This window comes from Phocoena sinus, chromosome 4, assembly GCF_008692025.1.
Source record: "Phocoena sinus isolate mPhoSin1 chromosome 4, mPhoSin1.pri, whole genome shotgun sequence".
Classification (NCBI taxonomy): Eukaryota; Metazoa; Chordata; class Mammalia; order Artiodactyla; family Phocoenidae; genus Phocoena; species Phocoena sinus.
The window spans coordinates 85,825,213-86,113,570 of record NC_045766.1 but is presented as its reverse complement, the minus strand read 5'-3'; the positions used below and the strand labels follow the sequence as shown (position 1 = coordinate 86,113,570).

General features: G+C 38.8%; 5 protein-coding genes and 1 long non-coding RNA gene across 14 annotated transcripts in view; 4 read left to right on the top strand and 2 right to left on the bottom strand.

The window, feature by feature from the left end:
• TMPRSS7 (transmembrane serine protease 7) overlaps window positions 1–27,632 on the top strand; it is a 42,292-nt gene extending 14,660 nt beyond the window's left edge. For 6 of the 7 annotated variants that reach the window (XM_032631102.1, XM_032631095.1, XM_032631100.1 and 3 more), the window contains 9 exons: window positions 10,309–10,415; window positions 13,550–13,686; window positions 16,158–16,265; window positions 18,360–18,470; window positions 19,262–19,378; window positions 20,673–20,844; window positions 23,621–23,889; window positions 25,435–25,571; window positions 27,363–27,632. In XM_032631102.1, the coding sequence (XP_032486993.1) occupies window positions 10,309–10,415; window positions 13,550–13,686; window positions 16,158–16,265; window positions 18,360–18,470; window positions 19,262–19,378; window positions 20,673–20,844; window positions 23,621–23,889; window positions 25,435–25,571; window positions 27,363–27,533 (1,329 nt within the window). In that variant the 3' untranslated portion in view covers window positions 27,534–27,632. The remainder of the gene's footprint in view (window positions 1–10,308; window positions 10,416–13,549; window positions 13,687–16,157; window positions 16,266–18,359; window positions 18,471–19,261; window positions 19,379–20,672; window positions 20,845–23,620; window positions 23,890–25,434; window positions 25,572–27,362) is intronic. The other variant, XM_032631098.1, reaches the window with a different exon arrangement.
• Window positions 27,633–33,165: 5,533 nt separating this feature from the next.
• C4H3orf52 (chromosome 4 C3orf52 homolog) lies at window positions 33,166–66,707 on the top strand. Of its 3 annotated transcripts, XM_032631104.1 has the most exons (7): window positions 33,166–33,176; window positions 37,865–37,875; window positions 40,326–40,581; window positions 49,543–49,670; window positions 55,764–55,834; window positions 58,897–59,078; window positions 64,160–66,707. In XM_032631104.1, the coding sequence occupies exons 3-7, from the start codon at window positions 40,419–40,421 to the stop codon at window positions 64,162–64,164; spliced, it is 549 nt and encodes a 182-aa protein (XP_032486995.1). In that variant the 5' UTR covers window positions 33,166–33,176; window positions 37,865–37,875; window positions 40,326–40,418; the 3' UTR covers window positions 64,165–66,707. The 3 variants fall into 3 exon arrangements, with proteins under 3 accessions (XP_032486995.1, XP_032486994.1, XP_032486996.1); XM_032631103.1 differs by lacking the exons at window positions 33,166–33,176; window positions 37,865–37,875 and adding an exon at window positions 34,300–34,545 and having other exon boundaries at window positions 40,452–40,581; XM_032631105.1 differs by lacking the exons at window positions 33,166–33,176; window positions 37,865–37,875 and adding an exon at window positions 34,580–34,834 and having other exon boundaries at window positions 40,452–40,581.
• A 3,444-nt stretch (window positions 66,708–70,151) lies between these two features.
• On the bottom strand, window positions 70,152–84,496 carry GCSAM (germinal center associated signaling and motility). Its single transcript, XM_032631032.1, has 5 exons — window positions 84,466–84,496; window positions 79,302–79,346; window positions 77,927–77,973; window positions 71,823–71,851; window positions 70,152–70,947 (listed from the first exon to the last, which is right to left on the bottom strand). The coding sequence occupies exons 1-5, from the start codon at window positions 84,492–84,494 to the stop codon at window positions 70,678–70,680; spliced, it is 420 nt and encodes a 139-aa protein (XP_032486923.1). The 5' UTR covers window positions 84,495–84,496; the 3' UTR covers window positions 70,152–70,677.
• A 13,326-nt stretch (window positions 84,497–97,822) lies between these two features.
• Window positions 97,823–192,195, bottom strand: SLC9C1 (solute carrier family 9 member C1). The gene is made up of 27 exons (XM_032629415.1): window positions 192,036–192,195; window positions 190,782–190,882; window positions 187,718–187,846; window positions 177,857–178,022; window positions 174,926–175,054; window positions 169,834–169,995; window positions 165,027–165,126; window positions 160,930–161,073; window positions 159,109–159,283; window positions 146,355–146,436; window positions 143,786–143,952; window positions 141,795–141,920; window positions 138,306–138,400; window positions 135,681–135,800; window positions 126,875–127,070; window positions 123,257–123,445; window positions 122,063–122,212; window positions 120,116–120,167; window positions 118,740–118,888; window positions 114,910–115,035; window positions 113,673–113,771; window positions 112,971–113,144; window positions 110,039–110,170; window positions 109,720–109,905; window positions 108,115–108,238; window positions 100,130–100,194; window positions 97,823–97,903 (listed from the first exon to the last, which is right to left on the bottom strand). The coding sequence occupies exons 1-27, from the start codon at window positions 192,193–192,195 to the stop codon at window positions 97,823–97,825; spliced, it is 3,579 nt and encodes a 1,192-aa protein (XP_032485306.1).
• A 10,158-nt stretch (window positions 192,196–202,353) lies between these two features.
• LOC116753369 lies at window positions 202,354–249,035 on the top strand. Its single transcript, XR_004349744.1, has 3 exons — window positions 202,354–202,479; window positions 236,962–237,046; window positions 248,940–249,035. It is a non-coding gene; the product is annotated as an uncharacterized LOC116753369 (long non-coding RNA).
• A 1,478-nt stretch (window positions 249,036–250,513) lies between these two features.
• On the top strand, window positions 250,514–269,974 carry CD200 (CD200 molecule). The gene is made up of 6 exons (XM_032629293.1): window positions 250,514–250,657; window positions 254,394–254,460; window positions 257,704–258,024; window positions 260,359–260,631; window positions 262,683–262,790; window positions 268,394–269,974. The coding sequence occupies exons 1-6, from the start codon at window positions 250,646–250,648 to the stop codon at window positions 268,399–268,401; spliced, it is 789 nt and encodes a 262-aa protein (XP_032485184.1). The 5' UTR covers window positions 250,514–250,645; the 3' UTR covers window positions 268,402–269,974.
• Window positions 269,975–288,358: the final 18,384 nt, after the last annotated feature.

The following is a 288,358-nucleotide window of genomic DNA, read 5'->3' as shown; positions in this document are numbered from 1 at the left end:
ATTTCATTCCTTTTTGTGGCTGAATAATATTCCATTGTATATGTACCACATCTTCTTTATCCATTCGTCTGTCATTGGGCATTTAAGTTGCTTCCATGACCTGGCTATTGTAAGTAGTGCTGCTATGAACATTGGGGTGCATGTGTCTTTCTGAATTATGGTTTTCTCTGTGTATATGCCCTGTAGTGGGATTGCTGGGTCATATGGTAATTCTATTTTTAGTTTTTTAAGAAACCTCCATACTGTTCTCCATAGTGGCTATATCAATTTATATTCCCACCAACAGTGCAAGAGGGTTCCCTTTTCTCCACACCCTCTCCAGCATTTGTTGTTTTTTTCTTTTTTTTTTTATTCAAACAGAAAGTCACAAAAATTATAATCATCCCCATCAGTTCACTCAGTCCCAGGTAATTAATTTTTTTTCATCTTGATCTTTTTTTAGCACTTTTATGAATTCATCAGTTTTCCATTAGAGTTCTCAAAATGCTTATTCATTCAGTTCAGCAGTATAGTCAGTTACCAGAAACCTGTACTTGTCAGAGATTTTTCCATGAATTCCTTGAAGCTGAAACCCTTTTAGAGGAACATTTTTGCAAAAGCATCAGAGTATACCCAGAACTGTCTGTAAATGACGAAATACTTAAAAATGACCACAGATAAAGATTTGATGAAAGTTCATAATAATGCAATTGACAAGGAAATTTAGTTACTTCTGAGATATACATTTTAAAGTAATAACTAGAATTATAACTTATAACATTATACCAGAACATATAAGATTTTTAGAAATTTCATGTAATATCTGAAACATTTATATTAACATATTTCTATACAAATAACCCAAAGAAAGATTAGTATTAGTTGTTTTGTTTTTTTTATACTGCAGGTTCTTATTAGTCATCAATTTTATACACATTAGTGTATACATGTCAATCCCAATTGCCCAATTCAGCACACCACCAACCCCACCCCACTGCGGTTTTCCCCCCTTTGTGTCCGTAGGTTTGTTCTCTACATCTGTGTCTCAACTTCTGCCCTGCAAACTGGTTCATCTGTACCATTTTTCTAGGTTCTACATACATGTGTTAATATACGATATTTGTTTTTCTCTTTCTGACTTACTTCACTCTGTATGACAGTCTCTAGATCCGTCCATGTCTCAACAAATGACTCTATTTCGTTCCTTTTAATGGCTGAGTAACATTCCATTGTATATATGTACCACATCTTCTTTATCCATTTGGCTGTTGATGGGCATTTAGGTTGCTTCCATGACCTGGCTATTGTAAAGAGTGCTGCAATGAACATTGGGGTGCATGTGTCTTTTTGAATTATGGTTTTCTCTGGGTATATGCCCAGTAGTGGGATTGCTGGATCATATGGTAATTCTATTTTTAGTTTTTTAAGGAACCTCCATACTGTTCTCCATAATGGCTGTATCAATTTACATTCCCACCAACAGTGCAAGAGGGTTCCCTTTTCTCCACACCCTCTCCAGGATTTGTTGTTTGTAGATTTTCTGATGATGCCCATTCTAACTGGTGTAAGGTGATACCTCATTGTAGTTTTCATTTGCGTTTCTCAAATAATTAGTGATGTTGAGCAGCTTTTCATGTGCTTTTTGGCCATCTATATGTCTTCTTTGCAGAAATGTCTGTTTAGGTTTTCTGCCTATTTTTGGATAGGGTTGTTTGTTTCTTTAATATTGAGCTGCATGAGCTGTTTATATATTTTGGTGATTAATCCTTTGTCCATTGATTCGTTTGCAAATATTTTCTCCCATTATGAGGGTTGTCTTTTCATCTTGTTTATGGTTTCCTTTGCTATGCAAAAGCTTTTAAGTTTCATTAGGTACCACTTGTTTTTTTTTGCGTTACGTGGACCTCTCACCGCTGTGGCCTCTCCCGTTGCAGAGCACAGGCTCCGGACACGCAGGCCCAGCGGCCATGGCCCACGGGCCCAGCCGCTCCACAGCACGTGGGATCCTCCCGGACCGGGGCACAAACCCGCGTCCCCTGCATTGGCAGGCGGACTCTCAACCATTGCGCCACCAGGGAAGCCCTATTTTTGTTTTTATTTCCATTACTCTAGGAGGTGGATCAAAAAGAGTTATGATCAAAAATCATAAATCAAAAAGATTTATGTCAAAGACTGTTCTTCCTATGTTTTCCTCTAAGAGTTTTATAGTGTCCGGTCTTACAGTTAGGTCTTTAATCCATTTTGAGTTTATTTTTGTGTATGGTGTTAGGGAGTGTTCTCATTTCATTCTTTTACATGTAGCTGTCCAGGTTTCCCAACACCATTTATTGAAGAGACTGTCTTTTCTCCATTGTATATCTTTGCCTCCTTTGTCATAGATTAGTTGACCATAGGTGTGTGGGTTTATCTCTGGGCTTTCTATCTTGTTCCGTTGATCTATGTTTCTGTTTGTGTGCCAGTACCATATTGTCTTGATTACTGTAGCTTTGTAGCATAGTCTGAAGTCAGGGAGTCTGATTCCTCCAGCTCTGTTTATTTCCCTCAAGACAGCTTTGGCTATTCAGGGTCTTTTGTGTCTCGATACAAATTTTAAGATGATTTGTTCTAGTTCCGTAAAAAATGCCATTGGTAATTTGATAGGTATTGCATTGAATCTATAGATTGCTTTGGGTAGTATAGTCATTTTCACAGTATTGATCCTTCCAATCCAAGAACATGGTATATCTCTCCATCTGTTGGTATCATCTTTAATTTCTTTCATCAGTGTCATAGTTTCTGCATACAGGCCTTTTGTCTCCCTAGGTAGGTTTATTCCTAGGTATTTTATTCTTTTTGTTGCAGTGGTAAATGGGAGTGTTTCCTTAATTTCTCTTTCATATTTTTCATCATTAGTGTATAGGAATGCAAGAGATTTCTGTACATTAATTTTGTGCGTTGATCTCTGTGCATTAATTTTGCAACTTTACCAAATTAATTGATTAGCTCTAGTAGTTCTCTGGTGGCATTTTTAGGATTCTCTACGTATAGTATCATGTCATCTGCAAAGAGTGACAGTTTTACTTCTTCTTTTCCAATTTGTATCCCTTTCATTTCTTTTTCTTCTCTGATTGTCATGGCTAGGACTTCCAGAACTATGTTGAATAATAGTGGTGAAAGTGGACATCCTTGTCTTGTTCCTGATCTTAGAGGAAATGCTTTCCGTTTTTCACCATTGAGAATGATGTTTGCTGTGGCTTTGTCATATATGGCCTCTATTATGTTGAGGTAGTTTCCCTCTATGCCCACTTTCTGGAGAGTTTCTATCATAAATGGGTGTTGAATTTTGTCAAAAGCTTTTTCTGCATCTATTGAGATGATCATATCATTTTTATTCCTTAATTTGTTAATGTGGTGTGTCACATCGATTGATTTGCATATATTGAAGAATCCTTGCATCCCTGGGATAAATCCCACTTGATCATGGTGTATGATCCTTTTAATGTGTTGTTGGATTCTGTTTGGTAGTATTTTGTTGAGGATTTTTGCATCCATATTCATCAGTGATATTCGTCTGTAATTTTTTTTTTTTGTAGTATCTTTGTTTTTGGTATCAGGGTGATGGTGGCCTCATAGAATGAGTTTGGGAGTGTTCCTTCCTCTGCAATTTTTGGGAAGAGTTTGAGAAGGATGGGTGTTAGCTCTTCTCTAAATCTCTGATAGAATTCACCTATGAAGGCATCTGGTCCTGGACTTTTGTTTGATGGAAGATTTTTAATCACAGTTTCAATTTCATTACTTGTGATTGGTCTGTTCATATTTTCTATTTCTTCCTGCTTCAGTCTTGGAAGGTTATACCTCTCTAAGAATTTGTCCATTTCTTCCAGGTTGTCCATTTTACTGGCATAGAGTTGCTTGCCATAGTCTCTTAGAGTGCTCTGTATTTCTGCAATGTCTGTTGTAACTTCTCCGTTTTCATTTCTAATTTTATTGATTTGAGTCCTCTCCCTCTTTTTCTTGATGAGTCTGGCTAACGATTTACAAATATTTTTTATCTTCTCAAAGAACCAGCTTTTAGTTTTATTGATCTTTGTTATTGGTTTCTTTGTTTCTATTTCATTTATTTCTGCTCTGATCTTTATGATTTCTCTCCTTCTGCTAACTTTGGGTTTTGTTTGTTCTTCTTTCTGTAGTTCCTTTACGTGTAAGGTGAGATTGTTTATTTGAGATTTTTCTTGTTTCTTGAGGTAGGCTTGTATAGCTATAAACTTCCCTCTTAGAACTGAGTTTTCTGCATCCCATAGGTTTTGGATCATCGTGTTTTCATTGTAATTTGTCTCTATGTATTTTTTTAATATAATCTTTGATTTCTTCTGTGATCTCTTGGTTATTTAGTAATGTATTGTTTAGCATCCGTGTGTTTGTGTTTTTTACTTTTATTTCCCTGTAATTCATTTCTAATCTCATAGCATTGTGGTCAGAAAAGATGCTTGATATGATTTCAATTTTCATAAATTTACTGAGGCTTTATTTGTGGCCCAAGATGTGATCTATCCTGGAGAGTCTTCCATGCGCACTTGAGAAGAAAGTGTAATCTGCTGTTTTTGGATGGAATGTCCTATAAATATCAATTAAATCTATCTGGTCTATTGTGTTATTTAAAGCTTGTGTTTCCTTATTTATTTTCATTTTGAATGATCTGTCCATTGGTCTAAGTGAGGTGTTAAAGTTCCCCCAATATTATTGTGTTCCTGTCAATTTCCTCTTTTATAGCTGTTTACAGTTGCCTGTGTGTTGATGTGCTCCTATGTTGTGTGCATATATATTTATAATTGTTATATCTTCTTCTTGGATTGATCCATTGATCATTATGTAGTGTCTTTCCTTGTCTCTTGTAACATTCTTTATTTTAAAGTCTATTTTATATGATATGTTTATTGCTACTCCAGCTTTCTTTTGATTTCTATTTGCATGGAATATCTTTTTCCATCCCCTCACTTTCAGTCTGTATGTGTCCCTAGATCTGAAGTGGGTCTCTTGTAGACAGCATATATATGGGTGTTGTTTTTGTATCCATTCCGCAAGCCTGTGTCTTTTGGTTGGAGCATTTAATCCATTCACGTTTAAGGTAATTATTGATATGTATGTTCCTATGACCATTTTCTTAATTGTTTTAGGTTTGGTTTTGTAGGTCCTTTTTTTCTCTTGTGCTTCCCACTTAGAGAAGTTCCTTTAGTATTTGTTGTAGAGTTAATTTTGTGGTGCTGAATTCTCTTAGCTTTTGCTTGTCTGTAAAGCTTTTGATTTCTCCATTGAATCTGAATGAGATCCTTCCTGGGTAGAGTAATCTTGGTTGTAAGTCCTTCCCTTTCATCTCTTTAAGTATATCATGCCACTCCCTTCTGGCTTGTATAGTTTCTGCTGAGAAATCAGCTGTTAACCTTATGGCAGTTCCCTTGTATATTATTTGTCATTTTTCCCTTGCTGCTTTAAATAATTTTTCTTTGTCTTTAATTTTTGCCAGTTTGATTACTATGTGCGTCAGTGTGTTTCTCCTTGGGTTTATCCTGTATGGGACTCTCTGCACTTCCTGGACTTGGGTGGCTATTTCCTTTCCCTTGTTAGGGAAGTTTTCTTCTATAATCTCTTCAAATATTTTCTCGGGTCCTTTCTCTCTCTCTTCTCCTTCTGTAACCCCTATAATGCGAATGTTGTTGTGTTCAATGTTGTCCCAGAGGTCGCTTAGGGTGTCTTCATTTCTTTTCATTCTTTTTTCTTTATTCTGTTCTCCAGCAGTGAATTTCACCATTCTGTCTTCCAGGTCACTTATCCATTCTTCTGCCTCCATTATTCTGCTATTGATTCCTTCTAGTGTAGTTTTCATTTAAGTTATTGTATTGTTCATCTCTGTTTGTTCTTTAATTTTTCTAGATCTTTGTTAAACATTTCTTGCATCTTCTCAGTCTTTGCCTCCATTCTTTTTCCGAGGTCCTGGATCATCTTCACTATCATTATTCTGATTTCTTTTTCTGGAAGGTTGCCTATCTCCACTTCATTTAGTTGTTTTTCTGGGGTTTTATCTTGTTCCTTCATCTCTTACATAACCCTCTGCCTTTTCATCTTGTCTGTCTTTCTGTGAATGTGGTTTTTGTTCCACAGGCTGCAGGATTGTAGTTCTTCTTGCTTCTGCTATCTGCCCTCTGGTGGATGAGGCTGTCTAAGAGGCTTGTGCAAGCTTCCTGATCAGAGGGCCTAGTGGTGGGTAGAGCTGGCTGTTGCTCTGGTGGGCAGAGCTCAGTAAAACTTTAATCCACTTGTCTGCTGATGGGTTGGGCTGGGTTCCCTCCCTGTTGGTTCTTTGGCCTGAGGTGACCCAACACTGGAGCCTACCTGGGCTCTTTGGTTGGGCTAATGGTGGACTCTGGGAGGTCTCACCCCAAGGAGTCCTTCCCAGAACTTCTGCTGCCAGTGTCCTATTCCCCGCAGTGTGCCACAGCCACCCCTCTCTTCTGCAGGAGACTCTCCAACACTAGCAGGTAGGTCTGGTTCTGTCTCCTATGGGGTCACTGCTCCTTCCCCTAGCTCCCAGTGTGCAGACTACTTTGTGTGTGCCCTCCACGAGTAGAGTCTCTGTTTCTCCCAGTCTCCTGTCAAAGTCCTGCAATGAAATCCCGCTAACCTTCAAAGTCTGATTCTCTAGGAATTCCTCCTCCCCCAGGTTGGGAAGCCTGACATGACACTCAGAACCTTCACTCCAATGGGTGGACTTCTGTGGTTCTCCATTTTGTGAGTCACCCACCCAGCAATTATGGGATATGATTTTACTGTGATTGCGCCCCTCCTACTGTCTCATTGTGGCTTCTGCTTTGTCTTTAAAGATCATGTTTCTCAATGGAAATCATGTAAAAAATAATTTGTGACCTGTAAAATATCTTTGCATTTAATAAAAATGACGAAGAACTGCATGACCTAAGTAACAAAAATATTGACTCAAGTCATGATAAAACCTTTTCTGCACAAGAGTTAATTTTATCATCCTCAATCCTTCTTAGTGACTGGTTTGATTTCCAAATCTACTGAAGAACAATCAATTCCCTTCTCAAACTCACTTCTAGCTGAGTTTTTAAGGTCTTATTTATCTGAGAAGGATTAACTCTTGCTCCAACTTAAAGCTCATCTGATTCTTCTCCCAAGCTCTCCTGTCTGTTCAGCAAATGTTTGTTGAATGTCTGCTGCATGTCAGTCACTGTACAGGGATGCCTAGTAGCAAGGTTACCAAAGTCCTTCTCTCACAGAGCTAACAGACTACAGGGCAGGAAGGAGATATTAAATCAATAAAACCAAAAAAGGACTTTGTGGTTATAATATGTTGTCTACATTTGTTTAGTACTTCAGTGTTTTCAGCACACATAATTTTATTTGCTCTTCAAAGCATACCTCTGATGTAGGAGCAATATTCTGGTCGTTTTATAGATAAGGAAACAGAAATGGGGACAAAGCATTTGCCAAAGGCCACTCCAATAGTAAGTGACCCATGTAGGATTAAAAGGGATCATGCCCCCTCCATAAATAAATTCAACAGCCTCTCCTTTTCTGGGCTCCTAAAGATGTTCAGCTTCCCTATCTGTCATAACATTCACTTATCTGAACATTCATCTCCCTCTCTCTTCCTTCTTTTTGTTTTCCAAATAATCAGTTTTGTTTTAGAGTCTTAGAAGAAAAAGTAAAGCAGTCCCTTGAGTTGTTTTATCACAGATGTCATCAGCCCAGCACCACCCAGTTAGGTCCACCAGACATAAGCAGGGATCACTGTGGGCCATGCAAGTTCACCTTCTCATATCACACAGGAAATAGATGGGATTCCCTAGAAGGGAGCCTCTCTTCCATGCTTCTGTGGCAAGTATATTTGCCAAAGAATTTTCCAGTGCTCATCTGAGGTGGGTTCTTGTGTTGTGTGTACACGTGTACACAACCACTGGCAAGTTAGGGGTGACCAAAAGTAAGGTATGTCCTGCATTTTGTTACCACCACTGACTAGAGAGATATTTAAATACAGCAGGTCCAGATCAGAAGAATTCCTCTCCTTACTTGGTTAAAGCTCCCAAAACAAAGGTACAGCATTGGGCAGTGGGAACAGAGAGTACAGAACATAGAGGGAAATAGCGTACTTAGTAGTTTCACGTTTCTCGTTCATTTGTTGAAATAGCTTGCAATACTTTGTGAAACTGCACCTCATCCATCCATTTATCAAGGATGGTAATATCAGTAGAGTCTCTTGGCCAATCTGAGCACAAAAGTAGAATAGTGTATGATTCTGTGTCAGCGGAATCAGTGTGCAAGGGGACATATTTCCTTTCACTGTGGAGAGGCTTTTTGCGTGGGGTGCATATAAATCCATTTTGTTTCAGCACTCTGGAACTCAGTGAAAATGCCCAAGCAAGCTTCTTGGTGGAGGATTGCATTGGAATATATTCTCATGCTATAAAATTTAATTGATTCCTTAAATATACTTACTATCTTTCCGTTCACATCTTTTTTTCTTTTTTTTTAATGTGAAGAAATAACCAAATGACAAGAGTGAAAAAAGTGTGATATGTGTTCTCATGAGCCTGTGAGTCTTATGGTGAATGAAAGACAATCCTGTTCCTCTGGGGTTCCAGACATGGGTTTCCAGGCAGTGCTGAGAAAAGGGAGGCCTTCAGAGAAATGCAGGACTGGTTTGAGTTTCTGGTCTGTGTTGGGAAATTTGCTTGTCTTTGGTTAGTCTAGGTTTCTTCTTCTATAAGATGGGAATCATACTACCTGCCTAAACCATGTTGTTATGTTTAAATCGGTCATAAAGTGCCCAATCCATTTCCTCTCAAAGGTAGACTAAGGCGGGAGAGGAGCTATATTTAAACACAAGTTAGAAGGAAGCACACCATACAGCAAAGAAACTATAACATATAATATGATGACATAACTGAAAAACCGAATGTCTGTCAGAGCAATAAAAGTTAATGGACAAAACTCATCTGTTAAAGGGATAAGACAGTAGGATTGAATTGCAGAGTATTACCTAAAACTTAACTGTATGTTGTTTTTAAAAGACAAAATGAATTTAAAAAGTGATTTAGTAAAGTTGAAAATAAAAGGATGGGCAATATCATACTAGGCGGATGTAAACAATCAGAAAGCAAGGATCACAACCTTAATGCCAGACAATGCTGGAATTACGGCATTCAGTGGGAAAAGGAAGGCAATCTGCAGTGATAAAGAGGGCGATCCACATGACGATCTAATTACTACAATTATTTATGCACCAGAGGATACAGCGTTAATACTCACAAAACCTACATGAAGTGCAAAGAGAAATGGAGAGTGCTTCAATAAGAGATTTTCCTTTCTCTTGGTTCATGACAGAGACAGTGGGGGACAATAAATAAGGCTAGGAAGAGTATTAAATCATACAAATAATGAGTTTGGTAATATATATAAACAGAAATTACCCTTTTAAAAAAATGACCTTGGGGCCTTCATAAATTTGATCCCAACAAAATTGTTTGTAAATTAAAAAATTAAAAACTATACTGCAATAAATAATCTGTTATCTAACTCAGATAGAATTTAAAACCTTGAAAATAGAGAAGCCAAAATTCTGCTCCCTGGAAATGTAAGCACTCTCTCTTAAATAATTCCTGGGCTAAAGTGAAAATTAAAACAAAAATTATGGCATATCAGATGTGATGTATGTGCATGTCATACAATGCCACAACAAGGCCAGTTGCATTGTGTGTGTGTACGTGTGAGTGTGTGTGTGTGTATGCGCTCACTTGTGCACTTACCACATAAGTAGCTGCTTCCCTTGTTTGATCTCTTCAGAGAAGATGTAGGGATGACTCAGAAACTTCTGAAATACCAAGGTTTAATATGAAGAGGATGTTGATTCATTCCTCCTTTATCTAAAGAATCAGAATAGTGCCTTAAATAAACTGTCATTGTCATCTAAGGAGGAAAGTGTGTAAACTTGCTAACAAGTGGGTGTTTTCAAAGTTAAGCTCACTTACTTGGAGGAAACTGAAACCTAGAGGTGATCTAATGTATCTATCTCAGCTCATCACACTGGGGCATCACAGCTGCTCCTTGAGCACAGGGTGGGCTGGGGAGGCAGCTCACTTCCCTCTCTGTTGTGCTCTCCTCTTCAGGTCAGTTTGTTCAGGGGAGCTGGTCTACCCCACCAAGGGCCACAGGGCACAGAGAAGAAAATGCCCTTAAAATAGCAAGCCCAAGAAATGAGTTCTGAGTAACAAAATCTTAGTCTGAAGCATATTCTTCAATTGAGTCATTTTTCTGACTTACGTTTGTTTTTCATAGACTCCCCTATCAACTCTTGGCATAGCACTGAAATTCCATAACTATTCAATAACCAAGAAGAGTATGAAAGGCTGTGACCATGGATGGTGGGAAATTAATGAGCACATGTAAGTGGTTTCCATATGTGAAGAATCTAATGAAAAGCCTCACCCAGTAGTTCAAAGCCTTGGATTCCTTTCCCCCAGAGAGTCTGCACTTTACTATTTACAGATAGGGGAACTGAGGACTACAGGAGTTAAATAACTTGCTCAAAGCCACTCAGCTCATAAGAGATTAACCCAGGATTCAAGTCCTTATGGCTCCCAAGTCCCTGTTTCCATCACTGCTCTGTACTGCTGGGCTATGGATGTACACGCTCCATACTTTACAAAAGTAATTGGCAGAAAAACCATTGCAGCCATGGAGGAAAATAGTAAATAGAAGTCCTGATGATTACAAAAGCTAGAAACCATTAGCCAATTCTGTTTAGTAGGAGAAAGAAGCTGAGAGAAATTTAGGCACCTGGGCTTCCTGAACTGATCTAGAAGGTCCTTACTCTCTCCCTTAATTCATCCTTTAGCTGTTATTACTGTTTACTTGCTTCTAAAGTTATAATAGGTCTTGTATTAAAAAAAAAATACAGGATGCCCTGTCTTTGCCAAATAGCTTCTCAGTTTACTTTAAGGAAACTTGTGAAGTTAGCCTGAGGGACTTGTCTGCTAATTCTTTGCTCACAGCTATTCCATGAATGAAACCTTCCCTTTCTAAATGATTTTCCTGAACAACCTTCTTTGATTTCATTTAGACTCTTAGATGACTTGCTAAATAGTCATTGATCCTAGAATCAATGACTTGGAATAGAATCTCCCTGATTTAATGGTTTTCTTGGATCCATTATTAACATGTGGCTTGTACTCCTTTTGGGAGTATTTTTGAATCAAGCGTCTATTAAGTAGGAGGCAGAAGACCTAGGTTCAAATTGCAGCCTTGCTGTTTAGTAGCTACATTAACTAGGACAAATTATTTAATCACTTTGTCAGTCTGTAAAATGAGGTAATGAGGTGGGGTTTTTCGGTAAGAATTCAATGAAATGATGCTTACCACACACCAGAACGTCTTAGCTATGATTAATAGGATTGCTAAGGAAATGACATTGGATGCATAAATACTATGGAATGTGCCCCAAAGCTTTAAAGATACTGCATTTTGGTATTTAATTAGAGGTCCAGAAAACAAATCTTTACAAATCTATTGTAAGCTTGTATGCTTAAAATAAAGCAGTGCTTTGAAAATGAGATGCTTTTCCCCCCTAAGTAGCAGCCCCTGCCACCCATGATGTATTGCTGCCAAAATATGAATAGTTTCCTCCTGCAAATACCAGGAAAGCTCTCTGCCCTAAATACTTTCCCTGAAGGACCAGCTCTTCATTTTGTCTTGTGGGTTGGCTGAAATTCTATCAGATTCTTTTGATACTAGTTGTACCCATGGGATTTAAAATGCCAGCCCTTCCCATTATCCGTCCTTTTCATTAGAAAGGCTCTGACGGAACTAATTCCTGGCACCTTGCTGCTAAGGTTAGCCTAAAGGCTTTGGGTCTGTCATGGAGAAGGGAGAAAAAGTAATGCTGAGACCAGGAAGCCTAGTGATCCTGAATTCAGAGAACATAGGGGTGGGGCATGAGTGCTCAGGGCAACTAGAATGCAGTAGACAAACCTGAAGATATGGACAGCCTTCCTAAGCTTTTGTCCAGCAAATTTCCGGAGGGCAAGGCTATTGGTGCGTTAGAAAGTGCTAGGGTTTAGTATCCGGTGAACTGGGTCCTAATGCTACTTCTGCTTACTAGCTATTTGAACTTTAACAAATTACTTCACCTCTTTATGTCTCAGTTTTCTTACCTGTCACGTGTCTGCCCATGTAAACTAACACTTGCTGGGTTTCTCCAATCTCTCGCTTTATTTTACTTTCATTTCATAAACCACCACTATGCCCCATTACATACTGTCCCCCTGTAAACTCCAGCCCAGGCATGGTTTCATGCTTGACCCCTTTCCTCTTAACTCCTCTTTAATGTCGAAGTGAGGCTAATCTTTGCAAGAAAACTCTAGTAAATATTAACGGAGAATTCCAATAAAAACTATAAGATACAGATAAAAATCATCATGATTTTAGAATGCAGGCTTCTGATCCCAAGATGACCAACTAGAGTAGACTCTGGCCCCAAGAGCTTGACTAGGCTTTCAGGCACCTCTCAGATGCTGGCTTCCGCTTAGCCAGGTGGCCACCTGCAGCTGCTGTCTCTTCTTCGTATCCCAGGAGCTGGTCTATCCGCAGATCAGCTCCTGAACTTCAGCCAATTGCAAAAGATTCATCCTGAAGTATACGTGAATGCTTTGAACTGTAAAATGATAGGTTATCCCCATGCTCTTCACACTGAATGCCAACATCTGATCCATGAAATGTGTGGTTCCCAAATGCTCTGGGGACCTGGAGTGATGGGCGTTCACAGATTCCAGTGGAGGACGTCCCCCTTCAAGCCTAGTGTCTACTGTTTCCCTTTGAGAAACAATAGACACCTGGAAAAGTCTTGCTCACACAAGGCAGAAGCCTAACTCACCGTGGGCCCCAGTGTAATGGTACTTCGTGTTCCGCTAACGGCAGTGCTCATGCAAGGATTACTAATAGGAGGGACATTTTCTCCTAGGTGATGCAAAGCAAAACCAAGGTAGGGGAATATTGCAGATAGACATCACTATTTTGAAATTTTGCCAAGGACAAGCCCTGAAGTGCATATCAGAGTTCAATTTAGATTGAAAGATTGTTGTCTTTTGCTTTAAGTGTCGCTGGAATTCTCTGCGTGTTTTCAACCTGAGTTCATGGGTTCCACTCTGCCCCACAGAGAGGTTTGTGGCCAGAGTAGGCAATTCTTTTTTTTGTTAGGCAGTTATTTATGTTCAAAGAAGAGAGAGGCCTAGGAGAATTAAACCTGTATTTCTTCTAATTATAAGTATTGGTGAGGAAAGCAACAGGTGACAGTTGGTAGTAACGCTATTGTTTTATTTAGCAGAGGAGAAAATCAAGGGGACAGAAGTGACTCAATGACAATCACTTAGCATAGGATGGATAACTACCATCAGCTCTACCATAAGCATCTCCCTTTATGAAGCTCAAATGACCAAAGTATCAGTGAATTCGCTGTTGACAGAAGACAGGAATGCAGTTGACAGGCCCTCATGCTGTGTGTCCCCCTACCCTTACTCCTCAGGTACTGCGGCTCCTACATGGATCACCAGACGATTTTCCGAGTGCCCAACTCCTTGGTTCACGTTCAGCTTCAGTGCAGTTCAAGGCTTTCGGACAAGCCACTTTTGGTGGAATATGGCAGTTACAACATCAGTCAACGTAAGCCGGGGATCAGCCCCTTAGAAAACCGTAATGAAGGGTTAAACAGAGGCTAACACTTTATGACTCTAAGCATTGAGAATTTAAGGAATGAAAACTGCTTCTTTATTTCTGCTATTGACTAGTATACTTTTATAATAATATTTAAATAACTACATAGTAGGAACAAACTATATGATAAGTGCTACATACAATTATGTATTTATTATGCTGGAGTTTAAATTATAGAAGAAATAATATCGTTGCTTGTTACAACTGAAAAATAGTTTCTTACGTGATTCCTGAAATATAGGACAATTTCTTGATTCATTGTTCTTCTTGCTAGCCATAATGTTTTGTAAATATGAGGTTTACGCCAACATTTGATGGATCGGAGGGCAGCAGCTGCAACTCACTGTGGCTTCTGATGCATAGAAGGACTGGTCTTTCAAGGAGAGTCCAAAGAGCAGCCTGCAGAGTGTTGAACTTCACACTGAGAACTGCTGGAACAGTGGCCAGGAAGCGGTCAGCAGAAAAGGCAATGTCTGAGGGAAGTCATTAGTGCTGGAGAGAGTAGATACTGACTCAGGAAATCCTCAACTCGTTTTTTTTTGTTTTTTTTTTTGTCTTAAATGGTAGCCTCTGTGGTTTAATAATCTAATTGTATTTTTTGTAGTAGAAATTAAAATATATGACAATTCAAATAGGAGACTTTCATCTGTATTCCACCTACAGTCACTTCTCCTGCCACTGGGATGCCACTCTGTGCTTGGAGAAAGAGTGATTGTGTCTCAACCCATTTTAAAAGGGGGAAAGTAAGAGTTGACCACTTAGGAATCCATGAGGTTAAGTCCTGAGAGAAAGCTCAGTTAGACCCTTCCTTCTTTGCCAATGCTAACATACCTGCTTCTGGATTCAGAATTATTATACTTCTGAATATCAGAATATTATAATTCCCATCAATGATACAGGTAACTAGTAAGCCATCTTATTTTTAACTCTTATTTCAAACCGTGAGTATTTCCTAGGAGCTCATGCTCTCCATCGTGTGCCATTGAGTTAGTGGTTGACCTGACCATGCACCCTCCCCATTCTTTTGCACGAAGCACAGGCTAGGTAGCTAATAAAGAACAGAAATTTATTTCTCACAGTTCTAGAGTCTGGAAGTCCAAGATCAGGGTGCCGGCATGGTTGAGTGAGGGCCGTCTTCCGGTCTCAGACTTCTCGTTGTGCCCTCGCATGGCAGAAGGGGTGAGAGTGCTCTGTGCGGCCTCTTTTTTTTTTTCTTTTTTTTACATCTTTATTGGAGTATAATTGCTTTACAATGAAGTGTTAGTTTCTGCTTTATAACAAAGTGAATCAGTTATACATATACATATGTTCCCATATCTCTTCCCTCTTGCGTCTCCTTCCCTCCCACCCTCCCTATCCCACCCCTCTAGGTGGTCACAAGGCACCGAGCTGATCTCCCTGTGCTATGCGGCTGCTTCCCACTAGCTATCTATTTTACGTTTGGTAGTGTATATATATCCATGTCACTCTCTTGCTTTGTCACAGCTTACCCTTCCCCCTCCCCATATCCTAAAGTCCATTCTCTAGTAGGTCTGTCTCTTTATTCCTGTCTTACCCCTAGGTTCTTCATGACATTTTTTTTTCTTAAATTCCTTATATATGTGTTAGCATGCAGCCTCTTTTATAAGGCAGGCACTCATTCCATTCACGAGGGCTCTGCCTCCATCACTTATCACCTCCTGAAGGCCCCACTTCCTCCTACCATCACCCTGGGCATTAAGATTTCAACATATGAATCTGGGGGCTAGGGAACACAAATATTCAGGCCACGGCAGAGAGAAAGGATTTATTACTACTATCATGTTTAGCTATAAGCCCAGGATTAAAGATTCCATTCCAGGGAATGGATCTTTGATGAGTAGCCTGGTTGAAGTGCCCTAGGAGTCCTGAGTTTTGAAACCAGTCATTAATCTCTCTAGGTTCAACTTCTAAGATTAGTGGTTATTAATACATTTTGCCATAGAGATCCCTTGAAAATGTAATTAAAGGCACAAACCCTCAGAATAATGCATCTGGTCATAGGGGATTCAGAAACACCAGAAGGCCATTTAAATTCCCCGGGGATTCTAAAGACTGCACACTGAGCATATTGGACTCAAAGGCATCTTCCAGCTTTCTCTTTCTTCAAGTCTGTGATAAAGCCAGGTTGCTGAGTCAAGGATGGAGGTGTAGGAGTTTGTACGTGTGACCTGGCTGCAATGTCGACTCAGAGCTTCTGGTGGATTAGTTTGATTTCTTTGTTCTTGAATACTCCTTTTTGGTCTTTCAATTACCAGCTATAGCTTCGCTTTGATGGAGAAATTGTATAATTACTACCGCTATGTTGCCACTCAGACACTTAACAATTCACATTTCTTTGTTAATGTGGTCTGGTGACTTTTAGGGACCCACACAGATTTCCTATGTCTTATTGTCTCTAGCCTGTCCTGTTGGATCTTTTAGATGCTCCTCCGGTTTATGTGTCCCTCAGGCCCAGCGCTGTGATGGAGTAAATGACTGCTTTGATGAAAGTGATGAACTCTTCTGTGGTGGGTATTTAAGCTTTTACTATGACTTTCTTAGGAATAAATAGCTTGTCAGGACCACTGTTGCTGCTAATGCATACCCTGGGTCCTTGTAGCTGTTATCTACTGCCACATAATAAACTATTCCCCAAACTCAGTGGCTTACGGCAATCATTTGTCCTGCATCATTCATCTGTGTGTTGTCTCAGGTGTGACCAGTCTAGGCTGGGCTCAGCTGGGTGGCACTGCTTTAAGCTGTGGAGCCTCCTGAGCTTGGTTCTTCTCAGGTTGGGGTTGGTTCTACTCTTCATGGTTCTTTTCCTTGTCGAGCCAATGGCCTGGCCCTGGCAGTGGTAGAAGAAAAGGAGGGGTGACCAAAAATATAAGGTTCCTCTTAAGTCCTGGGCTTGGAGCTGGCACACCATCACTTGTGTCATATTCCATCGGTCAAATAGCTGAGGCCATAGTCAAGGGGCAGGGAAGTTTATTCTGCATGCTTTGGGGCCATGGCAAGGGTGGGGGATGCATAATACTATCATAGAGAATGAGGATCTATGGTTAGTAAATCAATCAGCCACAATCTTAAACATAATCCTATTTTAAAGCATGGATCTTCCCTCTAGAAAGAAGTTCAGAATCTGCAGAGAAGTAAACACTTCCAGCATGCTCATTTATGGAGCACAGGTGTTGAGAATAAAAGAATTGATTTTTTTTTTTAACCTGTATAGTTTTCATCAACATCACATTGGTAATAACTAAGTGGTGGGGTATTGGATAATCTTATTTTGGGCAGAGAGTCTCTGTATTGGTTTTTCATTACTATTTGCACCAAATTCCTGAATCGATCTCCAGTTTCAGGGAGCAAAATGGGGAGAATAGTTCACTGGACCATATGACACCACTGGCAACACTTTCTCCTAAAGATCCAGAGTTTAATTCCAATGCAATTGCAATGATGAAGCTATCTAATCTTTTTCATATTTTGGAGAAATATTAAAGTTAATATAACTAGCTGAAAAATTATGTTCATAAAAAATAACCTGTAACTCTACACCTTTTTTTTTTTTGACAAAACGAATTAAAACCCTCTTAACTTAGGCTTCATTAACAATTTAAATCTATAGGGTCTTCTATTTCTTAAGAAAATAAATACCATTGTATAGTGATTGAGGTTGCTTTTGTTTCTTATGTTATTTTTATTCCCTACTATTATGCTCCAAATGAAAGTGATTACTGTTACTTCGTAACAAGGACTGTTTTTTAGTAATTATCATTTCTCATCATGCCATGTTGGGAGCTATTCTCTAGGAGTTGACTAGGTACTAGATACTCTCAGAGTAAATAAATGAACTATTTCAGGGCAGCAACGTCCTCCCCCCTGCTCCTCACAAGACATACCTCTGAAAAAACAGGAGCAGATAACGAAAATGATAACTTTTCAAACAACCAGAAATGTCTAAGGAATTATACCTTCTAAGAGCTCTTGCTACCGTATTGTGTCTGTCACTGGTCTAAAGGCAATTCCCGAAAATATTCCAAAGAAGAAAAATTGTAACAGATTTACACTGGTATTTCCTAGTTCAGGGACTGAATGTCTCAGGGTAAAATAATTTTAAAGAGAGTTTTCCTTACCAATAGACTACAAGTCCGTTGTTCTTTAAGATCTCACATTCGTTAATCTAGTCAACAAACTTTTAGTGAGCACCTAATATTTGATCAGGCGCCTGAAGAACAGAGATGAGTAAAACAAAATCCCCAATCTCAGGACACTCCGTTTTGTTTAGGAAGGTAGACAAGTCCAATTTAGATAACAGTTTATGATTTTTATTTTCCTTAAAATCTTATGATGCATTTAATTGTAATTAAAGAAACAAACCACCAGAGTTTAATGTATTTCTCCACAAGCAAAAGTCATATCTGACAAACTCAAAGTGCTAAGAATTACATCAAAATTTAAACATCTGCTTTCCCTCATGGAGGTGTCCGTTTTGAGAAAACACATGTTTTGTTTTGTTTAAGTCATCTTAACCATTTGCACGTTTTGAGGGGCACTGCTGGTCATCAGGGAGTCCCACTGATATCTCAGGCTCACGAGCTTTCTGCCTGTTCTCCTTCCAGTGACTCTTAGACCTGCCTGCAACTCCAGCTCCTTCAGGCAGCACGGCCCTCTGGTCTGCGACGGCTTCAGGGACTGTGAGGATGGCCGGGATGAGCAGAATTGCACTCAGAGTGAGGAGGAGCCCTCTGCACTTTGCTGTTCTTCTAATCAGACTCTTCTAGGCCCAAATCAAAATATCTCTCTTGGGTTAGGGCAATCGACTTGTCCCAGTTTCCCCATGGGAAATCCCAGGCCCCGGGAATCCTCCTGGGCCCAGACAAAGTGGAAGAGTTGGTCACTCTAACTGGGGTGGAGTGTGTGTGTGTGTGTGTGTGTGTGTGTGTGTGTGTGTGTGTGAATTCTGGAAGATTTCCCTTGCTGACTTGCTTTTAATGCTGTTCACGACTCAAGGAAACTGAGGATCGGATATAGAGGGATTTGCCAAATACTGTGATCGGGTATGGTCTATTCTAGCCCCTGCAAAAACACACACTGCCAGAGTTGTGAACAAATGTGCAGTAATTCACAAAATCTGTCCATTCCCTCCCACCCCCAATGGTATAAAAGGACTGAGTATGGTGTTGATTTTTGCTCAAAAATTTTCTTGGAGAACGAGGTAAAGTAATGGCAAAGAAGCCATGGCTTAAGCCATGGATATGGCCAACTGCTTGGCATCTCCCCTACAGTGGAAGAAAGGAGAGACTATTGGGTTGATTCTCAACTAGTGTGCCTTCCTTTCAGTGGCTCTGCTGGGATGCAGGGACAGGACAGTGTGGGGTTGCTTCATTTCCCTCTGTCATGTTTCCCCGAGCATCAAACACCGATCCTGTGGCTAAGCGAGCCTTTGTGGACGGAATTCAGTGTCATTCATTCAAATCTGTCTCTGAATAGGAAAAATTCTTTCTTTTTTGCTCACTTTTAGGTATTCCGTGCAACGACAGAACTTTTAAGTGTGGCAATGATATTTGCATTAGGAAACAAAATGCAAAATGTGATGGCGCTGCGGACTGTCCAGATGGAAGTGATGAGGAAGGCTGCAGTGAGTAGAAACATGTTCCTTCTGATCCTTTGTATTTGTTCCTCAGTTGATCTGTTTTTCATTTTTATTCCCTTCTTGGTGTAATGCCCCAGGCAGAAGTTGCCACAGGCCAGGGAAGAACAGTAAACATTGGTGAACTGAATCTGAAATGGTTTCTCAGAATTAAAAATTCTAGAGTGGATTCTGTCTTCTTTCTTGATAATAAGCATTCATGCACTAGATGTTTATACTGAGAACTTTCACTTTCTAATAACTCTAATCAAGGGATAAGCTCTTAAATAAAAAAAAAAACCTATGAGAAAGGAAATAGGTACTGGAATGCCATGGATGCCTTTGTTAATTATGCCTTATGTTGTGATCAATGTCAAGTGCTGGTTCGTTCCTTAGCTATGACCTGAGAACAGTAATCCACCCTATGTTATCATTAGTTGCGTGGTTTTTAATTGGTCATGTGCCAACTTGTTAATTATGTATCCTTGTCAGTACTATTTATACTGGAAAATAATTGCTCTGATAACTAGTTTTTCTTACCTAGGTTTTTTTAAAAAAATTAATTATTTTACTTTTGGCTGCATTGGGTCTTCATTGCTGTGCGCGGGCTTCCTCTGGTTGCGGCGAACGGGGGCTACTCTTCGTTGTGGTGCGCAGGCTTCTCATTGCGGTGGCTTCTCTTGTTGCAGAGCATGGGCTCTAGGTGCGTGGGCTTCAGTAGTTGCAGCACTCAGGCTCAGTAGTTGTGGCTCGTGGGCTCTAGAGCACAGGCTCAGTATTTGTGGTGCACGGGCTTAGTTGCTCTGCGGCATGTGGAATCTTCCCGGACCAGGGCTCGAACCCGTGTCCCCTGCATTGGCAGGCAGATTCTTAATCACTGTGCTACCAGGTAAGTCCAACTAGGTTTTCATTTGTTTGGGACTTACAAATTCTCTCCCAAATCAGCACAACTTCAAGGACACTCTCAATTCTGTTGCATTTGGAAGTAATCTTTTTTCTCTACCTAACAACCTGAACTCCAGGGCTCCTGTTCTTATCAGTACAGCTGTTACTAATAGGTCCCCTCCTCCCCTCATGTGTGTTATTGTACAGAGACTCTGTGTCAAGGCCTATTTTCAGGAGGGAGGTAGTGATTTGTTGGTGCTGGTTTCAGACAGACTCCCATCTCGACTCTCTGGATAAGCAGGGGATTTCAAATTGCTTATCTGGTTAGTCAGTTCCCAACCCAGCTCAAAACTTGACTGGATTTCCAGTGTTTCTTCCAAGTCTGCCTTTAATTCGTGTGACCCTTCCTCTCCTAAAGGCTGCAGCAGGAGTCCCTCCACCCTCCACCGCATCATCGGGGGCACCGACACCCAGGAAGGGGGTTGGCCATGGCAAGTCAGCCTCCACTTTGTTGGATCTGCCTACTGTGGAGCCTCAGTCATCTCCAGGGAGTGGCTTCTCTCGGCTGCCCACTGTTTCCATGGAAACAGGTAGGGCATCTCAATTCTTACCCTGAAGTGACCACAGACCACAGACAATACACCTGCCCCATGTTGTGGGAAGAAGCTCCCTGTTGGACACATTCAATCAATTCAATTGGTGGTTTTTTATTTTGTTTTGTTTTTGTGACATCAATTGTATGCCGAACATTCTTTTTAGGAATTATTGATATAAAGAGAAGAACATAAAGGAATATCAAGAGCGAACAGGCTTTTACCAGACTGAGAAAACAGGATAGGGCTTTCAAGTCAGAAGGAATTCTGTGGGAACGTGTGAAGACTATGGAGTATGGGAATGTGTGGAGAACGGGTATTAAGGGATTACTGGGGTACAGGAATCACTATTTAGAGCGTGAGGGTAGTGATTCTGCATCCAATTTCCAGTGTAGAGGTGGGGAGGATTCCTACAGTCCCAAGCAATTCTCTGACATTAGCTGGGTGTCCTATAATTCAACTCAATTCTGACTTTGTCTACCCAGATAGACAGACTAAACAGTTTAGGGGGGTTTCCCTGGTGGCGCAGTGGTTGAGAGTCCGCCTGCCGATGCAGGGTACACGGGTTCGTGACCCGGTCCGGGAAGATCCCACATGCTGTGGAGCGGCTGGGCCCGTGAGCCATGGCCGCTGAGCCTGCGCGTCTGGAGCCTGTGCTCCGCAACAGGAGAGGCCACAACAGTGAGAGGCCCGCGTACCGCAAAAAAGAAAACAAAACAAAAAGTTTAGGGGCTCAGTCCTACAAAACTACCCCTCTCCCCCTAATTCAGATGCCAATCCAAAGCCTAGGTTGTCACCTGAGCTTCTGACTGACTGGTTATAGAGTGGAGGTTCTAATGACCCCTTCCTTGGATTTTATTAATTTGCTAGAGCAGCTCACAGAAGTCAGAGAAACATTTTACTTGCTGGCTTACTAGTTTATTATAATAAGATATAACTCAGGAACAGTCTGATGGAAGGCATGCATAGGGCGAGGTATGAGAAAGGGTACAGAATTTTCCATGTCTTCCTGGTGTGCATCATTCTCTCCGAATCTCCATGCTTTCACCAGCTTGGAACCTCTCCAAACCCCGTCCTTTTGGAATTTTATGGAAGCTTCCTTACACATCCATGATTAACTAAATCATTGGTCATTGGCCATGGATTCAACCTCTAGCCCCTCATTCCTCCCTAGAAGTCAGGAGTGTAACTGAAAGTTCTAACCCTCCAATCACATAGTTAGTTCTCCTGGTGACCAGCCCCCAACCTTAGCTGCAGTCCCAAAGTAACCTCATTAGCATAACAAAAGACACATTTGCCCCTCTCATCACTTAGGAAATTCCAAGGGATTTAGGAGCTCTATGCCAGAAATGGAAGGAAAACCAAGTATATATTTCTTATTATAAATCACAATATCATGGGGGGATCATGAAAGAGTCCATTAGGGTTGTCGTCTGAAGGGCTCTGTCTGCCTTTACTAATGGGGTTATTATGGGGCAGACACTCTACCAGCTAAGGGTGAAAGGGAAGCTCAGAAAACAACTTCACTAAAAAGTAACCTTATTTGGAATCTATTGGAGCTTAGGTACAAAAATATGCCATTCATTTCTCATTCAGAATTTTTTAAAGTGGAGTATTTCAATGAATTTATATAATTAGAGTATTTGTTTCTCCTGGAAGTTACAGGATTCATGTTAATGACTAAAACGGCTACACTTCTGTTCCACCATTAGTCTTTTATGCTAAGAAACTGCTCCAAGTAATACGTGGCCCTCAATACTCCCCTGGGTCCCCAGTGCTGCCCGTGAGATGTCAGCTAAGCAGATAAGGGGCCACACTCTTTGGGATCTGTCCTTATTTTTCTTCCAAAGCTTCCACATTCTTTTCACCCCACCAGAGCAAAGCTGCTGCACCCACGGAGACAGAAACCTCAGGTGGAGGTTACAAGACCCTCGGTGACTTCATGCCAGGCTAGCGGGGTCAGGATTAGAATTCTGGAAGGGCTCATAGGGAGTGAGACCCTGTGAATAGTCAAGTATGAACAGTTAGAGCAGTGATCTTTTTTTGCGGGCCTCTCACTGTTGTGGCCTCTCCCGTTGCAGAGCACAGGCTCCGGACACGCAGGTTCAGCGGCCATGGCTCACGGGCCCAGCCGCTCCACGGCACGTGGGATCTTCCCTGACCGGGGCACGAACCCGTGTGCCCTGCATCGGCAGGCGGATTCCCAACCACTGCGCCACCAGGGAAGCCCTAGAGCAGTGACCTTTAAGGCTTCTGGTAGTTCTCAAGAAGGAGTTTCCTTACATTTCTGCTTGGAATACTTGATTTCTCATCTATTTTGGTATTCATATCATTTGAATTTGGCAAAAGGATCCCCAGACCACTGTCTTACTGGCCCTGTCTGTCTCCATCGAATACCACTGTCAGCATGAATAGGGAGAAGGTAACAAATGAATTCCAGTCACTAACCATCTTGACCTGTGTGTGATTCCTGAAATACTGGTGGCAAGAAAATCGCCAGCATGTCCTTAGAGTTGAGGAAATTTTCTGGACCTTAGCTGTCATTCTCCAGCCCTGCTCTACCTTACTTCATCTTTGGTTTTACTGAGGAGACAAGGGAGGCTCAGAGAAGTTGTGCTTCTTGCCATGCCCATGGACAGAGGCAACGACTAAGATAGGGACTGAAAGTCAGACCTCCCTTCCTGCAGCCCTCCTCCCTCTGTGATGTGCTCTTTTCCAAACCATGTCTGGTTCTTCAGGCCTCTGACTCCGTGCTTCATTCCTTTTGTACCAGACTCTCCGACCCCACACCATGGACTGCTCACCTTGGCATGTACGTGCAGGGGAATGCCAAGTTCGTCTCCCCAGTGAGAAGAATTGTGGTCCACGAGTACTATAACAGCCAGACCTTTGATTATGATATCGCCTTGCTACAGCTCAGTGTCGCCTGGCCTGAGACCCTGAAACAGCTCATTCAGCCAATATGCATTCCTCCTGCTGGCCAGAAAGTGCGCAGTGGAGAGAAGTGCTGGGTGACCGGCTGGGGGCGAAGGCACGAAGCAGGTGTGTGTGTCAGTGAACGCCATGCCCTCCTCTCCAGATCATAGTAACTCGTGTTGATGTGGTGCTTTAGGGTTCATGGAGAGGGTTTTTGTATATGATCTCATTGAGCCTTCTAAAAGCTCTGAGAGGTGGGATGGAGGGGAGTATTATAGTTCTTGTTTTATGATGCTTTCCCCTTGCCCCAAAAAGAAGCAGGACCCACTTCTTAAGGGAAGGTCTCTGAGCAAGGGACTGGGTAGATAGTATGGGCTCTTTGCAAACTCAGAGGGGTTTGCTAGTTCCCTTTCATCCAAAAAAACTGACTCATTTTCATAAAGAAGAGAAGGATACTCTGTCATACACACACACACACACACACACACACACACACACACACACACACCTTACTGTGTCAACTCATAGACAGTTGTCTGGAGGATGATGCGACTATGTCTTTCACAAGGGCAACTAACTGGCCAAGTGAATGAGAGTGAGGGCAGAAATCCAGCCTGCCCTTAGCTTCCCAGACTGCAGATTCAGGCATAGGGGGTTAAATCAGCCTAGAATGGATCCACCCAGAGGGGATGCCTTTTTACAATTCTTCCACCCAGAGGGGGGCATCTTTTTTCATATGCACAAAGGTCAGACTTTATAGTAGGGAAGTCCCTACGTCTGTCCTGCCAAGGATTTTATGGTCTAGGATTCTAAATACACAGTAAGGAGAAGAATCCAAAGTTTTAATCCAAAGGTTAGAGCTAATGCTTTCCCTTGATCTCCCAGTCATCTTGGATTCCCTTGCAGTCATTTCCAAGGGCTTAGGACAGATACATTTTCTGTAAGTCTTGAACCTTATCTTGGCCTTTCTTTGACACTCTCTAAAGATTCACTATGGGCAGCTTCTCCAGTGCTAACTGCCTACATTTAGTTATTGAAATCATGAAATTCACCACCTGTTTGGCCCTGCTGAGGGAAGGCAGATCACGGCTCGAACACCTATAACCTATCAGGACTGTGCGCAGGGCTTTAATTACATCATCATATATCACAAGAGGAAAGAGTCTATTCAAACACCATATCATGGGACATTTTCTTTACAAGCATGAGTGTGTGAGTGTTTATTTTTCTGAATCATCTTAGCCACAGAGGTTAGAAAAGGAAGTGAAAGAGCTATATCCACAGTGTTATGTTTTTATGGTTCCGAGGATACTCCCATATGTCAGTTAACATGCTCCACTTAAGGTACCTTCCTGACCAGTGAGCACTGGTAATAACTGTTGCTGATTCACAGTCCTAAAGGCAGGCGGCACTTGGTGAAGGAGTATGGCACAGTAGCTCAGATGGTCGAGTGAGACCTTGGGTCTGAATCCTGCTCTGTTACTAGCTATTCTTGTGCTACTGGTTAAGTCCTTTATCCTCTTAAGTCTCCATTTCTTCATCAGAAGAATGGTTATCATAATAGAATTTACCTAAAAAAATTGTTATGAGGGTAAAAGGAGAAAATGAGTAAATTGTCTAATAAAGTAAATGTAATCATTACTGTGATTTCTACTTCTATGTGTTTTCCAGACAATAAAGGCTCCCCTGTTTTGCAGCAAGCAGAGGTAGAGCTCATTGACCAAACCCTCTGTGTTTCCACCTATGGGATCATCACTTCGAGGATGCTCTGTGCGGGCGTCATGTCAGGCAAGAGAGATGCTTGCAGGGTAAGTCATCTTACGTTTCCCTTGCCTAACATGTTGTACTTTCCATAAATGCCTTCACGTTTAATCTATACAACACTGGGCAATAACTCGGGCAGGGGCCTACCTTCATTCATATATTAATTATAATCCAATAGTCTGAGATCAGGAAAAAGTGATTAAATAGGAATTGGATCTGTAAAACTCATTTTCTAGTCGCCATGTATTTTCCTCCAACAATTAGGGAATGAAGTCAGCATTTATCATTCTGCCATGATTTTCTTATAACCCAAAACTGAAAAACAAAGCAGAACGCCCACACGCAGTGTTTTAGGATCACTAGCTATTTCTTAGCAGTGGCCATGTACCTTCTAAAGAAACAGTGTTTTATTTACTTACTCCTTTAATGCATAGGCTGGGGGAAAGGAAAGAGGAGTGGGAGAGGTGACAGGGACACTCATTTTTATGCCTCTGGATAGGCCTCCTGACAGTGGTGAAGTTGAAGGTCACCTTTGGGGGGACATTTCTATGAGCCTCAGATTCCAATGTATGCAGATATCTATTTGATTGCCAAAAAGTGAACAGATGATTTAGAGAATGAGGAGGGCAGGGGAGCTGTTCCCGCATCTTTATATAACCTTAAAAATCATCTTATTATAATACTGTAGTGACTTCTATCTTCTAAGCTCCTATTTTGTGGCAAGAGCTGTACTAGGTCCTTTACATAAATTCATTCAAATTATTCTTTCATCCCCATTTTATAGAAGAGGAAACTGGGGCACAGAGAGCCTAAGTAAATTACCCAAGGTCACACAGCTAGTTGAGCTGGGATTTGAACATTTACCTCTGTAATGCTAAAGCTACTACATTTTGGGTGCTTCCTGCAGCTAGTCGGTTATATAGTCCTGTTCCCCATAGCCACCAGGGTTTAGAGGTTAAATTAGACTTTGTAGAGTTGGTGTGGCAACGGTTAAAATAAAAAGATCCCAGTCTCCTACTAGTTAGAATTCACCTAATCGGGTTTAGAATTGTAAGGGTGACATCCAGGGACACATTCAGAATGCTTTTTTTATCTTTGCCTCTGAGTAAGGTGTAGCTTCAGGTATGCTCCAAAATAAGGAAATAAAAATCCAGATATTATACTTTAAATACTGAGCACAGTAGGAATTCTGTTTAAGCATTGAATTATTTCAGCCTTTGCTTTTGGAGTTAAGATGTCAGAAAGGACTCTCAAGTGAGGGTGATTTCTCTGTGATAATTATCAGCCAGTGATCCTTGGGGTTTCATAATTGGACCTGGCCAGCTAAACAGGGTCTCCTTTTCTTTCTTCCTCAGGGCCATGAGCCAACACTAAAGTTGCATGACCTAGAGGTAGAAGTCAACCTACCTTCCAAGATAACCATGTCTCAAAAGGTTCTTGTGAGGATTAAATGACCCAAAACAGTGCTTAGCACATAGCAGCACTAAATAAATGTTAGCTATTATTATTATTGTCATTATTATTACTATTGAGGTTTGTTATTTTTTTGGAGGTATGTGAGAATTGTTTCCTCTACAAGAATCTTCTAATGTCACTCTTGGCCTAAAGAATCTAGTTTCTTATGATGAATGCACCTTTTGATTATAGGAAAAAAAATTCTAAAATGACATTAGAAGTTTCACGTTATTTCTTGTTACTTCCCCAAACTGTATAGTAGTTAGCCAAGCAAGAACCTGTCAGAGTAGGCGTTTGCTCACAATTCATTAGACACCTTAATGCAAAATTGATGATCACGGGACAAATGTGCTTTTTACTTACATTATCTTCTTGTGTAGGGAGATTCGGGTGGACCTTTGTCCTGTCGAAGAAAAAGTGATGGAAAATGGATTTTGACTGGCATTGTTAGCTGGGGACATGGATGTGGAAGACCAAACTTTCCTGGTGTTTATACAAGGGTGTCAAACTTTGTTCCCTGGATTCATAAATATGTCCCTTCTCTTTTGTAATTGTGCAAGTTTGATTTTTGACTGTGTTTTATGTGATAGATTCTTTTAAAAAGAATGCAATAATTATCAGTAAAATGAGATAATTTTTTTCTTCTGGAACTCTCAGATTGCATACATTTGTTATTGAAAGCCAGAAAGATTAATATGTATTTTATTCCCTGAAAAATTGCCTCAAGGATAGAGCTGTATTCATTCTTAAGTGTCAAAGGGCCATTGATTCAGGAATGGAAGAAAACTAATGTCATGAACCAAACCTCTAAAATAAGATAAAAAGTGGGTGAGACGCTCAAGAATCCATACCTTACTTTATGTTCCTATTCAAGGGCAGATATTTATAAGGATCCAGGCAAAACTGATTTATTGAAATAAGTTCCATTAAAATACCATGCCAGATCTTCAGTGTTCTAATGAAATTAAATGCATAAAAATGACTCCTTCACGAAAGCAAACAAAGCTAAACTCAGTTATTGACAGAGGAAGTACCTATATTTTCCTTATTTTCCAATCCAATTTGTCTAACCATATCACAGGACTTTTCTTCAGCTGTAACATGGTAACATTGTGTACAGAGAAACCATCAAACAGCTAACAAAACTTATTTGTCAATTGCTAATTAGTAATCTTCACTAAAATGATAGAATGAAACATTGTGGTAGTTGGATTGAAAGCACTTACAGGGGATTTAAGAAAATTGTGGCAATGCTGGTCAGCAGTTGAAAGACAAAGGAATTTTTGGATGACTGTTTTTTTGTTTTGTTTTGTTTTGCGGTACCCGGGCCTCTCACTGTTGTGGCCTCTCCCGTTGCGGAGCACAGGCTCCAGACACGCAGGCTCAGCGACCATGGCTCACGGGCCCAGCCGCTCCGCGGCATGTGGGATATTCCCGGACCGGGGCATGAACCCGTGTCCCCTGCATCAGCAGGCAGACTCTCAACCACTGTGCCACCAGGGAAGCCCTGGATGACTGTTTTGCAAGTGAAAATTTTCAGAATATTATCATCTGACTTCTGATCCCTTTATAAAACTCCAATGGCCAAAACTTTCTTTTATTATCAGAGCCATGCAATACCTAGCATAGTTGTAAACCTATACTACATGCTCAATACATCATAGTTATTGATTTATTTTGTTTTGATTTGGAGTGTTTCACACATAATCTCAGAATAAACTTTTCATTAATAGAGGCTGTACTTAACAATATCACCAAGTAGGTAAAAACAGCAGAAAGGAGAAGAATGATATTATTTTTTTCCCTGGGACAAAGTTAAAGAAAGTAATAGCAATGTTATTTTTAAGTAGGATCCAAAATAATGAAACTGGATTTTATAGGACCTCGGAAAATCTTAATGTAACAGCAAAAGAAGAGAGAGTAAAAGGTGTCATAACCCAGATCAGATAGTAAGACTGAAACCTGGATATGATTTCCCTGAGATAGTGAATGTTTTCCATTTCACAAAACATATTTTGATTTGCTAAAAGACTGTTTCCTTCAGATAAAGGAAGAATGTTTTAATGATACACCTCTGAATAGGTCCCTGAGGATTCAGTAAACTGGCTGTGGCATAGTACAATTCAGCGGGCCAAGTGTTCTCCTTAATCCACAAAGGGAGCTTTAGCTACTGAACCCATGGCATAGAAGAACAAATTAGGCTGACAGTTCTTAAAACCCAGGTTTATTTTGCCTGGTTTTGCTGTGACTTAGGTACACGGTGAATTGTACTTTTTACTTATGGTGATTTCTAAGGAGATTTGCTATTCAACAAAATACCTCACAACTTTGCATAAGTTTGTGATCTCAGTTAGGAGATGGAGGATGGCTAGCATGATCTGTCAGATTCATCAGAGGGAGTTTTCAAACCACGCATACATGCTACCATTCTAAGCACTTGCTGGTGCTAATGTGAGTGTACCGTGTTCCTCATCAGTGCAGACATGGGGAAAAGGTTGAGAAACACCAGTTTAACTTACTTGGCTACTTCACGCCAAGATGCCTTTAGAACCTGAATGATGTAGGGATATCGACCTTATTTTTGCAAAGGTGTGAGTAGAGGCAAATTCCAAGACTGGTTTAGTTAACAGAGTGAAATGGTCAAAGACAAAGACAGGAGCATTTTCATGTGCTAGACTATTGGGGAAAATTTGTAGGGACTCACCCTTCACAGTGCCTGGAAAACTGCAAAATGAAATACCACAAGCCAACCAACTATTTCTCATTTGTTTTCTGCTTGATTATCCTGAGTGGCTGATCCAATTGCTCTAACTGCTGATGTTCAGCATAGTACTGCTTGCCATCTGTCAACATATGGGTACAAAATGTGGTGTTTTTGTTTGTTTGTTTTTGTGGTACGCCGGCCTCTCACTGTTGTGGCCTCTCCCGTTGCGGAGCACAGGCTCCGGATGCGCAGGCTCAGCGGCCATGGCTCACGTGCCCAGCCACTCCGCGGCACGTGGGATCTTCCCAGACAGGAGCACGAACCCGTGTTCCTTGCATAGGCAGGCGGACTCTCAACCACTGCGCCACCAGGGAAGCCCCCAAAATGTGGTGTTTTGAAGAGGCATAGATCTATTTGAAGCTAATGAGATGCTTTGGTGACCTCACTTTAATGATGTTACTTTATTTTTTGTTTTATATGATAACCATTTAGGAAATTATTTGCTCTTAAAGGAGATGAAGAAAGAAGAGCAAGTACTATGACAAGAAAAGCAAAATTGAAAATCTTATACTGGTCAGCAAGTCTTGGTAAGAAATACGTTCGAATTTTTTAATGTTATTTACATCTGACCCCCTTGAACGAACTAAAGTACTTGACTCAATAATAATTTTTAGATTATATTAAAAAGAACTATTTGTGCAAGAACAGTATACTTTTAAAAGCACATTTAAAGAACTATTTATGAAAGAACAATATCCTTTAAAAAGCTACCCCTATAGCAGACAGTTTTGAAGAAAATGCAAGAAGAAATCTAGATAGAATTTGATTCCTCATTCACAAATCCTAAACTTCAACAAGAATTATTTAATCTAAACCTGGTTCTACCTCCAGGGAGAAACACTTCTTTCTAACTCATCTGAATCTTCAGTTTAGAGTCAGACTGGCAGGATAAAAAAAGCCCTCAAGTAGCAGTTGGTACATTCACCTACATTCTAGGTCAGCTGTCTGGAGATGAAGAAATTTGCGGTTATCAGAAATCAGGAACAGGTTGCAAATAAGAATTTAAGTAGTTCAGGCAATATGGGGAGGTGTGAGCAAGTGTCAGCAATCCAGAAAATGTGACAAGACAGGAACACAAATCAATATCAAAAGAAAGTATATTGGGGCTTCCCTGGTGGCGCAGTGGTTGAGAGTCCGCCTGCCGATGCAGGGAACATGGGTTCGTGCCCCAGTCCGGGAAGGTCCCACATGTCACGGAGTGGCTGGGCCCGTGAGCCATGGCCGCTGAGCCTGTGCGTCCGGAGCCTGTGCTCCGCAACGAGAGAGGCCGCAACAGTGAGGGGCCCGCGTACGGCAAAAAAAAAAAAAAAAAAAAGTATATTGAATCAAACGTTATTGCTGGGTGCAAAGAGTTTGGGGTAGGTGGGTATTAGTTACAGAGATACTCATAGTTATGGAAAGGAAAGGAATATTTACTGCGATTCTGCTTTTGCCAGGCACAGGAATAAATGCTTTTCTTTAATTACCTCATTTAATCCTCCTAACTCTACTGGGTAGGAATCATTTTATAAGGAGGAAAGAAGCTCATAGACTTTAAACAACTTGCCTAAGAACACACAGTTAGTGAGGGTTTAAATTTGATCCTAACTCTTCTTGTCTTCAAAACCTATACTACCATAGGGATGTCAACAGTGTACAAGGGCTAGTCTTATGAAATTCTGGAAATGCATTCGAGTCTAGATAAGAGAATTAATAAACCTCGCCTTGTGGTACTCAGAAGGCATTGAGAGATGTGGTGTAGAATATGTTTGTGACAGGAAACAGTAGCTTTCTGGTTCTCTGGGAGAGTGAAGGAGATTTTAGACATCTGTTCATGGAGAAACCAGGCTTGGAAGATAGCTACAGTCCATCCTACACAACAGAGGGAATCTCCCACTGAGAATGAGCTCCTGCAGTCAAATGAGGAAATTATGGGAAAGGTGGTCTGGGGCTGGGTAAGGATAGGAGTCAGGGTTAGAGAGGTTTTAATGGTTCTAGTCAGGGTCTAAGGCCCTGGGTCTAGCAAGCTGTCATCACCGAGAATATTCAAATTAATCAACATTTACAGAGGGCACTGTGCTGGATACACAGCGGAGTACTGGGAACATAGATACCTCGAGGAGATTAAACAACTGGTGGAGGCAGACAAGGAAAAAAAAATTCCTGCTTATATTCCATTTTAGCCATTCTGGCCTCTTTACTGATTCTCAGACAGTAAAAGTCAGACAGATTCCAGGCTCAGGACCTTTGTCCTAGAGTTCCTTCTTCTTTCAGAAATCTGCAGAGCTAATTCTTGCCATCTTCAACTCTTTGCTCAAATTTCACTTTCCTAATGAGGCCTAAGTTGGTCACCTTATTTATAATCGCAACTCCCAACTGCACCGCTCAGCTCTCCAACCTCCCATACTCTTCTTTACCTTTTTTTTTTCCCCATAGCGTGCACCACCTCCTAATATTCTAAAAACATTATTTAAGTTTACTCCCCCTTAATAAATATTAGTTTCACAATGGCTGTGATTGTGTTTTATTTAGCTATCTCTTCAGATACATCTCAAGCACCAAGAAGAATGCCTGACACATAGCAAGAATTCCGCATTACTTGTTGAATTAAATTAGACTGAATATGTGACATGGTTAGCATAGGAACAACGTGTATGGGTAGCAGAGAAGAGTGTGGATAACTTTTGGTGGAGGAAGGGAATCAGAGAAGGTTTATTGGGAAAAGTGTGTTTCAGCTTGGATTTAAAGATGAAGGGGAGCTGTCCATACAGAAGGTGGGCTGGAGTGGAAGGAAAAGCATTTCAAGCAGAGGGAGCATCATATACAAAGACGTGGGGAGTGGCAACAGAAAGGGAAAGGGAAGGGCCAGCCAGGAAGAGGAATCTGGTCAGACCAGAGGAGTCTACTGACCACTGAATGTCTGAGAAGGAAGACTAGAAGTTAGTTATTGCAAGGAAAGGTATACATGCAGGTTCCTCTCTCTTTTCACCTCTGATTCATTCTCTGCTCTTAGCCTGGGAGGCTGACCCCCAACCTCCATCACCAGTTTCCAGTGGGAGTTAACGGGCAAAACCCTGGCAGGTGGAGACAAAGATCAGAGAATGTTTCCTCTCTGCTGGACTGTAGTCCTGGCAGTGGCTGCAAATTTTTGTGACTACAGATCCTATCAAGAGGGCCCAACTGATGGTTCTAGTTTTTAATCAAGCTCTAGTCCCTTTTAAGCCTCAGGGTACGGAGGGCTTTCTGCTGTTGCTAGTCCTTGGGTGCCTTGGTGCCCCTTCTTGGTTCCCTTAACCCTTGCTGCTTCATCAGAAAGCCTCTTACAAAATCCCAGCTGAGAATGCAGACTGAGTCCTGCCTTTTAGGGCAGAGAAAGCAGAAGTCAGTGCCGGCCAGCAGCTGAGTGGCTGCAGTTAGCACAACCCCAGCCAGTAGGCAGATGGAGTCCAGAGTCCAGATGAGCTGGCAGCAGGCAAGAGACAACTAGAGACCCGATATCTAGGCAGTGTCTGAACAGTAGGCATCGAGGGTGCTGGATTTTTGGACACAAGTCGACATCTTCTGAAATGGAGCTGATTTATATGTGCCAGGTCCAGATCTCAAACTCATCTCAGTATGTATGTTTGTTGGGGGCAGGGAAGAAGTAGGGAAGCAAGCCAGCTCTGAGCAGAAGCTTGAGGGCATCAGCACACCCTGCAGAGCAAACATAATTTCAGGCTCTCAAGACCAGAAGTTCTGAACTATGGACTGTGGATTGTGTGTGGGTGCATATACTTTTTCCTCAGGTTGTGTGTGTGTGTGTGTGTGTGTGTTTGTGTGTGTGTGGTGGTGGTGGTGATGGTGGGGTATCTGTGACTCCTCTTCCCAAAGGTAGATAATAGCCAACGTTTATGAATGTTTGCTATATGTCTGAGTGCTCTGCTGACATCAACTCTATGAATCGGGCAACAACTCCCTTAGGGGGGTACTAACATTATGTCAGCTTTCCAGATGAGGAAACTGGGCACAGAAAGATGAAAGTCCAAGGTCTCACAGTTAGGAACCCTGTGAGAGGGGATTAATCTGGGCAGCCTGGTTCCTGAGCCTGCTGTTCCCTCCACCACTCATTACGGTATCTTTGCCTGACTCTGGACTCGTAAGAGGAAGGAGTGTATTCGTATTATGCACCTTCATTGGCTCAGAACCTCGCACGATGCCTGGCACGCAGGAGATAGTTATATGTTCATAGTTATATGTTGATTAAATGAATGAAATTTTGCTAGACAGCGGAAACTGGGGCAAGCCCGTGCAACAGACAGCTCCTCGAGGAGGGTGGAATGTCCATCCATGCCACAGCCCGACGCCCAATCAGGCCCTCGGCTCAGCTTCTGCTTTGTATATGTACAAATAGCAAAAGGCAGAGCAAGCAGCGCCCTGAACAAACCAGAAAAACAGCCCTCTTCCGCTGTGTTCCGGAGCTCACAGCAGGCCAAGGCTGCGGCACCTGGCGGGACCTAGGGGCGCTTCCCGGGGTCAAAGCCCGCCTCCAGCCCCCCACGCCCCACCAGGCCCCGCCCACCGCCCGAGGGCTCCCCGCCCCGCCCACCGGGGGCGTAGGGCAAGCCAAGCTCGAGGCCACTTTGCACCCTCGGGTGTATGCGTCCTGCTTCCTGGCGGGCTGTTTAATCCTCCTCTCCCCGTCTATGGAGGGGGCCGGGCCCCCATCGCCAGGAGATGAGCTGGAGCTCTCGGTGATCCAGGGGCAGCCAGACGAGCAGACGCCTCTCAGTGGAGCCGTCCAGGGCATCTTTCCTCTGGAGGAGGAGCCCTGCCCAGTTCAGGTAAGGTCGTCTTCGCTCTGGCGGCGTTATCCGACGGGCTCTGAGCCAGGCTGCCGGCCAGGACCCGGGCCTGGCACCGCACAGTTTCCGGTTTCCAAACAGCTCTCTGGGCGCAGCAGACCCCAAGCGCCGGTGGTGCGCGCTGGAATATTCTGAATGGAGCAGACACAACAATGCCCTCCACCTTGAGACTGCCCGAGGCTCCTCGGATCCCTCCGGCTCCAAGGAACTTGAGGAATCTTATCCCGGAGGTGTGCGGCTTCTCTCTTCTGAGAGAGAATCCCCAGAGGTAGAGGTGGTTTTAAAAAGTTCATTAACTTTTAATTTGGTTTTTCTTTTTCCAGTAGGGAGAACCAGCGATAACTGGTGTCTCCTTTTCTTGAGAATTCTTTGTCTTCCTTTCCTATACGACCTTGCTACTCGCCCTCACCCTCCACCCTCCCCCAGCCTTCACCCACCGCCCACCATCCCCCATCCCGGCTCGCCATCCCCTGGGTCTACACTTTTTGTCTTCTCTCAGTCTGGCCATTTGATTTCACAGGAAGAGATGTAGGGGAGAAGGGAGAAAAGAGCAAGCACAGAAGGCCTGGGGGTGAACTTGCCCTGCTCAACTAAGGGAAATAATTTCCAAGTTCTTGTCTCAAAGAGCTAGACTGCCTCATTTGCTTTGGCCTCATCTCAGTTTCTAAGTAAGTCCCTGGTGATGTTTAGGCTGAACTCTTCTGATTCAGCTCTAACAGGGGCAGGAAAATTATTCATTCTGATCAAATGCTTGTAACACAGCAGAGACTTTGAATTCTACCTTCTGATTAACCCTTCTAACTGGCTTGATGTTTACTTGTTATATGGAACTCCACATATATACACATATGGTTCCAACCTGATTTTTCTAGGGCTCTCTCCTCTACTGCCATCCCTTTGGCAGCTCAACTGTTGATTTCGGGGATAAGCAGGAAATTCAGAAGTTGAAAGCATTGCTTTTGCTTCCTCCTTGATTCCTAGTAATACTGTAAAGTCTGCTTTTATAGGTACCCTGGAGAGTAATTTGCTACCTTATATTTGAATGAAAGATGAATACCATAGAAAAATGAAAGTTGGAGGAAGATGATTTGATCTCTGCAAGTGGCTGCAACTGTGGACTTGCTGTATGGATCCTCCAAGGCAATGTCTAGGAATGGGAATTGGGAGTACTTGCCTCATGTCAGATAGACCCAGGACACCCCACAGACTCCATGGTTTGGAACTGAATCCAGAGATCTGAATTCTGGTGACAACTTCCCCATTAAAAGGTGTGTCCCAAGGCAAGGCACTAAGGTCTATGTTTTCCCAGCTGTCAACTGGTGGTAATGTAATGTGACCAACCAGTCTTCTTTGTGAGGCCTGGGAATGCATGTTGAATACAGTGGAGGAGTAGACTGTGCAGGACACATACAGGGTGTCCGTATTTATTGTCATTTAACCTACCTGGTAGAGATTGCTTTTTCATGTTTTAGTTACTTCCTTGTTAGTCAGGTGTATACAGATATCTGGGGCTTCCTTGTGAACTAGCTTTCTTTGTAGGAAATACAAAGCTGTGTAGGAAATAGGAAAGCTGTGTGAGGGACAGAATGGCGTGAAGATGAAGGGTTACATCAGCACTTGGAGAACATTCTAGAAATGCTTGAAGAGGAATAATTTTTAAAAAGAGGAAAAAAAATCCTCATCTATTGTGTTAATCATTCTCTCTGGTTCCATAGAATCAGCTGAAGTGTATTTTAAATTGAAAAGTCAACTAATGTAGCCACAAGCACAAGATCCAGACTCTTAAGACTTTTGTGTGTAGGTCTCTTTAAACTGTATGTTAAGATTTCCAATTTTGAAATGTAGCATTAAGTCCATGTGTTTTTATTAAACATATGTTTTGTACCTATCATGTGCCAAACATTTCTGCTACATAAATGCATTTAATGAGCACAACAAACTTCAGAGGAAGGGGGTGGCATTCTGATTTGACAGAAGAAGAAACTGAGTGAAGAACTTGAGACACAGGCAGAGTTACCTAAATACTCAAGTTCACCCAGTGGTGGCTCTGAGATTGAACTCAGGCTGTTTTTCAAACCTATGCTGCTTTTGTTGATTTATTTTATATGTCTATATATATGTACATAATTTGAATATATAAATATATATAACTTATATTTATTTATGTATAATTGCCTGTTATATATTATTACTAATTTCTGTAAGTTATGGAACGTAGGTGAAAGATGAGGAATTGAGTAGCGTATCTGGCATGATGAGGGAGATGTAAGCAGACGGGTAGATGCGTGACGAGCAGGGAACAGTTTGAGAATCATTGGGAAGAAGACATCCCATATCATGGGTATCTTCCTACTTGGAAGGGCTAATCTGGGAGGGTATTCAAAGGCAGTAGAAAGAACTTTCTGTTTCTTAATTTGGGTTTGGGGCTTGAGGGAAAAGGATTGTAAGCCATTGAACTTCACTTTGCCTGCCATCACTGTAAACATGGCAATGTAGTTGGGTCAAAACTGGAAAAGGCATTAGGGATAATTGAGTAAGACTACTTTTCTTTTATGGCTCATTTCACGGACTCTGACCTCATTTTTCAGGTAGAAGTCCCAGAGGCATTTTAAGGGATGGCAGCATCATTTTAATAATAGCAATAATAATCCATGGGTAGTTTTGAGGCAGGCACTACATATATGAATGGGCTAGCTAAAAATTAGCCCATTGACATGTGTTGTTCAGAATTTTGGACAAGAATCAGCTGGCTCTTTTGTGCTTGAGTCAACAAGTGGATTAAATCCCACAATGAAGATTACATAATATAGATTTTACTGTGTGCTAAGAAAAATTTCCCCTGATCTATATAATAGCTTTTCCTAATTGAGTCAAAGAGAAGAAAAGCTTTTTGTATCCAAGAGATACGTAGCCCTGCCATTGTTTCAGGACCTTATGTCATGTATTTGGACCTTATTTGAAGAGGGATGTGAATATATCTGGGGGAAGAGTCAGAGGAAAGTCACAGAAATTCTTGGGCCATATGCTGCCATCATAGAGTGTGAGATGCAGTTTGTAAAAATCTTCAGAAGCCACTCTGGAGAAGAACCTGCCTGTGGCCTCTCCTCATGACCTAGAATTTGGGCAAGAACTGCTAAAGAAGGCAGGGAAGGAGGCATTGTGTTTCCATGACCCAGTGTGCATGGGTAGCGTGTATCTGCTGGATCAGAGGCTCTCTCAAGGCAGGGTGGACTCTCCTGGGGGCACTTCGAAACACTAGAATTCCTGTGTTGATTCTAGTGTGCAGACCGCTGAGAAGCGCTGTACTCTGTTGATGGGTTGGGTGTGTCTGGCAGACCATTTTACGATGACTTAAAATATGTGAAGATCAGTCATTCAAAGGATAGTGGTCTCTGGCTTCGGGCTGACGGCAGGAGAAGGGGCCAGCCTGTAGGATGGCAGTGATGGGCTGGACAGGAAGAGGCATTTCCTACAGAGGAAGGCTATATAATTCTGAGCTGAGTTCCCCCAGGAAGTCAGAACATTGGTCTCCTCACACCACCAGCGTATCCTAGTTTGTGGTCTCTAAGGGATAGCATAGGCGAAGGCACAAAGGGCCAAAGAGGTGCATTGACCCTCATTCATGGGCTCATTTGAGACTCCAGACCATTTCATTTTGTGCTAATATTTATGGTTCCTGCTGTGTCTTGTACAAGGACTGAAAATGGCATGTGTCTCAGGAGCTCTGTAAATAGGAAGATATGTTTCTGTCCCCTGAGAAGTTCAAGGCTTCTTGTACTGGGACTCCTCTTTCTTATGTGCCTTGTTGAGCCACTAGCTTTGGTGACCTTGGAGCAATGCTCAGTCTGTGGGTAGGGGTGAGCGGTGGTGCCATCCCTGGACTCCACACCCACTTACCTCAGGAGGGTTTCCCTCTGTCCAGATATTGACGGGGCCTTTACTGCACCCCTCATACCCCACCCGAAGGGCCAGTGCATGCAGGGGCTCCAAAGTGTGACCTCTACTCTAGAGCTTCTCAAAGTGCATTCTCAAAATTTTGGGCTCCCACTATAATTAAGCAACACACATTTATTAAGTGCCTGTTACTTGTATGAGGCAGAGGTATGGGATATAAGAGTGGGGAATTTTAAGAGCCACCCTTCCTTCTATGTGGTTTCACTTTCCCTAGGAAGATAGGCCAGTATCTGTTTATATTCGGACCTGAAACCAGACAAGACAGGCAGTGGCAGCGGCAGACGAGCTGTGTGTACTGGGAGATCTCTCCACGGGTGGGCTGGTAGGGAGGCCTCCACGAAAGGAGAGATTTGACCAGGTTCCTGAAGAGCAGGGAGGCTCCAGACCAGGGGTCCACCTCTCGTAAAGCAGCTGATTTACCTTGGGAAGTCTACATTGACAAACTGGGTCTGCTCGCACCTTCCCTGCAGTCTGATCCCCTGGGTCCGGGTAGGGCCTAGGTGTTGTTTAAATTCCCCTTCACGTGATTCTGATATGCAGGCTTGGACCCTCTCATCGAGAAAGATTAAACTGTAGTCCTTACGTGGACAGTTTCCTTTTCTGATAGCTGCCACTAAAATCACGACGGAAGAGAAAGTTAACGAGGCACGGATTCAGGAAGTGCCTGCTGCCGCTTGGTGAGGCAGGTGAATACTCCACGTAACCACTGGCTCCTGTGTGTTGAGAACCAGTGTCAAGTGCGCTCAGGGGCTCCGAAGTGTGACCTCCACTCTACCCTTGTTTAGCAAGTGCTTCATGTGCGTGATCTCTAGTTTTTATAACAGCCCCGTGAGCTAGATTTATTACTTATGTGTTTTACGGGTGAGGACCTTGGGGCTGGTGAGTTTCAGTAAGGGGTTTGCTGATAGACACCCTGCCTGTAAGTGGTATAGCTGGGATTGGGATCCTGATACAGAAACACATTTTTTCCGCATCATATTCCATTGTTTCCCATGGTCTCCATGTAGGAAGTAGGAGGAGAGGAATGGGACCTTTTAGGGGCAGGTGGCAGTACTGAGAGTGGAGGTGGCCGGGCGCACTTATAACCTGGAGCCCCACACAGTGCCTGGGGGACGCTGTAGACCAATGGGAGAGCGAGTGAGTGGGGCAGTGTCACGCAGCAGGGGTTAGTCCTGGCTAATCTCTCCCAACTGCATCTTTGAAATGGGTTAATACCTCCCTTGCAGGGCTGTTCAGATGAAGTGAAACGGTGTTGGTGTTCAGTAGACCAGAGCGGTTGAAATTATTTACTTTAACCCCACCATCTGCCTCACTACACACATTGCAGCTTATTTTCTGGTATCTCTCCCGTCCTTGTCCTCCCTTTCATTCCCTTTCCAGGCCCTTATTACATAGAGTCTGGGCCCCAGCAGAAGGTTCTCTTGGTCTAAACTATACATCATTCTCTTAATCTTCTCCTCAGCTTTTGTGTGCCAAAAACCTTCAACGAGTTCCCAGTACACGCCAATTTAAGTCCAAACTGCTCTGGCAGCATTTAAGACCCTCTCAGATATGCTTCAACCTTTCACTCCCTCTAATCTTAACTCTCATTACTTGCCTCTGAAACCGACATTCCTATCAGATGCATCTCTTGGCCAATTTCACTGTGAGTCGACACGGAGGATATTCTTTCCCGGGTTTGCAATGCCTTTCTCTGTCCATTCTTCAAAATCCTGCCTGTCCTTCCCACCTCAGAGTCCCCAGAGCATTTTCTTGCTAACTTCTTTGTGAGGTTCCATTTCTGTCCTTTTGTAAACTTGACTCAGTAGGGTGGAGCCCCTCGAGGGTCAGGATCCCGCTGCCTTCATTTCAGTGTCACTGGCCCATAGCGAGTATTAAAAAATGTTTGTTGAAACCAAATGCCTGCCTCTAAGTCTCCCTCTGCTTTCCAGGCTGACAAGGAAAGCCCTTGGAACACCTGTAATAAGAACTTGGTTGGAAAGTGCAAACTGTGGATGGTCCTCGCCTCTGTTTTCCTAGGTCTCGTTATAGTCATCATCATAAGCTTATGTCTGATTGGAGGTAAGAGGTTTTAAACATGACTAAATTGATGCATTTTGAGAACTCAGGTGATGCTTATGACACTTAAACGCTGAAATCAAAGACGTACTCACTGCTACTTCATCGTTTATAATATGAATTTAAAGCTGGTTTGCAATATGTTGAATAGATGGGAGGTATACATGATTTTTACTTTTCTTTTTTATTTTCTTTTTTGTGTGTTTTATAAACTCTGGAAAACATATGGGGGTCATTGTTTTACTTTAAACGCTACCCATTGGATGTTGAAGATTTCTTAAATTTTTAATTTCCATAAACACTATGTTTTATTGTATCTTACCCATGCGTGTTTGAAAAGTTTTTAAAATAATTTGTTTAGTCAAGATAATTATTGTAAAAAGGTAATTATTGTATAACAATAACTTTATCTGATATACCTAGTATATTATTGTAATGATAAAATGATGAATAATGTATTTGGAAGCATTTAAAAAACTTTATAGAACCATGTATCTGTAAGCTGTCATTATTTTAACTTATTTTAGAAATCACTGTTATATTTGTGTCGTATGTGGTACAAAACAAAAACTCACATGGTGCTACATATATATTCTACATGCATTATCTCATTTTATTTTTTTATTATGAATATGAACATAGTACATGTTCAGTTACCCATAAAGCCCATCCACATTATTAATATTTTGTTATATTTTTCTCTAGTCTTTTTCTTACTTGCATTTTAAAAATAATTTGCGATCAGATTGTTTTTTATCACCCTGTGGCTCACCTTTAGGATTTTAATGTTACATTGAGATCATTTTGCCAATTCATTAAAAATTATTTGTGAACATTTTTTTTTTATAACTGCATGATGTACTCTTCCACATTTTTTTTTTTTTTTTTGCGGTACGCGGGCCTCTCACTGCTGTGGCCTCTCCCGTTGCGGAGCACAGGCTCCGGACACGCAGGCTCAGTGGCCATGGCTCACGGGCCCAGCCGCTCCACGGCATGTGGGATCCTCCCTGACCGGGGCACGAACCCGTGTCCCCTGCATCGGCAGGCGGACTCTCAACCACTGCGCCACCAGGGAAGCCCTCCCACATCTTTTTAAAACCTTTTAGGTAGTTGCTAATTTTTTTATGATTATCAGTATTAAGGTTTTTATGATGCATAAATATAGCACACACCCCCACCCCCAGTGGGCAATATTTCAATTTCAAAATAGGAAAAAAGAAAAGTGCTTTCATTTCTATGTGTGGGTGATTGTAGGGTACAGGGGTGTGAGTGGGGCTCTTCTGGAACCGGGATACTTGTGAGGGTGATCCGATCACCACAAGATAAGGGTTGAGCTGGACTCTCCATAGCAAACCAAGTTACAGGATGAGAGCAAGCATGGCAGCCCCTGAGTTTCTCCAGAGGGGGCCCTGGGAATTCTCCTAAGGAACTGCATTTGCCATTCACCTCCTGTTCCTCCTTGTCCCAACCCTTTCATCTCCTGTCTCAAAGTTTTACAGTACCTGAAGAAACAGGAAAACTCTGATGAGGTGTGCCAACCTCTAGCATGTGAGCTTCCCAGGCAGGCAGCATGTTTGCTTAGTTACTTAAGGCAGTGTTGAGGTGGAATGGCTGTGTCTTTGAGGCCAGAGGCTGGTCCTGAGGCAGGGAGAAGTTGATAAGAGGTGCTGCCCCTGCTTCATCACACTGAGGACAATCGCTTTGGTATGAGTGTTGATACTCCCTCTTCCCATCATCTCCCACATGTGGATATTGAAACTGAAATTGAGTCACACAGCCTTGTCCTATCACAACCAGCCAGTGCTGTCCTAAAAGTTGGCTGAACCATCGGCTGGCATCTGGGGCCTATAACAGGATGATGCCACAGATTTGGTTGGTTTGATATTGAGGATTCTAAAGCTCAAGACCCAGGGATTTCCCTGGCGTCCATTAATTAAGACTCCATGCTTCCACTGCAGGGGGCACGGGTTTGATCCCTGGTTGGGGAACTAAGATCCTGCAAGCTGAGTGGCCAAAAAAAAAAAAAAAAAAAAACTCAAGATCCAAGAGCTGTCTTCCATTTTCATTCTCAGAAAGTCATTTGACCTCTTCAGATCACGAAGAGCAACCTGCAGAAGAAGGGATTCCATTTTCCTCCAGTTTCTCAGGGGGACGTGAGAGTTCACAGGATTAGATTCAGGGAAGTTTTTTAACACTTGTGGTGCAAACTTTGTTTTCAGTTTGGTTATAAAATTGTGTTTAAAATATGTTAATGCCATAAGAGAGATTTTCAAACTTTTACTTTTTTTACATCAGGGAAATACTTTTATTTTACTTGGCATCTCAACTTTCAAGAGTTTGGGCTTGTGGGGAGGGTCATAGTAGGCAGTGGTGGGTTTAATGGATAAAAACAAGCAGGGACAGGACTCCCTCCATGACAGTCCCAGCCTCACCCAGAGCAGCTCCGCGGGCACTTCTGGGATGACAGTCTGCAAAAATCAGCCATTGTCCAATTGTCAAGCCCGTTGATATGAATCGAGTATTGGTAGAACTTCTGGGCGCTGTGTAGAAAATGCTGCTCTCTGGGAAAAGGGCAGGTGGGAGAGTCGAAGGCTGTGCATTCATTAATGAATGTGGGAGGGGCGATATGTGGGTAGGGGAGAAAGAAATCCAGACTATTAGGTATATTGTACAGCACGGGGAATATGACCAGTATTTTACAATGACTGTAAATGGAGTATAACCTTTAAAAATTGTGAATCACTACATTGTACACCTGTAACTTATATAACATTGTACAGCAACCATACTTCAATTAGAAAAAAAAGAATGAGTGTACATTCTTTAAGAAGTGATGCTGTCTGGCTCATTAAGAAGTGAAGTTTCTCAGCACCTCCATTTGCCATTCCCCTCCTCCTTCCCTTTCTCCCAACTCCTTACTCTCCTGTCTCGGGGCTCTGTAGTCTCCAGACTGAGGCTCAGAGGTCGAGGTGATAATAAATGTGGAGCTGGAGTGGACCCAGAGGGTACACTAAATACATCCCAGTACAGAAAGATATCCCATTTGGGGAGGGGCCAGTAGGGTACCAGAATGAGGTGCCCAGTGGGGAGCTGTAGCTTGTCACTGACATTGATAGGAATGGCCATGATGTGGTGATAATACAAGCAGACCAACCTGTGGTCAGGTTTATTATTATTAATTCTCTACAGACTGTGCACCCCTTCTTGCCTGCACCTGGAGTGGGCTCTCTCCCGACTGTGCCCATGGTACACCACTGAAGTGATGGCAAATTCAGGATCACGGCTCGGCTTAAGGCATTGAGCCTGGGCTGTGTCCACAGTGTGGAGGAGAGGCTAGCACTCCACCAGGCTCACAAGAGACAATGAAACCTTCTTAAATTGGACAATTTAGGGTTGGCGGAGGGACGCGGGCAGAGCTCAGGGAATCCTTCCCGTTAAATCTAGAGGCCTGGTTTTGTCCCAGATCTTTAGGAAAAAAGTATTAATGGATTTTCTCTTCCTCCCTAAGGAATTATAAATTCCTTTGTGTGAAGGGTAAAGGAAAAAAAAAAGTTTTCCTCTCTCTCAAAGTCATTTCCTATCTGGATAATTTGGAGAATCAGATAAACATCCTCAAGGATTCTGCTTTCTTTACTAATTTGTCCGAACAGTGACGGGAGAGACCCTAGGAATGCCTTAACTGGTGAAACCTTTCCTTGGTTTGGGCAAAATATTTTAAATGTTACAGAAACCAAACTGTGACAAGTAGGTGGATGGTTAGAAATATGAGTTAAAGGTGACCAGTTTTAACAGTCTAGGAGCCCTTATGTGATGTCCCCCAGCTCTCTTACCATACGGGCTTTTCTATGAGTAGGGGAGGCTCTGGTACTGAGATGCAGGCAGGGACTTCCTATGTGATGCTGTATTGGATGGGTTTGTTTTGCCTTGAGTTGGGAATAAGAATCCCATCTTATGACATCACATGGTCCTGGCAGACAAGCAAGTTGCACTGGTTGCTCCCTGGTATAGGGTGACTCATGGGAAAATCCTAGGCAGACAGCAAGCCCAGTATCTTGAAATTTCTTTGCATTTTCACCTGCTTCTCTTTCCCTCACATCTCATATGTTCTCCTGTCTTCCCAAGACTGACCTCTTCACCTGTGCTCTCCATAGAATCCTCTCCAGCTTCTTCTGACCCGTGGACCTTCAGATAGCGCCCTTTCTTTCTAAGCATCCTCTAGGGCCTCTTCAAATGTGCTCACATCGTCTCTCCTTCAGAGCAGTCTTCCATCAGCATCTTGCTACTTCATTTATATATTTGTCTCTCCCTCTTTTTTCACTGGCAGACTTCTAGAAAGAGAGGTCTGTGATCTTATCTCCTGCTCACTCCTAAACCACTGTATCCATTGGTCCCAAATTGTTCTTCCAAAGGTCAACAGCAAGTGTCTGATCATAAAACCCAGTGGCCTTTCTCCCTTCCCCTGCCCTGTTTGCAGCCTTCAGCTCTGTCCACTGTGTTGTACTCTTCCAGGCCTTCAGAACTCTGGACTTCAGGACTTTATTTCTGCCTTTGGCTCCATGTTGTGACTGCAGGAGGCATGTCTTCAGCCTTCTCACTTTTCTCATTCTTCATTCTTTCCCTTGAGAAGCTCATTTAGTCCCAAGGCAGCAGCCATTCCCTCTCGGAGGTGCCCCCTGGAACACTTTTCCTGAGTTTTAGTCATGTACTTTGCTGTAGTTCTCTACCTGGAAATAACTGTCATCATCTTTATCATTATCCATGTGAAACTACTAGTCATGTGTATCCCCTTCTCCACTGAGCTCACCTTTTATAGTTTCATGGTGAGTCATGAGGCCAGGTTTATATCATCCAATTGTGTACCTTTAGGCAAATTCTTCAACGCTCTTGGCCTCAGTTTCCACATTTGTAAAATAGAAATGATTTCTGGATCTGTGTCTATAAATATACCTTGACCCTCCTACTTACTAGCTCAATTGACTGACCTAAGCAAATTATGCATTTTTTCTAAGCCTCAATGTCTTCATTTTAAAATAAAAACATTAATATTTAATTAATAGGGTTGATTTGAGGATTACATGAGGTAAATACAAGTGCATACATGTGCATAATGCTTAATACAGTAGCTGTTATTCTTCCTGTTACCTAAGCTTGATACTTTGGAACATTTTTGATTTCTTCTTCTTTCCTATAGCTAGATAATGACCAGGTCTTATCAATCATTCCTTGGTAGTGTCTTGATAGAAACTTTCAACATTGACTACCTGCCTACTGCAAGGCTCTGTGCTGTATACTTTATATATGGCTGTTCTTATCTTTACTGTCACCTACAGTGTAGGCATTTCTGTTGAGGAAACTGCTTCAGAGATTTAAGTGACTTGCTCAAGTAACATGGCTAATGACTAACTGAGCTGGAATTCAAACTAAGTCTGGCTGCCTTTACAGCCAGCTCTGTTTCCACCATCCTAGTCTTTCTTCTCCCTCCCTTCCTTCCTTCCTCTTCCCACTGCTGTCAGTCGAAATCTGTCTCTCCCATTCTTGTCCAGTGGCCTCTCTACCTCCAATCTCCCCCAGTTCCATTTCATCCCATCTGTCACCAGCAGATTTACCCTCATCTCCTTCCTGGGAGGCATTTAACAACCTCCATTATCTCTTGAAGACATCTGGCATTTAAGGCCTGCCTCTCCAGCCTCATTTCTTATATTCCTGCCTAAGAGCTGTTTTTGTGTGCTTCCAGTGTCCTCTGTATATGTACTACAATTTTTTAAAGACGTTTTCTCTACATGAAAATACTGACTAGGTTAAATCCCATTAAAAACATGAAAATTCTGCTGACTGGGTAAGCCTATTTTTTTTTTGCTGTTGTTGTTATTTTAACAAGCATGACTATTTAGCCAGGTCGGGTACAGATTCATTCAGATAATACAAGTTAAGTGTATGTCATTAGAGCTATTATTGGAGACCTCTTTTTGAACTTGGCATTTCTTTCTTCCTTTTTTTTTTTAAATTATCATTTATTTATTTATTTATTTTGGTTGTGCTGGCTCCTTAGCTGTGGCACGCAGGCTCTTTAGTTGCGGCAGGCAAGCTCCTTAGTTGCAGCATGCATGTGGGACCTAGTTCCCTGACGAGGGGTCGAACCCGGGCCCCCTGCATTGGGAGTACAGAGCCTTAACCACTGGACTACCAGGGAAGTCCTGAGCTTGGCATTTCTTAATAAAAGGGATCCAAATTGGAAAAGAAGTAAAACTGTCACTGTTTGCAGATGACATGATACTGTACATAGAAAATCTTAAAGACACTACCAGAAAACTACTGGAGCTCATCAATGCATTTGGTAAAGTTGCAGGATACAAAATTAATACACAGAAATCTCCTGCTTTCCTATACACTAACAATGAAAGAGCAGAAAGAGAAATTAAGAAAACAATCTCATTTACCATCACATCAAAAAGAATAAAATACCTAGGAATAACCTACCTAAGGAGGCAAAAGACCTGTACTATGAAAACTATAAGGCACTGATGAAAGAAACCAAATAAGACACAAACAGATGGAAAGATATACTGCGTTCTTGGATTGGAAGAATAAATATTTTCAAAATGGCCATGCTACCCAAAGCACTCTACAGATTCACTGCAATACCTATCAAATTACCAATGACATTTTTCACAGAACTAGAACAAAAAAATCTTAAAATTTGTATGGAAACACAAAAGACCCTGAATAGCTACAACAATCTTGGGAAAGAGAAACAGAGCTGGAGGAATCAGGCTCCCTGACTTCAGATTATACTTCAAAGCTACAGTCATCAAAACAGTATGGTACTGGCACAAAAACAGAGATGCAGATCAACGGAACAGGATAGAGAGCCCAGAAGTAAACCCATGCGCTTATAGTCAATCAGTCTGTGGCAAAGGAGGCAAGAATATACAATGGCAAACCTGGCATTTCTTAGTGCCCTTGAGTTCAGCAGTTCTGTGACTCCTGTATCCATTCTCTGGCATCCTTATTCCTTTCTGAGGCAATGATATCTACTCTGGAAATGTATGTGGTGGGTGTAGAGCTCAAAGATACCCATTGCAGCTGCATTTATAAATTGGAAAGATAAAAACACTAAATGGTTTTAGAACATTAGTGCAGCCATTAAATAATCTTTGCAAGGAATTTTAAACACGTGGGGAATGGCTTTTGATATGTAAACAGCAACAAAAGAATCAAGACAGAAGAAATGATGACAACAAACAACAAAAAGCAGTATACAAATTACCTTCTCATTAAGACCTCAAATATATAATATAAAATATGGGGGGACCTTTTGATTAAAGAATTATTAGTAATTTTTTTCTTGCTTTGCTACAATTTCCTATACTTTGCAAGTTTTCTGCTTTGAGGGCATAACTTTTATTCTCAGACAAAAATAACATGATGACTTACAACAAATAAGGATGCAGGGATAATTCCCTGTGTTGGGGTCCCCAAGATCACCCCCAGATTCAATGATTTGCTGGTAAGACTCATAGGACTCAGCATATAGTCATAAAGATGACTGATTTACTACAGCTAAAGGATATAAAGGAAAATATGGAGGCAACCAGGTGCAAGCTTCCAAGAGTCTTTGCCCAGTGCAGTCACACAGAGTGCACTTAATTCCTCCAGCAATGAGTTGTGACAACACGTGTGAAATGTTGTCCATCAGGGAAGCTCATTAGAGATTCAGTTTTTATTGGAGTTGGTCTCATAGGCAGGCTCTGCCCGGTACCTACCAAAACTCCAGACTCCCAGAAGGAAAGGAGAGGCTCAGCCCAAGCCACACTGTTTCTGCAAACAGTTGAGGCACAGCCAGCCACTCTTTACCAGGAAACGTGGGAACACTCCAGAAATCTAAGCTCCAGATTCCAGCCAGGGGCCAACATTGCGCTGGACTTGCTAAGGCTGGCAGCCTCCGGCCCGCTCTGTTAATTCTCCTGCACATTCCCTTGTTTCTCCTGCCTCACACTTCAGACTTCCTCAGGGAATAAGTACCAGGACTCTTTCTTCCATCATAAACCCAGAATTGATGCCACTGTGGCCTTTTCAGAGTCCAGTAAAAGAGGCTGATAATGTTATGTTTGAGGTGTGGGATTACAGAAAAAAATTCACGACAAACACCTGGTTCCAGTCACCCACACCTTTCTCAGGGCCGGAGAGGTTGTCCCCGAGTGACCCCGGCAGGAAGCCAGGGGAGCATAATTAGTGCCAGCATGCCAGCTTTGAACTCCTGTCTCCGACTTTGTGTGTTTTTCCTTTGGCTCTAACTGCTTAAGAAATCAATTAGCTCGTAGTCCTTAGAACAAAGCAGCCAACTGTTGTCCCAGGAATGTAAGTCCTGTGAGCCCTGGGGCTCTGAGTGCAAACAGAGTGTGTCAACATCCCCGCTGTGGGACATCTTGGAGAGCGATGACGTCATGCTCACGCTCTCAGATTCTAATCCCCAAGCTGTTCTGCTGGAGGATGGTCACTTCCTCAGCATGTGTACAGAAACGAAGAGGATTCAGCAAAGTTCCTTGCTCTACTCCTTGTCCCCCGTCCCCCATGGTTTTTTGGCCCCTCCAGAACGTCTCCAGCGTCTGCCTTGACACCTGTGCATGTAGCTAAGCTACAGGGTCAGTTTAACAAAGGAGTTCACGTTCTTCCCGCTTCCTCCCACCGCCCTTCTCCCAGTCTGTGTTCAGTGGAATCTGAGCCCCCCGTGGCGTCAAATAAAACAACAAAATTTATATCATGATGGAGGTGAGCCCTTGTCTTTATTCAGCCTTACTGAGAAGAGAAAACATTTCTGTTTATTCTTGCTTACTGTGTCCAGGCTTTATCCCTGATGAATATTCGTTGTTTGTTTTTTAAGTATAGCAGCCAATGAAGTAAATAAGTTTATTATTTTATGCATGTGTTTACTTTTACTTTTTATACCCCCCCCATTCTCTTTAGTAACCTATGTCGATGAGGATGAAAATGAAATACTTGAATTGTCGTCTAATAAAACATTCTTGGTCACGCTAAAGATTCCAGAGGAGTGTGTTACTGAAGAGAAATTGCCTGACCTGCTCACGAAAAGGGTAGGATACCTTATGCATTGTTACTGAGTTCTTAGCATTAGAGTATGAATTCTCCTGGAACAGTTGGCTTAGAGCTAGCTGGTAGCTTCAAGCTTGGATTCTTTGTCTGGGTAGTGGCAGAAACCGGTGCTTAGAAATGGATTTTCTGTAGTGCAAAGCCAGAGGGAGGAGCCCTGGCCTCCAGCTAAACGCATCCTGGAGGACAGTGTTCGGTTTCTCATTCTGGTCTTATACTTGATTCAACCTGAAGTTTCATTGAGGGTCTGCGATGTGCTCAACGACGTGCCCGGTGCTAGGGTCACAAAGTCTGAGCGCTCAATGGGAGCTCACGGTCCAAGTAGAGGAAGCAATTAAATAGTGATAAACAGTGTGATGTGTTCCATCACTGAGATACGTACAGTGTGTTTTATATAAACATGGAGGTGGGGATGGAGGCACGCAGGGCCTCCTGGAGGAGGTGACACTCAGGAAGAATCTTGAAATATGAAGTAGGGGTGTTCCAGATTAGAGAGCAGGGAATACTAGAGGATGTGCCCGGCAGTGTGCTATGGCCCCTGCATACTGTGTAGAGGACTTGCAGAGGTGAGGCTGAACAGGAGGGGACGGGTCAGCTCATGAAGGTTTCTGTGTTCTTTGACGAGGCCCTGAAAGATTTTAATCTGCAGGCTGACATGGTCACCTTCTGATTTCAGTTGTTCTGTGTGATGATGGAGAAACACTGGAAGTAGAGCACTTAGTTAGAGGGTGTTGTAATAAGTTGGGTGACAAATGAGAGAGCCTTGAACTAGGGCAATGTCAGGGGGAGTAATTAAGGTTCAGGTGAGATTTCAGAGGTCTTCTCCCTCAGTAGGACTTCATGGCTGGTTGGATGTGGGTCTGAGGGAGAGCATGGCTCCAGGCTCTTGGTTGGGTGGCCACGTGGGTGGACGGTGACATCATTCACGGAGCAGGAAATGCAGGAGAATGAGCCTCTGTGCAATATGGGGGCTCTGCAGCCAGACCACGAGGGTTGGTGGGCAGCCCTGGTCACCTTGTCAAAGACAGGGTGGTTCACGGCCAGACCCAGAAAAGTTTTTGATAAGAAAACCTAAGCAAGACTTGCCTGCTGTCTGTTACCCTCTTCCCTGCAGTTGATAGTTTGAATGGAGTGAGCCCTCTTTATTTGGCTTCCATCTGATTCCATCTAGGTCACCCCAGAGTCAGTTTCTGGGCAACCAGGTGCATACCGTTTGATTGCCCCTTTGATAACAGGAGTTTGTACCTTGCAAGGATTATTCCAGGTTTCCCTTCCTCCTTCGTTTCCTTGTTTATATCTTATCTGCAGCTCCCTTTTTTCCTCCTTTCCTGCCACCTGCTTCCAGAGCAAGCTGCTGAGTGAATAGCCTATTGCTACTTTCCTCTTGGTTGCCTTTTTTTTTTTTTTTTTTTAATTGTTTGGCCACGTCGCGTGGCATGCAGGATCCCAGTTCCCCTACCGGGGATCAAACCCACACCCCCTGCAGTGGAAGCTCGGAGTCTTAACCACTGGACCACTAGGGAAGTCCCTTGGGTGCTTTTTTGATTGAGGGGTTTTGCACTGGCCGAGCAGAAACCAAGTGAGTCAGCATCCACATGTGTCACCTGTTACAGACTGGACACTATGTCAAAGGGAACTGGATATTAATCACTCACTTTAAAGCCATAGCTCTTTTGCACAGAAGCAGGCATTAGCAGATTCTACAGGTGTTTTTAACTCATCACCGTGTAGTGGCTGAGGAACAGGGACTGGCAGATCTCTGGGGCAAGTTCACAGGCCTCTTTGAGCTTGTTCCTGCTCTGATAAATGGAAATCACTGCACTTTCCCTGTATACCCACAGGTGCATATGAGGTGCCTATACAGAACTTTGTAGAACATATTTTTTTCTTTTCCTTTTCTTTTCTTTTTTTTTGTGGTATGCGGGCCTCTCACTGTTGTGGCCTCTCCCGTTGTGGAGCACAGGCTCTGGACGCACAGGCTCAGCAGCCATGGCTCACGGGCCCAGCCGCTCCGAGGCATGTGGGATCCTCCCTGACCGGCGCACGAACCCGTGTCCCCTGCATCGGCAGGCGGACTCTCAACCACTGCGCCACCAGGGAAGCCCTGTAAAACATTTTTAAAAAGAATTATCTGACTTGCAGATGATAAAGGTAAGGTGCAGTGAGCTGAAATGACTCCTGCCCCTGGCTTCCCAATCAAATATGTTCAGGAACAAAAATGAGGAACTTAGAGATATTACTATCTAATTACTATCTAATTATCAGGTCAAGAACCCCTTTCTTCCACTTAGGCCAGTTTCCAGAAGCTTCTGGACGTGGAAGGTAAATGGGAGTCGATATTGAAACACTGTGCCCTCTCTTTTGCTTTACTGTCTTGCTTTTCTAAACACAGTTTTCCTGGCCCCTCTCATATCTCACTGCCAGTTTCCTTCTCTTAGGGTTGGGGCCGATACTCTGCTTAAGCCAGCCCGTTAGCTCTGTGGTGTCATAGCTCAGTCCACGTGCTTGTTGCCGAATTAGCGTTGACCCCTCTTATGATGCAGGGAAGGCATTCCTCTTCCTCTGGAAGCTGTTTTCTTTTCTTTCTTTCTTTTTTTTTTTTAACACTATCACTTTTTAAAAGGTTGAGGTATAGTTGATATACAGTATTATAAGTTTCAGGTGTCCAACATAGTGATTCACAGTTTTTAAGGTCACACTCCAATTATAGTTATTATAAACTATTGGCTATATTCCCTGTGCTGTACAATATATCCTTTTAAGCTTATTTATTTTATACATAGTAGTTTGTATGTCTTAATCCCCTACCCCCATCTTGCCTCTCCCCACTTCCTTCTCCCCACTGGTAACCACTAGTTTGTTCTCTGTATCTGTGAGTCTGTTTCTGTTTTGTTATATTCACCAGTTTGTTTTATTTTTTACATTCCACATATAATTGTTATCTTACAGCATTTGTCTTTCTCTGTCTGACTTATTTCACTTATTTCATAATACCCTCGAAGTCCATCCGTGTTGCTGCAAATGGCAATATTGTATTCTTTTTTAGGGCTGAGTAGTATTCCACTGTCTCTATACACCACATCTTCTTTATCCATTCATCTGTTGATGGACTCTTAGGTTGCTTCCATGTCTTGGCTATTGTAAATAATTGGAAGCTGGTTTTTGATGAGCCACTGTACCTGACTCTGGTGATCCGCTCACCGGGCTCTGAGCTCAGTTTGTACCCAGCCTCATAGGCGTAGTGTGAGAGACACCAGAGCAAGGGGTGAGGAGCCCCTCTTTTCACTTTTTTGGTCCCAAAGTGGGTAGTGTGGTTAACAGCTCCTAAATATGTAAATATGTCCTAATTATAGCCAGGGACCATGCCACCAAAAAGAATGTTAGAGTGGACACTGAAAGTGATCTAGTGTACCACTCCATCTCTTAACATAAAATTTTAACTTAACATTTTTTCTGAGTACCTACTATGTGCAAAACACAGTGATTAGGGCCCTAAGGGTTAATAAAGGAAGGATGAGAGGGAGGGAAAAAAGAAGGAAGGACAAACATACCTCCTGACATAAGAAGCTCAATCTTAAAGGAAGAGAGTGGCATTGTTGTTATTATTGTTATTATTTTCAGCTCTTGAAAAATAATCCCGTCTGTAGCATCCTCATCTTCTTCCCTCTCCTTCTGAGCAGCCCTGGGAGAGCCACTTTCCAACCTCCCGGGTTTTCTAAATGACTGTCGGCCTGTTGGCAATATTCTTTTCTCTGGGGCTCAAGAACTATAAGATGACCCAGTCGTTTTCCCCCAAAGTTCTTAACACTTAATGCTACTTTCCTCCTTGATATTCAGAAGGATCCACTTTCCTCCTTGCTTCATCGCCACTGCGTGGTTTGATAAAACATGAGGAAGCTGGCCTTAGTGTCTGTAACATCTAGGATTGAATCCCTTACTAGCAGAGTGGCCTGGGCCATGTTCTGTAACCTCCCTGAATGCCTGGAATTTTTTTTCGTTTTTGATCTGTGAGAAAGGGAGAGATGGCAGAGATAGCAATGCCTCTTATGTCAAGATTCTTATGCAGATCATAGCAATAGTGACAGGATTAGAGGAGGTGCTCTAATCCCATCTGCTCTACCTGGGAGAGAATGAATTGTCACCAGTGAGTTAAGTGGGAGCGAAATATGGATGCAGCCTGCATGAGATTCCGCTTGGAATGGGTGAGAGACAGGTGGGCAAGTTTTCCTCGGGGGTAGTTCTGCTGCTTGCTGCCGGATAAAACAGTGAGGCACCGAGCTGTGATGGGTGCTGCAGGGCGTGCCAGGCTCAGCATGGGGGAAACCATAGGTGTGGAATTTCTAGAACAATGTCAGGGCTGAGGCTTTAGGCCGGCAGGAGTGTCTCTGGCCGGGCTCTCAGATGCCTGGCCGTGGGCTTGCTTCCAGCCTCAGAGCTGGGTCCATGCTGGGGGGTGTACCCAGATCCCAGCACTGTCCTCCTGCCTGCTAAGAACAAGGCAATTAACCTTCAAAGTAAATTTTAAAGAGATGCAACGTAAATACATTCAGCCACAAGTTCTCGGGTACTATAGGTGAGAATTCACATCTCTGAAACATGATGAAAAGACTAATCAAAGACTGGGAGAAGATATTTATGACACAAAACCAACAGCTAGTGTCCAGAATGTAACACCAATCAGTTTGGATAAGACAACCCAAGAGAAAGACAGGGCCCTAATAGGTAATTCAAAGGTGAGAAATCCCACAGAGTTAATAAACACACAAAAAGATACTCAACCTCACTAGAAAGCGAGACATTGCCAATGAAAATGATGTAAAACACGATGTTATACTCATCAGACTGGCAAAAATGGAAAAATCTGGTAACATTAAATGCTGGCAAGGCTGTGGGAAATAGAGCATTTATACATTGCTGGGAGGGGAGTGAAATGGAGAGCAATTCAGAAGGATTTAGTTAAGGTAGAGATGTGCTAACTCTTGGACCCAAGTCCATCTCTTGGTATATGGCCCAGGGAAACTCTTACCTGTATAAGAAGAGAGGCTCAGAGAGGTTCAGGCGGGATCACCTCGGCATAGTTTGTAGCAGGAGAAAATCGGAAACAAAGCCCATGGCCACCAGTAGGGAAAGGGATGAAGTGGAGCAATCATTTCATGGAATCTCTGCAGTTAAGAGTCACATTGAATGACCTCCATCTAGATGTACCGTTATGGGTAAACCTCAAATGTGATTTTGAGTGAAAAAAAAAGCAAGTCAGAGAAGATTATGTAGAATATGGTATGTTTTATTTGAATAAAAATGTGCATTAAATTTATGTATAGTTATGATTACACAGGGGAGTGTTAGGCTTATAAAAACATGCATGGAAAGGATACATGCCAGGTTCAGGACAGTGGTTAGTAGTGGGGAGGCAGGGAGGAAAAACAGAATAGTGTGTAGGAATAGCTTTAGCTGTGTTGGGTTTCTTCACATAAAGGGCTCAACTAAATACGGTAAAATGTGAGGGCATGAAACCTGGGTAGTTGGGAACACAGATGTCATTATTTTTTATGGTTGCAACACTTCATGGATAAAATAAGAACTCTGACTCTTTGCCATTGTTCCCCCACTTAATCCCATTATCCAGAAGCCGCGTGGCTGTTTCTCCTTGGAGTGAAGCTCTGGAGAAAAGAGAGAAGAGGCCCTTGTTTGGTTATAAACGGGGCCCTGAGCGGCCTGTTTTGCAGTCTTCCTAGCCCCGCGGGGGTTCCCTCCTTCCCATGGTGCTTCGGGTCTGTGTGGGCTCAGGCTGCCGACCAGTAAGGCCACAGGTCTCAGCGCAACATACGAGATGTTGAAAATCCCAGCCTGGTCACTTGATCCTTACAAATGAGATCCCTTGAAATGAATGCTAACTTGAATTTTGGTTGGTGAGGGGCCCACCCCTTCCTGTTTCTTCATCCAGAGCCTCTGAGTAAGTTGATTCCTCCCTAGAGTTGGGTCTCCTTTGCTTAGGAGTAGTTTTGCTTTGTCAGGTGATATGTAGTATGACCTGGCAGTGATGTGTGTGGTTGTTAATTTGGCCCTGTTTGTTTTAGCTCACAGATGTGTACAATTCATCACCAGCTCTGAGCCGTTACTTTACTTCAGTTGAAATCATAGACTTCAGGTAAGAATGTGGAGCATTATGTGTCTCTCAACACTCATCGCTAGTTACCAAAAAGGACTTCCCTAATCCGAAAGCACGGAGGGGACCAACGGAAGATAGAACCATAGTGTCAGTGCCGGGAGGGTCTTTGGAGGCCAACTAGCTCAATGCCCTTATTTTACGAAGGAAATAAATGAAATCCAGATAAATTATATGACTCAACACAGTAACAGGGAATAGAGCAAAAGCCCAGACAAACCATTTCTGTTTCCCAGCAGATGCTCGAATAAGCTAAGAGTAGAAATAGAAATAGATCTCAGATAGTGCTGGATTATGTACTGGCTTTTGCTTTTGAGGAACACAAGTCATATACAAGTTCATTCTCCTTGTATAATATTAAAAAATAAAGATACATGCTACCAGCAAAGTACACATCCTGCCTTCCCCTGCCCCACTACCCCTGGACACTTCCTGTGCCAATCAATTCCGCAGTGAATTCCAGTCCCTTCTACAAAATGAGCAACAATCACTGGTCTGTGTGATTTCTTCTGTGCATGTATTTACCATATATACTTTGTGTATTGTATATGTGTAACATATACGCACGCATATGTATTGTTTCCTTTCCTCCTAATCTCTTATGTTTTGTATATGTCTGTAGACACTTAGGTAAAAGTGTGTATGTATGTAGAAGAGTCATTTGATTATCCTTTTATATTGTTAGGACATGATTTACAAGGCAAAGCTTTATTACCTGCTGTGCCTAAGATAGCCCTGGAATGTGACCATCAAAGGCAATTTTACATTGAGGTTCCTCCACTCAAACCATAAATTTCCCAAACCTGGGAGGGGAAGCACCAGTGCACAGTGGGGTAAAACCAAAGGGATTTGGAGTCTGAAAACACAGTGGCAGGTTGCCTTGTCAACAGCACTATTCCTCCGTCTTTATGGACCGCCAGTGTGCATGCTACCTTATGGTGACACTTTTGACCTAGCCTATTTTATTCATAAATTACTGGTATTAAAACGCCAATAGAAAAGGGAGAAATGCATAATCAGACCCAACTTTCCTCTTAGTGCGCTTGCCCTAACTTACAATTCAAAGACAGGTGAGAGAGGAAGGATATTCAGAGCGTAAAGGGTCTTACCAAGAATCCAGCCCCTATTACGGGTCTAGAGGAGGTGGGATTGCATAATGGGTTGGGGTAAACACTGAGAAAACCCATCAGAAAATTGAGTAAAACAAAATCTGAAGAGTAATGTGAGAGAATCTATTTTTAAAAGTTATTTGAAAGAAAAACCCAGGGGTTTTAGGATTTTCGGATAAAGAAATTCTGCTGGGAAACATTTTTGTTTCACTTTTTAAAGTCCAGACAGAGTTTCAACAGTGTCGAACTGAGAAACAAACGCATTGCCTCCAAAGCCTGCGCATCAGTCCGAGTATTGGTGTATGTGACCTCTGGCCACAAGAGGGAGCTCTTTGCCAGTCGTTGGCAGGGACAGTGTTCCGATTCACTCCTGGGACTGGCTTGTCTGCAAAACTTGCCCTTATGTAAAATAGATAGCTAGTGGGAAGCAGCCGCATAGCACAAGGAGATCAGCTCTGTGCTTTATGATCACCTAGAGGGGTGGGATAGGGAGGGTGGGAGGGAGGGAGATGCAAGAGGGAAGAGATATGGGAATATATGTATATGTATAACTGATTCGCTTTGTTTTAAAGCAGAAACTAACACACCATTGTAAAGCAATTATACTCCAATAAAGATGTTAAAAAAAAAAAAAAGAAGAAGAAAAAAACCCCAAACTTGCCCTTGGGTGAGGGTCTCAGATGTGGCCACTCTTAAATATTTTATTGCTGGCTCTTAATCTGGACCTTTTTAAAAAATCTAGGCCTTCTTGAACCAAAGGATATCTGTTGAGAAATCTAAATGTTCAGGTAGCATTTAACAAGCTGTATAGACTGTTGATTAGCTGAGGATAGCCTCATGTTTATTTTTATTTTAGAAATGGGAAAGTATGTTCTAAGAAGATGAAAACTCCCTTTCCTTAGGTCTCCTTACTGAGAGTTGCAAAACCTTAGGAAGTGGAAATGGGACAGAAAAAGTTTCTCACTTTGGGGACAAACCAGGGAGGTATGATTTGCTGCTGGTACCCAGGGTCATCTGTGAGAGTTTAGGAGTCTGCATCCAGCCGATGGCAGGGAGCTTTGGGCCCTACCTTGAACATTTTATAGGTTAAGTAATGAACTAGTTAAACTGAGTAGCTCTGACACACGCTTGTTGGGGCAGGGAGAGGCTGTGGTGTGAGAACAGGGAAAAAAGGGGGTTCCCTGGCCTGGTGTTGGGCAGCTCTTGGAGCCTCGTTGACAATAGCCGAGTCAGTATCTCCCCTGCATGGCCTCTCCTGGTGGGCTCCAAGGGGATGGGTTCTAGGTGGAAGGAGGAGGTTAGGACCACCTCAACTTTGTGTGATGGATGCATTGATGAGGGGGCTTCTAGGGCAGTACACTCTTTGCCCTTTTGTCCTGGGAGGGAATGCAGAACTAAAAAGATGTTTTTCCTAAAATCAGTTTCATGAGTTGCAGTGTGATTCCGTTGATTTTTTTTTTTTTTTTTTTTTTAGCGGTATGCAGGCCTCTCACTGTTGTGGCCTCTCCCGTTGTGGAGCACAGGCTCCAGACGCGCAGGCTCAGTGGCCATGACTCACGGGCCCGGCCGCTCCGCGGCATGTGGGATCTTCCCGGACCGGGGCACGAACCCGTGTCCCCTGCATCAGCAGGCGGACTCTCAACCACTGCGCCACCAGGGAAGCCCTCTGTTGATATTTTTTTTTTTTTTTTTTTTTTCTTTTTCAGTACATGGGCCTCTCACTGTTGCGGCCTCTGCCGTTGCGGAGCACAGGCTCCGGACGCGCAGGCTCAGCGGCCATGGCTCACAGGCCCAGCCACTCCGTGGCATGTGGGATCCTCCCGGACCAGGGCACGAACCCACGTCCCCCGCACTGGCAGGCGGGCTCTCAACCACTGCGCCACCAGGGAAGCCCTGTTGATATTTTTAACTGTCTCTGTTTGGTTTGCCTTTCAGTGGTGAAAATGCCACAATAACCTACCACCTGCACTTTGGGTTTCCGTCAGAAGACCACAACTTTATGAAGTATGTGATGAGTGAAGAGTTGGTGCTGGGCGTTTTGCAGCAGGATTTCCATGATCAGAATGTGTCCGGTTGTGAGACTCTGGGGCTTGACCCAGCGTCCCTCTGGTTCTCTGGTAAGTGGAGCACATCAGAAGGCAGAGCTGTGATGATAAACAAGTGAACCAGACAGGGCAGATGGCTCGATTTGCTTTCTGAGCAGGTGATGTTCCACGCTCCGCGGAGGTCACCCAGTCCCTGCCCTCCGTGAGCAGACAGAGCGACTGGAAAAAATGTTACGGAAACAACTAAACTATAAACATGAGGGTTGCTATGTGTTTCCTTGCTGTGGTTCACCCACCTTCTAAGCCCCATATCCCACATCAGAATATCGTTAGAAACTTTCATGGAAACACTGTGATCTCACAAGAGAAGCAAGTGCTGAAGAGTTTGAAGTAAACAATATAGTTAAATTGTTGAAAGATGACCTCGGTATGGGGAATCTATCTCTTTTTCTATTGAAGGCCACTGAGTCCATTAAGACAGGGGTCCCCAACCCCCCAGGCTGTGGACCGGTACCGGTCCGTGGCCTGTTAGGAGGCGGGCCGCATAGTAGGAGGTGAGCGACGGGCGAGCAAGTGAAGCTTCATCTGCCACCCCCCAGCGCTCCCCCTCGCTCCCCATCGCTCGTATTACTGCCTGAAACACCCGCCGACTCCCACCTCCACCCCCAGTCTGTGGAAAAGTCATCTTCCGTGAAACCGGTCCCTGGTGCCAAAAAGTTGGGGACTGCTGCATTAAGATATTAATCGAGGGAAATAAAAAGACAAGTTCGTCTCTTTCCATAGAAGATTGTAATACATTTACTCGTCTACTTTTAAAACTAAGAAAAGGATGGGGAAATGGATATGTTTTTTAACAAGCATAGAAGATACCCGACTTGTCAGAATCTGAGAACGTTGTACAAAACCTGCCAGAAAGGAAGGTGGAAAGGTGAGATGACCACCAGCCTTCGAGACCTCCTTCCCTCACGTGTGTCTGCACTGAGCTTTGGCCTTACTTCCCATTTTTCTTCTGATTCCTCACTTGGAGAGGTTTTAGCTCTTGTTTAATGCCAACAGTCTTGGATGGTTTTTCAGCCACAACCCATGAGAAACACTGCACATCAGCAGTGGTAAATGCTAGTTGAAAGAATGAAAAAGGTGAATGAGAAGGATGTGTGGTGAGTGGCAGGCACGGGGCCAGCAGCCGAGGGTCAGGAGAGTGCAACAGATTATAAAGCGCACACGTTACCACAGGCTGTGAGAAGAGGCGTTTATTGTGATGACGCTTGATTCTTGGGAACGGAAAGTGGAAGTGGACTGATCTCGGCCTGGGAAGGCAGAGAGTTTTATAAAGCAGTTCTTAAAGCTCTCTTTCTCCCAAATGAATAAAAGGAATGACTTTCAGAGGGCCAACTTTTAGCTCACTGGGAAAGTCACATAAATGAATAGTTTCTTCACTGAGCATCTAAATAAATGAAGTGTGTGTCTGGGCCAGGCAGATAACATACTGTGTGGAGCGAAGAGGTTCTGCCCCCTGTACAGGAATTTTAGACAATGAAGGGGGTGAAGGAGAGGGAGAGAAGGAAGGAAGGAAGGAAGGAAGGAAGGACCTTTCAGCCCACTCCTGTGCACGGCAGAGAGAGGGGAGGCCCACCCTGCCTGCTGTGTGGTGACTGACCTTGACTTTCTGAGCCTCCTCTTTGAAGCTGTGGTCCCCAGCACTTTCTAAATGAAGACCATGGGGTGGGAGGAGGGTGAGACAAGGTTGAGGAGGATTATGAGGCCGGCAGGTCCGCGTTATGAGGGCAGGTGGCTTATGAGGTCTGACAGAAGACCTGGAACTGAACCTCAGACTCTGCATCGGGGATGCAGCCTGAGCAACACTGTTTCTGCTCCTCAGGAGATGGTACTCTTTCTCTCAGGCATTTTTCCTGGGGACGGGGATTTCTGTGACCCCCGCACCAACCCACCTTGCAGAGCGTGAGCAGTGTTTGATATTTTCAGGAGTATGAGTATCGGTCCCTTCTCAAATAGAAGGGTAGACAGTGACCATTTGGGAAGCGAGGAAGGAAGAAGAGAGATGCAGAGAAGGCAGGGAGGCAGAGGGAGGGGCAGCTCAGAACCAAGCCCAGAGGGAGGGAAGAGAGGGGTGTGAGGCCTCTGGGAGGGACCAGTGAGACTCGGGGGTACCGACGCCAGCTCCCTGTGTTCGTAGGCACGGTGGGCTTGGCGAGGTATCCCCCCGCTCCTGTCAGGAGTTGGGCAGCCACCGTCCCACAAAGATGATGTTCTGATTCTTCAAAGAGAAAAGTTTTTTGTTTTTTTTTTTTTTAAAGAAGATGTTGGGGGTAGGAGTTTATTAATTAATTTATTTTTGGTGTGTTGGGTCTTCGTTTCTGTGCGAGGGCTTTTTCTAGTTGTGGCAAGCGGGGGACACTCTTCATCGCAGTGCACGGGCCTCTTCACTATCGCGGCCTCTCTTGTTGCGGAGCACAGGCTCCAGACGCGCAGGCTCAGTAGTTGTGGCTCATGGGCCTAGTTGCTCTGAGGCATGTGGGATCCTCCCAGACCAGGGCTCGAACCCGTGTCCCCTGCATTAGCAGGCAGATTCTCAACCACTGCGCCACCAAGGGAAGCCCTGTTTTTTGTTTTTTTTTTAACGTTTTCCTCCTTTTTAAAAAAATTTATTTTATTTAAGTATAGCCGATTTACAATGTTGTGTTAATTTCTGCTGTACAGCAAAGTGATTCAGTTATACATATATGTACCTTCTTTTTCATATTCTTTTCCGTTATGGTTTATCGCAAGATATTGAAGACAGTTCCCTGTGTTATACAGTAGGACTTTGTTTATCCATCTTATATGTAATAGTTTGCATCTGCTAATCCCGTACTTCCTGTCTATGCCTCCACCACCCCCATCCCCCTTGGCCACCACAATTCCGTTCTACAAAGAGCAAAGATTCTTAAAATTCTTTGGCTCATATGCCCCTTAGAGAATTTGGAGACAGCCATGTACCTTCTCCCAGGAAAAAATGCACACACTCTTCCCCCTAGACAGAATTTTACAATTTCAGGAATTCCAAGGATTCCCTGGAGCCGGGCTGCAGTTCCTCTGGGGTTCCTATGTGTGTGCTAAAGAGTCAGAACCTTAAATTAGCTTGTAATTTGGACTCCTAAGGGATTTTGTGTGTATTTCTTATTCTCTAATTTGGACATAGGACAACTCTTTGGCCTAACTGCAGGCATATTGATGCCTTCTACAAATAAAAACTTCCCTTAATATTATAGTCATACGTGAATTTTTTTTTTTTTGGCGGTACATGGGCCTCTCACTGTTGTGACCTCTCCCGTTGTGGAGCACAGGCTCCGGACGTGCAGGCCCAGCAGCCATGGCTCACGGGCCTAGCCGCTCCGCGGCATGTGGGATCTTCCTGGACCGGGGCACGAACCCGTGTCCCCTGCATCGGCAGGCGGACTCTCAGCCACTGCACCACCAGGGAAGCCCATAAGTGAATTTTTAAATTTATATTTTCTTGCAACTTTATTGAGAGATAATTAACCAATAGCACTGTGTTAGTTTAAGGGGTACAGCATAATGACTTGACACTCGTATTAGGAAATGACTGCTGTGATAAGTGTAGTTAACAGCCATCATCATCACCTCGTATAGTTACAAAAGTTTCTTTTCCCTCATTACGAGAACTTTGGGGATCTGCTCTCTTAGCAGCTTTCAAAGGTACTGTGCAGCAGTGTTAGTGATGGTCACCATGCTGTACACTGCATCCCCAGGACTGATTTATGTTGTAATAATAGGAAGTTTGTGCCTTTTGACCACCTTCGTCCAATTCCCCCTCCTCCACACCCCACCCCTGGCAACCACCAATCTGATCTCTTTTTCTGTGAATTTGTTTTTTTAAGATTCCACATATAAGTGAGATCCTGCAGTATCTGTCTTTCTCTGTCTGACTTATTCCACTTGGCACAATGTCCTCAAGGTTAAGGGAATTTTTTTATTGGATCACTGCCCCCACCTCCCTTCTACCTTTGAGCTTCTTCACCGAGTGGAGGGAGGGGTCCAGAGACAAGGAGGGGAAATCTGTTTTACAATGTAAAACAGCTGCATGAGTTATTTTGGACGTGGGGTAAGTTATTTTGTCGTGTTTTCTGACATGTGAAGGAGTTAACCGGTAGACTGAGTAAAGAACAAAAGCAAAAACTGATTAATGTGAGAGAGAAGAGGAAAAAGCTCTAGGCATTGAGAATAGTGAATCTCATTTGCACAGATTTGGGGTAAATGGATGGGCTGGCTGCTGGCAGAGAGGCCAGTGTATGCATTCTGCCCTTGAAAGGACTGCCTGGGTGTCAAGGGAAAACATTTAGGTTGTTGGTAGATTCCCCGGGAAACACAGAGTTTGGCCAAAGAGCGCTGCTTCTCAGCCAGGACAGTTTTGCCCGCTCCGAGGTATTTGGCAAAGTCCAGAGACATTTTAGTTGTCACAATTGGGGGTGTTGGTGGGAAACTAGCATCTAGTGGGAAGAGGCCAGAAGGATTTTTCTAAACCACTTACAATGCACAGGACAGTTCCCGATGGCAAAGAATGATCCAGGCCCAACATCAACGGCCAGAACCGTGCTGTGGCGCACGTGGGTCCCCTGTGCCCTGTCCCGAGTCGTTGCCTGGGTACCTAGGCTTTAGTCAGGCCAGCTGTGCGCCATTTCCCTCATCAGAATGTCTCACTGAATATTGCGCTGTATTAAAAATGAAAATTTAGAGGTATTTTTATGGTTAGATTATGCAAAAAAGACTGTTAACATGTCCTCTGCATCCAAAGGGCCTCGTCAAAATGTTATTTATCATGAATGATACCGAAGCAAATAAGCAAACAATGTCATTTGCCTTTTGAAAGGAATTCAGAGTTGTGTGCCTCTGCGTGCATGGGTGTGTGTGTTTGCCCACGCGTGCCACTGTGTGTATGCACGTGTACGCACGTGTGCACCTGTATGCTTGTGTGTGTGTGTTGCCTGAAGAGTAAACCTCCTCTGTTAGGAATTTACAGATATTCCACTTTTACATTAGAGTTTATAATCAAACCCAAAGAAATAAAATAAAAACATAAATGTTTAGAATAACCATGCTTTTTAAAAAATGGTGACTTTGCATTTTCTTTTCAGAATGAAGCGGTCGAGGTCGCTCTGTGTCTGAAAGCAGCACTCCAGTGATCTCTGGGATGAGGAGAATTCATTCCGTTTTACAGAAGAGATCCTGTGAATTAACGTAGAAGGACGCACAGTGACTACAGGGCTGGAGATGGCCCTTTTTCTCCTGATTCTGCACAGAGTCTGGCACTACGTCCAGCAAAACAGCACCCAGGGCTGCCCCGGCTGGGTCCAGATGGGGCGGGGTGACCAGGCGGCGGGTGGACCTGCAGGGTCAGGTCGCTGCTGTTCTTGAAGCACTCTCTGCCCCCACCCACACGTGGACACGCTCTCTTCAGGGTAATGGTGGCCTTTGAGGCAGGATCCCGCCAGCCTGAGCCCCTGGCGAGAGAACGGGGAGAGGCGAGGTGAGGGAGAGCTGAGCCAATCGCTCCCTGAAATCCTCCGTTCCACCCCGATGTCTGATCTACCTCCAAGCAAGGCTGTGAGGAAAAGGCAGGCGTCTCACCAGATGTAAGCAGTGTTGTCTGTGTCTCCTTCCATAGCCGCATATCTCAGCAAACTAGCCTTGGCACTCCATGCAATGTTATGTAGAGCTACAGAAATGAGGTGTGTGTTTCTTATTTCCCTTCTGTGTATAGTTCCTGCGACGGCTGAACACCTCTTATGGAAACACGGGTCCATGTTAGTTTTGAACACACGACTCTCATTTTGGATAGTTTCTCCATTTATATTTTCATCAACTTTCATCAGAGAATCATTAAGACAGCTTACCATCTGCTCTAGGTAGTACATGTTGGTTTTTGTTGTCCAGAGTCACTAGCCTTCCTGTAGGATTCAGTGTCTTCAGGCACTGATTGTGTATCTTATTGAAGATGGTTGTGAAACAGGAAGAACCACGCTCGGAAATAAACTGCTGGAAGTTCAACGTCAGATCCTTTTGGAGGGGTGAGGGTGGAGTGAACAAGAGGGACTCTATTGGTCGTCTACGGATATAGAATTACCTGTCATGAGGGAACAAAGTGTCTTGTTAGGAAAATGGCTTTGCTGGAAATTTCCAGGAGAGTTTTGTGGTCATGTAATGAGAGTTTCTCAGCCTCAGTATCTCAGTTAAATTGGCCCTGGGTGGACAGTCAGGCTGGGGGCAGCTGCGTTCCGGGATGTGTTGGAGTACGAGTCTCAGGTCGTAAGTCGGTGTTTCATTTTGAGGATAGTTCCTCCAACTAGTGAAACAGGTGGATTTCCCTTCTTCCTCTTATTTTATACGTCAAACCTAAACCTTCACGTTTGTACTTTTAAGAAAATAATGAAGAACTTTATTTTTGCCTCCGCATTGCCACGTTGACCTTTGCTGCGTAGGGGTTGACTCTCCAGGGCCAGGATTTGGGTTGGCATGTTCTCACAGTAAATGGTATTGGAAGTGACCTTTTCATTTCCCCAAGGGCAGCTTCCACTTCTGAGTGAATAAGATTGAACTGGGCTGGCCTGTGTCTTCCTCTCCCTGTTCCTGTTGCCTGGGGAGCAGGGGAGCCGTCTGCCCTCTCCACTCCCCCCCCACCCCCCCCACCCCCCCACCCCCGCCCCGGGGCCCCTCAGGCAGGACCAGGTGTCTGAAGAGCCTGGGGCTGGAAGGAAGGGCTGTTTCCTGTCTGGAGGCAGGACCGGGTTTGGTTCTGATCTTCCCTTCTCTTTTGGAAACCACCAAGATGCAGGCACCTTGTCTTGGGTTCTGACCACTTGAAAGTCATAGAGAGGATTTTCCGTTAGTTTTGACTCTTCTGCCCAAATGGTGTGGAAAGAACTGAACTTTGTGACTAAAGCATTTTGAGGTGTTTGGGGGGAAAATGGCACTTATATACTGTTGTGCTATAGGGGATGAATTGATTGGCCATCACACATCTTCATGATGAGCATAATGAAGGTACATAAGAAGGTTTCAGCAAATATCTGTGGTATCACTGAAAGGCTTTTTTTGTTTGTTTTGTTTTGTTTTTTTGGCCACGCGGCCTGTGGGATCCTAGTTCCCCGACCAGTGATCTAACCCAGGCCCTCGGCAGTGGAAGAGCAGTCTCAACCACTGGACCATCAGGGAAGTCCCTCACTGAAGGATTTGAGGAGAAAAAACTGGTCTTTTCTGGGAGTCACTGAGGTACAGGCAGAAAGGATACAGCCAGATCAGTAGAACCTGCCCCTCCTCCCATTACTGACAAAAATTCTAGCCACATGTCCTATTCTTTTCTCCCTTTCAATTTAACTTAGTTCTGCAGATTTTTTAATGATCTGTGTTGCAAAAGGCTATAGAATATTCCAATGAAGAAAAGGATGATAAGGAAAAAAGCCACTGGTTTTATTAGGGAGTCAGGCTCTGCACAGATGAAACAGGAAACAGCAGGAAAAAAATAGGTGTTAAAAATAAGTAAAGACAAACTGCAGGGCTGCGTGATGGTCAGAGAAAAGGGTGAAAAGTATAGTTTAATTGGAGAAGGCTTTGCCTAGGAAGTAGGACTGGCGCTGAACCTTGAAGCAATGGTGGGATTTGAATAAACAGATTTGCTTTCCTTTACACGTGTTTGTGTCTTAGGATGAGCTGCATGTTTTCTCCTTTCCCCTTTAGATGTGGACTCTAGACATGGATTCTGCCCTATTCAGAGTCTGATTAGTGGTGAGAAAAATGGGAGAAATCTCTATGTCTTCCCTTCTCTGCTCCCATTACTGTTTCATTGTTTTAAAGTAAGCTAATTCACACTATTACTGCATTGCTAGCAGCAATCTTTCCTTTATGATTAAAGTTCATTATCCTCTTAGTAACAGAAGGCAGCCCTCTCATCTTATAGTTAGGAAACCAGCGTCTGGAGAGGTGGAAGGACCAGCCCAGAATTCCACAGTGTTGGGGAGCAAAGTCCAGTCTAGTGGGCAACCACACATGATCAATGGCCTCCAACTGGTGGGCACCCCAGGGTCACGCTCAGTTCAGGCTGGGCTACCATCTGGGAATCCATGAGGAGCACAGGTGGTGAGGGGGAAGGGATGGGTGGAGAGCTGTGATTATCAGACTGTACAAGACTCTCTGGAGTGATAATGACCACTCAACGCTTCACCCAGTGCCTCGCAAAGGAACCCTCTGTTAGGAAAGGGGGAGAGACTTAACGCAGATCCATTTAACTGTTGACAGAACCGAGGCACACTCAGATCAAGTGGCTTTCTGAACTCAGTAGGTTGGCTTGGAAAAGAACAGAGTCAGATAAATGTAAACAGAATCTCCTTTTTCTCTGAAGGCTCCTGTGGAATCTTGGGGACTCAACTTTCCTGTTCTACCTATGCCTTTCCATTCCTGAGCATATTTGAAGCATCTGTCACCCAAGGTTGTCTTAAAAACGCGAGGATTTGGGGGCTTCCCTGGTGGCGCAGTGGTTGGGGGTCCGCCTGCCGATGCAGGGGACACGGGTTCGTGCCTCGGTCTGGGGGGATCCCACATGCCGCGGAGCAGCTGGGCCCTTGAGCCATGGCCGCTGAGCCTGCGCGTCCGGAGCCTGTGCTCCGCAGCGGGAGAGGCCACAGCAGTGAGAGGCCCGCGTACCGCAAAAAAAAAAAAAAAAAAAAAAAAAAAAAAAAAACGCGACGATTTGAATTTATTTGTTGTCAACGGTAGGTTTTCCTGACCTGTCTTTGTCTTTTTCTTGTACCTCTCTTCTGTTCTATGTAAGAATTTATTCACAGACTAAGACTATTTATAGCTACTAGTATGAACTTAAAGCGGAAACCACAAAGCCTGCGGGTACTGCATAAAATATGCCTCTGTGAACTTAGGCTATGTATAGTTTTAAGATCAACATCAGGGAGGGGAATTTTCTGATTATATATGTGACTTAAGGGACCAATTTAAATCCTCAGTCTCAGTTTCTTATCAAGAACAGGAATTCTTTAACTTAGGGGTTGCATCCCCAACCCCTTGAAATTGTATACAGATATTTGTGTGTGTGTGTGAATGTACATTTTCTGTAAAGAGGGTACCCTGCTTTCATCAGAAATCCTGAAATCTATGGAAAATAGATCAGCATTATATACAGCCCTAGTAGGTATTTCAAAGCACTCCCAAAGGGTTCTCCCACTCAAAAATAATTCCCTTTCAGAACCCCTCTAAATTTCATTATAAGAACAATTTTCTTTGTTTAAGCATTTATACTTAACGTGTTCCCTATAAAACATATTTGGGACAAGTAATTCTTTCATGGGGTAAGACTCAAACAACTACAACTTATCATGTTGTACCAAGAATATTTAAACCAATCAACTGCCACAGTGGTCCAACGTCCAAGTGAAAAATCCCAGTGTAAACCCCAGCAATTTTGTGTTTCTGCCTCTCTGGAAGACTGCCAGGTGGCCCTGCATCACCAGGCCCATCAGCACATGTTCTTCTATAGACGTCATGAAGAGTTTTGTATCTCTTTACTCTTTGATATCATTTGTTCAGAATCTGTGACAGATGATGTACATACATTGAATATACTCCTCCTGCTTATGGGTGATGGAACTGAGCCTCCAATCTACATGTTCAAGTTCTCAGAGGGAGGAAGAATGGGAATCAGGATTCGAATCATCGATTATCTGACTCCAGTATCCACATTCTTTGCCCTAAGCCATGTTACGTCTTGTACTGTATTCCCTGCTATCATGCCTGTCTCCTTTTGAACTTGAGTGAATCCTGGCCAAAGGTCAAAGTTAGGATTCCATGTTGAAGGATTTTGCAAAAAATTGGAAGTTAGTGGAGTATAAGATATTAAGATGTGATTGGCTCTTAGATCAAGACCATCAACTGGCTGAAGTCTCAGCAAACCTGTGTTGACACATCCAACCTTAAGCCACTGGATTTATCCCTGCTGGGCCCCTAGCACACTTTAAATAGCAAATTTATTTAACTTCGGTTCGGTTGGGGAACAAAACAGTAATTAAACGCCTAATGCATCTACTACTTATCTCAACAAACTTTTTACTATTGGAACACCCCTAAAAATTCGGACAATAGCTATGGGTTAAATAAAACAGGAAGTTGAGAACGCAGGTGTGCATATAGAAATAGTCTAATTTGCTAATTCTTCTTGCTCTCACCCTAATTTTTGGTTTAATATTTCCATACCATTTTATTGGTACTAGCTCTTATGGGTTACACCAATACCCAAACACACTTTTGTTTAGTTTATCTATAGTTATGATTATTTAAGGAAGGGGTCTGCAAACTTTTTTTCTGAAAAGGGCCCCAAAATAAATCTTTTTGGTTTTGCAGGACCTACAGTGTACATCACAACCTTTCACCTCTCCTGAGGTTGAGAAGCCACAGACAAATGAGCCATAGACAAATGAGCGGGCTGTGGGCCAGTGACGTTTTATTTACCAAAACAGCGAGTCGGCCACATTTGGCCTGTGGGCCATAGTGTGCTGACCCCTGTTTTAGGGGATAGGCATAATTGTAGAAACACTAAAAGAAAGATAAAGGAAAATAAATAATATGGGCATAGGGAGAAATGCTCATTAGAGAAGAGGGGTGTGTGTGTGTGTGTGATTTTTCCAGTGTGGACACTATTCATAGTTTATACGTGGCATATTATTTAACACATACATGCACCCTGTAGTAGAGGCCCTTCTATGTAGTATATTGGCAGAGCACTGAATTGGAAGCCAGGAAATCAGGCTCTAGGTAAAGTTCTGCCACTCACTTGAAATGTTGCATTGAGCTAGTTATCCTCTTTGAGCCAGAAAAAATAATGGGATTAAAGGATCTCCAACGATCTACTCTATCCTTCTCTGATGCTAGGATTTTCCTAAGATTTCTAGGGAGAAATACAAAGTTAAAAATTATGGATTAAAAATATATAAAAAATATATAAAAACTTGGCCTGGAACTTACTAATTCAACCCATGTAACCAGCCACACCACCAGAGCCAATGAGTCAAAGGACGCTCTGTGAAGGCCACTGCTTAGAGGTGTGGAGTAAGAGCAACGCCACAGGTGCCCACCCGGAAGGCTATGAGTGAGAAGCTGGGTCTACACACATGTGTGGAATGAGGACTCCCCTTTGGGTGCACTTACTATGATGGGTGAAGCTTCCCTGTGACTTCAGAGGACAGTCATGTGGACATTTTATAGGAAGAACCTGAACAGAGGAGCAGGGGACCAGGGAGTTCTTCCCACCACTGAGTAGAATGGCCCATTTCTTAAAGCCACTTAGAACCAAAGATGGTCACTTCCTTCTCAGAGAGTGGGTGTTTGGTATAGTTGGTTGATCTTTGGATGTTGGACATCGAGAAGGATCTAGGAGGCCCTGAGGCTTGCAAACTACATTCTCCAGTGACCCCAATAGAAAGGGCCGTTGTGTGTGTGTTGAGGGGGAGATAAGCTGAAAGAGCTTTGTGCCCCATGCCTGCTTCAACCAGAGCTCCCCAACCCTGGCTTTTATTTGCTGGTATTAAGTGCTGATCCAATCACTTCATTAGAAATGAGAAGATTGAGCCTGAGAAGGGGGCATAAGTGGATGTGGCTATATCAGGGAGTCAGAGAAGATTCTACTGGGCATAAGAAGTTTATATTCATCTTCTGGGGAGGACGGACGCCTAGGGGCGGAAGGCACACGAAGAAGCGAATACTCAGTCCCGTTTCCGTCCAGCGACTCTCTGGGTCTCTCAGCCTCGAGGGAAACGTTCTCATAGCACCCCTCAGCAGCGTTCCCTGATGGCCTTTTCCCGAGGACGCTGTGGTTGATGAGGGTGTAGCACAGATCCTCCGAGGAGCCCTGGTCAGCCTCCTCCTGCTGGTCAAAGGACAGCCATCATCAAGACCTGGCCTCTTGCCATTCCCTTTATACTTCGTCTCAACAGAGGTTCAGCCTTGGGCAAAGTCTGTCTTCCACAGCTGCTTCCCTTCCATCTCCTGTGTCTGGTTTTCCTAAATGGCTGCCCCAGCCCAACCACTAGCCCAAGCTGCCAGAGAGCTCAGCCTACTCAGGCATGCATTCTCTGCCCCACGTCCCAGAGTGACCCCAGACTACACTACGTAATTCCCAAAGTCTCAGGACCCTGGGGCTGCTCCTTCTTATATAAGAGAACAATCCGAAGACACCTTAAAGTGCTTGGGTTACGATATTTAACCACCCATTCTAGAGATATCTGCATTATTAAAAAGAGAATCCACTTAAGAAAAGGTCTCATTCAGTGAAATCTCAGGAGATAAAAAGCAAAACAGCAAGGTACAGGAGAAAGAGCGTGGATTCGGGAGCGAGACTTGTTTTTGAATCATGCCCCTGCCATCTTGTCGGCTGTCCGGCTTTGAGGGAACATCACTTGATGTCTCAGTTTTCTCATCTGTAAAATGGGTAGGAAAATAATAGTGCAAATCTTACAGGGTCGTTGTGACAGTTACATGAGATGATGCGTGTGAAGGGCTCAGCCCACTGCATGGCATAAACCAAGTACTCACTAAATATTAGTTCCTTTCAATAAATTGTGCAACAGAGATGGCTGTTGCTTCTGCCGTCAGGCTCTGCATATGTCCCTGGGCTCACAAGCACTGGTGTCTAAAGAACTCAATATTAAGGTCAGAAGGGGTGTTGGAGGTCTTCTCCTGCTAGCTGAGGTGTCTGCATTTCTACTGTCATGTCAGAAAAAGTCTCAGAAATGTTTGCATTACCTGGATGGGAGCGGATGATGTTTCTTCATCTGGAGAAAGAAAACACACATTTCAGGTCATGGGGAGATTTCTGGGAGGGGAGGAGAGGAACACTGAAAGAGAAGCAACCAGAGAATCAAGGAACAGCAGGGGTAGTCTTCCTCAGGCTAGCCTGATCTTCAACTCCCTGGGGAGTGACAGGGCCATCCAGACAAGAAACAGCCAGAGCTGTGCTGAGATGCTGAGTGGACGGAAACACATTCAGTGGGTCTTTGGATAGGAAATCACACTTCCCTCCCTTCCTCACTCCTTTCCTTCTCTGTCCTTCCTTCCCTAAAATTTGTTGCGTCTACCCTGTACCAGGAACTGGAGAGACAAAGAAGAATCAGACAGTCCTTGTCCTCAAGGGGCTCACAGGCAAGCATAGGAGGCAGACAAGGACCTAAGAGAGATCCACAGTGCAGAGGAAAGCTGTCGTTTCTACTGTAGGTGACAGGGGATGATGGCAGTGTGGAAGCTGGTGCTCAGGGAAAGCTTTACAGAGAAAGAAACTCTTAAACTGAGCATTTCCGTTTTTGAGACTGCTGGCAGAAACAAACATAAGCAGACCAATTTTTCAAAAGCCAGTGTACTTAAAACCAGCTGGCTCTGGCCACTCAGCAAAGAGGCAAACACACTAGCTGAATAAGCAAACATGAGAATTCACAGAGAAGCCTCAGGATATCACCCTACGTGGGAGGTGGTTGTGCTGATGCAGGCCACCTTGCTGTGTAAAGATTTATATTCCCTCAGTACTGACGTTCCAGATTCTCACATCTCTGTAAATTCCCCTGGCTATCTAGGACTTCCGTGACTATCGCTGTAAGAAAAGGGTCTGTGGGGATCCAAGATGGTGGCGTAGGAAGACCCTACAATCAGCACCTCCCATGGACACACCAAATCTACACCTACATATAGAGCAATTCTTTCTGAAGAAGAACTGACGGCTGACTGAACAGCTTTGCACAATGACAGAAGGACCAAATAGAGATGGGTAGGAAAGACGGTACGGACAGGAACCCCATCCTTGACACAGCAACCTGCAGGAGGGAGGGGTATCACTGAGGGGCCCATGCGTACATTCCCCTCCCCCCCCGGGGGGGGGCACAGCAATAAGAATAGCGGTTTAAAAGGCACCTAGACTCTATGTGAAGAAATCCATTTACTACCCCTAGAGCATCTGCCAAATGGGCAGGCAACTACTGGCACACTCCTCAGGTTCAAAGGCACTGGAGAGCACCATTTTTTGCATTCCTCCACCTTGATAGCACAGTTGGGAACGTAGTCCAGGTGCTCCAGCCAGGCTCCCAAGATTGCCCCTGCAGACTCCAGGCCCACAGAAGCTCCAGCCATCCCCCAAAAGCAACACCAGGGGGGTGCACTCCGGCTCTCCACCCCCGACTCCTACCCCAGCTCCAGCCATCCCACCAAAGCTGCCCAGCACATACAGTCTACACAGAGGCTACTCCTGCACAAGGCCATGACTGCAAGACTGGAAGAGGTAGCTGTTTTGACTAATTCATAGAAACAAACACAGGAAATCAAACAAAACGAGGAGACAGAGAAATGTTCTAAATGAAAGAACAAAATCACCCCCCCGATACAAACCCTAATGAAATGAAGATAAGTCATTTACCTGATAGAGTTCAAAATAATGATCATAAAGATGCTGACCAAGCTCAGGAGAAGAATGGAGGAACACAGTGAAAACCTCCACAGGGAATTAGAAAATGTAAGAAAGAAAACCAATCGGAGATGAAGAATGCTATGACTGGAATGAAAAGTACACTAGAGGGAATCAACAACAGATTAGATGATACAGAGGAAAGGATCAGTGATGGGAAGACAGAAGAGTGGAAATCACTCAATGAGAACAGCAAAAGGCAAAAAAGAATTTTTTAAAATGAGGGTAGTTTAAGGAATCTCTGGGAAAAACATCAAGCAAACTAACATTCACATTATAGGGGTTCCTGAAGGAGAAGAGTGAGAGAAAGAGGCAGAAAATGTATTTAAAGAAATAATGGCTGAAAACTTCCCTAATCTGGGGAAGGAAGCAGACATCCAGGTCCAGGAAGCAACAAGATGAACCCAAAGAGATCCACACCAAGACATATCATAATTAAAATGGCAAAAGTTAAAGAGAGAAAAGGCAGCAAGAAAAAAAACAAGTCACATCAAGGGAGCTCTTATAAGACCATGAGCTGATTTTTTAGCAGAAACTTTGCAGGCCAGAGGGGAGTGGCGTGATATATTTAAAGTGATGAAAGGAAAAACCTTAACAACCCAAGAAAACTCTACCCAGCAAGGTTATTATTCAGAATTGAAAGAGAGGTAAAATTTCCCAGACAAGCAAAAACTAAAGGAGTTTATCACCACTAGACTGGCCTTACAGGAAATGTTTAAGGCTCTTCTTTAAGCAGAAAAGAAAAGATTATAACTAAAAATAAGACACTGTATGAAAGAAAATATCTCACTGGTAAAGGCAAATATATTTTAAAGCCAGTGGAACAGCCGCTTAAGAAGCTAGTATGAAGGTTAAAAGACCAAAGTAGTAAAATCGACTGTAACTGCAATAAGAAGTTAAGGGATATACAGAATAAAAATGTGAAATATGATGACAATAACATAAACATAGGTGGGGAGCAGTAAAAATGTAGTGCTTTTAGGATGTATTCAAACAAGTAACTATCAATCAGCTTAAAACTAACGAGATATATATATATATATATATATATATAGAGAGAGAGAGAGAGAGAGAGAGAGAGAGAGAGAGAGAACACACACACACACACACACACACACACAATCACAAGAGACAACTACAAGTAAGCCAACAAACTGGACAATCTAGAAGAGATGGATAATTCCTAGAAACATCCAATCTTCCAAGAATGATTCAGAAAGAAAGAGAAAAAATGAACAGACCAATTACTAGTATCAGTAGAATCAGTAATCAAAAAACTCCCAACAAACAAAAGGTTAGGGTGAGACGGCTTCACAGGTGAATTCTACCAAACATTTAAAGAAGAGTTAATACCTAGTCTTCTCAAACTCTTCTAAAATATTGAATGCTTCCACGCTCATTTTACAAGGCCTGCATTACCCTGATACCAAAACCAGACAGACACCACAGAAAAAAAAAAAAGGTACAGGCCAATATCCCTGATAAACTGAGATGCAAAAATCCTCAACAAAATATTAACAAACCAAATTCAACAATATGTCAAAAGGATCATACACTGTGGTCAAGTGGAATTTATTCCAGGGATGCAAGGATAATTCAATATCCACAAATCAATCAATGTGATACACCACGTTAACAAAATGAAGGATAAAAATCATATGATCACCTCAATAGATGCAGACAAAGCATTTGACAAAATTTAACATCTATTTATGATAAAAACTCTCAACAAACTGAATATAGAGGGAATATACCTCAGCATAAAGGTCATATACATCAAGCTCACAGCGACATCACACTTGATGAGAAGCTGAAATCTTTTCCTTTAAGATCAGAAACAAGACAAGTATGCCCAACACTTACCACTTTTATTCAACATAATATTGGAAGTCTAGCCCCAGCAACCAGACAAGAAAAAGAGATAAAGGGCATGCAAATTAGAAGGGAAAAAGTAAAACTATCACTCTTTGCAGATGATATAATACTATATATAGAAAACCCTAGGGCTTCCCTGGTGGCGCAGTGGTTGAGAGTCCGCCTGCCGATGCAGGGGACACGGGTTTGTGCCCCGGTCCGGGAAGGTCCCACATGCCGTGAAGCGGCTGGACCCATGAGCCGTGGCCGCTGAGCCTGTGCTCCGCAACGGGAGAGGCCACAACAGTGAGAGGCCCGTGTACCGCAAAAAAAAAAAAAAAAAAAAAACAAAAACTATTAGAGCTAATAAATTCAGTAAAGTTGCAGGATACAAAATTAACATACAGAAATCTGTTGCACTTCTATATATTAGTAACAAGCTATCAGAAAGAGAAATTAAGAAAACAATCCTATTTACAATTGTATCAAGAAGAATAAAATACCTAGAATAAATCTAACCCAGGAGGTAAAAGACTTGTACTCTGAAAACTATAAGACATAGATGAAAGAAATTGAAGACCACGCACAAAAAATGGAAAGATATACTGTGCTCGTGGATTGGTAAAACTAATACTGTTTTTCACAGAACTTGAATAAATGATCCTAAAGTTTGTATGAAACCTCAAAAGATGCAGAATAGCCAAGCAGTCTTGAGAAAAGAAAAGCAAAGCTGGAGGTACCATGCTTGGTGATTTCAAACTATATTACACTACTATAGTATGCTATTACTATAGTAGTACTATGGTACAAATACTATACTACTATACTGGATATTATTAAAAAGACAACAAATAACAACTGTTGTCAAGGATGTGGAGAAATGGGAATTTTTTGCACTGTTGGTGGGACTGTAAAATGCTTCAACCTCTATGGAAAACAGTATGGAGTTTCCTCAAAAAATTAAATATACAACTACCATACGATCCAGCAATTCCACTTCTGAGTATTGATCTGAAGAAAACAAAAGAACGAATTTGAAAAGATATATGCACCCCAATGCTCATTGCAGCATTGTTTACAACGGCCAAGACAGGGAAGCAACCTAAGTGACCCTCAGTAGATGAATGGATAAAGAAGATGTGGTATATGTATATACAATGAAATATTACTCAGCCATAAAGACAATGAAATCTTGCCATTTGCAGCAACATGGATGAATCTAGAGGGTATTATGCTGAGTGAAATAAGTCAGACAGAGAAGAAAAATATCATATGATTTCACTTATATGTAGAATCTAAAAAACAAAACAAATGAACAAACATAACAAAATAGAAACAGACTCATAGATACTGAGGACAAACTGGTGGTTACCAGAGGGGAGGGGGCAGGGGTGTGAGTTAATAGTTGGCGGAGATTAAGAGGTACAAACATCCAGTTATAAAATAAATAAGTCATGAGAACATAATATGCAGTATGGGGAATATTGTGAATAGTACTATAATAATTTTGTATGGTGATGGTATATTATATATATTTGATATATATGGTATATATATCAAATCACTACGTTGTGCCCCTGAAACTAGTGTAACGTTATACGTCAATAGCTTCAATAAAATTTAAAAAAAACTAAAAGGGTCTGTGAGTTTCAGCATTAGAGGTCTTATTTCTACCATTAGAGGTCTATTTCTATTCCTGTTTTGCTGTGATGGAGATTGGGGTTTCCTGCTCCCACAATTCCCCTGGGTGAAAAGGCTAGGGGTGGGAGGGCTGTATGATATTTTTACACACCAATAGGGCTCGTTTTTCAGAGTCAGAGTGAATGAACCAGGCTCTCCTCTTTAAACCCAGGAAGGCAAAGGCAAAACTCATTTGTTTTTCTTCTTTAGAAACGTTGTGGCCTGTCCTCAGGCCTGTACTTCCTTTGCTTCCCCCCTTACACGTGACACTCTTCACCACCCTCTCCTTCAAATGCTTTTCTTTCCTTAACTTTAGCCCTGTTCAGTCACCAGAGACCGTTGCATCAGCCTCCTAAGTGGTCTTCCAGCATCCGCTCTTGTCACTCCTTCCTACAATCTGTTCTCTGCACAGCAGACTGGGTGATGTCTTTAATGCAAATGTGGTCATACTTGGCCCTTGTTTAAAGCCTTTCAGTGCCTCCTGTAGCTCTCAAGACAAAAACCCTAACCCTAAACTTGACCCCAAGGCCCTGCCCCTCCTCTGTGCTCTCTGTGCCCACACTGGCCTCATTGCAGTTCCTTACATGTGCCTCACACCTCCACCTTTTGCTTTTATTGTTCCCTTTTAACTCCTTCAGCCTGCAGACCTCGGGAAATAACAGAAGGCTATGGAGATGGATAAGCCTGTTCTTGCCTCAATGAGCTCCCAATTTAGTGGAGAAAAAGAGACACGCAATTGAACAAATTGCAGCAAATCTGTGAGTGTTATACTAGAAATATGCCCAAGGAGCTTTGGGAGCAGAGGGAAGGGGCAGCTTGGAAACCTAAGTCTATCAAAAGTAAAAATGATGTGAAAGCAATGACTTACTTTGCTTTGGGGAGTCTTGTCTCAATTTAAAAATGTGCATTTTTTTCCTATAAAAGAAAAGGAAAAGAAATCAGTTGCTTTAATATTCAGAAACTCTCAAAGGGAGTTACACTCAACTATAAAAACTTATGCTTAACTCATTTGTTAAAGTTATAAGCCTCTTATAATACCGCCTTCAGCCAGAGAAATAAAAGGATAGGAAAAAGAAAAAATTAAAGATAAGACGGAATAGAAATCTACTCCTTTGCGTTTCGCTCTCTCCCTTTTTCTCCTTCCTCCTCCTTTTTCTGAGGCTGGTATGGAATTGATTTATAGATGGAGAACTATGGTTATGTTATATATAATTTTTTTTTTATTGGCTGCTTTGGGTCTTCGTTGCTGTGCGCGGGCTTTCTCTAGTTGCGGTGAGCACGGGCTACTCTTCGTTGCGGTGTGCGGGCTTGTCACTGCGATGGCTTCTCTTGTTGTGGCTCATGGGCTCTAGAGCGCAGGCTCAGTAGTTGTGGTACACGGGCTTAGTTGCTCTACGGCATGTGGAGTCTTCCAGGACCAGGGCTTGAACCCGTGTCCCCTGCATTGGCAGGTGGATTCTTAACCACTGCGCCACCAGGGCAGTCCCCTCTACATAACTTTTTGGAGAGGTTTTTTTCTGACAAAATTTCAATTTCTTTTATATCAAGGAGCCATTGTTATATCTAATCCCAACCTCAGTCCCAATCTATGATATCCAAACAAACAAGCAAGCAATCAAGCAATCAATCAAACACCTCCCGTATGAGCACAGAGGTGACTTCACTGTACTGATGACCCTTGGAAAAACACATTATAAATATAATGGCAGCCAGTTATCATCACAGGAGACAAGGACAGCATCTGCTCTAAGGAGAATGACCATATGTCCTGGTTTATACAGACAGTTTAGTTAACGTTGTTATCAATCATTTAGTGACACTTAACTATTTTTAGCCTCCTTTTCACTCGCAAAAGTTTCCCAGTTTGGACAATGAATTATATGGTCACCCTGGCTATACGTTCTCTGTGCAAGGGACAGAAGTGCATGCTTCTGTCCCAGGTAGACGCTGGGATTTGCAGTGTAATTAAGGGGCTTTTCTCTACATTGATAGCCAGTTTCATCCTTGCTTCTGAGGCTTTCCCGTTTGAAGAGTGTGTAGCCACCCATGAGACTATTGTTCCTGTTTCTTACCACACTCGAAGCATCACTTCCCTGACTGACTCTCAGATGATGGTGGCTGGGCTAGTGCCCAGCTTCCACTGTGGCCACAGACAGTGGATAATTCACAGGTAACTTACAGCAAATACCACATTGAAACTACACTTATAGGGAAATAACCCCTGAAAACAGTTCTCCACTCACCATGGAAGGCAGAAACACCCGTCAGCGATGTGGCAGTCCCAGCATCTAAAATACCCAAGAGATGACACAAATCACAAGTTTAGTTTCTGTAGCTTTGTTAGGGTGACTCTCTTCCCTTTGTCATTTCTGTAAAAACCCTTTTTTTTTTTCTCCCCCAAGAGAATATTCATTCTAGGTGACTTGGACACATCTGTCATACTAGAATGGCTTCGTCCTCCCAGGACATTAACTGGACCTTTGGAAATATGACATTATCAACTCCTAATCAGAGAAGGAACTTTCTGCTGTGTTCCCAGCAAAGAAAAAAAGGCTTGCTTATCTCCAATTCCAGCGATTTATGTGGCCTCTTGTGATGAAGGACACACAGAGTTATCTCCAGGAGATCAACGTAAAAGTGTGTGGACATTTGAGAAATTTCTTCTAGGCATCGATTAGGCAATATTTACGTAGGATCCCGCTGCACTCTGAATTTCTCCTATTTACACTCATAATTTTCTGCTCACTTGTCTATATCCTACACTAGAAGGTGAGTTTCACAAGGTTGGGGACCATATTTGTCTGTTCATCGTGGTATAGATTACCAGCATATGCCACAGTGTCTGGCACATAGTAAATATATTTTCAATAAGTATTTGATAAATGAAGGAGTGGCTAAGAACAGAGCAACTCTAACTGGCTCAGATCATCAGATCTGCCTTATTGACCTCAAGGTATAGCTATATAAACAGGACTTGTTATCTCTTTAATGGCAGAAAGGCTCAGGGTCTCTCTGCAGTCAAATATTGAGGCTAAGTCTGGGCATCTTTCTGAACTGAGGCATGGTTAACTACCTACACGGTTGACTGGGAAAGGCCTTTATAAAGTACTGCATGTACCAGTAACACTATGCAAAAATGTTTGGAAAACACAAAAATATCTCCCCCAGTGTCTCTTGGCAAGGGCAGTGGAAGAGAGGCTGCTGCACTTGAGCTTGGCTGTGGGCGCCATCGTTCTGAGTCTTCTGACAGCTTCTGGGGTCTGTGTACCATTAGAGCCTTTGGGGCTGAGAGGTATAGCTGTAGTTCTTCCTCCTCTTCAGGCTTCGTGCAGGGTTCTTTAGCCCATTTGCTTATATCTCCTATTTCTGACATTAAAGAAACACCGGAAGGAAAGCACTAAATCACACTCACGCTAAGAAATCAGGTTCGCTTAGGAGATATGGGAGTAAGATGAAAGGAGATGATTAATTTTGCATGACTGGATCAATATCCCTGGACTCCCGGAGCCACAGTTTCTTTATGTGTAAAATGAGGATACTTATACCGCTTACTTCATGGAGTTGTAAGGGTCACATAAAGTTAAATATGCGCAAAAGCTATTTTCAAACTGACTAATTCCCCCAGTCAACTTTTCTGCAATATATTCTTGCATTTCAGTTTGGAGTTTTGGTCTGGGGTAGGTTCAGTCTACGTGCCAGCAATTCCAGGTTTCTGTCTCTTACACAAAGCTTCCCTGGCTTCAGTCTGCCCAGCACTCTCCCTTCTTCTAATGCCCAAGGCCCTTCCAGTCTGTTTCATCCTTTGGACTGTACACTTTAACCTAGGTCCAATGATACACACCAAATATTTGATCCTTAATTTGCACCGAAGAAAAGCACCCTGTTGGGGGGATGCCTGTGTAGGCTTTGGCTGTGTAGCTGCTTTTTAACTGATACTCTTTCAAAAGCTTCTCCTGAAACCATGGGGAAAGCGTAGATAACTCTTCAAGCCACGGAACAACTGGCTTTACCACACTTTGGGATTCTTGGATTCAGGGACGCTCGTTCCATATTTTAGCGATTCCCTGACACTCAAAAGGCCTGGTCAGAAAGGATTGATGAGGAAGACTTTGTTTAAGAGCATCAGGGTAACCACAAGTGTCTCTCTGCACAGCCCTTTCAACAATTGTAGCCATGTGGAGGATGTGATTACCTCAGGAATAGAAACTCAGAGCTTAAAGTGAAATGGCCAGGATGGAGCTGGAGCAGAAGGGTACATGAAATCGACAGACAAAGAGACAACAGGAAATAACGGTCTTCTTTCCAGCTGCTAGGAGTTACACTAGATTCCTAGCAAAACGGCACATCTTCTGTCCAAGGTTTCAGAGTGTTTTTGTCTTTTGTCTTGTCTTCACGTTTACTATCATTACAACTGCTGCTGCATCTAAGCAGGGTCCTCTGTTGGGGCGTATGTGAAGTCCAGGACCTGACAGACTTCATTCCTCACAGGCAAAGCCTGGGAGAAGTTTTGCTGGATTTGCTCTCACCTGGATGTTCTCTGTTTGGGGCTTTGATTTCTCAGATTCCAGGGTGTCTCTTGAGAGATCTGCTGCCACCCAAAACTCAACATATCAAGAATGAGCTAAGTCTTTCCTTTCCAGGCCTCCCACCTTGCTTGATACTTTTTCCAGCTTTCTTCATTTCTTCTATTTGTGTGTAACCCCAATTGCCTCAGCTTCCTCTTGTTGCCCTCCCATCTGTTAATACGCCCTTCTAAAGCATATACCTCAGTCTGTCCTTGATTTGACCTCCCCTCCATTGCCATAGAACAGCCCTCGCAACGTTCTCCAACAACTGCCGACAACCACCAGGCCCCAATCATTTGTTCCCAAATGTCCAGACAGCATCATGACAACTGCAAGAATATCAGTGTACAGAGAGGCTTATCTGCTCTATGCAGTTTCAGGGACTGTACACAGGAACCGAGAAGGGCACTGGCCTTGTCTCATGTAAATTGAAATTTTCACAGAAAGCACCAAGGCAGAGAACATGGGATAAAAGGGAAGGAAAGAATTAAATAAAGAAAATAAATTGGCTCACTCTTTGGGTTTCTGTATAACTATCTTTTTATTTGTGGGGAGTTTAGGGTATAGAGAAAAAGAAACTAAAAATTAAACACAATTTACTATGTGCTTACTATATATATATATATACACACATATATATGCACACACACTATAAATGCTACTTACTATTATATATATATTACTTACTATACATACTACTTCCTAAATGTAAATAACATATACATTTTCTATGTTATATTTCACTTAATCCCAGAATAAATCCATGAGGTAGGTATTATGGTTCTATGTCTTACCCATGAAGAAATTGAGGTTAAAAAATTTATGCAACTTGTCTGAGGACAAGTGGGAATAAGTGGGAGAAGCTGAGTTTGCTTCCGGCAGATTCATCCTCTGAAACTCTGAGCTCCTCTCATGAAGGGAATCGGTGCCATTCTGCCTGATGGTGGGAATTTCCCTGCCTTTTGTAACAAATTTGATCTGGAGAGACATGGTGGAGTGTGCTGACTGGATGATAACCAGGTGGTAAAGGTAAAGTTGAAAATAAGATCCAAGTAAATATAAGACTTTTGAGTATAGTCAGGAAGACATTTTAAGTCAGCATAGAAATGAAGATGCTGGGCCAACTGAGTAATTATGTAGAAAAATATGTATTTCTATCTGACACCATATAATGAATGTATGATGCTAAATGTAAAGCAATAAAACTATGAAAATTATACTGTGGATTTGTCTTATTTTGGGATGGAGAAATAATTTTAAGCATAAATTGGTAGAAACCAAAAAGCTTTCTAGATTTAATTCAATTATGTTTAAATATATAAGAAAAACATAAAAATTCTGTATGGTACAAGACACTCAGATTGGACAAAAATATTTTTGGTAATATTTATGAGAAAGGGCTAATTTCTTCAAAGTAAAAATAGCTTTTACAATCAATAAAACAAAGTAGACCAAAATCCAAAACAAAAGTGGGCAAAAGGCATATTAGCTCTTCACAGATGAAAAAATACACATCTCTGATACAGACAGTAAAATAAAGATAATGCTTCTAATGTTATAAGTAGTTATAACTGTGACTTCCCGGTTTATTTTCTTGTTTATACTTTATTTATTCTCCAATTTCTTTTACAACTAACATGTATTAATGTCACAATCCTTCACAGCCTCACTAAAGTTCTAAAATACAAAATTACAAATGTAACATCAATCATAACTTTCTCAGTCACATCATACCTGTATTTTGTTTTATTTTTTTTTTCAAGACAGTATTTATTTAGGTTTCCAGTCATTCATTCGGTGTTTATTGAGCGCCTACTATATGCCAGAAACAATGTTAGGAAACAGAAATTCAAAGATGAATAAGCAACAGTCTCTACTTTTGAGGACCTCACATCTAGACATAAAAATAGGGACTTATAATCTGATAGAAGGATGCTAGAGTTTCAGACTGAGGGCTGTAAGGATCTGAGGAAGAAAAGTCCCAGACAACACTCACCCTCAGGGAGGGCCGGGAGACATTCCTCGGGTTCACCAAACCTCCTTTTGGCAGGTGGCTTTTTAGATTCTATGTTCTAGCTCTCAATGGCATGAACTGAGCTCTGAGACACCAAACACAATCCTGTAAAGACCACCCCCCCAACTCCCCAGCTAGCTCATTTTCTCCAAACCACCTCACTTTGTACCATAAGGATTCCCTTGTTTTGGATGGTACTAATTTTTAAAATGGCAGCTTTGACATTAATGAAGGTGATGGTCCAAAAAAAGAATATCTTCTAATTATTGAACCCTACTCTGTATTAGGTACTATGCTAACATCCCACACACCAAAACCCTCCAGCATAGGTATTGTGTTATTATTTCCAGTTATCATGAGGAAACTGAGGCCCAGAAAAGTTAAGCCAAGTTCTCTACCAATTTCAATGACCTCTGCTTACCTGTTGCAGGGAATGTGCACCAGGTAAGGTCTTATGCTATCAGGAAGCTTGCTGTTTATTTCGAACTTTAATAGTGACTAAAAGGGTGGTGGTGTCTTTAACCTCAGAAGAGCATACCCTCCGGGCCCCCAGAAAGTTTTTCCATTTCTTAGGGGGTAGTCTGTTGCACAGAACTTCCTTGATAAATTCTTGCCTTTCAGCTGTCCTCCACCAGCTGCTCATTGTGATTCTGGGGAGAAGGCCAACCTATAAAGAATTGAATGTGTTCTCTGGCACATAGTAGGCACTTCATTCTTGTCAGTCCCTCACCCAATTGCTTTCTCCCCAAGAGTAGACCTCTTTTTCTCTTTCTGGCTACATTGCCCAGACCCATCTCCTCTGCTCCCCATTAGGGAGTCTGGGCTCACCTGTTTTCCCTCAGCAGAGAGTTCCCCATCCTCTCAGTCCTCTTGGTGCCTTCCCCTTGGCTTGCCCTGTGTTCTGACAAGTGCTGCTCCTGACTTAGAGACAGGGCTGCATTGCTCAGCCACCAGGGCAGAGAGAGCTGTGAGGAGAGTATCCCTTTGAAGAGGAGAGGAGGAGCCCGGGGGGAGGAGATTCAGAAGTGCACACATGCACAACTTCCTAAAATGTCAGAGGCTGAACCAACTGGGTTATTGCCCTTAACCAGAAGTTGTTAGTCAATGAGAGGTTTGAACAAATGGGGAAGCCCCAACTGCAATTGTAAACAAGCCATGGGGGTTTTTCACCTCAGATACCTGAGCTCATTAAAGCACTTTGTAGTCCTAGAAACATCAGACGGGGAGAACTTTGTTTTAAAACAAAAAAGCTTAAAAATCAAGCCATAGGGCTTCCCTCGTGGCGCAGTGGTTGAGAGTCCGCCTGCTGATGCAGGGGACACTGGTTCGGACCTTGGTCCGGGAAGATCCCACATGCCGCGGAGCGGCTGGGCCTGTGAGCCATGGCCGCTGAGCCTGTGCGTCCGGAGCCTGTGCTCCACAACGGGAGAGGCCACAAACAGTGAGAGGCCTATGTACGCAAAAAAAAAAAAAAAAAAAAAAAAAAAAATCAAGCCATAGACCAGTAGAAAATATTAGCAAAACATACATCTGGTAAAAAGATTTTTATCCAAAGTGTGTAAAGAACTCTCAAAACTTACTAAGAATAGAACAAACATCAAATAACAAAATAGGCAAAATATTTGAACAGACATTTCATCAAAGAAAATATGCAGATGGCAAACAAAGTCATGAAAAGATGCTCAACACCATAGTCATTAGGGGTGTAATAATATAAATCAAAACTACAACGCAATACTTTTGCACATCTATTAGAATGGATAACATTGAAAACAAAAACAAAAACTGGTGGGCTTCCCTGGTAGAGCAGTGGTTGAGAATCTGCCTGCTAATGCAAGGGGACATGGGTTCGAACCCTGCTCTGGGAGGATCCCACATGCTGTGGAGCGGCTGGGCCCGTGAGCCACAACTACTGAGCCTGCGTGTCTGGAGCCTGTGCTCCGCAACAAGAGAGGCCACAATAGTGAGAGGCCCGTGCACCGCGATGAAGAGTGGCCCCTGCTTGCCACAACTGGAGAAAGCCCTTGCACAGAAACGAAGACCCAACACAGCCATAAATAAATAAATTAATTAATTAATAAACTCCTACCCCCAACATCTTCTTTAAAATAATAAATAATAAAAATTAAAAAAATATAAAAACAAAAACTGATAATACCAAGTGCTGACAAGGGAAGTGGAGCATCTAGAAGTCTCACATACTGCTGATGGGAATGCAATATGGTTTAGCCTCTTTGGAAAAGAGTATGGCAGTTTCTTATAAAGTTAAACATAGCCTTACCACACAACCTAGCAACCCCACTCTTAGGCATTTACCCAAGAGAAATAAAAAATTAAGATCTCTAAGAACCTGCATGTGTATGTTTATAGCTGCTTTACTCATCATTGCCAAAAAAACCCCAAAACAAAACAGAAAAAAAACCCTGGAAATAACCCAGATAATCTCAAGTAGTGAATGGCTAAACAAACTATGTCACATCCACACAATGGGATTCTGCCCAGTAATAAAAAGGAATGGACTACTAATATATATAACAACATAGATGATTCTCAAATGCATTACGCTGAGTGGAAGAATCCAGATTTAATATCTACCTTTTGTGACATTCAGGATGAGGCAAAACTGTAGGGACAGAAAACACATCAGTGGTGGCCAGAGAAGGGGTAGGGGAAGGTTTGATCTTCAAGGATCAGGAGGGAATATTTTTGTAATTGTTCTGTATCTTGTGGTGTTGGTGACATACATGACTGTATGCATTTCTCATAATTCATAGAGCTGTATATCAAAAAGCATGCATTCTACCATATGTAAATTATCTCAATAGAAAGGTTAAAAATGAAAGAAATTAACTTGGGGACAGGAATTACAGATTTTTAAAATTATTCTTATAGTTGATGGTTGGTTCAAGTTTGGCCACTCATTTGTTCCTTCATTCCTTCAACAAGTATATGCTGAGCACTTACTGTATGCTGGGCATTGTGGGTTTAGTGGTGAAGGAAGCAGATACAGGCCTGCCCTCATGGAGCTCCTTGAAATGAAATGAAACAAAGTGCAAAAGATCTTACTGCTTGTCCTAGAGTAATGGAGAGGTCATACCTGCAACAGGCAGGGCAGCATGGGAAAGCAGCTTAGAAGAAACCATGTTAGAGAAGCTGGGGTACTAGTTGTGCAACACCAGACCCATCACACATCACTCATGCCCCCGTTGCTGCTCTCCATACATCAGGCTGTCTATGTGGGGGGTTTCCAGGAGCACTTTATGACAAATGGGCTGAGAGGTGGACAACACTTGCCTAGGAGGACAAAGTATTCTGGAGTGAGTAGGGCTTGTGAGAGGGAAAGGAGGGTTATGCCAGTCTAGGAGGGCTCAATGCATGAAGTAAAATCTATTATGATTGATAACATTCTAGTCCTGCAAGGGAAAATACAAATGAAAGAGCCTAATTCTCTCTGTTGAAAATAAGGCCAGAGACCTTTTCCCCTCCCTTTTTTTAGAGCATTTATTTTAGAAAACTTGTAAGTTCTTTCTCTCCATCTTTCAAATACATGTAAATCTTTTAAAAATTGAATAAACAACCCAGGAACATTTCCCCCCCGGAACCTGGGACCCATCTTTTTGAAATGCAATCACAAGGAAGATAAGGCCCTTATGTCCCAGTTTTCCTGGGAGAATAGGAGCCAAACTTCAGCTGACCCCTGGCTCCAAATTTCAAACCTACCTACAGGCAAAAGGATAAGAGGAAAATTTCTCTTTCAAGGACAATCAGCAAACATATTACCAAATGCATTTAGGGTGAATAATGTGTGACAAATAATGCAGTCAAGTCCTCTTATTTGAGGACTAGACATTGTTTATCTTGAAAAAGTGTATACAATGGATTGTATCTGTTTGGCTACAGAAAAGGGCAAGATTTCTTTGTTTCTGTAATCTCCTTATAGGATTTCCTATGATTCTCATTACATTCTGGTTTAATGCTTATTCAATAATAAAACTTTCTCTTCCTTCTACTTTTGTGGAGAGATTTTCTGGGGCAGCAGGAGATTGTGTGTTTTTAATTATATTTCTCCAACAGAACCTCCATTCAATTTTTCATTAATCCCTTGGGTAATTTATCCTAGGAAAGATATTAGGATAGCAAATTTTCCTATCTTGGGAATAACTGAAATTCAGGAAACCCTCTCCTCAGTAAGTTAGTTGAACAGTGAAGAAAGAAAATTCTTAACAAAGCATATATAAAAATTAGGGATGTCTACTGCATACAGATCTAAGAAATCTGGGGCTGCCCTAATCTGTTTCTCCCATTCTCCTGTGTCAAAACCACTTCCTTTACCAAGTTGAATAATTAAAATAAATTTTAAGGAATTTCTTCCAAGTTATCTAAAGCTTTCTATTCTGTTGTGGGGAGGAAAAATACAAAACTAAACTAAACTTCCTCTACCCTTCTAGGTTCTTCTGGCTCGTCTAAGAATTATATCCACAGGAGACAGATTAACAGGAAAAAAAACAAATTTAATTATATACTTACAGGGGCTCCATAAGAATATGAGGCCCAAGGACAAGTTAGGCAGTTGAGACTAATAAGCCTTCTGAGAGAAGAAGAAGGGGGTAGGGACTTGAGACTTCAAAGGGGAGGAAGGCAATTCACATGGAGATGGAGAAGTAAATGTTGGATAACAAATGTTTGCTGGGCCCTGCAGAGACAACGGGACACAGGGAGGACTTTGGGCTTCAGGCTCTGCTGAACTCTCCATACCACACATAGCCCGAATTCTTTGTAGGTATCTCTGGTGGTGGTGCTCTTCCTGGACCAGGCTCTTTGTCTAAATTCTTTTAGGCAGTTAAGGAGGGGGTGGGTAAAAAGAAAGAGTTCTTGAGCCTTTTGCTTTTTTAAAAAAAATCTCCAATCCAAATAACTCTCAAGCTAATGGGATAGTCTAGGGTGGCAAGTTTTGTTCCCCTACACCATATATAGGGAATCTGAGATAACAGCCAATGGTCTGCCATTTTGTGTGTGAAGAAAGTGGTGTGTGTGTGTGTGTGTGTGTGTGTGTGTGTGTGTGTGTATGTGTGTGAGAGAGAGTATGAAGGTGTCTTGACACACTGTTATAACTAACCTTTCTCTTCCCTATTACTTTCAGGAAATAATTTACTTTAAAGTCCCTCTCCTCAGTGGCCTCTCTATGTGTTGTCCCACCTAGAGGTCAGAAGCAGGGAACCAGAGTTTTTAGCATCATGGAGGAAAGAAAAAATGGACAAGAGAGTTAGCCAGTGAGTAGGGCAATTGTTGACTCCTCACCAGTATAAATTAAATTATCCTAGACGTTGGGTAGGGCAGCTTGAGCAAACAGCCTGGACGCTGCCCCAAGGGTGGCTTAATTAGTTCCAGTGTCGAGCAAAGCCTTCTTTGCGTTCAGAGAGTCAACACCATAGGGGTGAGTGTTGGAAATCAACCTTCCATTATAATTTAAGAAAAGGCTGGGGATGGCTCCCTAACTTTCAACTTTGAGTTTTACTCAGGCCATTAGCTGGAGAAGCTGAGCTGTGGAAGCATTAGCTACTGATCATGAAAATTTTTTATGATTGTGTAAGGTAGCAGGAAGGAGCAGGACACGTATAATATTTACATTTATTGCTGTGAAAACAACTCTAGACTAAATAATCTACCTCTGCTCCACAAATGAAAGTCTAGAAATACACACACCCACACAAAGAAGCCAAAATAACAAATCTTTGAATCATACGTTCTCTGTCCTTCTTGGTGCTTACTCCAATGCCTAATACATATGAGAAATTATATGAATTAAATTCTAAATAAAAGCCTGGATGTTTGTAAGCAGATGATGGTGAAATCAGAGGAAGTTTCAGTTGGAATCTTTAAATTAACTTTCCTATCCTTAGGCATTACTGTAAGAGAATTAATTACCAATGCAAAGCCTGTTTTGCTATATCTCTAAGATCATAGGATAGTATAATCAGAATAATCATTTGTTGAGAGCTTTCTATAATCTACGTACTACATTAAATGTTTTAGGTATAATTTCTTATTAGTTCATGCAAGAATTCTATGGGATAAATACCATTTCCTCTATATTATGGATGAGGACACTAGGCTCACAGAAGTCAAAGGACTTGCTCAAGACACCCCAATAGTAATCTAGTATATAAGTGCAAACAGGGCATGAAGTTTATTCATTTTCCTATGCAATGAGTAGCTGTAGAAAGATGGCCTTGACTTTGAACTTAGGTCTGTATCACTCCAATGTGTCCAGAAAGGCTGAAACATATTTACATGTCTTGAGTGTGTCATGGCTTCCCAGTTCTTGTGTGGCTTTTGTCGACTGAAAAAAAAAAAACAAAAACACAACATGAGAGCTGTGAGTTTAGTTTTATTTGGAGATTTATTGAGGACTATAGCCTGGGGATAGCTCTGAGGAGCTGCTCTGGAGATGTAAGGAGGGAGGTCAGTACATATGTGATTTTTGGAGAAGAGGTACATGCAGTCAAGCACACAACTTAGTAGAAGGTTGCTGCCAGTCACAAAGAACAGATATCTCTGTTAATGATTTTTCTAAGTACAGGAAGATACAAGAAATTCGGTTTATAAAATCTTCTCCTGAAAATATATGCCAATTTTCCCAGAGCACAGAGTGTCTCATTCCTTATCTCCACCCTGAGCTCCTTTCAGGGTGTGTTGAAAGTCAGCGACTGCAGTGGCTAATGACTCAATCCTTGTAGAACCAGATGGTGAGTGACATTTAGTTGGCACTTTTAACTTCAGACTGACTTCAGCTGCCAAGGCTGGTTAGAGGTCTTCTGGATAAGAGTGATTCTTTGAACTTTTTCAGTCTCAAAAAGCAGATGGTATAAATCAAGCCCTAGGTAGTCTTTTTTAGACTTTTGTGATTAGAGATGGGAGCTGAGAGAGCTATGTATGCTAAGGAAAATCATTTTGGAGCATTTTATGACAGGAAAAGAACTGGTTTATTTAAGAATTCTTGTAGAGTCAGGAATATAATGGCTTAGTTAAGACATCACCATTCTGCCTTCCCTGCAAAATGTCTCATAGAGAGGGTGAAGGCTGCATGATGGGATAATATTGAAAAGTCTTCCTGAGTATAATTTTCTAACTACTTACTTTTTGGTACATAATATGAGTTGATTAGGAATCCTGCCTAATGTCAAAGAGTTATGTGTTTGAAAACTATGACTGTTAATAGCTGATATTCCTCATTAAGGAGTATTTGGCTTTATTTGTTTTAATTGTATTGAAATACAGTTGATTTAAAGTGTTATGTTAATTTCTGTACAGCAAAGTGACTCAGTTATACACATATATATTCTTTTTCATATTCTTTTCCATTATGGTTTATCACAGGATATTGAATATATTTCCCTGTGCTATATAGTAAGACTTTGTTGTTTACCCATCCTATATATAATAGTTTGCATCTGCTAATCCCAAATTCCCAATACTTCTCCCCTGCCCTGCAACCACAAGTCTGTCCTCTATGTCTGTGAGTCTGTTTCTGTTTCATAGATATGTTCATTTGTATCATATTTTACATTCCACATATAAGTGATATCACATGGTATTTGTCTTTCTCTTTCTGATTTACTTTGCTTAGTATCTCTAGGTCCATCCATGTTGCTTCAAATGGCATTATTTCATGATTTTTAATGGCTGAGTAATATTCCATTGCATATATACACCACATCTTCTTTATCCATTCATCTGTTGATGGACATTTATGTTGTTTTCATGTCTTGGTTATTATAAATAGTGCTGTTATGAACATAGGGGTGCATACATTTTTTCAAATTGCAGTTTTGTATGGGTATATGCCCAAGAGTGGAGTTGCTGGATCATATGGCAATCCTATTTTTAGTTTTTTGAGGAGCTTCCATACTGTTTTCCATAATGGCTGCACCAGTTTACATTCCCACCAACAGTGTAAGAGGGTTCTCTTTTCTCCACACTCTTTCCAACATTTATTATTTGTAGACTTTTTAATGATGGCCATTCTGATCAGTGTGAGGTGGTACCTCATTGTAGTTTTGATTTGCATTTCTCTAATAATTAACGATGAAGAGCATTTTTCATGTACCTCTTGGCCATCTGTATGTCTTCTCTGGAGAAATTTCTATTTAGGTCTTCTGCCCATTTTTTGATTGGATTGTTTGTGGGTTTTTTGTTATTGAATTGTGTGAGTTGTTTGTATATTTTGGAAATTAAGCCCTTATTGGTTGCACCATTTGCAAATATTTTCTCCCAGTGTGTAGGTTGTCTTTTCATTATTTTATGGTTTCCTTTGCTGTGCAAAAGCTTATAAGCTTGATTAGGTCCATTTGTTTATTTTTGCTTTTATTTCTATTGCCTTGGGAGACTGACCTAAGAAAACATTGGCACGATTTATTTCAGAGAATGTTTTGCCTATGGTCTCTTCTAGGAGTTTTATGGTGCCTTGTCTTATGTTTAAGCCTTTAAGCCATTTTGAGTTTATTTTTGTGCATGGTATGAGGGTGTGTTCTAGCTTCATTGACTTACATGAGGCTATCCAACTTTCCTAACACCACTTGCTAAAGAGACAGTCTTTTCCCCATTGTATATTATTGCTTCCTTTGTCAAAGATTAATTGTCCATAGGTGTGTGGTTTTATTTCTGGGCTTTCTATTTTGTTCCATTGATCCGTCTGTTTTTGTGCCAATACCACACAGTTTTGGTTACCGTAGCTTTGCAGTATGTCTGAAGTCCGGGAGGGTTATGCCTCCTGCTTTGTTCTTTTTCCTCAGGATTTCTTTGGCAATTCTGGGTCTTTTATGGTTCCATATAAATTTTAAGATTATCTGTTCTAGTTCTGTAAAAAATGTCATGGGTAATCTGATAGGGATCACATTAAATCTGTAGATTGCTTTGGGTAGTATGGCCATTTTAACAATATTAATTCTAATCCAGAAGCATGGAATATCTTTCCATTTCTTTGAATCATCTTCAGTCTCCTTTATTAATGTTTTGTAGTTCTCAGCATATAAGTCTTTCACTTCCTTGGTGAGGTTTGTTCCTAAGTATTTAATTAATTTATTTATTTTGATGCAATTTTAAAAAGGATCGTTTGTTTATGTAAGGAGTATTTGGTTTCAAAAAGTAGGTAGGAACACAGCTCCAATACCTGTCTAAGTGAGCTTTGGGGGAGGGATGTTAGCATATGACTTGCTGGGGGCAATAATAAAACAGAAGATTATTTTTAATGGTAAGGGGACTATTTGAAACAAAATGGGAATTTGTTCAGCTCACTGAGAGGGCTCCTACAATGTACCCAGGCAGGTGGATGGTACAGCACTCTTCCCTGTCATTTCTTGGACTACTGTTTCAGAATGAATGACCCTTGGGAAGAATATTCCTTCATCAGCAAAGTTTTCTGTTTTTAACTAGTAAGACTAACATAGAATATAGAAGGTTCAGTTATGTATCTGGAGGGAAAAAAAATAATACAAACTAGGTTTAAACACTGTAACAGTTAAAAGCTAAGTTAAAAATAAAATTCCAAGGGTCAAAAGACCAAGTAAAGTCCTTATCTAAAAATATTAAAAGCAGACAATATTCTGGGCCTTGTAAGCAAATAAGTGGGCTTCCCCTGAGGAGTCAAGCGAAAATGAGCTCTAAGCACCCTTCTCAGGCCAAAATCAGCATTACATTCTTTCTGGTGAAGGAGGAGTCCTGGGCACACAATTACCATACCCTGATGAGGAGGGTGGGTATACACCTTGCAAGGTGCTGCAATTATTTCATATCTCAGTGCCTTGTTCAGGCTTCTTTCCCCACGTGGAAATGTTTACCGTCAAGGACACGGACCTAGTCAGACACTGACAATGACTAATATTTTTTGGAGTGTATCCTTCTCTTCTCCATTGGCTTAGATTTCCACCCCCTCCCCCCCCAACAAAAAAAAATCTAGAGAACTTAAAAAGCATTGTAAATTATTCTGAATGTATTTGGGCGATTTGAGTACCAGTGTCATCACGTCTAGCTGTGACTTTGAGCAATTTTCGGAATTCTTTAAGCTCCATTACTTTCTCTTTAAAATGGGATGATGATAGTACCTACCACCTAAATTTCATGTAGTGATGGCTCAAGCTGAAATGAGGGCAAGACCCTCAGAAGAGTGCCTGGTGCACACTAAGCTCGCTGTCAGTGATGGCTACTGGTGGAGAGCACTTCTTCCCTCTCCTGATTTCTGGTTCCAGATTGAGGGCTTCACTCTCCATTGCCTTAACACTCCTGGCCTGTCACCATACCTCCTCATTCATTCTGCTGAGGTGCAGTAGCTTATCAGGTTAATGAATTTGGAAGCAGAGTCTGGATGTTCTTTGTCCAGTCCCTTCTTCCTGATTCCTTTTGGGGGTGAACTTGCCCTTAGAAATCTTCTTTTCTGCTGTTCTCAGCTATGCAGTAAGCTTAATGGTAAATGTCTACAGTGGTAAATCTGTCCAAATCTGGGAGTCAAAAGGCAACCATGTATTCCATGTCAGCTCAGTCACTAATAAAGGTGTGTGTGTTGGTGTGGAGGGAGTGGGATGTGTGTGTTTTAGGTTCTAAGTAATCCTCTGTCTTAATTTTCACTTGGTTCAGAACTCGGGAGAGGAAGGGTACTCATTAATAAGATCCCTCAGGTATTATGCTAAGTGAAATAAGTCAGACAGAGAAAGACAAATACATATCACTTACATTTGGAATCTAAAAAATGAAACAAACTAGTGAATATAACAAAAAGGAAACAGACTCACAGGTAGAGAGAACAAAGTTGTAGTTATCAGTGGGGAGGTGGAGAGGGGCAATATAGGGATAGGGGATTAAGAGGTACAAACTGTTATGTGTAAAATAAATCCGCTACAAGGATATATTGTACAATACGGGGAATATATCCAATATTTTATAATAACTAAAAATGAATAACTAAAAATGAAGTAACCTTAAAAATTGTGAATCTCTATGTTGTACACCTGTAACTTGTATAGTATTGTACATCAACTATCTCAGTAATAAAAATGTCTCTTCAGACATTAAAAGAGCTGTCATGTAACTATCACTGGGAAAGAACTGGTTGAGTTTAGTTTTGGAGAGAAGTGATAGCAGTTTGATTTGACTTTCCCAACAGCAACAAACCGAACTGTCTTCTCCACAAGCGCATTTTGTGAATGGAGTCTCTACACTTGGCTTCTGAAAACTGTGCCTCCCACCAGTTGTAGCAAGAAAAAAGTTTGGAATAACATTTCCCAACCCCTGGGTGGAAGCATGATCCTACAGACATATATTTAAATTTTTATAAATTCTTCAGATACTTATTTAAGACTTACCATACTGGAGGTATATATGGTAAAATAGCTAATCACAGGCTTGTTTTCAACTCTCTGCTCTGCCTCTTACTAGCTGGGAGGTTTTCGGCAAATTGCTCACACTCAGTCTTTCAATTTACTCATTTGTAAATTGAAAATAATAGTACCTACCTTACGTGGTTGTTGTGAAGATTATGTAAGTTCATAACTGTACAGCATTTGTCATATACCAGCATACAGAAAGCACACAATATCGCTTCACTGTTAAGATTATCCTTTAAAATTATGTGCTGGGCGTTGTGGTCACTATTGTAAATATAATGATGAACAAAATGGACACTGGCAGTTTCGCTTAGGACTGAGTTACATGGTTCGGTCTAAATCCATTTCCATTCTTTGCTATTTTAATTCACTGAGTGCTTCGAGTCTAAGATGAGTGAAGTGCAATGAATGAAAAAAATCAATACTTGGTTCAAGAGCAACATTTAAAATACATTTTAATAGCATTTAATTTTCATAAAGTGAAGCAAACCATTTTTGCTTTAAGAGTAATATGCAAATTATTGAGGCGGCATAAACTTATTTTCTGGCTCTAAAACTAAAACTCACTCTAAAATTTTCTGGAGTGTTTTACATATTTTAAATAATAGATATTTTAAATCAAGGAAATTTTGCAAAAAAGTGTTTTAAACAGAACAGTTGCAAGGTCCAAACTTCTTTCCTTGTGACACCAAGAACATTTGCACAGGATCCAACTCGAAGTTGCTCCCTCTTGAGGTAGGGAAATGCATTTCAAAAACAGGAGGCATCTCATGACAGCAGTACCAATGCATGTGTCAGTCTTCAAAACAGCCTTGTCAACCGTTTCTAAAAAAATGGAAAGGAAAGAAAACAAAGGCAAAAGAACTTTGGAATCTTTCAACATTGACCCACAACCTGGGATAGGATGCATTGGAGGGTCATTTTCATTCTCACAAGAAACATCTGGTCATTATTGATGAGGCCAAGAAAGGAAGTTGAGCAAGGAAGTGTGAATCATTCATCCTCATAAAGGGGTGGCAACGTGATTTAAACTGGGAGTCTGAATCCAAGTAGCCCTTGGCGTCTGCCGAACCGGACAGGGGTATTTTATGCATTACCAGGAGGAGGGTTTTCCATTGTGGGAATAACTTCACTGGAGTCATTTCTGAGTCACTCACTGAGTTTCAACTCTGGCTATTACCACTCCCTTTCCTAACACTATGGATTGCTGAGCGTAAACGGTGGTAAAAAAGAAAAGACAACTTTAAAGTAATTTATATTTGAATAATGCTTGATAGTTTTACCATCATATTTTTCATTATAAGGGTAATAAAACTGCATAAAATAAAAGAGGTAAATAAGACCATCCCTACTCTCACCTTTCCACTTAATTACATCATTTGGATTTATCTTTTCTGGCCTTGTTTTATGCTAAACAAGGTATAAGTACAGTTTTGCCTTCAGCTTTTATATTTTACATTGGACTACTCAACCAGTCTTTTTCATGGTTTTATGATAGTCCGTGTACGGATGTGCTGTAGTGAAATTATACACTTTCTCATTGTTGAACACTTAGGCTCTTTTAAATTTTTTGCCCCTAGAAATAGTAGTGTACTAGACATGTTGTACATATGTCTACTTGAATACTTTGGATTTCTCTCTTTGGATTGATTTTTACTCTCTTAGGATTTCAATTTTCAGACTGATTTTTTCAAAAAACACTGAGCCCAAGTGTGTAAGCATTTTTATGACTTTTGTTAACAAATTACTTTTACTTATCCACCAGCTAAATATGAGAAAACAAGTATCACTCTATTTTCAGTTATTTCAAAGGCAATAATTCTACCATTGAATAAAAACTGTTCATTTAAAAAAACAAATGTTAATACTTCATTGTTGTTTAGTTTTCTCTATATTCTGGGTATTGTCTTTTCCCTGAACTGGCTGTTCATAAGTTTGCCTGTTGGAATCATAGTGTTTTCCTCATCATTTTGTATAAATTTTTCCCATGTGTTGCAAATAATTCTTGCAAACATCTTTTCGATGGTGTATTGTTAGCTTTTAAATCTATTTTTAAATATGATCTTTGTCATAGGAAGTGGTATGCAAGAGCTAACGTTTTTTAAATGGAGATAAGATTTATCTGAAGGTCATTTTTAACCCAGTGATATTCTTAATGTAACATAGAGTCATATAAAGCACTTATAAACACATATTTCCCCAGAGACACCACATTTTGAATGGCCAACAGTCAGGCTGGTCTACTCATTTTTCCCCCAAAGTCTTGCTCTCCTGTGTCTTCTATTCTGAGTGTCCGCTTCATTTCTCTACAAAGACTTTGTTTGTGATCAGTAGCTACTTTTCCTCTTTTGAATTCATTTAGCTTCAGTTGACACTGTCCATGGTGTATCTCGTATTGTTATTTTAATTGCCTTCTGTGTGGTATGTTTTGTCTCCTTAACTAGAACATAAACTTTTGAACATGAAGTCATAGCTTATTGCCTGTTTACATCTTCCACAGTGCATGGCTGCCTGAAAAATGACCTGCCAAATTGGGAGCAACCAGTGTTGCATGTGAGACTAAATAGCAGAATATAGAGAGGGAACCATGAGACTACAAAGTTTTCAGAAATCCAGATAAAGGAATCTTATTTTAAAATTAATTTTCCAAATTAGAATTTAGAGCTAGTGCCATTAGAAGCTCCCTGGCTAGTGGAAGGTAGTATAATCATACTATCACACAAAGGCAAATAAATTGGCTTCCTTCTACATCTCTGGGGACAGGTGTGCTCCTGATCATGTTGGAGAAACTGAGGCAGCTTACCAGACTTTCATTTAGACTTATTATAGGCATCCTCATGGAAGTTCTTATCCTCCGTGGTCTTAACAATTGATTCTGTAGGCTGTTGATTCTAAAAATGGAGATAGGAGTCAAAGTCTGAGACTGTTAATAAGGGTCAGATTTATAAAGCAGAGCTGGTGTCAAATCTGGTCTGTAGATCAGGGCACCTAGAACTGGGACTTCTGCCAGCGACAGCACTGTGTGGGGACCAAAACATTTTGTAAGGAGCCACTTTATGTTGTGTCAGCCTTTTTCATTATGTAAAGGTAAAGCTACAGTTCTGGGGTGGTAGTAGTAGGGCAAAGGTTTGAGAGGAGTAGGAAGGGAGCTGGCTCAGAAACATAACCAAGATCTGACATCAGGGAGAAAAAAGAATTTACTAAATAACGCAATTTGTTGATCTCTGTATGTCTCAGTAGCTGACGTTTCTACCATTTAATGGACTGTCTCTCACTTTAACACTACTTCCTCTATGTTAGCAACCATCATGCAATCCTTTTTTTTAACTAAGGAAAAGCAGCATTTTGGGGCAAAGTGTACCGGGAGAGCACTAGCTTCCCTGGCTCTTCCCTCCATCCCCTCAAATATGCTATTAAGATGAATCCTACAGGCTTGGCAGCCTGCCAGGGCTAAGGAGAAAGATGGCTTAATTGGTAAGCTAGACGAAGCCATCTAATATTTTATCTTAAGTGTCTTACTCCTCTTTTTTTGTTTTTTAATTGTAATTTCCCTTTGTTATTTCCTAGTCTTCAGCAGCAACTGTGTTTGCGAGAATTAGAGGAGGTGACTGTGTCCATATTTTTTTTTTTTAGAAAATTAATATGGGGAGAGCAAAAGAGGTTTGGAGAAGTAGTTTACAATGTTAAGAAGGGGTAACAAAGAATAATAGACATTCTGTGTATGTATTGCTTGTTATATGTCAAATACTATGCAGCGTACTTCCCATTTCTTTAATCCCCATGTAGTCGCACTATATGAAATAGGCATTGCTATTATCCCTGTTTTATAGACAGGGAAAAAGTGATGCTCAGGCAGGTTGAGAAACTTGTCCAAGGTCACATGGCTAATATGTGATGGAACCAGGAGACAAACCAGAGAATTTCATGCTAGAGCCCATACTCTTAGCCCCAAAGCTATTGGGTCAGGAGTTCTAGGTAACAAGCAACAACCAGGGAGGGTTTGAGGAAAAGCTTCCGCAGGAAGACTCCAAAATACTTAGGGAGAAAGTGAACTTCCTGCTTTTATGCAGAATGAGAACATGTGTGTTAAAGAAGAGTATTGGCCTCTTGAAGATCTGAGAACTTGGACACATTTGAGTTTAAGACGGACATGAGAAAAACACCTTCAACGTCCCCCATGGAACCTATAATCACCTTTCATTCAACATACACTCATGAGGAGAGTTTCGGGGGAAAGAGAGCATGTGTTTTGAGTTTAATGCCTACTGCTAATACAGCAAATAGACTTAACTGATATAAAACATTTTTAACAATCAAATATACAATTTTCTGATGTATTTGTAGTAGATATTTCTCAGATTCTGGGCATGATAATCAACATCTCCTGGAAAAATACAACCAGCTTGGAAAAGACAAGAATTAAAAATAAATTCTCCCTGAAGCTAATATGTCAGATATGCCTCAATTGGGCTTTCCTGGTGGCACAGTGGTTAAGAATCTGCCTGCCAATGAAGGAGACATGGGTTCGAGCCCTGGTCTGGGAAGATCCCACATGCCGCAGAACAAATAAGCTCGTGTGCCACAACTACTGAGCCTGCACTGTAGAGCCCATGTGCCACAACTACTGAGCCTGTGTGCCACAACTACTAAAGCCCGCATGCCTAAAGCCTGTGTTCCCAACAAGAGAAGCCACCACAATGAGAAGCCTGCACACCACAACGAAGAGTAGCCCCCGCTTGCTGCAACCAGACAAAAGCCCACGTGCAGCAACGAAGACCCAACACAGCCAAAAATAAAATAAATAAAATTTAAAAATATGCCTCAATTAAAAAAAAAAAATTATTAAATAAATAAATAAACTCTCTACCCCACCTAGAACTCCCTAAAATCCAGTCTACAGGTAGACTGGTGTAGATCTAGTGAGATAGAGTCGTCCCTAGGTATCGGCAGGGGATTGGTCCCAGGACCACATTCCCTCTTCCCACAAGTACCAAAATCCATGGGTGCTTAAGTCTCTTATATAAAGTGGCATAGTACAGTATGTGCCCAGTATCCATGGGTTCCGTGTTCTAAGATATGGAGGGCTGACTGTACTTTCACTCTATTTCTCAGTTTACCTGAGTACTTGTCTCTTCTTGAGGGTGTTCTTCATTTGTTCTGCTTGCAGCTGCTTCAAAAAAGACTGTGTTAGTTAAAGCACTGAAACAAAGGACTGTATCAAATAGTCCGACTCTCAAAGTCAACCATATTCAAGTCACTTACACCCAGGACGTGTGATCTGAAATTGGTGGTAATTTCAACTGGTAGCAAGTGGGGTCACTTTTCAAAAAAGGGATTAAAAGTCCTCTATTATAAAGATTGTGTAACAATTGTGCAGAAGGTTTGGAAAGTAGAGAGACAAAATCATCTATTGTCCCACCATCCCCAAAATACTTTTATATTAATATCTATTGAGCATGCCAGGCCCATTGGTAAGCAATGGGGATACATAAGAAAACAAACGAGTTATGATCCGTGCCCTCTTGGAGCAGATGGGCCAGCAAAAAAAAATACAAAATGGGAAAACAGGACTGTGTGCATAGCGGGCTATGGGAGCACACAGGAGAGTGAAGTGTTGTGAATTTGGAATGTATCAGTGATGCTGAGATTTGAAGAATAAGAAGTTAGCTCCGTGGAATGGGGAGATGTGGGGAGAGGCATGTTTAGAAGTTCCAGGCAGAAGGAAAAGAAAGAATGTGCAAAAGTTCAGGAATGAGAAAACATGAGGTCTCCCAGATTATGTGAACCATTAGCTGTTTGGTATGGCTACATTTTAGAGAGTGGGGAGGGGAGATGGCTGAAAAAAGAGAAGATGGTGAAGGTTTCAATACCATGTCCCATTTCTGCTTAATCTAAAGATGAGAGGAGACTCATGTGATGACAGTATTGTGTGTCCACATGGATTCAAAGGTATATAATTATAACATAATAAAGATAAAATTTGTTTAATGTTAGCAACACAATGTTGTATCATTGGTATTTTTACTTGACATGTATCATTGGTCTTTTCCAAGTTACTACATGGGAAATTAATTGGTTAATTGTTATTTAGCATTTAATCATGTTGACTAATGTGTTAATTTAATTAACCATTCATTTATCATTAGCCATTTTGATAACTTCTACTTTATATTTTTATAAATAATGCTCAATTACCCTTTTCACATTTTTTGATTTATTTCTTTACAATAAATGTCTAGAAATTATATTATTAATTAATTTTTTATTGAGGTATAATTGACATATATAGAAATTATATTATTTAGGCAAAGGATATAAAAACCTTTATGGCCTTTGGAATCTTGTGATAAATTTATTTCATCAATTAGTGCTGGTATCAAGGTAAGAATGTATATCAGATTCACAACATTTTTTTTGAGCATTAAGCATTATAATTCTTTAAAAATCTCACTAATTAAACAGAGCAATATTTAATTTCTGTTTCTATAAATGTTAGTAGTGTTGAACTTTTTTACATTTTGTTTTCAATGTAACTTTTCTTCCATGAATTGTCCTTTGCTGACCTCTTGATTGGTAATATTTTTATTGACACAGAATTTTAAAATTAATTTCTATATTTCTAAATTTAGAACTGTCTCTTTCAGTGAAATGATAAATATTAAATTATATTACTATTTATTCAATAATTTAATTATTTACCAGTTAATTTTTAAATCTACCTCAAACTCATTTTCCAAATTTGAATCAATGACTTAATAGTATTTATTAAATAATCATTTATGTTCTGATTCAACTTTATTCATGCAAAATTTGTATGAATAGGCTTTATACTAAGGTTATTTATTGGGGCCCTGAACCAAGATGACAGAGTAGAAGGGCATGTTCTCACTCCCTCTTGCTAGAACACCAGAATCACAATTAGCTGCTGGAAAATCATCGACAGGAAGACATTGGAACTCACCAAAAAAGATACCCCACATCCAAAGACAAAGGAGAAGCCATAATGAGAGGGTAGGAGGGGCACAATCACAGTAAAATCAAATCCCATAACTGCTGGGTGGGTGACTCACAGACTGGAGAACACTTATACCACAGAAGTCCACCCACTGGAGTGAAGGTTCTGAGCCCCATGTCAAGCTTTCCAACCTTGGGGTCCGGCAACAGGAGGAGGAATTCCTACAGAATCACACTTTGAAGGCTAGTGGAATTTCATTGCAGGACTTCGACATGACTAGGGGAAACAGAAACTCCACACTTGGAGGGCACACACAAAGTAGTGTGCACATCGGGACCCAGGGGAAGGAGCAGTAACCTTAGAGGAGACTGAACCAGACCTACCTGCTAGTGTTGGAGGGTCTCCTGCAGAGGTGAGGGGTGGCTTTGTTTCACGTGGGGACAAGGACACTGGCAGCAGAAGTTCTGGGAAGTACCCCTTGGTGTGAGCCCTCCCAGAGTCCGCCATTAGCGCCACCAAAGACCCCAGGTAGGCTCCAGTGTCGGGTTGCCTCAGGCCAAACAACCAACAGGGAGGGAACCCAGCCCCACCCATCAGCAGACAAGTGGATTAAAGTTTTATTGAGCTCTGCCCACCAGAGCAACAGTCAGCTCTATCCATCACCAGTTCCTCCCGTCAGGAAACTTGCACAAGCCTCTTAGATAGGCTCATCCACCACAGGGCAGACAGCAGAAGCAAAAAGAGCTACAATCCTGCAGCCTGCGAAACAAAAAACACATACACAGAAAGATAGACAAGATGAAAAGGCAGAGAGCTATGTACCAGATGAAGGAACAAGAGAAAACCCCAGAAAAACAACTAAATGAAGTGGAGATAGGCAACCTTCCAGAAAAAGAATTCAGAATAATCATAGTGAAGATGATCCAGGACCTCTGAAAAAGAATGGAGGCAAACATCAAGAAGATGCAAGAAATGTTTAACAAAGAGTTAGAAGAATTAAAGAACAAACAAACAGAGAAGAACAATGAAATAAATGAAATGAAAACTACACTAAAAGGAATCAATAGCAGAATAACTGAGGCAGAAGAACGGATAAGTGACCTGGAAGACAGAATGGTGCAATTCACTGTCATGGAACAGGATAAAGAAAAAAGAATGGAAAGAAATGAAGACAGCTTAAGAGACCTCTGATACAACATTAAATGCAACAACATTCACATTATAGGGGTCCCAGAAGGAGAAGAGACAGAGAAAGGACCCAAAAAATTATTTGAAGAGATTATAGTTGAAAACTTCCCTAACATGGGAAAGGAAATACCCACCCAAGTCTAGGAAGTGCAGTGAGTTCCATACAAGATAAACCCAAGGAGAAACACGCCAAGACACATAGTAATCAAATTGGAAAAAATCAAAGACAAAGAAAAGTTATTGAAAGCAACAAGAGAAAAATGACAAATAACGTACAAGGGAACTCCAATAAGGTTAACAGCTGATTTCTCAGCAGAAACTCTACAAGCCAGAAGGGAGTGGCATGATATACTTAAAGTGATGAAAGGGAAGAACCTACAACTAAGATCACTATACCCAGCAAGGATCTCTTTCAGATTTGATGGAGCAATCAAAAGCTTTACAGAAAAGCAAAAACTAAGAGAATTCAGCACCACAAAATCAGCTCTAAAACAAATGCTAAAGGAACTTCTGTAAGTGGGAAACACAAGAGGAGAAAAGGACCCACAAAACAAACCCCAAACAATTAACAAAATGGTCATAGGAACATACATGTTGATATTACCCTAAACGTGAATGGATTAAATGCTCCAACCAAAAGACACAGGCTTCCTGAATGGATACAAAACCAAGACCCATCTATATGCTCTCTACAAGAGACACACTTCAGACCTAGGGACAGATACAGAATGAAAGTGAGGGGATGGAAAAAGATATTCCATGCATATGGAAATCAAAAGAAAGCTGGAGTAGCAATACACATATTAGATTTTAAAATAAAGAATGTTACAAGAGACAATGAAGGACACTACATAATGATCAAGGGATCAATCCAAGAAGAAGATATAGCAATTATAAATATATATGCACCTAACATAGGAGCACCTCAGTACATAAGGCAACTGTTAACAGCTACAAAAGAGGAAATCGACAGTAACACAATAATAGTGGGGGACTTTAACACCTCACTTACACCAATGGATAGGTCATCCAAACAGAAAATTAATAAGGAAACACAAGCTTTACATCACATAAAAGACCAGATAGATTTAATCGATATTTATAGAACATTCCATCCAAAAACAGCAGATTACACTTTCTTCTCAAGTGCCCATGGAATCTTCTCCAGGATAGATCATATCTTGGGTAACAAATCAAGCCTTGGTAAATTTAAGAAAATTGAAATCATATCGAGTGTCTTTTATGACCACAACTCTATATGACTAGATATCAATTACAGGGAAAGAAATGTGAAAAACAGAAACACATGATTAAATGAGGCTAAACAATATGTTACTAAATAACCAAGAGATCACTGAAGACATCGAAGAGGAAACCAAAAAATACCTAGAGACAAATGACAAAGAAAACACAATGATCCAAAACCTATGGGATGCAGCAAAAGCAGTTCTAAGAGGGAAGTTTATAGCTATACAAGCCTACCTCAAGAAACAAGAAAAATCTCAAATAAACAATCTAACCTTACACCTAAGAACTAGAGAAAGAAGAACAAACAAAACCCAATGTTAGCAGAAGGAGAGAAATCATAAAGATCAGAGCAGAAATCAATGAAATAGAAACAAAGAATACAACAGCAAAGATCAATAAAACTAAAAGCTGTTTCTTTGAGAAGATAAACAAAATTTGTAAACCATTAGCCCGACTCATCAAGAAAAAGAGGGAGAGGACTCAAATCAATAAAATTAGAAAGGAAAAAGGAGAAGTTACAACAGACACTGCAGAAATACAAAGCATCCTAAGAGACTACTGCAAGCAACTCTATGCCAATAAAATGGACAACCTGGAAGAAATGGACAAATTTTTAGAAAGGTATAACCTTCCAAGACTGAACTAGGAAGAAATAGAAAATATGAACACAGCAATCACAAGTAATGAAATTGAAACTGTTATTAAAAATCTTCCAACAAACAAAAGTCCAGGACCAGATGCCTTCACAGGTGAATTCTATCAAACATTTAGACAAGAGCTAACACCCATCCTTCTCAACTCTTCCAAAAAATTGCAGCAGAAGAAACACTCCCAAACTCATTCTATGAGGCCACCATCACCCTGATACCAAAACCAGACAAAGATACTACAAAGAAAGAAAATTACAGACAAATATCACTGATGAATATAGATGCAAAAATACTCAACAAAATACTAGCAAACAGAATCCAACAACACATTAAAGGGATCATACACCATGATCAAGTGGGATTTATCCCACGGATGCAAGGATTCTTCAATATATGCAAATCAATCAATGTGATACACCATGTTAATTAATTGAAGAATAAAAACCACTTGATCATCTCAATAGATGCAGAAAAAGCTTTTGACAAAATTCAACACCGATTTATGATAAAAACTCTCCAGAAAGTGGGCATAGAGGGAAACTACCTCAACATAATAAAGGCCATATACGACAAACCCACAGCAAACATCATTCTCAATGGTGAAAATCTGAAAGCATTTCCTCTAAGATCAGGAATAAGGCAAGGATGTCCACTCTCACCTTATTATTCAACAGCGTTTTGGAAGTCTTAGCCACGGAAATCAGAGAAGAAAAAGAAATAAAATAATGCAAGTAGGAAAAGAAGAAGTAAAACTGTCACTGTTTGCAGATGATATGACACTATACATAGAGAATCCTAAAGATTCCACCAGAAAACTACTAGAGCTAATCAATGAATTTGGTAAAGTTGTAGGATACAAAATTAATGCATAGAAATCTCTTGCATTCCTATACACTAATGATGAAAATTTGAAAGAGAAACTAACGAAACACTCCCATTTACCACTGCAACAAAAAGAATAAAATACCTAGGAGTACACCTGCATAGGGAGACAAAAGACCTGTATGCAGAAAAGTATAAGACTCTGATGAAAGAAATTAAAGATGATACCAACAGATGGAGAGATATACTGTGTTCTTGGATTGGAACAATCAATATTGTGAAGATGACTATACTACCCAAAGCAATTTACAGATTCAATGAAATCCCTATCAAATTACCAATGGCATTTTTTATAGAACTAGAACAAAAAATCTTAAAATTTGTATGGAGACACAAAAGACCCTGAATAGCCAAAGCCGTCTTGAGGAAAAAAAATATAGCTGGAAGAATCAGACTCCCTGACTTCAGACTATACTAGAAAGCTGCATTAATCAAGACAATATGGTACTGGCATGAAAACAGAAATATAGATCTATGGAACAAGATACAAAGCCCAGAGATAAACCCACACACCTATGGTTAACTAATCTATGACAAAGGAGGCAAGGATATACAATGGAGAAAAGACAGTCTCTTCAATAAGTGGTGATGGGAAAACTAGACAGCTACATGTAAAAGAATGAAATGAGAACACTCCCTAACACCATATACAAAATAAACTCAAAATGGATTAGAGACCTAAATGTAGGACCAGACACTATAAAACTCCTAGAGGAAAACATAGGAAGAACACTCTTTGACATAAATCACAGCAAGATCTTTTTTGATCCACCTCCTAGAGTAATGGAAATAAAAACAAAAATAAACAAATGGAACCTAATGAAACTTAAAAGCTTTTGCACAGCAAAGGAAACTACAAACAAGACCAAAAGACAACCCTCACAATGGGAGAAAATATTTGCAAATGAATCAATGGACAAAGGATCAATCTCCAAAATATATAAACAGCTCATGCAGCTCAATATTAAAAAAACAAACAACCCAATCCAAAATTGGGCCGAAGACCTAAATAGACATTTCTCCAAAGAAGACATACAGATGACCAAGAAGCACATGAAAAGCTGCTCAACATCACTAATTTTTAGAGAAATGCAAATCAAAACTACAATGAGGTGTCACCTCACACCAGTTAGAATGGGCATCATCAGAAAATCTGCAAACAACAAATGCTGGAGAGGGTGTGGAGAAAAGGGAACCCTCTTGTAATGTTGGCGGGAATGTAAATTGATACAGCCACTATGCAGAACGGTATGGAGTTTCCTTAAAAAGCTAAAAATAGAATTACCATATGATCCAGCAATCCCACTACTGGGCATATACCCAGAGAAAAGCATGATTCAAAAAGACATCTGCAGCCCAATGTTCGTTGTAGCACTATTTACAATAGCCAGGTCATGGAAGCAACAGCTGAATGGATAAAGAAGATGTGGTACATATATACAACGGAATATTACTCAGGCATAAAAAGGAACGAAATTGGGTCATTTGTGGAGACATGGATGGATCTAGAGACTGTCATACAGACTGAAGTAAGTCAGAAAGAGAAAAACAAATATCGTATATTAACGCATATATGTGGAACCTAGAAAAATGGTACAGATGAACCAGTTTTCAGGGCAGAAATAGACACACAGATGTAGAGAATAAACGTATGGACACCAAGGGGGGAAAGCTGTGTGGGGTGGGGGTGGTGGTGTGATGAATTGGGCGATTGGGATGGACATGTATACACTGATGTGTATAAAACTGATGACTAATAAGAACCTGCTGTATAAAAAAATAAATAAAATTCGAAAAATTTTTAAAAAATAATAAAGTTATTTATTTAGTCACATGATTTATATCTCTGTTGTTCAGACAGTGCAAGAATATTTTCACTATTACTGCTGTATAAAATATTTTAACTTTTGGGATGAATTAGAAATTCCCTCATTAATTACTTTTATACACAAATAATGTGTATAATATATATTATATGTGTTTGTTTTTATAGATTAAATATTAAAATTTCTAATAACTTAGATGTTCTCGGTTTTAATTCACACACTGGTTATCAAATATGGCAGTTAAAAGGATTCCTCAATACTCTAGGTAGAATGCATACAAGTTTCCAAATACATATAGGAGTATTTTACAAAAGGAAAGTAAGTTCCCAATTACTCAAAGAAATCTAACATACCTGATGCTACAGGATGAGCATGCTTACGTGAAGTTATATACTTTCTAGTGCTCCACCTGAATTTTTTTGAATTAATCGCAGTTTGAACAATTGTTACCTTTGTGAAATCTTCAGTGCCTTGTATCTGAAAGTTGACAGATTACAAGCTATATCATACAGTTGAATGTTTCTCTGTTAGGGTACTATCTCAGACCCTCTCTAAATATCTGGGCCTGAAAATTGACAGTAGCAATAGATATTAGATATCTTTAAATACCTGGATATGTTAGTTTTGTGAGAGTCAATATTCTACATACTTTCACTGATTTTTAATTATTTTGCTCATTTTTATTACAAATGAGAAAAATAATCGAGTTAATCATCAATGACCCTTTAAAATATCACCCAGAAAGTTTTTCTATGCGGCAGGAAGAAAGTTTGAAAATCAATGGATTTCAAGAAATCTTCCAACCTTGTGACTGTCTTCAATATGCTTTGCATAACATTGGTGCCCAAATCCACAGTGAGCAGAGTTTTATGCCTAGGAGAGTAGACAGGGTTGGGCAGGTTTGGGCTGCCTTGAGAATCTCTTACTTGGTCATCTAAATTCCCAACCAGCACCCCCCAACTAAGCTCTATTGTTATGTATTCAAGAATAGAGTTGGGGAGCACCATAGTTAAGAATAATGTTTTACTTCCTCTCACTTGGCATCAAATTGATGCTAGTGGCATCCACGTAGAAAATTTTCTTGTGACTGTTTCTCAGCTTAGAATTCCTCTTATTCCCACCTCAGTTTTTTCCTTGTGTCCCAAATCTACCTTTTAAGCACTTCTACCACAGCTGTTAATGTTTATTAATCTATTTATATATGTTTCTTTTCGCTTGGTTGAGAGATCTCTTGAGGGCAAGCTGAAAGTCTCATTCATCTTGACCACTTTAGCATCTAGCACTGTTTCTGTCATAGTTGCTTTTAAAAAATACCTGATTTAATTGACTCTAGGTCCCTCTTTCAAGTTACTTTCTTTAGCTGTATTTTATGTGCCCTCTGATTCCTCCTGACATGTGCCTCTCTTACTCTACACACACACAGACACACACATAATACAGTCTTACTTCTTTCTTTCTTCTCATGGCACAGCTTCTCATTTTAATTGGAAGGGTAACCCAACAGCTTAAATATGAGAAGCCCTTCATTTCTACATTCACTTTGAAAGTATCTGGGGAAATACCACTGGTACTCACTTCAGCATGGGACTGACAGAACATTTTTAGAGCACTGCTGTTACAGTCCAGAGAGAGTAGTCCTTCTGCAATATGTACGTGAACTTAACAGGTCCTCTTTTGCTATTTACAGTTGCACCAAAATCTAACTGTGGTCAAAATGTATAGCTTGGCCTAATTCATTGACAGTGAATAGGAATAGCTTGGTGTTTGGGCTACCCAGTCCCAAAGCAATCAATTAATTATGTGTGTGTGTGTGTGTGTGTGTGTGTGTGTGTGTGTGTGTATGGAGGTGGTGGGGGAAAGGGAGAGAATGAGAAGGTGGAAAAGTGACAATTTTTCTAATATTAACACGTTGGACAAATGGCATATTGACCTGAAGATATGAATCAATATTTCTTTACCTGATGGCATGTTATAGGAATTAAGAAAGGAGCCTTATAAGCTTTTCGTAACTGACAATCTTCCACAGCTCCATGAATGAGGATGACATAAATTACAGTTTCATCATAGATATCAGTTTTGGTGTTCTTTGGTATATTTTTTACATAAACATTACAGAGTTTTAACTGCATCTTGTAATTCCAATCCTATAAGAAAAACACAATTTCACAGTCTATTGTTTATAAAGTTTAATATAAATTCCTAAATAGTTAATTTCTAACAAAACTTTAGGGCTATTTCACTCAGAAAGAAATACAATTTTATATAAACACCTCTTACCTCATAAGATAAATGTTCCCTGATTTTTTTGACAGTAATAGAAAGTCCAAGTTTTAGCCACATTTTATATTCAATGTGAGGACAGAATTGTTCAAAAGCTTCATACAAGTGATGTTTGGGAATAAAGTATGCCTGGAAAGAAGAGGATATCAATTCTTTTAAAGTCTTTTATTGAATTTCTTACAATATTGCTTCTGTTTTATGTTTTGGTTTTTTGGCCACGAGGCATGTGGGATCTTAGTTTCCCAACCTGGGATGGAACCCACACTCCCTGCGTTGGGAGACGAAGTCTTAACCACCTGACTGCCAGGGAAGTCCCAGAGGATATCAGTTTAACATTTCATCCTGTGCACCCATGATTTAATGAAATGAGGTTTTCTCATTTATATATGTAACGTTAAAGCTAATAATTTAAATTATATAGCTTCATGTTATTTCCTGGAAACCTAATAAAATGTATCTATTTAGTAAATATTTGTGCAATCTTGTCATACACTAAGCACTAAAAGACTACATGATCCAATGAGAGGTTCTTTATTATTCTTACAGATTCTGAAAAAAATAGGAAACCAAGTATCAAAGATCATTTAACCTTTTCTAAAGACATAAGTATTTCTAAAAACACATTATTTGAGGGGAGCGAGTGTTTTGGTCAATAATAAAATGCGGATACTAACAATGAACAGACTATTGGCTATTAGGAATAAGCTGCTATAATACAGAAGACACTGTGTGTGTTGGTTTTAATTTCTCTTAGTAAGTATCTATGAGTGGGGTTGCTGGGTAATAGGGTATGTGTGTATTTAACCTTATGAGAAACTGCCACACTGTTTTCAGATGAAGTTGTAACATTTTACCCTTTAACTAGCCATGTATGAGAATTTCAGTTGCTTCACATCCTTGCTAATACCCTGTGTTCAGTTTTTTTATTTTTAGCCAATGTAGTAGGTGTGTAGTGATAACTTATCATGATTTTAATTTGCATTTCTCTGAGAGCTAATGATATTGATTATCTTCTTCATGTGTTTATGGGCAATTTGTATATTCTTTTGTGAAGTATCTGTTCAAATCCTTTGCCCAATTTTTAAAATTGAAGCATAGTTGATTTACAATATTATACTAGCTTCAGGTGTACAACATAGTGATCCAGTATTATTATAGATTATACTCCATTTAAAGTTATTACAAAATATTGACTCTATTCCCTGTACTGTGCAATATATTTTTGTAGCTTATTTATTTTATACATAGTAGTTTGTACCTCTTAATCCTCTACCCTTATTTTGTCCCAACCCCTTCCCTCTCCCTATTGGTAACCACTAATTTTTTTTCTGTATCTGTGAGTCCATTTCTGTTTTGTCATATTAATTTGTTTGTTTTCTTTTTTTAGATTCCACATATAAGTGATAACTTATAGTATTTGTCTTTCTCTGACTTATTTCACTAAACATAATACCCTCCAGGTCCAACCATGTTGTTGCAAATGGCAGAATTTCATTCTTTTTTTATGGCTTAGTAATATTACCATCTATATGTATATAATATATATATAACCACTTAGGTTGCTTCCATGTCTTGGCTGTTATAAATAATACTGCTGTGAACACTGGGGTACATGTATCTTTTCGAATTAATGCTTTCATTTTCTTCATATACCTATCCAAGAGCAGAATTCCTGGATTATATGGTATCTCTATTTTTAGTTTTTAGGAACCTCCATACTGTTTTCCATAGTGGCACAAATTTACATTCCGACAAACAGTGTACTAGGCGTTCCTTTATCCACATCCTCACCAACATTTGTTATTTACAGAGTTTTTTTTTTTTTCACTTTTTGACTGCACCTTGCAGTATGTGGGATCTTAGTTCCCCAACCAGGGATCAAACCTGGGGCCCCTACGGTGGAAGCACAGAGTCTTAAACACTGGACTGGCAGGGAAGTCCCATTGTTATTTGTAGACTTTTTAATGATAGACATTCTGACAGAGGTTTTATTACTTCATTAGGGATGGCAAAATGGAGATATTCTAATTCTGTCATTCTACATTTGTTAGCTGGAATTCTTCTACACAGAAGAATTTTTCATCATTTTTTTTTTCTTTTTAGCTTCCTTGAAAGAGTTCATAGAGGAAAGGCAATATAAATGTTTAATTTTTTCTTTTTTAAAAGAAGCAATCCAGAATTCCCTGGTGGTCCAGTGGTTAGGACTCCGGGCTTCCACTGCCAGGGGTCTGGGTTTGACCCCTGGTTGGGGAACTAATATCCCGCAAGCTGCATAGCCTGGCCTCCCTCCCCCCCCAAAAAAATATATATATAGTAAAAAAATAATAAATAATACACGGTCCTTTCAAAAGAAAAAGAAGCAATCCATTTTCAGAGACATAAATTGATATCCTAGCAACCTTTATGGAATAAAATAATAGGTGTCATTATCAACTTATGGGTTTTTATATATTTTGGAGATTCAATTATTTACAGTCATTATTTTTTCTGAGTTCACATTAGGCCAGTGGAAGCCTCTGCTGCTTTGAGGATTTTGTCCTCAATTGTGTGTCAGGAAACTTCCGTCCACTTTGCTCAACTTTTCTAGTAATAAACCCCAGCTCTTTGACTTATTCCCTTCCTTACCCTCCAAATTATGGTATTGATAGTTAACATATCCCATCTAATTTTCCCATGAGAGATCTCATATAACCAGTTTTTCTGGTTAAATCCTTGTTTCAATATAGTAGGTTAACTTTTACAAACCATTTTGTTAGGACATTATAGTGTGTTCATAAAATTTTATAACAAGTTTTATTTCTTTATCATCCATATTTTTAAAAAAATTGTCGCTAGACTGTAAACATATACAAGTACAAAAATAACCTTAAATTTTGTACTAGATATTTAACAAGGTACAACAGTAAGACATTAGGTGATGTTTTCTGACCTCCACTACAGTTTTGCAGGTGGCAGAATATTTCATAGGTTCATTAGTCAAGCAGTTTAGCTCTCCTATTATTGCCCCACTGATCACAAAGTCTGTGTAAGTTATTTGGTAATCTTTCTCCTCTGACTCCCAGATTATTTGGTCAATTCCCAAACCTGGCTTTGATCTTTGAAGCTGTTCAGGAACAAAGAAAGAAAAAAAATACATAGGCCAGTTAATTTACCAAAACTATTTAATTTATGGCTTTTTCCCCCTTTGATTTTAACAGTTTTAATATTTATATATTGTTTGAGAACATGTATTACTCATAACTTTTAAAGTGAATTTATTAAATTAGCAATGACTTGGAAAAAAAGCATTCTTAAATACTCTGATCTTTCTGATTCCACCTACTCACTCAACCTACACCTGTCTTAGAATGGCTAAAAGCCCAACTCAAACATAAGATAAATAACAATGTATATTATAACTTTCCAACTTAATGCTGATCCTTTGAGGTTTCTTGTTATCAATAGCAATGTATGGCTTAAAGGTGATGGCTGGTATTATCATTGTGTCTGAGGAAGAAAATTGTTGTTTGGGTAACAGCTGCTGTCCAAAAAAAGGAATAATGGAGTTCTTAACATTGAAAGGTATTTATTCTCTATTATGTAACTTTTTAACTAGTGCTCACAAGGGCATTTATAAATGTCTCTGCCTTACCTTTACCATGCCTGAAATAATTACATAAATTCCTTGGGGCTCATCACCTTCTTCAAATATATCATTTCCACAATCAAATGTTACAACTCTGGATCTTTCCTAAAAAATATCACCAAGTATGTAAGCTATAAATAATATTTTAGTGGTGATTGGAGTTTACATTTTTTAAAAAGTTGTACATTTTTAAAGTAAATGTTACTTTGAAATATCTGAAATTTTGTGTTAGTAATAAATTTGTAAGAGAAGATAGGAATTATGGCTAACAAAAAGAAGAAGGTGGATATTCACAGGTATATGTAATTTCAGATGGGGTGTTCATACATAGATTAAAAAACAATCTAATCTAGGAATAAGAATGTAGTAGAAGGATGAAAATATTTCATTTGGATGAAAAATAGGACAGATAGAAGCTAATGGCACATATGTGTCTTATATATACTCGTGCTCTAAAGAACTGATGAAGTAATAAAAAAATTCATTCATTCAAAATATTTTAAGCAGGTGAAAAAAATATAATTTGTCTTTTGTTACTTATTTGATATAGAAAAAGATGTTAATAGAACAGGTTAAATCTGTTTATTTGTTCATCCCACAAACACTTATTGAACACCCGCTATGTGAGATGCTACATGGTAGGAGTTGAGTATTCAAAAGCTGGATGAGGTAAAAATTATAGTAGGGGAGAGAAATGTAAAGATAGTAATTGTAATATAATGTAATGATGCTATAATAAAGATATATAGTAACAGTGGTGATTCCTTTGGTCCTCCAAACTCTGGATGGACCATAGGATGTTCTTCTACTGGTGGGGTATTTGACTCTAAAGGCTGCTTTTCAGAGTACCTTTGGCAGGGGTGTTTCCAGAGAAGCAATAAGCAGAGGAGGTTTGGGGGGAAAAAAATGAAAGCAAAGAGCATTTCAAGATAAGTAAATAGCACACACAGAGGAATGGACTTAAAGAACAGTATAAAGTTCTTGGGCCATGAGTGGTTCAGTATAAATAGAGTATGGGGTATATGACACATGGGTAACAGGAAGTAAAGATGGAGAGGTAGGCAGGAGGCAGATTGTGGGAGAACTTTGCATGTCATTCAAAGAGATTTTGATTTTATCTTACAGGTAATCAATGACATTTAGATAATTTAAAACTGAAGAATATCATGGTTAAATCTTTACCTTTTAAAATATCATTTGCTGATACATTAGAGATAGTATTACTAGCAAATACAAATATTACCTGAATAAAGCTTATATGGTCTTGGTCTTTATCTAGCCATGGAATATGATAGAGCGCTTTGGCAACAGTAAGAGGTTTGTACATAGGTTGAAGATCAAGTATCTCTCTTTTTCTGGCCATTATTAACTAAAACCACAAAAGTTAAGAAAGGAGATGAACAAAATTGGTGTTCACAGAATGTTTAAAACAATTATGGTTTTATACTATTTCCTTTTCTTGCTCTTCTGAGTTTTTTGTTCTTCCATGGAAACCTTCAACCTCTCCCGTTATAGCATTTTTCTATGTTATCATTATTCTGAAGTCACAGATTACTTTTAAAAGTAAAACTTATATGTCCATGACACTCTCTCACTTTGTCCCAGCTACCAAATGTAAAATAGATAGCTAGTGGGAAGCAGCCTCATAGCACAGGGAGATCAGCTCGGTGCTTTGTGACCACCTGGAGGGGTGGGATAGGGAGGGTGGGAGGGAGACGCAAGAGGGAGGGGATATGGGGATATATGTATATGTGTAGCTGATTCACTTTGTTATAAAGCAGAAACTAAGAAAAATAAATAAATCTTTTACCGAAGTATAGCGCATATGCAAAAAGTGCACAAATCATAATTGTCCATCAAAGAACATTTACCACATGAAAATATCTGCGTAACCAGCACCCAGATTAAAAAATAAAACATTTATTGAACCCTAGAATCCTCTCTTATGTTCTCTTCTAGTCATTACTCTACCCCAAATTAATCACTCTTTTTCTATTACCATAGTTTAGCTTTGTCTGGTTTTGAGCTTTATCTGCATGAAATCAACGAGTATGTACTAAGTTGTGTCTGGTTTCATTTGCTCAACATTATGTTTCTGAGATTCATCTATAATGTTGCAAGGAGCAAACATTCATTCATTTCATTTTCACTGTTGTGTAGTATTATGTTTTATGAATATACCACAGCTTTATTTATCTGTTGTTGATTGACATTTGGGCTGTTCCAGTTTTGGACTTTTGACATGCTGCAGTGAATACTTGTTTGCTGTACATATGTACTCATTTCTGTTGTATATATGGTTATATAATCTAATTTCTGGGTCTTAAGATATGTATATGTCCAAATTTAGTAGATTCTGCCAAATAATTTTCCAAAGTGATTGCATCAGTTTATATTCCCACTCTAATGTTCCAGTTGCCAACACTTGGTATTGCCAGTTTTTTAGGTTTTTTTTGTATTTTAAGTATTCTGATGGTTGTGTATTTGTATTTACTTTTGTGTTTAATTTGCATTAAGCTTATGATGATGATATTTGGCATCTTTTCTTATGTTTATTGGCCTCTAGAATATTCTCTGTTAGGAAGTGCCTGTTCAAATCTTTTGCTGATTTTTTTTTAAAAAATGGATTTTCTGTCCTGTTCTTATTGATTTGTAAGATATTTTTATATATTCTGAACATGAGCACTTTTTTGGATATATTTATTTTGAAAATTTCCTCTACCTTTTTGTGGATTATCTTTTCATTATCTTGTAACCTTTTTTGTCTCTCATTTTCTGCATTACTGTCTTCTTTTGTATTTAGTTGATTTTCTGTAGTGAAACATTTAAAACTCCTTTCTCATTTATTTACATGTAATTCTTTAGTTATTTTCTTTTCTATTACCACAGGGGTTGCATTTAGCATCCTAGAATATAACACTCTAATTTGAATTTATAACAGTTTAACTTCCATAACATACAAAACTCTGCTCCTTTAACAGCTTCATCCCCACCCCTTGCAGTTGATGTCATAATATTACATCTTTATGTGTTGTCTGTCCAAAACACAAACTAAATATTTTTAAAAATGCATTCATCTCTTAAATATTACATTACAAGCCAAAGCTGTAATAATTCTAGCTTTCAGACTAATAATTACTTTAAAAATATATTACTCTCTTAAATCATGTAGAAAACAAAAAAAATGGAGTCAGACACAGTTATTACAATAATACTAGCTTTAATAATTGCCCATGTATTTACCTTTACTGAGATTTTTATTTCTTCATATGGGTTTGAGTTATTGTCCAGTGTCCTTTCACTTCAATCTTCATGACATGTTTTAGAATTTCTTTCAGGGCAGGTATAGTGGTAATGAACTCCCTCAGATTTTGTTTGTCTGAAAACGTCTTAATTTCCCTCTCACTTCTAAGGACATTTTTGCTGGATATAGGATTCTTAGTTGACTATTTTTTCTTTTAGTACTTTGTATATATCAGCCCATTTTCTTCTGGTCTCCAAAGTTTCTGATGAGAAATCTGCTGATAATCTTATTGAGGATCCTTTGTATGTGATGAATTTTTTCTCTATTGCTGATTTCAAAATTCTCTCTTTATCTTTCAGCAATTTGATTACAATGTGCCTTGATATGGGTCTATTTGAGTTCACCCTACTTGAAGTTCACTGAGCTTCCTGGATGTTAATATTCATGCCTTACATCAAATTTAGAAAGTTTTCAGCCAATATTTCTTTAAATTTCCTGTCTGTTCCTTTCTCTCTCTCTTGTCTTCTTGGGACATGTACATTGCATGTGTTGGTCCACTTGATGGTATCTCACAGGTCCCTTAGACTCTGCTCACTTTTCTTCTATTTTTTACTTTCTATTCCTCAGATGCTATAATTTCCATGGTCCTGTTTTCAAGGAGACTTATTTTTTTTTTTTTTGCCTTTTAGTTCTTGCCACGTGGTGTTATACATATTTTACCTTAGGTTCATTCTTAAGGATTTAGAGTTTTTAATTGCTATTGTGAATACAATATTTTTCCACATTTTCTTTAGTTGTGGAATAATTTTGAAAGTTGATCTTGTTTCTGGAAACCATATTGAATTATTTTATTGATCCTATATTATCAATTTTAAGTTAATTCTCTAGGGTTTTAGATTAAACAATCAATAGGCAATAACAGTTTTATTCTTTTTCCAAAACTTGCATCTCTCAAGTTCCTTTTATTTTTCTTCTTGATCTGGCTAAGACTTACAAGCACAGCATTCACTACCTGGAATGGTACTGTTCTTCTGACTTTAATGGGAATAATTCTAAATGTTTTGCCATCTAATACAATGTTTGCTTCAGATTTTTAATAGATACTTTTTATCCAGTTAAGGATGTTATTTCTTTTATTAGCCTTTGAACATTCTGAATGAGAGTTGGATTTTATCAAATGACTTTTCTTCTTTGATCTCTTAATAAGTGAGTTATATAGCTATTTTGGGAGACAAAACCTTCTTAGTCATAGTGTATTATGCCAGATTCAACTAGCTACTATTGTGTTAAAAAGTTGTATATATGTATTCACAAGTATAATAACTTTTTTTCCCTTATACTATTCTCGATTTGGGGAATAAATTTTATACTTACAGAGTGAGTTGGGACCCTCTCTAACTTTTTACATGTCATAGTACCATTTAAATAACTTAAAGGAAATGTAATTAATTCTTACCCTATAATTGAGTGTTCTTATAAATCATAGTTTTTATGGAAAAAGTTGTTTGAGTGTCACAGGTAACTCCCAGGAACATATTGATACTCAGTTTAGCCTAGGATGAGGAATAGTTTCATTATACCTTTAGTCTGGGTGCAAAGCATAGAAAGAAGTTGTCCCTCACTATGGCAAGAAAGGAAAGGGAAGTTGACCAATAGAACTGCAGGAAGGAAACTCTCTCTGATAGGTGCTTTTCTTTAGACAACTATTTTAAGTTATATATTTATATTGCAGGAATGGCCTGTATTGGAAAGAGCCAAAAGTAGGTTTGATGATCATAAATAACTATATATCAAGTAAGTATATTTGCTTTGAAAATATTCTACCATACCTTATTAATTTCAAAACCTTCAATTTTATGAAGAATTCCTTTTAACCTGAAAACTTTAACAATTTCTCTAGCCAAACTGAGCATGACATTAATCTCCTCCTTTGTTTTCATAGTGACAGCGATTTCTGGGTGGTCATACTCTAAGTAGCCTGAAAAATAACAAAATATTTTCAGAGGAAATAGGACATTGCTTAAATATTTCATGTGGACAGTAAGCTAATATTTCTTCTTTAAACTCATGGAGTATAACCTTCACCACAGGGAAATGTATCTCTCCCTGAAGAGGCCTCTACAATCAATCAAAATTCACCAGTAGTTACAGAATTCTGCCTGACATTTTCTTGTCGGCAGCCCATACCTGTGTCTAAGCCCGTGAAGGACAGACAGCCCTAGTCCTAGGATCAAAATTATACTGAAGCACCTATGCTGGACACTGAGAGGCTCTCCTGGGCTCTAGGTTTGGAGTTCATGACCCAATTTTTCATTCTGTTTAAATGAAGATTTCTGACTACAGACTGTGTGCTTAAATATGGCTTCTGATCAAGTTCTCTCACTCCTCCTGGGTCATTTCCACCTGTCCTGCCTGGGCATCTAGATCACTCATCTATGTTCTCCTGCCTGTCTGATGTGGATTCCTGGATGTCCATGAGAGTTTCATCCACTTAGGACTTTTTCTTGGTCATGACCTCTTGTCTGGCTTGACAACTATCTGCCATGCAAGATCTCTCATGCTTGGCCTCATTCCCAGGCTTGCTGTGTTCTTTTGTTGTCCACCATCTGGTACCAAACCCGCTTCTTCTCCATACACATAAACACTGTGCTATAGGGATGTGTCTGTCTCACTCCCAGGATTTGTGCTGCACTAGGACCATGAATTGGTGTGATTCAGAGAACAGGCTGTTGTCACGTTTGGGCACTGAGCCTTCTAGCAGTCACATCAGTGATCTGTGAGGCTCTGTTCCGATTTCAACTCGTTTTAAAGCCTAAATTGTCAGATGGCAACTCTGTGGCAAACGGAGGAAAAAATAGCTTCTTTCCTTGTGTTGCTCAGGAAGGTATGTTTGGAAGAAAACAGAATTTATAAGGTGATAAAGACATGCATAAAGACAGGCATAACCATGGCATGTTTTCTTTAAACAGAAATTAAAAGTCCTTCACTGTGGTATGAGGCAGAGAGAACAAATGTGGAGGGGTAATATTACACTATTCTCATCCAGTCAAAGATACGATCATGTTGATTGTTGAAGTTATTCATTTTATTATTGATAGTAAGTAGGTCTCCTCAAAGATCAGTTTCGTTATCAAAACCATTGCCTCTCTGAAGAAACGATGATAAGAGATGGTCATGTTAGATCTTTAGGGTGAGAGGTACCTACCTAGCTCTTTCATAGCATGTCCTGTATTCTTCGTTATCCTCCTTAATAACATCTACGGAACAAAAGAAATGTTTTGGGAGAAAAAACTGTTATAAAATGTCTTTACATTTGCAACTGATGAATTTTTAACCTAAATTAATAACTTTAGGGCTTCCCTGGTGGTGCAATGGTTAAGAATCCGCCTGCCAATGCCGGGGACATGGGTTCAAGCCCTGGTCCGGGAAGATCCCACATGCCGTGGAGCAATTAAGCCCATGCTCCACAACTACTGAGCCTGCGTGCCACAACGACTGAAGCCCGTGTGCCAAGAGCCTGTATTCCGCAACAAGAGAAGCCACTGCGATGAAAAGCCTGCACACTGCGATGAAGAGTAGCCCCCACTCACTGCAACTAGGGAAAGCCTGCAAGCAGCAACGTAGACCCAACGCAGCCAAAAATAAATAAATAAAATGAATAAAAAAAATAACTTTAAAGAAAAATATGATGGGGAACTTTTCAGGAATTAGAATTGAATTTTGTGCAATGAATTTTATTTTACTCTAGCAAGAGTGGTGGAGAGGATAAGAAGCGGCATTACCTAGGCTAATTTTGAGAAGCCTAAAGGTAAGTCATATATTTTTTCTTAAAGTAACTTACTTTAGGATATTATTGATTCTGAAAACTGCAGGCATGCTACTACTCTCCCATTCAATTTTTGATAGCTTCCAAATTTTGGAAACAGGTGTGGCTTTCAACCTTAAATGAGATAGAAGTTTTAACCAAACTGTGTGGGAGCAGAAATGAGGACTGAAACTGGCCAATATCTTAGAGATTCAAGTCCTTCTGTATTTTCTACTGTGTATCCTCAATGTGAATGGTTATAAAAGGTAATAAAATTCAGCAAAATAGTTTTATAGTTACAGGTGGTGAAGAGAGAAAAGATACAGCTCTTTGTATTCAACTACATATTGAGTGTCAATGTTCTCAAGTACAAAGCTTTGGGCATATAGCATATAGAATATAGCATTCAGGGCTTCCCTGGTGGCGCAGTGGTTGAGAGTCCGCTTGCCGATGCAGGGGACACGGGTTCGTGCCCCGGTCCGGGAAGATCCCACGTGCCGCGGAGCGGCTGGGCCCGTGAGCCATGGCCTCTGAGCCTGCACGTCCGGAGCCTGTGCCCCGCAACGGGAGAGGCCACAACAGTGAGAGGCCCGCGTACCGCAAAAAAAAAAAAAAAAGACTATAGCATTCAAATGTTCTAAATTATCTTGAAAGGTGACTGCTTAATTCCACATAGCTGGCAAATTTGTGGGGACATATAATCTGCCTAATTGAGAAAATGAAAAATAAGGTCTAGAACTTAGGCCCTAGCATTCTCTTTGCTGTTTATTAGCTATGTGTGTGACTTTGGGCATAATCATTTAACCTCTCTTGGCTTCATTTTTCTCATCTGTGTCATGAGAGAATTAGATGTGGTTTCCCTCTAAGTAAGTTATTGGTACTCCTTTCCATTTGCCATATCCCCATCCTTTACTTCTTTCATTATTTACTGTGGGAAAATCAGGGATATAGAGAAATAGAAGGAGCCTTTGGGAATTATGAGGAAGGTCCGTTGGCTCAACCCTGCCATCACTTATCGTCCTCCAATATTTCCTATTTAATGCATCTGTAGCCTGACAGATCCTGGAACTTGCATTGAGAGAAGCTGACCGCTGCACACAGGTTTCATGACAGCTCCACAAGGACAAAAGGATGTGATCCAAGAGCCTCATAACTTGTTAATATGGCATAGACACTTCAGTAAGGAGCCTTTTGAGTAATCTAAATGTTGATCAGTTTCAGTTTTTACAGACAATTCTTAGCAAACCAGGAATCAAAGGTCATATACAGACAGAAGACATGATGGGTGAGGGAGACTGAAGGGTGAGGAACATAAACCATTTTCTTAGTATTTAAAGTTTTCCTCACCTGTTTAACCTGTTTAGAACTGGCAATCTTATCAATTATAGTCATTATGTCTGCTTCACCTTGGATATATCCTTTTAGTATAGCATACTTGAAGGACATCTGATGACTCATCTTTTTATCTAATATCTGCAACAACTTTGGTGTTACGAGCTAAAAAACAGGACCACTATTTAATATAAATTGTACAAATTATAGTTGATTTTATGTTGGTTAGTTTAAAATAGGTATTAATAAAAAATGATATGCTCTCAATGGTAACTATAGTAACTTGTCAAGATTCTTGGTTATTTTATTCATAGTATCTCTATAATTTCATGGCTAGAGCTATTTCCCCATAACTAATAATATTAGATGTCTCTGTGAGGTTAAGACTTTATTCTTTACTTATTTCCCTTAGAGAGAATTGCATGCTATTTTCAACTGGTTTAAATTCTTGGAAAACAATGTGATTAATCTTCTGGGCTTAGGCCATAAAATGACCGTCTATAAAGTACTGTCACTTTTACCTGCTAAACCTCCCACTAAACTTTTCACTAGATGGTTCATTTGAGTGAGAGTCCACCACAACTATACTCCCTGTTTGACCCCACAATTAACTTTTCATTGTTTCTTTGCTGAGGGTTATCTGTTACCCTTGTACAGTCTCCTAACTTCAGCAGGGTTGGCTGATCCCTAAGTCCATGCTCCATAATCTCCACACTCATATAGAAATAAATAACTACTCATTATACTTGTTATAGGAAGACATTAATTAGACAGTCAAAGGTCATTTTTGATGCTGTGATTTTATAATATTATGAGTTTATATAACACAAAATGTGTATTTTTCTGTTTCTTAATTTGTATAAATGTATACTATTTGCTTTGTCGCTACATGGTTTGTTTTTTTGATTTCAATCATTTATTTCAGGTATTCATAAGAATAAACATTACTTTGGAGTTTTCATGTGCTCTCTATTCAAAGGAGAAGCTGTGATGAGTATTTCTGTACTTTCATGTGCTAAACAAATTTCTAATATAACTTGGATATTCATAATATAATCTGTTATAAAATTCAATTTGTCAAAGGGATCTAAAATATAAACATCAGCCCAACAGAAAGTGGAAACCATAACACTAGTAAACTGATTTTAGTCCATATTTCATGAAGCAGTCAGGAGCAGTTTGAAACTGCATGATTTAATAGTTCTTTACCTTCAAAATACGTAGAATGCGAAGAAATCGAACAACTTTTATAAAGATCACTGTTTGAATCAAATCAAAAGTCTGATAATTAATGAAATTTGTCTCAGTAAGCATTACATCTATGATGCCAATTAATGTAGTTGTTAACTCAAATAGATTCCAGGCATGTAAAAAATATTCCTTCTTCATTGCTGCTATCTGTCGATTTAAAAAGAAATTATATTATCTTATTTGTTTTTGCTTTTACTACACCATTTTCCATAATAACTGAAACATTACTAGTTAGGTTTTTCTCTGATCTACCTTAAGATTCTACTTGTCTAAAATACTAGGAAGTGATCATATCAACTTGAAATTAAATGGTTAAAATATTGAAATATCTATTCCAAGAGATAAAATATTCAAAATACCTACTAACTTATTAATTCATTCTTTATTTATTTAAAAAAATTTTATTGAAAACCTACTATAACTAAGAGAGTAGGAGAGGTCAAAAATGATTGTGGAATCCAGCCTGGGAAATTAGGTTTCCAGGGGAATTTTGAAGCAAGAGTAGGTTTAGAGATGATACATTTGTTTTGAATATGCTGTTTGAGATGTTTGCACAGTATTTTATTGAAGAGATCCAGTCATCAGTTGTCTATATGATCTGAGGCTCGGAATAAAATCTGAGCTGGAGACATGAGTTTGGGAATCATTAGACTATGAATGGTAGTTGATGCCAGGGAAGTGGTTGAGATAGCCTGACCCATGAGGCCCTTTATTATTTAATTCACGTCTGTGTCTCCTGTCTCATTTTCCATATCCTCCTCACAGATTTAACATCTCTCCAATCTGCATCGTGACCAACCCATCCCTAAGCTCCTGTCATTAGGAATATTGTTCCTTGTATGTGTCACATTGTTGCTTCTAAGTGTTCCCTTGTTCTTGTTGTCCACTCACATACTCCCTACTTTGACTCCTATTCATTATTCAGAATTCAACTCAAGCATCTCCTTTCCTTAATAGCCTTCCTTCTCTAAACCTACTATTCTGTGTAAGGAACTCCGTTTTTTTCCCATAGCACCCTGTGTAGGTCTCTATCATAACACTTAAGATACTGATTTGTAAATTTGATTAATTTGTATTTTTTAGCAGCCTGATCCCCCTACTCACTATGATTCAGAGACTGTAGGAGACAGACCTATTTACGCCAGGGAAAGCGTAAGTTCGATTACAAATTAAGAAACTGTCATGCTTGTTTGTAAACAGACTGTTGTGTGTTTAGTGGTATAGAGTCATTTCCCTTGAGTCTGCTCACATTTGGCGGGGCTGAGGAAATTCAGTGTCTGAATCTAGGGAGCAGAAGACCAGATCCTGGTCTTGTGAGGTCCTGCTCAAGGCACCATTCAGCTACTGTAGATGCCTCATTTCCTTCTTATTGAAACAGAATATAGGTTAGCTCATTCTCTTAGGAACTTGAAAGAACTGGTATCAACAGTAAGACTTTATCCAGATGCCCAGTATTTGGAAACGTGAAGGAGATTTTTGGAGGTCAATAGAATACAGCCACAGGAGAGGAAGAGCTTAGTATAAAAGGATAGTGTAGGCTTCAAAGGAAGAGGGGTTTGTTAAATATAAGGCTGTTAAAGAATGGTTAGAAATTCGGGTAATGGAAGACTCCAGCACTCAGATATAGAAGAGTGATTACCCTTCCTCTGAGAAAGTTTCAAAAGATCCATTACTCTAATAGGTTGAGGAGTGTTTTGGGAAAAGTTTGAAAATACAAGAAGGAAAGTTTAAGGTAGAATTGTGTATTAGAAAGAACACAAACTTTGAGGGGTTGGATCCAAACTCTACTATCATTAGCTATGTGACCTTAAACAGCTTCTCAGAGACTCAGGTCCCTCATCTGTAAAATGCAAGTCATAATATATATCTACATTAAAGTGTTAACTTAAGAATTTGAAATGTTATAATTGCAATGATACCTGGTACCTTAGTGATCATTTATTATTGTTGTTATTAACATAATGAATATTTTAATAGGCATAGTACAAAGGGGGCAGAACTGAACTTGTGTAGAAAAGACAGCAAAGAAAATAAGTGAAGGCAAGCTTGTAAATCGGGCAGTGAAGATGAATCCTGAGTTAAATAGAAGGGAGAGACAAGAACAGAGTTGCACATTTGGGAGTAACCTCTTAGCTATGAAGTGTAGCGATGTCTCTGCAGTCCTGTTCTGCTCTCTTAAGTGGACCTGACTGAAGGAGCTATGGCTATGCACAGTTGTGACAGAAGCTTAAACCTGGCAAAGTACAAAGACCACAGAGCTGGAGGGATCATTTCCTCTCATTTAGGCCAACCCTGATATCTTACAGAAGAGGAAACTAAGGTTGGGAAAAGTTTAGTGACTTGGTGAACAGCTAACTGTCTGTCAGAGAAAACCAAAACCAGAGCCAAGTTTGCTGCATCCCAGCTCGGTGTTCTTTCCACTATAGTACATATTAAGTGATTTTAGGGAATCCTTTACTCACACTCACCCTGGTACTAACCCTAACCCTAATTGCTTTATTTCTTCTTAATTAGGTGACATCTCCTATGGTCGTTCCAACTAATTGGAATTTATTACATACAATGTGATTGAATGTGAAGCCATTCCCCTCTCCCCACCAATCACAGCTCTGCAGTAGCATTTTAATTTTCCAGTAACGATTCGAGATTTCATCCACTTTGTTTGAATATCATATATAATTCTTCTATTTAAATCGTCTGGCTAAAAATATTTTATATTACAACTTGATCCATATGACACAATACTATTATCAGTTTGTGGACCCATCAATACATTTCCATCATTTAACAACCACTTTTATACTGGATTTAACAAATCAAATTATGAAATGTTTTTCAAGTATAAATGAATTTCTATCAATCTACTTATCCATCTGTTTATCTATCTAGTATAAAAACAATAAAATGGGACTTCCCTAGTGGCGCAGTGGTTAAGAATCCACCTGCCAATTCAGGGGACACAGGTTCAAGCCCTGGTCCGGGAAGGTCCCACATGCCGTGGAGCAACTAAGCCCATGTGCCACAACACTGAGCCCACATGCCACAAGTACTGAAGCCTGCACACCTAGAGCCTGTGCTCTGCAACAAGAGAAGCCACTGCAATGAGAAGGCCTCGCACCGCAACGAAGAGTAGCCCCAGCACGCCACAACTAGAGAAAGCCGGCGCGCAGCAACGAAGACCCAAAGCAGCCAAAAATAAAGAAGGAAAGAAAGGAAGAAAGAAAGAAAAAATCTTCCATTAAAAAAAATAAATAAAATGAACATCCAGGTGCTCACCTCTCTGCTAAGTTAAAGAACTTTGCCAATACCTTTTTAACTCACTCTGCATCCCTTTGACACACACTAATTAAAAATCTGCAAATACAAAATCAATCCTTAAAGTATGAATATTTTCTATTGTCACCCTAAAATCACCTTTAAAGAATAAATTTGTTTGAGGAGTGAGGGAGAATCTTATACACTCCTTTGGAAAACTGTCTGTAGCTAGTGTTGAAAAATGAAATTAGGAAATCACCCTGTTAGACATATCACACACACACACACACAACACACACACAAAATCACATTTTAGCTTACCTTAAGTAGTGCCTCCGTGATATAAAATGCAAGAAAAGAGTAGTTAGCATATGCTAATTCAAGCTCATAGATATCGTTTAACACAGATATCCAAGAAATTATAATAGGAAACATATTCATTACTATCACAAGGTATCCGACATACTCAAATTCATCAGTAAATACTATTTTATGACATACACGAAGAAAGCAATGTCTGTAAAAAAAAAAAAAAAGATAATTTTATCTGATAAAATAATTACACTGAATTAATTTCAATGTATGCTCAGTTCTGTCCTAATCATCAATAGCTACAAAGCCCAGCTTAATTCTGAGAAGTAGCTGTCACTACCATACACTTTCTGGCATCCTACTTCATATACTTTCCTTTAATTTCTTCCTCTGCTAAATATCTTCAGGCTGGTTTCCCCTCTTTCTCACTTTCCTCACCTCTCATTCATTTTTACTTATACTTTTAGTAGAAATACTTCAGATCATAAGACAGGGATAATTCAAATTGGAAATATTAAAAAAAAACAAAGCAAATCTCTCCCACCTTCTAATAATTTCACTTCTCAGAGATGGCTACTATTACGTTTGAATATTTTTCCAATATTTTTGTTTATATAATCATGTTTATAAATACAAAAGGAATTATATCATACATATTGTTCTATAACCTGTTTTTTTTTTTTCTCTTAGCAATGGATCATGAGCATTTTTCCTTGTCAAGGCATATAATCTGGAACAAATCCCAGCATGTGTGGTAGTGGAGCAGGTTAGGTCATATTTTATCAAAAACTTTAAATTAACATACATGCTTTGAAAAATTATTTTTATACTGAGTATGCTAGACAGAATTGTGGGTGAGAGGAATTACTTAATGTATTTTTAATTTTATTTTTAAATTATTCAATTAGTATAATAATGCATTATTATTGCTAAAACTCAAATGAAATTATTGATCAATTATTGATTGAAGAGTGGGTAAGTGCTGGATTACTTCTCTATTCTTAGAGGTAGATCCACGTTACGCAGGACCTGAAATTTTTACAATTTGGAGCCCTGTCTAAGGAAAAGAAGATGAAATTACGAATACGTATATGATGCTGTCATCAAATTGCAAAAATCCTCCAAGGCCTCAGGCAGTGCCAGTGTGAGGGAGGAGCCATAGAGTGTAAGCTTTGTTAAGTTTATGGTAACACTGCCTTTGCCCTTCTCAGCCCTCTCTCCAGACTGTTTTTCTTTTCTATTTTTTTAAAAATTCAGCCATATTAAGGTATAACTGGCATAAAAAATTGTAGATATTGAAAGTGTACATCATATATACATGTATATATACAATACAATGTATATACATATACATTGTGAAAGGATTCCCCCCATCTTGTTGATTAACACATCCATCACCTCACATAACTCTTTTTTGGGGGTGTGACAATTTAAGTTCTACTCTCTAGCAAATTTCAGTTATAAAGTACAGTGTTCTCAATTATAGTCACCATGTCTTACATTAGATCTTCAGGCATTATTCACCTTATAGCTGAAAGTTTGTAACCTTCTACCAATCCCTATTTCCCCAAACCCTCAGCTCTGGTTTCTACTCTCTGTTTCTATGAGTTGACTGTCTTTTTTTTAATGAATAAATTAACTAATTTATTTTTGACTCTGTTGGGTCTTTGTTGCTGTGCACAGGCTTTCTCTAGTTGTGGCGAGGAGGGGTTACTCTTTGTTGTGGTGCACGGGCTTCTCATTGTGGTGGCTTCTCTTGTTGCAGAGCATGGGGTCTAGGTACGCAGGCTTCAGTAGTTGCAGCATGCAGGCTCAGTAGTTGTGGCACACGGGCTTAGTTGCTCCACAGCATGTGGGATCTTCCTGGACCACGGCTTGAACCCATGTCCCCTACACTGGCAGACGGATTCTTAACCACTGCCCCACCAGGGAAGTCCCTATGAGTTGACTTTTAAAAATCTATTATTTTATTTCATTTTTTTCATTTTACTTAGTTTTAGAGTTAACATATAAGTGATGCCATGCAGTATTTGTCTTTCTCAGTCTGGCTTATACTTAGCATAATGCTCTCAAGATCCAACCATGTTGTCACAAATGCAGGAATTCCTTCTTTCTCATGGTTGAGTAATGCTCCATTGTATTTTCTTTATCCATTCATCCATTGATGGACACTTATGTTATTTTTATATATTAACTATTGTGAATAATGCTACTGTGAAATGGGAGTGCAAATATCTCTTTGATATCTTGTTTTTAATTCTTTTGGATATATACTCAGAAGTGGGATTGCTAGATCATGTGGTAGTTCTATTTTTAATTTTTTGAGGAGTCTCCATACTGTTTTCCACAGTGGCTGCATCAATTTAAGAGATAAGAGAATGTGAAATGAACAAAGAACTATATAAAGTAGCAAGAAAACAATTATCAAATGGCAATAGTAAATCCATACCTATCTACTGATGATTTTCAGTAGTGGTATGCTTAGATTCCTTTCTCTTTATCTTTTGTGTATCTACTATTGTTTTCTGCTTTGTGGTTACCATGAGGTTTACATAAAACATGTTTATATTTATAACAGTCTATTTTAAGATAAACTTAACTTTGAATACATACTAAAATCTTTACATTTTTACTCCTCCTCTCCACATTTTATGTTTTTGATGTTACAATTTACATCTTTTTACCTTGTGTATCCATTAACAAATTATTGTAGTTATTTTTAGTACTTCTGCCTTTTAACCTTCATACTAGATTTATAAGTGACTTACTCACCATTATTACAACATTAGAGTACTCTGAATTTTAGTATATATTTATTTACTTATGAAATTTATACTTTGATATGTTTTCCTGTTATTAAAAAATTCCTGTTCATTTTACCTTGAAAGGGACTTTAGTCCATTTTAACATTTCTTGTAAGGCTGGTCTTGAGGGTGCTGAATTCCTCAGCTTTTTCTTGCCTGGAAAAACTCATTATCTCTTCTTCAATTCTGAACAGTTTTGTTGGGTAGGGAATTCTTGGTTGGTAGTTTTTTCTTTTTTTTTTCTTTCAGTACTTTGAGTATATTATGCTACTCTCTTCTGACCTACAAAGCTTCTGCTGAAAAACATGCTGATAGCCTTATTGGTGTGTGTGTGTCCCTTGTATGTAACAAATTGTTTTTCTCTTGCTCCTTTTAATATTCTCTCCTTGTCTTTAACTTTTGACAATTTAATTACCTAATGTGTCTAGGTGTGGGTCTCTTTGGATTAATCATATTTGGAAATTTCTGAGTTTCCTGGATCTGGATGTCTGTTTCTTTCCCTATGTAAAGAAAGTTTCCTGCCATTAGTTTTTTGAATAAGTTTGCTGCCCCTTTCTTTCTCTCTTCTTCTGGGACCCCTATAATGTAAATACTGGTCCACCTGATGGTGTCCCATGAGTCATTTAAGCTATCTTCACTCTTTTTCATTCTTTTCTTTCCTCCTCAGATTGGATGAATTCTGCTGCCTTGTCTTTGAGTTTGCTTATCCTTTTTTCTGCTTGATTTAGTCTGCTGTTAAACCCCTCTATTGAATGTTTCAGCTCAGTTATTCTTCAGCTCTGTGATTTCTGTTTGGGACATATTTATACTGTTTATCTCTTTGTTAAATTTTCCCCTTTGTTTATACATTCTTCTTCTGACCCTAGTGAGCATCTTTGATCTCTCTAACAGATAAATCACTCTAACAGATATCTCTAAGAGATAAATCACTTATCTAAATTTCATTAAGGTGTTTCTGGAGTTTTATTCTGTTCTTTTGTTTGGAACATATTCCTCTGTTTCTTCATTTTCCTTCATGCTCTGTGTTGGTTTCTGCACATTAGATAAAACAGCCACCTCTTTCAGTCTTGATGGACTGGTCTTGTGTAGATAAACCTTATCATTCAGCCTAGCCTGAGCTCTTGGTTGTCTCTCAGACCTTCGTGATTGTCCAAGCTGCCTTATTTGCTCTTAGTGGCTCCTAGTAGTTGAGGATGTGCCAAGACCTGTTTGTGTCCCATTGTGGAGAGTATCATTCATCACCTAGATGCAAGCTGTTTGGAAACTGGACTCCTCAGGTAGCAGCTTTTGAGGTAGGCAAATAGACTTCTTTCAGGGAAAGACTGGGAGATGGGTATTTCTATCTGCTCCATCTGCACTGAGCCCTGGAGCTGTAGTCCATTAAGAAGTGTTTCTTTGTTTGCTACAGTCCTGTGGGTCCTAAAATACAAGCCCCCTTGGCCACTAGAGCCAGGCAATCAAGAGGTGTGTCCTTTGTGTGGCAGCCACAAAATCCAGGGTGCCAAATTTTACACAAGCTCCTTCCAAGGAGACAACATCCTCATGAACCCATTAAGAACTGTTTCTTTGTCTGCTCTAGTCTTGTGTATTTTGTGGTTATAAGCCTCATTAGATTTTAGAATTAGGTATTTTGGGGGCCCATCCCCTAGGGTGAAGTCTTAAAAGTTGGAGTGCTAGATATTGGGCTCAAATCCTTTGCTTCTTGGGAGAGACTGGGAGCTGTGTGTTCCCTTCCGATTGTATGTCTGTGCCAGGGGGTGAGTTTTATGGTGAAAGTGTGTCTCAGCCTTTCCTACCTGTTTCAAAGTAGGTATTTTCTCATTAGCCTGATGTGTAGGAGTTGCTCAGATAGTTTCTGGATTTCTTTCAAGGAGAACTCATCCATGTTTAGCTGTAGGTTTGGTGTGTCCATGGAAGGAATTGAGTTCAGGAGCCTCAATGCCACCATCTTGGTTGAGAGAACAGACTGCTTTTTAAAATTTCTTCCAGCAATAAAATCACATCTGGCACAGCATTACACTTGAGGTTACCTTTTGCTTAAATTGATAATTGACTATAATCTGATTTGTTTATGTCAGATAGATAAATTAAAGGGGATATAATGGGAATTACTTACAATTCCTTTAAATCTTTAATGTTGGTGTTAGTTTTTAAACTCCTCCTGGAATGCTATATTGCTTCTCATTACTATTTTGGCCAAGGGTTCCACTTGGCCACTTGGCCACTTCTGCCATGATTCTTACAATATAGGTCAACAAGGCAATGTTTGTGTTCAGCTAGACACTAAGTATATTCATCCCAATCATACACTTAAGGACTTAGGGAAATAACCACACAGTGGACCTGGTGGACTTCTATGAGACAGACTGGGTCAGAAACGCCATAAATTATCTGGCCTAAAAGCTCCCAGTTTAACTTGAGGAACACAATAGTATTTCAAGCCTTTGGTATCAGTATCATTTAAAATGCCATAACCCAAAGTCCTAACAGAGTCTGAGTATTTTCTTTTCCCAATGCACAGGAACTCTGGTAAAATGATTAAATGTCCATTTGAGAGAAGATTGAGGAAATATTTATCCTACATATTTGTGGTGCTTCAGTTCTTTCTCAAGGACTCTGGTTCTGAGAATTGACTTAGCTATCTTGCAGTAATTGACTTCATGCCTTTGCTCAACAGCTCTCCCTTTTTATCTTTAGAAAGGTCAAGTAATACCATAGTTAACTGTTTGTCTATATTGTCTTTTAATATACAATATTTGTTACCCATCCTTAGGTCAAACACTCTGACTGCTACTCCAGATTTGCTGTCCACAAAATAAAGTATGCCCACCTTGCCTCTGACATTTAAGTGTTGCCATCTGTCTTCTGCCATTCCCATTTCCTTTTGATACTAGAGAGGCCAGTTCCACAGCAGACTTAATGATGGTTAACCATGTCCTGCAGAGGACATCTATCATTGAGTTTCTCACTGTTGCCTTGGTGAAGGGAAATATCCTCCGTTCTTTCACAGGGAACAAGATCATGAAGTTGGTTCTTCATTCTAATATAATAAACCTAGTTAAATATTCCAATTTTATCATCTGCACTTCATTTATTGTAGGTTATTGGCCTGGTCAAGCTTCAAAGAACCATCTCAGGAATATAATAGCACCAGCTCCAAGTGTCCTTCCTAGATAGAATGTTGAATCCTGAATTATCATGGATAAGACCTCTGTGCCAATAAATTTCTCCCCAATCTGGCCTTATGTTGCAGCCTTCTGGTCCCATATCCTCAAGACCCATCTCCTTATATGTTCTACTAGTATTTGCTGATGTCAGGTCCTGTAATTCCGTCAGCTGACAAGTTGTAGTCTCCTGAAGCAGCCACTATATTTCCCCCTCCAGCTGTGTTGAGACCTGACCTGGGTAATTACCTTGGAAGCAATGAAAAGGTGGTAGAAACTATTATATATATTTTTTCCATGTTATATAATTTATATATAAATTGTATATTTTTTCATTTTCATTATATAAATCTTCTTTTGGTGATTGGCCTTGTTCATGTTTGTGACTCCATCACTTACTAACTTCAACATTTCATTAATACTTATAGTCTATATTGGATAATTTTAATAACTGAAGTCTTAGGGATATAAATCTGCCGTTATTTCTGCTGATTCACTCTCATGATTATTTATTTCCTTGTGTCTTTGTTCATCTTTGATAGTGACTTCATCCACTGGTTAGAGAACTCAATTTTTATTTAGCACAATAATAAATGCTAACATTTAAGTGCTTACTTAGTGCTAGTCTCTGGACTAAGTGCTTCTACACACACTATTTATGCAATCTTTACAACAATCCCATAATGTAGGCAGAGGTGAACCCAACTAGCATATACTAATACCTACTATATGCCAGTTATTTTGCCAAATGCTTTACATATATCAGTCTCCAGAATATGACATCGATATTACTTTATCCGTTTTTCAAATGAGAAAACTGAGACCTGTAAAACTTATCCAACTAATAAATGATAAAGACTAGGATTCTAAACCAAGCCATCTGACTCCAGAATCTGTACTACCTACTCTGAGATGAGTGATACATAAGAGACAGCCTAAAATGTAGACGACTATAAATCCTAGTTTTTCAAATCTCCATTTCTTTGTTACATCAACAGAAGTAAGTACTCAGAAAGTTGTAGCCTAAGTCACTATTAAAGGTTTTAAAAGAACCATAGTACAAAAATATCCATTTGGTATTTACTGATACTCCTATTGAGAAGAGGGAGACCTCTCTTGAATCTAAGAAAAGAAATGAAAGATATCCCAGTTGGAAAGGAAAAAGTAAAATTATCTCTATCCCTAGGTGATATGCTCTTAAATACAGAAAGTCCTAGAGAATTCACAAAAAACAACTAGAGCTAATAAATGAATTCAGCAAAACTTCAAGATACAAGATCAATATACAGAAATAACCTGTATTTCTATACACTAGAAATAAACACTACAAAAATGAAATCAGAAGCACAATTTTATTTGAAATAGCATAAAAGTATTTAGGATTAAATTTTACCGAAGACATGTACACTGAAAACTTTAAGACATTCCTAACAGGAATTAAAGATCTAAATAAATGAAAAGACATCCCATGTTCATGAATCAGAAAGTTTAATATTTTAAGATGGTAATACTACTCAAAGCAATTTACAAACTAAATGTAATCCCTAAGAAAATCTCAATGACATTTTTTATGTGCATAAATAGACAAGCTAATCCTAAAATTCATATGGAATTGCAAGGAACCCTGAATAGCTATACCAATCTTGAACAAGTGGATGGACTCACATTTCCTGATTTCATAATTATCTAGCAGATGTGGAAAACAATTTGGTGTTTCCTCAAGAAATTAAATAAATTAATTAAATTAAATAAATGTTATTTTCATATGATCCAGTAGTTTTACTCCTAGGTGCATACCCAAAAGATGGAAAGCAGAAATTCAAACAAATACATGTACATAAATGTTCATAGCAACACTGTTTACAATAGCCAAAAGCTGAGAACAACTCAAATACTCATCAACCGTTGAATGGATAAAGAAAATACAGCACGTCTGTACAATGGACTATTATTCAGCCATTAGAAGAAATAAAGTATTCATACATGCTACAAAGTAGATGAACCTTATGCTACAGATACATGCTACAATGTGGAAGAAACATTATGCTGAGTGAAAGAATCCAGAAACCGACTTCACCCTGTATGACAGACTCTAGGTCCATCCACCTCACTACAAATAACTCAATTTCGTTTCCTTTTATGGCTGAGTAATATTTCATTGTATATATGTGCCACATCTTCTTTATCCATTCATCTGTCGATGGACACTTAGGTTGCTTCCAGGGTGGGATAGGGAGGGTGGGAGGGAGGAAGACGCAAGAGGGAAGAGATATGGGGATATATGTATATGTATAGCTGATTCACTTCTTTATAAAGCAGAAACTAACGTACCATTGTAAAGCAATTATACTCCAATAAAGATGTTAAAAAAAAAAGAATCCATAAACCGAAGGCTATATGTTATATGATTCTACCTATATAATACATTTGGAATAGGTAAATTCATAGAGACAGAAAGCAGACTAGTGCTATCCAGGAGCTGGGGGGGGGGGGCGGGGAAGAGAGAATGAAGAGCTTAATGGGTACTGGATTTACATTTGGGGCAATGAAAATGCTGTGGAATTTGACAGAGGAGATGGTTGCCCAACGTGAATATACTAAATAACCCTGAATGGTACACTAAAAATGGTTAATGTTTAATCTTGTATGAAATTTACCTCTATAATAAAAGTTATTACACTATATCTTTTTTTCTTTAAGTAACTTTTTGTATGTATATAAGTAATTTAGTTGTAAACCACCTCAAAATATTTTACAAAGTATTCAGGATATAAATTTTTAAAAATAAATAAAAGGAAATTTCAAATGATTATAATAACATTTCTAGTAAGGTTTAAAAGCACTTACCTTGATGGGATCCCTTTTTCCTTTTTCGTATTATACACCCAGTTGAGCAATACTTTTCTAGTAAAGACAAGAATTTTTTTGCTTTCAGAATAATTCTTTATTGTCTCTGCACTTATATATCTAAAAAAAAGAAAAAAGAAGAAGAACCTTTAAATATGCTTTAAATTTTTTGAGATAAGTTTAATGCAGTATTGTCAGGAGGCAGGAAAACTATTTTGTCCAGTGACGACAGGAAATGAGACACTTTCATGGGCATAGGTCCAAGTCATGAAGATGTAGATGAAGGTGGATATATAATTATGAAGTTAGATTGTGGGACTCATCATTAAACAGAGAGTGAAAAAAAAAAAAAAAAGGAGATAAATGGTTCAAAATAGAGAAGTCAAGTTTCAGGGAGAGAAAGCATACCATGATTCAAATATTTGGGATTCAAATATATGTGGGTTTTTGTGTTTGATCCTCCATTATCTGGGTGGTAGTGAACAAATTACCTCATTAACCTGTTTGCTCTCAGAATGGAAGTAAAAATACTTATGTCAGCCTGGGAAACTTAAATGAGAAAGCATATATGAGGCATCCAGCCCAACTCACACATTTGCCCATCTCTTTTCTTGCACCTTCTGGGCAAGTAATCAGGGAGTTTATGGGGAAAATACAAGTGGAGAAGTGAAAGAGTAAAAATAGTTACTTGGAGAAGTTGGTGCTCATAAACTGCCAAAAGACATTTGCCCCAAGTTGCCTGTAGGTTTCTTCTGGGTTTTTTGTTGAGGCAGTTCAGATCTATGTGCTATGATTTGGTCTTGCTGAGAAAATCTCCTTGGTTTTATGAGGAACTTACCTGCTGCTGACCAGATACTTACATTGTCTTCATCAGAAGGAGGATGGGGCTCCATCCCTGGATCTGAGGCCCTACCTTAAAATGCAGCTTAATGGAAGGGCATTGGTGACTTAAGTACAAAGGTGGACCTTGTTCTTCCTATGGATTATGATGTTCTCACCCTAAAATTGGGGCAATTTCTCTGTTACAGGGATACTGATATAATTAAAAAGAAGGAAGTTATTCCGTTCTCTGTGATTCAATACAATCATGTGGTAATTACATGGAAAATCATGAATGTATATATGACTTGATTCATTTCTGATTTTTAAAATATTTGATTGAGTACCTTTTATGCTTGATAAATGCATGGGGTAAACCATAAATACTGGTCTCTGCCCTCAAGAATCCAGAAGACTAGTGGAGTAAAACATACAAACAACAGTTGCAGTTAATTGTAGTAAGCGTTCTGCAGAGACAACAAGAGGACACTCTGGACCCACAAAGGAGGTTGTTGAATATAGTCTTGGGGAATCAGGAAACCTTCCTGAAGGAATTAATGTCAAAGCTAAGACTTGATCATTTCACAAGTTCCTATGAATCCTAAAATTCTGTGATATCAATGTGTGTGATATTTTACAGGCCAAATTATTGTGTTTTTCAGGCTCCTGAGTTCCTATTTTATATCAACATGTTCACTGTTTAGACCTGATTTAGGAAAAGAGTATGATCTTTCTAACTAGACAGTGAGGTAGGATAGCTTTGAACCTGTGCTCTGTAATTCATTAATTAAATAACCTTGGGTAAATTATTTAATCTCTCTGTGCCCCACTTTCCCCACCTGCAAAATAAAGGTAATAATAGCACTTATAGGATATTTATGACATTGAATGGGTAATACATGTAATATGTTTAAAACTGTGTCTGACACAGGGCAATAAATATAAGCTCTATTCAAAGTATTGCTTCTTAGGCAATTACACAGGCACTTAGCACAGGTCCTGGTACTTCTATTTAACCCCCTACTGTTTTTATCTTTTTATCTCAAGCCAGTGCATGTGAGTGGACACCAGGCTGGCACATGTCTTAAGTTTTGAGGGGTGCACGCCAAGGGCCCAGTTTGCTTGTAAGATCATGACATAAGGGAAAAGGCCCAAGCAATCCTAGAAATAATCTTAGGACCACTTGAGCAGGAAATTTTGGTGTCCTCAGTACCAGAAGTGAGATCTAGAACAAGAAGGTATGTCTGGGTTTTGGGTGGTCACTGTCACAACTGCATTGCAGTTTAACTCGTCCTCTGCCCAATCATACATCCTTCATCCTTCCACTCCACAGGGGATGATCTGAGGGTACTCCCTAACATGCTGACTTTGAGGAACTCATTGTTGACTCTGGAGGCTTGCATCTAAAGAAATCATTATGAGTATATCAGGAGAGGTTGTGCATTGGGAAGATATGCCTGGAAGAACTAAGGAAGTCTTTGACCTCAGTGAGGTATCTGAGTAGCCTAGAAGGAGGAGTGGTTTACCACAGCTTAGCTTTGCAGGGGTGGGCAAAATGAGAAAGGGAAGAGCATCTCAGTCAGAAGCAGCAGCTGGTTCAAATGCACAGAGGTGTGAATGAGTGGAGCAAGTTTGGGAAACTGGAAGCAGGTGATTTGGCCTGGTTGTGGGGTGGAGAGCAGGCAGTGTCTTGCACGCATAATACTGGATGATCTCAAGTTACCGGACAAAAGCGAGAAACTCATTTGCACAATTTCCTAAATGCAGTGGCTTAGGATGGAAGCTTTCTCCTGAAAATATACTTACTCTCCTTTCTCACCAAAGCTTCCTGCTGCACCTACCAGCACCTGGACTGCACTCTGGGACAGAGTCTCATTCCTGTATTGTCTCTGGTAGCTTGCCTAAAAGAAATGTTGAATCAAATCATTCTATAATATGGGTAACAGGGACAATATATTATTTTCTTTATGGAAAAATAATCTGTGAGAAAGAAGTCAAAATCCCCAAATAATCAAGTATCTTTATATAAAAAAACTTTTTTTCTATGGAGTCCAGACCATGAAGTCAGTGCAGAAGGTAGGTCTGAGTTTTGGGTAGAATGAAAATGGTTATGCAGGAAACTAGGTTCCTCTAGATGTTAATTAGGTTTTCAAAAATAAGTGGAGTTCTGTGGCCAAATAAGTGTGGGAACTGTTGCAAAGTAACCCCATCTTAAAAGCTTATAATGCATATTAGAATATTAAAAACTCTGAGAAATTCTACAGTAAGGGATTCTGATTTATATCTTTATTTAATTCCACTTCCCCAAATATTTTGACAACAGAACTCTCTTGTCTCCAATCTATTCCCAGCATGAAATGAACTGCTCCTGTGGTGCAGAACACAGACATTCATTCATTCGGTCCATATACTGAGAGCCCACTCGGCTTCTGTGTGCTGAACATTGTTGAGAATCAACTGCCTAAATTGGGATGTGTGATATGACTAAAGATTCCTGGTTCCATAGAAGACACTCTGTCTGCACAATTATTTACGGACATTGAAGCATGGTTTTGCTCTTGGGGGATCCTAGAAAGGGACAGAACTAAATTTAAGGATGAAAGGTCAAAAGGTTATTTGTCAGTAATGAAAAGAAACTTAAACTTCATTAAAATACTTGCAAAATAATGTAAAATTAAAATATTTTCAGTATCCTCAAAGATAAGTACTGTAGTGTGTGGGGAAAATAAGAAAGCTGAAAGTCACATGGAGCTCACGAAAGCTTAGCGACATAAGTGACAGAGCAGTTAGATACTAGAAAAATGTTAACTCTTAAGTGATCCTTCACACCAAAATGTAAGAAGAATTTAGAGAATGGTTGATTCCTAACAATAACTGCCATCTCTGAGCTCTCTAATATACTATTGAATTAACATAATTATGTTTTACAGAAAATTATTTAATTCTTGCAACAGCTTTATGAGGAAGGTATACGAATCTGCATAGATGAGAAAGATGAAGCTCCTCAGGGAGTTGAGCAGTTTTCTCAAGATCACATTGGAAACTCAGTTCTTTCTGAATTTAAATCCTGCCTCTCTTTTCCCCCATTATGTTGTGCTGCTCTCCTGTGCCACTGTCTTACCATGCTGTGCTTCCTCTTCTTTCTTTTTTTAATTAGTTAATTAATTTATTTGTCTTCTCTGGGTCTTAGTTGCCACACGCAGAATCATCGTTGCCGCGTGTGGGTTCTTCCTTGTGGCATGTGGGATCTTTAGTTGCGGCATGCATGCGGGATCTAGTTCCCTGACCAGGGATCAAACCTGGGACCCCTGCATCGGGAGCGTGGAGTCTTAACCACTGGACCACCAGGGAAGTCCCCCTCTTCTAACATACAGTAGTGGAAGAGATATTGCTCCCGTTAACAAGAGCTGGCTGAGATTTAAATTAAAACTCTCAGAGCTTTGAAAACTGCAATAACAAATTAATACTGTTGGGAACAGTGAACATTAGTATTGAGATTGCAGAAATCAAATCAACAAGCTAAGATACACATGAAAATATGTCTAGAACAAAGAAAGACTAAAAATATATGAGGTAAGATGAAGATCTGGAGAACAGAACAGAGAGATCCAATATACTTTGAAAAATAGGATTTCTGGATTAAGACCTAACACACAGCACAAAATCAATGAAGATATAATAGTAGGAAAAAAAAGTTTAAGGCAATAAATCAAAAAGGTACAGGAAGTATATATTGCAGAAAACACAGGCTATCATGAGTGGAAGGAATCTAAGAGGTCATTCAGGTAGCATAATTTCCCCTTTTACAGATGGGGAGAATAATAACTTAAAAGAATATGTTCTGAGTCACATATCATATTAATAATAAAAGCAAGACTCAAAATGGAGTCTCCTGCATTGATTTTAAGGGTTCCTGAATACTGTATTTTCCTGAAATAAATTAAAAATCTGGAAGTGACTCAAAGACATGATCTCATAAAATCTGCTGGTGGAACAAAGCATGATATGGGCATAAGTTCACCCTTCATGGCACTGCCTCAATTGCTTAAAGAAGTTATTTAGGTCCTTGGAAAGCTGTCTTTGAGACTCAGCTTGTCTGCCAGGACTACTGCTGAGGAGGGAATAATCATACCCTAAAGATCTTCCATTTCCCAAGTTAGACAGAGCAAGCAGAACCCTATATGCATGGAACAGAAGAGAAATGCATGACAGTTCCACAGTCAGTGAGGAAGGCCCAACATGAACATTTTGAGAGGATGAGTCATGGCAACTGGTCAAGATTCTGACCTGGATAGAAAATGGTAACTGGGCTATTAGCATTTTCTCACAGAGTCCTATACGCTGCTGTGCTACAGAATTTCTTTAATTTTTACTCAAGATTTGATATGAAAACATACTAACCTATACCTGCAGTTACTAGTGGACTTGGTGGTATTCTTTCGGGAAAAACTGGTACGGTCCAGAGATAGGCAGTGTCATGGAACTGACTGCATAACGCATCTGGTGGTAGAGCTCAGCTGTAATTCCTGCCATTGGGATCTGTGAAATTCCAAGTTCCTCAAAATAAAACACCTTCTACTTAAGCTAATTTGAGTGGATTTCTTTTTCTTTCTGTCCTTTTCTTTTTTCTCTTTGCACTCAAGCAGATTCCTAAGACAATGCCAAACTTCCCTTTGCCTTTGTAAACAATCTATTAAGCTGTGCAGGTGAGAATAACCAAGATGTCTTAAGCAAGGGAGAAACTTTTCAGTATAATTTTAGCCAATAATTTAATTTTTTTAATTTAATTTTTTTTAGTATAGTACTGGCACAAAAACAGACATGTAGATCAATGGAACAGGATTGAGAGCCCAGAAATAAAACCATGCACCTATGGTCAATTAATCTATGACAAAGGAGGCAAGAATTTACAATGGAAAAAGACAGTCTCTTTAATAAGAGGTGCTGGGAAAGCTAGGCAGCTACATGTAGGAGAATGAGATTACAACATTTTCTCACAACACAAACCAAAATAAATTCAGAATTAAAGACCTAAATGTAAGACTGGAAATCACAAAACTCCTAGAAGAAAACATAGGCAGAACACTCTTTGACATAAATCGTAGCAATATTTTTTGGGATCTGTCTCCCAAGGCAAAGGAAACAAAGCAAAAATGAACAAATGGGACCTAATTAAACTTAGCAAAGGAGACCATTGACAAAATGAAAAGACAACCTACTGAATGGTAAAATAATATTTGCAAATGATATAAATGGTAGGACAAAAATTTAAAAAGTGTATAATAAAATACTAACTATTTGTGCTGACAGGAGACGCCTCTTGGCCAGCTCCATTGCTTCAATGTTAAGGGTCTCATCTATTTCCTTGTTACAGTGTAGACATTTCACTTTTTGATGTTCTGTTTTTTCTTCTTGGTCCAACTAAATAAAACACAAATCAAAACCCAAAAATAATACATGAACATTAACACATTGTTTAGCATAAACCTCAAGCAATTCACATACCATTTTGGTTTAAAAAAGTATAGAAATTTTGCTAGATACAGAAAAATGTTCAGATGAGTTTTCTCATTGTTTGCACAGTCATCTAGAAGGTAACATAATTGCCAGCTTTGAGGGGAAGGAGTTATATCATATTTTTACCTTTGCATGGCATTGGTAAAAGTTTATGAAAGCTACTACATTGCTGATCACACTTTAAACCACTGGTTCTGAAAGTGTGGTTCCCCAGCACCAGCAGCATCACCTGGGTAATGTTAGAAATGCACATTCTCAAACACCACCACAGACCTGCTGAATCACAGACTGTGGGGAGATGGGACAGCAATCTGTGTTTTTACAAACCCATTCCATGATTCTGCTACAGCTAAAGTGTGACAACCACTGCTTTAAACTAATCACTTAAGGTAGAATAAAAAGTGAACGTGGCTGTTAGGAAATGGGTATATGGATAACTCCATTTTATAGATGAAAAAAAGTTGAAGCTTAGATAAAATAAAAGGTTTATATAAAGATCATAAAGCATCTATTAAGTGATAAAGCTAGGATATGAACCCAGATTTTCTGAGTCTAAAGCCAATGTTCTATCTATAACACTAGAATATCCCTCATGTCAGCAGCATAAAGAGGAGAATGTAGTTGTTTAATCATCTGCCTTCTGAAACAGATCAAATACCAGAGTGGTGACCTCAACCCCGACTTTGCGTTAGAATTAGCTGGGTAAATGGATTAAAAATATATATTCCTGGGACCCTCCTCAGACCATCTGCATCAGAATCTCCTGGGTAGAGGCTGGGAAATCAATCCGTATTTTTTAATAAGCTTTCCCAGTGATTCTGATGCAGCCAGATTAACAAAAGGCCACAATCAGATATTGGGAGCTACTATAAAAAATCCTTAGATTTGACTTGGTACTTTTCTTATCCAGAAATCCTGGCAATATTCCTGCAGACACAAGGCTTGATTCTGAGCCCCCACCTGGAGCTTCAAGCACCTGTTAGAGGATTTTAAATGGAGTTTTAGAAATCCTATTTCATAGCAACCAATTATGTCTACAGTCATAGAAGTTGACCCCTCATATTGTTTGATGCAGAGAAACATTGCAATGAAAATTGGACTTAATATAGGAGATGGCAACCCAGAAGAAGCATTGAGCAGATACCAGGACAACTTTTATTATTTCTCCTTGTGGCATTAATGACTGCTAATGAATTATGAACTCATATATGAATTAGAAGTCTGAACATGGAGATTCTAAAGCATATCTCAGAAGCAGGAGGTGACATTTCATCACATCTAATCGTATGACACTGGCTTTGAATTCTATTTTATATTACAAAGTAATATATATACATATATATTTCTTTTTTTTTTTTTTTGGTGGTACGCGGCCCTCTCACTGTTACGGCCTCTCCCTTTGCGGAGCACAGGCTCCGGACGCGCAGGCTCAGTGGCCATGGCTCACGGGCCCAGCCGCTCCGCGGCATGTGGGATCCTCCCAGACCGGGGCACGAACCCGTGTACCCTGTACCAGCAGGCGGACTCTCAACCACTGCGCCACCAGGGAAGCCCTACGCTGTCTTTTAAAGGCAGCTCCAATACACTAGTCCTTCTTTTGAATCTACAATACATACTAGCTGTACTCAAAGGGGTTGTCAGTTCTACTTTGCCCCATAGTTGTCATAAAAATCCCTAAGAATTGTGAATTAATATTTATAACATTTATACTTATTTAAGGGCAATCATATCCACTTTGAAGGAATAAACAAAAGATATTACTTGCTTACTGCATATGGGTTTTGCAGTATAATTGCTTTCTCAACCATGTTCCAATCTGCGTTAGCAAGATCTTTGTCAAATTTGAGTGCAGAGGCTGTAGATACGGTTAGTTCTTGAAAGTGTTGAAATGTATAATACAGTGATTTATACTTTGTTGATGTGACATCATGAAGACCTTTGATACAAAGAACACATTTTATAAATAGTAGACATCATCATTTTAATGATATATATAAAATATACATATAGATGTGTAGGAGATATATGCAGGAGGTATAGATATACATATATGTACACAGTGTATGTGTAGATATATACATATATTTCCCACCTATACATAAGGTCATATATATAAGTATTTATGATATATATTTATTTATCTCCAGATGTATACATTTGACTCTTGAACAATATGGGAGTCAGGGGTGCCAACCCTCCACGCATATAACTTTATAGTTGGCCATTCATATCCATGGTTGTGCATCCTCAGATTCAATAAGCAGGTTTGTGTTATACTGAAGTACATATTAATTTTTTTAATTAAAAAAATTCACATCCACTTATAAGTGGATTGGCGTAGTTTAAATTCATGTTGATCAAGGATTAACTCTGTGTGTGTGTGTGTGTGTGTGTGTGTATGTATATATATCTCCAGACCTCAGTGTTTGAAGAAATCTTACTACCAGACACAAATTCCCTTTTTCTGAGCCATAGAAGTTTCTTTGGAAAGCAGTAATGTTCCATGAGCAAATGTTCACTGCTCTCAGTGCAAGTAAACAGATGCTCCGCACTAAGAATTTTAGGTTTATTTAGCTACTAAGTAGAACATCTGATAAATTGAAAAATTTTACCTCTTTAATCTGTTTTTTCCATTTTACTATGTTAAGGTTCAGAAAATTAAAAAAGTAAATGGAAGAAAAGATTTTGTTGCAAATATGAGGAGGAAGGTGCAATATTATCCATAAAGATGAAATTTAAGATTGGTTACAAAATGCCATATGAATGAAAACTCTGTGTGTAACAAGAAAGGGTGATAAAGCAGTTAAGAATACAATGGATTAAAAACATTAGAGCAATTTGTTTTTAGTTCTTTAACTGTCGTTATCAAGCCATGTGACCTTAGATGAGAACTTTTAACTCTTTAGATTTCAATTTATCAATTGTTAAAAAGTAGGGGATTGAAACAGTCATATTGTATAATGCTGTTGCCTCCTAAAACTGGTATTTCTGCTTCTATTCTCTTCATAGCTCCCAATCAGCTATCCACAGAACGAGAGTTGTCTTTTTAAGTTAAGGACCTTATTCATAAAATTACACTTACTTGCTTAAAACCAACCAAGAAATCCATTTATCCCTTAGAATAAAATCTTAAAATTCAAGGTCCTTCATTATCTAACTCTTTCCCTACCTCTCCCATCTGAACTTCCTTCACTATTGGCATTGTTCTCGAAGGTCCCAGCACCTTACCTTCTTTCCTTGAACACACTCATTTTCTAATTTCCTCAGGAATCTATTACCTGTTGTGTTTTCTATTTTATTTATATGTGGTTTGTTTATTTTTATACAAAAATGACTCTCTGATATTACCTTATTTGACTTGTTTACTGCCTGTTTCTCCTCTCTCCAACATAAGCTCCATCAACTCAGAAACCTTTTTTGTCTTCATAATGTATCACTATCAGTTAGAATAGTGACTGGCATATAAGAGGCTCTTAACAAAAAGTTTGTCAAATAACTGAATAAACTTATTGTATAATTTTACTTAAACTGGACTAATGTAAATAAGTAATCTTTTTTTTTAATTGGAGTAAAATTGCTTTACAATGTTATGCTAGTTTCTGCTGTACAATGAAGTGAATCAGCTATATATATACCTATATCCCCTCCCTCTTGGACCTCCCTCTCACCCTGCCCCCCATCCCACCCATCTAGGTCATCACAGAGCATGGAGCTGAGCTCCCTGTGCTATACAGCAGGTTCCCACTAGCTATCTATTTTACACATGGTAGTGTATTTATGTCAAACCCAATCTCCCAATTCGTTGTACCCCTCCCTTCCCCCTGTGTGTCCACACGTCCGTTCTCTATGTCTACATCTCTATTCCTGCCCTACAACTAGGTTCATCTGTACCATTTTTCTAGATTTCACATATACGTGTTAATAATATACGATATTTGTTTTTCTCTTTCTGGCTCTGTATGACAGACTCTACATCCATCCTCATCTCTACAAATGACCCAATTTCATTCCTTTTTTATGGCTGAGCAATATTCCATTGTATATATGTACCGCATCTTCTTTATTTATTCATCTATCGTTGGACATTTAGGTTGTTTCTATGTCCTGGCTATTGTAAATAGTGCTTCGATGAACACTGGGGTTCAAGATTATTGCTTATTGGCCTAACAAGCTTATTGGCCTAAACAATTCATATGACTTTACATAGAGATCCAATTTCCTCTTCAATTAGACACCACTGATTTGTATTTATATGGCTTCTTTCTTCATTATTAACAATTCTTTAGCATGTTGGGAATATTTTTCTCTTCACTCAGAATATGAATTTGCAGGGCTTACCGAGTTTAGTAACTGCCATTGGCAAAATAAATCTATTGACAATCAGGCTAATTAAGGATACTGACACTCCATGAAATAATATCTGGAATAGAAAAAAAAGAGTGAGTTTTCATCACAATGTCATATAATATACTCTATATTTAACCAATGTAAATTAAGCTAGGATGTACTATGTCAATAGATACTCATGGCAGAGGGGAATTTGGATGTCAGACATGATGCAAGTACTCTGGGGATTCTCTATCTTCTTGCACGTGTTTCATTCACATTTCTGGAACCAAACCAAAAATCAGGACAAATGGTTTGACAAATATTTATGTACATATGAAGACATTAGGAGAAAATACTTGTTCTTAAATTCCATTACTGCACGTCTTGAGCCCTGGAAATATACCTGTGCTTCACCAATTCTCATCCACCATACACACCTCCATGTACACAGCCACACAGTTCTCTGCTCAACATTATCAGCACATCTGTATGAAATAATTCTCTCCACTTAGGAAAAGAGGACAACTCAGAGGCCTTGGTATGTGTGCTCCACCTCATACTTTGCCTCTCTGGCATCTCTTTGCCAGCAGGGAGGAGCAATTGATGCCTTTGGTGCCACCTGTTTTTTTTCTCCACTTATATCCCAAGTTAATCTCCATGGACAGATGAAGTGACACTTTTCAATTTGATACTACATACTTCCATCGTTTTATGGAATTCTAACTTCCAGAACTTATTTTAAACTCTTAGCCAGTCCTCTATTCTTTGGCTACAAATGGAGGTTAGAGACAGAGCAGGAAACCATACCAGAGGCTTTCAAGGTTGCACAGTAGGATCACCAGAGAAACTTTAACATATTGGTGCCCAGGATGGTGCCACTGAATATTCTGATTTAATTCTTCAAGGGTGCAGCCCAAACACTGGTAATTAGAAAAACCAAGGTACAATCTACACACATTGAAATGTACTTATGTATCATTTGATAAGTTTTGACAGTGCATACATGCATATAACCCTCAGTCCTATCAGGATGTAGAATATTCTCATATCCTTCCAAATTTCTCCAGTGCTGCTCCAATCAATCCCCACCCGACACGAGGCAACTACTCTTCCTATTTCTATTTCTATAGGTGAGATTTGCCAGTTCTAAAACCTTCATTTAAATTGAATATTATGTTTCTCATTGTAGTTTTAATTTGCATTCCCCTAGAGTAATAATGTTAAGCATTTTAATGTGCTTAGTGGTATATATCTTTCTTTTTGAAACATTTGTTCAACTCTTTTGCCTATTTTTTATTTTATTTTATTTTTTTGTGGTACACGGGGGTCTCACTGTTGTGGCTTCTCCCGTTGTGGATCACAGGCTACAGACGCTCAGGTTCAGTGGTCATGGCTCACAGGCCCAGCCGCTCCACGGCATGTGGGATCCTCCCGGACTGGGGCATGAACACATGTCCCCTGCATTGGCAGGCGGACTCTCAACCACTGCGCCGCCACCAGGGAAGCCCCTTGCCTATTTTTTAAATTGGGTTGATTTTCTTTTATTATAACATTGTAGAAATTTTGAAAAATATATTCTGGATAAAAGTGCATTGTCATACAGATGGCCAACAGGCACATGACAAAAAGTTCAATGTCGCTAATTATTAGAGAAATGCAAATTAAAACTACAATGAGGTATCACCTCACACCGGTCAGAAGGGCCATCATTAAAAAGTCTACTAATCACAAATACTGGAGAGGGTGTGGAGAAAAAGGAGCCCAGCTACACTGTTGGTGGGAATGTAAATTGATACAGCCACTATGGAGAACAGTATGGAGGTTCCTTAAAAAACTGAAAATAGAGTTACCATATGGTCCTACTCCTGGGCATATATCTGGAGAAAACTCTAATGAGAAAAGATACAGGTGCAGCAGTCTTCACTGCAGCACTATTTACAATACATGGAAGCAATCTAAATGTTCATCCACAGATGAATGGATAAAGAAGATATATATATATATATATATATATATATATATATATACACACAATGGAATATTACTCAGCCATGAGAAAGAGTGAAATAATGCTATTTGCGACAACTTGGATGGGCCTAGAGATTATCATACTAAGTGAAGTAAATCAGACAGAGAAAGACAAATATCATAGGATATACTTATGTATGGAATCTAAAAAATGATACAAATAAACTTATTTACAAAACAGAAATAGACTCACAGACATAGGAAGCAAACCCCTGGTTACCAAAGGGTTTAGCAGTGGTGGGGGGAGATAAATTAGGAGTTTGGGATTAACATACGCACACTACTATATATAAAATAGGTAAGTAACAGGACCTGCTGTATAGCACGTGGAACTATATTCAATATCTTGTAATAACCTATAATGGAAAAGAATCTGGAAAAGAGTATCACTTTTCTGTATACCTGAAACTAACACAACATTGCAAATTAGCTATATTTCACTAGAAAAATACAGAAAAATGTGCATTATCAGATATATGTGTTATTTCCTCTCAGACTTACATTATCCATTTATGTAAAGCTATCCTTTGGTAAGCAAACATTTTTAATGTTGAGAACTCCAATTACTATTGTTTTTTTGATCTAAAAACCCTTTGTCTATTCCAAGGTTGCAAAGGTATTCTCTTATGTTTTCTTCAGAAGTTTTAGGGCTTTTGATTTTATATTTATGTCTATGATGCATCTCTAAGCACTATTACATATGGTGTGAGGTAAAAATGGAGGTTTTACTTTCTTTGGCAACTTATTTACCTTATAACTGGGAGTCTGTACTTTTAGGCTGTCTTCATCCATTTCCTCCGTCTCCTCTCACCACCTCTGGCCATCACCAATATATTCTCTGTTTCTATGAGCTCAGTTTTTTTAGATTCCACAAATAGTTTTTTGAATGTTAAACTAATATTTCTGGACATATTTTTTGGATAGTCTATTTGATCATAATGTCATACTTTTTATATATTTAAAATTAATTGGCTACATATTTTTTAAGAATTTTTGCATCATGTTTAATTAATTGTTTTGTTTGTTTGTAATTATCTTTGTTGGGGTTTAATATCAGAGTGGGCTGGCCACATAAAATAAAAAAGTGCTTCATCATTTTCTATTTTATGAGAGAGTTTATGTAGAATTGTTATCATTTATTCCTTAAATGTTTGGCAGAATTTTCCAGTCAAGCCATCTGGGCTTTTAGTTTGTGAGACAGTTTTAATTTATATACCCAATTTCTTTAACAGATATAGGGCTATTCAGATTTTCTATTTTTTTTTGTGTCGGTTTGGGTAAGTTGTGTTTTTGAGGAGTTTAACCATTTTCATCTAAGATATTAAATTATTCTGACAAAAAGTTATGCATAATTTCTATTTATTACTACTTTAATAACTGTATAATTTGTAGTCATGTTCTCTTTTTCATTATGGATATCAGTAATTTGTTCCCTATCTCTTTCTGTCTGTCTCTGTCTCCCTCTCTTGCTCTTTTTTAAGGTTTAACATTTTATTTTATTTTTTTAATATCTTCATTAGAGTAAAATTGCTTCACTGTGTTGTGTTAGCTTCTGCTGTATAACAAAGTGAATCAGCTATACGTATACGTATATCCACACATCCACTCCCTCTTGCATCTTATCCCAAGTGTCCAGGTGGTCAAAAAGCACCGAGCTGATCTCCCTGTGCTATGCAGCTGCTTTCCACTAGCTATCTATTTTACATTTGGTAGTGTCTATATGTCCATGCCACTCTCTCACTTCGTCCCAGCTTACACTTCCACCTCCCTGTGTCCTCAAGTCCATTCTCTATGTCTGCATCTTTATTCCTGTCCTGCACCTAGGTTCTTCAGAACCATTTTTTTAAATTCCATATATGTACATTAGAATACAGTATTTGTTTTTCTCTCTCTGACTTACTTCACTCTGTATGACAGACTCTAGGTCTATCCACCTCACTACAAATAACTCAATTTAGTTTCTTTTTATGGCTGAGTAATATTCCATTGTATATATGTGCCACATCTTCTTTATCCATTCATCTGCCAGTGGACACTTATGTTGCTTCCATGTCCTGGCTATTGTAAATAGAGCTTCAAAGAACATTGTGGTACATGATTCTTTTTGAATTATGGTTTTCTCAGAGTATATGCCCAGTAGTGGGATTTCTGGGTCATATGGTAGTTCTATTTTTAGTTTTTTCAGGAACCTCCATACTGTTCTCCATAGTGGCTGTACTAATTTACATTCCCACCAACAGTGCAAGAGGGTTACCTTTTCTCCACAGACTCTCCAGCATTTATTGTTTGTAGCTTTTTTGGTGATGGCCATTCTGACTGGTGTGAGATGATATCTCATTGTAGTTTTGATTTGCATTTCTCTAATGATTAATGATGTTGTGCATCCTTTCATCTGTTTGTTGGCAATCTATATATCTTCTTGGGAGAAATGTCTATTTAAGTCTTCTGCCCATTTTTGGATTGGGTTGTTATTTTTTTTTGATATTGAGCTGCATGAGCTCCTTGTATATTTTGCAGATTAATCCTTTGTCAGTTGCTTCATCTGCAAATATTTTCTCCCATTCTGAGGGTTGTCTTTTCGTCTTGTTTATGGTTTCCTTTGCTGTGCAAAAGCTTTTAAGTTTCAATAGGTCCCATTTGTTTATTTTTGTTTTTATTTCCATTTGTTTATGAGGTGGGTGAAAAAGGATCTTGCTGTGATTTATGTCATAGAATGTTCTGCCTATGTTTTCCTCTAAGGGTTTTAAAGTGTCTGGCCTTATAAGAGGTCTTTAATCCATTTTGAGTTTATTTTTGTGTATGGTATTAGGGAGTGTTCTAATTTCATTCTTTTACATGTAGCTGTCCAGTTTTCCCTGCACCACTTATTGAAGAGGCTGTCTTTTCTCCATTGTATATTCTTGCCTCCTTTATCTAAGATAAGGTGACCATATGTGTGTGGGTTTATCTCTGGGCTTTCTACCCTGTTCCATTGATCTATATTTCTGTTTCTGTGCCAGTACCATACTGTCTTGATTACTGTAGCTTTGTAGTATCATCTGAAGTCAGGGAGCCTGATACATCCAGCTTCATTTTTCTTTCTTAAGATTGCTTTAGCTATTCGGGTTCTTTTGTGTTTCCATACAAATTGTGAAATTTTTTGTTCTAGCTTTGTGAAAAATGACATTGAGAGTTTGATAAGGATTGCATTGCATCTGTAGATTGCTTTGGGTAGTATAATCATTTTCACAATGTTGATTCTTCCAATCCAACAACATGGAATATCTCTCCATTTTTTTGTATCATCTTTAATTACTTTCAACAGTGTCTTATAGTTTTCTGCATACAGATCTTTTGTCTCCTTAGGTAGGTTTATTGCTAGGTATTTTGTTCTTTTTGTTGCAATGGTAAATGGGAGTGTTTCCTTAATTTCTCTTTCAGATTTTTCATCAGTAGTGTATAGGAATGCAACAGATTTATGTGCATTAATTTTGTATCCTGCTACTTTACCAAATTCATTGATTAGCTCTAGCAGTTTTCTGGTAGCATCTTTGGGATTCTCTATGTATAGTATCATGTCATCTGTAAACAGTGACAGATTTACTTCCTCTTTTCCTATTTAGATTCCTTTTATTTCTTTTTCATCTCTGATTGCTGTGGCTAAAACTTTCAAAACTGCGTTGAATAATAGTGGTGAGAGTGGGCAACCTTGTCTTTTTCCTGATCTTACTGGAAATGGTTTCAACTTTTCACCATTGAGAACGATGTTGGTTGTGGGTTTGTCATATATGGCCTTTATTATGTTGAGGTAAGTTCCTTCTATACCTACTTTCTGGAGGGTTTTTACCATAAATTGATGTGGAATTTTGTCAAAAGCTTTTTCTGCATCTATTGAGATGATCATATGGTTTTAATTCTTCAATTTGTTATTGTGGTGTATCACATTGATTGATTTGTGTATATTGAAGTATCCTTGCATTCCTGGGATAAACCCCACTTGATCATAGTGTAGTATCCTTTAATGTGCTGTTGGATTCTGTTTGCTAGTATTTTGTTGAGGATTTTTGCGTCTATGTTCATCAGTGATATTGGCCTGTAGTTTTCTTTCTTTGTGACATCTCTGTCTGGTTTGGTATCAAGGTGATGGTGGCCTCGTAGAATGAGTTTGGGAGTGTTCCTCTCTCTGCTATATTTTGGAAGAGTTTGAGAAGGATAGGTCTTAACTCTTCTCTAAATGCTTGATAGAATTCGCCTGTGAAGCCATCTGGTCCTGGGCTTTTGTTTGTTGAAAGATTTTTAATCACAGTCTTAATTTCAGTGCTTATGATTGGTCTGTTTATATTTTCTATTTCTTCCTGCTTCAGTCTCAGAAGGTTGTGTTTTTCTAGGAATTTGTCCATTTCTTCCAGGTTATCCATTTTATTGGCATATAGTTTCTTGTAGTAATCTCTCATGATCTTTTGTATTTTTGCAGGGTCAGTTGTTACTTCTCCTTCCTCATTTCTAATTCTATTGATTTGAGTCTTCTCCTTTTTTTTCTTGATGAGTCTGGCTAATGGTTTATCCATTTTCTTTATCTTCTCAAAGAACCAGCTTTTAGTTTTACTGATCTTTGCTCTTGTTTCCTTCATTTCTTTTTCATTTATTTCTAATCTGATCTTTATGATTTCTCTCCTTCTGCTAACTTTGGGGTTTTTGTTCTTCTTTCTCTAACTGCTTTAGGTGTAAGGTTAGGTTGTTTATTTGAGATGTTTCTTGTTTCTTGAGGTAGGATTGTATTGCTGTAAACTTCCCTCTTAGAACTGCTCTTGCTGCATCCCATAGGTTTTGGGTCATTGTGTTTTCATTGTCAATTGTTTCTAGGTATTTTTTGATATCCTCTTTGATTTCTTCAGTCATCTCCTGGTTATGTAGTAGCGTATTGTTTAGCCTCCATGTGTTTGCAATTTTTACAGATCTTTTCCTGTAATTGATATCTAGTCTCATAGTGCTGTGGGTGGAAAAGATACTTGATATGATTTCAATTTTATTAAATTTACCAAGGCTTGATTTGTTACCCAGGATATGATCTATCCTGGAGAATGTTCCATGAGCACTTGAGAAGAAAGTGTATTCTGTTGTTTTTGGATGGTATGTCCTGTAAATATCAATTAAGTCCATCTTGTTTATTGTATCATTTAAAACTTGCGTTTCCTTATTTATTTTCATTTTGGATGATCTGTCCATTGGTGAAAGTGAGATGTTAAAGTCCCCTACTATGATTGTGTTACTGTCAATTTCCCCTTTTATGGCTGTTAGCATTTGCCTTATGTACTGAGGTGCTCCTATATTGGGTGCATAAATAATTACTGTTGTTATATCTTCTTGTTGGATTGAACCCTTGATCATTATATAGTGTCCTTCTTTGTCTCTTGTAATAGTCTTTATTTTAAAGTCTATTTTGTCTTATACAAGAATTGCTACTCCAGCTTTCTTCTGATTTCCATTTGCATGTGATATCTTTTTCCATCCCCTCACTTTCAGACTGTATGTGTCCCTAGGTCTGAAGTGGGTATTTTATAAACAGCATATATATCGGTCTTGTTTTTGTATCCATTCAGCCAGTCTATGTCTTTTGGTTGTAGCATTTATCCATTTACATTTAAGGTAATTATTGATGTGTATGTTGCTATTACAATTTTCTTAATTGCTTTGGGTTTGTTATTGCAGGTTTTTCCCTTCTCTGTGTTTCCTGCCTAGAGAAGGTTCTTTATTATTTGTTGTAAAGCTGGTTTGGTGGTGCTGAGTTCTCTTAGCTTTTGCTTGTCTGTAAAGGTTTTAATTTCTCTGTCAAATCTGAATGAGATCCTTGCTGGGTAGAGTAATCTTGGTTGTAAGTTTTTCCCTTTCATCACTTTAAATATGTCCTGCCAGTCCCTACAGGCTTGCAGAATTTCTGCTGAAAGAACAGCTGTTAACCTTATGGGGATTCCCTTGTATGTTAATTGTTGCTTTTCTCCTGCTGCTTTTAATATTTTTTCTTTGTATTTAATTTTTGATAGTTTGATTAGTATGTGTCTTGGCATGTTTTTCCTTGATTTTATTCTGTATGGGACTCTGTGTTTCCTGGAGTTGGTTGACTATTTCCTTTCCCATATTAGGGAAGTTTTCAACTATAACCTTTTCAAATATTTTCTCAGTCCCTTTCTTTTTCTCTTCTTCTGGGACCCCTATAATTCAAATGTTGGTGCATTTAATGTCCCACAAGTCTCTGAGACTATCCTCAATTCTTTTCATTGCTTTTTCTTTCTTCTGCTGTGCAGTAATTATTTCCACTATTTTATCTTCCCGGTCACTTATCTGTTCTTCTGCCTCAGTTATTCTGTTACTGATTCCTTCTAGAGAATTTTTAATTTCATTTATTGTGTTGTTCATCGTTGCTTGTTTCATCTTTAGTTCTTCTAAGTCCTTGTTAAATGTTTCTTGCGTTTTCTCTATTCTATTTCCAAGATTCTGGGTCATCTTTACTATCATTATTCTGAATTCTTTTTTAGGTAGACTACCTATTTCCTCTTCATTTGTTAGGTCTGGTGGGTTTTTATCTTGCTCCTTCATCTGCTGTGTGTTTTTCTGTCTTCTCATTTTGCTTATCTTACTGTGTTTGGGGTCTCCTTTCTGCAGGCTGCAGGTTCGTAGTTCCCACTGTTTTTGGTGTCTGTCCCCAGTGGCTAAAGTTGGTTCAGTGGGTTGTGTAGGGTTCCTGGTGGAGGGGACTAGTGCCTGTGTTCTGGTGGATGAGGCTGGATCTTGTCTTTCTGGTGGGCAGGTCCATGTCTGGTGGTGTCTTTTGGGGTTTCTTTGGACTTATTATTATTTTCGGCAGCCTCTCTGCTAATGGGTGGGGTTGTGCTCCTGTCTTGTAAGCTGTTTGGCATGGGGTGTCCAGCACTGGAGCTGGCTGGTCGTTGAGTTGAGCTGAGTCTTAGCATTGAGACGGACATCTCTGGGAGAGATCTTGCCGATTGATATTATGAGGAGTTGAGAGTTCTCTGGTGGACCAATGTCCTGAACTTGGCTCTCCCACCTCAGAGGCTCAGGGCTGACACCCAGCTGGAGAACGAAGACCCTGTCAGCCACACAGCTCTAGTCCTACCCTTGGCACTCTGTGACATAATCAGGAGAAATCTCTGAGTTCCTGGGTTCTCGCTGGACTGGACCCCCAGCCCCTGCTGTGGGTGTCCCTGATGGTGTTCAAAGAAGAAAATGGTTCCTGATGGAGGAGACTGAGTGGAGGAGGCAGCTTCACCAGGCTGCTGTCAGATGGATTGGTTCAGAAACAGAGCGTAGTGCTCTGGAGCTGCCCTTAAGGCAAATGTTTAAGGGACAGGCACAGTTTGTCTTCTGGCACGAATTTTTGATACCTCCAAGTTCTCAGCAATAACTGCTTGACTTGAGGATAGTGGGAAGTCTTGTCGAGTTGCTGTAGCCTTGACCTTGACAGACTTAGCATTGGGAGCTCTATGTGTCTGGGCCAGAAGCGCCCATGCTAACCCAGGCCCTTTAGGTCCCTTCCTTTGTGTACGTAATTTTTTTTTTAAGTAACTGCCAAATTCTTTTCCAGAGTGACTGTACTATTTGATATTCCTACTAGTAATGTATGAGTGGTCCAGGTTCTTTGCATCCTCACCAACATTTAGTTTCATCACCATATTTCATTTTAGCCCTTCTAATAGAGAGATATCTTTTTGTGGTCTCAATTTGCATGTCCCCAGTGGCTAATCATGTTGACCATCTTTCTGTGCTTATTTGGCATGTGTATATCCTCTTCTGTGGAATGTCTCTTCCTGTATTCTGCCCATTGGACTGTTAAAAGTTTTTAATTTTGATGAAATATAATTTCTTCTTTTTTTTCTTTTATGGATTATGCTTTTGGTGTCTTTGCCTTATGCTAGGTCCCAAAGATTTTATTCCAAGTTAAAAAAGAGTTTTCTAGTTTTACATTTTGTATTTAATTCTGTGACCCAGTATAATTAATTTTGTAAAAGATGTGAGACTTAGAGTCAATGTTCTTTTTTTTTTGCCTATGAATGACCATTCTTCAGCACCATTTGTAAGACATCCTCTATTGAATTGCTTTTGCACCTTTATCAAAAAATAGTTGGGGGGCTTCCCTGGTGGCGCAGTGGTTGAGAGTCCGCCTGCCAATGCAGAGGACGCTGGTTCGTGCTCCAGTCCAGGAGGATCCCACGTGCTGTGGAGCGGCTGGGCCCGTGAGCCATGGCCGCTGAGCCTGTGTGTCCAGAGCCTGTACTCCACAACGGGAGAGGCCACAACAGTGAGAGGCCCACGTACCGCAAAAAAAAAAAAAAAAAAAAAAAGTTGGGGATATTTGTGTGGATCTATTTCTGGGTTCTCTGTTCTGTTCCACATGTCTCTGTCTCTCTGACAATACTATCTAATCTCCATGACTATAACTGTAATAATGCCTTAGAATTGGGTATACTGATTTTTTCCTTCTCTTTCAAAATTGTTTTTGTTATTTTAGTTCGTTTGCTTTTTATTTCTTGAATGGTTGTATGTGGAATTGTATCTTTAATTTTAATTTCCTTGTATCAATTGGTAGTATATAGAAATACTTGATTTTTTATACTTATCTTGTATCCTGAGACCATGCTGAACTCACTTATTAGTTCTAGTAGAGCTATTTTTCTCTTCTTTTTGAGGACCCTTGGAATTTTCTATATAGATAATCATATTATCTGCAAATAAGGATAGTTTATTTCTCCCTTTTCATTATTCATGTGTTTTTTTTCCTTTACTTTATTTTATTGTTTTTGTCTTATGGAGCAAGCTAGAACTTCCATCATGATGTTTAATAAAAAGAGTAGAAGTAGACATTCTTGGATTTTTCCCAATTATAGGGTGAAAATGTCTTTCACTATTAATTATAATGCCACCTGTAAATTTTTTTGTAACTGTTCTTTATCAACATTAGGAAATTCCCTTCTATTTCTACTTTTTGAGAGATTTTGTCATAAATGGATATTGATTTTTGTTAAGTGCTTTTTCTGTATCAGTTGATACGATTCTATAAATGTCAATTAGATCCTGTTGGTTGATGGTGTTGCTTAGTTCTTCCATAACCTTGCTGATTTTTTATCTAGTTCTACACTTTGTTGAACAAATATAAAAAGGAGTGTTAAAGTCTCCAAATATAGTTTGTTTATTTTTCCTCTTAGTTCTCAGTTTTGGCTTCACATATTTTTATGTACTTGTTTGGAACATATTCAGTTTAGTCATTGAACTTGTGAGTAGTAGAGAGAGGATTAAGTTAAAATTTTAAGCTTTCATTGTAGTGCCTCTTTGTGAGTATTAATAAATTAGCTGTAAGATTCAGCTAAATTAAATTAAGTAAGGAGTGCTACTTTCTTCTCAACTAGTTAACTACTACTGAGACATCTCTCAAATGATTTTATTTACCAAAGTTTTATATGAAAGCAAGTCTTCATGGCAACAACATCATCATCATCATCATCATCATAGCTCAGATTTATTGTACATTTACTGTATGCTAAACAATGTGTTAAGCATTTTAGCTATATTTTCAATTTATCATAATAACCCTTTGAGACAGTGGAGATAGTGATATAGCCAGATAGACCTGGCTCATACAAGTTTGTGAGAGCTGATCATTACATTTTCAGGAAGTTTATGAGCAGATTGATATTCCTGTTGGTGCCAGTGATTACACAACAGAAACTGGCAAACACTACAACTTAGGTTCTCCCCCTCTCTGAGAAAGTTACTTGTTAAATATTTATTAGCAAACGATTGGTATCATTACTAAATCTGTTTTGGAGTGAGGAAACTGACACTTTGGGTGAGGTGGTGGGAATGAAATAACTTGTGGATGGTTACACAGTAAATAGCAACCAACTAAAAATTTCGGAACCCATATCCACGTGCAACGTTCACCATTATACTGGTCAGGATGTATGATGATGCCGCTGATTTTTATTCAGGCAGGTGGAGATAAGTTAAAAAGAAGGAAGAGGTCATGTAATATTAGATACTTTGGTTTAGAAAGCAGTGTTTGAATATTTAGTTTTTTAATGTTTGGATTATACATAATAATGGCCTTTGTACTGTTCCCTTTACTCTTGGAATTTATGTAAAAAAATAAAAAGCCACGATGGAAGTATTAGATGTGTTGTGATGTCTGCATAGAAAATTTCTTAAAGAGATCCTTGAAATTATCTTATTTTGAGATGAGGTAGAGGGAGAGTCATACCCATTATATTGTGTTAGGCAGAGTTTGGGGGTTCTATCTTAGAGATAACTTCCGTTAATAAACAAAATGTTTCGGTTCCTAGCATTACTAAATGTGGCCTCATAAAGTTACAGAAGACAATAGAGCCAATTATAAGTAGGTTTCTGCTTTTCTTGAGTAGGTGTTAGAAGTAAATAAAAATAGAAACATTTATTAAGTGCATACTCTGTATCAGATAATATTTTAAATGACTTATAAATTTTAATTCTCTTAACTTGTACAATAAACCTATCTTTTAGGAGTGCGATGAAGGGATTTAGGAATCCTTAAGCTAGAATGGAGAAGAGGAAAGTTGCCAGTTGTTTTTCCCCTCCCCAGTTTTACCATCATAGCTAAATCACTCCCACATTCCAAGTGGGGTTGAGCAATCTCACTACAAAAGCATATTTTAGTACACAGAAACAGTTTTCATAAAATATTCTAATAAAAAACCACATCTTTCTTTACTTGAGATTTCTCCCTCTCAGATCCAAGAGAATATTCAGAGTAGGCAAGCAGAAGAGCCATGTTTATATTAGGAATCCCTTTCATTTCACTCCAGACCATAATGAATGCCCAGCGCCAGCTGAAACCATGACCAAGTCGAGACAAAAGAGGGCTCAATAATAGAAAGACCAGAAGTCTAAAAGACAAAACAGATTTTAAAATGTTATTTTTGTCATAGAAATTTCTTTCCATCCCATTCTATGCTGTTCCAGTCTATTCCCTGTGGAACTGCCAACTCTCAGACCAAAGAACCATCTTTCACACTCTGTTGGTATGGCACAAAAGGAAGGCAGAAGGGCATTCCATACCAAGAGAATTGTATTATTCATTTTCTTTCTTTCTCTTAGGAAAGTAATGGAGTAATTCCACATCACCTTTGAGTGGTGCTTCTCCAGGTGGAAAAAAAAGTGTTAGAGACGTTTTGTAGATATACTCTATTCTAGATCTCAAAAACAAATAAAAGCAAATCTAATAAATACGAGATAAAATAATGTCCTCTCTTTCTTTTTCTTTGTAGATTTTAATCTTACTGAATCTGCCCAGTATCAGTTAATTCATTTCTATTTCTTCTTTTAGTAACAGATCATTCTTATATTTTACACTAACTGTATCTGATAATTTGGGGCTAATTTCCATTTACTTGGCACTGGCTGACTTGATGTTGAGTCCCAACTAATCTTCCTAGATGGAAGTAGAATGTTAACAATTTTGGTGATGGAGATTAAAGAATTGTTTTGGTGGTTTTCCTTTTCTATGTTATCTCCTTTTCAGTTACATAAGCAGATTGCTTTCTGCCTTTTAACACTGGAAAGGGGGCTACAAAAATTATTTAGGTAAAAAAAGACATTTACAAGGAGGACTTCCATATGATTTTTATTTATTTATTTATTAGACATATGATCATTTAATTTATTTTTAATTTTTTTTGAATCAAAGCTAGAAAAATGTTACCTAAAAGTAACTAAACATAACATCGCATAACATAACGTAACATGGCAGAATGCCAGAATCGTCAGAACACTGAACAGAGCAGATATCAAATAATAGTGAAAAATAATTTAGGAGGAAAGAAAGGTTATCTTTCTTTTTTAAAAATTTTTATTGGAGTAGAGTTGATTTACAATGCTGTATTAGTTTCAGGTGTATAGCAAAGTGAATCAGTTATACATATGCATACATCCACTCTTTTTTAGATTCTTTTCCCGTATAAGCCATTACAGAGCATTGAGTAGAGTTCCTTATGCTGTACAGTAGGTCCTTATTAGTTACCTATTTTATTCATAGTAGCATGTATATATCAATCCCAGTCTACCAATTTGTCCTTCCCTGATTTTTAAAAAGCAATTTCCAACTATACTTTTTAAAGAGTAAGTTATTTGTTATATAATATATATATTATACTAATATATAATATTAAGTGAACAAAGCAAGATAACATTTTTATTTATGATAGGTGTTTAACTTCATGAAACCTCATAGAATAAAAAACAATAAAAAACACTGGAGGAAATATATGAAATGTTAGTAGTCGTTGCCTCTAGGTAGTAAGATTATGAGAAGTTTTTTTCTTTTTTCTAATTTTCAAAAATTTTACAACATGTTTGCATTGCTTTGAAATGCAGTTAAAATTGAATAAAACACTGAGTGCTAATTTGCTGATGATTCCTTGGAAAGTTTGAGTGAATTTTTCATTCTAAGGTATGAAACATTTCTGTCATTTAAAGAATGTCTTCAGGCTTAGTCAATGTCTTATAAATAGAAATATTCAAATGACTTTCTTACCTGAAAACAACAAGTGTTAAGTAGATATTTAATGAATAATATATATCAGAAAATGATATATATAAATATGTATGTGCAGGAATTAGAGGTCCAATGAAAGTGAACACCATAAGAAAAGCAACAAATGATAGACAACTCCAGAATCTGCATTTTTAGAAAAAAATTTAAATATAGTTAATTAATCTAACATGTTCAATGCAAGACTTATCTGTCTAAGGCATTGTGCTAGGCATTATAAAGAAAATAAAGATGAATAAGGCATTCACCAACACTCAAGGGGCTTATAATTTAACTGGGGAGAAAGGAGCACTAAGGCAAGTAAACAAATACTTCTAAAGCAATTTTAACCAGCTTACACTGAATGTAAATTAGTGTCTTTCTATTTGGGTTGACTTTGAAAGATATGTTAGGTTGTAGCTATACTATTTGACAGAACTCATTCAGGCACTATGGTTCAAGTAGCTGGAAAATACTGATTGTGAAGTCCTTGTACCATTAGGAAGATCTAAAATTGTTTATTTTAAAAGGAAATACTGAACTACTAGTCTGATTTACATAGTGATAGGATTAAGCCTTTGCCCAAAATCTAGCTAGCACTTAGAATATGTGAATGAATCTTTTATTCACATGAATGCCCTTTGTAGATTCTCCTTTTGTGATTTCTGAGTCTGTACTTATTCAAGTACTCCAGAGCCCAGGAAAACTCTGCATCATTCCCAAAGCTCATGTTCTCATCAGCTGCAGGCAAAGCAGTTTGAAAAAGTACACTCAGACACGAGTATTTGTCATTTTTTGGGTGTTGGGACCATAGCTACTTAAAACTTCATGTTATCTTTCTGTATATTTCATGTATTTAAGGTTGACATTATATGTGTAGCAAAATAAATGGAAAAGATTAAAAGGGTACATGAACACCATTTTATGAGAGGAAAAAGAGCTTGGTTTTACCCATATGCTGCCAGACTCTGTCCCTGAAACATAAATACCTAGGTATTACCAGAGAAAATTTCAACATGAAACGCTGTGGGAAAATGTCTCCAAATATCAAAAATCTCAGTCTTGTTGAGATTAGCACAAAATGTAATCAAATCAATTAAGTGACATATATTGAAGAGTTATCAAGACTCTTTCATATATGGTAGAAATTAACGGGAGAAATCTTATGAGGGGGAAACCAGATTCTGTAAGGAAACAATGCCCACCAAATTCAGAGTGGATATGAGCTGAATAACCAAGCTCCCAATCCATCTAATAGACGTGCGCATGTACGTGTGTGTGTTCAATCAGTCAGGCACACAGAAAAAAGCATCTGAATTTTTCTTTTAAGTCTGTTTTCTTTATTTGGTGATCATGAGTTATCCTAACAAATCTAGACCTTTTACAGGAGCAAAAGGTCACAACCCTTTCTGTATATAAGTAACATCTTGGAAGAGTTTTTTAAAATCAGATATGCCATGCTCTCACCCTCATAGATTTTGATACTATAGATCTAGGCATCTGTGTCATTTTTATATCTCAATGTTGCACAGCCCTTAGCCTAAAGGAATGATGAGACCTTATGGCCTGGACATTTTAGGGACATCAATTTGCCAAGAATAAAAGGTTATACAGGTTGGCACTTCCCTGGTGGCACAGTGGTTAAGAATCCACCTGTCAATGCAGAGGACATGGGTTTGATCCCTGGTCTGGGAAGATCCCTTAGTTGCTGCGGAGCAACTAAGCCCGAGCGCCACAACTGAGTCTGCACTCTAGAGTCTGTGAGCCACAACGACTGAAGCCCACGTGCCTAGAACCTGTGCTCAGCAACAAGAGAAGCCACTGCAATGAGAAGCCCTTGCATCGCAGTGAAGAGTATCTCCCACTCGCGGCAACTAGAGAAAGCCCGCACATGGCAACGAAGACCCAATGCAACCAAAAATAAACAAAATTAAAATAAAATTTAAAAATTAAAAATAAACCAAGTAGTACTATATGACTTAAGAAGAATTATATGGGTTGACAAGGAACTATCTCTTATTTGGGGAATTTCTTTCTAACAAGGTGATGTATGAATAGAAGCATGAAACTGGCAGCTACTTATGCCAATATATAAAGGAAGCACATTTCAAGAGCAGAAGCACAAGAACACAAGCCCAAACAGGAAGCCTGTTTGGTATATTTGAGGAATAATAAGTGTGGCTACAGCAGGGTGGGTGAGGGTGAGAGTGGTAGAAATGAATCACAGAAGTAACAGGGGGACAAACATATCATTTGTTTGCCATTGAAACAACTTTGACTTGTAGCCAAATGAGAAGTTATTAGATGGTTTTAAAGAAAAGAAATGATCTGGGTAAGGAGGAAGTGAGGTGGGTGAGGATCAGAAAACATCATAGGTTCAATGTGTTATATTCTCAGTGTGACAACAGAATTGTTAGAATTGGGGTCCTAGGGGGTTAAGCTGAAAAGATGGGCGATGGTGCGCCTCCTCTCTTAGAGAGTAGCATGGACCTGCTGTAGACTCTTGTAGGATTTACCATTATTATCTTAGATTTCTACTGTCTTGGAGAGTAGGAGCTGGCACATATTATATTTTAGATAGTAAGATTCTTGAAATTGAGATTATGAAGTTATTATTTGTATGAGCATAAAGTGGGTGGCTGAAATGGAATGATAGATGTGCTCACAGGAGGAAAGGAAGTCTTGGAATGGAAAGGTGAGGGAATAGTAGGATCAACTGTGTGAATATTGATTGATGCCACTAAGGATGGTGATAGCATGATGTTGGAGAGAGTCGCAGTGAGACAGGGGCCAAGATCTTCACAAAATGGAGAGTGTGACTCAGAGTTCTAGAGATAACTACAACCAAGAGGGTGGCCGATGGTATAATCTGATGGTATGAGCTTCAAAACTGGGCTCCTCTGGGGAAGAATAAGAAAAATAATATAGAAATGACTGAGGTACAGAAAAATCACCCACCTCAACCCTAGGCTTATAGCACCAGGGACGCAGGTGAGAAAGACACTATAACCTTTAAGGAACATGAGGGAAATAATGTCTTCAGGGGAGAGCCAGCTTTCAGTTACAGCAAGAATGAAGGGAGCCTTCAGAATCACTTCCCATATATATAAATACATGCATAACATTTTAAATGCTTCCTACAGTGGTGGCCCAATTAATGCTGCCTAGCAGCTAGTACAACTGGCTTCCATTGTAATTGACAGGAAATTTTAGTGACGTGCTCTCAAATCCTATAAAATCCTATACTTTTCAGCTTCTTCTGAACTCATTTCATCTTCCATAATGTTCTCCCAAAAGCCAAAAAATCATTGATTATGTTCAGGCCCTCTGTTAACACATATTAATATGTTGCCATTGTGTGATTTAGGCCAAGTTCCCATCCCATGTATTGGAACATTACAGAAAGTACCCCTTCTTCAAGACTGACAGTTTCCACTCACCCCCTCAGCTGGGTGCCCTTGAGCAAGGCACAATTTGTACTCTTCTATTTTCTTTTTTAACACTGCCAATTGTATTTAAACGCCCCAGCTTAATCTTTTAATTGGCTTTGCATGGCTTCTCTTCACTGTCCTTAAAATATTGGTCTTCCATTCTAGTGGCAGTGCCAAACTGACCCATACTGGAGCCTGAGGCAAAAGGAACTGTTAGTAATATTGATCTTTCTTTTAAAATTTTGTATTTTCACCATGGATTTTTTGTATTAATTTCAATTTTAAAATATTGCATTAAAATATTTACTTTGATTACTGAGTGTTTTGGCACCCTCTTAAATTTTGTGCCTGAGATGAAGGTCTCAGTTGCCTTACTTTAATCCTGGCCCCTGTCTAGGGGATTAGCCTGAACATTACTGAGTAATATGGTCAGAGACTTAAGGGAATTAGTGGTGAAATAGAGTCAACATGAACTCAAAGTGAGGTTACAAATTTTGCTTAAAGATGGAGGTTTAGAGGACACAGGCAACAGAGTTTTTAGAACGGGTTTTAGGTAGCTAGTTTTCAAGTCAGTATCTTATTTTGACCATGTAGACATAGATGTAGTTACTATTACAATATTATAACTTCTAATGTACGAAACAAAGTGAAAATATGTTAGCCACTCACTCAAGAAGAAGTGCTTCAACTCCTGGTTTAAAACTTGTAGAATTTAAAAAAAGTCCCATTATGACGATGGTAAATATTCCAGACATTCCAACTAGCTTACCTATGTTTTTGAAGAAACAAATATAAAATATTAATTTAACATCAACAGTGGCACAGATTTTGCCAGAGATGAAAACATCAGATATCTGATAGTAGTGACTTCATATAGAGAGGCTATCCCCCTTGGTTTCAACTGGATATCACAAATTATTATCACCACCCATTGTCCTTCTTCCTCCTCGGATTCATACCCAACTGTGCAGAAAAGTCTGTAATGAACATCCTTGCACTGCTTTGGCTTCTGATCATTGGCAACAATGTGGAGCTCACAAATCTCTTCATGTGCCCTAGTGAGGCTAGAGCACCCTTCACAGGTCTAATTTTTTCAGGGGGGCTCTGGATGAATTAAATAGAAGTGAGCTGATGAGCTCTCTATGGACTAGCCCACTTCACATACTTTTTCTTAGAAGACAGTAGGAGATAGAAATGGTTTGATCTTGTGACAAGACTAAGGGAGTGGAGCCAATAGAAACCTAATATGGATCTACTTCCCCAGTTTAATTTTGGTTTGGTGAATTTACTGTCAGGGACTGAAAAGTGTAGAAAACTGTGGAATATTCTTAAACATTCTCTTAGCTTTCATGAGCTAGAGGGAAAAATAATTTTGAAAGTAGCTTATAAAAGTGATATATTATCACTGTGAAAAATTCAAATAATATGATACAGTATAGAGCTTATATTTTTTAGAAAAAGGGAATACCCATAATTCCACTGCCAGGACTTCAGGTATAGTTTTAAAGAACAATTTTTTTGTTTGTTTCCTCTTTTTTTTTTTTGTTTACATCTTTATTGGAGTATAATTGCTTTACAATGGTGTGTTAGTTTCTGCCCCATAACAAAGTGAATCAGTTATACATATGTTCCCATATCTCTTCCCTCTTGCGTCCCCCTCCCTCCCACCCTCCCCATCCCACCCCTCCAGGCAGTCACAAAGCACGGACATATATACACTACCAAACGTAAGGTAGATAGCTAGTGGGAAGCAGCCGCATAGTAAAGAACATTTTGATTGAAATTTATATTGAAGAGAAGACTATATTTGCCTAGAAAAAATCATAAGATAAGCTACTTGAAAGTACAGAATGAGACACCCAGAAGGCAACTCCAAGCATTAAAGGCTGCTTGCTGAATTTCTATAATGCAGACAAGTGGTAAAAATTAAGCAGGAAACATGGAAAAGTGAGGAGATATGGGTAGCTGTTAGATCTCATAGAGTTGTGAACTACACAGCGTAATATTCCTTGTGCGCTCCCCTTGTCTAAGAAGAAATTGTTATATATTTATGAGGAGGCAGCAGAGATTATGAGGAAGAAAACTCCAGAAATTTTCAGAAATTTTGAGGAGATATCTTTGGGTTTTCATAGACTATAGAATTGGAAGCTTAAGATAATTCGATCAAGATCTTAGAGAGGAGTGGAGTACCCTGTGAACACTCACAGAGGCATGCTTCTAACATACATATATACAGTCACATATTAAGAAAAACTACAGAGGGATTATACAGCAATACAGTTCTGTAATGGGCTTATTTTTTTTCTCTTAACTAGACGTTGTTCTAGTTAACAAGTACAGATTAAAATTTTTGTTTTAATATTGAAGAATATTATGGATATGCCACTTTGATCATTATTGCCATGTTTATCAAATTGTCATACATGGATCTGTTTTGTGCCCCTTCTGTTTCTTTGGTTTACTTTGTATTCCCCTGTTTATAGCAGTTGTATTTTAATTACTAAGGCTTATTAAATGTTTAATACTTACCTAATTGTAAAATTCTTCACTTTAAAAAAGTTGTCATGCATAGTCTCACAGTTTGTTTCCAGATGAATTTTTTAAATTATTCTGTAAAATTCCACCTCCCTCCAAAATTCTATCATTATTTGATTCAGATTGTGATAATCTTTTTTTTTTTTTTTTTGTGGTACGCGGGCCTCTCACTGTTGTGGCCTCTCCCATTGCGGAGCACAGGCTCCGGACACGCAGGCTCAGCGGCCATGGCTCACGGGCCCAGCCACTCCGCGGCATGTGGGATCTTCCCGGACCAGGGCACGAACCCGTGTCCCCTGCATCGGCAGGCGGGCTCTCAACCACTGCGCCACCAGGGAAGCCCCAGATTGTGATAATCTTAATTTGATGAAATGAACAACATTATCACACTATTGAGTCTTCCTTTCTAGAGATGGAAAATTACAAGTTTTATATTCTTTATTTTAGTTCTGGCTAGGAATGATACCTAAGCCAGAAACTAACACTTTACTTAGTCATTTTTGAATCGTGAAGGAAGAGGAAACTGTGGATGTATGTGCTTTGAGGAGATCAAATCCTGGACTACTCTTTATAACTTGTTAAGTAATGGTAAAATTTGGAAAATATTTATGATGACTACCTTGAAGATATTAATATAAACAATAAGCTAGGTCAGGGTAAAAGTTCTTTTACATTAGATTTATATTTACTCATTATCTGTTTTCATGAAATTCTGTCCTAGGATTTTTTTTTTTTTTTTGCTAAAATGTTTATTGAGACATCTTGACTCTAAAAATTTAAAACAATTTTCTTGGAGATAGGGTAAGGGATTATGAGATACAAATTATCATGTATAAAATAAATACGCAACAAGGATCTACTGTACAGTGCAAGGAAATATAGCCATTATTTTGTAATAACTTAGAATGGAGTATAATCTATAAAAATACTGAATCACTATGTTGTACACCTGAAACTAATATAATATTGTAAATCAATGATAATTCAATTTTTAAAATTAAAATAAATAGATAAAATTATTTCCTTGAGCGTAACTCTTAATCTTGAGGCTATGCTTACTTAATGATGTTAGAGGAAATTATGTTTGCTGGAATATAAATTTGGTAGCGTTAGGAATACACCATTAAAGTAGTATGTAACGAATGTACTTGTACTGACTCATCATTCTCTCACTGTCTATTAATTCATTAACGATTGTGCAACCTCATTAGATTATAATTGGTTTAAATCCAGATTAGTTAGGAAACCTCACATCCCTATGTTCTGCATTTCCTTCCTCAGACATGAAAGTAATGAATCCTGTTACTCTAGCATTTCTAAAAAGAAGCTTTTCTTTGTGTCTATTTAAATTTTATACTTCTCAGAAAACTTGTGTAGCTTTCTGTTTAAGTCCAAACTTCTTGTTAAGTTTATTCCTTGATATTTTATAACTTTTTGCTAATGTAAAGAGAATCAATTTTCATTATATTTTATAACTAGTTACTGCTGCTTTATAAGAATGTTATTTGATTTATTAATTTTTATATATTTACCTTATATCAAACTATTAAAGAACCTTGTTATCTTAGTTTATTAATTAATTCTCTTGGGTGTTTCTATATAATCTAAAATGTTTTGTCTTAGTTTATTAATTAATTCTCTTGGATGTTTCTATATAATCAAAAATGTTGTGACTGATGTAACCATTTTCTCCTTTAAAATATGTATAAACGTCTTTCTTTTTTTCTTATTATATTAGCTAGAGCTTCCAGAACTTTTTTTTTAACCTCTTTATTGGAGTATAATTGCTTTACAATGTTGTGTTAGTTTCTGCTTTATAACAAAGTGAATCAGCTACACATATACTTATATCCCCATATCTCCTCCCTTTTGTGTCTCCCCCTCCCACTCTCCCTATCGCACCCCTCTAGGTGGTCACAAAGCACCCAACTTATCTCCCTGTGCTATGCAGCTGCTTCCCACTAGCTATCTATTTTACATTTGGTAGTATATATAAGTCCATGCACTCTCTCACTTCGTCCCAGCTTCCCCTTCCCCTTCCCTGTGTCCTCAAGTCCATTCTTTACGTCTGTGTTTAATCACGGATATGAGGCTAGGAAACACTCTTATTCCTAAATGTAATGGAAAGTCATAGTGTAATTTGGGAAGTAAGTATTATCACACATGCCAACTCCAAATCATTTGTGGAGCTGTCTAAAGGGCTGGGTTGAAAGTGATTCTGAGGCTCTGTCAGGGAACAGTGATATGGCTAACTATCATTGCCTGCCATACTTCCGTGAGAAGGGAGTTGTGGTAAATGGATTAGTAATGTTGATAGAGTTTCTAATGTTTAGCATTCCTTGATCTGTAACTTCTATTTTTATTTCCTTTTTGACTGAAGAGTTACCAAGAAAAGTTTTTTTAAATTTCAGGCAGTTAAAATGTTTATTTTTAAAGACCCTCCTTTTGTAGTTAGCATTTAATTGCATTATGGTTGAGCAATGTTTGAAATTTTATTGTAATGTTCTTCTAGTCTAGTTTATTTCTGTTAATGTCTATATGTATATGTAAAGGATAAGTATTCTGTTTTGGAAGATAAAAATCTTTATATATCTTGTGAGCCAAGCATTTGAGTTTTATTTAAATCTTTTTATAGCCATAGTCATTTTTTTGTCCACTTGGTTATGAAATTATCTAGGAAAGGCATGTTAAAGTATCTCATTGTAATTATGATTTTGTCAAATTTCTCTTGTCATTTATAATTGTCTTTATATATCTTGGTGCATTGTTTCCCATTGTATACATATTAATAGTTTTAATCTCCTTTGATACATTATTTTCAAAAATATTCCTTCTAGATCAGTTGAATTTGTTTTTTTGCTTTTTTGGCCTAAATATTTCCCATATCTTTATTTTCAATTTTTCTACATCATTTAATTTTAGGCAATGCCCTCTTACTTACAAATATAAAAGATGAGGTACAGAATTGAAATGCTGAGACTTATATGATTCACATCATCTCCAAAAACAGTAGACAACCACAATTGTACCAGTTTTGAAGTTAGAATTCCAAACAAGAGACTTGCTATACAATATGACCAAATTTTATCCATGATACTATAGGCTGTAAGAAAGGGGAGTAAACAGGAAATAATTAATAGAACTTACTTGCTCTTAATTTTAAGTGATAATCTGGGTCAACTTTCCTTTTTGTCATTATCTTTAAAAATAGCTCATAGTCTTTGGGGTAGATGTAGGGTATTTTCTTATTCTTAAATTGAAAGAGTTTCTTTTCAAATGTTAAAAGTCAGACACAAATTTGTAAAATTTTATCAGTTTAGTTTAAGAGCTTTTTTCAGTCCCCATTAGGGAATATATGTTTATTCAGTGCCAAAATTGTAATACATTTTGGAAAAACAGTAACGAAGAAGAAGTAGAAAGTCTCTAAACCCATGGAACTTATTTTCCAGGTCTAACGTAATACACACAAAGAAATACAAAACAAGGAATGCCTCTGAGTCTCAGCTGAGTGAATTTCCTATATTATCTTGGCCTGCCAAACCAATCCAATTGGTTCCTTATTGTTGGGCATTTCATTGTTTCCAGTTTTTTCCCTGATAAGCAATGTTGCAGTGTGTATTTCTGTACATAATTATTTTGTAATTCTCTGATTACTTCCTTAGTCCCCAGAAGTGGAATTACTACACTAAAGGATAGTTGATCCTTTATCGATATTATTATATCTTGCCAAATTGCTTTCTATAGTCGTTATGATGCCCTTCCCAGGAAAACAGGAAACCTAAGCCCTTGATAGCCTTGATTGCCGGAATCAGGCATTTTCAGTGGGTGAGGAAGTCCTTCCCACCTTTACAGGGTGAGGAACAGAGGAGCAAAGTTTGAATTACAGATGAGAGTGGGTCTTGGGGTCAGGAAAGCCTGAAGGGTCAACTTCAACAGAATATGTGAAGAGCAAGAACAAAATCGAAACAAAGAATGGCCAACAGAAAACAGCAACAGCAACCACATCGAAAAACAAGGCTAAATTTGGGGAAGTAAATCCTAGAGCTATGCTCTTAGATAGTAAAATGAAGAAGAAAGAATCCATTTATGAATCCTTAATCATGTCCACTGGTGGAGAGGGCACTGTTAAGAGTACTGAGGCTATTTAGATTCTTTCTACCTAGTCTCATTCCTATGGCTGAAAGGGAGCCACGGTTTCTAGATATGCCAAGCAGAAAGATTTAACATCCATAGGGATAGTGTGAACTTGGGAGAATTTCATGAATGACCCTCTAAGTCACATCCATTCTAGGTATGGAGTTGACCATGATGATAATTTTGGGAATCCAGCACCTCCTGTAAATGAAATAGGCTGGAGGCCGACTCTGGTTTCAGAAGGATGCAGGGAACTGGAGTTAAAAGACCCAGTTTAAAAGTTGCTTTCCCCTTTAAGAAAGAAATATAGCTCTTAATGAGTACAATATATGCTGAATGGATTTATTAGGTCAGGAAAAGCCTCAAAGCAAATCCATTATTTCTTACAATGTTCTTAAACTTCTAATATACAAATAGGAAAAGGTAAGAACCTCTGAGTGTAGTAAATTCTTGGTTTTCCCTATTATGAAATATGTGTTCACTTCAAAGATAGAGCAATACTGTTTAAATAATTACATGTTATAAAATAATGATTACTATGAAAATTACTGCTTCACAGTTGTGTTAACTGATATAAATGAAATGCCAGTAAAACTTATCAAGAACCTTTCTTAAGGAAAATTCTCCTATTAAAAATTCAGAGAAAGTCCTGATGTCAAAGAAAATAAGTTCACTTTTCTCTTCTTTCTACAGCAGACAGTTGTAATAAAATGTTGTTACTATTATCATTTTAACAGTGATTACTTAAAAGTTTTTACTCCTCTGAAATCTAATTAAAAACAAAATTCTATTCCATTGATTATAGTCAAACTTTTGAGGCAAGCTCCACAAAAGCAAGGACTATTATGTTCATGGCTGAATCACCAGGGCCTAGGATAGGAGCTATCACATAGTACATATCAACAAGTAACTGTTGGATTAATGAATGAATTAACTTCTAAATCAGTACTTTTCTTTTTTCTTTTCTTTTTTTTTTTTTTTTGCTTCTCAGTGGATATCAAGAAAGTTCTTTTGATTAGATTGTAGATGTTGCCTCTGATAAAGTTCCCTGAAATTCTGTGATCAGTATTTACTATCTTAAATGGGACCTGGTAGAATACTAGATCAGGTATAGGGGCTGGGCTTGGATCCTTCTGACCAGCATGTATGACTACATTTTACATTTTTCAGTTTCCCCCAAGGGTGGCTCTTGAGTTTTTAAGATGCTTCTGAATATAAACATTTCTTTTTTGTTCACCTTATTCATCTTCAGGAAGGCCTTATCTGCAGCAAGTTTTATGGTAAAAACTCTCTAAGTGCTGTATGGTGTCACCTCGTTTTGTACTTTGGATTTTGGAAAAGGTTGTATGTAGGTAGTTGGTTTGGTTTTCTTATACACCACAGATGGCATATATGAAGCATTTAAAGAGGATGTACCTTCCTGTGCTAAACTGGGGTTCCAGTTGATGTTCCAAGCTGCCATGTCCTGGGTAAAATAATTGGATACAGAGCAATGTTGAAAGCAAGTGCTTCTTATGCACAAGTAGGGTAATTAATTGTCCACCACCTGAACCAGCTCCCTAGAGGAAGACATGAGAGGGGTGATTCTTTTTGGAAAAGAATAGTCAGTAATCAAAACAGTATGGTATACCAGTACTGTACCATTTTGATTACTGTAGCTTTGTAGTATACTCTGAGGCCAGGGAGCCTGATTCCTCCAGCTCTGTTTTTCTTTCTCAAGTTTGCTTTTGAGGTCTTTTGTGTTTCCATACAAATTAAAAATATTTTTGTTCTAGTTCTGTGAAAAATGCTATTGGTAATTTGATAGGAATTGCCTTGACTCTGTAGATTGCCTTTGGTAGTATAGTCATTTTGACAATATTGATTCTTCCAATCCAAGAACATGTATATCTTTCCATCTGTTTGTGTCATCTTTGACTTCTTTCATCAGCATCTTACAGTTTTCAGAGCACAGGTCTTTTGTCACCTTAGGTAGGTTTATTCCTAGGTATTTTATCTTTTTTGATGTGGTGGTAAATGGGATTGTTTCCTTAATTTCCCTTTTTGATCTTTCATTGTTAGTGTATAGAAATTCAACAGATTTCTGTGTATTAGCTTTGTATCCTGCAACTTTACCAAATTCATTGATGAGCTCTAGTAGTTTTATGGTAGTGTCTTTAGGATTTTCTGTGTATAGTATCATGTCATCTGTGAACAGTGACAGTTTTACTTCTTCTTTTCCAATTTGGATCCCTTTTAATTCTTTTTTTTTTTTTTTCCTCTGATTTCTGTGGCTAGGGCTTCCAAAACCATGATGAATAAAAGTGGGGAGAGCAGACATCCTTGTCTTGTTCCTGATCACAGAGGAAATGCTTTCAGTTTTTCACTATTGAATGTGATGTTAGCTGTGTGTTTGTCATATATGGCCTTTATTATGTTGAGGTAGGTTCCCTCTACACTCACTTTCTGGAAAGATTTTATCATAAATGGATGTTGAATTTTATCAAAAGCCTTTTCTACATCTATTGAGATGATCATATGGATTTTATTTTTCAATTTGTTAATGTGGTGTATCACATAGATTGGTTTGCAGATACTGAAAAATCCTTGCATCCCTGGAATAAATCCCACTTGATCATGGTGTATGATCCTTTTAATGTATTGCTGGATTTGGATTGCTAGTGTTTTGTGGAGGATTTTTGCATCTACGTTCATCAGTGATATTGAGTGATATTGGCCTGTAATTTTCTTTCTTTCTTTTTTTTTTTTTTGGTACCTTTGTCTGGTTTTGGTATGAGAGTGATGGTGACTTCATAGAATGAGTTTGGAAGTGTTCTTTCTTCTGCAAGTTTTTGGAATAGTTTCAGAAGAATAGGTATTAATTCTTCTCTAAATGTTTGGTAGAATTCACCTGTGAAGCCATCTGGTCCTGGTCCTTTGTTTGTTGGGAGTTTTTGAAATCACAGATTCAATTTCAGTGCTTGTAATTAGTCTGTTCATATTTTCTATTTCTTCCTGGTTTGGTCTTGGGAGATTGTACCTTTCTAAAAAATTGTCCATTTCTTCTAGGGTGTCCATTTTAGTGGCATATAGTTGCCTATAGTAGTCTCCTATGGTCCTTTGTATTTCTGTGGTGTTGGTTGTAACTTCTCCTTTTTAATTTCTAATTTTATTGAGACTACACTCTGAGCACCACTGAAAGCATGGGGAAGGGACATATAAGATGCTCATGGGAGTGCTGGTAATTGTATTTCTGGTCCTGAATGATAATTACTCATCTGTATACCTTATAAATACTTTATAATCACTCATTATAGTGTGCATATATCAGTTATTTCATACACACAAATGCACACATACACATATGATAAAGGAAATAAAATACTTATTGTTCAGGGCTATCTGAATGTGGTAAATGAGCTTCCAGGCATATTACAGTCTCTTTGCTTACAAGCACTGTGCTCAGGCCTTGTAGATGGCTGTATAACTCACATTTCCTCCCTGAGCTGACAGCTTTCTGTATTGCCTGCAGGGAGATAGTCCCAGGGTGAAGGGAAGGGAAGCCACCTCCTCTTGCCACTGGTGGATGCACTACCTGGCTTTTCTTTTGAGTTCATCTTCAACGCATAAAAAACAACATCCCTCATTCTTGTTATCAAGCATTCTGATTCAGCCTAGGCCTGTGGAATGTTGCTTCTATATGCATCCTCGTGAAAAGTCCCAACTCAGCCTCACAACAAAACTACAACAGATATTAAATAAGGGATGTGTGGTAGTGCTTTGTAAAGAGTAAATCATTATACTAATACGACTATGTTTGTATAAGCATAACTTATGGTAAGATGTTACAAAATCCATGTAAACTTTCAGAAAATACAGGATTCTAATTTTAAGAAATTAAGAAAAAAATAAGTCCTTACCTAAGGAATAGTTTACTTTTTTTTGCAAGCCTAAGTTAATATCCATAATACTAGTAAACACTATTAAAGACACTATAGAGGTCATCAGACTTTCTCCATTAATTAAATTGATGAGGCCTCTAGAAAGACCTGCAGAAGGAAAAATATTTTTTAAAGGTGGGAAAAACTTCATCAATGTTGAAGAATAAAATTTTATCAGCAATTAGAAGGATATTCAGCTATGTATTTATATCACATACTTTTCCTACATACTTAAGTATACTTTAGTCATGTTTGTAAACTCCCTTCAAGGAAATTTCATTATGTATCAACAACAAGTTAAGTCTAGATCACCGTGATTAGTTACCAAATTAATTGTGGTTGATTATAGTTTATGTAAGTAAGATAATCAACTAGAGCTTTCATTCCTTGTTTCAAAGCACAGATGAAAACATTAAATTTATTACTTTTAATTCTGAGACTTGGCTTATATAAATACATACATCATGCATTTAAGACAAGAAAAAAATGATGGTGGAGGAATAAAGTATATTTATAAACTAAGGCTTTATACCACAGTACCTAATCAAAGTATTAAGGCAATTGTCCTGATAATCACACTATAATTAGACATTGTCTGACTTTCCCATACATCACTTTCAATGCTTTTAGAAATCAAGCTCCATTAATGGAGAGCACCCTGATATAATCTACTTCCATCCTCATCCTCCTCTATTTATGATGATATTCTAAGTTTAGATATCCATCAATTATCATTTTTTCTTTGCTATTCAATGTGCCTGTAGGGGCAAAACTATAACTTTGAGCACCTTTAATGATTTTCAAAATGTCCATAGAAAGGAAATATTATTAAGGAAATGGTAAAAGCCCTCCCTGTGAACCAACCACTCTATAGTTGTGATCACAATCTAATACAGTAAGTATGCTGTTGGAAGAGAAGAAAAGCCAAAGCAGTCTGTTCCTGTGGAAGTTCAATTGCCTTGATGGTCCAATTCTTCACCTCTCCCTTCATCCAGGCCCTCTGTGTAAGATGTTGCAGTTTCTCTCACCAAAGAGTTCTGTTTTTTAAATTTAAAAAAATTATTATTATTATTTTTTAATGAGACTTGATGAAAGCAGAGGCTTGAGGAAGATTTCTGCTTCCTCTCTCTTGGATCCCTGCCACCACCATGGCAGCATTCCCTGGCTACCCTTCTGGAGGAATGTGAGAAATACATGGAAGAAAGGTGGATCTTCCTAGTTGAGGCCATCCTAGATCACTTAGTCCCCAGATGACCCTCCAGCTGACTGGCGATTCATTAGTAAGCCTAGCCACAATCAGTGGAGCCCAGCCCATGCCATCAGGGAGAGTGGGAGGGAGGGAGATGCAAGAGGGAAGAGATATGGGAACATATGTATATGTATAACTGATTCACTTTGTTATAAAGCAGAAACTAACACACCATTGTAAAGCAATTATACTCCAATAAAGATGTTTAAAAAATATATATATATATATAATTGTAGTTTTAAGCCACTATGTTTTGGTGGTGTCTTTTTAGTCAAAAACAAAGACAAAGACAAACCCTAACTGACACTGTTGTATAACTATTCCATTTTAGAAAATGGGGCTATAACAAAATGTGAGTATTTGGAAATAAATAACAGACAAGGAACATAAGAGAAGTCAGTGGACCCTAAAAAGCTTAAGACAATGTGAATGTATTCATGTACTCCAGACATTGGCCTGGGCAGATTTTATTTTTGAGAATAAAGTAAAAAATATATAAAAGTCTTGCTTTGAAAACTCAGAAAAAATGTTGCCAAGAGAAAGATACTTTATTTAAAAAAATTTTTTTTAAGATGCAAATTGAGGAGAAAAATAAAATTCCAAAAGTAACAACAAGATGGCCAAAGTTTATGAGAACAACCTTGTAACTCAACCCAAAGAAATTATTTAAATTCAACAATGGTAAGCCAGGAAGTCAGTGGAATAAGTAACTAGATTCCAATTAAGAGGAGTATGGAATTCTCTTAGGTAGCATAGAACTCTTCCAAATCTTTTGAGTAGGAAAGGGCCTGACATTGACAGTATCATAGAAGCAGGGTTGCGGGACAGACAAATCTCCTTGTCTTAAAGATCTGGCTTTTCTTTATTCACATAGGTACAGTTGAGGTTTCTGCACTACTCTGTTTCTACTTGCCTCAGAGAGCTCTTTCCTTTTCAAGTGGCCATAAAAAGTATGTGTGTGTGTATGTGCATGTATGTGCCATATTAAAATTATACTTTAATTCTACTTTAAAGCAAATGTTTTTGTTCTCATTACTAAAAAATAGCTGAGGGAATACAAATTAGGTAATTTTTTTTTTTTTGAATCAGGCTTTTGGATTTTTTTCTGGGTTACATTGACTTGATATTTTATACTTCTAAATATAGATTTCTTTCTCCTAAAATAGTACACACTGTATCATTAATGATTTTATTGTTTTTGACTTTTTAGGCTTTTGGTCTTAATGGTGACAAACACTTCAAAGACTTTTTCTTTGTTTCTTTTTTTTTTTTTTTTACAAATAGCATTATCTTAACGACAGTGTTTTCAACAGAAAAGGGGTTTTGGGCAATAGAAATGTCACTGCAATGTACATGCAATATTGCGATTCCCCCAGAACTACTCTGTTGGCTCAGGATAGAAGCATGTATAAAGTCAAGGATTACAAATAATCCCCTGCCCAATTCCACAACTGAATGTAAGACTTAAAATACTAAGTAAGCCCATCACTGGCATTTCCTTCTGTTCTAAGCATCACCACCTGAATCTCTATGCTCAATCCCCAATGTCCCAGCACCTCACTTCACATAGTGAAAAGCTATAGTGAACAAAAGATCTTAAAACTAGACAGGTTAAGCATAGAATATATTTTAAATATAGGAAAAGAGAAAAATATACTTACCTAGGTCTTTTATAGAAGATGAAGTCAGCATAGGATCTGAACTCACAAGGATAGCTGAAAATAATAACCATGTGGTGTTTTTCAAAAGTAATTTATTCACAGATGCCAAATACCAAAGAATTAATGTATAATTAATCAAAAAGCCAGGAATTGTAATTAAAAGTATCTGCAAAGAAATTTTACAGATAGAAAAATCAGATGGCATTTGTATTCCATCTTTAAATGCAGATAATCAGGATACTGGAGATGTAGAATCACATTCAATCCATTAAAGGGAAATTTTAAATTATCTTATTTAACAACTATGTGATTGCAACTCTGGAAATAAGGAACAAATATTGCAATGAGATTCTTAGGACCTAAGAAATACCAGTTACAGGAAATACCACATTATAGTTAAAAAGGAACTTTTATACAATCTACTACATATAAAATAGATAAACAACAAGGTCCTACTCTAAAGCACAGGGAACTATATTCAATATCCTGTAATAAACCATAATGGAAAAAAAATGAACTTTTAATTTTCTTGATAAGGCCACTGAATATAGATGTATATGTGTGAAGGTATATACATACATACCATATATATATAATATATATATATATACACATTTAACAATGCATAAAAACTGAGACATAGCCTATTAACATAGAAAAAAGAACACAAATTTAGAAAGAAGTTACAAAAGAGGGGAAAAAGAGAAAACAAAATAATAGAAGGAATGTATAGAAAGGGCAGAGGATGCAAAAAAAGATGGGAAGGGGCATTCTGTTATTCTAGGACTGGATCCTGGCCTTCTGCCTTCCCACCATTGTCTTCTACTTTCTCCTATTCTACCTGTGGTGGTTATCTAGCAAGATTTTATTACCAAATGCACTTGGGAAAATGTGGTGATTGTGCCTTAAAGTACCTATGAGAATTCACAACTACACCCTCATGTTCACTGTAGCATTATTTACAATAGCCAAAACATGGAAGCAAGCTAAATGTCCATCTATGGATGAATGGATAAGGAAAATGTGGTATCTATATAGAATATTATTCAGCCATAAGAAAAAGAAAGAAACCTTGCCATTTGCCACAATATGGGTGGATCTTGAGGGCATATACTAAGTGAAATAAGTCATACAGAGAAAGACAAATAACGTATGATCTCACTTACTTATATGTGGAATCTAAAAAAACAAAAAATTAAATTCATAGATACGGAGAACAGAGGCAGGCAGTGGGTTGGGGTGGGGGGTTGGAGGTGTGAAATGGGTAAAAGGGGTCAAAAGATACCAATTTCCAGTTATAAAACAAATAAAGCATAGGGATTTAATATACAGTATGGTGACTCTAGTTAACAACAATAGTGTATTTCATATTCGAAATTTGCTAAGAAGGTAGGTCTTAAAAGTTCTTATCACAAGAAAAATGATTTGTAACTATGTGTGGTGATGGATGTTAACTAGACTTATTTTGGTGAGCATTCTGAAATATATACAAATATCAAATCATTATGTTGCACACCTGAAACTAAATAATGTTATATGTCAATTATATTTCAATTTAAAAATAAAATAAAAATGGATAACTAAGAATTTCATAATGATGTTGAAAATGCTCTTACTGCCAATATAAAATTAAAAACAGCAATATCATACATCCTTAATTATATCCTTAGAATTTCAATGAGTAAAATTAAAGACATGTATCATTTTGGGACTTTCCATAGAGATTACTAATATATCCTCCAAAAAGTTTTACCAACAAACACAGCCACCAGCAGTGTACTAATCATTCCCATTTAAAACAATTCTCCGGAGAAGTAAAATCAAATAAAATCCCCAGGTTCCTGTCTCAACTTTTGCTACATCAAGAAAAATGAAAAAGCACAAGTTCTTACCTCCTTATTTATTACACATTTATTCACTACCTACTATGCAATGAGGCATTGCAATAGGCACTGTAGAAAGACATACGTAATGCAGTTAATGAAAAAGAGAATTCAGAAGAGCTAAAATATTAGAAGCTATCTTCCTTCTGATTATTTTAGTCTTTTGTTTGTACAGGGACATTCTTGCAGAGAGTTAGGGTCCAGTTGGGAAATAACTGGACTCTGACTCAGGAGGCCTGGGTGCTAGTCCTGAGTGATTTTGGTTGTCACTTAATCAGACATTTCTAACCCAATCTTAAAATTGACAGAACAATGACAGAGTGCTTATATGGCATTACTGAGGCCTGACACTATTGAGAGGGAGTCTTTGGTAGATAAAGCTTGATAACAGCATCAGAATGGTGAAAGAAAATCAAAGTCCCCTAGGTAATTTACCTCTAGGGTGGCTGAATTCTCAATTTAAGGTTATGGTGGTCAAGGGAGTTGTATTACTAACTCCTGTTCAAAGGAACAAATTAAAATGAGGCTTTGAGACAAGAGGATTGAGGGTCAGGATATCCAAATCTTTGTTATTCCACCAAATAGCTGTTGATACCTCAATAAATCACATGGTATATTGTTTGCAAAAATGGCTGCAGTAATTCTGCTCCCTGAATCCACACCATTGGGTAGCTATCTTCCATACTGACTGAACAAGAGCAAACATGATGTAACTAGAGACTTAAAAAGTGGGGAGAGGGAAGTGTGGAGGGGCAATATAGGGGTAGAAGATTAAAAGATACAAACTATTATGCATAAAATAAGCTACAATGATATATCGTACAACACAGGGAATATAGCCAATATTTTATAATAACTATAAATGGAGTATAACTTTAAAAAGTTGTGAATCACTATATCGTACACCAGTAACTTAGAAAATGTTATACACCAACTATACTTCAATAAAAATTTTCGCTTAAAAAGCACTAGTAAATTCAAGTTTGCCCTCTCCCACTGATGTTTGAGACTCTGAAATCACCATGTGAAGAAGCCTGGAATAATTGCCTGGATAATGAGATACATGTACAGTGACACTCATTGCCTATAGCCAATATTAACAGTACCAACCAAAAGACATATGAGCAGAGCCATCTAGCTCATCCTACCTCAGCTGACCCCCCAGCTGAACAGAGACTCAGGAGATGGCTTGACAGGGAACACTAGAACCAGCTCAAACTACTATTATATCTCTATTCTTTTCAATTTCATTTTTTTGTAATTTGTCTGAATTTCATTTGCCTGGACTCTGTTTCAAGTGTAAGTTATTTTAATAGTTTTGATTCTAATGTATTTTAGGTAACAGCTTTATACTTGCAAAACTGTATTGATTACTTTGAAAGAAATGCACATCCTGCTTATAATCCAGAGTATTTTTTCTCAAGGTCTTTCCTGGAGGGGTTCAAATATCACATGATTAGGAAATAATCATAATAGTTTGTGAATTAGGATTATTGCTGTTTCTGTGAGTAGTCTTCTCTGTGCTGTTCTTTTACGTGTGGGTGTGGGAAATTTTAGAAGGTGGGTATTTGAAACACAACTTTTATCAATAATTTCCTTTTACTGGACCTAATATATTTAATGATAGCTTTCTTATAGTATCAGAGTGGCATTAAGTGGCATTAAGTTCTGCCAGTCAGATTTTTTTGAGTTACTCTTTTCCTCCATAATTTCTTTCTTGAATCTTCAACATGCTAGACAATTGAAAAGATATAGTTTATTCACTAAAATATAGAGCTGAATTTACTTTTCCCACACTTTATACTTTTTCCTTGTTTTCTTTGTTTTATAATTTGGAGCAAAGTTTCAAAATGTTTGTATATGGAGGGCAGTGGCAAAGACAGGGGGTGGGGTGCGTAGAAAGACCTCGAGCTCACCTCCTCCCACTGGCACATCAAAATTACAACTATTTACAGAGTAGCTTTTGTTGAGAAAGACCAGAAGACTAGCAGAAAAGATCTTCTACAACTAACTATATAAAGAACAAATCATGACAACCCAAGTGCCCGTCAACAGATAAATGGATAAAGAAGATGTGGTATATGTATTCCATAGACTATTACTCAGCCATAAAAAGAATGGAAGGCACCTATGCTCACCACTATACAACCAATGCAAAAAAGAATGAAATTCTGCCATTTGCAGCAATGTGGACGGACTTAGAAAATATTATGCTTAGTGAAATAAGCCAGACAAAGACCAATACTATATGATATCATTTATATGGGGAATCTAAAAAAATTAATACAAATGAATGTATATGCAAAACAGGAACAGACTCATAGACATAGAAAACAAAGTAGTGGTTACCAAAGGGAGAAGGGACAAATTAAGTGTATGGGATTAAGAGACACAAACTAGCATGTATAAAATAGTATAGTACAGGGAATTATAGTCATTATCTTATAGTAACTTATAATGGAGTATGTTCTCCAAAAATACTGAATCACACTACATTGTAAACCTGAAACTAATATAATATTTTAAATATTTTAAATCAACTATACTTCAACAAAAAAACAAACCATGAGATGTGTAGAAGGGCCAGAGACACAGTATAGTCAAGATCCATACCCACAGTGAGTGAGCCACAACTAGGAGGATAATTACAATTGCAGAGGCTCTCCCTAAGGAGCAAGGGGACCAGGCCCTGCATCAGCCTCCCCAGCCTGGGGGTACTGCACCATGAAGATGATTCCTCTAGAACATTTGGCTTTGAAGGCCAGCAGGGCTTGCTTTTGGGAGAGCCAGATGGCTGTGGAAAATAGATACTCCTCTCTCACAGGGCACACACAAAATCTCAGATGCTCTGGGACCCAGGGAAGAAGCAGTGATTTGAAAGGAGTCTGGGTCAGACCCACCTGTTGATCTCGGAGTGCCTCTCAGAGAGGAAGGATGCAACTGGAGCTCACCTTGGAGACATAGACACTGGTGGCAGCCATTTGCGGGACCTTGTTCTACCACACGAGCACTGGTGCTAGCAAGTGCCATTTTGGAATCCTCCCCCTAGCTTATTAGTGCCAGGACCCGGCCCTGCCCACCAGCCCGTTGGCAAAAGTACTGGCACGCCTCAGGCCAAGCAGCTACCTGGGTGAGAATATAGCCCCACCTACCAGCAGGCCAATTTCCTTAACATTCTCTGAGTGTACAACTATCCTGGGACACAGCCCTGTCCACCAGATGGCCTAGGATCCAACCCCACACACCAATGCACTGGCACTAGTCCTGGGATCCCCTGCCTATCCACAGCCATCTGTAGGGACCTGGCTCTGCCCACCATCAAGCTGGCACTAGCCCCTGGACAAGCCACACCCACCGACGGGCTGGCACTAGCCCCAGGACAATGCAGGCCCCAGCTCTGCCCACCAGCAGGCCAACACACCAATTCCAGGACCCTCAGGGCCCTGCAGCCAGAGAACCTAGGCCATAGCTCCACTCACCAGTGGGCTGGCACTAGCCCCAGGACTCCTCCTCATCTACCAGTGGGTGGACATGAGTCCAGGTACCACCAGAGCACCAAAGCCATCCAGATCAGCAGGACAGCACTTGCTCCAGGATCCCCTAGACCATGGCCCTGCCCATTAGTAGGTCAACACCAGCTCTGGGACCCAACCACCAAGCCCGTCAGCAAGCTGACACCAGCTCTGAGACATCTTTGACCCCTCAGCTCCCCACCCCCAGGTTCAGCCCTACTCACCAACAGGCCAACATGAACTTTGGGGTACTCCAGACCCTGTAATCAGCTGTGTCAGGAACTGGGCCCACCTACCAGCAGCAGACACTAGACCCAGGATACCAGGTCCCACAACCACCCACTCCAGAACCCAGCTCTGCCCACCAGTGGGCCAACCCTAGCCCCAGGACTACCCAGGGCTCTGCAGGCAGCTGCCTTGTGGCCTGGCCCTGCCCACCAGCAGCTGGCAGCATCCACACAAGGCAAAACCTGGCAACCAACTGGACTGGGGGTCAGCCACATCTACCAGAATGCACACAGTGGTCATCCTCCTTCAACAGAAGGACCCACAAAGCCCACATAGGAAGAGCTCTTAGAGGATACAGCTCTGGTGATGAGAGGAGAGTATGTTGCTGAGTCACAGAGGACTTCTAAAAAAGACCACTTCTCCAAGGTTGGAAAATGTAACTAACTTACCAGATACATATAAATAAAACAGCAAATTAGGCAGAATGAAGCAGCAGAGGAATATGTTCCAAATGAAGGAAGAAGATAAAACCCCAGAAAAACTAAGTGAAGTGGAGATAAGCAACCTACCTGATAAAGAGTTCCAGGTAACGATCATAAAGTTAAAGCAAGAATATTAAAAGCAGCAAGGGAGGGGCTTCCCTGTGGCGTAGTGGTTGAGAGTCTGCCTGCCGATTCAGGAGACACGGGTTCGCACCCCGGTCTGGGAAGATCCCACATGATGCAGAGCGGCTGGGTCCGTGAGCCATGGCCACTGACCCTGCGCGTCCAGAGCCTGTGCTCCCCAACGGGAGAGGTCACAGCAGTGAGAGGCCCGCATACCGCCAAAAAAAAAAAAAAAAAAAGCAGCAAGGGGAAAGCAACAAGTTATGTACAAGGGAATTCCTAAAAGATGGTCAGCAGACTTTTCAGCAGAAACTCTGCAGGCCAGAAAGGAGTGGCATGATATATTTAAAGTGATAAGAGGGAAAAACCTAGAAACAAGACTACTCTACCCAGCAAGGCTTTAATTAAGGTTTGATGGAGAGATGAAAAGTTTTATAGAAAAGCAAAAGCTAAAAGAGTCCAGCACCACCAAACCAGCTTTACAAGAAATGTTAAATGTACTTCTCTAAGTGAAAAGGAAAAGGCTACAACTAGAAATATGAAAATTATGAAAGGAAAAATCTCATTGGTAAAGGCAAACATACAGTAAAGGTAGTAGATCAACCACGTAAAAGCTAGTAGGAAGATAAAAAGACCAAAGTAGTAAAATCATCTGTATCAACAATAAGTAGTAAAGGGATACATAAAGCAAAAATATGTAAAATATGATGTCAAAAACAGTAAATGTGAGGGGAGGAATAAAAATGCAGGGCTGTTGAAATGCATGTGAGCTTAAGAGATCAGCAACATGCATCAATGGAACAGAATGGAAAGCCCAGAAACGAACCCTCACTTATATAGGCAATTAATCTACGACAAAGGAGGGAGAAATATACGATTTGGGAAAGGCAGCCTCTTCAAAAAATGGTGTTGAGAAAACTGAATAGCTACATGCCAAATAATTAAACTGTACTACTCTCTCACATCCTGCACAAAAATAAATTCAAAATGGATTAAAGACTTAAATGTAAGACCTGAAAAACTTCTAGAAGAAAACATAGGTAGTAAGATCTTTGTTATCAGTCTTAGTAACGTTTTTTTTTAGCTGTGTCTCTTCAGGCAAGGGAAACAAAAGCAAAAATAAATAAACGGGACTACATGAAACAAGAAAGCTTTTGCATAGTGAAGGAAAGAAGCTCTCAAAAAAACAAAAAGATCACCTACTGAATGGGAGAAGGTATTTGCAAACAATATATCGAATAAGGGGTTAAGGTCCAAAATGTACAAAGAGCTCATAATACTTAACATCAAAAACAAACAAACAAACCTATTAAGTAATGGGCAGAGGATCTGAATAGACATTTTTCCAAAGAAAACAGAAAAATGGCCAATAGGCATATGAAAATGTGCTCAACATCACTAATCATCAGGGAAATGCAAACCCCTGATTTCAACAATGAGATATCGCCTCACGTCTGTCAGAATGGCAATTATCAAAAAGACAACAAATAAGTTTTAGAGAGGATGTAGAGAAAAGGGAAACCTCACACACCATTCATGGGAATGTAAATTGGTGCAGCCACTATGGAAAACGGTATGGAGATTCCTCAAAAAATTAAAAATAGAACTACCATATCATCTGGCAATTCCACTTTTGGGTATTTATACAAAGCAAATGAAAATGCTCATTCAAAAAGATATGTGCACTCTATGTTCATTGCAGCATTATTTACAATAGCCAAGGTATGGAAGCAACCTAAATGTTCATCGATAGATGGATAAAGAAGATGCGGTTTATATATGTGTATATATATATATATATATATATATATATATACAAACAACACACAGACACACAATGGAATATTACTCAACCACAAAAGAATGAAATCTTGCCATCTGTGGCAACATAGATGGACCTAGAAGGTATTATGCTAACTGAACAAATGTAACAAAACAGAAACAGATTTATATAGATATAGAGAACAAACAGGTAGCCACCTGGAGAGGGGTTGGGAGAAGGAAAGAAATAGGTGAGGGAGCTTAAGACGTACAAACTTCCATTTGCAAAATAAATGATTCACAGGTATGAAATGTACAGTGTGGGTAATATAGGCAATAACTATTTAATATCTTTGTATGGTGACATATTGTAACTAGACATCGTGATGATCATTTTGAAAAGTATATAAATATCAAATCACTGTGTTGTATAACAGGAACTAACACAGTGGTATAGGTTAATTATACTTCAAAAATAAACAAACAAGCAACCAAACTCATAGAAAAGGAGATCAGATTTGTGGTTACCAGAGGCAGGGTGGGGGGGGTGTGAGAGGGAGAATTGGATGAAGGCAGTCCAGAGGTACAAAACTTTCAATTATAAAATAAATAAGTAGTAGGGATGTGATGTACAACAATATGATGAATATAATGAACACTGCTGTATGTTACACACAAAAGTTGTTAAGAGAGTAAATCCTAAGGGTTCTCATTACAGAGAAAAATATTTTTTTCTATTTCTTTAATTTTGTATCTGCATGAAATGATGGATGTTCACTAAATTTATTATGATAATCATTTCATGATGTATACAAGTCAAATCATGATGTACCCCTTAAACTTATATGGTGCTCTATATTGATTATATCTCAATAAAACTGGAAGAAGAAAAATGATTTTGTAAAAATTGAATGTCCATATGAAAAAAAAAATGAAACAGAACACCCAACTCACATCATATAAAAAAATTAACTCAAATTGGATCTTAGACCTAAATGTGAAATCTAACTGTTAAACTTCTAGAAGAAAACATAGCAAAAGATCTTAGTGACCTTAGAATAGGCAAATAATTTTTAATAGGACATAAAAACACAAATTCTAAAAGAAAAATTGATGAATTGAACTTGATCAAAAGTAAAAACTTTTGGAAAAAGGAAAACTACAGTGGTATCAAAGTGGAGACTTATTTTTGATTGTGAATCTAAGTCATACATGGAAGACAATGAAACTGTTATGTAAATCTTGAGGAACCTGCTAAAAACAATATGTAATGGATTTTTAAATCAATTTAATTGAATATAATTTATCTTGCTTAGGAATGACTTTTGAAAGTAATGCCTGTAATAGTCACTATGCAAATTTTTTCACCTGGCATCTATTTGAGACTTTAATAATAAGGCTATAGAAATGATTTCCTACTTTTCTCTTTGAATTAATATTCAAAAGAAACATACTATATAGAAATGACAAGTAATGAGAAAGTTAGTCTTTGCACTTGTACCCCATGACCTTGCAAATGACTATCTGTACCAAAAATTGCATAACATTTGGACAGAATTTCTAAGGTAAATCAAATGAAATTGAATCATTAAAGAAGAGAAAGTTGGATCAGTACTTACCTCTCTGAGGCATTGATGAGGGATTGACTTCAAAGAAGTCTGAGGGAATTTTCTAGGATAATGGAAATTTATATATCTTGATAGGTTGATATTTGTCAAAACTCATCAAACTGTACTCTCAAAATGTATGCATACTACTGCATATAAATTATACCTAAATATAGTTGATTTTTAAAAATGTAAAAAAATCTGAACATAGATAACATGTAGTAGTTCATGAGTGAATAATATTATTGAAAATAACACTTCTTACCTGCCAAAATAACTTGTGGAGCAGGTAAACATCCATGTCAAATGCAACATTAAAGAGAATTATTGGTGTAAATATATCAAAAAATAAATGTGGATCCATCCACTCTATGGCATCTGCATATTTTTGGACCTAATAATATAAAAATGTTATTTTCTCATTTATCTGTTGGTCTATTAGCATGGAATACATGCCAGGCACTCCTATGCCTAGCACAAGAAAAAAAGATAAATCACAACATAGTAAGTGCTAAAGTCTTAACTCTTGGATTTTCATAATTTTGCATCAGGTCATTACCAACTACAGCAAAAGGTTAATGAACATCTCTATGCTTCTTTTTCTTTTTCTTTTTTTTAAGAATAGATATAGGAAACAGTTTGACAAAAGTACTAAAGTGTATGTAGGAGATTTTCAGGCATACAAGAGAAAGAAAGAGATTTCAGGTAGATGGATTATCATGCACAAAATCCACAAAGGAGTAAACAATCGTATCAATTTCCAGAAGCTACATAATTAGCCCTGGATTATACAGAAGATGTGTATGGAAGAATAGCAGGGATAGAGACTGGGAAGGTAATGCAGATTATGAAATAACCAATTAATGGTGTTTATCATAAAATATTTAGTTGATAGTTTTTTTTTTTTTTTTTTTTGCGGTACGCGGGCCTCTCACTGTTGTGGCCTCTCCCGTTGCGGAGCACAGGCTCAGCGGCCGTGGCTCACGGGTCCAGCCACTCCGCGGCATGTGGGATCTTCCCGGACCGGGGCATAAACCCGTGTCCCCTGCATCGGCAGGCGGACTCTCGACCACTGCGCCACCAGGGAAGCCCAGTTGATAGTTTTAAATCCTATATGGGCATCTATAACAAAGCAGGACCCTATGGGGCCTTCCCCAGAGAGATGTCTCCCTTATATCCTCTGCTTTAGGTCCTCTCTGAAGTACCTAGATAATAGTATCTCATGCGCATTTCCTGAGTTGTTTTACAGATGCAAACCCCCGCACCAAATGAAAGAAATTAACACATCCCTTCAGGAGTCTGGCTGGAACCAGGAAATATTTGCAACAATTTTTGATCTTTTTACTTTACCTCACCATCAACCAATCAGAGAATTGTGCATGAGCTCATCACATACCCTGGGACTCCCTCCCTTTGCCTTGCTTTTAAAAATGCTTTGCTGAAACCCATGGGGGAGTTCAGGCTTTTTGAGCACTAGCTGTCCCATATTCCTTGTACGGCACCTTACAATAAACGCTGCACTTTCCTTCACCACAACCCACTGTCAGTAGATTGGCTTTACTGCCCGTGGGCAAGCAGACCCAGTTTGGTTCGTTAACACATCCATTCAACATTCACTCATTGAGGAAACACTGAGTACCTACTGTGTTAGGCTCTCTCCTTGCATTTGGGAAATGATTCTTCATGGGTCTCTTGTGTTTCTCTGTATGCTATGGATGGAGGCACTGACTGCTTTTCTTCCAGGAATATTTTCTTTCAAGAATATCTGTATGGCTAACAGCTTTGGAAGATAAAGCAAGTGTCTCCCTCCAGAGAAAAAGGCAGGTTTACTATACTGTCCAGTGTTATAAAGATATTATCTCTCTCTGGAGCAAGAGGGCAGATGAGCTCACTGCCCATCATAAAATATTCAAGTTCTCTAAGCTCAGATTTCTTCTCCTATAATGCAACCCATTGTGTATGCAGGTTTCACCTTGCCCTCTTTACTTCTCCCTGTGGGGCTCATGGAACAGGGGCAAGAAAATGCTGAGACTCTGGCTTCTGTTATTGCTATGAGTAATAAAGTCCTTTGTTTCTAGCCCAGGAGTCTCGTGTCTTTTGCCAGGACCATGAAACTGTGGCAAGCAAAATTATTAGATTGAAAGTTGAGTAAAATCTTAGACCGTTCACAGTTCTCAACATATGGTCTCTTCCTTTAAAGAGTTGTTGACAAATAGTGAAGTTTATAGAAGTACTTAAAATTGCATTTATGTCAAAAATCAGATGATTATAAAACCTGTTCATGACAAATGAAGGAGTAATCTGCTTCTGGTTCTGGCATGGATACATGGTTTCCATTATGGTTTTTAACATCACTGGTTAAATTTGTTTGGGAAAGTCAATCATTTTCACACACGTTCGTATTTATATACTGATTAACTATGGCAGGTGTTGGCAAACTATGGGCCCTGGGAACAAATCTGGCTCAATGCCCGTTTTCGTAAATAAAGTATTATTGGAATACAGCCATACCAATTTACTTATGTATTGTCTATGGCTGCTTTTAAACTACAATGGCAGAGTTGAGTAGTTGTGACAGAGAGCATATGGCCTTCATAGTCTAAAATATGCACTATATGGCCTTTTACAGAAAACGCTTTGCCGCCAACCCCTGGGCTAGAGGACTATTTAATGTGTCAATAATGCATTCTATATTCCTTGTAGTAAGCATATTGTCTCTCCTTTACCTGACTCCAGCTGCTCCCAACTATTTAGTAATACTGTATATGCCTTGACTATATACTTTGTCTTGTTCCTCACTTCCAGCTCCATGTAAGAGGTTCAGTGTATGTTTCTTGAAATATTCTAAGGCAGGTGCACTTAGAGAGTAGCCTCTATTCTAATGGGAACACTATGAAACATTCCCAAGGCAATAGATTTGTTCAATGTCAGAATTCTCTTGCCACTAGAGTCCTGTATCAGTAGCTCAAAGTCTCTCTGGGCTTCTATCTTGTTTACCAATTTCTTGTCTAAGGTTTTGAATTACGATGAAATACTCAGCTACTCACATTCTTAGCAGCTGTACGTGTACTCATTCTGAATTGCCTACCTAGTTTCAGACCTAGGCTCTGTTTTGACTATGTTACCTGGATTTCAGCTCTTTCATGCATGGTTCCTTCTTCTACACAGCTGATATGATGTTATCCACATCATAAGCATCTATCAACTGGCAGAGCAGTGAAGAAATATGTTTACAAATTTTCTTAAGCCATCTTTGTATTTATATGAATCTTAGATATAGTCAGATATATAAAATATTTACTATATTTACTCATATTTACTATACACACCTGGTCAGATGTAAAACTTAACATTTCAAAACTGCATCCAAATAAAAATAATATCACAGGGAGAGGAATTGGAAAGTCTTTCAAGTGTAGGTTCAAAAACGCTGCAAAAAAATATGTCTATTGAAAGGCAGTGAAATACCACATTTATAGAACTTTAATTGGACATGACTTCTTAATACTGAGGACAATGAAATACTGCACCACCCCTTACTTGCTATATTCCTGTAACTGAAACCCTCCCTCACACTTAAGCATATAGAATCAGTATAATTGGTCATCCATGACCAATTCATGCTTTACTTCTTTTACGAAGTCTATCATTTTCTTAGAATCTTTATTAAATATTGCTAGTAATCGTTCGTTCTTGTGTTCCTACTAAAATATTTACAGCAGTTTATGTACATGCTATAAATCAGATATTCATTTCTTTAGCAATCCTGCAATGAGGGATTAATAAATTACTAAACTTAAATGAAATATCCTGGCTGATTCCCAAGATAACAATGAGGAATTAGTATAATAATTTAATAATGAGAAAAACTAGCTACCTATTACTAATTACCTACTACCCATTAGAAAGCCTATAAAATGAATATTTAACTTTGTTTATAATTTTTTTCAAAGTGCAGTAAGTAGTATCACAGCATTTCCTTCAGTTTAATGTTTCTAATTCTTTGTAATACAATTCCTAATCAGGTCAAAAGCACATGCAAAAAATGTGCTTTCTTTTGATTTCTACAGTGTTCTTTTCTTCTCATAAAAGCTGGGCATAATTTACCATTTGGACAAAACCTAAGGGAACACCTACCAAGGGGTTAAAAAGTAACTGAATCATTCAGAAGACCTATCACTTTGAAAATTCTTTTTCCAAGTGAAGAAATCTGTGGGACACCTAATTTTAAAATATGAATGAAATTCTAGTTTATGATGACACAGGTAACAATAAAATCCCTAACCTTTGATTTTCTGCTTATCTGGTTCAATTCTCCACATCACTTAAATCTAACCACGACCTAGCAAGTAAGAAGGTATGAATACTTTGAACTCAATAGAGGTGAAGACTGTGGATCAGATCTACATGGTCTCTCCTCAGGGGCAGATTACCGTTGGATTCATTTGATTGAAAATCTTGGTATAGAGGTATGAATTTAGAAAAAAAAATCTAATTTCCTATTATTGCTACTTTTCTTAATTCTCTATGGTGACATTTACAAAATACAAGCACAAAACACACTTAAAAAGAATTACACCTACCGCCAATTGTACAGGTCAAAGACAATATTAGAATGATGTCAGGGAGGTCCTGAGAAGTTTTCGTGAATGTATTCCTAAAAATATCCAGCCATATGTTGGTAAATCCTTTGTTAAGAAAAGTGAAATTAGAAACAGGGCCATTCATCCTGTGGTTTCTCATAGGCCGTCTGAATCCAACTCTTAGGACTCTCTGCAAAACTCACCTAGGACAAAAAGAACATAAGATTTTCCTTCTTGGTGGCCTTCTACAGCTTTTCTTAAAAAAATAAATAGAAAGCCTATATTTCTCTTTAGTTATTTCTAGTGATTTCTTAGGGTGTGCCAAAATTAGGGATGCCTCCCTCTTCTATGATGTTTCCAATTTAGATGACAGAAGAATTATAACCCCAAGTGATAGGGACGAGCCAGTGTCATCCTGTGTTCTTATGATGCCAAGCACTACTCAGCTATTTTCATCCTGTATCTATCCAGCTGAAAAGAGGATTTTTCATCTAACCAGTCACCAGGACCACAAGCTGGTGCAGGTTACTTAGTTCTGAGGATGGACAACTAGGGGTCTGCTCTCAGCTTATCTGAGCCTCTGGAAGCATGTTCCGGCAGCTATTCCAAAGTAAGAAGTGGTGGTGGTGAGAATATTCTGATCTCTTTTGTTGTTCTATCCAGACAGAAATTAATAGACTATGATGATGTTTAATAACAGCCTTCTTTTATCTCCTCTGAGACATTGATAGGCCATGTTTTCTCTAACTTTTAAATATTTTTATAGCAACCAAGGACCTAAGAAAAATATTGAAAACAAGATGATTTAAAACAAGGGAGTTGTTACATGTTTCTATTGTTACTTCTTGGAAAAGGAACAAGGGCCATGGTGTGTCTTGGTTTGAAGAAATAGGTAATAGCTGCAGTCTGCCAATCCCACTTGCTTCCCATGGTGAGGAAAGTTTTACGTCGGGGTCTTAAACTTCATGCAGAGAACTCTTCCAATTCTCTCAAAATATTGGCTTAACCTTTTCTAGTGTCTATTAGCATCTCATCTGGCTGCCTCGCTAAGCAATCAATTAGTTATTACTAAACTTCCTCTCACAATCCAGCAATGTCTTTTTCAGTTTCATATTTCACATACATATGTTTTATAATATGCTCTTTACCGACTATAAAAACAACCTTTTGAAAGAAAATTAAATGAATACATGCTTATTGTGAATATTTTTGAAATAAATATGTAAAGAAGCATTTCAAAAACCAAAAAAAATATGCACAGTCATGTCATCTAGTGGCTTTTATATATTTTATTTACATAGCTCTGTTCATCCTTATATAATTATACTTTCTACTTCTTTCCACATGGTATTGTAACACCAGCCTCAAAGGGCCTTGTGAACACTGTTTACAAACGTTGTACCATATTAGCACCAATGTAAAAGTGCCGAATCTCTGGTCAGATTGCGACTCTGCACGCAAAGATCTGATGGGCTGCTGCTTGCAGGGTAAAAGACTCTGGGCAACTTGCTGTTGGCCTCAGTTTACTAATCTGTATAGTTTCCCAGTCTGTGTAATTCCTCTCCCTGTATTTATAATTTTATTTGAAATCACCTGGGGAGCTATAACGATACTATTGCCTGAGTCTTATCCTCAGCGATTCCTATTTAAATCAGTCTAGGTGGCAGCTTGGGCTCCCCAGGCAATTTTAATGTGTAGCCAATGTTAGTAACCACTGTGATTCACCCAATTCAAAGGCAATATTGCTCAGTTTTCAGTCTCAAAGCCAGCTTATTTTCAATATTCTTGAGTCAGATATTTTGAGAAAGGGTATCAATGCCCTTCTGGTGAAGACCCCAGAAACACATCTGTAGTTGACAAGTTTGGTTTATTATGTGTCTCAGTGAGGGAGGCCATTCACCCTGGGGAACTGTTGGGAGGTTCAGTAAAAGGATGTTAGAAAGAACTAATTGTGGATCTGGGTAATTTTGGAGAAGGTCTAAGGAAGTGAAAGTTTACTATAACTTGGGTGCTGTCAGAAAGCAAGGACAGGGCTTCCCTGGTGGCGCAGTGGTTGAGAGTCCACCTGCCGATGCAGGGGACACGGGTTCGTGCCCCGGTCTGGGAAGATCCCATGTGCCGCAGAGTGGCTGGGCCCGTGAGCCATGGCCGCTGAGTCTGCGCGTCCGTAGCCTGTGCTCCGCAATGGGAGAGGCAGCAACAGTGAGACGCCCGCGTACCACAAAAAAAAAAAAAAAAAAAAAAGCAAGGACAATTCTGTGATTGGGGATCTCAATAAATCTTATGTATAGAGAAAGCAGACTAGAATGGGGATAAAGCTGTGATGAGTACAGAAGCAGCAGCCACTCATTTTAGATGAGGGAGGGGATGTTTGGTACTGTATGGGTTGCATGGTGACTTCTTTTTGTCCAACTTTCTTTACGGTCTCCTAGTGAATTCATCTGATTTTGATGTTCTGTGAGATTATATGTCCAATAGGAGAACAGCATGGACTAGCTGTGAGCATCAGACCAGCTTGTAGTAACACTAGGTGACACCTAGCTCTGGGTGTCAGACCAGTTCCCTGATGTTTGGGGCTGCTTATTTTTGGTTTGTTTCATTTTTCCTCAAAGGATTTCTAAATTCCTTAACCTCACTTTAACATGTTAAGAACTGAAAGTAGACCAAGGGATCTTGATAGTAATTTAAGTGATAGAGGAGAGCAAGCTCAGTTATCCCTCTAAGACAGAGATTTTCAACCTTGACTGCATATTGGAATCAGAGAGTTTTAAAAATACAGATACCTGGGTGGTACCACAGAGGTTAATTTAATTGGTCTAAGGTGCAACCTGAGTATTAGGAACCTAAAAACTTCCCAGTGATTCTAATAATCAGCCATTATTTAGAAGCACTGCTCTAGGAGAAATCTGTGCCATTAGGGAAGAACATTGTGATAGACTGATGGTATTTGCTCTCAGCATCAAACTATTTAGGAAAACATTGTCAATTTCACCTATTAATTTTCTCACTGTTACTCCTGGACTAAATATTCTGGAGCAAATGGGTTTGACCAAAAAAGGAAAACTATTTTCTGCATCATGGTTATACATTCCTATAGGCTCTCAGAATTTAATACAGTTAAGGAAACTATTGTTTTCCAAACTAAAAGCAGGGATACATGTTCCCATAAGCATTTTCTCATTTCTAAAATTGTTTATTTGAAACCTTAATAGCCATGACACATGTACCCCAATGTTCATTGTGGCACTATTTACAATAGCCAGGTCATGGAAGCAACCTAAATGCCCATCGACATATGAATTGATAAAGAAGATGTGGTACATACATACAATGGAATATTACTCAGCCATAAAAAGGAACAAAATGGGGTCATTTGTAGAGATGTGGATGGACCTAGAGGCTGTCATACAGAGTGAAGTAAGTCAGAAAGAGAAAAACAAATATCATACATTATTAATGCATATATGTGGAATCTAGGAAAATGGTACAGATGAACCTGTTTGCAAGGCAGAAATAGAGATACAGGCATAGAGAACAAATGTATGGACACCAAAAGGGGAAAGGGGGTGTGGGATGAATTGGGAGATTGGGATTGACATATATACACTAATATGTAAAAAATAGATTACTAATGAAAACCTACTGTATAGCACAGGGAACTCCACTTCACTGTACAGTAGAATCTAACACAGCATTGTAAAACAACTATACCCCAATAAAAAACTTAATTAAAAAAGAAAACCTTAATAAGTGTTTATACATTCAATCCTAATAAATCCCTTTCATAGAAGAATAAAATTACTGCAAATCTTAATTATTCTTGAACTTTAGGGACATATATGGTCAAGTTCAACAGAATTTCCCTGTTTGGCTGTAAATACTCAATTTGGCTTCTTCAACCTCTACTCCAAATTCTCCTAACAAACCTTTCCCCTGACCAAAATGATCTCATGTTAAGTTAGCATGTAAATGCTAATATCATTCTAGTTTGATACTTTAAAGGATATGGGTAAAGAAGTAGCAGTTTAGATTAAACAGATTTTCAATGTAATTAAAACTATTCTTCAGCTTAAATTGACTTTTGACAATTTTGAATAAGTTTATGAGTTAATGCCTTATTAGGTAAAAAATATTGATTTGCCTTGAAATTGCCACATAGGTTTCCTATAGTAACTTATCAATAAATTAAATAATGCCTCAAATCTCTTTCTGTGTGAAGTTAATAACTGTCCTCTCAAAAATGGCATATGGATTTGTCCTGAACGTCACTTAGCCTTGAGAAATTCTCTCTCATGGAGTGGAAATCGTACTGATTCACTCTGTACTTGAAAATGGGAAATCTTTCTTCCTTTTAATCACCACATTTTGCAGGAATTTGGTGACAAAATTATCCTGAAAAGAGAGCTGTGGGATCCCAGTAATCTTCATTAGCTGTAAAGCTCTCATTGATTTATGACAGATACAGAGCTGGGGTTGGATTGTCTCTTCAGAAGACTCTCCACACAATACAGCGGGGCCTTACTCACAGACTCAGAAGGTGGGCAGTCTGTTGCCCTCCTAAGGTTTCTTCACTCAGAACGAGCCCCTCCTCCCTCTCGGCTCTAATGCATACACCTGAGGAGATTCACCACGGCATCAGTGTGCTTTCCTCTTGGTGCCTCATAAGGCAAAGGGAACAATCACCAGGCAGGTGAGCCACAGTCTGGAAAGTTGATATGGGAAGTGTAATGGAGGAGGGGCAGGGGCTAAGAGACAGAAATTCACACTGAAAGGCTGGTTGATCTTCGGAAAAGTGTTTGATTGGCTGCCATAGGAAAGTTGGAAACTACAAGAGGGAGTGGCTGGCTGAATCTGTAGCTGGAATACTGTGGGAGCATTTGTTCTTTGCGGAAGAAAGTACCCAAGGAGAAGGACAACTTCCTGAAGGGGAAGCCAAGGGAGGACTCACCATCTAGAGCCTCAGGAGGAGTATCGTGTGGTATGTAGGTGAGAAGTGGAGGCTACCTAATCCGTTCACCCTAGAACAGCCGCAACTAACTGCTACCTCACTGACAGTTACTTGCTGTAAGCCCCGCCCCTGGTCTGAACCCATTGGCTTCAGCTTCACAACCCCTGACTTGATTGGCTGATGAAATACAGTCCTAGAAGGTGCTACACAGCATCATTGCCCCTGCACATCTACGGCAATCCTTGAAGCCTTAAGGACGTTTATTTTAAAAAAATAAATAAATAAACAAGGGTGAAAAGGAACCTCCAGAAATTGTATTGCTCTATTAATTTAAAACTTAGGAACAATGGATTTCTGGCAAAGAGTCAATAGACACTGTTTTCCCGGAATTCTGGTGGGAATGAGACTCCTAGATAAGATAGAGTAATAGAGATTTTGAAATATGAGGATGCAGGTTGCTGGGTTAGGAAACAAAAAAGAGACAGAGGGAGACAATGGCTATTCTAACCATGTAGGAGAATGCAATCAAGACAGGCAAGATAGATTTTACCTTCTGAGTCCTTTATCTAGGAAAATATTTTGGAATAATGATAGACTCATTTCTTTTTTCTAAACATAATATGAAAAGGATATTTTCATTGAAATTACTTAGTAATACTACCATAGAGCCAATTTTCATGTTCCCACTCTCATCATAAAATGTTTGGGAAGGAATTTTATAATGATTTTGAAATCTAGATTCTTATTTGGCTCTATGCTCTAGAGGTGCTCCCTATTTTGCCTATATGGGTCCTTCTGGCCTCTGATTTGGTTGGTTGCCATGCCTTGCCTTGCAAGGAGGCTCCCAGCCACTGGAAGACAGGCTCAGGTCACCTGCTGGCCACATGGCCTCAGGAGGTCCTGGTGTAGTTCTAGTCTACTGATGGGCAGAGATGTGTGCTGCAGTGGGTGAATGTGGGGCTGGCAGCCTCAGATCTAGTGTTGGCTTGCTGGTGGGTAGGACTGGTTTTTGACATGGCTCGTTGTTGGGTTTGGGCTGTCCCAAAGCTGGTGTTGGCCCACTGGTGAGTGGGGTAGATCCCATGGTGGCTGGCTGAGGTGTCCAAGTTGTCTCAGATCTGGTATTTACCTTCTGTTCAGTGGGCTGGTGCCTAGAGGATCCCAGGGCTAGAGCTGCCACACTTGTGGGTGGAGTCAGATTCCCAAGTCTCAAGCTACAGGACCCTGGAGGTCTCAGAGCTTGTGTAGACCTGCTGGTAAGGGGGGCTGGTTTTTGACATGGTTGGCTGCAAGGTCTGGCATGTTCTGAGCTGGTGTTGCCCTGCTGGTGGGTGGTTCCGGATCCCAAGGTGGCTGACTGAACGTCTGCCATGGTCCTGGGGCTGGTGCCTACCCACTGGTGGGTGAGGCTGGCCCTAGGGCTACTGCCAGCTAACTGGTGGATGAAACTGGATCCCAGGGTCTCTGGCTGCAGGACCCTGTGGGTCCCAGTGATAGTGCCAGAGGACCCCTGGGTCCAGGGTCCTCTGGTGGACAGGGCCAGGTCCTGAGGCAGGTGCAGGCTGTGCGGTATTAAGGCAGCAAGCCTACTGGTGGGTACAGCTGTGTCTCCACTCAGGTCATTGCTTGTCCTAAGGTGTCCCAGCCCACAGGCTGATGGATGGGGCTGAGTCCTGGCACTTATAAGCTAGAGGCAGGACTCCAAAATGGGTCTTGCCAGCACCCGGACCACATGGCAGAATGAGCTCCCCAAATGGCTGCCACCAGTGTCTATGTCCCTGGGGCAAGCCCCTGCTGCCTTCTGCCTCTCCAGGAGGCTCTCCAGGAACAGCATGTTGCTCTGATCCAGGCTTCCTTCAAATGACTGCTTCTGCCCTGGTTCCCGAAGCATGTGAGATTCTGTGTGTGCCCTTTGGGAGTGGAGTCTGTATCTCCTATAGCCCTCTGGCTCTCCTGAAAGCAAGCCCTGACTGCCTTCAAAGCCAAATGTTCTGGAGGAAGCATCTTCCTGGGCAGTACCCCCAGGCTGGGGAGCCCAATTTGGGTCTCAAACCCCTTGCTTCTTTGGGAGAACCTCTGCAATTGTAATTATCCTCACATTCGTGGGTTACCCACCCAGGGGTGTGGGTCTTGACTGTACCACATTTCCACCTCTCCTATCCGTCTCATTGTGGCTCCTTCTTTATATCTTTAGTTGTGCAAGATATTTTCTGCTAGTCTTCCAGTTTTTTCTCATCAATAATTTATGTGTGAATAATTGTAATTTTGGTGTACCCATGAGAGAAGGTGAGCTCAGAGTCTTCATAGTCCTCCATCTTGGCCACTCCTCTTAATTGGGGTATCGTTGTTTTACAATGTTGTGTTAGTTTCTACTGTACAACAAAGTGAAGTAGGGTTCCCTGTGCTCTAACAGCAGATTCTCAGTAGTTATCTATTTTATACATATTGGTGCATATATGTCAATCCCAATCTCCCAATTCATCCCACCCCTGGCTTTCCCCCCTTGGTGTCCATATGTTTGTTCTCTACATCTGTGTCTCTATTTCTGCCTTGCAAAGGTTTTTGATAAAAATTAGCTGTTAATGTTATTGAAAATCTTTTTCTACTTTCAAGATTCTCTTTGTCTTTGATGATGTTTGATTATGATGTGCCTTGGTGTGGATCTTTTTTTTTTTTTTGGCTGTGTTGGATCTTCATTTCTGTGCGAGGGCTTTCTCTAGTTGTGGCGTGCGAGGGCCACTCTTCATTGTGGTGCATGGACTTCTCACTATCGTGGACTCTCTTATTGCGGAGCACAGACTCCAGACACGCAGGCTCGGTAGTTGTGGCTCATGGGCACAGTTGCTCTGCGGCATGTGGGATCTTCCCAGGCTAGGGCTCGAACCCATGTCCCCTGATTAGCAGGCTGATTCTCAACCACCGCGCCACCAGGGAAGCCCCGGTGTGGATCTTTCTGTATTTATTCTACAGAATAAATATTCTTGGATATGTAGACTAATGATATTTTTAATCAAATTTGGAAAGTTTTCGGGTATTGTAAAAAATTTATTTATTTATTTTTGGCTGCATTGGGTCTTCATTGCTGTGCGCAGGTTTTCTCTAGTTGAGGCGAGCGGGGGCTACTCTTCGTTGCGGTGCACAGGCTTCTCATTGCGGTGGCTGCTCTTGTTGCGGAGCACGGGCTATAGGCACGCAGCTTCAGTAGTTGTGGTGCACAGGCTTAGTTGCTCCGTGGCAAGTGGGATCTTCCCCGACCAGGGCTTGAACCCGTGTTCCCTGCATTGGCAGGCAGATTCTTAACCACTGAGCCACCAGGGAAGCCCTTAGGCATTATTTTTTAAAATATTCTTTCTATCCCGTTTCTGTATCCCTTCTCCTTCTGGGACTTTCCTTACGAATATGGTGGTGCTCAGATAGTGTTCCACAGATCTCTGAGGTTCTGTTCATTTTTCCTCAGTCATTTTTCTGTTTCTCAGACTAGACCTATCTTCAAGTTTATTGATTCTAACTTTTGCCTCCTTGAACCGGTCGTTGAACAATTCTAGTGAATTTTTCATTTCAGTCATACTTTTCTAATCCAGAATTTCTGTACATTCCTTTTTATAACTTTTAATCTCTTTATCAATATTTTATACTCAGTGATACATCATTCTTAATACACCTTCCTTTAATTTTTTAGACACGGTTTCCTTTAGAGTACTTTGCTCGGATCCCAGTCATTCTTTAAAGTTATAATGCTGTGTTCACATCTTTATTACTCACAAGAAAAGAATCAGCGGCAGGGTTTTCACCTCAATAGAACTTGGTGTTCCCCAACATAGCAGCAGTGCTCCTCCCTGACTCAGAGGCTGCTGGGCATTTAATCCTAATATGTTTTACTCACAATGAGTTCTTTCTCTATCTCAGGAAGAGCTCCCCAAACCAGAGGTAATATATTCATTATTTAGCATCAGTTTCCAGTTCCCTTTGAAAACTGAGTTTTCTCTGTCTCATTACCACAGCAACCTCTCTCAGGTGGGTAGTAGACTTACTTATAAGTGTGGGTTTAGAAGCTGGAATTTAGATAGAGGGAAGTTTTGTCTTAAGGGAAGTCAGGAAAGAAAGACTTCCAATACCTAGAGCCACAGGAAAGAGATGGATATTGGTATATGAGGTGGGGGGAGGGTGGGGACCATCTATGCCAATAGAGGCTTTTGTTTTCCTGAGACAGGAGCTGAGGGAGAAGTTATGAGAGGAGAAGGTAATTTTTATAGGGATTTATGAGTGACAAAAAGAGAAAAGAAAAGCCTTAGTGCCCAAAACATGTTCAGTATGTGCACACATTAGCACGGGGTGAGGTGAGGGTATGGCTATGTGTGTACAAACTGGAGGCTGCTTAATGATCTCACTCCAGAGAAGTTAAGCCCAGCTGCAATTCTCTGAGAACACTAATTTCCCCAAGTCCTAGCCCTGGTTTCAATGCCCCATCCCTGGTCTGTTTGGCTAGTTAAGTGTAATTCTAGGAGGTTCTGGAAAAAATCACCAACCGTAACTTGTAAGAGAGGACATACAGTCCAGAAGACCCTAATCATTAAACCAGCAATAACAGAAGTGCAGGAGGGAAAAAAAAATCCTCACTTTCAAATGAATTGTTCACATTAAAAAAGTATGGTGTGAACCGGTAGAGAATGAACACTGCTTTTCCAGGATTCCAGCAGGAGGAAGACCTTCTGGGGAAGCTGGTATGAATTCATGTGCATAAAACACCAATAAGCAGGTGGCTGGGTTGGAACTGAAGGGAGAAAAATAGAAACCAAGCAAGGAGTGCTTTCCCTCTACTTAAAATTGTATATAGAGAGAGGAGTTTATAGGAAGGTGAAAATGATCTGTTTGTTGGCTTTTTCATTTTAATACATAAATAGTATTTACTTTGAAACTGCTTAATGATTTTACAGGAAAGTTATTTTTTAATTTTCCCACTCCAGCTGTTTCAGGAGATGGATTTTAGGGACTAGATCCCGAGAGGAATGATTTTTAGACACTTAGCATACCTCTGTGGAAAGCGGTCTTTTCACCTAATCTCACTGTGGGTAAACTAGTTTGATATGCATGACATACATAAAAAACTGGGAAAGGTTAGTAACACTACCCAAAGAAGAGCTAATTAAATTTTTTTGCAAGTCAGCAGGTAAGTTTTGAGGCCCTGTGTATGAATCATGTGACAGCTAAAGGACAGCAGGCAGATATGTTTAAGTAAAATTTTATGTATAGACCTAGGATTCTGAATAGGGCTGGCGCACAGGAAGTTAAAAATCAAGACAATGTTTTAATGGATTTTTGGAGCAAGTGGTTACTGAGTAACAGATTTGGCTGTAAACGCTTCATTTCAGTTCCAGAGTTCAGTTAGAAAATGAAATACTGCAAATGTTAGTGAAGATTTTATCATCAAATTTCATGGGCTTTGCATCCATCCTATTATCCAGCTCTTCATGCTACCCCTCTGGGTACAAGGATCAGGTAAATTTCTACTTTTTCTCTCAAATGCATTTAGGTGGAAATCAATGGTAAATAAATACCAGGCTGTAGCACAGGCTCCGGACACGCAGGCTCAGCGGCCATGGCTCACGGGCCCAGCTGCTCCGCGGCATGTGGGATCTTCGCGGACCGGTGCACAAACCCATGCCCCCTGCATCGGCAGGCGGACTCTCAACCACTGCGCCACCAGGGAAGCCCAGGCTGTAGTCTTTTTACTTTCATAAGGTTAAGTGAAGAGGACATTATGTTTGGGTCTGCATGTTAATCATGTAGCTATCCAACTTGTTGACAACTAGCAAACAGTTTAAGTTGAGCATATTTGAAACAGTGACTTAGTAAACAGAGAATGAAAGAAATGTAATAAGCACTGCTTCTGAAGTGAACCCAAGTAGCTCAAACAGGGGAGCCAGAAGCCTGCTGGAAGCAAATGAATTCTTTGCAAGTTAGTTAGTTTTGTAGTATTCCTTGCAGCCCATTTGCCTTTTAAGTTTGACTTGTTTTGAGGCTCTTCTTGGTCATTAAGAAGTTTTCATTTTTGTGTTGTCATATCTGTTGGGGGTTTTTGTGGGTTTGTTTATCATTACAAACTGAGGTACACCTGAAACACATCAAAGATTTAATAAGTATTCAAGTCCTGCTTTTTTCTAGTCATTTAAAAATAATTTGATTAAAGATATTTAACTCAAATCCATCTAAAATCAGTTTGGTTCACAGTAAAGGCAATAACTAATGTTCTACAGGAACAGCAGAGAAAAAGCATCATGATAACTTCAGTTAAGGGTTTTTTCATGGGGCAAGTATCATTTGAATTTAGCTAGATGGTTCGAACAAAAGTTAAATGTGGGGTGATATATGCTGAGAAAAAAAAAAGAATGTGACAGGTACAGGAAAACATTATGTTCAGGTTTCTTCTCCTTAACTTACTTCTGCATCTAAAATGCAAAATGGAGAAGACTGTCACCAAGTAACTCAGAATCTAGTAAGGGACACACGCATGTGAACAAGTAATTATGAAGGAGTGTGGTAAGCACAGTTATAGAAATTGTTATGGAAATAGTAATTGTTAGCTTGTTACTCTTTTGTGTTGCTCTTTTGACTTCCCTTAATACTTTTCCCTTTTTCCTTGAGGGCAGGGACTATATCACCCATGATAACTAAAATGTCTATGGTTATTTATAACCAGCATTACATCTATATGTTCTCCTTTCATATTCACAATATTCTGTGAGTCAGGTACCACTAAGCCCATTTTTCAGATGAAAATGCTGAGGCTTAGGAAGGTAAAGGATTGCTACAAAACCACACTCTTGAAAGTAGCCCGAGTAGGACATCATCACAGTCTTTTGTTGACAAATGAAACACTATGTATGCAACAAACATGTGATATTTATTTAAATATTCTACAATACTGTGTACATAGTTCCAGACCAAGAAATTTTTGAAAATTATTTGAAAAAAGTTTTGTTTATCATTTGAACATGAAAATCAATAGAAGTGGATGAAAAGCAGAGAGCATAACATGAGGTAAGTAAAGTACATAAAGATTTATTTTTAACATCTTTATTGGAGTATAATTGCTTTACAATGGTGTGTTAGTTTCTGCTTTATAACAAAGTGAAACAGCTATATATACACATATATCCCCATATCTCCTCCCTCTTGCATCTCCTTACCAACTTCTGTATCCCACCCCTGTAGGTGGTCACAAGCACCAAGCTGATCTCCCTGTGCTATGCAGCTGCTTCCCACTAGCTATTTATTTTACACTTAGTAGTGTATATAAGTCCATACCAATCTCTCACTTCGTACCAGCTTACCCTTCCCCCTCCCCGTGTCCCCAAGTCCATTCTTTAGGTCTCCATCTTTATTCCTATCCTGGCCCTAGGTTCTTCAGAACCTTTTTTTTTTTTTTTAGATTCCATATATATGTGTTAGCATATGGTATTTGTTTTTCTCTTTCTGACTTACTTCACTCTGTATGACAGTCTCTAGGTCCATCCACCTCACTACAGATAACTCAATTTCGTTTCTTTTTATGGCTGAGTAATATTCCATTGTATATATGGGCCACATCTTCTTTATCCATTCATCTGTCGATGGATACTTAGGTTGTTTCCATGTCATGGCTATTGTAAATACAGCTGGAATGAACACTGTGGTACATGACTCTTTTTGAATTATGGTTTTCCCAGGGTATATGCCCAGTAGTTTGCTGCGTCATATGGTAGTTCTATTTTTAGTTTTTTAAGAAACCTCCATGGTATTCTCCATAGTGGCTGTATCAATTTACATTCCCACCAACAGTGCAAGAGAGTTCCCTTTTCTCCACACCCTCTCCAGCATTTACTGTTTATAGATTTTTTGATGATGGCCATTCTGAATGGTGTGTGGTGATACCTCATTGTAGCTTTGATTTGCATTTCTCTAATGATTAGTGATGTTGAGCATACTTTCATGTGTTTGTTGGAAATCTGTATAACTTCTTTGGAGAAATGTCTATTTAAGTCATCTGCCCAATTTTGGATTGGGTTGTTTGATATTGAGCTGCATGAGCTGCTTGTAAATTTTGGAGATTAATCCTTTGCCAGTTGCTTCATATGCAAATATTTTCTCCCCTTCTAAGGGTTTTCTTTTCATCTGGTTTCTGGTTTCCTTTGCTATGCAAAAGTTTTAAGTTTCAATAGGTCTCATTTGTTTAATTTTGTTTTTATTTCCATTACTCTAGGAGATGGGTCAAAAAGGATCTTGCTGTGATTTATGTCATGGAGTGTTCTGCCTATGTTTTCCTCTAAGAGTTTTATAGTATCTGGCCTTACATTTAGGTCTTTAATCCATTTTGAGTTTATTTTTGTGTATGGTGTTAGGGAGTGTTCTCATTTCATTCTTTTACATGTAGCTGTCCAGTTTTCCCAGCACCACTTATTGAAGAGGCTGTCTTTTCTCCATTTTATATTATTGCCTCCTTTATCAAAGATAAGGTGACCATATGTGCGTGGGTTTATCTCTGGGCATTCTATCTTGTTCCATTGATCTATATTTCAGTTTTTGTGCCAGTACCGTACTGTCTTGATTATTGTAGCTTTGTAGTATAGTCTGAAGTCCAGGAGCCTGATTCCTCCAGCTCCAGTTTTCTTTCTCAAGATTGCTTAGGCTATCTAATTGCTTAAGATTGTCTGATGTTTTGCTCATGATTAGACTGGGGTTGTGAATTTTGGGGAGGAAGGCCACAGAAGTAAAATGTCATTTTAATTATATCATGTTAAATATATCTACTATCAACTTATGTTTACATAAGATACATTTGCAATAAAGTTAGATTTTCAGGTTACAATCTTCACTCCTTGGGATCCTCAATCTTCTAAATTATCTTTTTAGTTGTATACATTAAAGTTCATTTGCTGTAAAGCTCAATACATCTTGACAACTGTATAATGTCACTTATTGACCACTATGGTATCACACAGAATAGTTTCATTACCCTAAAACTCTCCTGTGCTTCACCCATTCAACCCTACCCCCTACCTCTGAACCCCTGTTTACCACTGATATTTTTTACTGTGTCTGCAGTTTTACCTTTTCCAGAATGGCATATAATTGGAATCATACAGTATGTAGCCTTTTTAGACTGGTTACTTTCACTTAGCAATATGCATTTAAGGTTTCTCCACATCTTTTTGTGACCTGGTAGCTCATTTCTTTTTATGACTGTAAAACATTTTGTTGTATAAATGTCATTTGTGTACTCATTTACCTATTGAAGTCATCTTTGTTGTTTTCAGTTTTTTGTGATTATGGATAAGGAGGCTATAAACATTTTCATGCAGATTTTTGTGTGGATGTAAGTTTTATAGTAAGTTGGGTAAATACCTAGGAACACAGTTGCTTGATCATATGGTAAGCATATGTTTAGTTTTGTAAGAAACTGTCAAAATGTCATGCAAAGAAGCTATACCATTTTGCATTCCCATCAGCAGTGAATGAGAGTTCCTGTTTTTGGTCACATTCTCACCAGCACTTAGTATTGTAATTTTTTTTAACCACTCCAATAAGTCTGTAGTAGAATCTCATTATTGTTTTAATTTTCAATTTCCGTATTACAAGAGATTTTGTGCGTTTTTTCATGTACTTATTTGCCACTTATATATCTTCTTTCATGAGGTTCCTGTTCAGACTTTTGCCTAATTTTTAATTAAGTTGTTTGTTTTCTTATTGTTTTTTGTATATTTTGGATACAAATCTGCTATAGTCTAAATATTCATGTTTCCCTCTGCAAATTCATATATTGAAATCCTAATCCCCAAAGATTATCGTATTTGTAGGTGGGGCCTTTGGGAGGTGTTTATGTCATGAGGGTAGAGCCCTGATGAATGGGATTAGTGCTCTCATGAAAGATCCACAGAGAATTTAGTCCCTGTCACCATGTGAGGATACAATGAGAACTCAACAAACCATAAGAGGGCTCTCACCCAATCATGCTGGCACCCTAATCTTGGACTTCCAACCTCCAGAACTGTGAGAAATAAATTTCTGTTGTTTATAAACCACTCAGTCTGTTGTATTTTGTTATAGCAGCCTGAAAGGACTAAGAAAAAGTCCTATATGATGTACATATTTTACAAATACTTTCTTCCAATCTGTGTTTTATCTTTATATTCCCTTAACATTGTCTTTCATAGAACAAAAGTTCTTAATTTTAATGAAGTCCAACTCATCAAAAATTTTTTTACATTCACGGATCATACTTTTGGTATTGTATCTAATAACTCATCACCACTCCCAAGGTTACCTAGATTTCCTCCTATGCTTCTTTCTAGAAGTTTTATAGTTTTCCATGTTTTAATTGATCTATAAATCCATTTTGAGTTAATTTTTGTGAAAGTTAGATGCATATATTAATTTTTTTTAGCATATGGATGTTGTGAAAGGTTGAATAACATCCCCCTTGCTCCCAAATTTATGTCTACCTGGAACCTCAGAATGTGATCTTATTTAGAAATAGGATCTTTGCAGATGAAATTAAGGTAAGGATCTCAGGATGAAATCATCCTGGGTTAGGGTGGGCCCTAAATCCAGTGACTCGTGTCCTTATAAGAAGTGGATAGGACACACAGAGACAGAGTAGAATAGCATATGAAGATAGAGGAACATAGTACAGTGAAGCATCTATAAATCAAGGAATGCCAAGGTTTGTTGGAAACCACTAGAAACTTGGAGAGCAGCAACCAACACTACTGACACCTTGATTTAGGACTTCTAACTTCTAGATCTGTGAAAAAATAAATTTCTATTGGTTTAAGTCACCAAGTGTGTAATAGTTTGTTATGGCATCCCTAGGAAAGTAATCAGACATCCAATTGTCCCAGCAACATCATTTGTTTAAAAGACTGTTCTTTCTCCATTGAATTGCCTTTGCGACTTGGTCAAAAATCAGCTGACTATATTTGTGTGGGTCCATATCTGGACTTTCTATTCTGTTCCATTGATCTATTTTCTATTCTTTGGCCAATACCACACTGTAATGATTACTTCAAGTAAGTCTTGAAGTCGGGTAGTGTCACTTCCCCAACTTTTTTCTTCTCTTTCAGTAGTGCGTTATTCTGGGTCTTTTACCTCTCCATATAAACTTTAGAATCAATTTGTCAATATCCATAAAATAACTTGGTGGAATTTTGATTGGAATTGCATTTAATTGACAGATCAAGTTGGGAAGAACTGATATCTTAACAATACTGTGTCTTCCTGTCCATGAATATGGAATATCTCTCATTTATTTTGTTCTTTGATTTCATTCATCAAAGTTTTGTAGTTTCCCTCATAGAGATCTTGTACATATTTTGTTAGATTTATATCTCAGTATTTCATTCTGGGGCTGCTAATGTAAATGGTATTGTGTTTTTAATTTCAAATTCCACTTGTTCTTTGCTGATATACAGGAAAGTGATTGACTTTTGTATATTAACCTTGCAATTCTACAACCTTCTTATAATCTCTTATTAGTTCCAAGAGTTTCTTTAGTTGTTTCTTTCTAATTTTCTACATACACAATCATACCACCTGAGAAAAAAGATAGTTTTATATCTTTCTTTCAAATCCATATATCTTTTATTTCTTTTTCTTGCTTTATTGCAATAGGGAGAATTTTCAATATGATGTTGAAAAAGAGTGGCAAGAGGGGCATCTTTGTATTGTACCTGATCTTAGGGAGAAAGCTTCAAGTTTCTCACTATTAAAATATGATACTAGCTGTAAGTTTTTTGTAGATATTTTTTATCAGGTGGAGAAAGTTTCCTTCTATTCCTAGTTTACTGAGAGTTTTTATCGTGAATTGGTGTTGGATTTTATTAAATGTCTTTTCTGTATCTATTGATATGATTCCATGTGACTTTTCTTTTATAGGCTGTTGATGTGATGGATTACATTAATTGACTTTCAAATGTTGAACCAGCTTTGCATACCTGGGATAAATCCCACTTGGTTGTGGGGCATAATTCCTTTCACATACTTTTGGATTCAATTTGCTGTTTTCTTTAAGATTTTTCCATCTATGTTCATAAGAGATAGTGGTCTATAGTTTTCTGTTCTTGTAGTGTCTTTAGCATTTTCTTTTTATTCTTTTTAGAGTTTCCATATCTCTGCTTACATTATCCACATGTTCTTGCATGTTTCAACTTTTCCACCAGAGTTCTTAATATATTAATCATAGTTGTTTTCAACTTCATGTCTGGTAATTTCAAATTCTAAACTGTCAACTGAAAGAGAAACACACAACATAAAAGCTGTGAGTTAAATTTTCTTCGAAGACATTATTGAGGGACTATAGCCCAGGAGACAGCCTCTCAGATTGCTCTGAGAAACTGCTCTAAAGAGGTAAGGGAGGAGACAGGAGATTTTATATATATATATATATATTTATATATATAAATATATATATATATAAACTTTTTTGCTGGGAAAAATATGCAGTCAGGCATAAAAATATCACTGCTAATCACAAGAACAGATATCTCAAGTTAATGATTTTAGTGCTTTTCTATGAATGGGAAGATGCAAGAATCTGGGGTCATTGAAATTTTTCCTTAGATATTTATCTTAACTATCTAGGGACTGATATATCCAAAGCAAAGAATGCTTCCTGTTTTCTCCATCCTGAATTCCCCTCAAATTCACTGTCAGTGGGTGACTGCAGTGGCTAATGGCTTGATCCTTGTAGAACTGGGATGGCAGGCAACAATTTTTACTTTATAGTCCTATGTTTGAATCTTGTTTAGATGCTTGCTTTGTCTCTTCAGACTGCTTTTTTCTTTAGTATGCCTTGTAATTTTTTGTTAAAATTCAGATGTGATTTTAGTTCCTATCAAATAATAGGAACTAAGGTAAATGGAGATTTAGTGTGGGTTTTATGGTAATCTGGCCAGAAGTTGGATTGTGTTTACCGTTTACTGTAGGTCTAGGTTTCAAGGGCTTTAAAGTCTTGTAGTTTCCTCATTATTTTTCCCCTGTTGTTTTTTAATTTCCCTAAGAACTCCTTATTTATTGAAGTCTGAGCCTTGTAACCATTTCAGCTGTAATCCACTCTCATATTTTAGCCTTGTTGATGTGGAGGTAAAGAGAGAGGGAGGGGAAGTTTTAAAAAATCTTATGGCTAAACCTCACTCTTTTAGTAGGCCTGTGTCCCTTGTCTGTGACCTTCACAAGTTTTTTTTACCTATTTTTCTCCTCCTTCCTCCCACTTAGATCAGTCAGGAAAACTAAAGGAAACTGAAATTAGGTCACTGTCCTTCCACCCACGTGAGCTAAGGCCGTGGTAAGGTCTTTTACCCTGGACAGTAGGTCTTTTTATGGAAAATGCACTGGGCTTATTTCAAAATGGCAACTTTCCCCTCCCCTTGCCAAAGATATGAGGTGATTTTTTTGGCTCTTCATCATGAGAACCTGGTGGAGTTCCTGCTGGTGAAACCTATGGAATGTGGGGTCCTCCCTAAGCCTGGGGCCCTGAGGAGTTTATCACCCTCGATTTAGGTAACACTCAGCCTCCAGAAAGTCATCAAAATTATGATTACTCATTTTATGTTGGTTAATTTATGTTGCAACTTTTGGACTTGATAAATATTTATTAATTAGGTATTATATAACAAAAACATTTCTAGAAACTATCAGTGGTGAAGAAGATAGGAGAGTTCATTTTCTAATGGGGGAAGAGAGAGAAATAAAAAGATAATTATAAAACAGAGAGATAAGTGCTATGATAGGGGTAAGTCTAGGGTAGTATGAAGTACATTTCTCTTAATTCATACTGGGTTTTATTTTCAGATAATCGACATAGGATAAAGCACAAAAATAATGAGACAGCTATATTGGGAGAAAACATGATGATTTTCTGCAATTTAACAACTCCAGCAGACGTTGTTCAAATTACCTGGCAGAAGATCCAAGATTCTTCACCACAAAATATTGGCACGTACAGCAGTAAATATGGAGAAAAGATTTTTCCCACCATACATAGATAGGCTACACTGTGAGGCCATCGAACCCAATTCCTCATTCATAACTATCCGAGAGGTGACATTTGAAATCGAAGCCTGCTACAAATGTTTATTTAATGTGTTCCCACATGGAAGCCACGGAGGACAAATCTGCCTTAACATTATAAGTATATAAATTTTTATGTGGAGTCAAAATCATGGGGATGTGGTCTTTGAAGGTTAAGATCCAGAGAAAGAATTTTAGAGAAGGAAAGACTATAATAGAGGTCATTCAGCCGAAGTCTTTTATTATATAGAAGAAAAAAACCCAGAAGTCAATGATGGTCACATAATTTCCCTTTTTTTACACAGTGCAAGACCAGGCATAGCATTAAGGTCTTCTGCCCTCCCATCTAACTTTTTTATACTACACTGCACTGGCTTCAATCCATTGGATAAATCTCATGAGTGGCGTCAGTGTTTTCACTGGGAAAAGAGAGGAAAAGAAAAAGAGACAGTAGAGAAGAAGAAAGAAGAAAGACGATGCTAAGAGAATAAGAATTTTCCAGTCTTCAAATTAACAAAATGTTGAAGGGGTAGTGATAGTGTCATAGAGTTCCCTCATTATGTTTCCATAAATTTAAAGTATTATGAGTTTATTTAATGTAATTTTAAGTTTGAATGGAAGTGGAGATACAAATTGTTCCTCTCAAATTGGAGGATAGTGAGTATAGGAGATGGAATTAGAAGGTTTTGTAATATGTGAGGAGAGGTGTTTGAGATGGACATGTTTTCAACATTTTGGTTTCATATAAAAGTTTTGGAAAGTCCATCTTTAACACCATAGAAATCTAGGGTGACATACTTTTAAACTTAATTTTGTTTCTCTCTCTCTTTTTTTTTTATTTATTTTTGCCTCAGCTGTATCTGAATTAAGACCTGAACTCCAGTCCAATCTTGACTCTGAAGATTTTCTTAGATTTACTTACTTGGCTGTGGGGAAACTGCTCCTCATATATCTCTTTTCCCATTACAAGTCTTAATTAATCCACCAGAGGTATCCCTTGCTCTGAATCCCAATGGCACAGTTACTATCACTGAAATGTTTAACGTCTCCTTGGAGACTGTGAGGTCCCTAAGATTCCAACACCTGATTGTGCACATGGGTCATCCTCTAAGGAATGAAGAGAAGATCATTCCTCTGTCAGTCAAACAAGAATGTAAAAGTAATAATCAAAACAAGGGGGACAATTTATCTTTAAAATTCACTACCAGAAGTGCTTGCATAGTCATGAATTTTTAAAAATCTAAAATCAGGGTCATACACACACATGGCTAAAAGAATCAAATAATGAAGCTATGATCTACTCCAGCCCTGCTTCCAAGGGTAACTGTTCTTACATGGCAAATTTTTAATTGATCTCCCTTACATGTTTTCCACTGAATTTCTGCCACAGTCTATGAAGATTAGGCTCCTTCAACTTTTGTTCCTCCTATAGTCTCTTTCCTCACAGTACAGTTCTTTTACTACTTAACTCTGCAGCCTTCAACAGGATGATTAAACCTGTGTTTTGTTTCATTTACCATAGAAAGTCTTTCTTAGCTACCCACTTCTCTTTGCCCACCTTCCTTTCAAGCTTTGTCAACTGTGTCTTCTGTTTCAGAACCATAATTAAGCAGTCTAATTTTCCTAAAGAATGTAAATAATAATTTAAATATATTTGTATATTTAAATAATATAATTTTCTATATAATTTAAATAATTGTTTTCATATTCCACATGATAATCTTTTAAAACTAGAACTTTTAATCTCTATATATTCAGTGTATATACTGAGGTATTTGGGTTTTAACTACCACTTTATTATTTGTTTATTATCTGACCAGTTTTATGTCTCTTTCTCTCTCTTCCTGAATTCTTTTAGATTATTTGTTTTTATTTCATTTCTCTCCTCTATAGTTTGTTAATTATACATTCCTATACCCTCTTTAAGAGGTTGACTTGGAGATTATAACACATATCCTTGAAACCTTCTCTTAATATCCAATTTTATACTGGCTATTATCTTTTCATCTTATTTATTTATTTATTTATTTATTGGCTGTGTTGGGTCTTTGTCTCTGCGCATGGACTTTCTCTAGTTGCAGCAAGTGGTGGCTACTCTGTTGCAGTGCCCAGGCTTCTCATTGCAGTGGCTTCTCTTGTTGCAGAGCACGGGCTCTAGGCATGCAGACTTCAGTGGTTGCAGCACACGGGCTCAGTAGTTGTGGCTTGCAGGCTTTAAAGTGCAGGCTCAGTAGTTGTGGTGCATGGGCTTAGTTGTTCCACGGCATGTGGGGTCTTCTGGACCAGGGCTTGAACCCGTGTCCCCTGCATTGGCAGGCAGATTCTTAACCACTGCACCACCAGGGAAATCCCATCTTTTCATCTTTTGTAATGCATTTCCATAGCTTCTTTGTCAACAGGGCCCTTCTCACCATGTTCAGTAATTAATGTGCTTTGACCCAGTTTTCAGAAATTCAAGAAAGCACAGTTTCTTGCCCTCATTACATAGCCTTAAATATTTTTTATAGTAATAGAGAAGAGCTCTTGGCTTATCTGCCAACTGGAGTTTCCATCTCTTCCTGCAGAAGATATCTACTGTAGGTGCTTAGTATTCAGATAGTAATGCTTCAAATCCTAGACTTTATAATGAGAGTGAAATATTTTCTTTCTCCAAAATACACATTGAGAAGGCAAATCATTAGTTACAGATCATTTTAGAAATAAGACTAGAGTACCTCTGCATATCTTTTGCAGAAAGCACAATCTAATGACTTTTCCAGAATCTTATTTGATGGGACAGCTTGCAGTAGAACTTAGGGTATCTTAATTCCCAGTCTTATATTTTGACAGTTTTCATAAAATTGCTATGTTCAGAGTTGGTGAGAACATTAAGTAAGTCATGTTAGTCAGCCAGCTTATCCTATTTTATTAAGATATCTTTAACTTATCCTATTTTATTAAGATATCTTTAAAGATATCTTTAAGATATCTTTATAATCTATACTTTTGGTTTTTATAAACTCAGGAAAACGATGAGAAGATTAAAGTATCTCCATAAGTTGTCACATTCATCCAAGAAACAAAAAGCATCACTAGCCTTCAGTGATGTTGAATCATAAATGTTGAATGAGTGAAGGAGACATCACATCTTTTGGAAATATAACAGTTTTTGTACATAGCCAACTACAGGAGTATTGGAATGAGTAGTCTAGTAAGCAGTCCAGATGGGCTAAACATAACCTCATTTAGAAAATCTCATCAATCTCTGAATTAACCTCTGAGCTAATCTAAATAAAGCACAAAATGAAGGCTAGTACCAAATGAGATGGTTGTAAAACATAATACACTCAGACCACCAAAAACTACCCTCTTCTGTCATTTTCAGCCTCTCCAGGCTACACAACCTGGTTCAAGTAGAGTTCAAAACTCAGTGCTGTAGGGAAACTAGCAATTTCCCTGGTGACTCTGGTGGTCATGCTACCAGGCCACAGGATCTATCCTATGGTCTTAGAATGCTTTCACATGTGATTGATAGCTTGCTTGTTATACAACTTTAGTTTAATCATCCTTCTGCCCTCAGAACTTCTAGAGTATTTCTCCCTTACCCTGACTATCTATTATTATTAATAAGAAGCCACATGTCAATCTGATAATTGTAATAGTAAATATTACTTCTCATTGGTAACATAGTATCTTCTCTTTATTATTAGAATTTTGAAACTTCCTGGTGCTATTTTTAGTTGTCTTGTTTTTAATCCTTTAATGTGATGGGCATTGGGTGAGTTCATTCAATCTAGAGACTCAAATCCTTCAACTCTGACTATCTTTTCATTTCTTTGAGACTTTTCCCTTTGTTCATCTAACATTCTCTTTTGATAAACTTTGATTAAGTGGTCACTAAAGTGGATTTTATTTTATTTTTTCTTTAATATTCACATTTCTTTTTCTTTTTTTCAGACTATCTGAGTTTCTAAAATTTGTCTTAAACTCTTTCATTAAATGTTTCCTTCTTTTGATAATCAGGTTTATAATTTTGAATTGCTTTTACAATTTAAAATTAATTTTACAATTTAAAATTGCTTTAATTCATACCCTTATCTTCTTATTTTAAGGAAAAAATAGCTTCTCAAATCTATCTAGGAATAATAATTTAGAGGTACTATAATTATCTTTAATTATCTTCACCAGTCCCTGCCTCACCTCCACTACCATCACTTTAATTTTATATTTCTTTTACTCAGTATTTTTCACTCTGATTACAGGCTTTCTTCAAAGTCTAGTGAGCCTTCACCGGGAGTTTAAAGAATTTTGTTTAAATTATTTGTTTTATTGCATCTTGTGAAGAGACAAACTTTTTTTTGTAGAGAGTAAGTAGCAATTAGCCAGGAAAGTCTAAAAGCTGGAATGCAGAGGCCTTTGCTCTGGTGCTCTGACCCCCTCTACCCTGGTTATTTTGTATGTTTAATAAATTACTTGAACTACCACCTCATGTTTTTTGCCTGAGTGGTTGGCAAAAGCACTTGGCTGTCCAAAGTTGTGCTTTGGGTTATGGAAGTGGATGCTTATTTATTTATTTATTGAATTTTATTTTATTTATTCATTTTTTTAATACAGCAGGTTCTTATTAGTTACCTATTTTATATGTATTAATGTATACATGTCAATCCCATTCTTCTAATTCATCCCACCACCACTACCTGCTCCCCTCCCTGCTCCCCCACAGTGGTGTCCATATGTTTGTTCCCTACAACTGTGTCTCTATTTCTGCCTTGCAAACCGGTTCATCTGTACCATTTTTCTAGATTCTACATATATATGTTAATATAAGATATTTGTTTTTCTCTTTCTGACCTACTTCACTCTGTATGACAGTTTCTACGTCCATGGAAGTGGATGCTTTCGACTCTTTTATTCTGTGATTCAGAATATTCCTTCCTTTGTTGTCTGAATCCTGAGCCTCTCCAGGTACTGCAGGGCTCTCTCTGCAGAAATAGTCTGCTTTGTACATAAATGAACCTGCAGCTTCTTTCATCCTGCACCTTCATAGGTCATTCTTCTAACCTTTTTACACCTTTCATAAATTTGTTTAAACTTCTTGCTAATGAAGGTCTCTCTTCTGTCTACTTGTTATTTTTCATTTAATCATTTTATTTTTGTTACTGTTACTTTAATGGAGTTTCAGGAAAGAATAGAGGTAAGTATTTCTGTTACATGTATCTCTTTTTATTTTTTATTTTTTTTGCTGTACGCGGGCCTCTCACTGTTGTGGCCTCTCCCGTTGCGGAGCACAGGCTCCGGACGCACAGGCTCAGCGGCCATGGCTCACGGGCCCAGCCGCTCCGCGGCATGTGGGATCTTCTTGGACCAGGGCTCGAACCCGTGTCCCCTGCATCGGCAGGCGGAATCTCAACCACTGCGCCACCAGGGAAGCCCACATGTATCTCTTAAAACGAAAGTTACTCAACTTTTTTCCCCTGGTAAGTTTCCCCAAATCATGAGATTGAATTATGGTAATTGAATAGTATATGTGTGTCTTCTCAATCTATTGGGTAGATTATTATGGTTAATTTCACTTATCACTGAGATACAAATGTCTGTAAAGAAGTAACATCAATTCAAAAGAGGATTCTTCCTTGCTTAGTTTCATAACAAGTATTTGGGATATAAATCCCTGATTTTGTTGAAATCTTATATAGAGCTCCCTCCCTCTTCCCTTTTTTTGTTGCCATTGACTTCACGGCTGTGTTCACATTTTTGTGCCAAATTCTTCCCATTCAACTTCCTCCACACATTTTGAATGAGCTATGTAATATCTCATTGAAAAAGAACATAGTTAAAAGTAGAAACTGAGGCAAAGTGATACCTGAACAGTCAAAAATAAACGGCACAAATTTTCTCAATTAAATATGGACTTTCTAATAGTATCTCAGGGAAGAAGTAATTGCTAACAAGAATTTATCTTTTTCTTCAATGATAATGGAAAATTAAAGCAGCAAATTAAAAAGGAAAAAGAGGTTACAGTGAACAGAGAAATGACATCGATCTGACAATCAGAAAGAGGACAAAAACAACCATTCATGAGAAGACCTAAGAATGCAAAATGCACAGTAGTTCATGCCACTTAATATAAGTGCAAATTTCCTTAAGGTCCATCCCTGAGGTATAGGTTCACCTAAGAACTATCACTGATAATCATAATGATGGCCATTTTTTGAATTGAAGTTGCAATGTAAAATATAAATTTTATTCAGAAGACTATGTAGAAAGAAGTGACATTTATAGTACAATTTAAGTACACTGTGGTCAAAATACCTGCTGTAAAAAGTGTTAATATTAAAACAAATTTTTTGAATTTTATGTTATTTATTTTTTTCTACAGAAGGTTCTTATTAGTCATCCATTTTATACACATCAGTGTACACATGTCAATCCCAATCTCCAAATTCATCACACCCCCACCCCCACCCCCAGCTGCTTTCCCCCCTTGGTGTCTGTATGTTTCTTCTCTACATCTGTGTTTCCATTTCTGACCTGCAAGCCGGTTCATCTGTACCATTTTTCTAGGTTCCACATATGTGCGTTAATATAAGATATTTGTTTTTCTCTTCCTGACTTATTCACTCTATATGACAGTCTCTAGATTCACCCACATCTCTACAAATGACCCAATTTCATTCCTTTTATGGCTGAGTAATATCCCATTGTATATATGTACCACTTCTTTATCTATTCATCTGTCGATGGGCATTTAGGTTGCTTCCATGGCCTGGCTATTGTAAATAGTGCAGCAATGAACATTGGGGTGCATGTGTCTTTTTGAATTGTGGTTTTCTCTGGGTATGTGCCCAGTAGTGGGATTGCTGGGTCATATGGTAATCCTATTTTTAGGTTTTCAAGGAAACTCCATACTGTTCTCCATAGCGGCTCTACCAATTTACATTCCCACCAACAGTGCAAGAGGGTTCCCTTTTCTCCACACCCTCTCCAGCCTTTGTTGTTTGTAGATTTTCTGATGATGCCCATTTTAACTGGTGTGAGGTGATACCTCATTGTAGTTTTGATTTACATTTCTCTAATAATTGGTGATGTTGAGCATACTTTCGTGTTTGTTGGAAATCTGTATATCTTCTTTGGAGAAATGTCTATTTAGGTCTTCTGCCCATTTTTTGATTGGGTTGCTTGTTTTTATAATATTGAGATGGATGAGCTGTCTATATATTTTGAACATTAATCCTTTATCTGTTGATTCGTTGGCAAATATTTTCTCCCATTCTGAGGGTTGTCTTTTCGTCTAGTTTGTAGTTTCCTTTGTTTTGCAAAAGCTTTTAAGTTTCATTCGGTCCCATTTGTTTATTTTTATTTCCGTTACTCAGGGAGGTGGATCAAAAAAGATCTTGCTGTGATTTATGTCAAACAGTGTTCTTCCTATGTTTTCCTCTAAGAGGTTTTTTTTTTTTTTTTCGATACATGGGCCTCTCACTGTTGTGGCCTCTCCTGTTGCGGAGCACAGGCTCCAGACGCGCAGTCTCGGCGGCCATGGCTCACGGGCCCAGCCGCTTTGCAGCATGTGGGATCTTCCCGGACCAGGGCACGAACCCGTGTCCCCTGCATCAGCAGGCGGACTCTCAACCACTGTGCTACCAGGGAAGCCCCTCCAATAAGAATTTTATAGTGTCTGGTCTTACATTTCAGTCTCTAATCAATTTTGAATTTATTTTTGTGTATGGTGTTAGGGAGTGTTCTCATTTCATTCTTTTACATGTAGCTGTCCAGTTTTCCCAGGAACACTTATTGAAGAGACTGTCTTTTCTCCACCGATATCCTTGCCTCCTTTTTCATAGATTAGCTGTCTATAGGTACGTGGGTTTACCTCTGGGCTTTCTATCCTGTTCCATTGATCTATATTTCTGTTTTGTACCAGTACCATATTGTCTTGATTACTGTAGGTTTGTATGATAGTCTGAAGCCAGGGAGTCTGATTCCTCCAGCTCCATTTTTTTCCCTCAAGTCTGCTTTATTTATTTGGAGTCTTTTGTGTCTCCATACAAATTTTAAGATTTTTTGTTCTACTTCTGTATTAAATGTTGTTGGTAATTTGATAGGGATTGCATTGAATCTGTAGATGGCTTTGGGTAGTATAGTCATTTTCACAATACTGATTCTTCCAATCCAAGAACATGGTATATCTCTTCATCTGTTGGTATCATCTTTCATTTCTTTCATCAGTATCTTATAGTTTTCTGCATACAGGTCTTTTGTCTTCCTAGGTAGGTTTATTCCTAGGTATTTTATTCTTTTTGTTGCATTGGTAAATGGGAGTGTTTCCTTAATTTCTTTTTCAGATTTTTCATCATTAGTGTATGGGAATGCAAGAGATATCTGTGCATTAATTTTGTATCCTGAAACTTTACCAAATTCATTGATTAGCCCTAGATATTTTCTAGTGCCATCTTTAGGATTCTCTGTGTATAGTATCATGTCATCTGCAAACAGTGACAGTTTTCCTTCTTCTTTTCCAATTTGTATTCCTTTTATTTCTTTTTCTTCTCTGATTGCTGTGGCTAGGACTTCCAAAACTATGTTGAATAACAGTGGCAGGAGTGGACATCCTTGTCTTCTTCCTGATCTTACTGGAAATGGTTTCAGTTTTGCACCTTTGAGAATGTTGTTTGCTGTGGGTTTTTCATATATGGCCTTTTTTATGTTGAGGTAGGTTCCCTCTATGCCCACTTTCTGGAGAGTTTTTATCATAAATGTTCATATTTTCTATTTCTTCCTGGTTCAGTCTTGGAAGGCTATACCTTTCTAAGAATTTGTCCCTTTATTCCAGGTTGTCCATTTTATTGGCATAGAGGTGCTTGTAGTAGCTTCGTAGGATGCTTTGTATTTCTGTGGTGTCTGTTGTAACTTCTCCTTCTTCATTTCTAATTTTATTGATTTCAGTCCTCACCCTCTTTTTCTTGATGAGTCTGTCTAATGGTTTATCAATTTTGTTTATCTGCTCAAAAAACAAGCTTTTAGTTTTATTGATCTTTGCTATTGATTTCTTTGTTTCTATTTCATTTATTTCTACTCTGATCTTTATGATTTCTTTCCTTCTGCAAACTTTGGGGTTTGTTTGTTCTTCTTTCTCTAGTTCCTGTAGGTGTAGGGTTAGATTGTTTATTTGAGATTTTTCCTGTTTCTTGAGGTAGGCTTGTATAGCTATAAACTTCCTTCTTAGAACTGCCTTTGCTGCATCCCATAAGTTTTGGATTGTCGTGTTTTCATTGTCATTTGTCTCTAGATATTTTTTTATTTCTTCAGTGATCTCTTGGTTATTTAGTAACGTATAGTTTAGCCTCCATGTGTTTTTTTTTTTTTTTACGTTTTTTTCCCTGTAATTCATTTCTAACCTCATAGTGTTGTCGTCAGAAAAGATGCTTGATATGATTTCAATTTTCTTAAATTTACTGAGGCTTGATTTGTTACCCTAGATGTGATCTATCCTGGAGAATATTCCATGTGCACTTGAGAAGAAAGTGTAATCTTCTGTTTTTGGATGGAATGTCCTATAAATATCAACTAAATCTCTCTGGTCTATTGTGTCATTTAAAGCTTGTGTTTCCTGTTTGGTTAATCTGTCCACTGGTTTAAGTGAGGTGTTAAGGTCTCCCACTATTACTGTGTTACTGTCGATTTCCTCTTTTATAGCTGTTAGCAGTTGCCTTATGGATGGAGGTGCTCCTATTTGGAGTGCATATATATTTATAATTGTTATATCTTCTTCTTGGATTGATCCCTTGATCATTATGTAGTGTCCTTCCTTGTATCTTGTAATATTCTTTATTTTAAAGTCTATTTTATCTGATATGAGTATTGCTACTCCAGCTTTCTTTTGATTTTCATTTGCATGGAATATCTTTTTCCATTCCCTCACTTTCAGTCTGAATGTGTCCCTAGGTCTGAAGTGGGTCTCTTGTAGACAGCATATAGATGGGTCTTGTTTTTGTATCCATTCAGTCAGTCTGTGTCGTTTGGTTGGAGCATTCAATCCCTTCACATTTAAGGTAATTATTGATATGCATGTTCCTATGACCATTTTCTTAATTGTTTTCAGTTTGTTTTTTAGGTCATTTTCTTCTCTTGTGTTTCCCACTTAGAGAAGTTTCTTTAACATTTGCTATAGAGCTGGTTTGGTAGTACTGAATTCTCTTAGCTTTTGCTTGTCTGTAATGCTTTTGATTTCTCCATCTAATCTGAATGAGATCCTTGCCGGCTAGAATAATCTCAGTTGTAGGTTCTTTCTTTTCATCACTTTAAGTATATTATGCCACTCCCTTATGGCTTGTAGAGTTTCTGCTGAGAAATCAGCTGGTAACCTTATGGGAGTTCCCTTGTATATTATTTGTCATTTTCCCCTTGCTGCTTTCAATAATTTTTCTTTGTCTTTAATTTTTGCCAGTTTGATTACTATGTGTCTCAGCATGTTTCTCCTTGGGTTTATCCTGTATGGGACTCTCTGCACTTCTTTGACTTGGGTGGCTATTTCCTTTCCCATGTTAGGGAAGTTTTCAACTATAATCTCTTCAAATATTTTCTTGGGTCCTTTCTGTCTCTCTTCTCCTTCTGGGACCCCTATAATGTGAATGTTGTTGCATTTAATGTTGTCCCAGTGGTCTCTTAGGCTCTCTTCATTTCTTTTCATTCTTTTTTCTTTACTCTGTTCTGCAGCAGTGAATTCCATCATTCTGTCTTCCAGGTCACTTATCCGTTCTTCTCCCTAATTATTCTGCTATTTATTCCTTCTCGTGTATTTTTCATTTCAGTTATTGTGTTGTTCGTGTCTTTTTGTTTGTTCTGTAATTCTTCTAGATCTTTGTTAAATATTTCTTGCATCTACTCGTTCTTTGCTTCCATTCTTTTTCCGAGGTCCTGGATCATCTTCACTATCATTATTCCGAATTCTTTTTGTGGTAGGTTGTCTATCTCCACTTCATTTAGTTGTTTTTCTGGGGTTTTATCTTGTTCCTTCCTCTTGTACATAGCCCTCTGCCTTTCATCTTGTCTTTCTGTGAATGTGGTTTTTGTTCCACAAGCTGCAGGATTGTACTTCTCCTTGCTTCTGCTGTCTGCTCTCTGTGTCTTCTCAGCATGCTACTATCCTGTTCTGATCCACTTCCACTTCTTGCCTGGATTATGCAGCAGGCTTCTCACTGACCTCCTGCCTCCAGCCTGGAGAACTGTTTTCCATCGTTATTAAATATTTTACCATTTGTGTTTTTCTTAAGAGTGCAGGCTCTGGATTCAGACAGAACTGCACTTGCTTCCAAGTTTTGCCACCAAAACACCGTGTAGTTTTGGGCAATTTTCTTACATCTCAGAGCCCCCGTTTTCCATTTTGTAACAAATAATTGTGCTCACCTAGTTGATGTAAATAATTATAGGGGTGGAAAATTTGTCCCTTCTTCCCTTTTAGGTTGTTTGGCTAGTCTAGTAATTAAAATGGTATGACAGGTTAACAGGAGGAAAACAAGCAAAAGTTTAATATATGTATACATGGGAGAGACCCACGAAAACTGAGTCTTTAAAAAGTTTGAAGCCATCACCTTAAGTACCATCTTCAGATTTTTAAAGAAAGGAGATGTTAGGGGTGGAGAGTCAGTTACGGGAAGTTACCAGAAAAAGCACAGTAAACAAGGGTAAGGCTGTTATGCAGATTTAAGTTGTTGATTTCTCAATTGATAAGAGTTTCTAGAGATTTAGAGTCATCCCCCTCTTCCTGGTACAAATGGAGATCTCTCTTATACATGAACATGTCTCTTACAAAAGGGTAACTTCCACTTGGTTTTCAATGTTTCTCCTGTGTTTGCAGCTTCTTAAAGAAATCAGCCTGAAATAATCCTTAGGTGAAAGAGACATATTTTGGGGTGGCAAATACTGCTCCCCTACATAAGCCTTATAAAAAGTTTATCACATTACTTAGAACATTAATCTTAAATACTAATTATTTTTGTTTTCTAAGGTTATTACAGACTCTTTGGAAATTCCATTTAGTAATTGGATAATATTTCATCAAGTGACTATATTATAGTTTAGTTAATCACTTTTAAGTGATTATATCTAAGTGGATATTTAGGTGGCTATACTTTTTTAAATTCCTGAGAGTAGCAGGATGAAAATAAATATTGTCTGTCTTCAATTGTAATATATATTAGTATATTATTTTACAAAATGAAACGTGACAAATAATCTTACAGTATCAATTTGCATGTCAACAAAGCAACGGTAAATCAAAAGAGCATTACAAACTAAAGGTACCAAAATGTCAGTACAGTGTACATAAAGAAGTATAGTCCCAAAGAACATGTTTCTGATTTGTGTTTTTTAGGTACTGCTGGTTTTTCTTATAATTGGCTGTGTATAGTTGGTGCATTCATTACTGTTCCATGTATGTTATTTATCATCATCTGTATTGTTCAGAGAAAGAAAAAGTAAGTTGTATTACTACCTGTTTTGATAGAAAAGATGGATTAAACACATATAGTTTCAAATCTGAAAAAAAAGAAAAATTCCAAGGGCTCTGGAAGAATTCATCATGGAAAGAATCATCATGGAAAACTCCTTTGTATATCCCTGGTAATTTTTGCAGTCAAGGGTTTATTCTTATTAAAATGATATGCTACTTGGGATTGTTATAGAGGTAGGCTATTAGTAATCATTCATGCTTATGACAAATTGAGTTTAAGATTCTTTCTTGAGGACAGATTTTGATAGGAGAGAGCATATGGACTTCAGACAACTGGTGGGAGGTTGACCTCTGGGTGGTAAGAAAGGTTGAGATTGGGGCTTCCCTGGTGGCGCAGTGGTTGAGAGTTCACCTGCCGATGCAGGGGACATGGGTTTGTGCCCTGGTCTGGGAAGATCCCACATGCCACGGAGCGGCTGGGCCCATGAACCATGGCTGCTGAGCCTGCACGTCTGGAGCCTGTGCTCCACAACGGGAGAGGCCACAACAGTGAGAGGCCCACATACCGCAAAAAAAAAAAAAAAAAAAAAAGGTTAAGATTGGAAACTTGAGATAAATGTACCTGGCAAAGCCACAGTAAGATGACAGTGGTCTTACTTTACAAGACTAATATAATAAAATATTGATTCCGTTATTCAACAAATACTTCCTGAATGCCTATACATTGCTATGCATTGTTCTCAGTGTGGGAGACAGAGTCACAACTAAAACCGACAAGTTCTTTGCCTTCAGAAGCTTATGTCCCAGTGGGGAGAGGCAATCAAAGAAAGATACAAGGAAATGAGAAAATACTGGGTAGTGATAAGTACTATTTGGAAAATAAAGTAGAATAATATAATTGAAAGAGACGATGGGGCCAATTTATGTTGAGTGGTCTCTTTGAGGAGGTGACTTTTAAAATGAGAAATGGGTAAACAAAAAGTTGTGAGTAAAGTTCTTGGCAAAGAGTATTCCAGACAAAAAGGAAGAGTTACTATTTGTCCCAAGGTGGGAATGAGCTTGGTGTGTCCAAAGAAAAATGAGAATGTCAGCATGAATAGAACAATAATTTTGAGATTGCAGTGAGGGCCAGAACAGGTAAGGCCCATAGGCCTGGAAAGGCATTTGGGCTTTTAAGTGTCTGCAATATCAATCCATTGAAGTAATTAAAGCAAGAGAGTAGAAGGATCCAGATTTATGAATCTGTAATTTACAGAGCAGATAAGGACCAGAGGTATCAACTTGGGAATATAGAGGGGATTTTCTCCAAGGAGACAAATCATATCAAAATGTTATTAAAGGCCATTGATCAAAAATATTATTGAAAAGATATTTTGAGCAGAAGCAAGAAGAACTACAATCCTGCAGCCTGTAGAACAAAAACCACATTCACATAAAGATAGACAAGATGAAAAGGCAAAGGGCTATGTACCAGATGAAGGAACAAGATAACCCCCCAGAAAAATAACTAAATGAAGTGGAGATAGGCAACCTTCCAGAAAAAGAATTCAGAATAATGATACTGAAGATGATGCAGGATCTCAGAAAAAGAATGGAGGCAAAGATGGAGAAGATACAAGAAATGTTTAACAAAGACCTAGAAGAATTAAAGAACAAACAGAGATGAACAATACAATAAATGAAATGAAAACCACGCTAGACAGAATCAATAGCAGAATAACTGAGGCAGAAAAATGGATAAGTGACGTGGAAAGGAGAATGGTGGAATTCACTGCTGCGGAAGAGAATAAAGCAAAAAGAATGAAAAGAAATGAAGAAAGTCTAAGAGATTTCTGGGACAACATTAAACACAACAGCATTCACATTATAGGGGTCCCAGAAGGAGAAGAGAGAGAGAAATGATCTGAGAAAATATTTGAAGAGATTATAGTTGAAAACTTCCCTAACATGGGAAAGGAAATAGCCACCCAAGTCAAGGAAGCACAGAGAGTCCCATAAAGGAAAACACAAGGAGAAACATGCCAAAACACATAGTAATCAAACTGGCAAAAATTAAAGACAAAGAAAAATTATTGAAAACAACAAGAGAAAAACAACAAATAACATACAAGGGAACACCCATAAGGTTACCAGCTGAATTCTCAGCAGAAACTCTACAAGCCAGAAGGGGTGGCATAATATACTTAAAGTGATGAAAGGGAAGAACCTACAACCAAGATTACTGTACCCAGCAAGGATCTCATTCAGATTCTATGGAGAAATCAAAAGCTTTACAGACAAGCAAAAGCTAAGAGAATTCAGCACCACCAAACCAGCTCTACAAAAAATGCTAAAGGAACTTCTCTAAGTGGGAAACACAAGAGAAGAAAAGGACCTACAAAAACAAACCCCAAACAATTAACAAAATAGTCATAGGAATATGCATATCAATAATTACCTTAAATGTGAATGGATTAAATGCTCCAACCAAAAGACACAGGCTTACTGAATGGATACAAAAACAAGACCCATCTATATGCTGTCTACAAGAGACCCACTTTAGACGTAGGGACACATTCAGACTGAAAGTGAGGGGATGGAAAAAGGTATTCCATGCAAATGAAAATCAAAAGAAAGCTGGAGTAGCAATACTCATATCAGATAAAATAGACTTTAAAATAAAGAACATTACAAGAGACAAGGTAAGACACTACATAATGATCAAGGGATCAATCCAAGAAGAAGATATAACAATTATAAATATATATGCACCACACATAGGAGCACCTCCATCCATAAGGCAACTGCTAACAGCTATAAAAGAGGAAATCGACAATAACACAATAATGGTGGGGGATATTAACACCTCACTTACACCATGGACAGATCATCCAAAATGAAAATTAATGAGGAAACACAAGCTTTAAATGACACAATAGACCACATAAGTTTATTTGGTATTTATAGGACAGTCCACCCAGAAACAGCAGATTACACTTTCTTCTGAAGTGCACATGGACCGTTCTCCAGGATAGATCACATCTTGGGTCACAAATCAAGCCTCAGTAAACTTAAGAAAATTGAAATCATATCAAGCATCTTTTCTGACCACAACACTATGATATTAGAAATGAATTACAGGGAAAAAATGTAAAAAACACAAACACATGGAGGCTAAACAATACGTTACTAAATAACAAGAGATCACTGAAGAAATGAAAGAGGGAATCAAAAAATACCTAGAGACAAAGGACAATGAAAACAGGACAATCCAAAACCTATGGGATGCAACAAAAGCTGTTCTAAGAGGGAAGTTTATAGCTATACAAGCCTACCTGAAGAAACAAGAAAAATCTCAAATAAACAATCTAACCTTACACCTAAAGGAACTAGAGAAAGAAGAACAAACAAAACCCAAAGTTAGCAGAAGGAAAGAAATCATAAAGATCAGAGCAGAAACAAATGAAATACAAACAAAGAAAACAACAGCAAGGATCAATAAAACTAAAAGCTGGTTCTTTGAGAAGATAAACAAAATAAATAAATCATTAGCCAGATTCATCAAGAAAAAGAGGGAGCCCTTCGCAGGCAGAGACTGTGGGTGGCAGAGGGGGGAAGCTTCGGAGCTACAGAGGAGAGCGCAGCAACTGTGGTGCGGAGGGCAAAGCGGAGAGATTCCCTCACCGAGGATCGGTGCCAACAAGCACTCACCAACCCAAGAGGCTTGTCGGCTCACCCACCGGGGCGGCCGGGGCAGGGAGCTGAGGCTTTGGGCTTCAGTCAGAGTGCAGGGAAAGGGCTGGGGTTGGCGACGTAAACACAGCCTGCAGGGGGTTAGTGCACCACGGCTAGCCGGGAGGGAGTCCAGAGAAAAGACTGGACCTGCTGAAGAGGCAAAAGAGTTTTTCTTCCTTCTTTGTTTCCTGGTGCACGAGGAGAGGTGATTAAGAGAGCTGCTTAAAGGAGCTCCAGAGACGGGCGTGAGCCACAGCTAACAGCGCGGACCCCAGAGACGGGAATGAGACACTAAGGCTGCTGCTGCCGCCACCAAGAAGCCTGTGTGCGAGCACAGGTCACTATCCACACCTCCCTTCCGGGGAGCCTGTGCAACCTGCCACTGCCAGGGTCCCGGGATCCAGGGACAACTTCCCAAGGATAACGTACGGCGCGCCTCAGGCTGGTGCAACGTCCCACTGGCCTCTGCTGCCACAGGCTCACACCGCATCCGCATCCCACCCTCTCCCTGGTCTGAGTGAGCCAGAGCACCCAAATCAGCTGCTACTTTAACCCTGTCCTGTGTGAGCGAAGAACAGATGCCCTCTGGAGACCTACATACAGAGGCGGGGCCAAATCCAAAGCTGAGCCCCGGGAGCTGTGTGAATAAAGAAGAGAAAGGGAAATCTCTCCCAGCAGCCTCAGAAGCAGCGGATTAAAGCTCCACAATAAACTTGATGTACCCTGCATCTGTGGAATACATGAATAGGCAACGAATTATCCCAAATTGAGGAGGTGGACTTTGAGAGCAAGATGTATTATTTTTTCCCCTTTGCCTCTTTTTGTGAATGTGTATGTGTATGCTTCTGTGTGTGATTTTCTCTGTATACCTTTGCTTTCACCATTTGTCCTAGGGTTCTATCTGTCCAATTTATTTTTCTTTCTTTTAAAAATTTTTTTCTTAATAATTATTTTTTATTTTAATAACTTTATTTTATTTTATCTTCTTTCTTTCTTTATTTCTTTTCTTCTTTCTTTCTATTTTTTCATCCTTTTATTCAGACCCGTGTGGGTGAAATGCTCTTGGTGCTGCAGCCAGGAGTCAGTGCTGTGCCTCTGAGGTGGGAGAGCCAACGTAAGGACACTGGTCCACAAGAGACCTCCCAGCTCCACATAATATCAAATGGCGAATATCTCCCAGATATCACCATCTCAACACCAGCACCCAGTTTCACTCAATGTCCAGCAAGCTACAGTGCTGGTCACCATATGCCAAACAACTAGAAAGAGAGGAACACAACCCCATCCATTAGCAGAGAGGCTGCCTAATATCATAATAAGTCCACAGACACCCCAAAACACACCACCAGACGTGGACCTGCCCACCAGAAAGACAAGATCCAGCCTCATCCACCAGAACAGTCACTAGTCCCCTCCACCAGGAACCCTACAAAACCCACTGAACCAACTTTAACCACTGGGGACAGACACCAAAAACAATGGGAACTACGAACCTGCAGCCAGCAAAAAGGAGACCCCAAACACGGTAAGGTAAGCAACATAAGAAGACCGAAAAACACACAGCAGATGAAGGAGCAAGATAAAAACCCACCAGACCTACCAAATGAAGAGGAAATAGGCAGTCTACCTGAAAAATAATTCAGAATAATGATAGTAAAGATGATCCAAAATCTTGGAAATAGAATAGACAACATGCAAGAAACAGTTAACCAGGACTTAGAAGAACTAAAGATGAAGCAAGCAACAATGAACAACACAATAAATGAAATTAAAAATACTCTAGATGGGATTAATAGCAGAATAACTGAGGCAGAAGAACGGATAAGTGACCTGGAAGATAAAATAGTGGAAATAACTACTGTAGAGCAGAATAAAGAAAAAAGAATGAAAAGAACTGAGGACAGTCTCAGAGACCACTGGGACAATGTTAAACTCACCAACATTTGAATTATAGGGGTTCCAGAAGAAGAAGAGAAAAAGAAAGTGACTGAGAAAATATTTGAAGAGATTATAGTTGAAAACTTCCCTAATATGGAAAAGGAAATAGTTAACCAAGTCCAGGAATCACAGAGAGTCCCATACAGGATAAATCCAAGAAGAAATATGCCAAGACACATATTAATCAAACTGTCAAAAATTAAATACAAAGAAAGCATATTAAAAGCAGCAGGGGAAAAACAACAAATAACACACAAGGGAATCCCCATAAGATTAACAGCTGATCTTTCAGCAGAAACCCTGCAAGCCAGTAGGGACTGGAAGGACATATTTAAAGTGATGAAGGAGAGAAACCTACAACCAAGATTACTTTACCCAGCCAGGATCTCATTCAGATTTGATGGAGAAATTAAAACCTTTACAGACAAGCAAAAGCTGAGAGAGTTCAGCACCACCAAACCTGCCTTACAACAAACGCTAAAGGAACTTCTCTAGGCAAGAAACACAAGAGGAGGAAAAGACCTATAATAACAAACCCAAAACAATTAAGAAAATGGGAATAGGAGCATACATATCAGTAATTACCTTAAAAGTAAATGGATTAAATGTTCCCACCAAAAGACACAGACTGGCTGAATGGATTCAAAAACAAGACCCATATATATGCTGTCTACAAGAGACCCACTTCAGACCTAGAGACACATACAGACTGAAAGTAAGGGGATGGAAAAAGATATTCCATGCAAATGGAAATCAAAATAAAGCTGGAGTAGCAATTCTCATATCAGGCAAAATAGACTTTAAAATAAAGACTATTAGAAGAGACAAAGAAGGACACTACATAATGATCAAGGGATCGATCCAAGAAGAAGATATAACAATCGTAAATATTTATGCACCCAACATAGGAGCACCTCAACACATAAAGCAAATACTAACAGCCATAAAAGGGGAAATCAACAGTAACACATTCATAGTAAGGGACTTTAACACCCCACATTCACCAATGAGCAGATCATCTAAAATGAAAATAAATAAGGCAACACAAGCTTTAAATGATACCTTAAACAAGATGGACTTAATTGATATTTACAGGATATTCCATCCAAAAACAACAGAATACACATTCTTCTCAAGTGCTCATGGAACATTCTCCAGGATAGATCATATCTTGGGTCACAAATCAAGCCTCGGTAAATTTCAGAAAATTGAAATTGTATCAAGTATCTTTTCTGACCACAATGCTATGAGACTAGATATCAATTACAGGAAAAGATCTGTAAAAAATACAAACACATGGAGGCTAAACAATACACTACTTAATAATGAAGTGATCACTGAAGAAATCAAAGAGGAAATTAAAAAAATACCTAGAAACAAATGACAATGGAGACACGACGACGCAAAACCTATGGGATGCAGCAAAAGCAGTTCTAAGAGGGAAGTTTATAGCAATACAATCCTACCTTAAGAAACAGGGAACATCTCGAACAAACAACCTAAACTTACACCTAAAGCAATTAGAGAAAGAACAAAAAAACCCCGAAGTTAGCAGAAGGAAAGAAATCATAAATATCAGATCAGAAATAAATGAAAAAGAAATGAAAGCAAAGATCAATAAATCTAAAAGCTGGTTCTTTGAGAAGATAAACAAAATTGATAAACCATTAGCCAGACTCATCAAGAAAAAAAGGGAGAAGACTCAAATCAATAGAATTAGAAATGGAAAAGGAGAAGTAACAACTGACACTGCAGAAATACTAAAGATCATGACAGATTACTACAAGCAGCTCTATGCCAATAACATGGACAACCTGGAAGAAATGGACAAATTCTTAGAAATGCACAACCTACCAAGAATGAATCCGGAAGAAATAGAAAATATGAACAGACCAATCACAAGCACTGAAATCGAAACTGTGAGTAAATATCTTCCAATAAACAAAAGCCCAGGACCAGATGGCTTCACAGGTGAATTCTATCAAACATTTAGAGAATAGCTAACACCTATCCATCTCAAACTCTTCCAAAATATAGCAGAGGGAGGAACACTCCCCAACTCATTCTACAAGGCCATCATCACCCTGATACCAAAACCAGACAAGGATGTCACAGAGAAAGAAAACCATGGGCCAATATCACTGATGAACATAGATGCAAAAATCCTCAACAAAATACTAGCAACACACATTAAATCCAACAGCACATTAAAAGGATCATACACCATGATCAAGTGGGGTTTATTCCAGGAATGCAAGGATTCTTCAATATACACAAATCAATCAACGTGACACACCATATTAACAAATTGAAGGAGAAAAATCATATGATCATCTCAATAGATGCAGAGAAAGCCTTCAACAAAATTCAACACCCATTTATGATAAAAACCCTCAAGAAAGTAGGCATAGAGGGAACTTTCCTCAACATAATAAGGGCCATATATGACAAACCCACAGCCAACATCATCCTCAATGGTGAAAAACTGAAAGAATTTCCACTAAGATCAGGAAAAAGACAAGGTTGCCCACTCTCATCACTCTTATTCAACATAGTTTTAGAAGCTTTAGCCACAGCAATCAGAGAAGAAAAGGAAATAAAAGGAATCCAAATCGGAAAAGAAGAAGTAAAGCTGTCACTGTTTGCAGATGACATGATACTATACATAGAGAATCCTAAAGATGCTACCAGAAAACTACTAGAGCTAATCAATGAATTTGGTAAAGTAGCAGGATACAAAATTAATGCAGAGAAATCTCTTGCATTCTTATACAATAATGATGAAAAATCTGAAAGTGAAATCAAGAAAACACTCCCATTTACCACTGCAACAAAAAGAATAAAATATCTAGGAATAAACCTACCTAAGGAGAAAAAAGACCTGTATGCAGAAAATTATAAGACACTGAATAAAGAAATTAAAGATGACACAAACAGATGGAGAAATCTACCATGTTCTTGGATTGGAAGAATCAACATTGTTAAAATGACTCTACTACCCAAAGCTATCTACAGATTCAATGCAATCACTATCAAACTACCACTGGCATTTTTCACAGAAGTAGAACAAAAAATTTCAAAATATGTATGGAAACACAGAAGACTCCGAATAGTCAAAGCAATCTTGAGAAGGAAAAACAGAGCTGGAGGAATCAGGCTCCCTGACTTCAGATTATACTACAAAGCTACAGTAATCAAGAGAATATGGTACTGGAACAGAAACAGAAATATAGATCAATGGAACAGGATAGAAAGCCCAGAGATAAACCGACACACATATGATCACCTTATCTTTCATAAAGGAGACAGGAATGTACAGTGCAGAAAGGACAGCCTCTTCAATAAGTGGTGCTGGTAAAACTGGACAGGTACATGTAAAATTATGAGATTAGAACACTCCGTAACACAATACACAAAAATAAGCTCAAAATGGATTAAAGACCTAAATGTAAGGCCAGAAACTATCAAACTCTTAGAGGAAAACATAGGCAGAACACTCTATAACATAAATCACAGCAAGATCCTTTTTGACCCACCTCCTAGAGAAATGGAAATAAAAACAAAAATAAACAAATGGGACCTAATGAAACTTCACTTTTGCACAGCAAAGGAAACCATAAACAAGACCAAAAGACAACCCTCACAATGGGAGAAAATATTTGCAAATGAGGCAACTGAAAAAGGATTAATCTCCAAAATTATAAGCAGCTCATGCAGCTCAATAACAAAAAAACAAACAACCCAATGCAAAAGTGGGCAGAAGACCTGAGTAGATATTTCTCCAAAGATGATATACCAATTGTCAACAAACACATGAAAGAATACTCAACATCATTAATCATTAGAGAAATGCAAATCAAAACTACAATGAAATATCATCTCACACCTGTCAGAATGGCCATCATCAACAAATCTAGAAACAATAAATGCTGGAGAGGGTGTGGAAAAAAGGGAAAACTCTTGTACTGCTGGTGGGAATGTGAATTGGTACAGCCACTATGGAGAACAGTATGGAGGTTCCTTAAAAAACTACAAATAGAACTACCATAAGACCCAGCAGTCCCACTACTGGTCATATACCCTGAGAAAACCATAATTCAAAAAGAGTCATGTACCAAAATGTTTATTGCAGCTCTATTTACAATAACCAGGAGATGGAAACAACATAAGTGTCCATCATCAGATGAATGGATAAAGAAGATGTGGCACATATACACAATGGAATATTACTCAGCCATAAAAAGAAATGAAATTGAGTAATTTGTAGTGAGGTGGATGGAAATAGAGTCTGTCATGCAGAGTGAAGTAAGTCAGAAGGAGAAAGACAAATACCATATGCTAACATATATATATGGAATATAAGGGAAAAAATGTCATGAAGAACCTAGGGGTAAGACGGGAATAAAGACACAGACCTACTAGAGAACAGACTTGAGGATATGGGGAGGGGGAATGGTAAGCTGTGACAAAGTGAGAGAGTGGCATGGACATATATACACTACCAAATGTAGAATAGATAGTTAGTCGGAAGCAGCCGCATAGCACAGGAAGATCAGCTCGGTGCTTTATGACCACCTGAATGGGTGGAAGAATGGGAGACGCAAGAGGGAGGAGATATGGGAACATATGTATATGTATAACTGATTCACTTTGTTATAAATCAGAAAGTAACACACCATTGTAAAGCAATTATACTCCAATAAAGATGTAAAAAAAAAGAAAAAAGAAAAAGAGGGAGAGGACTGAAATCAATAAAATTAGAAATGAAAAAGGAGAAGTTACAACAGACACCGTAGAAATACAAAGCATCCTAAGAGGCTACTACAAGCAACTCTATGCCAATAAAATGGACAACCTGGAAGAAATGGAGAAAGTCTTAGAAAGATATAACCTTCCAAGACTGAACCATGAGAAAATAGAAAAGATGAACAGACCAATCACAAGTAATGAAATTGAAGCTGTGATTAAAAATCTTCCAACAAACAAAAGTCCAGGACCATTTGGTTTCACAGGTGAATTCTATCAAACATTTAGAGAAGAGATAACACCCATCCTTCTGAAACTCTTCCAAAAATTTGTGGAGGAAGGAACACTCCCAAACTCATTCTATGAGTCCACCATCACCCTCATACCAAAACCAGACAAAGATAATACAAAAAAAGAAAATTACAAACCAATATCACTGATGAATATAGATGCAACAATCCTCAGCAAAATACTAGCAAACAGAATCCAACAACACATTAAAATGATCATACACCATGATCAAGTGGGATTTATCCCACGGATGCAAGGATTCTTCAATATACATAAATTAATCAATGTGATACACCATATTAACAAATTGAAGAATAAAAACCATATGATCATCTCAATAGATGCAGAGAAAGCTTTTGACAAAATTCAACACCGATTTATCATAAAAACTTCCCAGACAGTGGGCGTAGAGGGAAACAACCTCAACATAATAGAGGCAATATACGACAAACCGACAGCAAACATCATTCTCAATGGTGAAAAACTGAAAAGATTTCTTCTAAGATCAGGAAGAAGACAAGGTTGCCCACTCTCACCACTATTATTCAACATAGTTTTGGAAGTCCTAGCCACGGCAATCAGAGAAGAAAAAGAAATAAAAGGAATACAAACTGGAAAAGAAGAAGGAAAACTAGTTTGGAAGTCCTAGCCATGGCAATCAGAGAAGAAATAGAAATAAAAGGAATACAAATTGGAAAATAAGAAGGAAAACTGTCACTGTTTGCAGATGACATGATACTATACATAGAGAATCCTAAAGATGCTACCAGGAAACTACTAGAGCTAATCAATGAATTTGGTAAAGTTGCAGGATACAAAATTGATGCACAGAAATCTCTTGCATTCCTATACACCACTGATGAAAAATCTGAAAGAGAAATTAAGGAAACACTCCCATTTACCATTACAAGGAAAAGGATAAAATACCTAGGAATAAACCTACCTAAGGAGACAAAAGACCTGTATGCAGAAAACTATAAGACACTGATGAAAGAAATTAAAGGTGATACCAACAGATGGAGAGATATACCATGTTCTTGGATTGGAAGAATCAATATTGTGAAAATGTCTATACTACGCAAAGCAATCTACAGATTCAATGCAATCCCTATCAAATTACCAATGGCATTTTTTACAAAACTAGAACAAAAAATCTTAAAATTTGTTTGGAGACACAGAAGACCCCGAATAGCCAAAACAGTCTTGAGGGAAAAAAACAGAGCTGAAGGGATCAGTCTCCCTGACTTCAGACTGTACTATAAAGCTACAGTAATCAAGACAATATGGTACTGGCACATAAACAGAAACATGGATCTATGGAACAAGATAGAAAGCCCAGAGATAAACCCATGCACCTATTGTCAACTAATCTATGACAAAGGAGGCAAGGATACACAATGGAGAAAAGACAGTCTCTTCAATAAGTGTTGCTGGGAAAACTGGAGAGCTACATGTAAAAGAATGAAATGAAAACACTCCTTAACACCATACAAAAAAATAAATTCAAAATGGATTCTCTAATGTAAGACCAGACACGATAAACCTCTTAGAGGAAAACATAGGAAGAACATTCTTTGACATAAATCACAGCAAGATCTTTTCTGACACACCTCCTAGAGTAATAGAAATAAAACAAAAAAGAAATAAATGGGACCTAATGAAACTTAAAAGCTTTTTCACAGCAAAGGAAATCATAAACAAGATGAAAAGACAACCCTCAGAATGGGAGAAAATATTTCCAAATGAATCAACAGACAAAGGATTAATCTCCAGAATATATAAACAGCTCATGTAACTCAATATTAAAAAAACAACCAACCCCAAATTGGGCAGAAGACCTAAATAGACATTTCTCTAAAGAAGACATAGAGATGGCCAAGAAGCACATGAAAAGCTGCTCAACATCACTAATTATTAGAGAAATGCAAATCAAAGCTACAATGAGGTATCACCTCACACCAGTCAGAATGGGCATCATCAGAAAATCTACAAACAACAAATCCTGGAGAGGGTGTGGAGAAAAGGGAACCCTCTTGCATTGCTGGTGGGAACGTAAATTGATACAGCCACTATGGAGAACAGTATGGAGGTTCCTTAAAAAACTAAAAATTGAATTACCATATGTTCCAGCCATCCCATTACTTGGCATATGTTCCAGCCATCCCATTACTTGGCATATACTCAGAGAAAACCATAATTCAAAAAGACACATGCACCCCAATGTTCATTGCAGCATTATTTACAATAGCTATGTCATGGAAGCAACCTACAAGCCCATCGACAGACGAATGGTTAAAGAACATGTGGTACATATATACAGTGGAATATTACTCAGCCATAAAAAGGAACAAAATTGGGTCATTTACAGAGACATGGATGGATCTAGAGACTGTCATACAGAGTGAAGTAAGTCAGAAAGAGAAAAACAGATATCGTATGTTAGTGTATATATGTGGAACCTAGAAAAATGGTACAGATGAACTGGTTTGCAGGGCAAAAATTGAGACACAGATGTAGAGAACAAACGTATGGACACCAAGGGGGGAAAGTGGTGGGGAGGTGAGGGTGTGGTATGATGATTTGGGAGATTGGGATTGACATGTATAGACTGATGTGTATAAAATTGATGACTAATAAGGACCTGCTGTGTAAAAAAATAAATTAAATAAAATTCAAAAAAGAAAAACTATTTTGATCTGTCAAGAGAGTTTTAATCTCCCAATTTTTTATTGATAGCATGCTCTTACAATATACCGCCATTAGGGGAAGTGTTTGGGTTGTATTCATCTTATGTATAATCTCAGTCTTTATAACTCTAGGTCTGAGAATGTGCTTGAAAGCACACCCCAGCTGAGACAGCCTGGCATGGACACCCTAATGAACCACACACCTTACTGAACACAGGTAATTGGCAGATGTGTGATTTTTGCTGTCATTGTCTATACTTCAAACTTAAGACTTACCCTTCCATATTAAATCATCCATTTTGTAGCAGAAATTATCATTTTAAAACTGTGGGAAAATTTTATTTATATATCCAATTTCATGAATTAGTAATTTCAATTGAGGTTATATTAATATTACTGTCTTGGAATGTTCCTATTCATTCACTGTCTATTCACCCCTCCCACTGTCACCAGTTGAATGGCTACTCTGATTTGGGGTGTGCTTTTTCTGATTATTAATAAGTATGAGCCTGTTTTGTTATGCACTCCCCTTCTGTGAAGTTCTTGTCTACATCTTCATGTGACTTTGGGTAGGTGGACTGTATTTGTAGAAATTGTAGAATATCATAGATTCTGTAAATACTAGATATTGATTACTTCTCCCTATTTGGCCTCACTCCATTAAATTTCTCAGTTATATCATTAAAAGAACAGGGGTCTTTAATGCTTTAATGTTGTTAACTCCACCACTTTTTTACCTACTTTTGAGTTTGGGGTCTTATTTAAGAAGTCCTCATCCACCTAAATTCACAAAAATATAATCATATTTATTAACTTTATATTTTTATATTTAGGCCTCTAAACCTTTATACATAATGTAGACTTGATAATATAGTGTTAATTTTCATCATATAATGATCCAGATTTCCTAACATCAGCTACTATACGATCTATCCTTTCCTTACTGATGAGATCTGTTTCCAGCTCTCTCAGGTGGAACTTTTGTTCCATTGTTTAATTTTTTTTTCATGGATGCATAGTTTTTATTACTGTGGTCTGTGTTAGGTGTTAAAATGTGGTAGGGAGAGGTTTCCCTTTTTTCTTTTTTAACTTGATATTTCAATTCAGGGGTACACAAACATACACATGTATCAAGAAATAAGTTTATTAAGTTCTTTAAAAAATACAGCTGTAATTTTGCTTAGTCCTATGTTGAATTTATAGATTAATTTTGGAAGTTTTGTATCTTTAGTGTAATTTACTCCACCTATAAATATGTTATCTGTTTATTCAAGTCTTTCTGAATGTCTTTTAGGAAAGTTTAAAAATTTTCTCTCTGTAGGTTTTGTGGAACTTTTGCTAAGTTAATTCTTTGATACTTTTTATTTGTGTGCTATAATTAATGGTATCTTATTTTTTAAATGAAATCTTCTAACTTGTTATTAGTGGTTTAGGAACTGTTATAGATTTTGTGACTTAACCTGTAGCTGGAAATCTTGCTAAACTCTTTATTAACTCAAAGATTTTCTGTTAATCTAATGATTTTCCACATAGATAACCATCTCCCTTGCACATAATGACACTTTTGCTTTAAAACACTTCTAAATTTAAAAACTATGTCTAAAATTTCTCTAAATATGATATTTGCTGTAGTGTTTGGTCTTTAAGCATATTATCAAGTTTAGGAGATGTTTCATTATTTCCAGTCTCTGTGGTTTTAACATATATAGGTTGTTGAACATAAGAAGTAATGTTTTTGTACCTGTTGAGATAGTGACATGAACTTTCCGAAGTGATTCATTAACATGATAAATTACATTGACAGATTTGCAAATGCTAAACCATTCTGGGAATTTATGCTGCTTTATAAGTAAAACAGGACTATACTTTGATTTTTTTTAAATCATCTTTCCTTGCTTTGAAATAAAAGTTTCAAATTAAGGTTTTGAAATTAACACTCAAAGAGCTTAGTCATACAGTATTTCTCTTTTTAGAAACATATATAAGATAGAAATTTCTATTCCTTGATAGCCATCCAGATCTATGGATTTTTTTGGCAGGGGAATTCTTTGATTTCAGTTATTTCCTTTCAAAATTATTGGATTATTCCATTTTAAATTTCTTATAATTTGTATAATATTATTTCTCTTTTTAACATTTTATTTTATTGTGGTAAGAACATTTAATATGACATTACCCTCTTAATAAAAATCTTAAGCCTACAATATAATATTGTTGATTATTGGTACAATGTTGTAGAGCAGATCTCTAGAACTAATTCATGTTGCTTAACTTACACCCACTGACTAGTAACTCTCTACTTCTCTCTCTCCCTAGCCCCTGGCAACCACCATTTCACTCTCTGATTTTATGAATTTGACTATTTTAGATACCTCACATAAGTGGAACTGTGCAGGATCTGTCTTTTGTGACTGGTTTATTTCCCTTAGCATAATGCCCATGAGGTTCATCTATGTTGTCACATATTTCAGAATTTCTTTCTTTTTAAGGCTGAATAGTATTCCACCACATACACCATACTGTCATTATCCATTCATCTGCAGATGAATATTTAAGTGGTTTCTACCACATTTTCATTATCCATTAATCTGCAGGTGAATATTTAGGTTGTTTCTACACCTTGGCTAATGTGCATAGTGCTGCAATGAATACAGAAGTGCTAATATCTCTTTGAGATCCTGATTTCCATTCTTTTGGATAAATAGCAGAAGTGAGACTAGATCATATGTGGTTATATTTAAAAATTTTTAGGAAACCTCTGTACTGTTTTCCATAGTAGCTGCACCATTTTGCATTCCCACCAATAACAAGCAAGGGTTGTCACTTCACCACATCCTCATCAACACTTGTTGTCTTTTGTTTTTTAATAATAGCCATCCTGACAGATGTCAGGTGATATCTCACTGTGGATTGATTCATATTTCCTTGATGATTAGTGACATTGACTATTTTTTCATATACCTCTTGGGTGTTTGTATCTTTGGAGAAATATCTGTTCAAATTCTCAGCTTATTTGTTCATTGGATTATTAGGGTTTTTTATTGTTGTTGTTGTGTGTATTTTTTTTTCTATGAGTTATAGGAGCTCTTTATATGTATATGTTTTGGAGATTAACCTCATCAGATATATGGTCTGCAAATTTTTTCCCAGGGTCATGTTATCTTTTATTACTAGCACTAATTAATTTAAAAACACATCTGGAAACATGCCCTTAATAAAATGAAAACTACTTTTAGAAACTCATTAGGCCAGATAATGTGACTATAATTGGAAGAAATTAGGTGCAGAGGCTCAGGACAGTTTCTTGTGCAAGCACTTTGGGGCTGAAGAAAGACCTCCAAGATTCACATGGAGGACAAACCCTGACAGTGACCAAATGTCGTTGCCTATCCTGGAGCTACTTGTCTGTGTAACTGAGTAATTGTTTCCTGTTCCATATCTGGAACACACGTGAATAAGTTATGGGTTAAATGTCGTTAATGACACTAAGAAACCAATATTTGCATGCTTGTGATGGTTTTATGACTCTTAACGATTCCTGGAAATATTTCTCATATTCTTTAGGTTGCCCTTTCATGCTGTCATTGTTTCCTTTGTTTTGAAGAAGATTTTTAGCTTGATATAATTCCATCTGTATATTTTTGCCTTTGTGGCCTGTGTTTTTGGTGTCACATCCATGAAATCATGCCAAGACGAATGTCACGAAGTTTTTTCTCTATGTTTTCTTCTAGGAGTTTAACAGTTTCAAGTCTTACATTTAAGTCTTTAATTCATTTTGAGTTGATTTTTCTGTATGGTGTAAAATAAGGGTCTAATTTCAGTCTTTTGCATGTGGATATCCAGTTTTCACAACATCATTTGTTCAAGAAACAATCCTTTCCCCATCATGTGTTCTTGGACCCTCCCTTGTCAAGCACCCTTGTCAAAGATCAGTCAACTGTATACATTTGGATTTATTTCTGAGTTCTCTCTTCTATTCCATTGATCCATATGTCTGTCATCACCCCAGTTCCATACTGTTTTGATTAATGTAACTTTGTACTATATTCTGAAATCAGGAAGTGTTATACCTCCAGCTTCATTCTTCTTTCTCAAGATTGATTTAGCTATTGATGGTTTTTTGTGTTTGATATGAATCATAGATTTGTTTTTTTCTATTTATGTAAAAAAATGCTATGGGAATTTTGATAGGCATTGCATAAAAAAACCTAATTCTACTCCTTAGAGATCTAGAAAAAGAAGAGAAAACTGAGTGCAAAGTTAGCAGAAGGAAGGAAGTTACAAAGATTAAGTGAAATAGAAAATTAAAAAATAATAGAAAAAATCGACAAAACTAAAAGTTGGTTTTTGAAAAGATAAGAAAAAGACAAACCATTAGCTAGACTAAGAAGAAAAGAAAGAATACTCAAATAAATAAAATCAGAAATGAAACAAGAGACATTAGGATTGATGCACAGAAATAAAAAGTATCATAAGAGACTACTGTGATATATTATATATCAAAAAACTAGATAACCTAGAAGAAATTGATAAATTCTTAGAAACATACAACTTATCAAAACTAAATTATGAAGAAATAGAAAGTCCGAACAGACTGATAACTAGTATACAGGTTGAATCAGTAACCAAAAACCTTCCAATAAAGAAAAGTCCAGGACTAGATGGCTTCATTACTGAATTCTACCAAACATTTAAACAGGATTTAATACCAATGCTTCACAAACTCTTTCAAGAAATTGAAAGGGAGAGGACAGTTCCAAACTCATTTTATTAAGCTAGATTTACCTTGATACTAAAGTCAGACAAAGACAACACCAGAACAGAAAAACTACTGGACAATAGCTGTAACAAATATGTATGCAAAAGTCCTCAACAAAATGCCAGGAAACTGAATTCAGTGGCACATTAAAAGGCTCATATAGGCTTGGACTTGGCCAAGATGGTAGAGGAGGAAGACTCTGAGCTCACCTCCTCCCATGAGCACACCAAAATTACAACCATTTTAAGAGCAAATATCAATGAGGACAACCCAAAGACTAGCAGAAAAGATCTTCTACAACTAAAGATATAAAGATGGAACCACAACAAAATGGATGGGGGAATGGAGACTCAGTATAGTCAAGACCCACACTGCCAGGTAGGAGACCTGCAAACAGGAGGATAATCACAATTGCAGAGTTTCAGGAGTGAGGGGTCCAAGTTCCATATTGAACAACCCAGCCTGGAGGTCCTGCACCAGGAAGATGAGCACCTAGAAAATCTGGATTTGAAGGCCAGTGGGGTGTGCTTTCAGGAGAGCCAGAGGGCTCTAGGAAGTAGAGACTTCACGTTAAAGGGTGCACACAAAAATCTCACACAACAGAGACCCAGGGGAGAAGCAGTAATTTAAAAGGGCCTGAGTCAGACCCACTTGCTGATCTTGGAGAGCTTCATGAAGAGGCAGGAGGCAACTTGGTCTCACCCTGGGGATATAGATGCTGGTGGAATCTGGCCCCAGCTACACCAGGACATGGCCCTGCCCACCAGCAGGCCAGCACCAGTCCTGGGACTTGGCCTCACCCAACAGTGGGCAGGCACCAGCCCTGGGACTCCTAGGCCACCACAGTCAATCATACCAGAACCCAGCCCTACCCACAAGTAAGCAAGGAGCAGCCCATGGGCAGACACCATCCGCAGCACCCCATGGGCTCCAGTCTGGCACACCAGTGGGCTAGCACCAGCCTCAGGAGCCCCTGAGCCCAACAGCCAGCTGCAACAAGATTGAGACCCAAAAATCAGTGAGCTGGCACCAGCCCTGGGACTTAGCTCCACCCACCAGTGGCCAGTAACTTCTGTACTAGGCAGGGCCTGACAACCAACCATGCTAAGGACTAGCCATGCTCATCAGAGACCCACAGTAGTCAGTCCCACAACAACAGAAGGGCCTATGCAGTCCACACAGGGGAACCCCTAGAGCATATACCTCTGCTGAACAGAGAGGACTGTGCTTCAGGGCTCCATAGGACATCTTCCTCATAAGGCCACTTCTCCAAAATCTGAAAATGTAACCACCTACCTAACATTAGGTTTACCTAATACATAGAAATAAAAGCAGAGTATCAGGCAAAATGAAATAACTCAAGAATAGCTTCAAAATAAAGGAAGAGGTTACAACCTTAGAAGAAGAGGTGGAAAGTTGAGATAAGCAATCTACCTAATAAAGAGTTCAAGGTAATAATCATAAAGATGATCAGTAAACTTGGAAGAAGAATGGATGAACACAGTGAGAAGTTTGACAAAGAATTAGAAAATATAAAGAAGAACCAAACAAAGTTGAAGAATACAATAAATGAAATTAAAAAAATACACTAGAAGGAATCAACAGTAGATTAGCTAATACAAAGAATGGGTCAGAGAACTCGAAGACAGAGTATGGAAATCACTCAAGCTGAACAGAAAAAAAGAAAAAAGAATTTTAAAAATGAGGACAGTTTAAGAGACTTCTGGGACAACATCAAGTGCACTAACGTTGTCATTATAAGGAGCCCTGAAAGAGAAGAGAGAAAAAGAGACAGAGAATGTATATGAAGATATATTAGCTGAAAACTTCCCTAAGTTGAGAAAGGAAACAGACATCCAGGTCCAAGAAGAACAGAGAGTCCCAAATAGGATCAACCCAAAGAGGAACACACCAAGACACATTGTAATTAAAATGGCAAAAATTAAAGATAAAGAGAGAATTTTAAAAGCAGCAAGGGAAAAGTAACAAGTTATGTGCAAGGGAACTCCCATAAGACTGTCAGCTGGATTTTCAACAGAATCTCAGCAGGCCAGAAGGGAGTGGCACAATATATTTAAAGTGATGAAAGCAAAAAAATCCTACAAACAAGGATACTCTATTCAGCAAGACCTTCATTCAGATTTAATGGAGAGATCAAAAGTTTTATAGACAAGCAAAAGCTAAAAGAGTTCACCACCAAACCAGCTTCATAAGAAATGTAAAAGGAAAAGGAATTTCTCTAAGCAGAAAAGAAAAGAACAAAAACTAGAGGTATGAAAATTATGAAAGGAAAAATCTCATTGGTAAAGGCAAGTATACAATAAAGGTAGTAAGTCAACTAATAAACTTAGTAGAAGGGTTAAAAGCCAAAGGTACTAAAATCAACTATATTCTCAATAAGTAGTGAAGGGATACACAAAAGAAAAAGATGAATAATATAATGTCAAAACAGTAAACTTAGAGGGAGGCGTAAAAATGTAAGGCTGTTGAAAAGAATTTGAACTTAAGAGATCAGCAACTTAAAATAATCATGCATATATAAATAATCTATATATAGATTGCTATATATAAACCTCATGGTAACCACAAACCAAAAATTATGATATATACACACACAAAATGGAGAAAGAAATCCAAAAATAAAACTAAAAATAGTCACCATATAACAAAAGAAGAGAGCAAAAGAAGGAACAAAAAAGGACTATAAAACAACCTGAAAACAATTAACAAAATGGCAATAAGTACATACCTATCAATAATTACGTTAAATGTAAATAGACTAAATGTGCAAATCAAAAGATATAGAGTGACAGAATGAATAAAAAAACAAGACCCATATATATGCTCTTTATAAGAGATTCACTTCAGATCCAGAGATACACTAGCCTGAAAGTAAGGGGATGGAGAAAAGTATTTTTCACAGAAATAGGACAAATAATTCTAAAACTTGTATGGAAACACAAAAGACCCCAAACAGCCAAATCCATCTTGAAAAAGTAGAACAAAGCTGGAGGTATCACACTCCCTTATTTCAAACAGTACTATGAAGCTACAGTCATGAATGCAATATGGTACTAGCACAGAAACAGGTACATAGATTCATGGAACAGAATCAGAGCCCAGAAATAAGCCCACACTTACATGGTCAGTTAATCTATGATATAGGAGGCAAGAATATACAATAGAGAAAAGACAGACTCTTCAATAATTATGTTGGGGAAAGCTGGACAGCTATGTTCAAAAGAATCAAACTGGACTACTTTCTCACACCATATACAAAAATAAACTCAAAATGGATTAAAGATGTAAATGTAAAACTTGAAACCATAAAACTGCTAGAAGAAAACATTGGCAGTAAACTCTTTGTCATCAGTCTTAGCAATATTTTTTTGACTCTGTCGCTTCAAGCAAGAGAAACAAACAAATGAACAAATGGAACTACATCAAACTAAAATTGAATATTGTAAATAATGCTGCAATGAACACAGGGGGAACTAACAAAATGGAAAGGCCATCTACTGTTTGGGAGAAGATATTTTCAAACAATATGTCTGATAAGGTGTTAATATCCAAAACATACAAAGAAGTCATATAACTCACCATCAAAAAACAAACAAGCCAATTAAAAAATGGGCATAGGACCAGAATAGACATTTTTTTTCCAAAGAAGACATACAGATGGCCAACAGGCACATGACATCAGGATCAACATCACTAATCATCAGGGAAACTCAAGACCACAATAAAATACCACCTCACACTTGTTAGAATGACTGTTATCAAAAAGACAACAAATAACAAGTGTTGGCAAGGATGTAGAGAAAAGAGAACCCTTGTGGAAATGTAAATTGGTGCAGCCACTATGGAAAATAGTATGTAAGTTCCTCAAAAAATGGAAAACAGAACTACCATATGATCCATAAATTCTACTCCTGGTTATTTATCCAAAGAAAATGAAAACACTAATTTGAAAAGATATATGCACCCCTGTGTTCATTGCAGCATTATTTACAATAGCCAAGATATGGAAGCAACCTAAGGTCCCACTGATAGATGAATGGATAAAGCAGATTTTGTATATATATACAATGGAATACTACTCAACCATAAAACAGAATGAAATCTTGCCATTTGTGACAACACAGATGAACTTAGATGGTATTATGCTAAGTGAAATGTCAGAGAGAGAAATATAAATACCATATGATTTCACTTATATGTGGAATCTAAAAAACAAAACAAAGGAACAAACATAACAAAATAGAAAAAGTCTTAGCTACAGAGAGCAGATGGTTGCCAGAAGGGATAGAGTGGGTGGATGAGAGAAATAGATGAGGGAAATTAGGAGGTACAAATTTCCAGTTGCATAATAAATGAGTCACAGGTATGAAAGGTATAGTGTAGAGAATATAGCCAATAACTATGTAATATCTTTTTATGGTCTAGGAGGTAACTAGACTTATTGTGGTGACCATTTTGTAATGTATAGAAATATTGAATCACTATGTTGTGCACTGGGAACAAACATAGTGTTGTAGGTCTATTTTACTTCAAAAACAAGCAAACAAACAAACAAGTTCATAGTAAAAGAGATCAGATTTGTGGTTACCACAGGCAGTGAATGGGGGGAGGCGGAATTGGATGAAGCTGGTCAAGAGGTACAAACTTCCAGTTATAAGATAAATAAGTACTAGGGATGTCATGCACACCATGATAAATATAATTAACACTGCTCTATGTTATATATGGAAGTTGTTAAGAGAGTAAATCCTAAGAGTTCTCATCATGAGGAGAACAATTTTTCCTTTTTATTTTATTGTATCTACATGAGATGATGGATCTTCACTAAATTTATTGTAGTAATTATTTCATGATGTATGTAAGTCAAATCATTATTCTGTACACCGTAAACTTATACATGCTGTATTCTATTATATCTCAAGAAAACAGGAATAAATAAATATATATATAAATAAACAAAACAAAAATAAATAAGTAAAATGCTCATACATCATCTACTATACAATACAGGGAACCATATTCAGTAACTTGTAATAACCTATAATGAAAAAGAATCTGAAAAGGAATATATATATATATGTATGTATAAATGAATCACTTTGCTGTATACCTGAAACTAACACAACATTGTAAATTAACTATACTTCAATATTTAAAAAAAATTTATTGGCATATAGATGATTTACAATGTTGTGTTAGTTTCTGCTGTACAGCAAAGTGAATCAGTTATACATATACATATATCCACTCTTTTTTTAGATTATTTTCGCATATAGATCATTAGAGTATTGAATAGAGTTCCCCGTGCTATACAGTAGGCCCTAATTAGTTCAATTTTTTTAAAATGTTAAAAAAAGAATTGTAAAGTGAAAACTATAAAATATTAATGAAAGAAATTAGAGAAGACACAACAAATGGAATGACATTCCATGTTCATAAATTGGAAGATTTTATGTTGTTAAAATGTCAATTAAAATGGTAAAAATTCTTATGATCAATCTGTCACTTTCAGAATTTTTTAATTGATATGATTGTTTATAATACTGTCTTGTTATTTTTTCTATTTGTTATACCAGTATTATTTCTAACTTTCATTCTATATTGTTTCTTTTTATTTTCTATTTTTCTTAGTAAATTTTGCCATAGGTTTGTTCAATCAATCTCTAGGAAAAAAATCCTTTTATATATATTCAATTTTGTTCCTTTTTATTGATTTTTACCTGTAGTTTTATTGTATCTGTCCTTCTTATTTTGTCGAGTTCAGTGTTTGCTTCTTTTGCTCAACATTGGTATCTGATATATATATTTCAGGTGATAAATTAGCTCTGAGTGCTCCTTTAAATCTGTCCAAGAATTTTAAACATCATTTTTTCCTTTCTTGCAAAGTGTTAAATTATATAAGCACATTTCTCATTTTCCAAAGAATTTTAAAACAATGTTTATGCTCCATGATGGCAGGGATTTTTTTTCCCCTCTTTTGTTCACTCTTCTGCATCCCAAGTCTCTATCTTTTGTGTTTTTAACTTATTTGTATATGTCATAAATACTAATATAATAGAACATTTTTTCCATTTTATTTTTGACTTTCACATTTCATACTGGTAACATTTTTCTCTTTTCTCCTATACTGTCTTTCACTAGGTTAAATATTCTTTTGCTAGTTTGAATCATATTTTATGCTATTCTTCTGGTGTTTTGCCTTAACTTACTAAGAACTTATATTTTTATTTCTTAAACATACACATCTTGGCATAATTCTCACCTACCTGTCATAATCTTATTATCTAACCTCTTATCCCCTTTCATGCACGTTTGAATTATTGAATTATGAACATACAATTTTGGGGATCTTGCTTTTTCTAGGCAGTTATAAGTTTTGATGAGTTTATTTACCCTTTCTGCATACCTTTCTATATAGCATACTCCTGGATTAATTTTTCTTTTTTCTAGAATACTTCTTTTGAAAATATTTTCAAGGAGAGTCTTGATGGAATAAATTTTCTGAGATTTATATGCTTAACAAAATCTTTTTTTTATCCTGTCATTTTATAATATTTTGCTAATAAAATTTAGGACAGAGTCTTTAAGTAGATTTTTTTAAATGTCAAAATATCATCTGCAAAATATCATCTATATACTTGGGGGGGAAAACAATAGAGAAAATTTTAAAGTAAAGTGATAGAAAAAGATAAAACTGGCAAAAGCAAAAAATAATCTAACAGTATGGTGTACATGTGTTTAGGAAAAGCCATGTATAAGAATGTTTATAACACCACTATTAAAAATAACCCCAAAACGGAAACAAACAAATGTCTAGTAACAGCAGAATAGATAAATAAATGTGGCATTTAAAGAATGGGATAGTATACAGTAGTGAGAATGAATGAACCACAACTGCATGCAATAACATGGATGAATTTTTCAAATCTGTTGAGTGAAAGAACCCAGATACAAGTGAGGACATACTCTATGATGCCGTTTATACAAAGTTTACGAACAGGCAAGTCTAGTCTATGATGTTGAAAGTAAGAGTGGTGGGAAGGTGGCAGTGACAGAAGGGGTAGGCAAAGAGAGTAGGACAGTTTCTGGTGAGCTGGGAACAGTCAGGTTTTTATCTGCTTCTGGCTATGCAAGTATGTTTACTCTATGACGATTCATACTGGGTAGTTATGATGTATGCACTTTCCTCTATGAATAACACATTTAATCAAAAAATTAAATGTATTTTTTAAATATACCTCTGTAGCAATATTTATAAAAGACAAGGTAGAATTCAAAGTTATTTTTCTTCAATATTTTGAAAGTTAACTCATTGCCTTCTTGCATCCAGCACTGCCTTGTGACATTTAAAGTCACTTTGGAGGGCTTCCCTGGTGGTGCAGTGGTTGAGAGTCTGTCTGCCGATGCAGGGGACACGAGTTCGTGCCCCGGTCCGGGAAGATCCCACATGCCGCGGAGCGGCTGGGCCCGTGAGCCATGGCCGCTGAGCCTGCGCGTCTGGAGCCTGTGCTCCGCAACGGGAGGGGCCACAGCAGTGAAAGGCCCGCGTACCGCAACAACAACAACAAAAAAGTCACTTTGGGGACTTCCCTGGTTGCACAGTGGTTGAGAATCCGCCTGCCAATGCAGGGGACACGGGTTCGATCCCTGGTCTGGGAAGATCCCACATGCTGCGGAGCAACTAAGCCCGTGCACCACAACTACTGAGCCTGTGCTCTAGAGCCCGCGTGCTGCAGCTACTGAGCCCACGCACCACAACTACTGAAGCCAGCACGCCTAGAGCCCGTGCTCCACAAGAGAAGCCACTGCAATGAGAAGCCCGCGCACCACAACGAAGAGTAGCCCCCGCTCACGGCAACTAGAGAAAGCCTGCGGGCAGCAATGAAGACACAATGCAGCTAAAAATATAAATAAATAAATAAATAAATAAAACACAGCTGTTTAAAAAAATAAAGTCACTTTGATTCTCTTTCTTGGTGTCTCTACTTGTCATTTTTGAAGCTTTAAGAATTTTCTTTCAATTTCCTTAATTTGATCTTAATTCCACTATGCCTATAAGTTGGCTTTCTTTTGTTTCCTGTTTGCCACTCCATGAATATTTTAGTCCTTTCAATGTGTTTGTGTTTTTCTGAAAATCAGTCATTATTTTAGTTACCGCCCTGGAATTTACAGCCCCATGGATCCTTAGGTAAAAGCTCTGTCCCAGCACCTTGTCACAGGGGTGGTGTTAGAAAAACAGAAAAGGCTTTAGGAATTGAACACTTCATTGATCTGTTTGTCTTTCTTTCTTTGTTTAAGAGCCAAGAACTCTGGAACTTGTAAAAAATTAAAAAACAAAATGAGAAGAATCCTCATCATCAATACAAATGAAAGAAAACTCCACACATAGAGAAAAAAACCCAGTCACATCATGAGAGGAGAGATCATTACAGCATTGATAGCTTCAATATATAATTTGGTTCTGGATAAAAATAAATATACATTTGTTTTGTAAAGTGTCTACTATTTAAATTCAGCTTCAAAATATTTGGATTTTCCGAGGTGGTAATTGTGGAAACTGTGTAACGTTTCTCAAAAATCATTTCGCACTCGGCAGCTGCACGGTGTAGATTGCCATTCCTCCAAGCGCCAACGCAGGGAAACAATTCATGTCTTCCCACCTCTCCCTGTTTCCTTTCTGTCTGTACAATGAAAATGGAAACGGTGTATATTTTTTCAAACATTTTCTGTTTCCCCAGTTGCCACCTCTGAAAACTGCGAATCGTTTTGAAGATAGGAAAAGAGGAGTACTATTTATTTTATTTTATCCCCTACAAGTAAACTGGAAAAAACTGGCCTTCACGCCTCTGCTTGGGGGGCGGGGCGGGGGTGGGGAGGAGGGGTATTTGTGTCGGAGGAGGAGTGAGGCAGCTCTCCCCAGGCGCTGGCGGGGCGCATCCTTACTCCACAGAACTGAAGGCGCTCAGTCTGGTCCGGTGTGAGATCCCTCCGGGCTTCCCAGCTGAAGCCAAACACCCCGCGCGGCCAGGAGCGAGGATGGAGTGGCTGGTGAGCCGGGCCAGGCGTGGGAAAGGGGGCGCAGGGTGGGCGACATCGCTCCGGCGGCCCTGGGGCGGTGGCGGGCTGAGAGCGCCGGGCTGCGGCTTTCCCCAGTCTGGTTCGGAGGTGGGATTTCTGCTAGCGCTTTCCCCTCAGCTGTTAACCTTGCTGAGAAGCGGATTTTGCCTTCCAAAGGGTGGTTTACAGGCCATTCCTGGCGTTCCAGTTCTCCGTCCCAGTGCGCTGGAAAAAGGATGCTGCCAGGCGCAGGCTCCGGAGACGCTTCTCCGAAGATCCTTGACATCCTCAGGCAGGAACTGGGCTGGGAGGCGGGCGCTGGCGGCGGGGATAGAGGGTGGTGTATTGGCTCCGTTTTGGTCCTGAAACCTGGGGTGGGGTTGCAGAATTTCAGGCTCAGGCTGTCCAGGAGAGCTGGCGCCCTCTGTGATGCTCCAGCCTCTTTCTGCATCCTCTGGGTCTTTGCCTTGGGAAACCATAAAGGATTGGATAAATCAGGGTTAAAACCCTGGGTATCCGCGAGAGACAGACATTTTGTTTATTCAGGACCTGTGTATATGACAAAATGAAGGAAGGGGAGGATTTTCATTTACATTGGTATTTGATAAAAATAATAAAAATTAAAATCTAAATACAAGAAATGCCTGAAGGTAGTTTTTTTTTTTTTTTTTTGTATATAGTTTATTGGCAGGGTCATACAGCCAGTTATTTCACTGTTTTCCTTAATAAAGGAGAATGGTGGCCTTAGAGCTAGTGTTTACTGAGTGCCAGGTGCTCTTAATCTTCACCACTATCCTTCAAAGGAGGAGTTATTACCCAATTTTACAAATAAAGAAACAGGCAGAGAGGTTAAGTTTTCCAAGTCCATGTGACTGTATGTGGCAGGATCAGGATTTGGACCTAGAAATTTTCAGGGAAGAGGTATGTATAGGGGCAAAGTAGATGGGCAGCTGTCAGGTAAGACCCAGGCCTCTGAACCCTGGCCCTCTTGACAAAGGTTATAAATGGACTTCTCTATTTCCATTATTGTATGATCTGATTAATGAATTTTTTTAAGTTACCTAATATATATTGGCTTTTACCATACCTTAGGCACTGTATTAAGTACTTTAAATGCTTAATTAATTCTCATAGTAACCCAAAGAGATAACAGCAACATTGATTTAGCGCTTATTTGTATCATTCACTGTTCTAGGAGCTTTACATATACTATCTCATTTAGTCTTTTTAACAGAGAGAAGGTTGGTACTATTATTTTCTTCTGCATTTCAGAGAGGTAAAATGATTTGTCCTAGCTTACACATCTAATATGGGTGCTAGCCTGAACTCAAGTCAGCCAGAGGGAATGTGTATATAATTAATAGCAAAGCTTTCTTTCTAATTCCCTTTGCCTCAATCACTGTGCTTCTGTTTCTTAAACATTGCTGGCCCCCAGTTCGTACATCTTGTGTTTTGGTGTGTGTCTGCTTTCTCTCTTATCCTAAAAGACAGATTTTTACTCGGAAAGCCAAACTCTTTTCATTCCTCATCACAGCCTTTGCTAGAGCCTGGATTTCCATGTGGCATGATGGTGTGGAATTCGAACGCTAAAGAAAACTTTTTAGTTTCAGAAGCCAAAGTTTTTTCTTTTTTTTTTTTAAACATCTTTATTGGGGTATAATTGCTTTACAATGGTGTGTTAGTTTCTGCTTTATAACAAAGTGAATCAGCTATACATATACATATATCCCCATATCTCTTCCCTCTTGCGTCTCCCTCCCTCCCACCCACCCTATCCCCTAGGTGGTCACAAAGCACTGAGCTGATCTCCCTGTGCTATGCGGCTGCTTCCCACTAGCTATCTATTTTACGTTTGGTAGTGTATATATGTCTGTGCCACTCTCTCACTTTGTCCCAGCTTACCCTTCCCCCTCCCCATATCCTCAAGTCCATTACCTAGTAGGTCTGTGTCTTTATTCCCGTCTTGCCCCTAGGTTCTTCATGACCATTTTTTTTTTTTTTTAGATTCCATATATATGTGTTAGCATACGGTATTTGTTTTTCTCTTTCTGACTTACTTCACTCTGTATGACAGACTCTAGGTCCATCCACCTCACTACAAATAACTCAATTTCGTTTCTTTTTATGGCTGAGTAATATTCCATTGTATATACGTGCCACATCTTCTTTATCCATTCATCTGTTGATGGACACTCAGAAGCCAAAGTTTTGAAATAGCATAAGCATTTGAGTTTTAAAAGCCTAAATGCTGAAAGGCCAAGGACAGGCCTTCATCCCAGAAAAAGTTGATGGGAAGAATACAAGGTGATGGAGGAAGCAGCTTCTTTAACCCTAGGCTGGGAGAGCAAAGAGGGACTGACTAGTGTCGGTTTGTGTCCTGAAAAGGATGCTCTGTGCCTGGCCCCTGGGAGTAGGGAGTCCAGGAGGGTGGTGAATAGAACTTACAGGTAGGTGTTGAAATCAAAGAACAGAAAACACCTGTGCCTTGCTTTCTTGTGGGGAACTGTGGGAAGAGGCAAGCCTGCCCATCCTGGCGAGGGAACTGTAAAACAGAGATGGACAGACACATGGGAGTCTAGTCAGAGATCCTTGCAGAATTCTCCTTTGTTCAGCACAGAAGAATCCAGGAGCACAGAATCTGAAGAATCGGGAAACATGAGAGAACATCCTGTAAGCACAAGATTTAATTGCACAAACCGATGATCAGGATGACTTGAGGGGAACATAGTGCCAGCGTGGATAGATGGTTGTAACCAAGGGTTAATGGTCCTGTCCCACGGCTTGGCATTCCCAGGACTGTGGATGCAGTGCCAGAGTTTGGGACAATTGTGAAGTGTTGGTGGGCTAAACTGACAGAGATTATGTGGTATTGACTGAAATTAAGTCTCTACCTCTAGTTGGAATGGCAACATGAAATAAAAATAAAGTTCAAGTTAAAGAAAAATACAGAGAAACCTATATTTCTTACGTACCTCAATTATAGAAAAATATAGAATATAGGAAAAAATATAGGGAAAATTTACATTCCTTGCTCATACCCCCTTACAGTGAACACACGAATGTCGACCAAAGCCAGCCATGGGGCTGCTGCAGAGTAAAGATATTCTGTCTCCACTCCACTCTCTCATTTTATAGCAAAATTATACCCAGAATAATAGTCCCTTAAATACCACCATGATTTGTAAAAAGGCCAAGGATTTCTGCCAGACACATGAAAATAAAGCAATGAAGAAAAACTAAAGCCATTACTGGTTTTTAAAAGGTAAAATTTACATAAACTGTGCAAAATTTGCAGGAAAATCTACCTCAGCAGTCACATCTTCGGCCAAGTGGTTACAACCTGAGTTACATTTTTAATATAAACAGATGTGGATTATTGGGGGAGTGAATGTTCTTCAGCATTTGCTGTCTCTATGTTTTCTGAGTATACTTATGGCAGTTTGTTTTCCCAGCAGTCTTGACAGTGGTGGCTTTGGAAGCAAGGCCTCAAATTGCTTATTGATGGCCATAATGAAGGAACCACACTGCTGCTTTTCCCTTCCCATATCCTGAGCACCCTCTGTTATTTCTTCCATTTATAGTCTCTGGTTCTGCTTCCACAAAACCAAAGGTTTCCGGTGGTTAAAACTTTAGCTGCAGCATTTCCTGAAACAGAGATTAGATCGAAGCTTTCTTAGCTTTGTCCACATCCAAATGCCCACTTCTGTACTTTGCTTTCTGTCTTCAGGTGTTGAGGAAGCTCTTCTGTCATCTGATTTGGTTCTTGGCTGCCATGATGTTTTGCAGGGCACAAGGTAAAGATACTCAATTCCCCTGCGTGGAATCCAGGAAACACAGTTTTTGGAGTGGAAACATTTGGCCACTCTTGTTTGTGCTGTGTTAGTTCATCTGTCTGCATGAATTATCTAAGTGTGTAATTCGTTTGGAGGACTGGGAGTGGTTCTTTCTGCTTTCCACATTTTTTCCAATGTTTTCAAAGAATTTAATATTAAGCAACTTTTCCTAGATAACACCAGACATGAAAAAATTCTTCCTAAGTTAAGATATCATTTTTCACCTATCAAATTGAATGATGTTTAAAATAATAATTCCCTATGTTTGTAAAGATATGGAATGCCTAAGGGAGTGTGAATGAATATGGCCTTTTGGGAAGGTAGTCTGGTAATAAACCTTAAATTTGGGTGTGTCCCTCTCACAGAAAAATACTAAAAATAATGAAATATGGAAGTTACGTAGGTTCCCATAGTCTATCATATAAAACATACACCTATGCTCTCCACTCATCTGCTGAATTTCCTACTTGTGCCAGTCCCTTCTCCTTGGTTCCATAGGAGACCACACCTCACTTTGCTGCTGGCCTTTTATCACCTTCTGCGTGATGTTGTACTACATCAGCCTTCACAGGGGTAGGAAAGGGAAGTGTCATACCATGTACAACATAGGATTTACCAACCCTAAATGGAGTTTCATATATGCAGTGAAGAATTATAAGCTTTCCACTAAATTATTAGTCAGAGAGAAAAGTTACCCAAGAAGTTAAAACTCTAGTTTTGATCCCTTTTCTACTCTATTCTAAAAGCAGCAATTTCTTCAGATCTCTGCTCTGCAAAATCTCAACAAACTTTTTGGAAACCCCAGTCCTAACAACCGGTATTCCCCCCAGAACTTTTCACATCTACCAAGAGTACACCTCACTAAAATTGGAATCATGCAACACTTGTGGGTTCCAGTTTGTATTTGTTGCTATGCCCGTCTTTTCATGCTTGATGTTGTTGAGTGGATACTGTTTGTTTGTTTATGCTGCCTTCTTTTTTCTAATTACTCTAACAGTTTATCTGTGTTATTAGTCTTAAAAAAAATAACAGATTTGGTGTTTTAAGTCAAAATTTTGTGTACCATTTTATTAATTTGTGCCTTCAACTTTATTAATTCACTCCTTTTATCATTTCTTGGGTGGGGTGGGAATTTTGAATATCTGTGTGTATTCATTTTCTTCTTGTTTCCCAGTAAATTAAGTTAGGATTAAATACTTCCCTCTGAGAACTGCTTTGTAAATTTCTACAGATTTTAATATATGATATTCTTATTGTCATTCATAGTGATTTATAATACTTGTTATGATTTCTGGTGTAATTAAGGAGTTAAAAGAAGCATGTAAATTTCTCATTTTATTGCATTATGGACAGAGTTCAAGGTCATTTTTTTGTACACTATTTCAAGTTCAATTTGAGGGTGTGTTCCATATGTTGTTTGAAAAGATTGTATGTTTTCTTTTGGGTAAAAGTTTACAAATACATGCTCATATGCACATACTACACATACATATATAATAAGTTATATATAAAAATTTGTTTTTCAAATGTTCTATATCCTTATATTTGATTTTACTGCTTTACTTACTTTTTTTAACATCTTTATTGGAGTATAATTGCTTTACAATGGTGTGTTAGTTTCTGCTTTATAACAAAGTGAATCAGTTATACATATACATATGTTCCCATATCTCTTCCCTCTTGTGTCTCCCTCCCTCCCACCCTCCTATCCCACCCCTCTAGGTGGTCACAAAGCACCGAGCTGATCTCCCTGTGCTATGCGGCTTACTTATTTTTTTAATATGTGGAAGTGAAAATTCCAAGCGAACAATGAAAAACTCTCTCATTATGATTATGGATTTATGGATTTTTCTTTGTAGTTCTATTAGGTTTTTATATATTTCAGAGTTATGTTGTTAGGTGCATGAAGGTTCATGATTAGTATGTCTTATTTTAGATTCCTCCTTTTATCGTTTTGAAAAATATATTTTTGTTCCTTACAGTGTTTTTGTCTTCTATTCTCCCCTTTCTCTCCTTTTAAAATTCTTACTGGACTCATGCTGAAACGTTCTAGTCTTTGAATTTTTCTTTAATCCTTTCTATATCTTTATCCCTTTGTACTACATTCTGGAGAAATTCTATGACCTGGTCTTCCTACTTACTAATTTACCCTTCAGTGATATTCATTCTGCTAAGTCTGTTAAGAGTTTACATTTCTCATTTTCTGCATCTATAGTTTCTACTCTTTACAGTGCTGGTTCCTTTTCACACTTAAGATATCACATTTTTTCACATCAAAATTTATTTATTTATGATAATAAATAAATTTATTTATGATAATAAATAAATGTATTTGTGATAATAAATACATTTATTTATGATAATAAATAAATAAATGTATTTATGATAATAAATACATTTATTTATGATATTTTTATTCATTTGGTGAGTTCTTGGGTTTGTAGAGTTTATTATTCCTCTATCATTGTGTTAACTTTCTCAAATGTTTGGCTATTTGTTTTATTGAGATCTCCCATTGAGTCATCTATCATATCAATATGACTAGCCAGCATGGAGGGGGAAGAAATTATTGCCATACCTTATATTCTGCACTGCATACAGTAAAAATAGGGGAATGTGTAGATTGTCATTTGGTGGTCAAATCTCTCTGGTACTATCAGCCTCCTGGAGCACTGTCCTGTATATCTCTCTATCTTGCGTTCCTATACTCACCACTGCTTCCTGAAGGCAGACATCACTACTGCTGCTCCTTCCTTTGCAGGTATGTGTGTGGAATGTACAGAGCTGCTATACCTTCTTCACTTAAACTAATCACTCTGCCTATTGTCCGTTGGCCCTTTCTTATTCCTAGCTGTTACTGCTCCAGGCATAAACTCACTTGGTGATGCTTCTATCCTATTTGGCACTTTCCATCTTCAACCTCACTTCACCTAATTTCCAGCCTACAGGGATTCTTCATGTAATTTCTGGTCACTGGGATTTTGCTTTCTTATTTTTCTACTCTGCTACTCTTAAAGACTGAACAAATATTTGAACTTATATTTCTCTAGCAACATCAGGAAGGTAGGTAAACGTTTCCTTTTTTTAGCATTTTTCTGTATCTTTTCTAAATTTGACTTTGAACGTGCATTGTTTTTAATCAAAAAAATGTATATTTGTGTATGTATTAAAATGTAAATGTTTTTTATGATTCCATGATGAAAGTGGACACCCAAGATGTAAGAGAGTTGCTGAACGCACCTGCTTCTTTAAGATGCTCTCTGCAAAATCCCCAGGAAGTTTTGATTGTGACATGGCAAAAAATCAAGGCTGTAAGCCCAGAAAACATGATCACCTTTAGCCAGAACCATGGGGTTGTAGTCCAGCCTGCCTATAAGGACAAGATAAACATCACCCAGCTGGGACTCATGAACTCAACCATTACCTTCTGGAATACCACCTTGGAAGATGAAGGGTGTTACAAGTGCCTCTTCAATACCTTTGGTTCTGGGAAGATCTCAGGAATAGCCTGCCTCACTCTCTTTGGTGAGAGTCTCTGAGAATACATTGTCTCTGGCTTGAAATGTTATTTTGCAGAATGTTTGGAATGTAGTGGTAGTGCCTAGTTTTTCAGGATCCTAACCCCAGAAAGGCTCATGAGAGGACACTTGGCCTTTCATGTCTACTGTAACTGTGGTTACTGTTATTTGGAGAGTTCAAAGGACTATGTTGAATCTCTGCCTGGAGTTATCTTTGCCCTGACAAATACTGTTGTCAACAAGAGTAAATTAAGGACCATAGTGAGGATAGTTCTCTATAAGCACTGATGTGGTTCAGACCTGGCTTTGCAATTAGCAGTCATGTGACCCTAGAAGAGTCCTGTCCACTCTGTACCAGAGTTTATTTATCTGCACCAGAAGTGTGAAGTAGATCATCTCTAGGGTCTCTAACAGCTTTAGTATTTTTGGATCTAAGGGCAAAGCCATATTGGGCTAAGCTGGAGCCAGTTATAGGGGTCCCTCTCGTTTTGTTTCAGTTTAGCTGTATCAGGATTGATAAGGAGACGTGCATCAGAGGCTCTTCATTCCTGATGCCTACTAGGGATTTAACTGAATAATAAGCATTCTTTTAAAATCCAAGAGGCTTAGTTTGATAAGATTCCTTTCTTCTTAACTGATGCTTAGCTGAGATCAAGAATTCAGAATTAGGAATAAGGGGTAACTTTGGAGGATGGCACGCTTGGTGGTAGTTTTAGAAGGGAAACGACAAACTTAGACGGGGTTATTAGGAATGTTAAAATGAGAGTTCGTGCACACCAAGAATATTGGACAAGGGATAAGAAGAGGCTCAATAAATAAGAATGCAAGGGAGGTAAGACAACACCAAATACAAGTTTCTTTCACTTATTTTGCCTGTAATGAGTCCTCTCTGCAGGATCTTGCATCAGGCTTTCTCCTTGATTTCTGTTTCTTTCACTCCTCTTTCTCCCTCTGTCTCCCTGTCTTTCTCTCTCTCTCCCCTCCTCCAATCCTTCCTTCCTCTTTCCTTTCCTTTTTTCCTCCCTTGCTCTTTTTTCTTCCCTCCCTCCCTCTCCTTTCCTTCCTTCCTTCTTTCCACCATTTTTCTTCCTTTTCCTTCTTGTGTCATATTTTTCTCATTTCTGTCTGTTTTCTTTTTCTTTTTTGTTCATCTTTCTTTCTCCTACTCCCCCTTCTTTACTCATAATCTTTATATTATTTTTTTGCCCGAAAAGCAGACTCTCCTGCATCTTCTAGTGAGTAATTCTGTAGTTCTTTTCCACACTGATCCTTTCCAGCCACAACTTATAGCTTTCATCTAAGTCATTCTTTGATACACCAGAGAACCCTGCTGCCAATCTGGCCACATCAACCATACTCATCTTCCTTTACCTTATGTCTCTTCCTCCAGGGCTTATTGATGTTAGTAATCTGGGCACTCTTGACAGAGCCACCGTCCTATAGGCTCATTTTCTCTAGCCTACTGCCACCCACCCACCTCTTGAACTTCTGAGCACAGACAAGCTTTCATTTAGCATTGCCCTTTAATTATCTTGTGGGCTCCAAAGCCAACCACAGAAAGGCAAGTTTACATTTGCTCAGCAGAGATAAACTGTATATTCCAAAGAAAATGAACTCATTAATCAAGGGACTTTTGAAAGGGAACAGGGTACAGCTGACCTAAAAATAATGTCCTTTTTTCATAAGCTAGTTATTTTCTGTTAACTCCATAAGGTGATCTCCACGGTCCTTACAACTGTCATTCTGTGATTTTCTGACTACTGACTATGAATTTCTAATTGACATTTTGTGTAGATATTTCAAGCAGGGACTTGCCAAGTCTGCTCCATGCATCTTGCTCCCTGGCCCAGTTCCAAACAGAAAAAGGCTTTCTCTAAGCAGCAGCCCCGCTACGGGCTCTCTGTTCTGAAACTGCCCTCGTGCTTCTGAGAAGTGTAGACTACTTGTGTGGAGGTGCCGATTGGTGGTCATTGTCAAACTATTTGAGAGGGGTACCCAGAAGAAGGCAGAGATCTTACATTGCCCATGGAAGAGAAAAGAATAATTAGGTTCTGCACTGTCTGGGGGAGAAGGTACCTTCTGTCCATCCAGCTCATTCTCCTAGAGGCAAACTACAGGGAGGATCGTACTTGTCACAGGGTTGTACTAGGCCAGTCTCCATCCTGCAATTCAGAGAATTAGACACAGAAAGAACCCAGAAGGCCGCAGTTTGGATTGGATGTGCTACCTTATCTTTCTAGCCTCCACTGTCTTTCTGTAAAGATCTTTTTCTCATCTCTCTGAGGAGAGTGTAGCACTCACACCATGCTTAACTGATGGCAGATCATTTTTTTTGTCCCAGTACAGCCCACAGTATTCCTTCACTATAAACTATCTGAAGACCACCTAAATATCACTTGCTCTGCCAATGCTCGCCCAGCCCCTATGATCTCCTGGAAGGTCTCTGGGTCAGAGATTGAGAACAGTACTGAGATTCTGTCACACCCCAATGGAACAACGTCTGTCATCAGCATCCTCCAGATCAAAGACCCCAAGAGTCAGGTGGGGAAGGAGGTGGTCTGCCAGGTACTGCACCTGGGGACTGTGACCGACTACAGGGAAACTGTGAACAAAGGTAAGAGAGAGAGGGCAAGATTTACCGTGGTCACATTTGTGGACACACACCTGCAAGGTGGTGAATGCTCTGCAGAGCCTCTTGGCCTTTAGCAAAGGACCTGATAAGGGAGAGAATGGGATAAGTAGGGAAAGAAAAACAGAGTTGAGGAAGCCAATAAAGCCGATTTTACCTTGGCAAATGTGGTATGTTGCCCACATACTGAACGCTTTTGCTGAGATCCATCCATTGATTTATTCTTCCGTGCTACTAACTGAGCATTTGTTATGCCAGAAACGCAACAGTGAGGACTCAGTCCCTTCACACAGGGAGCTTCTAGTATAGCGGGGAATGCAAAAGGAGCTGGGCAATTGTAAAACTTCATGATAAATGCTTCAATAAGAAAGCTATAGTAGGAGTTCGGGTTTTTCAGCATGAGCCACCTGTTCTTCTTTGGCCCTGCAATAAACCTTTCTCTACTTAAAAAAAAAAGACAGCTGTGGTACACCATGGGAGGATTGAGAGAGGGGAAAAGGAGCATCAGCTCAATCTGGAGGGATTAGGATGTTTTCCTGGAAGCAGCCACATCCAGGATGAAACCTTTGCATAATCTACGCTGTGGGAAAGGGGCTTTTAGGAAGGGGGCCAATCTGAGATGTTCTCCTCACCCCATTTTAAAATAAACTGCCTCCTGTTCAGGACTTCTTTTGCTCTCCTGCGTTTCTATCTAAACTGCTTTCTCTGGGCCTCATCAATACAAGAGGTAAAGATTATGGGAGAGAGAATAAAGAAAGCGGTGGTTTTAGAGACAGGACACTTTAGTGATGACAGCCACAGTTTTCTTTCTCTATGCAGTTTTGAAGCACTAACTCTGGATGAGGCACTCAGCAATAAGCCTCCTATAAAAAGATATTGCTGCTTTTTTTCTGGGCGCATTGTAAACAATGAAAGCTGGAAAAGTTTAGACCTCATTGGTATGGTGGCCTCTAGTGAACATATCCTGTAGTCATTTCTGGGGTCCTTGAAAAAGCAGACTAATCAAAAAGTAAACATTTAGGTAAATTTGCTCAAGAGGTTTGCAGTATTAGCTTTGGACATTCGTGAAGAGATCCTCAGATTCAGCCACGGTGAAGGGTAAATTTCCCTGAAAAACAAAAATCTGAAAAGGAACATGTCTTTCCAAGAGTGCCAAAATTGACATATCATTTATAATGTTTATGCATCATTTGTATAATGTTTGTTCATTCTGCGAACATTTACTAAAAATCTTTCATGCTTAAAGCATTATGTCGAGCACTAGAACTAGTGAAATTAGACAAATCTGAAGGTGCTCAGTTAAAGTATGATGTGACAAATTCCATTATAAAGGTATGGAGAAGATGCTGGAGACTCGCCAATCAGGGAGTGTTTCTTCTGCCTTTGTATTACACAGTGACACTGAGGGGCTGACATTCAGGCTAAGTTGCATCTATTGACTATTGGAAAGAGATTTAATAACAAAGGCATAGATTAGAAGCAACACAATAAAAACATTGAGATGAGTTCTTCCTGGGGGTTAGAATCACGAGATTCATTATTCTTTTCCTTTATATTTCTCTGTATTTTTCAACAATTCCTCAATAAACATATTACTTTAATGGACAGTATGGCAAAGAATATGTGCTTTGAAGGCAAACAGACCTCTGAGCAAGCCTTGTTCTACCACTTACTACACTGATTTTGGGCTTACTTAACTTCTCTGAGCCTCAGTTGTTTGTTTTTTTAATCTGTTAGATAATTATAATAAGACCTAACTCTTGGGCTATTTAGAGGATTAAATGAGGTAACACATTCAAAGCTCCTACAACTTAGTAACTACATAAAACATGTTAGTGATTATTATTATTTAAATGTTATTAAAATAATGTGAGGTCATGAATATAGACTTCAGTATATATATATATATTTAAGAATAATTTTCATCGAAAGCTCAGCTCTAGTAAAAACTCATCACAGCTGTCTCTTTATCGCTTTTTGCCTCTACAGCTTCCACTTATGACTTGTTTTTCCTTTTCTCCCTTCAATATCCACAGGCTTTTGGTTTTCAGTTCCACTGCTGTTAAGTATTGTTTCCTTGGTAATTCTTCTGGTCTTAATTTCAATCCTACTATACTGGAAACATCGTCGGAACCAAGACCGAGGTGAGTCCCCATGAAGTACAAAGAAGGAAAAAAATGATTGTTTAATGACAATTTGGGGGTAAAATGAAGATATAAGTAAAGGGGTGACAACCATGTGTTTGGTTTGGTGTTTCCAGAATACATAAATGTTGATGGTATTTTAAAACATTTCAGTGTCATTTTCTTGCAATTGGACATTAGTTTCTGCATTTCATTTGCCAAGATGGTTTAAAGGCCAATTATTTTATAAATTCAGAGTAAGGATTGATGAGAGGACATGTGGAAAATGTTTATTCAATAACTATGGAATCATCTAATGGCAAAAGCAGGGAAGTCTTGGCACCCAGGCTGTGTTCATTCTGCCCAGGACAATCTCTTCTCTTTTTACAGTATTCCACAGGTCAGCTACCCCACTTAAGAGACTGTGAACTTGTCTGATATGATCACTAATTGAGTAGTGCTTTCTATGTTATACTCTCACTATGGCTCAGACACTCTAGGCAAACATACAGGTGATCCATACTTATAATAACTGCATCATGTCATTCTGCCCTTATACACTGTTAATTTCTCTCCAGCCCCTACAACAACTATCACAGTGCCTTATGTATACCAGGTGGTCAATAAATGTTCATTAAAAGATGAATGAGTGAATGAATGGAAGGGTAGATTTTCAAAGGGATTTGTTCAATTCCATTTTATTTTTAAATTGCAAATTCAGTACCTCATAGATGCTGAGTCTTAAACACTGTGAGACAATATAAAACAAGAGATGGTATCAAACAAGAGGTGTCAGCCAGCTGGGAAGAATTAAATTTCTTTAGTTTCTGAAGACAGTGCATAATTTATGAAAGCTAATGCAAAGCTGCAGTTTATGTTGTATGTAATGGGAATTTCCCAAGATGAAGGGGTGGTATGGGAGTTTTCTTCAGCTCACATGACTGACAGAGAGGAAAGAAAAAAATGTTGGCTTTGAGTGTTATTTTACATTTCTATTAAAAATCTCACTCAGGTCTTCCCTGGTGGTGCAGTGGTTGAGAGTCCGCCTGCCGATGCAGGGGACACGGGTTCGTGCCCCGGTCTGGGAAGGTCCCACATGCCGTGGAGTGGCTGGGCCTGTGAGCCATGGCCGCTGAGCCTGTGCGTCTGGAGCCTGTGCTCCACAACGGGAGAGGTCACAGCAGTGAGAGGCCCACGTACCACAAAAAAAAAAAAAAATCTCACTCAAATGCTACCTTTTTTCCTTTTTATTTTATGTCTCATAGACTAATATCTTTCACCTTCTAAGTTTTTTGAACATTTGATTTTGCATAAGCCTTATATAAACACCTGATTAATTCTTGTGACTTTATAAGAAAAGCAACAAATCACCAGTGTCAATGACCCTTTTGCAAAAGTAGATAAAGGGATTTGTTCTGTATGGGACAGGAGATTGCAAATCAGATAGTCTTATTGCACATAAACCTAAACCCATAGAACCCCTTAGCACTCTGCAAAATGTCAAAGGCAGAAGGCCGTTTGATTCCACTTTTTCCAAACATTTCACTTTTCCAGTTAGGAACTGAAGTTGACTTCCTTCCCTAAGGTCACACAGTTAGTTAACTAACAGCAGACCTAGGATTAGAATCCTGGTCTCCTGACCTCTGCCGGAATGTTCTTTCAGTTATAGTTTCCTGACTTGAAAGGTGCTGTTGTTAGTTGCATTTATTTCTGTCTGTGCTGGCTGATATTACTGTGTTCTTCTGTAAAGTACAAGCAGAAAAGTATGAAGTGTTTAAATTCATTTTAAAAATCCCCTTGGGCAAGAATCTTATAATACAACCTATTCAAGCCCAAGGTAAATTTCAGTAGAAAGGGGCATTTGCAAAATAATTGTCCTTTGTTCATTAAGTCTTGTATTTTCTGGGAAATACATTTGTTCAATGCCTTATTCAGTTGCTGAAGTGAAGTGAGTCAGTTTATTTGGTTCCATATACTTAAATAGCTAGTAAAATCAAATGTCAATTATGCTGGAGACAAACCCTCAAGTCTGAGGGAATACTGGTTTGTTAAGACCAAAACTTAAGTAATACAAAAAGCTGGGAGAAAGGGAAGAAAATCATCAAAGATAGAGACATTTTTTATTTCTTCAAGTAACAAATTTTGATTGTCAATTTGTGATGAAAGTGAATAGTGCTACCACATTTGCTTTCCATCTTTCTTTTTTTTTAATTTTTATTTTATATTGGAGTATAGTTGACTTACAGTGTTGTGTTAGTTTCAGGTGTGAAGCAAAGTGATTCAGTTATACATATACATATATCTATTTTTTTTGGAATTCTTTTCCCATTTAGGTTATTACAGAATATCTTTCTTTACCCTTTGTGTTTTTTTGCTTTCTCTCTCTCTTTTACTTTCTGTTATCTTCTGAAACATAAAACTTTTGGATGGGTGGGGAAACATGATCAGTCAAAAATGACACCAAGATTCTGGACCTGGTGACCTGAAAAAATGGTGATATGAACAGAAATAGAAGTGGAGAGGGGGAACTGAGTGTGAGAGTGTGTGTGTGTGTGTGTGTGTGTGTGTGTTCAGAGTTTGTGGGGAGAGAAAGAGTAGAGATTAATTAGTTCTTGAACTTATTGAATATGAGTAGACAAAGAGTCATCTCCTTGGAGCTGCCCAATAGTAAGACAAATCTGGTAAGTAAGAAAAGTCTGTTAAGTAAAGTCCAACTCTTTGTTAGATAAATGACCAAAAAAAGTTTATTTTAGATTAAAATCACTAATTTGTTGCTCACAAAAACATAAGCAAATTTATAGTTTGTGGACAGAAGGGTAGTCTCTAATGACAGATGTTATTTTCATATAAAAGTCAGGCTCCCTGCAGTTTTCCTGTGATTCTGTATAATGCCAGAGAGTGTGATGTTGGGTTTTTCAACTGTAAAGCTGTACTAGTGATGAGCTAGAGGTGACTTCTCTTTGCACCATTCCTAATGGAATCATCACAATTACTTCCCATGAGACTACAGCAATACAATAATAGGTTAATAGGTTTTCAAAGAACATTCTTTTTTTCTTTTATGAATCAGTACTTCATTACTAAATAGAAAATGGGAAGAAATTGAAATTTCCTAGGGAAATTTTCCATCATTTCATGATAGTTCTTTCTGTTAAAGCCAGTTGTTGCCCCTTCCACACATACTACAGTGAAGTAAAATTTGAGGTTGAGGATAATCTTTTATTTCTCATTAGCCAACCCACCAATGATCACAAGCTTCTTAGAAACAACAACTTCACTTTGGGGCAGATCATCATAGATAATCACCTAATTTTTAGAAATCTTTTATTTTGAGTAGCAGTCTTCTTGTGTTTGATTGGGTCAAGGCTGATTTGGAAACCAATAGAAGATTTAGACAATCATATGAAATGCATATTCCAAACCTCACTTTTCTTCAAGTATCTAACTATTTCAGGTAAAAGTGGGTTTTTTTAAGCCCACATTAGCTATATAATTGCCTTGATTTTTTTCAGTTCGCTTCACAATAATCTAACCTTATAAATAGGTTCTTTGCAATGCTAATAATGATAATGTTGGTACACACTATATCTTGGGTGGAATCATGTCACTTTCTCCGATTAATTTTTTTTACCATCTTTATTGGAGTATAATTGCTTTACAATGGTGTGTTATTTTCCACTGTATAACAAAGTGAATCAGCCATATATATACATATATCCCCATATCTGTTCCCTCTTGCGTCTCCCTCCCACCCTCGCTATCCCACCCCTCTAGGTGGTCACAAAGCACCAAGCTGATCTCCCTGTGCTATGCGGCTGCTTCCCACTAGCTATCTATTTTACATTTGGTAGTGTATATATGTCCATGCCACTTTCTCACTTCGTCCCAGCTTACCCTTCCCCCTCCCCGTGTCCTCGAGTCCATTCTCTATGTCTGCGTCTTTATTCCTGTCCTGCCTCTAGGTTCTTCAGAACCTTTTTTTTTTTTTTTTAGATTTCATATATATGTGTTAGCATACGGTATTTGTTTTTCTCTTTCTGATTTACTGCACATACAGATTGCCAACAAACACATGAAAGGATGCTCAACATCACTAATCGTTAGAGAAATGCAAATCAAAACTACAATGAGGTATCACCTCACACCAGTCAGAATGGCCATCATCAAAAAATCTACAAACAATAAATGCTGGAGAGGGTGTGGAGAAAAGGGAACCCTCTTGCACTGTTGGTGGGAATGTAAATTGATACAGCCACTATGGAGAACAGTATGGAGGTTCCTTAAAAAACTAAAAATAGAACTACCATACGACCCAGCAATCCCACTACTGAGCATATACTCTGAAAAAACCATAATTCAAAAAGAGTCATGTACCACAATGTTCATTGCAGCTCTTTTTACAATAGCCAGGACATGGAAGCAACCTAAGTGTCCATCGACAGATGAATGGATAAAGAAGATGTGGCACATATATACAATGGAATATTACTCAGCCATAAAAAGAAATGAAATTGAGTTATTTGTAGTGCAGTGGATGGCCTTTCTCCTATTTTAAGCTTAGTACTACATCAAATAACAGAGGTGCTCAGTAAATAATTTGTGTTGCGGAAATTGGTGATTAGTCGGAAAGATAATACAAAAGATATATGTTTCCAAAAAAATGAGAATCCTTGCTTTGCTAAATAATTGTACTTACACGTTCCAGATGAAGGCTGGATGAGTGGTAACCCTCACCTCTATCCCAGTGTCCTCCTAGTTCCAAGCAGAAGAAAGGGTGCTTTATATGAGAAAAGTGTGAAGCAATCTTTATTGAACCGACTAGGTTAGAATTGCTTGGAGGAATCTTGCATTCCAAGGCTACTTGTCTACAAAATTTCGCCCTTGAATGGGTGCAAATGCCACCCATCATATCAAAATGTCATAACAAAATCCAATCACAAAGTAGGTGGCTAACAGACCTGTAAACCTGGGCATTCTTGCCTGAGCTGTTCTGTCTTTCACGGCTGAACAGATCACTGATACTGGAAATGTTGGCACAGTTAAAACATGAAGAACTTTGCAGTTTCTGGTAAAGAATTACTTCAGATTACATGGAGAGTGAGATGTGGAACCAAGATGATATCCGAGGTCTTTTACTTCACTGTTTACATGCCTTGTAGAGAGGCCCACATGCTCCAAGTTTAAGTGCTAGAAAGCTAATAACCTTGAAAGGACCTCTATCTGTCTACTTTGTGACCATTCCCAACCTGATCTCCAGTAAGTGAGGAAACAAAGGAAACAAAGCCCAAGGTCTTATAAATAAAATACATGTAGATCATTTGGAATTCTTGAACGTGTTCTTTTACTTGTAGTCTTAAGTGTATTACTGAGCAAGTACAGTCTTACTTAGGAATAGCAAACTATTACTCCCTAGAATCCTAGAATTACTCATGTCCTTTTAAAGAGAGTCACAGTTGCCTCACATCATGTTGGGTCAGGAATGTCTACTTCCTTCTCTTGGCTGATGAAATATACACAGGAGAATTCTGTGTTTATTGATCCTTCTGTTATTTATCTTCTTAAAATCTATTAGAATAGAAATTATAAATGTTCAAAGTTAATATCTTGATCTTTCTTTTACCCAGAGCCATAGAGGAGTCACACAGAACCCTGAAAGTTATTCCCTGGTCTACTTGAATCTGACTCAGGAGGCAAGCAGGAGAAAGAGGGTCATTCTTCAAGGAACCTAAAAGAGCAAAAGAAATTGGAGTCAAAGGCGTAAGAATTTCAAGACTTTCTACTGCCATCTAGGCTACCCAATGCTTCTGTGAGTTCCAAGAGGAAGTCATTTTACCTCTCAGGTCTGTTGTAGGACTTGATTTTGCAAAACAATGCCATGTTGTGCTGTTGAAAGGGTAGTGGACTTAGAATCAGGAGCCACCGCTCAGAGACTGACTTTGACTCCGACTGGTGGCAACTCTATGTTAATCACTATCTCAATGAGCTTCCACGTTTGCATACAGAAAATTAAGGATTTGGACCAAATAATTTGCCATTCTGCTCCCAAAATGGCCATAATTCCAGGAAAAAAAAAGGAATAAACAAAGAGAAAAGAAATGAAAAAGAGAGAGAAGAATACAGGAAGGTAGGGACCAAAGAACTTTTCTGAGACTACCTTTTGCCTTTCTGTGGCTATTCCACCTCTTCTTCCCTTCTTCTTTGGTCCATTAAGTCTATTTCCTCATCACTTGGTATCTAGTCCACCACCTGCTTACTGTTTTGCTAATAACTGGTCTTTCTAGAACCCTCAGTTTCACTGCTATTCTTCATGTACTTCTGTGATATTTACCACAGTGGAAGCGGAACTGAATTTATTGTGAAGTAATGTTGGCAACCTTAACTTTACTTTCTGTTTTTATAGCAGACTAGATATTATTAGTCTCAGCAGCTCACATTTTTAAAAAGGCATGCATTTCTCATCCATTTGTTTCATAATATGACCCAGCCCTATTTTAGTCATTCTAAATTCAGCCTAGTATAATGAAGACATATTTAGAAAATATGGCATTTAGAAAGTTTCCTGAATGGCAGTCAGCTAATTCAAATGCTTTGTCTCTCCCAGCTTCTTTTCTCATGAGTTAACTTCTCACAATAGCAGAGGAAGCATGTATGGGTGTACAAATCCCTTTGTTGTAAACATATGGTTCTAACTAGTGGAACAATTTTGAACTCTTAAATAATCATACGACCAAGTTGGTGACTTTTTCAGTATCTTTTGCCTTCTTGTCTCTATCCAGTGACCTAGGAACTAAAAACTAAAACTTAAGTTGTTTTCACTGTTGAATTGAATATTTATATATTTAGTAAGGTTTTCGTATGTTATTTAATTCTGTATTATTTCGTATATTTGTATTAATATACTGAATAATTAAAAGTGTCAACTCTAAATATTTGGTTCATGATATTCTCGTAGGGAATGTGGAAAATGTGGGCATTAATGATAATCTGTATATTTTTCCTCTGTGTGTGAAATCCTCCCCTCTATCTCTTACCCCCTAAAAGATGCTGTTGGCATTTATGATTTGTCACAACGTCACAAATCAGATGTTCTTGATCTGACCAGTGAAAGCTGCTTCATGTTGGTGCCTGTGTCCTTTTGATATGACCCGGTCAATTTTGGAGTACTTCCTTATATGTGCTGTTTTGATTTTGCTTTTTTGTTTGTTTGTTTGGGGATTTTTAAAAATTTAATTTAATTTACTTATTTTTATACAGCAGGCTCTTATTAGTTATCTATTTTATACATATTAGTATATAGATGTCAATCTGATTTTGCTTTTAGATACCAACCTTTGCAAATGGATTAGCTCACACAGTTTTGAATTTAGTAGGAATTAACATCCTGCTTCTGGTTTTGCTGTTTTTTCTGGTATCTCAGCTGCCAGATCAGACAGGGTAAATTAAAGCAGCAGTTCTCAAACATTTAAAGGTCTCAGGACCCCTTTACACACGTAAAAACATTATTGAGGACCCCAAAGAGCTTTCTTGTAAAGCGAATTATGTCTGTTGATGTTTACCATATTTGAGATTAAAACTGATAAACTTTAAAAACAAAAATCTACAAACATGCATTTCATTAGTCATCAGAGTGATAGCAACATCACACATCAGGTAGCTTCTGGAAGGCTCCACAGCACACTTGTGAGATAATGAAAATAAGGAATTGATGTGATTATGACAGTAGTTTTGACTTTGTGGAACCCCGGAAATGGTCTCAAGGACAATTTTGAGGACTGCTCACTTAACGTATAGGCAAAGAAGGAGACCATCTTATGAGATTTCATGAGTCTCTCCCAAAGGCTCTCCTTTATGAAACAGCTATCTTCACAGTGCCTAAGCATTCCACCATTCCACCATAATTTTAGTTAGGCCATTATCTTTCTGGGAGTTCCGCTTAAAGTGCAGAAAGGCCTAGGTCTACTCCTTCTTCCTCACTAGCAATTCAACTTAAATTGGCTTATTAAATGGCTTATCAGTTACCTTGCAGGGTATTGAGAGACTTGGACTTAGAATAGGTAGGTTTTGATGGGAAAAACTTGGGAGGGTCATAGAGAGCAAAGAGAGGAGGTGGAAGGTGTGACTCAGAGCACATGGCTCTGTCTGACAAGGCAGATCCCTGGGTAGCACCAGTCTTGCCTTGTGACTCCTGCCCTCTCACCCCTGGGAGGGTCTCACCAACTGCCCCTTACTCATCCTGAACCTTTCAATTAGGGGAGTTTCTTCCGAATCTATGAATTGGAAAGAGACAGTTTGGGCTTTGTGTGCTTCAGCAAGGTTGGGAAAGTTGTAAATATTTGAGTCACTTTGAATAACTCAATCACAAAGTTTTCTTGGCAGTAAAAATTTAGAAACTTCCCAGGGTGGTGGTAAATGAGCTCAGAGATAAGGGAAACCAAAAGAAGTTTTTTGTTCTTAAATAGAACTAAAACTGAAGGTGAAGATTTGGGGGGAGCGGTTGGAATTTATTAACCATAAATACAAGTTCAAAGAGTACAAAATCCCATAGTATGACTAGGGATTATGAGGCTTTGGTTAAAATAGTTCTCTTGGACCAACTTTCTTCTATGGTTATTTAACTCGTCAAGAAGGAGATTTAACTTTCTAAAAATAAAGCTTCCTAAAGTAATTCTTCACAACTGTAATGTTTTTGTTTTTTATATTTGCTCTCAAAATGTTCCAGATAGGACTTCAGTCTCCCTACCACAGTCACTTAGGCTAAGAAACATGGACAGGGTCACAGATACCTGTGATTCAATTGTAAGCAAGCCAACTTTTGCATAGACATCATATTCATTTGAGCCTTGTGAGGTCGGGAAGGTTTTTAAGCCCATCTTTATAGGTGTGAAAAATGAAGCCTTAAGCTTTTCAGTGACTTTCTTTGGGTAACACTGAAAGCATGACATGGGACTAAAACTCCAACTCAGAATCCCAGACTTCCTGCCCAGTGCTCTCTCTGTTCCCTCCATTCTTACTGTCATTCATCCCAAATCCTACTTGTCAGTATATCCTATTTGCTCTATCAATATATTTAGAATCCAACTCTTACCCCCAATCTTACCACCTGGCCCAAACCATCATTATCTTTCTCCCAGATTGTTGACATAGTTTTCTAATTAATCTCCCTGCTTCTGCTTTCTCCCCTTTTTAGTCTCTTCTCACATCTGTTTTAAAATATAGGTCAAGACAAATCGTGTCATTCTTTTTCACAAAATCTCCAAGTGCTCCCTATCTTATTTAGAGGAGAAGCCAAGGTCTTTACATGGGCTGTATGGCTCTACATGATTGGGCTCCCTGATACTCTCTGAGATCACTTCCTGCTGCTCTTTCTCCTGTTCATGCTCTGCCAGCCACACTAGCCTCCTTGCTATTTCACTAACATTCAGACAGGTTTCCACCACAGGACCTTGGCACTTACTTTTCTCTCTGCCTGGAATGTTCTTCCCAAAGGTGGCCACATAAGCCTTTTCCCCAACAAACCCTTTCTGTCTCCCTCTCCTTCTTCATTTTTCTCCCTTGCATCCATCAAAATCTACATACTTTACTTGTTTATTTTATTATCTGTCTCTTTCCAATAGATTGTAAGCTTCATAAGGGCAGAGGTTTTTAAATCTGTTGGCTTGCTTGCTTGCTTTTCCCTAGCATCTAGTATAAGCAGTCAAGGAGTATTTCTTGAACAAATCAATTTTATGCCAATACATTATGGGAGGGAGGAATAGTTCAAACAGCTTTGTACTGGAGCATCTCTCCTTCCCTGTGGGAGAGTATGATTGAACTAGAGAGTAGAAAAGGACTTTTAGAAATTGTTTGTCATAAGGCATAGAGACAAGCATAATGGATCTAGAACCAAAAGAATGGGGTTTAAGTTCCATCTCTGATATTTAGTAATGGGTTGACCTTGGACCAGTCATTTAATCTCTCTGAATTTACATGTCCTCAATTTTAAATTGCGTGTGCACCAAGTCTGTCTTCTGTAAAGATTCAAGTATGAAGGGGTATAGCTCCCAACATGCGCAAGTTTATGTGCTGAGGCGTGTCTGCCCTGTGACCTCAAAACCCCCACTGAAACAACACAGGCCTCATGTCCTTCCCAGTTCCTTTTCACAGTCAGCCCCACCCTTGTCCAGAAGTGGATGTGGGGTTGAGGTGGAGATAGGAGTGCTAGCAGTGGGAGCTTCCTTCTGGATGAACAGAGAGAAAACCTACTGGTCTTTGTATTAGGGACCCTAATACATCATCCAGGATGATTTGGCCTCTCCTTGGGCTGAGGATAGGACCAAAGGAATAAAACACACAAAAGGTAGCAAGAAGGTGCTGTCTGCAAACCAGGAAGAGAGACCTTCCAGAACCCGACCATGCCGGCACCCTATAAAAACAAAACCCAAACCAAAAAAATCCCACAAAAGTTAAAGTCCTTTCTATTGAGCATCAGCTTCTGAATACAGTTTTGCTACCTTGCTCCAGAGTATTAACAGCCACCACCTGCCGTAAGAGATGGCAGAGAGCTCTCCAAACACTTAAAGAGGATGCAAAAATTGATACCGCTGAAAGCTCTCCCTAGAATTATGTTGCTTTACCAGATTTGATAATATGTCATGATAGAAGGACCTTACCAGAATTTGAAAGGTTCCAGAGAATTCAACAGATACTTAGGTACTTTTCACCTAAATCATATTAGCCTAGAGAGTGAAGCACTCAACTCAAAGAGTTGGAACTCAAAAGGAGAGTTGTGTTTTTCTGGAAGTAGCTTTCACTTTCTAGTCCAACAGCAAAAGGCACTGAAGACCAGCTGCTCAGATGATGCATGATTCTGGATCTGTCATTGCCGTTTAGCTTTGTATATAATTCCCTTAACTTGTACACACAAGAAGGTCTCCCTTCTTATAAATCAAAGACAATAATGTAAATATCTCATATAAAAATAAGTCAGATGATGTCTTTAATTAAATGGTCTTTTGTAATGTATTGATTAGTAAACCCGGTGGTTCTTAGTTAAGAAACATGAGGAAGCACTAAAATTTCAGCAACAGTGACCAGTTGGATGGAAGCACACTGATACCGTCAGTGGTGGGTAGCCCTGGCCTAGACCAGTGTTTGTGAAATATAGCTCAAAGATAGCTTAGAATTTTATTCCCCTTTTTCAGTTGTCCCAGTGAGTTTCTGGGAGACCAAGCTAGTTCTGCAGCTGCCCATGCCTGGTTGGAACCACTTGGGGAAAGGAGATGCTTTTCTCCACTTTGTCTTAGAGGCTAAAGTTAATTTACAAATCGCTTGGAAAGAGAGAATGTATTCTTTGAGGGAACTCTAGGCCTACCAAGTTGTATTTGATTTGACTGGGTCCTACCCTCAAAGCGTCATCAGAAGCCACCACTTATGTAACTAAAGATCATCAGCAATTCCTGACACTTCAGGAACTGACTGACACTTATGCCCCTGGGTAAGCTGATACTTCCTGTTGCATGGCAAGAGGCAGTGAAAGAGACTGAGTTAAAATCATAGAAAGTCAGAATGAAGAGATTTCAGAGACAAGAAAACAGGCCTCAGAATGCCAAGTGACTCACTAAAATCACACAGGACTTTACCAGGACACAGGAAAAAACCAGGCAGCAGAAACTCCCAATGTAGTTACAGACAAAAGATTCTTACACGGCCTGCCATAATCTGGTTAGCCAAGAAAAACCATTTCCTAAGTTTAAATATACCTGCAGGCCCACAGGGCTTACGGGAACCCCAAACTTTCCTGAACTGCCTCCTTCTGCATGAGGTTCAAAGCTGTTCCCGTCACTGGTTTTTGATGTACCTCCAGCTTCTTTGGCAGTGAACAGGTAAACATCTGGTTTGATAGATAATATGTAGTTTTGACTTGATGCTTAAATTCTGGAAAATGCTTTCCCTTGACTGGAATAGTTTTGATTGTTTTCAGCAAAGGTAATTTTGAGGGTGGATGGGTGGATCTTGATGCAAGAGAGAGAGAGAGAGAGAGAAAGAGAGAGAGAGCAAGCACATTCTTGGTTAGGGAGGAGAAAGTTTCCAGATATATCAGATTAAAAACAAATATTTAAAAAGCCCCAAGAATCACTTATAAAGCTAACACTTATAAAGTCAGACTTGAATGAATTTCCAGTCATCAGGTTTCAAAAGCAAAACATATTAAAGGGAACATTACAAAAATCGTGAAAAGATGAAGAGAAAGAAAAAAAGTGATTTCACAGGTTTGGGGTTCGTATTTGACTTGGTTTCTTGAATAAAACAATGGAATAGAGGTGATGATGTCATTAGATGAAGTTTGTGATAATTGGCTTTTATACCAATTAAATATGTAATAATTTCTAACCATATAGCTGTTAGAGAGCAACATTGCATTTATCTTTGCTATTTTATCAATATTCTGTTAGCTTTGTTTACGGTGATCAGAACAGCAGCATGTATCTTGCAGTGGATAGCGTTTTATGAAGCACTGTTTCAACCACCCAACTGTCCTGGGTCCTGAGAGATAGTTGCAGAGGGAGGCATGGAAAAAAATTCTTTTCCTGGAGAAATTTAAAACTTAAGGACAGACAAAATAAACCTACCTGCATGTATTTAAAAACAGCTTGTGAAATTACATGAAGTACTGTCATGAATGGGAAATAAAAGTTACAAATGTATTTATTATAATTCAATTTATACTTTGATTCCACATCATTACATGTGTAACGATATGATATCTTGGATATGGATGATAGAGAATAAGATTGGCCAAATGTTGATCACTGTTGAAACTGAGGTTCTTTATACTCTACTCTCTACTTTTGTATATGTTTGAAAATCTCATAAATCAAATTAAAAAAAAAAGAACTGTGTTCCAACTTTGCTACTAATGGGCTACTCGAGCGAAGACTTTCCTCTGAGCAAGAATACGATTATCAGCTCTATTTTCACAGTCTATTCATCTCTGCCGCATTTTCATCTGGCTTCCAAATAAAATCTTTCCTCAGTCAACAACCTTGAATTCCATTACTGTAGATCTTTATCAATGGAAATATAATCCCAAATTCTCTGCACTCAATCTTCCATCAAAGCTCAGGTGTTAAAATGATTTTACAATCACTCTCTTGACAAAGGTCATAATAGGAAAGAGTTGACAGGAAGATCAGGCACTGACAATTTGGGTAATCAGGCAGGATTTACTTTTGGATTCAAAAGAAAATCAGCATGATCAGGATACGTGGCAGAGAGCTTTGCAATAGTTTCTTTGACCAGTCGAGATGACTCTCTTGACCTCCAGTGCTTTATCAAAGGGTGCACTGTTGCAGATGATACAGTTGGAGTGATATTTACTTCACACCTTCTGGTAGTGTCACTGTCTTCCTCAGTGACTAGAGTGTTCCTACTCTTAGTTTAAAGTGGCTACAGGCTAAGGGCCACCCATCTAGACCAGGTATTCTATCATTTCTGGAGTTATACTATACACAATATTATTGCAAAACTTTAAACACATATTTATCATCCCCAGATACTCCAAGCTCTTATAGCCAGCTCTGGGCACATTTTCAAACTCAGTGCTGATGAACCAGATCCAGGAGTGATGCCTTTCTACTCACTCTTGGGCTCACTTCACAGTGATCTTTAGGAGTAATTGTCTAAGGACCACATAATCTTAGTCCATTGCAGAATCACATACACCTTCTGCTTTTTCTGATCAACGCTGCAAGAAGCATCTGGGGGCATTGTCAATGTATTTGCTGAGAAATTATGCTGAGTTCAAAGTACATTATACTGATTAGTATTCAAAGTAAAAACAATACTAGAAAACTTATTTTCCTGAAGGAATTGACACACTCGATCCTTTCTGATTTTACTATATAAGTGACTGACTTTTTTTTGTGTGGTACGCGGGCCTCTCACTGCTGTGGCCTCCCCCATTGCGGAGCACAGGCTCCAGACGCGCAGGCTCAGCGGCCACGGCTCACGGGCCCAGCCGCTCCGCGGCACGTGGGATCTTCCCAGAGCGGGGCACGAACCCGTGTCCCCTGCATCGACAGGCGGACCTCTCAACCACTGCGCCACCAGGGAAGCCCCTAAGTTACTGACTTTTTCCCTTCTTCCCTTGACTATCAAGAAGGCAACGTTCAGTTAAGAAGCTTCTTTCTGATTATGAAAATAATAAATAAATACATGTTCATTATAGAAAAGTTATAAAGTACGGAAGAGTAAAAACAGGGGAAGGAGAGACATAAAAAAATTAACCCGTTATCCCACCATCCAGAAGAGCCAGAGCCACTGCTAACATTCTTGTAAGAGACAAATATGACACTCAATTGATGGAATTGATCTACCATTATGGTTGATATGAATACTTACCTTTCACTTGGTTGATTTTCCAAATTTACTGCTTTTTAAGTATATATTTATATATATACACATATATATTTTGAAACTGCTTCAAGTCACTTTGGGGACGAGAAGGGACAAATAAAAATTATCTTTAAACTAATATTGGGGTAATATCTTGCCGAGTCTAGGTCTCCTGACATAATACCTACTCAACTGTGGGATTATAAGTATTAAATGAGATGAATCACTGGTTACACATTAAAAACTTCAAAGTACTATAAAAGAATAATAATAACAATGAACATGTATTGAGCAGTGTGATATTTTGGCAGGCATAGTGCTGATTGCTCTTCATATATTATGTCATTTAATATTCACAACAACCCTATGAAAGGGTATCATTATCCTACTTGATAACAACAACAACAAAAACAACAATTACAGCTACAACAACAACCCTGGAGGCTTGGGAAGGCTAAGTAATTTTTCCAGTTATAAACTGGCAAAATGACATAATTAGATGAAAAAAATGTGATGTGATATAAATTTTTGAAGTGGTTTTGATCAAAACTTGGAGAATTTCTCCAGGAATTAATACTTAAAATACAGCCTTTGAGTCTACGAAACAGTCCACTTCACTCTTCTGTAAGATAATGAGGTCCACATCTTAGTCCCTAGAACCTAAGAATGTGATATTATTTGAAAATAGGTCTGCGCAGGCATAATTTAAGATAAGGACCTTGAGATGAGGTCATCTTGGATTATCTCAGCATGCCCTAAATCTAATGAAAAGTGTCTTAATAAGACACATATAGAGGAGAGGAGAAGGCAGTGTGACCATGGAAGCAGAGATCAGAGTAATGTGGCAATAAACCAAGGAATGCCTGGAGCCACCAAAAGCTAGAATAGGCAAATAACAGACTGCCCACAAAGCCTTTGGAGTAAGTGTAGCCCTGTGGGCAACCTTGATTTTGGACTTCTAACCTCCAGAACTGTGAGAGAATCAATTATGTGGTTTTAAGCTACAAAATTTATGGTAATTTGTTATAACAGCCCCAGGAAAATAATATAAAGATCCAGAGGACAGAAATAGAACCAACTGGGAGAAAGTGAAAGGATGAACTTTCTAATTATTAGAATTGCTCAAGAGTGTGAGGGACAGAATTATAAAATTCCTGGCCTCTGGCAATTGGAGTAATGGTTCAGCAGTTGAAGGGTCAGGAGGGAGAGAGTCCATTGCATGGAATCGGGAGTCAGATTTACATATTTCTGACTATAGTTTTCTAGAATCACTTCTCAGGAATACCCAGGTTTTATTCAAATCATCGTCCATTATCTCTGTTTGGGTTAAGAATAATACAGTTAAGTCCAAACAGGAAGATTTGTTTCCAGGGCAGGAGGAAGCCAATGTTGACCGTGCTTGGAAAATAGATTGGGAATACCTGGCAGAGCGTCATACCTGTGCAACCATTTCCCTGAAGCTGATTTCATCTGATGCTTTCTATACTTGGAGAGGCACAGACTTTCTTACAGGCAAATATGCCTTCTTTATATTATTATGACCTCTTTCTTTGGGTCACTAGCCTACCTGAAGACACAAAACTCACATAATTGCAGTTGGCCTTAAAGTCAACTAAAACATTTCCCCTGTCTTTGAGATAGTAAAGAATTAATACTTTGCATCCAATTAGGTTATCTGATTAGATGGCTTTTAGGAAGACACAGGTAGGAGTTTTTAACCTGGGTTACCTCTACCATCCTCTTGAAATTGTTAGCAAAGTTTTGCTTTTTGGAAGGATTCTGGTGACCTCCACATCACTACATTCAAGGAATATTTCTTACCTCTTCTCACAGTATCTCACATTAGACTCTCTTTAAACTCTCTCTTCCATTATCAGCTGTGATATTAAGTGCTCTTGATTTTCCTCTTTATCTTTCCAGCCCATCCTCCTGTACCTAACCTTTTAATTTTGCAGTTCTTGAAAGCTTGGATATAGAACCTGTCATTTTCTCACTCTGTACTCTTTCCCTGTATGACCTCATCCATGTTCATGGCTTCAACTATGATCAATACACTAACAGCTCCAAGATTACTACTTTTAACCCAGACCTCTCCTCTGAGCTTCAGATGAATGCATGCAACTGCTTACCAACATCTCTACCTTACAGGAGACTCAAATAGAACAGGTCCACAACTGAACTCTGGTTTTTCCCAGACCTACCTCATGCTCCTCCAGTTTTCCCTATCACAATAGATAGTATCATCCATCCAGGCATATTAACCAGAATCCGGCAGGCATGCTTGACACTTCTCTCTTCATCTGTCCCCATATCCAATTACTCAAAGTTCTGTTACTGTTACATCCTAAAAATAAAATATACATCTCTGCATCTCCACCACTACTACCTTTATTCTAGACATTATCATCACTGTCTGAAATATTGCCAATCCATTCCCTACAAATGTACCCAAGGAGTCTTTCTAGATTCTGATTATGACATCCCTCTGATTTACATATTCCAGTGGCTTTCTATGGCTCTTCGAATATAACCTAAGATCCTATAACCTAATAACCTATTATAATAAGATCAGCACTTATTGTACCATTTTCCCCGACTCTCTTTGGCCAAAAGGACTGTGCCAGATATCTAATGCCATGATTATGTTGCAAACCACCATCAAATATCAGGGTGTATGACCATTTTGTATTGCTCATGGATTCATCATGGTTGGCTGGACAGCTTTACAGTTCTTGGCTAGGCTTGCTCACATGTCTGAGAGTCAGTTGGCAGTCACCCAGGAAACCTTGGTTCTACTCCATATGTCTCTCATCCTCCAGCAGGCTATCTTGGGCATGTTCCTGTAGCAATTAGAGAAGGTACAAGAAAAAACAAATGGAAGTGCATAGGCCTAGGCTTGGAACTGGCACATGCCATTTCCACCACATTCTATTGATTGAAGCAGATTCAAGGAGTGTGAAAATAGAAGGGTTGGTCACCGGGAAAATTATTTAGTTGACTTTAAGCCTAAGTGCAATTATGTGAGTTTTGTGTCTTCAGGCAGGCTAGCGACCCAAAGAAGGAGGTCATAATAATATAAAGAAGGCATATTTGCCTGTAAGAAAGTCTGTGCCTCTCCAAGTGTATAAAGCATCAGATGAAATCAACATCAGGGAAATGGTTGCACAGATATGACGCTCTGCCAGGTATTCCCAATCTATTTTTTAGTAAAAGGAACTTCAAACCGATTGAGCAAAGGAGAAGATAAAGGGTGAAGAGAAGACTCAGGATCATCATTACACCCTTTCATCTTTCATTTTTTTCCTTTTGTCTTAGGGCCTCGATACATGCTCTTCAATCTGCTCTTCAATGAGTTTTCCCCACCTTAACATCACCACTCCAATTGACTGGCTAAATTCTACTGAATCTTCAGCTATCAGCTGATAAAATTTCCTTAAAAAAACCTTCCAGAACTGCCCCCTCCAAACTAGTTCAGATATTCACACCTCTTCACTGTGCCCCATATATCCTCTCCTTGAACGAGTATTTCAACCAAAGTGAATAATTAATTTTATAAGCTGCTATTTAATGTCTGACCACCCTTCTAGAACATAAGCTCTGTGAGTGCAAGAGAGGGTATCTGTATTGTGTAATATTGTGTCTCTAGCCCTGAACATAGTGCTTTTCACAGATTGAGTTTTCTGTAAATACCTTTCAAACATGTGATTGAATGCTGACATCTGAGAAAAAGTTCCAAAGCTTTCATTAGAATCCCAAATGGGTTTGTGATCCTCTAAAAAGTTAAGAGCCCCTACCTGAAGGTGATGTGACACAGACTATGGGCAGATATATTTGGGGCATGGAAGCCTGAGGGCTTGGAGAAGTTAGGGTCTGAGTTGAGTGCTCCACTGATGGCCCAGAGTCCAACATATAGCATAAGAATATCTAGGGTCTTTTTGAGGCTTTGGGGATGAAGGGTTGGTCACAAAATGCAAACTTCTTCTACTTCATGTTTTTGCTCCCCTCCTGGTCCCTTTTTGAGCCACTTTGACAGAACTATTCTGGTAATTCCTTTGGAGTTGCCATCGCCATAAAGAGATTATAGAATCAAATTATAGAAGATAATGCAAAATATAACAGGTATTTTTTGAGGGGGGTCAGTGTTCCATTCTATATTTACTCAAAGGCTTCATGCCATTCTAAAACTACTATTTCTTTCTAAGATACTGAAACTTATTTTTCTGGTACCTAAGCCATGAGAGAGACTTAGAAGCCCAGGATTAATTCCTAGAAAAGTACTCATTCCTTTAGACACAAATCTTTATAAGGTGCTGTGAATTCCCTTCCCTGACCATGCCTCCTACCAATCCCCAACTCCTAAAATCCTTCAACTCTGTTCCCTGGAATATATGACCAGTCATCAGCAAACTCCCCTACATCTTCAACCTTTTTCTAAAGGTTTCCTTTTTATCTCCTGTACTAGCTGAACCTGGTAACCTTTTGAGAACAGTGATCCCCTGAAGTCCTCTGCCTTGGTTTTGCTTTCCTTGTACCACTGGACTGGGCTATGGTGTGGGGAGGTATCTTTTTTGCTCCTTGTTGCCACTTCTAGGTCATTTTCCTTTCTGATTCCATGAAAAGCCCCTTCGTTAGTACTCAAATCAGCAGATAATTTACTAAGCTCTCCTCCTTCTTACAGTTATTACCTTCCCCAGGTCACTACCCCTCATTCCTTGAAGATTTTAATTCCTGTCTGTCACTGGCTCCAAAACTACTTCTGTCATAATTATTGATTATGTCAATATGTACGTAGATGATTCTTTCATTCCCTGGCTCCTTCCTCTACACTAATCTAGTTCTCACCCTTCTTCAGGCATTCACTCCTATGCTCATATCCTAATCTCTGTTATTACAAAACTGCTACCCTTCATGACCTCATTTTCACATTTCACACTTCCCACTGCCATAAGACAACCTCCTATTTTTCCTGTTTTTATCCTCAAGTACTCCAACTCCAGCTATCCTTTATCTGTGGTTTTCTTTATCCTTTATCTCTAGTTCTCAAATGAGGGCAATTTTGACCTCTAACCTCCAACCCCCAGGAGATCTTGGAAATGTCTGGAAACATTTATGGTTGTCACAACTAAGAGGGTGCTTCTGGAATCCACCAGGTAGAGGTCATCTGCTAAACATCAGACAATGCACATGACAGCCCTCCACAGCAAAGGATTATCCAGTCCAAACTGTCAATAGTGCCAAGATTGAGAAACTCTGCTTCACATGACCAGGATCTACAATCCATTCATTCTACATGGTGTTATAGATTGAATTGTGTCTTCCAAAAAAAAAAGATATATTGAAGTCCTAACCCCTGGTTCTTCAGAATGCGAATTTACACAGAAATAGAGTCATTGAAGATACAACTAGTTAAGTTAAGATGGGGTCATGCTGAAGTAGTGTGGGCCTCTAATTTAATATGATTAATATCCTTATAAAAAGAATACCATGTGAAGAAACAGAGACACAGGGAGAACTCCACATGAAGACAAAGGATTAGAGCGATGCATCTGTAAGTCATGGAATGCCAAAGATTACTAGCAAGTCATCAGAAGCTAGGAAGAGAAGGGTCAAAAAAGAATTCTTCCCTACAGGTGTCAGAGAGAGCACGGCCTTTTTGGCACCTTGATTTTGGACTTCTAACCTCCAGAATTGTGAGAGAATAAGCAATTCAGTTTGTGGTACTTTATTACAGTAGTTGTAGGAAGCTAATATGCATAGTTTCGTTGAACTTTACTCCATTTATGTCCTCATTTCTTGCTTTGCCCAACGTAAATAATGGTGGTTGTTAAAGCAATAAAATATACAATATTGCACAACTGTATTTATTCCCATCAGAAAGCAAAAAGATTGAAATCTGGGTATGTGTTACAGTACTCATCTAAATCATGTAATAAAATGTTGTAAGTAAATATAAAATTTGGGTAAGGGTGATACCGAAAAGAGGACCAGGACTTACATGATGCACTAAATTGATATACTAGTGGGTTCTCCACTGACATAGCAGAATCCTTGAAGAGACTTACCCTGCAAACCTGAGCTGAATCTTCTTGGGATGTGTTTTGTGCTGGTTTACATCTTCCAAGTTTTAATTCCTTGACCAATGACCAATAACCCCCAATCCATAGCATTGGTATCAAATCTCTGACCGAGGACTCTGAGTAAATAATTTCAGCTACTATGGTGGTCCTGAAATCATGATTCTGTTCTACTCAGCTAAGTAAATGACTTTGCAGACCTAAGACTGTACAAAAAATAAATACATAGATGATGAAAAACTAAATATGATGTTTTCTGCAAAAATTTATTTTAATGCAAATATATCAAGTTTAAAAAAATCATTTTACTGCTTTGTATATGCTTTATATTAAAGATACTTAGGAGAAACTAACATAGTAGACAAATGACTTTTACTGAAACACTTAAGAGATTTTACCCATTTATGTTTGTAGTCAATTTTCAATACTTAAGATAATCTGATTTACTAAATTTATGAGTTTAAGCTTTAAGATGTTGAAATGCTTATGAGAATCATGTAAATATACAGTTGACTACTGAACAACAAAAGATTAGGGGAGCTGCCCGCCTCCCCTACCTCTCTTTATCCACAGTTCTGCATCCATGGGTTCAACCAGCCATGTAGTACTGTAGCGTGTATTTATTGGAAAAAGAATCCACATATAAGTGGACTCATGCAGCTCAAACCCGCGTTGTTCAAGGATCATTTGTATAAGTTTTTGCTATTATTAGCTTTATTATAGTTGCTTATGTGTTTAGGAAGGTTTTGTTTATGGGGTTTGCTTGTCTGCTTTCTTAGTGGCTTGCAATTCCTGAGGAAATCCATTATATGCAATGTTTTTTGCAGTTGTGTTTAACAGTTTAAGAAGAGGAGGGTTTTCAATTTATAACTGTAGAAGATGCAACATCACTGATAACACAGGCTACTGTAAGTATTGTTTCCTACACACAAAAGCTTCTATGAGATTAAAAAAAATGACAACTAATGTCACTCTGGGATGGATCCAAAAATCTTTTTGATAAAAGTGACTCTGAGGCTGAAAATAAGGAATTTGAAGGAGAGCCAGAATAGAAAGAGCCTGAGCAGGAGAGAGAAACAACAGTGTTCAGAGGACTATAGAATTTCATTCTCAGTGGAGCAGAGAGAATGTGTTAGGGATCCCTAGGAAGGTAGATGCCAAAACCCCTTAACTGGAAAACTGTGCAAGGGGCAGCTAGAAAAACCCTCTCCAAATGGCTCCCACTTCCAAAACACACACATATACTTGATATGGTAAAAATGAATCTGACTGGTTCCTTCCAGAACCAGTCTTTGCCCTGAAGAAGTTTTGGTGGGCAGTCTGGTTGGAAAACAAGGCTGTGATTTGTGCCTTTTCAGCAGAGCCTGGTGCCTGTTCTGTGACTCAGGAAACAGAGCTCAATTGTCCCTCCCTCCCCTTGCCTCAGTTTTCAACATAATAAACTTTCCTGGCAGGCAGTGCTACCAAGCCAGACCTCCTCCGCTTGTAGGTGCAGGATCTCCATCTGCACTGAGGTCAACACGTGGGCGTGAATTGGCAGAAACAAACAGGAAAGCAGATCAGGAGAAACATGTTTGGATGCAATAAAATGTAAACCCGGTAGACGTCTGCCCTGCTGCTGACCCTCCCAGGCTGCCCCAAACTCCTCCTCCTGCCAGCGCCTTCTCCTACAGTGATTTCACACAGCTTCCCCACAGTTGAACCACGCGGAGCTTGGCTGCTGGCAGGCATCTGCTGGGTTTCAGCGCAGGGGTTTTATCCGTATTTGCTGTTTCCTCTACCTCAAATATGAACCTTCTCTCTCTTGTCCACTCCTATACTTCCAGTGTCCAGAACCGTATCTTCACATAACAGCCACTCGGAGAACATGCGTGGACGCCTGAGTGGAGAACAGGAAATGCGAGAATGCTCTTTCAATGGCTTCTTCAGCATTTTCCGCTTTAGTTCACCCAAGGGGCAGAGAAGACCCTTCAGGTTTTGCTTTCCACCTTCTGCACAAGAAAGAGGCCTTTTGCCATTGTCCTTAGGGGCTCAAAAGAGAGGAACAGGCAGCTTTCTGGAAAACTCGTAAAGCAAAGCTTTTTAAAGGCACAGATGAGGACTTCCCTGGTGGTCCAGTGGGTAAGACTCCGTGCTCCCAACGCAGGGGGCCTGGGTTCGATTCCTGGTCAGGGAACTAGATCCTGCATGCATGCCACAACTAAGAGTCCACATGTCACAACTAGGAAGTCTGCATGCTGCCACTAAAAAAAAAAAAAGGTACTGCATGCCACTGCATGCCACAACTAAAGATCCCGCGTGCTGCAACTAAGACCTGGCACAGCCAAAATAAATTTATAAATAAATAAATAAATAAAATAAAGGCACAGATAGACTCTGTACTCAGTCCCTTTTTTTCATACTGGTGTCCTAGGTCCTGCTCGATCCCACAGAAGAGAACGCCAGGTTGGTATGCAAGAGCCTTGGATTGGCTCTGTCTCTTCTATTTACTAGCTCTGTGACCTCAAGCAGCTCACTGATCTTTATACATCTTTTTCCTTATAAGTAAAAAGAGTTAAAGATAATACTTGGGGGGCTTCCCTGGTGGCGCAGTGGTTGAGAGTCCGCCTGCTGATGCAGGGGACACGGGTTCGTGCCCCGGTCCAGGAAGATCCCACATGCCGCAGAGTGGCTGGGCCCGTGAGCCATGGCTGCTGAGCCTGCGCGTCCGGAGCCTGTGCTCCGCAACGGGAGAGGCCACAACAGTGAGAGGCCCATATACCGCAAAAACAACAAAAAAAAAAAAAAAAAAAAGATAATACTTGGCCCATAAGTTTGCAACGAGGAACAAAGAAGATAATGTTTGCAAAGATTTAGTTAATTTTCTCAAGGGGTGTGTGCTCAATCTATGTTAACTATATTACGGTTATTGATGATATTATTATTTATTAAATCAAGGAAAATCTCACTTGGTGTGTTTCAGATGACTGGAGGTTTCTTAGAGGTGCTTCAGGTTCAGCAAATGTTTAATTCTATTTTTTAATAGACTACATTTTACTGTTTTTTAAAAAATAGACTTTAGTTTTAAGTTCACAGTAAAATTGAGCAGAGTAAAAATGAAGTTTCCCAATACTCCTTGCACACTCCCCAGTTACAGCCTCTCCAAGTATCAGCATCCTGCACCAGAGTGGTACATTTGTTACAATCAAAGAACCTACATTATTACCCAAAGTCCATACTATACATTAGGGTTCACTCTTGGTGTTGTACCTTCTATGGGTTTCAACAAATGTACAGTGACGTGTATCCACTATTATAGTATCATATAGAATAGTTTCATGCCCTAAAAATCCTATGTACTCTGCCAGTTCATCCCTTCTTTCCCCCCAACCCCTGGCAATCACTAGTCCTTTATTCTCTTCAAAGATTTGCCTTTCCAGAATGTCATATAGTTTAAATCATACAATGTGTTACCTTTTCATATTGACTTCTTTTACCTGGCAACATACATTTAATTTCATCTATGTCTTTTTGTGGCTTGATAGCTCATTTCTTTCTAGCATTGCATGATATTCCATCTGGATGGACCACGGTTTGTCTTTTCATTCACCAAGGACATCATGGTTACTTCCAAGTTTTGTCAATTCTAAATAAATCTGCTATAAGCATCCCTGTGCAAGGTTTTTGTGCAGACATAAGTTTTCAGTTCTTTTGGGTAAATACGAAGGAGTGCAACTGCGGATCATATGATTAACAGAGTGTTCAGTTTTGTAAGGAACTGCAAAACTGTCTTCCAAAGTGGCTGTAGCATTTTACATTCGCACCAGAAATGAATGAGAGTTCCTGTTGCTCTGTGTCCATGCCAGGACTAGTATTGTTAATGTTTGGATTCTGGCCATTCTAATAAGTGTACAGTGGTAGCTCATTGTTTACACATGTGCTTATTTGCCACCTGTGTATCTTCTTTGGTGAGTTGTCTTTGGTGGCCTTTTAAAAACTGGGTTGTAGCCTGATTGTTGAGTTTTAAGAGTTCATTTTATATTTTGGATAACAGTCCTTTATCAGACATACATTTCACAAATATTTTCTCCCAGTCTGTGACTTGTGTTCTCATTCTCTTGACTGTGTCCTATGAAGAGCAGAGACTTTTTATTTTAATGAAGACCAGCTTATCAGTTCTTTCTTTAGTGTATCATGCCTTTGATGTATCTAAAAAGTCATCACCATGCTCAAGATCACCGAAATTTTTCTCTTATATTATTTTCTTGGGCTTTTCATAGTTTTGCATTTTATATTTAAATTCAATATCCATTTTGAGTTCATTTCTGTGAAGGGTATAAGATCTGTGTCTCTATTCTTTGCCCCCTTGTGTTGCCTTTGCTTCTTTGTCAAAGATTAGTTGACTATATTTATGGGGCCTATTTTGGGGATCTCTATTCTGTTGAATAGAGACAATTCAAACAATCTCTATTCCATTGTTCTATTTGTCTATTCTTTCACCAATACCACACTGTATTGATTCCTGTAGCTTTAGAGTTAAGTCTTGAAGTTGGGTAATGTTGGTCTTCTGACTTTGTTCTTCTCCTTCAATATTGTCTGGACTATTCTGGGTCTTTTGCCAATAAACTTTAGAAACCATTTGTTGCTGCCCACAAAATAAACTGCTGGGATTTTAATTAAGATTATGTTGAATCTATAGATTAAGTTGAGAAGCACAAACATCTTGACAATAATAAGTCTATCCATGTACATGGAGTATCTCTCCATTTATTTAGTTCTTAGATTTCTTTCATCAGAATTTTGTGGTTTTCCCCATATAGATCTTGTACATATTTTGTTAGATTTATACGTATTTCATTTTGGGAGGTAATAATGGAAATGGCATTGTGTTATTCATTTCAAATTCCAGTTGTTCATTGCTGGTATATAGGAAAGTGATTGACTTTTGTATATTAATCTTTACCTGCAACCTTGTTATAATCACTTCTTAGACCCAGGAATATTTTTGCCAATTCTGTCGAATTGTCCACATATGTCATCTGATAACAAAAATAGTTTTATTTCTTCTCTCTCTCTCTCTCTCTCTCTCTCTCTCTCTCTATATATATATATATATATATATATATATATATATATATATAGTCTTTCTGCATTAGCTAGGAC

What these genes read in the sequence shown, in the direction of transcription:
- C4H3orf52 (XM_032631103.1), top strand. Translation starts at nt 34,408, where the DNA reads ATGGAGGGGGCCGGGCCCCCATCGCCAGGAGATGAGCTGGAGCTCTCG. An exon ending in CTGACCTGCTCACGAAAAGG is followed by an intron (nt 49,671 to 55,763) that starts GTAGGATACCTT and finishes TGTTTGTTTTAG; the next exon opens with CTCACAGATGTGTACAATTC. An exon ending in GTTGAAATCATAGACTTCAG is followed by an intron (nt 55,835 to 58,896) that starts GTAAGAATGTGG and finishes TTTGCCTTTCAG; the next exon opens with TGGTGAAAATGCCACAATAA.
- GCSAM (XM_032631032.1), bottom strand. Translation starts at nt 84,494, where the DNA reads ATGGGGAACTCTCTGCTGAGGGAAAACAG. An exon ending in TCTCTGCTGAGGGAAAACAG is followed by an intron (nt 79,347 to 84,465) that starts GTGAGCCCAGAC and finishes TGGGTATTTTAG; the next exon opens with ATGCTGGGACTGCCACATCG. An exon ending in GGGTGTTTCTGCCTTCCATG is followed by an intron (nt 77,974 to 79,301) that starts GTGAGTGGAGAA and finishes TTTCTTTTATAG; the next exon opens with GAAAAAAATGCACATTTTTA.
- SLC9C1 (XM_032629415.1), bottom strand. Translation starts at nt 192,195, where the DNA reads ATGAGAAACCACAGGATGAATGGCCCTGTTTCTAATTTCACTTTTCTT. An exon ending in ATCTTCTATAAAAGACCTAG is followed by an intron (nt 175,055 to 177,856) that starts GTAAGTATATTT and finishes TTCCTTCTGCAG; the next exon opens with GTCTTTCTAGAGGCCTCATC. An exon ending in AAAAGTAAACTATTCCTTAG is followed by an intron (nt 169,996 to 174,925) that starts GTAAGGACTTAT and finishes CCTTTCTTACAG; the next exon opens with CCTATAGTATCATGGATAAA.
- CD200 (XM_032629293.1), top strand. An exon ending in AGCCTGCCTCACTCTCTTTG is followed by an intron (nt 258,025 to 260,358) that starts GTGAGAGTCTCT and finishes TTTTTGTCCCAG; the next exon opens with TACAGCCCACAGTATTCCTT. An exon ending in CAGGGAAACTGTGAACAAAG is followed by an intron (nt 260,632 to 262,682) that starts GTAAGAGAGAGA and finishes CAATATCCACAG; the next exon opens with GCTTTTGGTTTTCAGTTCCA.